Below are 280,830 nucleotides of genomic sequence, written 5' to 3' on the forward strand. Positions count from 1 at the left end.
TAAAATTCAAAAGCCAACTGTGCACTCAGAAGTGTTTAAAGCAGAACAAAGCAGCTCATAAAACCCAGCACCTGAGATGGGTAGCCTGAGAAGTTTTTTCTGCACCTGGACCAAGAGGCTCAGGCAGCAGCTACTCCACACAGGTCTCCCCTTCTTAGTCCAAGCAGGTGAGACAGAAAAACCTACTTCCAAGAGTGCAGGATCTGGGATAAGCACCCAGAAGGCCCAGTGAACACACGGAGCAGCTGCAACAAAGGCAGGCAGCCACCTCTCACATCCCTAATGCGATTATGGGATGGTTTAGCAACATGTCATTTACAGATGGAGGCCGTTTGCAAAATGCCCTTCTGCTCAGTGCAGTGCCTAGCAAGCAAACGTACTCCTCTCCAGAAGAGGACTGACCAGCAACAAAAACAGCACTGTTTTCGGAAAAGCTAAAAAAAAAAATTGGTAAAAAAACCCCAAACATGCTAGATAACAAAAAGCCTCGAATATCCTAGTTTGCAGTGCATAATAGAAACACATATTAAAAATTCATTTGCTATATACACAATTTCAGTCACATTTGGATTTAATTCAGTGTATTCTACAAAGAACTTCCACCAAAAGCATCAGACAACATTTTTGTGTACCTTAAAATATAAAATTCCAGGTTATATTAAAATTCCCTCAGCAGCAAAAATGGTTTTAACCTTTTACTTCCTGGGAACAACAAAACATCCATTACAAATCCACGCAACTAAAAAAACACTGAAGAGATCTAAAAACCTGCTACCTTCTTGAAAATTAAATAGCAGTTGGGCACAAAATAAATTAAAAACATCTATAAAATACTCTAGAACTCATTGGTCTGGTCAAAAACTGGCACAGCATTTGGGAATGCTCAGAATCCTTGTCTCTTCAGAATTTGTGCATGTTACTTAACACTGAACAGATGTACCGATTTATTTAATAATTTCCCTATTCACAAAGTTTATTTGTTCCTCACAACCAAATCACCAGGACTGAGTCGTGCCTCTCCAGAGGCCTCCTATAAAAGAAGGAAGAAGCTGCACTTGGGACTTTGATCGCACAGAAGTTTGGAATGGTTTGACTCTGTCTGCGCTTCAAAGAGGATTATAACATGGTCAAAAATTCCTTGACCTGCAAAAAGAAACAAATATTGTCAATCACACTAAGTGTTTATCAACAGAAATAGACAGCAACCATATTTACCTCTCCTCTGCTTTATGCTTTACTACAACCTAAAGAAACAGGGAAAAAGAAGCTCTGGCTCAGCCGTGCCGTTACCTGTCCATCAATAAAGTTTCCAGACATGGTACCTGTAATTGAGCAGATGCAGGGAGAGACACGATGGAATGATGCTCACCCCTCCTGTGCTCCTGAACTACAGCCCTCTGTCACAAAGGAACTGCATTACAAGCAGGTGTCACCCAAGCAGGAGGAGGAAAATGGCCACCTCAAAAGAGCTGTCATTTAGAAACCACTGAGTCACGCCCACTGCCTGAACAGCAGCCAGATTTAATGCCAGTGAACAACCCAGTGCATCTAATCAGGACGTCCCTTGGAATCTGAGGCTGACAAAGAAATAATAAAGCAATACCTACCAAAACCACAGTGCTCGGTGAAAATCCAGTACTGGAGATCAATGCTAGGCTCACAACTCCTGCCTTTAAGTTTCAGGAACATCCCTAGGAACTCAGGAACATCCTAGGAACAGCCTGAACTGGGACCATTTTCCTCTGTCCACTCAAGCCAGGCTACTCCATGGAAAGGAGCTGACCATTTACTGGAGGACATGGTGCTCTTCTTTTGGCAAAGAGTCTCCTACACAGAGCCCATCTGTAAACGTTTTGTCCAAATTCTTGATGTGAAATGGAAACATATCTTGGATCACACTCTCCAGCTGTGACCCTTCCCTTCCCAGGTCAGGGCTCAAGGAGGCGGGGGAAAAAAGAAGAGGTCAAATCCCTTCCTGTAGAGAGGGGAACATGTAACTGTGCCAAGACCAACTTGAAAGGCACCACGAGAAAGCCACCCTCCACTTCAGAGAGTAGCACCAGTAATCCTACGTGGAGAACCCTGTCAAGATTTACACACCAGGCACAGTTTCAAGATGAGCATCACAACAGAGGTGAGAAGGAAGGACACGTGGTCTGGGTCCCCACAAAGCCCAATGCACCCAGCCTCATCAAGTGTACCTCTTCCCTGGCTCCATTTAGGAAATGCCAAAAAATAGGGCCAACACAGGGCATAGGCTGTTCCCAGATAACCTGACAGTTACCCCGGAGTAAACTCCTCCAACACCCATACTAAGTTCCCCAAGCCTGGCCTTATGTCATCTTGTGCAGACGGGAAGCACGCTCCCTTCCACAGCTGCCATGTCCGGTCACTCCATCGATTAACAAGCTCGAGCAGGAAGACTGGTTTTAATCAGGCAAACACTTCCACTCTTGGGTGGATCAATGGAGATCAAAGGACAAAGCTGCTTTTCTTGTGAGGGAACAGTTTATTTCTGAAGAATGGAAAAACATGTGCAAGCCATTGCTGAGGTCTGTAAGTCATTGCAGCTACTCAGATCAAAGAGAAGCTGTCCTCACTTGAATCCCATTGGGATTCAAGTACTGAACACCTGAGCAGTTAAATGGTAAAGGTTTGGCCTAGCTTTAAAATATGTGTTGCAGTAGGCTATAAAACTGTTCATTAACTGAATGGAACTCTGTGATTTACATATTTTAGAAGGATGATTAGACAGTGAAGTGTATTTCTACAGCAACCTGAATCATCAGTTAGTTCTGCTTCTGAAATTTTACCTTTTCGATCATGTGATCATATCTGTCCTTTTTGCCTTTGAAGTCTTCGTTAACATCGAGCGTTAAAATTGGAATTTCCTGTAGATAGTCAAAGTCTGTTCTGTATTGGGAGAGGAACAAAGCAAATATTAGTAGCTGGAAGTAAAGCAGAGAGCATTCAAATCCTTGTCAGCATTTTCATTGTTAAGAATCCCACAGAAAAAACTGCATCTATAAATTAGAGCCAGGAATGATGAATTTACAGCGTGGCTCCTGGGATACATCAGTCATTCCTGGACACTCTGCTCCCCCAGCACCTAACTGAATAACGGAAGACCGTATTAAAGAGAGTTCAGCTGAAGCCTCTGCTGCTCAGAGCTCTGCAGGCTGCATGTCCAAGCAATAATGAACATGCTAAAAAGACACTACTACTAAGGAAACACTGATAGAAATGGGCCTGCAGTTTAGATTTACATATCATAAGAAAAGCTGAAATTTCACTGGTGGAAAAAGCACTGTGGAACATCCTCACAAAGACTTATCCATCCTCAAGGAACCATTCGACAAACCCTACCGCAGTGTCCTGTGCTGGAGCCAACTTTCATGTTTGTAGTGAAGCTTCTCCAGATATTCAATGGGGATTTCTTGTTCTTCATCTCTTCCACGCAAGTAAATCCTATTCAAGCATTTCTAAAGGCAAAAGATATTAAATAAAAATAAATAAATTGGTGTATTGCATGCCAAGAGCACAGAAGTATCCATTTGACGTTACAGACGAGCATTTCAAAATCTCACTATATGTTTCTGTCTCTTAGGAACTGTTTTACAATGTTTAAATCATTTGTTCCCGTCCTGAGCACACCTAAAGCCTCAACAACATGCCAAAATCGCTTAAGTGTTGCACTTTGTAATCAAAATATATGTGCTTTTCTTCAGTAGAAAAACAAAAAGCCCTCAGAGTTACTCCAGCATGTTACAGTCCACAGTTTTTTACAACCATAACAAAACTGAGGACATAGAAGCTGGAAGCAAGGAAATACAGAAGTGATCTGTAAGTTCATTAGAACTCTTTTAAATTCTCGTTTTTCTCTTGTTCAAGCAAGTTTCATACTCAAAAGAGATATTATTCTGTTCTCTCATTTTAACCAAATATTAGCTGGCCCAAGATCAAAGCACGGCCATAAGGCCTCGCATACGGGGCGGCTTAGCCCCATCGCCGCAGGTGTAGGGGCTTCACAGACCACGCCCACATCAGCTCTAACATTGCTGTAAACTGTTGTATCTATGCCCTGTACAGCTGTATGTATTCCCTGTACATATTCCCTATGTAACAGCTACTCTAGAGCTATTCTGTACTTTCCTGGAGTTGCTTGCTTTATTCCAGCAGTATTTTCTGGTTTACTGTTCTCATGCATTCCATTTATAAAATTAGCAAATCATTACCATCACGGTTGACTTTAATACACGCAGTCCACATTTGCAAGAACTTTTTTTTTTTTAAGTACTTCCAGACTTAGTCACAGCTTAAGTATTGCAGCCTTCAGGGGAACAGGGCAGCCTGAGCTGAACCCTAACCATGAGGGGCAAGGCCCAGAACACAGACTTGTTCTCTGTGCGGTCGCATTCGTACGCCTCACCTCAGGGGTGGCTCGGAGGTAAATGATCCCATCCAGCGCCAGCCTCGAGCCAAACTGTTTATTCATCCAGTCATGCCAGTCCTGGTAAATTCTCCACTCGGTCTCGTTCATGCAATCAGACTCGTATAAATTAGCAGCAAAGATGTATCTGTGGACATTAAAGTGATGGAAACAAAAATTCTCTTGGACACAGGAATCACTTGGTTTGCCTTAAGTACAGCAACTAGAGAAGAAGCTGAGTAGTAACACTGCAGCATCTCTGAAAAACTCTTGGAGTGAAACTAAACACAGCCAATATTCTCCTCCTGGAGCTGTGTGCATGAAGACCACCAACATTTGCAGCTCAGGTATGCAGGAATAACCCACAGGACACAACTGGCTCGTATACTGGGTCATTTATTTACAATAAATTAAAACACATTATTATTTGCAATATATTCCAACACCTAAGGATTACAGGGTGGGATTCAGTTGTCAAGTCTCACCTTTTGAATCCAGAAACACAGGATGAGGCATTTATTTTTGCATTTTTTTTGTTGGTCATAAACTAAAACACAAGAAGTCCCACCTGAACATGAGGAAGAGCTTCTTTCCATGAGGGTGGCAGAGTGCTGGAACAGCTGCCCAGGGAGGTCATGGAGTCTCCCTCTCTGGAGACATTCCAAACCCACCTGGATGCATTCCTGCGTCACCCTCTCTGGGTGACCCTGCCTTGGCTGGGGACTTGGACTGGGTGATCTCCAGAGCTCCCCTCCAACCCCAGCTGTTCTGGGATTCTGTGATTTGACTTGGCAGAACTTTCATCTGCACCTTGAGGACTCCAGCCCCACACACCTGTCACTGTAGACGGAGCGCTCAAAGAAGACCGCAGGATTCTGCGCATCCCGGAGTTTGCCATCCAGGGAGTTGAGCTGAGCCCGGATCCTGCTGAGGCACGCGTACGTCTGGAAGGTGAAAGCCCACCTCTCCGGCTTCTCATACATCATCCGCAGCACATTCCCACCACTCTTCTGTGATGTGGTCAGCTCCTGGAGTCATAGGAAAAAAAACAGAGCACTCTCTAACTCCCAAAAAATGCAGCTGAGGAGAAGTCAGCAGCAACACGTCCCCGTTACATTTTACACTGAGTGAACCAAAATACATCGTGCTTTTTGCCAGGTCTAGAAAACATCTTCAGTCCCCCAAAAGCCACTTGCACAGGAAGTAGCAGCTGGACTGCCAAGGGAATTACAGGCAGCTGGGAAAAAACCCCACCACTAAAACCAAGTTAGCAGCAGTTCTCAACTTCCTTAGACGTTTCAGTGCACGCTTTCCATGGCACAGGAACAAGCGTCCGTGCTCACCTGGTTAGTTCACAGTGGCTACAAGTAACTCTTGTAATTCTTTACCACTTTTAGAAATTACATCCAATGATGAATAACATGTACTCCATAATAACCCAACAAACTGGAAAGGATGAACTCAGACATTGTGAGAGCAATCAGCAAAAGTGTTCCTATCACACAGAGCCTGAAAAACACCCAGTCTGTTGGATACACTGGTATTCTGAAATTAGAGGAAGACTGGACTTTTTTTTTCTCTTTTACCTCACAGTCGTCTCCAGAGCTTTGCTGGACATTGCACCATCTAGCTACAGGTTCAGGAACCACTTCCCACTCCTCATTGGCTTGTTTCAGAATATTCACAAAGGTGGATTTCCCTGCAGCTGTAGGAAAAGCATTCAGGAACCACGTCAGTGAGAAACCACCCACAGTGGTGTTATTTAACTAGTGTTCAACTCTGCCTTCCATCCCCCTAAGTCAGTCTCCCACACCCGTCATGTTCCACATCAATTAATGGAGCAACAGGGTTTTTCTTTATCTGAATTTAAGCAGGTTTGACAATGCTCCCAGTCACCTGGTGATATTTTGCGGTGTGCTGTGCAGGAGTGGGATCCAGAGATCCTCGTGGATCCCTCCCAAGTCGGGAGATTCCGTGATTCCGGGTGTTTTACACCACAATCAGGAAAGAAAAGGGAAAAACCTTAAGCAGGACTTCAACACCAAACAGGTGAATCAGTTAAAAACTGTAATAGAAAGCTTTTCTTTTTTGCCCTCTCAAATCTCATCATTTTTACGGCGTCAAGGTAAAGTCTCTGACATTATGAATTGGCTTGTTTGTGCCTCCAGACCTGACTAAAAGCCTTTCACCGGGGGAAACGGCCAGGAAAATCTTGTGGAAGCACCCCTGTCGCCCCGCTCTGCCGTGATGGGAAGAGCCCTCATACAAGGACAGGGCGGGGAGGGAGGATGGAGGGGGATGAGAGGGGTAGATGGAGAAAAGGGGGAAAAGAGGAGATGAAGGGGAAGGAAGGGAGAAGCTAAGGAAGAAGGGAAGGAAAGAAAAGAAGAAAGGAAGGAGAAAGGCAGGCAGGCAGTGCAGTCTGCGGAGCTGTGCCTCCCCGAGACACGGCCGAAAGCACCGAGCGCCGCGGGAGCCGCCTCTCCCTCCAGCCCTCGCCAATTCTCCCCTTCCTTCCCCGTCCCTTCCCCCGCGTAGGTGAGAGGCGCCGACTCACCGATGTTGCCCTCCACGGCGACCTTCTTGAGGCGGCCGTCGGGCCTGCTGCGCTTGGGCGGGGTGGCCATAGCGGCCTGAGGGGGCGCGAGGGCGCCTGAGGGGGCGGGGGGGGGGAGGGGGGCGCGCGAGCCTCGCCTGAGGGGGCGCGAGCCCAGCCCCGCGCGCGCAGCCTTCAAATTTGGCGCGCGACAGCGGCGGGGCCACCGGAGCGGCCGCTGACGTCACCGGCTCGCGCCGCTGCCGATCCCCGCCGCAGGCAAGAGCAGCCGCAGGCGGAGCGCATCGATGGCGGTCAGAGCCGTGGCACGAGCCGCTCCCCCGGTGCCGCCCCGCAGGACAAAGGGACCGGGAAAGGAGACAAAGGCACTCCCCAGCCACCGAGTGCCTTAAAAACGCCTCCAGGAATGTCACGCGAGCTGGGTTTAAAGGAGATCGGCGGCGCTTGAATTTAGGGGGCTGTTACTGAAAATTTAGGAAGAACTACTTAACTTCAGGAAGGAATTCTTCATGTGACCCCAGATTTGTGTGTGAAGTTGAAGTAAAAGCCAGATTTTAAACCGCCTTTTCCCAAACTGCCCTCCAGCCACATGTGTGAGGGACTTACCAAGGCGCAGGGCACTTCAGAACCCCATCGTGGATGGGAGGGCAGGAAAGCTGTAGCGCTCCAGCTGTTGGGGTCACAGGAGGCTTTTGGAAGAAAGAAAAGCCAAAAAGAGGCACCTGTGCTGCTGGGCAGGGCCAAAAGCAGAGTCTGCACCTCGCGCAACAACATCCTTGGGTGTGTCGTGGTGAGATGTTTACAATACACGGGGGCGGGAGGGGGGGGAATCTATTTACAAGTAGGAGATCATTGAGGAGCAAGTCCAAGAAGGAAATAAAGACAGTCATGGTCAAACATAGCTATTTATTTTCTCTTATAAACAGCCTTCAGTTTCTTATTGAAAAAAAAAACCCTAGGATTTAAATATTCTGCCCCATCACATACAACCATCTGTATACATTATTTACAACTCTCAAATAAACACGGTGCGGATTTTCAGACATTCAACTTACTCTTTTTTAATCAAAAGCTGTTTTCATTTAAAACTGAAATCTCCGTCAGTGACTACAAACTGAAGCGGCATTGGCACAGTTAGCTCACAGTAAGGGTTCTCTCCTTGCATTTTATGCTTTACACTGCATTTTCTCCCACGTATTTCAGGATTCTAAAGGAGGAAAGGTTAGTGTCGCTTTCGGATTTTTTTTTTTCTTTTTGCCTTCAAGAATGGCCTTTTACTTAAACCTTGTTCATTTTTACTGAAATCTCGCTCATTTTTATTGCATCCTTCTCTCTCTCCCAGGGCACATCAAGGGATGTGCCTCTACACCACACAACCACAGCATTCCTAAGCAGTCAAACAGCCATGAAAAATAAGTGTTCCCTCCACGACATGGCTCGGAAAAATGTCCCCAAGTTGCAAACGTACAAAAATAATGAGTATAGTTTAGTGGCTATAAAAAATTAATCTCCCCTAAAAATACAATATTCTATGAACAATTTGGGGAATTGGTTCTTTCAACAAAATAAAGTAATTGGATCTTTTCCTAGGCTGCAAACTGAACCTGGCAAGAGGAAACCATAGGGAAAGCAGGGAAATAAGAAGGTTTAACACTGAAAATCACCAATGTTAGTCTCATGTTAAAAGAGAAGATACCCAGGAAAAGACAACGGGCATCCATAAAACTGCCAGTGGTTTTAGGAGTGAGGGATGGAAAAAGAGACAACTGCTACCAGCAGTGAAGGAAACTTCACTGAGATTGGGCGCAAAAGGGAATATTTTGGTGGAGAAAAAAGCTAGGAATCTCTGTTCGTGCTGCAGCTCCTTAAATAATCCAACTAAAAGGGGGGCTATGTACAGTAACAGCACTCTGGCAGGCAGGAAAGGAGGACAGGGCAGCAAGGAAAAACACAACTATCCAAAAAGGATGTGTTTATAGTAAAATTGTGTCTGGTGACCCGGGAGAAAGGAAGAGGGGCAAGAAATAGAAAGGAACAATCTGAAAGGTAAGTCGAGTCCATAGCAGCAAATAGGTGTCCTTACCTGTTAACTGACGGTCAGGGACACTGGGAGAGGGGTCAGTTCCTAAGGACTGGGTAAAGACAGTGCTCCTCTCTATCTCCAAGGAAAAGCAGAAGTTCAAAGCTCTACATTGCATAGTAAGCAGGAAAAGAAACTGGATACTTGCAGGTGGGCTGCCTGCCCCTCGAAACCTGTTTTCGCCCCTCAGCCACCTGCCCAGCAGAATGCGGTGGTTTTGTTCCCTCTTTGCATGAGTAACTTGTATCCCTGACTTGAACAACACAGCCCGTATCCATCCACCTGAGCACTGTCAGCACTGCCAGCCGTGGCTGAGCTCCACGGACTCGGCCCTTTGCCCCCTCCCAGCTCAAGGGAGGTGCCCTCCCCAAGTCGCCACCCAAATCCCTGACAAGATCCACTATGCTGGTAGCAAGAGACCGCCACGAACCATAGGGATTTGGAATCCTATCAGACTGGAAGGCCCGAGGCAGCACTGGAAGCACAGCCCGGTGTAACCCCGCTGGCACTTTCTGCTCCCGATGACCAAAGCCGGAAGGTTTTGTCTCCGAGCGCTTGTCACCCCTCAAAGTCCGTAGTGGGGGCCTGGAGCAGTGCAGAGTTTGTTTCTCTGGGGTTTTTTCTGGAGGGGCAGGGGGTGTTCCCCCCTTTTCCTCCCATAAATGCACTATTTTATAAACACATTCACTCGATCCAGATTCCATTGAGTGGCATTTCCATGTGCCCTTACTCCGAGAGTGTAAACACGCATCAACTTCTGGTCCCACAGCTTTCAGAAGCAAAACAACAAGGAAAAGCTGCAAAAAGAAACAGCACGGGGATCCTAAATCCCCACCACTGCAAACACCTCCTCGATGTTAGTTTCAAGTGTTGTGTAATTAAACAATGTGTTCATACAGCTGTCAGGCAAATCATGATCTCCAAGCTTTTATTACGTGCCTAGAAACTATTCGGTCAAAGACTTCCTACTGCCAGATATTGAATAAAAAAAATGCACTATCCACCTAGGACTCATTTTTATGCTCAGTACATTCCAATTCTGACTGGCTGAACTGCAGCAGATGCCTCTGGATTTCCAGAATTGGCTGTTAAAAAGAAAAAAACCACAACAAGAACTAAGCCCTCCTAGGGCAGAAGTGTGCCAGGAACGCAAACCACTGCACTGCTATCTCCAAGCAAATCCTCACTTCTACACATTCATCCTTTTTGCTTCTTGCTGGTACGTGACACTAAACCAAGGAGTCACCTCGAAATTTAACGGGAGACATCACCTGTTCAGCACCTCGGAGCTCCTGCCTTGCTCGCTCTGTGTCTAAACCGTGCAGTTGGAATTTGGGAGATTGGTCGCTTTTGCACTGTTGGGTGGACGGGGGCATAGGAAAAGCCAGAAGATCAGGATGCCTCACCCAAACCCAGCAGCTCCCAAGCGAGTCATTTCTGTGCTCAGCTGTTACCTGCTGGCTGTGTCAATGGCCACTCACCTTCTTTGCAGGCTCCTGCCCACCATTTCCAACTTTACTCAGCATTTTTGGCCGAGCCAAGGCGCGCAAAAAAGCAGCTCATCTTCTCTCTCTGTCATGTGCTCACCTTGGCTTCACCTGTTCCTGCTGCTTTTCCCAACAGCTGGAGTTCCCTGGCGGTGGGCAGTGATTTTAAACAGGGGAGAACACCATGGTAACAATGGAACTCCAAAGCAACCCATGAAATTATCTTCCCTCCAAGACACATTTCCTCAAACAGCAAACACTGGCCACCAGAGCTCGTCCTCAGAGCCAGGCTTTTCATTCCTCACTTAAAAAACACCTTTCCACTAGTTATTTTTCAAGCCAGGTTTTCCTTATTATTTTTACTACTATCCCAGTGCAATTTTTTTATAGGGAATATTTTCCCTAACTGTATATGTGCAAACTAACTGTTCATTTGGCAACTGCTAGGGGAACTTAACAAGCTGGCTGACCCAACCAAATGCTTTCCTGCTAAGAAAATAAAAGCAACTATGCAAAGTCCCACGGCAGCAGACATGGAACTGCTTGCTAAGCACAAGGTCTGTGTAATTTTGACACCACCTTTGCTGTTTCGTTTTAGCGACAAGAACTTCGCTTTTCTTTGTAAGAAATAATCTAGTTTTGAAAAATTCTATATTCATCTCTAAAAAAATAAGACAAATATCTGTATTAAAAGCTGGAGATCATTGATTTCAGCAAGTTATGGCTTTTTTTTTTTTTTTTTGTAAGCATAGATACATATTTTTAAAACAAGTATCAGTAAGTGTCTGGGTGTTAGTACATATTTTCTGTTTCCAGCAATGTTCAGTATTGTATGTGCTTTGCACCTCAGAAGTGAGTCTGCCAAGGCACTTAGAGAATGTAAGCAAGTCTTGCAGGGACTTCATGAGAATGGGCTACCACTGACACAACACAAGAACCCATCCACCAGCAGAGTCAATCCCCCAACCAAGCATGTTTCCTTTATAAACACTCAGCACCTGCTAGAAATTCCACAATGAGTAACAACAATAAAATAATAATAAAAAAAAGCTATTTACCACATGTCACTAACAGAGAAAAGACTTCCCCTAATAAAAGCACAGAAAGTAGATCTCAGCTGTCACTGGTAACAGCACAGGGGGGTTGTTTTGTTTTTTTTTTTTTAAAAAAAAAAAACCCAACAAATTAACAAAAAACAAATACCACACGCTCGCTTAAAGAAACAAGTGACTTCAAGAAGTCCTCTTCCTTTTATCTGTCCTTCGAGGTGAGTTTTTCAATCAGTTCTTGAAGTGGTGCAAGTTCTCTTCTATCAATAAGGTTGAATTCCTGTAATGGGGACGAGGAGAAAGAGACACATGCAGAGGTTTGTACGTACAGCTCAGGTGAGAAGCCTTATTTGGCCAGAATTCATTTGGCAGTCAGCTCTCCAAGCCCAGCCTCAGCCACTACAGCCTCCCCTGCCCGTCTGCCACTCACTGAACAGCGGTGTTCCATTGCCTGAAGCTTTCTCCCCCCACTTAAAGGAAGGGAACTCAAGAAGATGCTGGTTTTTTTCCACAAGGGAAGGGGGGCAATGCAGCTTTGAAGCAAGCACACTGTTTGCAATGTCCTTACCTGAACAAAAAATATAAAGTGCTTGAAAGAAGTGTTAAGGTGTGCCTCTTCCTGCAGCTGGATCACCGGGTCAAAGTGCTGGTGGTAGATGTGAGCATAAACTCTGAAGAGACGCTTGAGAATTGTCTTGGCCACTGACATGAAATTCTTTGGGAATGGTACGCCTGGAAAGAAGAAACAGATGGCTTATTCTTCAACTCCCAGACCACGTTTGTCTGTTTTGAAAGCCACTACAACCCAGGACAGGTGAAATCAGTTTCAACAGCAGACCTTTGTCACTGCACAGATCGTATTAACATCGGCTGGGAAACAGCAACTGGCTCCCGGGAGCAATGAACTCTCTAGCTGTCACTTGCCCAGGCTAAAAAAAGATATGTATCAACCATCTAAAAAGACGAAACCTGTCTAGCTTCTCCTCACCTACCAGTCTCCCCAGTCAGCTTAGCTCTTCTGCAGCCTTTCCAAGTGCTCAAGTCCTGTCTGAAGGCCAGAGGGCCAGGCTCTGGATGCTCTGAGGTCAGTCAAGACCCCACCAATGGTTTCAGGTCCCGCCAATAATGTTTTCATGTTCCTGCTTCAGCCTGCCCTGCACACATGTACATCCCATGTCCTCCTCTGGCTGCTGCAGCACACGGGAAATTCGTACTCAGCTGGTTAGTTTATGGTCTCTAAGTCTCTCTCTGAAGGGACGGTTTCTCTGAAGAAGCTTAATGAAAATGTATCAAAAGCTTCAGAAACTATTCACAAAATTAGAGCAACTAAGAGATCTCCCCTGTTATCTTCTCCGAACTGTTGGTTGGTCATTATTTCCCTCCTGCTTTTCTGAAAGAAACCTCTTTAAAACACCTATTTTTCATCTTCACTTGAAAAGAAACAAGCAAAAAAAAAAAATCATTAACTTAAGATCAAAGCTGCAATTCAGCTTCTTTGGAGATAAGGCCTGAAAGTCCTCATGACACCTAAACATCTCTTCTGGGAGAAAAAGCTGCCAGTTACTGGTTATAAGGGTCTGAGACTGTCTGCTTTATTTCTAAAGAAACAACTAACTGTTCAAAATGAATAAAACACCAGACTCAACGAACAGAGTCAGTCATTAGATAGAACTGGTACTTCCTGCATCCAGAATTGTGACAGGTGTTTATTAGGAGTGGTTCAGAGTTCATGTATTACAACATATCTTAAAAGATAAATGTGTTTAGAGAGATAATGTAGCCTTCTGAACCTGCCCTACACATCCGCCACTAAGAACACCTTTTATGCTCAAGGACTGGCATGTTCCTGTACAAGTGGAACCCGAGTGCACTGTTCAGCTGCAGTTACTCACTTACCTATTTTAGAAGGAAATAGCGTTTCGTCATCCAGCTGGTCCTGGACCCAGGTCATCAGGTAATCGATGTACTTTGGTGCAGAGCACTTGATAGGTTTCTTTATGTTTGTGCCATCTGCCCAGTGGTACTCGTACCTGGGGGAGGACAACGTGGCATTTAGCACCAGTGAATCACCCCTGATCAGCCTAGAAGGCTGCTCTTCCTGCTCCCCCTGCTCTCACACCCGCCCACTGCCCTTCCTCGGAACCAAGGTCCGAGTGCTCCACGTCACCATCGCCCGCTCCTCCACCCGGCCTCCCCACTGCAATTCTGCTCCATTGCCTCCTGCAGGCCTTCCCAAACTTCAGCCACGCTGCCACAGCAACTGGAAACACTCGACATCTGCAGCAGCTGCCAGCCACACACATCACACCCTCCAATTTAGGGAATTTCTTCACATTTGAAAATATTCTTACAAAATTTTGCATAGCTGAGAACCGAACTAGGTTAGCTCTCGCCAGAGATCCCAAATTATGGCTGTTCTACAGACACAGGAAGGTTCCTAGGAATGCTATTACAAATCTGGAAACTGATCTGAAGTGTCTTTCAGCTAAAAGAAGAGGTTTGGAGCAATCTGGTCAGGTGCAAGGTGTCCCTGCCCATGGCGGGGGGCTGGAACAAGATGAGCCTTAAGGTCCCTTCCAATCCAGACTGGTCTGGGATTCTGATTCTATGGTTAAGAAAACTGCTAGACTACGTACACAACCAGGCAGAAACAAGTCCTCGTGAAATTCAGAATGGAACAGGTACTTTGCCTGGCTTGGAGAATGCAGCTGACACCAGCCCAGATGGTGGATAATTTTGGAAAGATATTGCTTAAAAACCCCAAACACACCTAACACAGGGAGTCTGACAATACCAGCTCCCAAGTGAACCACAGGGTTTGTGTGTTACAGATCACATACGTGGTTTTATGCAAAGCTTTGCTGCATCTGATAAATCTGTCTTCTCGATTTGTTTAGCAAATTCAGTTTTGTCAGAACAACTACTGGGAGAACATTTGCACCATAAAAAAATTTTATGAGGGATTATGAAGGTGCTGCTCACAATGGGACAAAAAAAATCCCGTTTTATTAACGGCAACAAATCAGAGGGTCTGAAAGCATTTTAAAATTGCATCTAAGGACACATGCAAAAATCCCAGACACACCAAATGGACCATGTGTCTGGATTTACGAAAGATCAGGATTTCTCACCACCCAGTACTGCTCTAATACCAAGATTTAAGTGCTGTTGATGTAGGACAAATATCAACATTTAGCTGAGGTGCCAGGATCAGTCCGGAGCCAGACCAAAACAACAAACTGAATTAGAGAGCAGGAAAAAGCACAAACACTGGACGTCTCAACAAAAGCATAAGGAAGAATCTAAGAAGGCCACAGGGTAGGGGATTCTTATCCAGACATCTAATATTTCTACAATATCTACAAGAAAGATTTTGGTAAGCCCTAATGGAATGCCTGCATACAAAAACTTTAAATCTTCATTTAGGAAGCCCTCATTACGGTTTCAGAAAAAAGAAGGGGGGGGGGGGGGGGGGGAATAATTTTGATAATAAATTTACTTCCCAGGTTAAAGGAAAAAAATAAACGACCACCAAACAAATATAAACACAGGCCAAAAAAACTAACTTTCCATTCCCCATCCCCTTAAAATAAATTCAAATCCTTCTTCTCTTTCACATCCTTTCTACCCACAACTCTGACACTCATCTCAGCTAGTCTCAAGTTTTCAAATGACAAATCATCTCAAAAACTGCACCCAGTCAACAGCGTGTCAAAACATGCTCTTACTTTGGGCCAGCAGACATCACGGGGCAGCTCTCCTCTGTGCAGAAGTCCGTGATGGTTCCATAGAGCATATTGATCTGGTTGAAGAAGTCGACAGCTGAAAAGCACGGAAACCACCCATTAGCACTCTGCAGGACAAGATTGCTACAGCCCAGACTGTAAAACATGGGTTCTGGAACGGCTTTTAGGAAAAAACTTCATTGTTGTTGCTTTTTTAAGATCCATTATAAAGGAGATGCAGAATGCAACCACCAACTTTCTGGAACAGCCTCCAGCAAGAACTATTTAATTGTTCACTGCAGCAAAATCTTCAGTTCGAAAAAGAAAAAGGAAAGAGAAATCCTAGTTATTTCCTTTTCTGAAAGTTTGGTGCATTTTATTACAATCCCAAATTCTACTGGCAAGTGTGGAATAAAAGAAAGATTTTCAGCACAAACTTTTGAACTAGAGAGAGCAGGTACTCATTAGGTGACAGTGGCTTCCTTCAGGCTCTGTATTCCAAAGGCCCACCTTTCCCAAGAACATTTCATAGAATCCCAGACTGGGTATTTAAAGCCCATCTGGTTCCAGCCCCTGCCATGGGCAGGGACATCTTCCACTAGCCCAGGTTCCTCCAAGCCCCATCCAACCTGGCCTTGGACACTTCCAGGGATCCAGGGACAGCCACAGCTTCTCTGGGCAACCTGTGCCAGGGCCTCCCCCCCCTCACAGGGAATAATTTCTTCCAAATACCCCCTCTAGCCCTAGTATTATAGTTGCTTTTTTAGTTAATTACTCCAAGCTCTTTGAAAAAAAGATTCTTTTTCAATAACTAACAGCAGGTTCTGTCACAAGGAACTGCGGTCACTGCAATCAGTTTATAAAATCCACTTTATCTGCAGCTATCTTTCAGAGAATAAACAGCCAAGATTAGACAAACGTCACAGCAGCAAGTCACAGCTACTGCTCAGCAGATGCAGGACACCAGCCCTCGCTGCTCAAGTGCCCACAAGAACTGTTAATTAAGTTTCCATTCCCTGCTCCCAACAGAAACCACAGCCCACTGTTTGCTTCGAGGCAGGCATGTTCAGAAAACCCACACAGGCTCCAACAAAATGACTGATTATGGCAAATCCCACACTTGGAAGTCTCAAAATTCACAGGCACATCAAGTCATTCCCTAAGACACCAGTCAGGCTGAGAGATGAGCAAGAAGTAGCAGGGCAGAGCACGTTTGGTTTTGTGTTCTCAGGACGAGAAGGGTAAAAGCAATGACTTGAAGTCACACATTTCGTCTCCTCATGAGACCTCTCAGTGAGCAGAAGGGGCTCACAGCTACCACTGGTGCTTGGTGTGGTGCAGGGATGCTCAGGGAAGGGAGCACGTCATCAGCTCACTCTTTAATTACACAGCTACAATTTCATTATAGCTAACTCAGCACTTAAGTCATTTGGGAAGGGGAAAAACTGCTGCCACGCAGGAAAGCAGAGACACGGGAGTGAAGGAACCACCAAAAGGGAAGGATGCCAGCAATACATGAAGCATCTTTAGTAATGCTTACTCACACAAGCGGGCTGGCTTTTTCTCTAGACAGTTTTGCAAGGCAGTGTGAATTAACTTTTGCAAAGGATGGTGTCAGCAATTCCAGCCTGCCCTGGAAGCAGCGGCAAGTGGAGCAGCAGAGCACTGTGTGGCTGCTTGGGAACAGGAAGGTGGAAGTCAGTGTGATGGTTTCACTTCCCAAACATGTCAAAGAGCAAGAAGAAAAAAGGCAGAACCACAGAAACAAGCAGAGAACATTTAGCTCAAGCATAATTTCTCCTGCAGTACACCATCAACCCCGTACCACCACTGGAGCACATCAGGGCTGAGAGGCAAAAGATGAGGAAGCACCCAGACAGGGCACAGAGCTTGTGGCAGCCAAAACTGCACGGGCTACGGAGTGCAATCGGAGAATCCATTCTTTGGGAGCATAGGGCAAAATTCATGCAGCAGGGAGAGGAAGGAGGAGGAAACAAGCTCAAGCAATCAGAAAACACTCATTTAGGCATCATTGGTTGGCCTGAAAGCAGAGAGTTTGGACACACAGCTTTAGAGGAAGTTAAAAGAATGACATCAGAGACTTAGCAGAGCAAAGGCTCAAAACTTGGTAGAACAAAAGGAACTAACTTTAGCAAAATTACAAACCCCGTTAGAATCACGGAATCATTTAGGATGGAAAAAACCTTTCTGAGATCATCAAGTCCAACCTGTGGCTGATCCCCACCTTCTCACCCAGACCAGAGCACTGAGTGCCATGTCCAGTTGTTTCTTGGACATCTCCAGGGATGGGGACTCAAACACCTCCAATGCTTGACAACATTTTCCATGAAGGAATTCTTCCTGATGTCCAACCTGAACCTTGAGGCTGTTTCCAGTCACCCTGTCCCTGTTCCCTGGGAGCAAGGCCTGACCCCCACCCAGCTGCACCCTCCTATCAGGGAGCTGTCGAGAGCAAGGTCTCCCGACGCCCCTTCTCTCCAGGAATAGGAGGAGACGCACAGTTGTCCTCCCACAAGTGTCAGCCCACTTTAAACACCCCCACGACGAATAAAAGGCCAGCAACTCACTGTTAACTGCAACCCATTCATTTAAGTCTTCCCCCTCTGGAAGCATCACAGCCATCCGGAGATTGCCGCTTCCCAGCGTGGCCTCGGCATGTTTTAGCAGCTCGTACTGGTGAGACCCCTCGGGAATATTCTTCTTTGGTTTGAAGGTTTTGGAAGAGCGACTACCACTGCAAAGGAGAGAGGAAATATTTAGAGACCTTTTGGAAGAGGAAGCAAAAAGGAAACAAGCAGACCAGTCCCAGGTAAGGACAAGATCAACATTAAATACTTTACCCCCTCACATATTTTCAGGTTGCAACAGGGTATTTACCAAAAACTGAGGTGCTAAAGAAACTGGTATTCTGACTTTTTTTAAACCATTTTCTGACCTAATCACTTTCATACCTATAATTTTGTTTGGAAAAATGTGGACTGACGTAGAAAAAAACATTTAGACATTTGAATTTTAAACCACAGCAGCGAGCTGGATGGCACATGAACCCCTAACATGTCAAAAACATGACGTGTAGAATTAAATATTTGCAGAGAAGTTTCAAAGGAGCCAATATTTGTGCGTATTCTCATATATGAGCTATGACTTCTGTCAGAACAGGCAAACTGAGCTCTGAATTCCAATGCAAGTGGAAAGATGTGAAACCCAGACAGCACAATTTTCATTACAAATATTATCCAGATCTCGTTTCTTTGGCCAATGTTTCACCATCTCTCTAAGGACCGAACAGAATTTTTTTTTTGGTGGGGTGCAAGGGTTGTCTCTCTTTAATCTAGGAAGAAATCCTTTGCTTTGGAAGACATTCTCCCCCATGAGGGTGGGGAGGCCCTGGCACAGGGTGCCCAGAGAAGCTGTGGCTGTCCCTGGATCCCTGGTAGTGTCCAAGGCCAGGTTGGACGGGGCTTGGAGCAACCTGGGCTAGTGGAAGGTGTCCCTGCCCATGGCAGGGAGTTGGAACCAGATGGGCTTTGAGGTCACTTCTAACACAAACCATCCTGGGATTCTGTGATTCTGTTCTATGGTCCCAGAGCTGCTCTGACTCTCCCGGGCTCCGAAGGAGCAGCAGCATCCTCCCCTTCCTGCAGGCCTCTGCGGTAATCCTGGGTCCTGGGTGTTGTGAAGAAGTGCTTGGCTGGACTTCCAGGGATCCTGGGATGGTACAGCTGTACAGCTGTGTATGCTCACATGGACACCCGACCAACACCAGTGCAGCCAGCTGCTCAATCAAACTGGGACCCAGAAGGAGAAGGAGGGAACATCCTGCTCCCATCTATTCTATTACAGGACACTTCTAATGCTCCCAGTCATCTGCAGTTCACCCTAAGCCAGGATACCAGACACAAATCCTGAATAAAATAATTGCCTCTCAGTGGGAGTGAGAAGCTTCTGTGGCTCAGGGAGTTGCCGTCACCTCCCACCCCTCCAGCCACCTGCATCTGGTGCCAGGCCAGGCTCAAACCAGCTCTGAAGAAAGATGAAACTGAAAAAACCCAACAAACAAAACCCCCGAATCTCTTGACTGACTACTTTACTTAAACCCAATTGTTTTCTTTTCAGGAACACAGCCACTTTAGAGGCGCTTTGCTAACACAGGGCGTGAAAATACAACCTAAAACGTGGAAAGCAGGAGAGACTGGGATCATTATCTTTCCACATGTGTCAATGTAAGCAGAAGGAACCCAGTACAAGCTAAACGCAACCTGGAAAAAGCTTATGAAATAACTAACCCAAGAAACTGTATTTTAGCACAAAGAGCAAGCCCAACAAAGGGACCAGGGTTTGGAAACAGGGCATGAGGAAAGGAGTGAGAAGGAATTCCCTAAATAAGTAGTTTATCCTGAGAAACTCTGGGTAGCAATTCACCGTACCCACCCCAGCTCATGAGTTTGCCACACAACAAACCAAGTCACTGCAGATCTGCTGAATACCCTGCACAGATCCCCATGGTCAAGGAAGCAGAAAATGCAACAGGTTGGAAAAAGCTTTAGGTAGCATTTAATCCCTGCTCCCCCCTTCACAGAAACGGGGTTTTTTCCCATAAGCAGCCAAAAGCTGTAAAAACAGAGTCATCTACTACTCTAAATAAGCCATTCCATCTTTGCCTCCAACACCTTTCTGATCCCTGCTTCTCAAATGCAGCACAGCCACCCTAAGACAGCAGGAAACGGTCTCAACACGAAAGGCAGGCAGGCAGGCATCCAAAAGGAAAAGTAATTAGGATAAATGCAGCCTGGTAGTCGTCGCGTGCTATGGAAATACACGCAATTTTGGCAATAAATTATCAGAATTCCATGCATTTATGCAGTTCACCAAAGCCAGTTAACACACTCGTTGAGACACAGCTCAGATATAGCCTAATGCAGCCTCTCTAAGCCAAAAATCTTTATAGGATGTGGTTTTTCTTGGAAAGTCTGGTAATAAATATTGCATTAATAGACATTATTCCAATTACCTTATTCGTTCAGAAGCTCTCCTATTATTTAACCAAATAAATAATTATTTTTTCCTATTATGCCAATCTGTTTCATATGACAGATTCAGAAAATTGTCTTGTTCCAGGTCTATTTCCTCAACTCCTTCAGCAATCAGTGAAAAAAGTAACTTCAAAGAGTTCTGCCTGGTGGCCAGCAACACACACAACCATCTACGTATGGATCAAGTAAAACATTTTATTTTCAGCTACATTCCATAATGGAATTCGCCATTTCTGTCGAGGTTTTAAAATGCTCCAAGCTAGTAGGCAGCACCTGCCTTCTCCTTTTAAGAGTCTCTGAGGTTTCCTCCGTATTAAGGCATAAGTGAGAGGGGACAGAGAAACCAATGAAGATCCCATTTTCCTTGGACATAAAAAGGTCATGAAATGGGGAGCACCGCTGCATCATCCCCACTGTTCGCCACAACCGATTTGCAGCCTTTCAAGGAGAACTGAAAAGGAATTTCTCAAGAAATTCCGGCGATTCCAAGGACGCTTCGCTCCCTTCACTCCCACATCCGACGCTTCTAGCAAACGATGCCCTTCTGTTTCTCCAGGAGCTGCAGCCCAGCAGTGCCAGCTGCAGCCCAGCCCAGCGCTAAATGCGGAACCTTGTCTGAGGCAGCTGGCTCCCGAGCCGGGCTGCGTGCGGAAGCGGGGCTCGGGAGCCTCGGCAAGCCCTTCCCACCGGCACGAGCCCACGCAGCCGCGTCACAACGCGCTCCTAAGCAGGAACACCAAATTTCCTCCAAAGCTGTCATTTTAGCCGCTCATCTGCTGCCAGGGCGTGGGTTTGGTGATGCAGGTTCTGCAGGCTGTTCTGTCTCAAGGCTGGCAAGAGGATGTTTCCAGAAGAAAGGAAAAACTTGAGGTGTTCTTGCTTACCCCGCGCTGCCTCAAGAGCTCATCTCAGCTTCAAACACAGCACTGGCAGATGTTCTGCACACAAAGCAGCTTAAATATCCAGCCTCAGCTCTTGATAAACTTCCCAGTAACTGCTCCCAGGAGAATTCCTTGGGCTGGCCTGGCTTAGACCTCCCCACTCCCAACCATTTGTCCACAGAGCCTCTCAGCAGAGATTTTTATCTATTTCCACCAAGTCTGCTGCAGATTTGGGGAAACCTGAATTAAACCAGGTAAGTTTAGGCTTCTTATCCATAAAAGTTAACCCTTCACAGCTTGTTCTCACCACACAACTAACACCAGGCTCTCACCTACTGTGCAGTGGCAGCATTTTCACCCTACACCTGCCACCTACATTCCTCTAACTGCTCCACAATGCTGAGGCCCCTTTCCTTGGGGTAAGGAGTGAGTAACCAACTCCTGGAGGTACAGCTGTACCATCACCACCATGGCCAGGCTGAAATAAGCCCTTCGAAATATTTGGAAACGCTCAAGAGATTCTCAAAAAGCTGAACTCAAGACAGTTCACAGAACATTTAACCAGGGCATAGAAACTTGTCCTGTGTTAACTCCTGCTTTTTCATCTTCAAACCCCCTTATAAGCATTAATTAATCCTCACAAAGTATCTTTAAAGTAGGGATCATTAGTGTCTCGTTACACAGGGAAACTGAGGCAGCAACTCACTGCCACAGGCCAACGAGTGAGTTTACCAGAGAAGCCTCCAAGTTTTAGCTCTGCACTTCTCTGTCTCCCTTCTCCTGCTGTGCCTCTTTTTAAACACAGAAACACTCTAAGACGAGACCCAAATTCCAGAAAAGCAAACATTTCCAGCCTTTAAACAATAATACAGGCCTTCAAATGATAACATCCTGCTAAGAATAGAAACATCAGAGTAAGATCGTGTTTGTTTCCACCAGCCAACACATCAACATAGAAATTAAAATAAAAGCTCAAGCTACTTTTTGGCAATGAAATCAATAGCTTCAGCCTTTGAACAGGTTTTCCCTGTGACAACCACAGCATCAGAAGGACAGCAGGTAAAATTAAGCTGAACATGTTCAAAATCTGCACTGATGAGACTGAACTTGAGCATTTCTATTTATAAAACTGAACAGTCACAACATTTCTGTTCTGAAGAGAGCGTGAGAGCAAAGTGTTGCTTCCTTCAGCTCTTACAGCACCAAAAAGTCAACTTTTTCCAATCCAATTCCCATTCATTGAAGTAAGGCTGTCTCAGTCCAGTCACTTGAATCTGCAGGTAACAAAAGCAAGGCAAGAATTCAGGATGCATTCCATGCAGCAGGTCTGGGAAGCAGTTAGGAGCTGCCAGCTCCTCTCACAACACAGTTGCTCTCCCAGAAAGTAAGGCCATGGTTAGAAAGCAATTCCAGGCCTAGAGCTTTTGTTTTGGTTTGTTTAAGGAGGAATCAGTAGCATTGACTTGAAAAATTTCCCCAGACACATGGTCATTCCTGTAGGAACAGAATACATGGGGTTTATTGTTTATTAGCTATACCACAGAGTAACTTCAATTCTCTGCAGGTTTTTGAATCCAAAGATGCTTCTCAAGGGATATGGTGACCATTATCATCATAACTGATTTGAAACGGTGCCTCCTTCCACCGGAGTACTGACAGAGAAATCAGTGTTTCTGTGAGGTTTTTCATTCTCTACCCATCAGGGTGGGGACTGAAATCTGGCTTCCCCTTCTAGGAAAAAAGGCTGTCTTCACAGACTGAAGTTCCCTACAGGATGGCAGATGAAAAAGGCACAATCTCACGAACAACTCTTAAAAAACACAGGTCCCATTATACACAAGACTCGACATGTTAAAAGAGCAGACGTTTATCAGATGATTCACATCCAGGAAAGAGAAAGTTATTTAAGGTAGCCTTAAGGAACGGTTTTGATTTTGCTTGCCCCAGCCACCACCCCCTCAGTGTCAAAGCTGACATAACCTGTACACATCCACATTCTTAAAATGCATTTTTTTCTCCTATACATACACAGTTTAGACTCAGTGACTTTGAGCCAGTGTGGGATTGGTCCAGCACAACTCTGATGTGCACCAGCATACACCTGAAGGGAAACATTTGCTGGCTGAGCAGTGAACAGGGGACGAGTGTCTGGTGTTTGGAGAGCGGCCGCGTCCCTGTTCCCTGTGCCCTGACTCCCCTGCAGCGGCACACCGTGCCAAATCCACAGAGATGTTAGGTGGCCACAGCGTGTTTTCCAGCCAAGCCAGGCACCTACGCTTCCCTCTGCCTCCGTTTTCCGTCTGCAGGCTGAGAAAGTGCCTGTAAACAAGGGGGAGGTGCTATGCTACAGCACTCGTGTCTGCTACAACCCCACCCAATGGTGTTCCTGCTGTTTACCCACTTGGATGCAACCCTTCTGCCAAGTAACTGCAATTCCCGGTGCAAGGAACAAGCAAGTGTATCCAGAACCCCATCCCATGACCGGGAAATCATCATCAGTTTGCTATGCTCACAACCAAAATAAATTCCCTTGTTTCATTTACAACGCATTCATTTAATACTTTCATCTCCTGGAAAATCCTCAAAATAAACAAAGCAAGTCACAGTTGCCCTCACTGGATACTACCAGAGCCCTGTCTGTGCACTCCAAACACAATTGAACTACTCCCAAGGCAGCCAACGGTTGCGGAAGTGACTCAACCTCTCCTGCCTCGTTCCCTGCAGGACTCACAGAGAGGGGCAGGCCAGAGCCACCAACAGCAGTACACAGCAGTATCCACCACAGAAAAGCTGCGATCGGTCTTCCAGGCAATCATGCCCTCCTGACTTGCAGAGACAGGCAGGCAGACAGGGGGACAGCGCAGGAACTGGATCAGGCCCGTGGCACAAAACCTGCAGCTTCCCAAAATGCTTACTGTGTGTGCTTTGTGGACGTCACTGCACTGCTGCTCCCGAGTTTCTCACGGACTTTTTCTGAGAGCTTTAACACCACCAAACTTGAAACACATTTTCACTCCGACTGGCAACAAAGAAGCTTCCAGCAGAGACCCAAGTACCTCTCCACATGTTCTCCTCTTCCTGACGTCCATCTGAAATCCTGTTCATGAGACGAATGAAGATTACCCCAAACATTTTGTTGCACACTCCCAGGAATCCACTGACTGCTCTGAGGCAAACACAACGCTGTCTTCACCCACAAAATTTCAAGCTTACTACCAGCAGACTCGATATTTTTAATAAAGGTGAGCACTACTCTTGGCTGTTCTGTTGGGTCCTTTCAATCAGACCTAGGTTCCTCAACTATTTCAATACTAACATTTACTGTGTACATACAAACAAACACCTCATGGAACTGTAAGGAATAATCAAAACTAGAGTTATTTCTTCTAATATCCTAATAGTCACATAGTACTTCTTTAAAAGGGTGGGCTACTGGAGCTTTGAAGAAGGTAAACATGAAGTATTCCTTCTTTTCCAACGGCTTTGTTTTTTCCTGGGAGATGGAGTTCAGTATTTTGAACGTTTTGGTCCCTAATTAAGCTCCCTGCAAGCTAAACAGCACTATTTCCTCACCAATGTTCCCCCTCTTTTCTCAGGAAACCCTTGTTTCTGTCAATTAGTATCAGCTCGCTCAAAAGGAAGGGCGCAGCGCGAACTCCAACTCAAGTCAGAACTTCACCCAGTTATGTTTCCAAGTTTAGTTTCCACAAAGGTTCTTTACTGCAGGAATGTACCTAAGACACCATTCAGTGGACACAACTGCACTTTCTTTTGTAAAACCTACCCTTTCCCATATATAAAACTGAGCCAATGATAAAAGAAATACAAGGAAATACATAAAGCTCCAAGTCTGGGTTGCTCCTTTCAGTGACACACCGGATGGTGTTCCAAAAAAGGGCCCTGGTAGTGTTCCCAAAGAAAGAAGGTTTACTGAACCATTTAAGTAGGCATGAAGGAGTTCAAGATCTTTCCCCAAGTAACTGAGACTATCCTGAAGTGGCCTGGAGAGCTCCAGACTGCCTCTGGCAGCCTCACATGCTCCAGTCCCATAAAGCATCCCCCAGATGCTGAGGCAGGAGGCAAAGGAGGAGCATGTCCAAGAAACAAAGCAGGTGATGAACAGTGCTTGCCTACCTGTGATTTCTTTACTCCAGCACTTCTTCCACGTGATAAACACAGAGAACTGTCCCACACAAAAGGTGTCCACTGCTTTCCACAGCAAACTGGTCCTCCTGCCACGCAGATTTCCTTACATTCAGCTGAATTATCTGTCTGTACATGACTAATGCCCTCTGCATCCCAAACTGCTGCTAACAGTCACACCCTGTAAATACATTTACAAGTAGGAAGCAGAGCTTTGCAGAAAGCCATCTACAACCCGCTGAGGGTGATAAATTGCAGTAATAAAAGCTTGGCTCTGGCATCAAATTAGATCCTTACTTGTACACCAAATATAGTGTTTGGAGAACATGCCTCAGAGCATGGATGGCTTCCCAAAATGCTGATCAGTGCTTTTGGAAACCAATGCTTAATGAATGACTACAGCAAATCTAGTCATACAACCTAAGAAATCACATCACGGCATTTTAAAGGAAGCAAAAAAAAGACTTAACTGAAGAGTTCAAGACAGTCTTCAATCGTTTTAAACACAACAAAAAGAACCATCTCTTAATATGCTTAGGGAACGGGCAGTTAAAGGAGAAATTTAACTAAATTTTCATGGGGAAAGAGTCATTTAGCACTGCATAAAAGGTTGCCCTTTACTGTAACCCCCACACAAAACAGGCTGAGTCTAGGAATGTGGTAAAGGACAAATACTCGGCAACTTCCCAACAGAAAATCTCAAACAGAGACGGAAGATTACACTTAACACTTGGATTAATAGGCAAAACGGGGTCTGGATCCAGGCACTAACAATCATTAGAGGCAAGAAATGACACAGAGAACAACAGGAAGAAGGAACGGACAGGAGGCAGCAATGAATAATCTAAGAGCTTTCCAAAAATACACTGCATTATCTCACCCCCAAGTATTTCTTACACATCCCCCACATTTAATAAAATCCTGTATGTGCCACATGTAACTATGTTAAGGAAAATTTGCTTATCTCTTCCGAAGTATCTTATCAGGAAAACCCACCTTCCTGAAGCACCTCAGAGGGAACGACCGCTCCCACATACACAGGAGCACGTTTCTTTTGAAATTATTTAAACTTGACCATTTGATAGTTGAGCTCAAAGTCAGTTAACTGTTCTATGAATTTAAATATACAGGCTTTTACTTTTTTCCATTTCTATTGCAGCAAGAAATTTTAAGAAGAGCTGTTAACCACAAAAGTTAATAACAGGACATTAGAGATGCTGTTTTTCCTGAAAGGTACACCTCAACATTTGAAAAAGCAGTATTTTGTGGCCATAAAGTAAAAGACAAAGTAATGCCATTTTGATCCCTGGATGGAGAACACTGAGCAGGTCCCTAAAACAACTAATCCATTCAAGCAAAACTAGGACTGTGCTACCGAAGTTGGTAAAAACACAATTAAAGCACCAGCTACCAAAACAAAATGAGGGTTATTTCATTAAGGTCAACATAGTGAACCCACCCAATCATTGTTTAGGTTGAAATTATTTCTGTATCAAAAAACAGTTGTCTCAATTTTTAGCAAGAGAGGAATTTATCAAAGCTTATTTAAGCTCATTTGTTCTCTTTGTCATAAAAAAAGGAATTAGACTTGTGATAAAGACAACAAATCCAGGCATTATGAGTCTTTATCTGCAAGTTGCTCTCCTTCAGTGAGGAAGGGATTAAGACTTTGTACGTCAGCATCTCGAGGACACAAGCAATTAACCCCAGAGGCAAGTGACCACACTGGAAGATGAGGTGGTGCAAGGACAGACAACAACAAAAAGCAAAAACAAACAAACAAACCCCAAGCAAACCTCAACTAAAACTCAAGTGAAATATGGGCTGGATCTCTTCAGGTATCTAAGAATACCAAGAGGAATGGATTCCTGTCAAGGATCAGCTGTGAACTGGAGAAGAAAGAGAAAGAACAGAGGGTGAACAAGGTAGAAGTGTCTTCACACACCAAAAAAAGCCAGAAGGAAAGCTGGGACAAGAAGCTAAGGCCACAGCTGGATTTCAGAGGTGAAAAAAGACAGAAGAAGAGTGAGTAAATATGCTTCCATGGACTGCTTTTAAAAGTATCAAAATTCATTTGCAAGGCAAAAACTACTGTTACCTTCATGGATTCACAGGGTGGGACTGGTAAACAAAATTACCGTCTCCTCCACACGAACTGACTGACTGCTGACTCAGGGTAAGGATTTGAAATGGGAAGCAAACCCTTGAATCAAACAGAACACGCCTGAGATGCACCACGCTTTGTACCTAAGCTCACTAAGAAATTGGAAGTTATTTCCAATTTAGTCTCCAGGAACCAATTTAAGCTACATGGATACATGCAAATCCTCGGCTCTCATTCCCTTCTTTCTCATCCCCTCCCCAAAATACCAACCCAAGCAGCAGTGCCCTGGGAAAGCATCTGAGAGATGCGTATACACAGATGACAAAGCAGAGCACTGGATCCTCACAACCCCACGTCATGAAACATGAAGGCTAGAGCAATTTCTCCAAGTCTGAGAAAAGTAATAGTTATACTCAGTTCTAGCTGAAAACAGATTTTATAGCAGCTGAATTTATAAACCACAGTCTCCCTGTGAATTTAAAAGGAGGAAAAAAGAAAAAAGGAACAAAAGGCAAACAGCAGATTCATTGTAGCCCAACTCTAATAGGAAGTGGCTTAGTTTACAAACGCTAAAAGCATCGCAAAGCATGTCCTGTGGTTTAGGTTGATTTGTGGGTCAGAGGCTTATTGATAGCTCTGGCAGCAAGATCTGCCTTACTGCTTACGAGGGAAGACTTAAAGTGGCCAAATTTAATGCAGTTATTTACTTCTCTAAGAAAAACAGGCCGCTTCGTTCTGTCAGCCTCCTGCAACCCTCCAGCCACTGCCTGACGGACAAATGCTTCTAATAGTTTATCCTTTTGCCAACAAGAGAAAAAAGACTGCATGTCTCTCAGGACAGCGCGAGATGGAACTGTGACCCCACAGCTGTTGCCACGAAGAGGCCCTAAATCCAAAGACCTATCTGAAAATTAAAAGGTGACAAAGGCATTTGATAAAGACGAAAATCCCAGCCACTCTCCAGCCAACAAATCCCCCCCCCCCCCCCGAAAGTGATCCACATTCCACCACTCCTCCCTGCAAATAGCTAATGGCATTGGCTGGATTACACTGCAAACACAGAGGGAAGGACAAACAAGGGAAAACAATCGTGGCATAAAAGCAAACAATTAGGAAGCAATTAAGACTAGACATCACTGCGATGTAGTAAACACAACTTTCACACTGAACAATGCCTTTCTTCCTATGCTTTTTTTTCCGTTCCAAACGAATGTTTCTATCTGAGAAGGAGCTATCTAATAACATTCAGAAGTGACAATCACTCACTTAACCTACTACATGTTCCCGAAACACAGCAGTAGGGGCAAAAGTTGTTTTTCCAAGTGCCAGGCCAAGTGCAGACATCTCACAGCCTGAACTAGTCTGCACAGCTCTGTGACTCTGAGGAAGACCCATTCTTGCAGAAATAAAAGCCAGGCAGCAGCCTCCTTGCTCTCTACCTCCAACCTCACTGGTAAGGCAGCAGCACTTCATTATCTGATGCCCTAAACCCCACATTTTACTTCGCTTTAAGTTCATCATCAGAGCTGATTCCACTTAAACCCCACCGCTATGGAACACTTCTGCATTCCTCAAAACTTGAAATTACTGTTACCAAGGCTTAAAAAAATTCCTTAGGAAGCTGGTAACAGCTTTACAGTTCTTTCTCCAATTTACTTACAGGGAAAACTCAAGAGACTTCTCAATCCTTGTACTTTTTAAAAAAAAAAAAAAAAAAAAAAAAAAGAAGGAACTGAACACATCACTAATGGTACTGGTTAAGCAGCTGATTTTATGTTAACACACTCCTGTGTGGAGAGCCCCTGCCCCGATCCTGCCGTAGCCTTATGCTCCTCAAGCTAAAACTGAAGTAAACAAATACATTAAAGCACAGGGGAGAAAATATCTGGATGTTCGCTGTATTTCCCATTTCCAACAGCTTGCAAATGCCTACATGCTGATTTTTCCATAAGCAAATTCCAGTTGAGGAGTGCCTACTGGTCCTCTGCAGGAGTCCTTCATCAAGAGGAGATAAACACATCTCCAGAAGCATGGAAGGAGCACTCACAAAGCACTCCACTGCTACACTGCCCACATTATGAAGGGAATTCCTTGGACAAGCAGCAGCAACTCAGCATCTCAGGAAGCCAAGGAAGGGACAACAACAAACAGCCCTGGTGTTCTCCAAGAGCAGGACCAGCCTGAGGAACTGGGAAGGCCATACTGCTTGTCAATCTGGAAATAAACCCATCAGCTCTGATTCTGATATTAATCTTCAAGAGATGTAAGGGGGGAAAAAAGTAATGTCTCACTACACCTTCTGCACATATATTTACACAAAAAGTATGATTTCAAATTAAAAAATAAAAGCCAAAAAAACCCAAAAACCAGCAAACCATGTGGAGCATCAGAGGCAGCTGCCAGGCTCCACTGTGCTGTAGAACAAGGCAGAGAAGGAAGAGCACATCGTGCCCCAGTCTGGTTTACAGGTTAACTTGGCCTTCAGTCACAAAACACACGTGCCCCCAACAACAGCCACTCTCCCTCGCTCACCTCCAGCAGCTCCTTGTCCTTCCAAGACTGATCAGGCAACAACTACTTAAATCAATCTCATTTTTAAAAAACCCTGTGCTGGAATCTTTGGAGAGGGATTCACTAATCCAAAGATAGGGGTTCTGTGGGGTTTTTTTTTAAAGAGAAAACAATGTCAGAACTTCACTAATAAAACTGAATCTTTTCCTTTTATAAATAAATGGTTTTCATCCAGCTTCTTTTTTATGTAAGTTTTGCCAGCGGAGGATAACACAAGCATGTTACCAGATGGCACGCCCACCAGAACTATCTTTAATTTTTTTCCTTGGAGATGTAAGCTAAAGTACCTGCAACTGTGCAGTAATTTCCTTTTAGAGAGAACTTACCAAGCAGTGTTTTTTTTGGAACTGGAGATATCTTCTAGTCCAATTACCATTTTTAAATCGTTTTTAAAGATTTGGGATAACCTATTCAACCACTGGAGAGGTTTACAAAGTCTTTTCAGAAAGGAAGAAACAGATCAGAAAGAGAAAACCGCGGAGCTGAAAATAACAATTGCTGTCAAAACCGAGTTGTATTAATTCAGTGACTCGCCTCACAAGACAGTCTTTTTATAGTGTTCCCCATAAGCAGAGAAGACAATGGTTCCCCTTGATTTTATTTCCCCCCCCATGTAGCTTTATATGTCACTGGCCCTAGCAACAGGGAAGAATAGCCACGGATTTGTCAGCGGACAAGGCCCGCGCAAGGGGGGCCCCACACAGCCTGTGTTATCCGAGCACAATCCCCCTGTTATTTGACAACAAGGAAGCCTGCAGGAGAGAGCACCGCTTTTGGCACCGTGCTGGGTGTCAGACTGACAAGCTGCAGCCCAGTCCCCGACGATAAACCTGCACGACAGGCTCGCTGCCACGCAGGAAACCTTCCCGGTGCGTAAGGACAATCGTCCTCGGCGAGCCCCAAGCTGTGACTCAGCTCACAGGAGGACAGCACCGTCACTGAGGCAGGGCAAGCAGCACGGACAAACACTGCTGGCACCTCCACACCAGCGCAGTGACAAAGGGGTGAAAAAGTACCATGGATGACTGTGTTACAAGTACCGTGAAAATACGGGGGGGTTGCAGCTCAAAATGCAAGTTGCCATTATTAAACCTGCAGATATCCATGCCCTGTCTTGCAATAACTCATATCAAGCCAAAATTCAAGTCTGACAAAAGGCAATGCTAACTTTCTGGATCCCTAAAAAAAGCCAAGCAACCAAAAAAACCACCAAAACTCCATGTGAGCAACACAGAAAGTTTCCCTGGTCTCCTCGAGGCCTAGTGGGCATATTTTCAATTTATTTTTTTGAAAAGCACATTTCTAGACTGCAGATGAGCAAATTAGGTGCCATCTACAGCACTCTGCCAACAACAGCTGAGGCAGCTTTGTCATGCACTAACTCCAGTTTCCATTTCTATATTTCGTCCGGAAGGATCACTTGGAACAACAGAGATGAGGGGTAAAGGTTTGCTTTCCTAGGCTTCAGTAGGGTCTGGAAAAAGGAACAAGCATCTCATTATTGCCTGTGACTGAGGGTGGAGGGTTTCATGCTTTTCCATTCCCAGTTAGCCAAATGCCATGGAGAGGGAGGCTCTCTAATTTGCAAACCAGACTCCCAGGACACTAGAAATCCTGTCCCCCCCTTCTCCACCGTGGCAGCTGAGAATTACGAAGGAGGGGGACAGCTGGGCTTCTCATTAGGAGCACCGCGCCTCCATCCACGGACAATCATCTGCACCCACCTCCCGTTCGCAGCTGAGAGGTGCCTTTCAGAATCCCTCTGGGGCCACGGAGCACGACGGGCGAGCGGGCTGGGTACGGCAGAGTTAAAAGATAAATGCAAAGGAGGGACTGAGGAGGAAGCCAGCGCCAGGGTTATTTGTCTCCATGAGAACACAACTTACTAGAACACTCCAGCTCTGAGATAAAGTCTCTTCTCTAAACCCAGGCTACGTTTACATCTGCTGGTTATCAGCGCAAGCCCCTAACAACTGTCAGATATTCCGGCAACAGTCCCACGAGCTGCTGCACGGAACCCGGAGCGTGCGGGAACACTCAGCGGGGACAAGGCCTTAATGGAGCCTGGCTCTTCCAGGCTGCCTTTTTCAGCTGCCTTGATCGCCCTTCTTTCCCTAGAGCGCATCTTCGCCTTAATTAATAGGTCACTGAACCGGTTTATGTTAATTGTCACAAGTACCTCGTCTTTGTTTCCAAGGGGAGGGACCAAAGTTCATTCGGTTTTTGCCCACGAAGCAAAATTTAAAGAAGGTGGGGTTCTGCGCGCACCTGAATCGCCACCGACCCCTGAGGGAGCTTTTTCCTGCCGCAGTAAAGCCTGGCCAGGTCCTCAGCGGGGCTCCGGCAGCCGGGAAGCCCCACCTGCCCCATCAGCTGCACCGGGATTCACTGCCACACGCCAGCTCCTAACTCAGCTGGGGCACACAACGCTACGACACCAACCTCTGCCCGCCAGAAATGAGAAACCCACATGGAAAATATCATAAAAGCCCAGGGAGACCCCTCGGGTGGGTGTTTGACCCCGACCCCGCTCTCGCCTACCCAGCGACACCTCTTCGCCGGGCAGCGCGGAGCTCACCGGGGAGGTCCCCCGGACTGATGATCCGTGGCTGTTTCCAAACTCGTGTCCGTGAGGGGAAGCCGTGAGGGAAGGGGAAGCCCGGCTCGCCCGCCCTCCAAACGCCCTCACGGCGTGGCGGCGGCGGCCCCGCCGCTCCCTGCCGGCGGAGCGGAGCAGGGCGGCTGCTCCCGGGGCCGCCGGGGGTCCGGGGCACAAAGGGAGAGAGCGGAGAGCGGACGGAGCGGGCGCCAGGCCGGCGGGGAGCGACGGGCAGGGGGCGGGCGGCGGCCGGGGCCGCTCGGCGGGCTGGGCTGCCCTGCCCGGCGGGACGGCGCAGAACATGAGGAGAGGACCCCCCACACTCCCCAGGTACTCACAACAAGAAGCTCATGGCGATGGCGGCGGAGCGGGACCGGCGGCTGCCTGGACTCGGCGCGGCACGGCTCCCAATGGCAGCGGCGGCGGAGGGCGGGCGGGTGCGGGGAGAGCGCCGCGGGGCGGGGACACGGCCCGCCCGGCCGCCATCGCCCCCAGCGGCCCCCGCGCCGCCGCCTCCTCCCTCACAGCTGCGGGGCTCCCACACCGCCCGCCTCCCCTCACGGCCGGGGGCTCCCCCCCAGGCGTCCCCTCACGGCCCCGGGCACGGCCATCCCACTCAGGCCTCCCCTCAGAGATCTCCGTGTGAGTGCCTCCAAGACACCTCCGTGGAAACGGGGATCTCCTGCCCCCCCAAAGCTCCCTTTCTCTTCAGAGACTCCCATGAATCTCCCCCCCACCCCCCGACATTTCTCTGGAAACGGGCACCCCCTGCCCCTCCAGAGCCCCCCTTCTCCCCTCAGCCCTCAGGACAAAGGGGGTCAGGTACCAGCCCACACGTCGTCACCACCACCACCAGAAAAAGAAGAGAAAGATATTAACCGGCATTTCTGCCCTCCTCACTGAACCCTTTTTTAATGAAACGTGACGAAGTGGATTCTAGTGTTTATTAATATTTGATTTGTGAGCAATTTTTAACTGGGCTGGTGAGGGCAAGTGGTCAGCAAAGGAGGGGCACCCCTCAGGTGACACTATGGGCAGCTGAGGTAGAAAAAAACTAAATTGCTGAGCTGAAAACCCTGCAGTTTTGCTAAGAAATCCTTGGCAGGCAGATATAGCCACATCCCAGTGCTCTTTATGGCAGAAATTGCAATCCCAAGGTATAATTTTCACACGAAAATCTGGCTCTGTTTAGGTCACTTAAGAAGCCAGATTTCGGAGAGTGTACAGGACAGGAAACGTGACCCCCAGGGATTCCCTCCTGGCGCAAGGGGATTCGGCCATCCTGAAAACCTCACACTGCGGCAGGTAAGCCAGAGGAAAACCTGATGATTTCCAGATTTATCAGGCAAATTCAGCACATCGAAACAGGCTACAATCCCACACAACACTTAAGTTTCTATAGGGCACACCAGGGGTTTCAGCTGTAATGCCTTAGGTGCCCACACTGACAGTCATCTGCCTCCCTCACATTTTTACATGCTGAAACTGCATTTTCCACTTTCTATCTCTGTCCTTCAGACTAAGTCAAAATGCCAGGTCAGTGCATTTCTAAGTAAATTAAAATTACACTGCTGTTTTTAGGACACCTTTAAAATCCAGTGTTTTACTGGGCAGCAAAGGTGTAATTAAAAAGCATTTCCCAGCGTTTGCAGTTCTCCTTTTGGCTGTATCAACCAAAGCATGGAATGGGTCTTGGGGCACTTTGTAACAGATGCTGTCAGACTAAGTTGGCTATGTAAATCAAACAAAAATACATCACTGATCTTTCTGGCACATTCCTGTTGGGACACGAATAACCTCCATTCCCTGTTCCCACCCATACACTTCCTTCTACCCACAGAGCGTTTTATTTTAGCGGCAAGTTAAAATTAAATGTTGGTTACTGCAGTAGGAGATACTTGGCCAGGAGAGACGCTTATGTAACGTGCAGGCTTTGTGTCCCACATTAATATTGGGCTGTTGGAGATGGCTGAGGGTCACATGAAGGGCTCTCCTCAGCCGCCACCGACCCGAGGGGCTGGCAGGGAGCTGCAGCCTTACGTAAGGGCCGAGCCACTCCGCTGCGCCGCGGGAGGCTCGGCCCTCGCTCCCGTGGCCTCGCCTCTGTCATCTCCGCTTATCCAGTGCACTGCAGAGCCTAAGGAATTCCTCTGGAAGAGCCCTCCAGCTGACGAGTGCTTTGGTCCTGAACTGAAGTTCTCAGCTTTTCAGCACGGCTCGGTAAACACAGGACATTCCAGCTGAAAGCAGCATGAAAATTGAGATCACAAAACTTAACACGCACATAGGATCGGGAATACAAAAAAGGGGAAGCAACATTTTGTTTGGAAAAATAACAAAGCATATAAATAATTTTGGAAAATACCACAAGAGAACAGAAGGTCAATTTTTCTTGACAGCAGATCACACAGAGGGATAAGGAATGTTTCCCAGTGTAAGATAAGCCCTTGTTTTATAACACATCTGATGATTTTCTGATCTTCAATTTTAGTCTTATCAAACTAAAGAATAGCTGGTATCAAGTATTCTTAACAGCAGCCTGTTTGACATTATTAATGAAAAAGGCGTCCTCCCAGGTAGATAAATTTTCCAAGGCAGATAAATTATTGGTCCACAGCAGTATGGAGGCATCTCCTGGGATTTTCGATTTGTACGGAGGCAGATTCTCTCTCCTAAGCTGACTTCATTCAACAGCAGTTCTGTCGAGTGACAAAATGCAAATTCTCTTGTCCTAGGGTGACCTTTATATTCTACCATAGGTGCGGAGGCTCTGATCCATCGTGTAACTAAGGAAGCTCTGAGATTCCATGGAAACTTCAGTGCCAGCAGTTGCCCAACAACATGGTGCCCTCTAAAGGTAACTCTCACAAACCTGACAAGCTGCCAGACAAACAGCAGTGGGTGTTTTTTCCTGCACTTGGCAAGAAAGCAAATCAAAGGGAAAATGGGTGGAAGATGTGCTTCCCTTCAAGAGACTCTTCCTTGCACCCTCCTTGGGTCACAAGAGAAAAATGCACCTAACATTCCCTTGGTCCCTAAGGTTTAGGGATCTGCTTATTCAACTGAAAGCACAAAAGCCAATCTAGATACAGATAAGTGCTCGAGATGAATTCCTGCAGTTATCTTAATTTTTTTTTTCTCCTATAGCATTTGCTTGCTTACTTAAAGAAGGATTTGAAGAGAAACCTGGCAAGTAGGCTATGAAAAACTGGAATGTGAACCACTTGAGCACCGAGGTCAACATTCCTTTGAAAATGTGCATAGTACATGATTTACCTTCAAAATTCAGAAGGGTTGAGAGTGCTGTTGGCAGGAGGCGGTGCTATTCTCAGGGTTATAGTCTGTCATGTGAAAGTTTGTTACAAGGAATAGTTTACAAAAGCACCAGCCAGCAACAAGAGGGTGACATAAAGTAGCTTGTTCACATTTTCAAAATGGTGATAAGAAACATTCAAGGCTTCTGATAAATGAGTGTGTTGGCAGCACAAGAAGATGAAACACTTGTGCTGAAAAACCCAGGATTGTATTTTGGGTTTGATAGTTTGCAGTGGCTTGAAATTGCAACTCTTACTTGGCGATCCCCAGGCTACCACTACAGCGTGCTGGAAAACAGAGCAGTATCTTGGCTGTCATGGCTCCCATCATCTTCCTCATGCTGGGTCCTGCCTGGCCTGGCACATCCTCCTTCTGGCCAGCTGCTTGGATACCTGCCTGAATACCCTGGATCTGAGCCTCCATAGCCCTTCCTTGGGTTCCTCCACTCTTGTGCTTCAGGATTTTGGCTTGCCTTTTCCTACTCATTTTGTTTCATCTGAAAAAATTTTTCCTGGGCTCAGCATGACCTACCTTCCCCATGTGTGCACTTAAGCCGGTGCCAGCTCTTTTCCCCTTATCCCTCTTGGATGCAGGAATAACAGCAGGACTGTCTCCACCTGGAAGGGGAATGTTCTTCACCAACAGGTTCAGCCAGTGCTGCATCTGAGACCTTCAACCAGGGATGGGAGTGAGGGGGAGAAAATCATCTCTCTTGGAAAATCAGTCTCCAGGGAAGGGGTGTAAAAGGCTTGTCAGTGATGAAGCCCAACTTAAAACTTTGTTTTGCAAGAAACCATCTGTGTCTTGGGCTCATCCTCACAGCACGGGCAGCAGGGGAGGAGGGGATTCCTCCCCTCTGCCCTGCTCAGGTGGGACCCCACCTGCAGTGCTGCATCCAGCTTTGGGGTCCTCAGCACTGGAAGGACAGTGACCCATTGGAGTGAGCCCAGAGGAGGCCACCAAGGTTATAAGAAGGAGGGAGCATCTCTGCTATGAGGAAAAGCTAGGAGAATTAGGGTCTTTTCAGCCTGGAAAAGAAAAGCTTCAGGGTGACCCAATTGCAGCCTTCCTGTGCCTGAAGGGAGCCTGCAAGAAAGACGGAGACTACTTACAAGGGCTTGGAGTGACAGGCCATGGGGCAATGGCTTGACACTGACAGAAGGCACGGTTAGATGGGCTAGTGGGAATAAACTCTTCCCTGTGAGGCCCTGGCACCAGGTTGCCCAGAAAAACTGTGGCTGCCCGATCCCTGGAAGCGTTCATGTCCAGGCTGGACAGGGCTTGGAGGAACCTGGTGTAGTGGAAGTTGTCCCTGCCCATGGCAGGGGGTAGAGCGGGATGATCTTTAAGTTCCGTTCCAACTGAGGCCATTCTAGGACACAGCTCCGCGACAGGAAAAGCCAGCTGTGACAGCCGCGAACGCCCGCCCCGTCCCGGGGAGCCCCAGCCGCAGCCCGGGCCGAGCGCCGGGCACCCCCCGAGCCCGGGGGGCAGCGCGGCGGTGCCCGGGAAGCGCTTCCCGTGCAGCGCCTGCCGGGAAGGAAGGAAGGAAGGTCGCGGAGGCGGAGCCGCGATCCCCGGCATGGCCGTGGCCGCCGCCGCCCGCCGCGCTCTGTCCGCGCTGCTGCTCGGCCGGGGCCCGGCGCTGCCGCCCGCGCTGCGCCTGCCCCGGCCCGCCCAGGCCCCGGTCCCGGTCCCGGTTCCGCTCAGCGCCGCGCTCCGCGCCTACAGCCAGGTACGGCCGCGCGAAAATGGCGGGCACCGACCCCTGCGGGAAACTGCGGCCTCCCGCTTCTCACCCGGGGGCTTTTCTCCTGTGTCCGTGACAGGTCACAGATGCCCCGTCCCAGGAAGGTCGCCTCTCAGAGCGGGAGCCCGCCTCACCCAATGCGGAAAGCGACAATGTCTACCTCGTCAGGGCACAAGGATTCCCGTTCTCATGCACCGAGGAAGATGTCCTCACCTTCTTTGATAGTATGGGTGTTCATTTGCCTGCCTAACTGTTCTGCATGCTGGTATTGAGCCCATTAGTTCATGACTACTTAACAGAAGGAAAATTTAGAGATCGTTAGCCAGAGAAAGATGAGGTCTTAGTATTACTGCAAAATTATTCACAATTGACACGTCTGAAGGGAATAATCAGCTTACAAACTGCTGGACACTCACTAGAAGCTCCTCCTTATGGTCTCTTAAATTTAATTGGACAAGTCTTTCCCTTCTTAATCGGTGTCTCCACAGCAAAGGCAATCCAATTCAAAGTGATGCTCTTACAGACCACTATGGCTGGCCCAAACTCCTCTCTTTTCAAGAAACTGGAGGGTTTCATTGATTACAGTGCGGTGTTGTTTTCTGATCCTAATTCATAGCTTTTACATGCCTTTGTGGAGCTGATCCTCCCTACTATGCTGCATCTCCCCAGGGGCCAGATGCAAGTTTTTAAATTACTTGCTAACCTGCCAAATTAAAGCAAGTCGGTGTGATGTTAGACTTCATGGTGGAAGCGCAAGTGTTCTGCCCTTTGTTCTGCAGCGCTGAGGGGATGAGCCCTCTGGGCTGTAGATCCCCCTGTTTGATGCAGTCCTGTATGCTCCTGTGTTGTGTGTCCCTTCGTTTCCAGGCTGTAGAATTCGAAACGGTGAGAACGGGATTCACTTCCTCTTAAACAAGGATGGGAGGCGCAGGGGGGATGCCTTGATCGAGCTGGAGTCCAAAGCAGACGTCCAGAGAGCCCTGGAAAAGCACCTGAGATACATGGGCCCACGCTATGTGAAAGGTGGGCTTGGAACAGCGTGAGTTACGAGTTATATTGCAATGAAACTCCCCAGGGAAAGAGCACTCCTTGATTACTGAAGTGGGCTGGTGTGCAGGGGTGGAACCGAGCAGCAGATCAGCCACCAAGGCACCACTGGGCCAGAAGTTCCCAGCCTGGCCAGGGAAGGCAGAGGGGCAGGACCACAGAGCGTGGGCTGGGGGAGGAAACGGGATGGAGCTTTGCAGGGCGTGAAAGCTGCCTTAGGAGAGTGCCTGCAGAGTGCCTGCTGCCAGTGCCATGTGGGAAAACGCTCCGTGCCCGCGTTCCTTGCAGTTTTTGAAGTCCACGACAGCGATGTGGAGGGCTTGCTGCAGAGTCTGCGGGATGAGTCACAGGCCATGAACGATGGAGTTGTGCTGCTCCGAGGCCTCCCCTTCACCTCCACCGAGGAGGACATTGCGGATTTCTTCTCAGGTAACTCAGCCTGGGCCATGCTCTTCCTTTACCAAGCATTCACTTCCTTAAGTTGATGCTGTTGTTCCTCAAGGAGCAAGGCAAAGCACATGCAGCCTTGAACACCTTAAACACCTCAAGGAGTTGCTGTTCCCCAGAAGTCAGTCAGGCTTTCTGAGCACCCTGCAGAGTTTCCCCGCACCTCTGACCTTGTACAGGTCTAACCCAGGATTAGTACTGTCAGCGCTCCGATTTGGGGCCAGGGGAAGCAAAGGAAGGGGACCAGATGCTGTGATTTGCAGTTGGATTGCTACCAGTGCGTAATTTGGCAAACTTGAGAAGGAAGAAGGCTTGTGTGATAGAGCCCAGGTGATGCAGCGTGGGTGTTCCTAGCTGTGACATCGGGATGGGTAGGTCTCATATGCCACCTTAATCCTTGTCCCATGCTCAGTGCTGGAGCAGTCTGCATCCTGGCTCCCTAAGATGATACTCTACAGCACAAAAAGTGAAATGCACTGACTCTGACTTGAGTTTTAAAAAATGCAGGAGAAAAAGTACCATAGTAAGAGAAAATTTCAAGAACATTCGTGCTCTTGATCTACTTGTTGTCTGGAACTTGGATTCAGTTACTCGAAGCCTCAAGTTGATTCCTTTTCAAATTAAGGCTTCTGTGAAAACTGCCTCAAAGCAAACAAATTGGAGTTTAAGAAAGGTACTTAGGCCAGCATGAACAGTTGTTTCAGAACTATTTAGCTGCCCAAGTAGCTTGTCAAAAACCAGAAGAATAAGGGGAAAAAAAAAAAACAAAGAGAAAGGCTTTCTGAACTATAGCACAAGTTTCTGCCACAACCAATGCCTTTTTCTCCCCTGCCATCTCTAGGTTTGAAAATAGCAGACATAGCTTTTATTTACCGGGGAGACAGAAGAACAGGAGAAGCTTTCGTGCAGTTTGCAGCTCCTGAAATGGCAGCTAAAGCCCTGCTACGGCACAGGGAATATATGGGAAATAGGTAGGTACATCCCTGGAGTTCAGGGGGTAGGAGAACATGGTATGAAGCACCTGTGTGACTTAGAGCTGGCTTCCTGAAGGGTGAAGCAGCTCATCTCACACTCACAGTGCAATTAAGGAGAGCAGAGGCACCTGCAGCACTCATAGTTTGGGGGAATTTGGGGCCTCTCAGAAAGTCTCCTGTTTTTTAGGTGTTCCTGAAGACATTCTCATCCCAGTAAAAAGGAGTGACAGCCTCCAGAGTGGGGAATGCTAGATAGACACGGTCTGCCCAGGCCTCAGTGCACAGGGGTCCTGCCCCTCCTTCAGACGTGTGATCCTGCCAAATTTCCACCAGGTTCCTCCATGATTTGGGCAATTTTGGCAGCCATCCCCCTACCCTTCAGCCCAGTGCCAGGCACAGCCAGCGTTTCCTCTCAAGGAGTCCCTGTTTGAAGGGACTTACCTGCCTTGAGTCCATTCCCAGCAGCGACTGCTGGCCAGCACCACGCCACCTCCCAGCTCTTTGGTGACCACATCCCCCCAGGGAATTTAACCATTTCGTTCTAGAGCACTGGGCCCTGTGCCACACACTTACCTCCTAAGAGCCTCTCTCAGAAGCTCAAACAGAAGCACAGGCCACCTTTTCCCAGAATCATAATATCATTTAGGTTGAAAAAGGCCTTTAAGATCATTGTGCCCAACTATTAACCTAAACACTGCCCAGCCCATCCCCAAACCCTGTCCCTAGGCACCACATTACACAGCTTTTAAATACCTCCAGAGCTGTGCTCAGAAGGGAAAACCCAAACAACCAAGGCTTCTTTTCCCTGCTGAGTTTTCTGACTTCAATAATCTGTAAAACTTTGTCTGCACCCCATATAATAAAAGAGTTTTCCAAACCTTACCTCTCCTCCTATCTACCAACTTCCTTTTATGTCCTTACTTCCTATTCCCAGGCTGTGTTTCCTTGTGTTTGTCACCCTCCCCACTCTCATTAAAAGCAAACAGCTGCTCCACAGGCAGAATTTGATTAATTAATTAATTGAATTAATAGGACTCCCCTCCTCTTGAGTAGAGATTAATTCCAAATCTACTGTCAATTTTTTTTTGTCAGAACAAGAGCTGACCTGACTCGCCCACCTGAGCTCACACACCTCCAATTCCATGTGATTAGCAAAGAAATGGAGGGGTTTTCAAAATTGCTGGCAGCTTACTCCCATTCATTCTTCCTGGTTTTATCCAGAGCTGGCCTCCAGCAGTGCCCAGTGCTCACTGGGGACTCAGGAGGGCTGAGCTGTCAGCTCTGTCAGCCTGTACACAAGGTTACTTCCCCTGCTCTGGCTGCTCCCTTCAGGAAAGGAGAAAGGCCCCCTCCCTTGGATGTCCATATTTCCTTTTCATCACACTGTTCCTTCAGTGCTCTGGAAACTGCCTGGTTTAACACTGCTAGTGAAGTCCCATCAATTTCATAGGCATACGGGAAAACCTTAGGTCTCCACTGAGGTGTTTCCTGTGACCCTGTGCTTCTGTGATTCTGCCTGTTCTGGGACCTGTTTTGGGGCTGGGTAGGGTGTTAAATTTGGGGTTTGTAGCAATCAGTGTGGTTTGCAGAAGTGCAGGGAGGGGAAAACAGCCTCAGTTAAAGAGAACTGTGCTGGTGAAATGAATTAATTATTCAGCACCTTGGTGTGCCATGGCAGGGCTCTCACCCCAGTACCTGAGCAGAGCCAAGGCAGGACACATCAGGAAGATACTTTCTCCAAGCCCCGAGTGCCACGCATGCCATGTGCTCTTTCCCTTTGGATTCCAGGTATATAGAAGTGTATGTGAGCAGAAAGCACCAGATGCAAAGGCACGTGCCCTACAGCAAGCAGGTGATGGCCTACTCCAAAGCGAGGAGAGAGTATGAGTCCATCTCTGAAGAAAGGGGCTGGAGAGACACTGGAGGCTCTGATGCTGAAGGAGAAATTAGTGAGTCCCTCCCTGTCATGAGTGTTCCTCAAGGTCCCTTCGTGTCACCCCAGTGGCTGCAAACCCCTCCAACCCCATGTGCCCACAGCTTTCACATGAGGGAGGGGGGCACTGCAAGCACTAGTGATTGTTTTTCTCTCCATTCCACAGAATTGTGCAGGGAAGGAACAGAAAGGAACATTTTAGAGTCTGAGAACACCCCATCACCACCACAACACTTTGTCCACATGAGGGGTTTTCCTTCCCAAGCTAGTGCCCAGGACATAATAAATGTGAGTAACAGCGAGGCTACAGCTGAAATGTGGGTATGTCATTACCAGTGCAAACCCTCAGTTAATTGTTACAGCTGCAGCAATTGCAGTCTTTTAATTAATTAGTGTCTGTTAGTCCTCAGTGCCCTGTGGCTTTGGACAGCTGTGGCCTCAGGGCCCCAACAGGGATCTGCTACTCTCCATGAATAAAAGGGAATGAAGGCTTGCTGGGGTGTGTTAATATCCATCACTAGGCTTGAGGAGCCATTGAGAATCTAAGGCAAGATTTCAGAGTAGCTGACTGCACAGAAATGGTAACAGTGTACGTGGACCTGCGCTGATGCGTACAGAACACGGGTGCCGTGTGAGGAGTTTTGTTCCTGGCAGGAGTTCCTATCCCAGGAGCTCACAGGGGGTGACAGGTGACTGGGGAGTGCCTCAGCTTCACGCAGATGGATCAGGGAGCTTTTTGCTACTCAGGAGCTCAGATCCCCCCCATGGGTTAGCGGGTTTTGGGAGTAAAACCATTGAGTTTCTGGGGAATAGGGTGCATTACTGTTGTTTCTTTCTCACCAAACTCTCTTACTTTCCTCCTTTTCAGTTTTTTGCTCCGCTGAGACCCACAAGGATCTTGGTGGAATATAACTCCCATGGAGATGCCACAGGAGAGGCCGATGTGCACTTCAAGAGCCACAAGGATGCAGTCGCAGCAATGGCCAAGGAGGGGTCACAGATGGGTAAGTGAGAAAAAGAGAGGCCATCCTACAGTCCTGGGACCGAGACCTCGGAGGGTTTGGCACAGCTCATCCAGCTGCTGTTACACCCTGTGCAAAGGGATCACTTGAGTGTAGCTTTCCAAGGTGTAATGTGCCACGGGCTTTGCAAAGAGGAAAAAAAAGACAATGTAACACACGCAAGTGTCTGACCCCGGCCCAACTCTTTTCCATTCCCCAGAGTGCTGTGCCATTGAATTGTTCCTGAACGAACATCCCCAGGGAAAGGAGAACTGCTAGTGACAGCAGCACAGGCGCAGGTTTGGTAAGCGCATCCATCTGTCCGTCCTGCTGTGTTTGTGCCAACGTGAACACGTGCCTCATGCTCACAGTCCCTGGTATTCCAACCAACCCAAAGGGTAAAACATAGAGAGGCTGAAGGAAGCACCAGGTGTCCAGCCTGGATCCCACAGCCTGCACCTCCACAGATGCCCATCCCGCAGCCCAGAGGCAGCATGAAAAGCTCTGATGGAGTTACATTCCCTGGCAAGAAGAGGAACCATGGCTAAACATTTCCCATAGATGTGGCTTCACAGTAATTGGTCTTTTGTAGGGCGTGGGGTTTGATGTGACCATGGAAGGCAGTGGACAGCTTGTTCCATGAATTCCCCTCAGAAAGTGTGGGGTGGTGGTTACTGCTCCCCAAGCCCTGGCCCCTGCAGCAGGGAGGGCAGCCCACCGATCCTGGGTTTGTAATCCAGGCCAGGGATAAGTCCTTGGGGCAGGTTCAGGAGTGGACTCCCACCTCCTACCTGCATCCCATGCTTCCTTGGCAGCTCCCTCCTGTTCATGCCTGTGGTAGGGGAATTAAACACCCCCCCGCTGTGTGCCTGTGCTGCTGCCCCACCTGAGTGTGTCCCACCTGCAGTCTGTGGTATTTTACTATTGTCCAACTGTACTATTTCATTCTAAGAGAGTATTAACTGGGAATAAAATGCAGTAGGCATTGGGGAAAAATAGGAAAGCAGTAAGCCACAGTGAGGGAGTGATTTTTATTTTTCCTCTTCCTTGTTTTAAGGCCAAGCGAACGCATTCCGTGGGTATGAGCATGAAGATCAGGTCCGAGTGTCTCCACTCAGCAAGGAGGACGAGCTAAGATTGGTTCAGCCTTGTGTAAGAGCTTGTAACAAAAGTGATGGGCTGTGGGGAGTTGCACCAGCAGCAGCTGCAGCGGGAATGGCCAAGGCTGCAGGGTGGAGCAGGCCTGGGCTCCAGGTGCATCAGGGTGCGTTAATAAAACACCAGGATTGCCAATTAACGGCTGAATGATCTAAGTCTTCACACAGGTGCACTCCGGTGCTCTGAATCCTTTCCTACCTCCAGCCCAAGGGGAATGGGATGGAAAGACGGCTCAGGAGGCAGGATATGGATGATCAAGATTTTTTATTGTGTGGAACAAAACTAACATCAGAAAACCTGCCCCCCCATTCCCAAGGTCCAGGTGTCAGCCCAGCCTGGCATCGCAGAGAGTACTTGAGCACAGAGGGAGCTGGCAGCCAGCATGGTCCTGCTCCCACCTTCTGAAATGCCAGTCCCAGGGCAGCCACCAGTGCTGTGCTCTGAAGGGGGCTCAGCCACCTCCCTCCTCCATGGACTTTAATCCTCCATTTCCAGTTTAATGCTCCCTCTGCATTGCCTGGGTGTTGTTTTCTCCTCAGAGGATGGGTCACACTGGGGTTGGGTGCAGGAATTCACACTGTTGGATGTGTACAACATGTACTCAAAGCTACTGACACTAAATTCAGTGTTTTCTCCATCCATCTCCAGAGTCTCACCCCTTCAGAGAACTCAGGAATTCACCTGAATTCCAGGTTTTTGGTATTTCAACACTGTTTACAACTCCTGCCATAATTTAGGGGATAGCAGCAAAGAAATGGGTCAGGAAGCTACCCCGGGGAGCAGAAGGGCAGAAAAGAGTAGAAGTTGGGTGGCTGAACATGCCAAGTCCTAGAAGGATTTACAAGAGATGATTCCTGGTACAAACCAGCACCGACCATGTCAGTACCTCAGCTCCAAGAGGCTTTTTCTTGTGGTTCTAGCCACTCTAATGACTAGAAAATCCCCTCCAAGGAATCAACAGCTACCCCCTAACAACATCTGTACAAACCCCAGTGCATTTGTCACACCAATGCATCCATTTTCTATGAACTACAGGACATTCTGTGGTCTCAGAGACTGCAGGAGGTACCAGTAGGAAAAGGAGCAAACACTCCTATGACACAAGAAAGCCACCACTGCTTTTTGGACAAACAAAATTCCTTGAGGGAACAGTAACAAAAAATGATGTGGCATGAACCATGAAGCCTCTCTGAACTGTATTTGCAATTAAAATTTCTAACAACAGGTGAAGAGTGTTCCCATTTAGTTTTGATCCAACAAAAAGTGAAACACCAGGTTTATTGTAACAACGTTTCTGTGTGCACAAGGTGGAGAGGTGGATCCAAGTGGCCCTAAACCTGTGTCTGATGGGGATTGGGCCCAGCCTGTAAAGCACAGAGGGGGAACAGAACATTCACAGCTTGGTTTGGGGTATCCCTGTGCAGACTAAGCCCTTGGTCAGAGCCCTGAGCCAAGGAAATGCAGGGAGCATGTGTTCACTGGTGTCCCACCTGCCCCGCTCACACCACCCACCGGCGTTCCCAGGATAAGCCAGCCTGTCCAGGGCAAACGGAAAAGGGGAAATGGGATTTCAAGTGCAGCCAGACATGAGGAATACCAACGCTCCTGTTGGGTTTTGGGGAGCCTTTGCTCAGCAGCAGCAGCAGCACACACCCACGTCACACACGTGAGGGCGACAACACTCCCAACTTGCACATGCAGACAACAGTTCTGGTGTGGGCAGGGGCTCCCAGAGTCCTGAGACTGCTCAGGCACACCTTGGGGCTGCTCCAGGTGACATCCCCAGTGCAATTCTCCACAGCACAGGCAGATTTTGGTACAGGGAAGGGCTCAGACTGTTGTTTCAGTAACAGGAGATTCTAAACACCAAGAAGCTGCTTCCCGTCCAACCTCCAAAGCACATGGGCAGGTGTCTTCACATTCCCCCTGAACAACTCCAGAAACACCATCAGCTACAGCCGTTGTTTGTCACCTCTGTGCCACCCATTCCCTACAAGGGGCTGCTGGAATACTGCTGGATGAGCCGCTGGTGGCAGGGGTTGCAGACGCGCTCGGGGTTGATGCTGGACGGGAGGGGCAGCTCATGCACCGAGCAGGCTTCACAGAAGGTGCCCCCACAGTTCTTGCAGATGTTCTGGAATGCAGGAAAAGGACAGAGAAGTCAAGGCGAGGTTCAGGTTCTGGCAGATCAGCTCGGGAGAAAACAAACGCTGAGCTGAAGAAGGGAAGAAGCTGCTAAGGGGGAGGGAGAACAAACCACTGAACAGGGCGGAGCAGGAACCATCACCTCATCAGCATTTAACAAAGTTATGTTAAGGGCAGAAGGGCCTGCAAGGGCTCATTTCTTGGTACAAGTCACCAGCAGGAATTTGTGATTCCACCACAAAAGCCAGAGGGAACTCTCAGTCACCGGCTGTGGGAGATGCCAGTACAAATCCAGGAGTTACCTTTCTTTGGCTCCGGCTGTTCTCCTCCTGGCACAGCTGGCAGATCTCGGCATGTCCAGGGCCCGACAGCTGCTCCTAAAGCCCAAGGCAAAACCAAGACATTCTGCTTTACACGGCTCCTGTGGCAGAGCTCTGCAGCAACAGGGGGGGAACTAAACATCGTTTTCACTGGGAACCAGCTGACAGAAGCAGAAATTCCCAGTGGCATCCCAGTGGCACTCTGGGAGTCTGGCTGTGCTTTGCCAGGCACACAGAGGAGGAGGAGTGGATTTTGGTCCAGCTGATTTATAGGAAAAGAGCAAAACCGCCAAGAAGGAGAACCACCCACCTGCTCCTCCTGCATGCCGCTGGGTGACCTACAAGGGAACAAGAGCGTCATTTGGAGCAGGCCTTCCATCACCAGAGCCTTTAAATAAAACATCTGTGCTACCAGGGAATTCCCTCACCCTGTTTTTAAAACCCTCCCCAGATTTTTCAGTAGCTCTCCTGGTTCAATGGGAAGAGCAGAAGAAAAAATTGCAAAATGCCTTCAGGAGAGCAGAGGAGAGGGAGCACGAACACAGAAAAGACTGTTGAGGTGCTAGAGCAAAACAGTTTGGAACTGGCTTTAAACACAGGCCGGCAGGTTTGATCCCTAGCCCTGCTGTCAAAAGCAGCAATGAAGTACCACAAGGCCTGTGAACCATCAACCTGATTCTCACTTGCTTAAACACTCAGGTGAAACAGGGGTAAAAAGCATCTCAGGCCTGGAAGATTTTTAGTATCTTGCAAACCAGATCTGAACTGCTTTATGCTATTTTTAGGAGGATACTTTCCTGATTCACTCATCGATTAACTCACTGATTAACTCAATGAAGAGTGCCTCTCCACTGGCACTCGAGACACTGCAGCAGAGCCCTGACAGTCAGAGCACTTCAGTGGGCTGTTCCGTCCGCGAGCCAAAGCCTCAGCACTGAGCTGTGCCCAGGGGCTTTGAAAACACCTTTTAACTTCTAAAACCAAATACTAAAATCCTGCAACAACAATCTTCCTCTGTAATAATTCAGCTTGGAAACAAGTGACCTGAACCACAATTTTACACAGCCATCTTCTTAAAACCTCACTTCAGGTTCTCTTTCCCCAACAGCTTCTCTTTAGGAGGTCCAACCACCCTTCTCCTTTCCCTCACCAAATATGCTTTGGACATGAGTTCCAAAGGTCTTGCATTTGGCTTACCAAGGATTCTTGAGTCAGAAGAATTAGTAAACAGCAGATTTAGATAGAAAAAAATTCAAAGGTAAATGGGAGAGACACAGAGCTTTCCCCATCTGAAAGCACTGATGAACAACAGAACCTCCGCCTTGCTTTCGAGAGCTATGGAAAAGCGGCAGAGAACTCAACAAAGGGCATGATGTTGGAAATCCTTCTTAAAAAGGGAAGTTGGAGTATTTTGAACGCCCTGTTGGCACAGAAATTTGAGAAGGGGAAAGCAGGACTTCGGAAAGGAGAGGCAGAAATGAGATTTGTTTCCTTCCCTACCTGTGCGGCAGGACACTGTTCTCTCTCAGCGGCTGCTTCAGTTTAGCATTTTCTTCCTGGATTCTGAGCTTCCCATCCTGCCAAAAGGAAACACTCACCCATCAGCTGCACCAGAGGAAAACTCCAGTTTCATTCCTACCACACTGCAAGGGGAGAACTGGCACTGCTGTTCTGGGATACTGCTCTGCCCCTCCTTGGCACAGAGGGGTATCTGGGCCCCAGTCTCCCCTGGGAGCAGCTCTCCATGCTTTCCTTCAGCAGTGTACAGAGGGGACTGTGCCTCTCAGAGAGGGGCAGGGGTCCCATGACCTCCTGTTACCAGAAACAGTCACCAGCAGTTCTTATTTGCAGAGCAGAGGTTGAGAACGAGGACGGGCTGAAGAGGCTTTGTAAAAGCTGACCAGAGACAAATTTTCCCAGCCAGCAAAGAAAAGAATCCTCCCCTTCTCCCTAGCTGAGATGTGGGTCACAGCTGAGCCATGAGGCCTAAAGCACTTCAATGAAATTGTGTAATATTGGTCAAATAAGACAAAACTGCACCATTCAAGCAGGACGGGGAGAAACAAAGAACTGCAGAAGCCATCTCTGGTACTGCACAGTTCTCACTGTTACAACTCAAACTGCCTGGTCAGAGTGTGTACAAATCTTCCCGATGCTCCTCCGGTTGTGGCACAGGAACGACAACCATTTATTGCCTGAGAAAGCTCAGGAAAAGCAAACGAGCCAAGCGAAACTGTTACCTCAAACCCGAGCCAGAAACCCAAGTCACGTTACCTGTCTGAGCCAATTCTTTGGGCCTTTTTTGCTTTCTTGGCTGCGCTGGTGACTGTGAGACCATCTGTCTCTTTCCCGCCTTAGCTCCAGTTCTAGGTGGCTCCTGGAATACCAGGTGGAATTGTGAATAAAGGATGGTTTTGGGACACTTAGCACTGATAACTGATGAACTGTTCGACCCTCTCTTCACACCCCTAACTCAGGAGCTAAAACTGCCTCTTGGAACCCCAAAGCTCTCTCGCAGTGTGTTAAGCCATAATGTGTCAGGATGAAAAATCTACACATCCTTCATCTAATTCTGGTACAATTTAGCATCCAACTGATGCAAAACCAGACCCATTTGCCCATGTCCTCCTAAGCTCACCCATGCACACCCAGGACTTTGTACCAATTGCTGACCAAAGCCATTTTCTGGTTGGTTGAGCACCTTTTTGAAAAAGGAAACACAAAGCTGGGCCAGGAAGGGAAGAGGGGAAAAAACCTCTCCATGCATCCAGCAATGCTCCCACAGAATTCATCCCAGTGACCTTGCAACAAGCCACACATCCGTCAAGGCTGCAGGAGATGCTCTTCTATTTTAAGGAAAGAAATTTGTCTGTGTCCCTGACACTGCTCAAGTGATGACACTGCACGGGAAAATGTGATGGCTTTTGACAAGGTCTCTGTTTGGCTTCCAGCAAAACTAAGAGCAGTTCCAAAGGGGAAAAAATCCACATCACAGTACTGTGTGGCAGGTAAGACAACCAAAATCACTGCCCTTGCTCCAGACCCTTCAGTGTTTGCTACAGGCAGACTTGGCTGCTCAATCCCTGCCCAGGAGCAGCAAATCATTAGTGTTAGCTTTGGATTCCCAATTATCACAGAATCACAGAAGGTTTCAGTTGGAAAGGATCTTACAGACCATCTTGTTCCACCCTGTGCCATGGGCAGGGGCACCTTCCACAGGGTCAGATTGCTCCAAGCCCCGTCCAACCTGGCCTTGAACACTTCCAGGGATAGGGCAGCCACAGCTATTCTGGACAGCCTGTGCCACTATCCAGGTGATGCTGTTACCAAGGATTTCCCTCCCTGGAGTTACACCTCGTGGCATCTAACACACAATTTGCCTCACTCCCTCTCCATCCCCTGCTTCCCTCTGCCATCACCCTGCCTGCTCTCCCCTAGACACAGCAACAACAGCCCAGAAAAGAGGTTGGAAAAGGGTCTCTTCACCGCTGCCTGGAGAGCTCTTCCACTTCCAGCTGGAGGCTGTTGATTTTGTCCCCAAACTCCTGCTTGAAGAGCCGGTTGTCCTGCTGGGCCAGCTGCCGGTCCTTCTCTGCCTGTCGCAATCTGGATTTGAGCCACATGAACTTGTGATAAAAAACAAAAGCCATGGTGGGGAGGAAGACTGAGTTCAACCAACAAATAAAAAACCCAGTGAAAAGGTAAAGCCAAAAAAAAGAGAATGGTAAAAACAATGGAAAGGAGGAAAATAGTTCAAAGCAAAGCAAAATGCAGGTGAACCAGGCAGAAGCTCTCGTTTTCAATAGTTTTTATTCTATCACTACAGTTTACAGCCATTAGATGAGAAACAGAAAACATCACTTTTATCCAGATTCGAAGCAAACCTCAAGTACACAGAATTGTAAGTCCAATTGGAGTTTAATGTACGTTACATTTCAGCTTTGCACAGGTAACTGGAACTTGCAACATAGGTTGTAGCTACTCTATTGAGAATTAGTGCATGTTCCTGCTCTCTCCCATGGATGGACACTTCGGCTCAAGCCCCAGGCATCAGTACACCAACACATTCCCACTCGGGGCCTGATATCAGAAGAAGCCAGATTCTTAAATCTGTCTGATTTCAGCACAAACCTCACCATCCAACCCCCTGTTCCTACAGCAGAACTGCGTGATGGGGCAGGGGGGTTCCCTGTCCTAACCAGCTGTTCAGACAGCTTGATCAAAGCTTCCACATTTCCCTTAGGACTATTTCTTCTCCAGGGAGTTAGGATGAGTTTCTAGTAGCGGGTTACTGAGGGGTGAGTTTATAGGTTCAAGCATGCGGCTCAGGCATGGCAGGGAGGTTCCCAGCAGGGCTGCGCTGGGAGCCCAGGGAACAAGCCCCACAGTGGCCCATGATCACATCCACAGGGACCAGGCTGAGCCCCGCGGATTTTGAAACACACCAAGGTGTTCCCTCCTGTGTTTGTCACATTTGCCACCCACTGCCCCAAGGAGCACCATCCCATAGGTCAAGGGGAGAACTGGCACCAAAGAATTACTACAGGCATCTCACCAGAGCAAAAAAACCCTTATTTGACACAGAAACTCCCCAGATCTGACCTTCCAAAAGAAAAAACTATCTCGAGCAGCAGTTATAAACCTGAAGCCTGCGAGAGGCCGGCACAGGGACTTCTGTGATCAGAGAATGTTAGTTTACAATACTTCAAGCTACAGTTACTTCAGACTTTGCACCAGGGTGTTAAACTGGCAATTATTTTTCCTAATGAGAGGCATTTCCCAGCTTTAGCTCTTGTTCCATTAGCAAATTCCATTTGTTTTGAGCAAGGCAAACTCAGAAGAAAATGAAAGAAGTGTAAAAGGCAACTCTTTTCAACCACCAACTACTCGGACAAGAAAAGGGCAAGGACCAAATTTCCATCTCCACTCCCCACTGCTGCACACTGGGTTCCTTCTCCTTTTTTTAACATGTTTTTGTTTCCTTTAAACAAAGATCACATTATTTTTTTATAAAACCTGTAACTTCCCTTTCTGGGAAGGGGAGAGACCTCCCAAAACACCTCTCCTCCGCTTCCTTGGGTCAGGAAGGACCACAGGGTATGTCTGGAGGGACTCCTGGCAGAGGTAGAAGCAATGCAAAGAGAAGGAGGTTTCCACTGAACTTACCACTCTACCGTGTTACTCTAAGACACCTATAGCTACTAATTCTGGACACATGAAGTTGAAAGGAATAAGGATAAGTCCCCACCCTCCCCCCAAGTCCCTAAGGCAGAATCCAGGCAGGCTGGTTACGGGAGGGCCGGTCTTCCCGGTGACGGGCCAGCGTCGCGCCCGCTCGGCTCGGACTCGGGGCTGAACCCACAGAACAGAAGAGAACGGGGAACGGCTTGGGGTACGCACACAACTACTGTCAACAACTTCCAGGGATGCATTTCTCGTCTACTTCACAAAAAGGGCAATACAGAAAAGGAGTTGACTGTCCCGAGCTGGCCACGGCCTCGGCTGAGCCGCGCACACGCCGAGGGCTGTGCTGCTGCACGCGGTGACACCAGCGGCTGGACACAGCCACCTCGCCCACTCCTGACGCTTTCCCGGGGTGCTTAGTGGCCAACTCGTTGGTACTTGAACACGGTTTAAATGGCAGGGCTGGGGATTTTTATACCCGACTAAATCTCGGCAGAAAAACTCACTGATTTTAAAAACTCGGCAAATTCCAAATCAACTTTAGGTGACAATTAATATTTTAACAGTTGCTTTTAGCAATTCTCAAGTTCTCCCCTCATAAATGAGTTCTGATGTCAGAGCTGTGAGGTGGCCAGACATAAAAATGTCTAATGATGCTTCTGGATCAGTTTGTTTGCTGCACTATTTAAGGTTTTTGCCTGTTTCACCAAATCCTTTTCACTGTATAAGTAAGTCAGAATGAGGATGATGAGAAAACAGGAAAAATAAGAACAGCAAGAGAAAAAAGAACACATGAATTAGCTGAGTAGGCATCATGAAACATTTTCAAACACAAACTTGTTGCAAAGACAACCACTTTGTTTACCAAGAGCCATTCCCAACAGAAACCCTAAAATGAGAGCACCAATGGAGTGCGGCGCGCTACTCATTAACCAAGTCCCCGACGCGCTGCTCCCACTGCTCTCCTCAGGCAGCCCTGTCCAGCCCAGCACTGGGACTCTCCCCTGGCCCATTCTGGATCCAGGGGACACTACACTAAAGGACACACCAGTGGATCATGGTTCAAGTTTCCTGTCTTACCTTTGTTCCAGCTGTTTGATGGTGGCAGCCATCTGATTTGTTTTTTCTTCCAAGCGGCTGTTTAATTCACTCTTCTGTTTCACTCCCATGTCTGAACTCTGGGAAAAGGAGCAGTGGGGCGTTTGTGTAAGGAGTAGTAAATCCCAAATAAACCCCCATAAATCATGTGGCACGTGAAACAACAGGGCAGAAGGCAAAGAGGCAAGAAAAGGTGCTGAAAAAGCAAATGCCAGGTCAGTATTGCAAGGACAAATGTCTTGCCATAGAGGTGCAGGCTCCATCTGGATCCCGCAACAGAGCAATGCCACCATTCATGAAGATTCCTGGATATGGGAAATGTAATGCAGTGCTTGCTAATAGTTAATACCTTAATATCATTCAGCTGTTTTGAACAAAGCCATTGGCTCAAGGAGAGCAAAAGCAACTCTTTGCTGTTGTCAAATTGATTTTAGGATCTATTCTGAGCATCGTGTTGCTGTTTGGAGAGTCTGCTCGTGTCACCACACAGGAGTTACACCAGGTGCCCTCCACACCAGACTGTGCTGGCGCACAAGCTCCCACAGCTCTTTTCATACCACAAAACCACACAAGATGCTTTCCCCCATCTCACACACACATTTCTGGACCATGATGAATTTTTGTTCAGAAGAAATTGCATTCACCTTTACCCTCCACCACGTTCCAGTGTTCTCACAGCAGGACAGAAGTGTGCTGCACAGCCTGTGCCCCTTCCACACCCAGCACCTTTCCAATAGGCAGGAGGAATAAATGCACAGCAGCTCTCACTTTTATCTGGAATTCCCTGCATTACCTTAGCTCCCTACCTGCAGCTTGAAAGACAGTTCATGCTTTAGAGCCCTGAGATCGTCCAGCTGCTGTCTGAGTGCCACCAGCGCATCCTGCTTCTCACAGACATCCTTCTCCAGCATCTTCATGGCCAGCTCCATCTCCTGCCGCATCCCGATCTGCGCCTCCAGTTCCTTCTCCACATCCTGGAACGCAAGGAGCCCTCAGCATTTCCAGGAGCTCCCCTCATCACCCAGGGGGTAACCACCCTTCCCCTCTGCCCAGGCACTCCCTACCCGCGAGCATGCTGCACTGTCACAGCTTCAGAGTCACACATCTGACACATCCCTTAGGGAGAGTAACTCCACAGTTTTCAGTCCAGTATCAGAGCCAGGTGTGCAGCAGGGCTAGCAGAGAGTCAGGGAATTCTACATGGGCCTGTCTTTGGGATGGAGGGGTCTAAGGAAAGATTTTATTTCCTAAATACTGTCAGGTCAGGCATTTTTCTCCCCACACAGGTATTGAACAAGGGCTCAGCATGGCAGTGACCCTTTGCAGCCCTGTGGGGTGGGCCCCGAGCCCCCCAGTCCTCACCAGGCGCAGCTGAGTCTCCTCCTTCAGCTGCTTCCGTGCCTCAGTCAGTGCCTGCCCGTCAGCAGTTCTGTCCTTGGTGGCCTGAGGTAACAGACACAGTTCACTTGGCATTGTGTACTGCCAGCCCTCACTTGGCCTCATTACTGGCTTTTCCCCAACACTTGGAATTCTGCAACAATTCAGGACAAACCAGCACAACTCCTGTATCCCGATTTTCCTGCCTCCCCTCAGTAAGGCCCCCTCCCTCCTGCCCCCTGACACCTTGCCCAGCGAGCCGTAAGCCGTGGGAGCTCCTGGCTCTGCGCATGCTCCCTGCTCCGCCCCTATGGCCAGGCAGGATTCCCTGCGGCCAGGGCCCATCTGTTCCCTCTGCACAGGGCCTACCTGCTGTTCCTCTAATGCAGTGGGGTTTGTGTGAGACACACAAGGAAATGCACTCTGTTCCAAACACGGCATTCAGGCTGGGCCTGCCCCAGAGCTCAGCAATCATCCCCACACACACACAGAAACACACCAACCTTGCGACTGGACTCCAGGATGTAGGAGCTTTCTTCCTTAACCCGCTCCATCTCTTCCTGCAGTGTAATGATTCTGTTGTTGGCAACTGCGAGCTGGGAACAAAACACAACAGTAACACATCAAAAACATACTTCACTGGTTTTTTTCTCTCTTGACCCCACCAGAGGAGAAAGATTTGGCTGGAAACGGAGGACGAGCAGCACACAGCACCCTTAGGGATGGGACACCTGGCTCAGAGGAATTCCCAGGGATCACAGCACTGCAGACCAACTGATTAATATAAGTGTATGGTCAAAGGCAAAAGTAACTTCAGAAACTCCTTCTGGCTTTTTAACTCACAACTTACATAAGGGTCACACACATGAGCAGCTCAGAGACATTCCAAAGGATCAGCCATGCTATCCTGTGACAAACTCAAACAGAACTCCCGGATGCAAGTGCGAGTCCTTGACAGAGCTCAGGCCCGACACACACACGTGGCTGTGATGTGTGACACAGCTCATTACCTACACCCCAGCTGGCACAGCGCGTGCCGCTGTCACCGCAGCCTCATTCCACACTCTGCACGCTTCCCTTGGCAACTTCATTATCAAACCCCAGAAACACTGCAGGCACCATTGCAATTCATCTCCTGGCACCACGTCACTATGCTGGTAAAACACCAAAAGCCACTCATTCCATCAGGTAAGACCTCCTGTCACCCATTTGTCAGGGAGCTGACCCCAAAACATTTTATGACATTTATGCCATCACTAATGAGCTGCAGACCAATGTTAAAACACAGACTGCACCCCTGCCTGATGTACCCGCTGTTTCTCATGCTCAGGCTGGACATTTTACTTATATTGACATTTTTTCCTTTACTTTTTGCAAATTTACATAAACATACAGTTGATTTTCCAACTCGTGCTCAGTAGTGACAGCCAGTGAAATTCCTTGGCAGGTCAGCTATTCCAGTTCCATCACTAAACACCCCTCATTCTGTACACCAGACATCTGAAAGGAACTCCTCCCTCCCTGGTTAATCCCTAATTCCCAAAGGCCAAAGCATCAGGTGGTTTTCCATGACACTTACCTCTTCAGTCAGCTTTGTGTTGGATTTCTCCAAGGCATCCACCTTGGCCTGCAGGTTGTTTACTGTAGCACTGTTGAAGAGAAAAAACCCTACAGTAATTGCTTCACTTTTCAAAATTCCGTTTTCTCTTTTGTTCTACAAAGTAATAAAGAGCCAAGAGATCACATTTTACCTTAGATGTCTATTGAGTTCTTCTACATAGTTCTTCTGGTCCAAAATGGCAGTTATCTGACCATCTCTGGAAAAAAGAAACAGGGCAGCCTGGAATACTTGAATACACATTCCCAAGAGAGGAGCAGCAGGACAACTGTGTGTGCACCTACCCTTCGCTTCCTTTCGTGCTGTTCCCATCTTTCAAATACATGGAGAAATCAATAACTCCGACCTGGAGGAGAAAAAATTGCATTTTACACTAACCACTTGGTTTCTAAGACCAACCTACTGTTCCCAGGTGTGGAAGTTTAGAGTTAGGACATCAACACCTGCTGTACTTCAGCCAGGATTCATTACATCAGCAGGCTATGCAAAATTAATGAATTTTCCAATTTAAATGAGCAGAACAAACCCATTAATTGAATACCCAGTACCTGGGAGTCCAGGTCCTCTCCCTTCATGCAGAAGTTGGCATCGATGACGTTCAGACCTACAAGAAGGCCAGCAATGATGGCACCTTCCTCTTCCATCATCAGTGCGTTGGGCTCGTAAAATTCACTGCAGGATGCAGGGCAAGAGACACACAGGAGTGAGATGGGAAAAATGATCAAGATCTTACAAGAGAGCAGAAGTGAACCTAACTGAGAATGAGTCCAGCACTCACCTGAGAAGATCCTTTCTGTTAATCAAGGCTTTCATGTACTCTGAAAGTTTCTTCTGCATCAGAGCCAGGCGAAGCCAAGCTCTTCCTCGGCCCACAGGTGTCCTGCAAAGGCCAAAACAAACATTTCCAGACACCCTGCAAGGCACAGTCACCAACAGCTCTAATAACCCCACCCTCCTTCAAGTTTTTGCACTTCCAAGACAGAGGTGGCACTGGTGCAAATAGAGAAACACAAGGCACGGAAGCGCAAATAGGTCCAGCCTGATTAAGCCATCACTGTTTCTCTCATAACTCATTATGTTTTTGCTGCCCTACTAAAAAGATTTCCCTGACTTTATCCCTGCTGGACGCTGCCAGACAGATCAGCTGCTTCAGCTCATCACCTTCTGAGTCACAACCAGTTCTGCCTAAGTCACAGGAACACACACACCAGCGCAGCTGCCCAACACCACTCCTTGGGGTGGGTCAGGCTGGATGGGAATCCAGCCAGACAGCTCAGAACCAACTCAGTGCTGTTCTCCTCAGTGCTTTGCTCCTGAACAGCCTCACAGGATGCCATGGCCTCGAGTGCCAGTCCTTCCCCTCCTTTCTCCCAGCCACCAGGAGCATGTGGCTCTAACACACTGACCTGGATGTCTGACCTCACGTGGTACGAGCAGCAGCAGCTCAAGGAAGTCATGGCCAGTACTGCCCACTCCTGACTCACTAACGGGACCTGGCCCTTCCAAAGGGTCACTATCAAGAGAAGGTTTAGGAAAGTACTCTGAAAGCATTCTTTACTTCCATTCATTTCCTGCTGCAATGCTCTGCAACAGGAAAAGGTCCCAGGAGCCCCGGCACAGTGCTGGCCCTGTCAGCTGCTGCAGGAGTCCTGCCCAGATCTCCAGTAAAAGCACTTGTCCGTCAGTACCTCACTAAATACTAACCCAAAAGCCATTTATTGAATTTATCCATCTGTTCTTTCAGCAAAGATGACTCGATCCTTAGTCCTGTTGCTCATACAAAAGCTTCCTTACCCATTTTTTCTATTCCAAGCTGAAAGCTTCTTACAGTTTCTTTCACCATGAAATAGGCAAGCCTGAATGTGACATCTGAAATTCCTATGAATCTTTTACAAGTAATATTGGCTTCCTGTGGCTTTTTGCCTCCCCTCTTTAACACAAACTACTGTCTTCTCCAGCTTGGTGCCTAAGCTTCCCTCTCACATAAACTTCAACCAAATTTATTCAAAAGAAGCATTACCTACATCAGCCTCAAAACTGTTTATTTAAACTGTTATAACCTTCCTGTTAATTCCCTTCCTCTTGAGTCTGACTTCACAAATGCTCAGTAAAGGCTGTTCCCATGCCTGAGGCACATCACCACGCCTTAAGTGCTAGCAGTAAATGCACTGCTGTCCGTAAGTTGCCACACTCTTAGCACAGCAAGACTATCTCCTGTGCTCTCCTGCTGCTGATCCTTGATGAAGAGTAAGAGAGCAATGATCCATTTTTATCAGCAGAAGGTGACAGATGTATTCCTGAAGGTTCTGTTTGCTCTTCCTTCTCTTCTTCAGGATCCTTCTCACAGTAAAACTCCTATTATGTACTTGTGCAATAAAGGAGTGTACTTACTTCAGCCCTGGGAGATCCTTAACACTTGCTGTAATCTCTGCAGCCTCAGGAACGAGTTTTTCTACTAATTCTAGAGGTCCCCAAAATGACTTATTTTGCCCAAGAAAAGTCTTTTTGGCTAAAAAACAAAAAGAAATAAAAAATGAGCCTGTTAGACCTGTGCTGATATAATGCCTTCTCAAACAAGTGAACAAAAAGAAGCCAAAACCTGCCAGAATGGCTCCTCTGGGGCTGCTGCTGGGCAGGCACTTGGTGTCCTGGAATCCCAGGATGGTTTGGGTGGGAAGGGCTCTAAAGACCACCCGTTTCCACACCCCTCTGCTTTCCATCTCCAGCTGCTACCACACAAGGGCAGCACCTAAAGGACAGTCCATACTTGGCCATTTGAGCTGTGACTCAGGATTTCACAGTCAAACACATTTTAACAGCAGCTTCAAGCCATGAGCTGCGCACAGCCCAAACCCTCAGTTTAGACAGAGCTATTGAAAAGGAGCTCCAGGGTTGCACTTCCAGCTAGGGGATGCATTCCTAAAGCACAAAGAAGTGCAGAAAAAGGACTCACAAGCTTGCCAAAAGCTGATTTAATCCCTGATCCCTGACTAACAGCCGGGACAACTGAAATGCTGTTTTAAATGTGGCAAGCACCTGCAACGCCTCAACTTTCCCCCTGCAGCAGGTTTTTGTGCCTTCCTTTGGCCTGCCCAGTGCGCTGCAATCACAGCAGTGACTGCTCAGCCTCTCCTCGGTCTCGTGCAAGCTGCAGAGCTCTGTTTTGACCCCACGCTGCTGTTGCCCACTGCAGGCCGTGCCCTGCAGTGCAGAGGGCTCATGCCCAGCCTCTGAGTTACCTTTGAGGCCGTGCTTGAGGCAGTGCTCCATCACCACGAAGAACTGCTGCAGGGGGGCATAGTCCGAGTCCAGCGTGCGGCCCAGGTTCAGCGCGGACTCGATCAGCCCCTTGATGCTCAGCTTGGCCATGTTCATCAGGTTCATACGTTCGTTAGCCATGAGGTAATTGGGGTCTGCAACAAAGGAAGGAAAGTGCTGGTGAACAACAAAAGCTGGTTTCATTACAGTAAACACCCCACCTTGCTCTATTTGTTCCTCAGCTTTGAAAGCATTTTTGGGGCAGCGAGTTTCACAGGAGGCACTCTGCAGGCCTTTTGTGGAGAAAAATCAACATCAACTAGCGCTTTAGGGCCAAAGCCACAACGGCATGGGAATAGACAATGTATCATATTGAGGGTGCCTTAATACTTCAAATAACTACAGGCGTTCCTTATTTTCAAGACAGACATTTGGAGCCTGGTGTTCATCCTGTGCTTTGCACCTTGACAACGTGTCTCTGACTGGCACGGCCATCACTTGTTCCAAGTCACATCCCCTGCTACAAACTGGTAAGAATCCTCCACTTGTGGTTTGTTCTTCCACCTAAAGGTCACCATGGACCCCCTCACAATTAATCCAGCAACATGTGTCTCTATGCCAACTTGCGTCTCTCTTCCTCAAGATTTTTTTTTTGAGGCTTAGATGTAACATGGAGCCAACTCCCACTTATCTTTCTTGGTTTCAACACTGCCACTGGTTTTCACCAGTGAGAAGGAGCTGATCTTCATGGCTCCTGAGAGGTCATACTAAATCCCCAAACTCACAGATCTCCCAGGACTATATTCTCCCTCCACCATATTATAAATATCCAGACCTTTACACCGGCTACTCACACCCAGTTTTTGAGCTCCAGTTCTCAGTTGCAGGCAGTTTCATCCCTGTAAGGCCCATTTATCCAGGGCTGCTGCCAACAGCCAGGGACCCTTGAACCAACCTGCCGCCTTTGCAAGTGAATGAACTACTCCTGGCAGCAGAGATGTGAGCAGAGGACACCTCAGATTACAGATCTAAGCAAGAGGCACCCTGTCAGCACCCACCAGCCAAAAAGAGAGCCAAGAGCACAGCTAATATACCCACACCCGAGTGCATGTCACTGTGGGCTGGGAAAAATCCACAGCACAGGGAGAGGCAAGATCCGGGGCAGTGCCACCATCCAAACCTAAGACCATGGCTCATTTGTTCAGTCTCTCAAAAAGCAGCTCAGGACAGAGCTTCTGTCATCCCTCTTCTTCTTCAGAGGGAAGTAGAACCAGGAGCCTCCTTCTCTAAATCTATTTCTATAGTTTAGAGAACTTCCAAGTACTCATTTAGGAGTGCAGTGCTCAGAGCAGCACTGGACTGCAGAAAGACTGAACTTTGTGAGGGGTTTTTATTGCCTTTCAGGACTACTGCTGTCTGAAGGTGATGGGTCCGGCTGATCTGGAGGTACCCTGAGCACATGACCTGTTCCGGATTTCCAGTTCATTTTATGACCTGCAGTGTAGCTAACAGTCACCATCACCACGAATGCAGACTCAGGAAAAAAGGCAGGCACAGTATTGCCAAGACACAGAGACCTCCTCCTCATCCTCTCTCAGCACATTTCCTCACTGGCCAAGGCCACTGATCTGATGGGTAGCAAGGCATCCACAAGGACTCTGCTTGGGTGGCAAACCAATCCCTAACGCAGAATTAAAGGAACTGTACAAGAGAGCACCAAGGAAAATGCTCCTTTGGCTGTGGTTATTAGCTAATTTCAACAGAAAAATATTTTCACTATATCACACTAATCAAAGGTTTCCCCTTCCTTAGTCTGCTGTGAGCAATCGTGCTCTGCGTGTGCAGCTTATCCAAGATTCTCATCTTGCAAACCAATTCGCTTATCTAGTGGGAAACTGGATAAAACCCCTAAGGTTTAGTCCAAAAATTAAATGCTAAGTAATTGATACTCTTGTTCTATGTACTGCACCACTCACACCTTTAAAGAAGGCAGGGTAGGCAGGCGAGGCTGACTTTTACACAGTAAGACTGTCAGGCTGGCTTTAAGCTGGGACAAGTCTGATCCTGGTGTGGACCTGACATGCTCCATCTGAACCGGTACCTTCTCCAATCTCCTCCTGCCTCTACCTGCAAAACCTCTGCCTGGGCTTTCCTACACATCCTATGTCATCAACCTTAAAAAGCAAAACCCCAGCCCTCGAACCTTGCCTTTCCACAGGGTTTGGGTTTCAAATAAAGGAAATCAAACTCTCAGGACACTTTGTTATTTAAATGTTGCAGCTTCTACAGAACAGACATGTTTTCTAACCAGCTGCTTCCACAAAGATGTTTCCAAAAGCATCTGAGAATCCTGTAATTTGTTTAAAAGGTACAATCTGTACCCAGGAACCTGAAAGTCAAGGAAAGAGTCAATGCAATACAGGATCTCAATGGGTTAAGCTGCAACTGGTCTTGGTACTCCTTACTTGGTGACGATAAATTTTATCACTCCTCATACTCTAAAACAAGGAAGAAGCAACTAAAATGAAGCTAAAACTTGGATCAAAGGCAGGGAATGATGAGACCCTGGAGAAGTGAACAAACCCACTGAAAGCAATGCCAATTCATTAGCATTTCATCAAGGTTCTCCATCTTACATCAAGAACACCAACTTAAAGTAGCCTGAAATTCAGCACGGCTACTTCTGTGTGGCAGAGAAACATCTCTCACCTGACAAAATAAATGCAAAACAACTTATACAACATTTTAGGAAAAAAAGAAGCCTCAACCCCCTTTTTTTCCTTAAAGCCTGCCCTGGAAAATGCTCTTCTCTGGGAAGCAGCACAGGCTGTTTTGCCAGGAGAGGAGGACATTGCCTGTGGCTAGGAGGCTGCGAGCAGCAACCAGGCACAGAACCAGCACAGCAGTTAACGGCACCATCGTGGAGATGAGCAACAAGGATCAGTGTGCTCAGGGCATGGGAACATCAGCCTTTTGTGCTGCAAACACTTGAATCCCAAGCAGGAGCAGTTGTATTTCATCATCGAAGTACCAATTTGCTTGACCACTTGCTACATTGGGGATTCAACTATTTCACATCTGTGCCGTTTTTTAAAATTCAAGAAAGAAGCACTATAAACAAGTTTCTCATTTAGTATTTCACAAGTTCTAACAAAAATTTGCAATACAAGTTGCGGTGGGTTTTAGAATCCTTTTTTCCAAGCCTTGGCAAGTAGTGCCAGAAAATCTGAAGAATCTAGTCAGAAATACTGCAGAGAATCTTAAACTTCAGGGTGATTTCTGAAATACTTTTTAAAATTCAGCTTCCATATGTTGCTGCAACCTTTTAAGCTGTGCTTCTGCCAGGCTCAGGAAACTACTGCCTCTGAAAGCATTTAGGAGAAGGCAAATAGCCCTTGTTGTTTCACTTCTTCTACCTCCACTTCAAGTCAACATAGTGAAGAAACCCCACACATTTATTTAAGCAACATCAAGAAAATGCAAGAAAGACACAGCTACTGGCACTGGAAAGGAAAACTAACTGCATTTTGCACTCAGGCTCAAAATAATAGCGCAGAAGCCAACAATTAGCACAAACAAGAGCTGTGAGATGTGGGTGTGGAACGCACCTTCGGAATCATCGCGCAATTGCTCCACCACATCTGTCAAATCCTCCCAAGAGTCTTTGCAAACAGCAAAAGGAAAGGAAAAGAAAGAAAAACGTCATGCAAGCCGTGATCTAAAGGAAAGATTCAAAATCAAGATATAAGAAAAGCATAACTGAAAGGGAGATTTGCATCATACAAGACTTAATTCATAGTGGCAAAAGATCTGCAAGTCAAAAGGGTTTATTAGTCTGCACAAAGCAATAGAGCAAAGCATTTTTCTCCCAGAGTCAGACCAGGGCAGGCTTCAGTAAAGCTGCAGAAGCTTTGTTTCTGCATTAAACACAAGCAACATTTTTCTAAAGCACATCCTAAAAAGAAAAGCAACAAAAGCATTCCTTTATTTGTAAGATAAAAGCACTAAACTTGTGATATTTATGCAATGTCACCTTTGCTTCAAGTTCCTCATATCCAGCCTCAAGAAGAACTGCCGGCAGGGAAACAGCCACACGTGGGAAGCAGGCACGTTCAGGGAAAAGACACACTGAGGGCATTTTACGGTTCAACAGAGCTTAAACTCTGTTATAACCATGACCCCAAACGACAAATCCCGCAGAGGTGACCCAGCTGAGCCCTGTACAGGTCACAGGCTGACGATGATCCCCTAAGGACTCAGCCAGGGAAGCAGCTCTCTCCTTGGCGGGACAAGGGAGGTATCCTGGGAGAGGAGCAGGCAGGACAAGGAGAACTGGTTTCAGCACACCCACTACGTCCCTGTGCCAAACCCAGCGAGCCAATCCAGACAAATGTCCCGAACCCTGGGCATTTTTCACTCCCTACTTACGCACCCGCGCTCCCCAGCGTTAATCCGCGATCGGCGGAACATCCGAAGCACGGGGAAGGCTCCGTCCCCCTTCCCGAGCCAACTGTGCCAAAGTCCCGAGCAAAGTCCAGAGGCTGCCCGGCCCTCCTCCCTCCCACACACAGCCAGCGCCAGCCTGGGCCCCGGCAGCCAGCCCCAGCCTGCACACTGCTCCTCCACGCTGAAACAGCAACCAAGAGCCCCAGCGCCACTTCAGCTCACACAGAGCTGAGCCCCACGAGCTCCGTGTGCCCAACAGGCCCCTCATCCTGACGCTGGGCTATGCACAGTGCTCATTTTTAACCCTTTTCCTCCAAAGCAGAGGCTGTCACCAACATTCCCCTGTGGCTGAGCACTACTGCAGGAGCAACAAGGAGTTTCCCCGGAGGAAATCCCTGTTGTTGCAAAAACAAACCCCGGTGATACTCTCCCCCACGTGCAACACTGATGGCTTTTGGTCTCTCATGACAGGTGTTGCAGCTTCCCAAGGGCCAGGAGACTGAATCTCACTGCAGTGGACGGACCTGTCTCGGACACTTCCCAGGACCCTGCTGCACAAACGGGACACTTGGACTCAGATCCAGATGCTGATCATCCCAGAATCCCTACCTGCACGCAGTACAGGAAGCCACACACCACCACTGAAAGGTTTTTATTTAATACCGAGGGGTTGCATTTTTTCCTTAATCCAAAGCATAAACAGGGAAGAACATATAACCAAAACCAGATTTAACAGCGACAGAAAGAACTGACAGGCTTCATTTAATCTTCCTCATTTATTTTTAACCCTCAGCAAGTAACCCAGGCAAAGGTCCCAGAGGAATATCCAGAGGAGTCTTCTCTTCTACCCTACAAGTCATAATCCCATCTTCCTACTAGCAAGAACTGCAAGAATTTAAACTGGTACTATGGCATTTGCATAGATTTAGAGGCAAAAGCACACCTTTAATTAGCACTTTCTTTCCTATTTTCATTCATTGTCCATGCATCCAACTGCACTTTGCAAAGAGTTCATTTCTTCTTTTACCTTGTACATTTTCCCACTTGTCTGGAAACTCCACCAAGCAACCGTGGGGGGAAAAAATCTTCACACAGAAGAATCACAAAGACCTGAAACTCTGTAGTTCCCATGGTCCTCACGGTGTGTGAAAAACTCAATACTTCCAATTATGATAGGAATTATTTAATTCTGTACCAAGTTTAGAAAACAGGATGACCCAGACTTTTAAGTCTCCATAAAACAATTAACTCATTCCAACCAGATTCCCAGGAAGATTAGTATTATGGAACTCAATACTCAATACTCAATATTGGAATGAACACTCAAGCCAGTTCTTCAGGAAGGGACCGGAGACCTTGTCTCTAAAATATTAATCACGAAAATCCCATCTGTTATTTGGACAACGGAGGGGTTTGCAGTCACTCCCTTCGCTGACACAGCAGCAGCATCTCACTGAAGGAGCTGGGATACAGCTTCCCAAGCCAAAAAAAGCTTTTACAAGTAAACCCTGGGAGAAAGGAACAGCATCAAAATTATTTCACATTGCTGCTCAACCTTTACTTTTTTTTAAAAGTTGAAGTTATTAGGCTAAAATAGAGTTGAGTCAAAACCTTTCTGAACCAATGAGCATCACCTCACACACAGCATCTTGATATGAGAATCAAGTTCCTCCAAAGAGAGATGAAATAGAATCACAGAATCACAGACTGCCTTCACCCCATTCCACCCCCTGCCATGGGCAGGGACACCTTCCACTAGTCTGGGCTCCTCCCAGTCCTGTCCAACCTGGCCTTGGACACTTCCAGGGATGGGGCAGCCACAGCTTCTCTGGGCAACCTGTGCCAGGGCCTCCCCACCCTCCCAGGGAAGAGCTTGTTCCATCAGGAAGAAAAGGTCCCAAGCTTTTGATTAGGTCAGGATTCTAAAAATTATTTTTAAGAACAGAAATTTTAAACAAACTCATAAGGAGAAGCTGAGCCGTCAGTAAGATAACCTAAAAAACCCCAAGGCGACAGTTTGGGGAAGCGAAAACTGAGCTTGATATACAAAGTCCTGAGCAATGGTGCCATGTCAGTCCTGCTGCTGGGACTGCTGGGAAAGGCTTGGCCCAAATCTGGACAAATACTCCTCTGTTATGAAACGGGAACCTCAGGTCGCATTACTACACTTAAATTGCATTCTGATATGTGTTACCTTAGGAATACATTTAATAGCAAATAAAGAGGTCAAGGAAGAAAATTAGGTGGATGCTGTTAATGTTATGGGAGGTACATAAGTAATTATTTCAAGTTAGGTTTGCCAACGAGATGGATCACGAATTGTTGACAAGGAAAAGGGATCAGCAAAGGGTTTCACCATCATGTTCAAACACCCTGCAAGCCCAAAATCAGGGAGGCCACCAGGCAGTCTGCAGCCTGAAATGCCAGGAACCATCTACTCAGGACAAAGTAGCTTAAAGAAACATTTATTTTAAAACCCATTGCATAAAAATTCCATCTCTAAATAGACACATATACAGAGAGCCTTGCATACAGAAGAAAAGAGCAGTCAAAGATCTGCAACAAACCAGAAGGAAATAAAAAAAGAAATAAAGAAGTACAGACAACTTGGAAACTCCAAGCCCACTCTCCATTACACATATGGGACAAACAAACAGCCAGCATACATCACACGAAGTCACAGTATAATCCCATCCTAAGTCTTATTCCCATCTCCACATGATTACCATAAAATAATCACCCAATTTCTCTATGTTGCAACTGTGCGCAGTTATATGGAACATTTCTGCACAACCAGCCTGTTTTCGGAGGGAAACACATGACTAACTGCTCGGAGAAATTTCTCATCCTATTTTGGCCCTTGATAGTTTACACCAAGAAAATAAAAACCCAAACCCTTGGGGGTTTTTCCCCATCTTTCACTTCCCAGTTCAGCTGACACCCAAGTGGTTTCTCTGAAGCACTTTTGACTCACCACCTCGGAGGGATATAAAGCTGCCCTGAGTTTCCCAGGTCTGACTTCATTTAGACTGACACAGCTTAGAAGAGCAAAGGAAACAACTCTTAAGAGTAATTTCTGATTTGAAGTCTGGATTACATGACCTAACTGCTATTCCCAAGCTTTATGACCATGAACACAGTGCAATTCATTTAACTTGCATTTACTGACTTCACATTTCTTCTATTAGATCTGGCCTCCAGCTCCTTCAAACTTGTTATCTATTTAGGGGTTTCTGTCACCAGATGTGTTTTACGAGGTTTTTTCCAACTACAGAGTCATCTCGTGCAGGTTTTCGTCCACACCTGAAAGGTCCCTGCCACTCTCAGTACAATTCAGATTTGCTTTGTAATGGGAAAGGCCCAGTCCACTGAAACATTCCACCTCTCCCATGACTTCACTGTTCCTATTCCACACTACTACAGAAACCCTAAACCCAAGTTAACAGTTGCCAGTTTGCAAAACGAAAGTATAACCAATAAGGTTATGCTGCTTCCCTAAACCATTCTGAAGTACACAAAGGAACATGGAGAAACACTTGGATAGAAAATGGAGAGAAAAGGTAAAATCTGAAGGATGATTCAATAACCAGTGCCCCAGGTTAATGGGCAGGAGGTTTTAAGAACATTTTCTTTTCCTGAAGAGCTCTACAACTCCTTGTCAGGGCATTTTACACAAGCACATGTCAGAAACTAAAACTTTTAAATTACTGGTCAAAAAAGAAGAAAAAATGTGACCTTAGCTTCTGCCCCACAGAAAAGAAAATTTCATCTTCGCATGTTATAAATTCTAATTCCAATTGCTGCTTTTAGTGCAAATAGAAGAGGATTAATAAAAAGAAGAACACTGTAATTCTTGAAAATTACAAGTAAACTCGAGTTAGCACATGTATTCTTCTGGTCTCTACTACAAAGTGATCCCATGAGGACAAAAATTTCCACAGCTCTGTTGTGAAGCTCCTCATGATTATTCAAGATAGAAATTTAACATCCAGTAAAATGGCCTAAAAAAAGGTCATTTTGTGTAACTTCTCCCCAAAGTTGAGACCCGTGTTCAATGCCATCCATACACACGCTCCCTTGAACATTCAACAGAAATACAACCCAGGTGGTTTCTACCTCCATCCCTAAAGATGCCTCAAAGACCGTCACACCTTGCAAGCAAGCAAGCAAGCAAGGTCAACAAACACCAGGGTCCCATTTAATTTTGAGGGGCCTGCAAAGAACAGTAAGGTTCTGAGAGTCGTATTAAGAATCACTGCCTGTTCAAAAAAATAAGTTTTTTTTCTAATCCAAGCAGATTTACAGTAAACAGCAGAATCTGCTTATTTTCATATGCACACAGAATTGTTTCCAATTGAAAAAGCATATTAATTGGTTTTATTGTTAAATTGAGCAGCCATGCTACAGGTTATATGGAATATACACGGTTACAAGCAACTCAGCATCTGCTACTTGCTTTTAATTTGAAGAAAAGTTTTGCTTAGCTGCTCTCAAGCTCCAGCTCTGTGCAGGACTGGAATTGCTGTGACTGGCTCTGAAGGCAGGATGGCTTGAGGGCTGGGGGCACAGCAGATCACAGGGTGAGGAGAGGCCAGGGACAAAACTCTCCAGAAGCCACAAGAGCTGGGGGGCAGCAAATGGAAGGCTTCAAATCTTTATTCCAACAAGCTGTTGGATTTGGTACTTTGCAACATATATTTTACATCTCTTAATTTGTAAGGAAAAAACTATCTCCCTCTGTTATGCCTTTGGCAGAACTGTCCAGCTTTTTTTTTCCTTCTCCATAATGCCTACCTTTGCACATCAGTTTTATGGAGACACCCCCAGGGACACGAACCCATGCTCCCGTGCCCCCGGCCTGTGCACACCCTGCAGACACAGCAGCAGTGCTGATGCAGTAGGAGCAGACCCAACACTGGGATACAGCTGTGTCAGCTTTCCTATTGTCAACACTTTTCCTGACCTTCTCTGTTCAAAATATGACTTGGATCCAAATACGCCCCCCCCAAAAGACCAAAAAGCAACCTTAATTTATGCATGCATATACATCTCCAGGAAGGTCGTTATGGTACTGCTCTTTCTGCATTTGTTTTTGACATACGAATTAAATAATAGGGCGAAGAAATGAGCAAATGCTGTTTTCTAACCCCTTCTGGTACACACCACAGAGTGACTGTAATTACACCTTGAAAAACACTGGAAGGTCTCAATGACACACATAAGAACACAGGAATTGGCAGACAACTGAATTCCTGCTCACCCTGTACTCGCCTCCCTGAACCCCTGGGATATGCTTCAGAGGGAATGTTAAGTTTCTCCTTTTGATACCTCTGTCTGGTATCCCACTGCGTGACTAAGTACTTGGCAAGCCAAATCCAAACCCAAGGGCTACTGTCACTGAAAGCAGCTGTCAAATGGAAATTAAATTATCCCTTGGAAATTTATTTAAAAGCTTAAATCCCCACCACAATTTCACTTGTCTCCTTCAGCATTAATCAGACAGCATCAAATGGGGCAAGCGAAACTGCCTGGTGGAGTGGCATTTCAGGAGTTACTGGAAAAGGGTCAGGCATGAGAACCTGGAGCCTGCTTGCTCTAACACCAAAAGGTGCATCCAGCAAGGGCACTCAGAACCTCAGCACCTGCAGAAACTCATCACCTCTCCTTCTTCCCCACTTGTTTATTGGCAGAGCATTGCATAGATGTCCTCTCATGCTTTTAGTACTCTCAGAGCATTCGATCCTCGTCCTGGTATTAAACTGTTTATCAACCCAGATGACAAATCCTTTTTCCAGGGGAAAGCAAGATGTGCTACAGCTTCCATGTTTCAGGCTTCCAAGCCATTATAAACAGCAGCACGCTCATCAGAGGCGAGCTGGGGCACTGTGATGGCATTGTCACCTGACAATGGGCATCGCTGGCTAATCGCTGGGGCTTTCCAAAAACTCCCCACGACCAGGCACATGCTGGGGTGCTGCCACTGTGCTCCCCTGGTACCAGATGGCAGCTCACTAACAGCTATCAGCCCTGGTTTAAGGGCAAAATCATGATTAAATGTTCTCACTGAGCACACATCACGGTTTTCTTCCTTCCTGAGATACACAGACCCGATACAGCTAAAAAGATAATTCATCACACCCAGTCTTAAAGGGCTGGGTTACAAATTTTGAGGGCGATCTGAAGCAGCAATTTGGCTTTCTGATCTGCCCACGGCTGTCCAGGCTCTGCAGGCAGGACACGAGCATCCGCTCCTGTAGACGCCCCCTCCCAACTCGTGCAGCGCCGGAACAATGCGCCGGCCCGGGGCTCCCGGGGCAAAGCCGGACCGTACCTTCGTGGGTAGGCTCGGGGTCGGGTGTCAGCGAGATGTCATCCAGCTCGCGCAAGCACAGCCACTCTCCATCCATCGACACGCGGAATTTGCAAAGATAGATGGTCTCCATGGCAGCCTGAGTGATCTTGTCTGTGGTGGGGGTTGGCATGTCGCTTTGAGGCGTCAGAGCAGACATGATGACTCAGCTGGTACAACAACAACGGGGGCAAAATAAGGACTAAAAACAAAAGCTTTCTGAAGAAGAAAATCAGAAATACCTTGCGATTAAAGGACAGATCGCCCAGGATCACAGAGGCTGCTCTGGCCTTTTCATAGATCAAGCAAGGTAAAAACGCTGCTCCTTCCCGCTCAGCTCTGCCTCCCTCCTTTCCACCGACTGCCGTCGTCTTCAGCTATGCTAGAGGCTCCTGATCCTCAGCATCCACAGAAAACCTGGCTTCTGCACCAGAGGCAGCAGGGGAAAACAGGTAAAAAATACAAAAAGAAAAAAAAAAAAAGAGGCAGCAGAAGCAAAAAGAATGTCTTGCTCTGGTGCTGACCCCAGAAAAATAAAAAAAACAAAGGACGAGCGGAGAGGCAGTGTCCCGGTGTGCCGAGATCCGAGCGCTGGTCCCCTCTCCCGGCGCAGCCCGGGCAGCGAGTGCCGCCGGGATTGGCTGTGGGCAGGGAGCAGGGTGGCGACCAAAATGGCTGACTAATGAACTGAGCTGGAAATCCAGGCTCATGTGATCGCCTGCGATTCCCAGGATGCTGCCGAGACGCTGCTGCTGCGGGGCCGGCAGTCAGGCGCTCCTCGGCACAGCACCTCCTCGCCGGGCTGTGCCAGCCCGTTTGGGAGCGAGCAAACAACGACGCACCCCCCATCCATCGCCCCCGGAATACAAAGGAGCAGCGCCAGCAATACAAAGCAGCATTTGTATTCCGCTCGCATCCCTGGATGCCACTACAGGAATTCAATCGGCACCTTTGTTTTCAAAAGAGGTGTGCGAATTGCAGCTTGGGTTTTATTCGCTGTGCCACCTTCTCAGGGGGCACCTTGGAGCTCAAATTTCCCACGTACAAAAAAATGTTAGGATGGATTTTTTGTCTCAGGGAAACGGGAAGGAAAAAACCATCTGGGTCTAAGCACTTCAGTGACTGAGGCTGAAGCTTTTTCAGCAGGGCATGTGCACATGAAAGGACAATAAGGAAGAACACTACAAACACTGTGACCCAATCTTATACTTTAAAAATCTCCCCCGAAAATTGTGTTGCTCACGTGAAGCTCACAAAGAAATATTGTCTCTCAGCAGGAAGAGAAACAGGCTTTCAACCTCTCAACAACCATATAATAATATTATTTTATAATAACAGTACTGCATTCCCTGTCCCTTCCTGATTGGCTGAACCTCGCCGGTGTCCCCAGCGCACACAGTCCTGGCGCTGGGGCACAAGAGGTCCCAGGTCACCAGACACAGTTCTCATTCCCAAGGTCGCTAGAGTGTCACCACCCACTTCAACAATGATATCAGGCACCAATAAATTAGCTTATCTGACTTCATTCCTGTGTGGCTCCAATCTATTTGAGGAGAGCAGATGTATAACATCCATCTGAAATGGATGGACAGTCAGCCTTGCAGAAGGCTGCCACCAGAACAACATATTGATAAGAACATGTGCCCAAATGTATGGGACCTTGAGTGCTCTCCCTTTTTGTACCCCAAAGAAATAGTCAAAAGGACGTACACCGGTTTCTCAGGGACGTGAAATGCCAAAACAGATTGCTGGATACAGAAATCAGCATGCCAATGCATATAGCTTTCGGAAAAAAATGGCACCCATCATGTAAAAGCCTCCTAAAACTGGGAAAAAGGATGAAGAGCTGCTATTTCTGACTGGCAAGAGGAAGCAGTTGGTTTTGGTGAAAACTTCCTGCTTAGTACAGCACATTTTGACTCAGCAGCTCTTTCCCATTAGGCCAAACCCAACCAAGCACCACGCAGCCTGTTCTGACAGCGACGCAAAGGGCAATTATTTCACAGAAAATGAGAATTACTATTGTTTCTTCTCTCCAAGAGAACAGAGTTTATAAATCGTGCTGACAGCATCTTAACTCGTATATTTAAAAACCCTTTCAGCAATGACAGCCTCTAGCTGCAGCATCCACATCACACCACCCCAGATTCGAAACCCAGTGAAAGTGGCCATGTACCAACTGCTACAGAACAGCTGCTGGCCCTGGCTAACCCTTGGACAGGGTCTAAACAAACAGCACATGGTCAAAACAAACCCTTTAGAATCAACAAAGCACCATAAGCTATTGCTCAAGCTATTATCCAGCAGATCTCATTATCAGACAGTTTAATTTCTTTGTTTTGAAGCAATTAGAAATACCAACAGCACTGGGTGTAACCCTGCAGCTCCCATTTCACAACACGGGTCTTCAGCTGAACTCAGCACTGGCAAGTGCCCCACACATCAGGATCACAGGGAAGGTCAGCTAAAAAATTAGGAACCGTTCAACTTCCATTGGTTTGCTGTTAATGTGAAGAAATAACAGAAGCCAGTCTTCCAGCTGAGTTCTATTTTCAGGCTCCTTTATGCAATGATCCTGCTGCAAATACTCCATAGGGATATTTAAAATACTTGGAAAATGTTCTTTGACTTATTTCCAAAACCGAAAAAAAGTAACCATGAAAAACCCCAAACAGGAACTGTTTGACTTACCGACTTGTGACCTTTTAATCACCACCTGAAAACCACAAGAGAAACTTTTCCCTATCCCCATTCTGTGCCCCAAAGTGATAAAAGCAACAAAGCATCTCACAAAGAAACAAAAGAAAGGTCTCGAATATTTGTGTTTTCATAAAACCTTTCATACGACTACCAGGCAACTCAAGGGCACCTGATAAGGCTCCATCAGGGTTCCAGGATGGTCATGGACACAGGAAAACCCAAATCACGGATAAATGCAGAGGAGGCTGTTCAGGATGAACCACTTTCTCCATCTCAAACCAGTCAGACAGCTTTGACTGGTCCTACAAACCCTCCTGTGAGCTACACTTTGGCACCAGCCCTTAGAGGCTTTGGCCAGATTACGGAACATAGCAGGGTTCTGCTAAAACATTTTTAAGATTAAAGAATCACAAACTGACTGCACTGGAATTTTAAGACCAACCACCTGAACACCAAGCACTCCATCAGCCACCAGTATTTGGGAGCTGAGCTGTACTGCAAAGTATTTTGAGTTTCAAAACTGAATAAATTAGAATAATCTAAGCAAAGAAACGCAAACAAATTTCCAAACCAGCCTTAGGACTCCAGGGAGCATCTTTGGGTGTACTTTTATTTTCAGAGCCTGTGAAAAACCTGTGTTTCCATCATTAGGAGAAAGTTTTCCCCCTCAATGGGTAGAGATTGCAAAGGAAAAAGGACAAAGCCATCTCTGACATGGAATGTAATCTAAAAAGATAAAATTAGCATCTACATAGCAAAGTCTGCTTCTGACTCCTCTGCCAGCACAGATATGCACATTACCTCAAATACCAGCTACTCTGAACCCTGCAAGCTCAAACAGGAATGGGCAAAAGGAAGTTTGACAACCCAAAAGTCAGTAACAATTTCTTAATTAAGAGGTGACAAACAAGTTTTTCTTTACCTACTGTGAAACACAGAGATATTATTTAAGGATGGAAGTAACTCTCATAATTAAAGGTACAGCTAAGAAGTGGGAAGGAGAAGTCTATTCCAAGTGTAGTGGCATTGGGTAGGCTTTCAGTGAGAGCAAGGAAAGGTTTAGGGTTTGGTTTAGGGTTTTGGTTTTAAGGACAGCCTAATCAAGTTGCTTTTAACTGTTTTAAGGTTTTGCTGCAGGTTAGCTCGTTTAAGTACATCATCCTGCTCCTTCTGTCTGGAACCATCTGTAACTAGTAGGCAGGTGCTGCTGCCATGAAGAACTTTGCAGTCTCCTTCCCATACCAACTCTGGCCTTCACCTGATGTTTGGAATCAGGTGAGAATACAACAGAATAATGCAATGATTGTGTTGTAACAGGAAAAAATAAAAAAGACTTGAAATAAACCTCCAAAATATTGTGAAATACTGACTTTTTGGTGTAGTGGCCAGTGCCTCCCTGTAACACCTAAGACTTTGCAGCACAACTGCACTGCTCCTGCTGCTCTGTGGGAACAAATGAAAGATGCTTTTAGAGATGTGAGAACTGGAAAAAACCACAAGAACAAAGAGATGATGGAAGAAAGTGATTTACTGACTGAGTTTGCCCCAGGAGAAACAGAGTCCAGGACACCATGCAAATACATGCTGATTCCTGTTCCCTCCAGACACTGCTATCACTGCATCAGTCAGTCCCTGAGTGGGCTGTGACACACGATACTGCACAGGCAGCTGTCACCTCCACGGCTCACAAGAACAAGGGAACTTTTATATGCATCTTATAAAGGTTTTTCACAAAGCTTACATGAGCAATCACTGCAGAATAAGGCTGACTCGGGATAAAGCATTGCTCAACCACTGAGCTTCTCCACTAAGTCCTTGTGCACAAATTTGCTCAACTCAATGCTTCAGTTTCTCCACATCCAGATTAAGAGCTTCTCACAAAGTTCGAACAACTAAGATTAAATATTTCTCTTTAAGTCTTCTTTTCTATCAGAAGTAGCTCAACCCCTTGCATGCACATCACAGGGTTTACCATGGGTAAAGATCTCCTGATTAAGGAAAGTAAAATGGAAGGTTTTGACAGGGGCCTGTCATTTTAAACAACAGTTTAGCAGGGAGGGACTTTGGACATAAGCTGGCAGTCACAGTCAGTCCTTCACAGAGCTCAGAGCAAAGTCAGAGCATTTTGCCTCCTCTTGGCATTACAAACATGGACTTCTTACCTCACTGGTTATAGCTCTGCTGAGTAATGCCTTCAAGTACAGCAGCTTCCAAAGGAGAAAAAAAACAGATACCTGCTCCAAACAAATCAGCTCCTGTGTGAATGAATGCTCACCTGGGACAGGAGGTGACAAAGCAAAGGCCAAAAGCTCAGTCACACACACTCTGGCACCAGCCCAGAGGATGAAGCTGCTGGTTATTTTTAGGATGGATGGAAAACAGAAGATCTCTTCTATATGCACCCATGCGTGTACTTTTTATTTGATTTTTTAAAACACACCCAAGTACTTCAGAGTACTCCAGCTTCCCCAAATACACCACAAGAACATCAGAAAGAATCTTATAAAGGAGAACGCTATTTGTCACCCAACACGCCCCACAGAGCCAGGCACTTCAGCCTCTTCAGGTCTCCAGCGTGCAGTGCCCTCGCCTCGGATTTGTTCTCCACACCAGCACCAGGGGGAAGCCCGAGCGGGGGTTCCCCAGCCCCTGAACTAGACCCCACGTCCAGGACAGCCTGTTGTATTTCCAAGGGCGGCACCGATTCTCCTCAAAGGGCTCTCTGTGGGGCTGGTTTTGCTGAGCTGCTGGGCCAGCACGGCTCACACAGACCCCCACACGAACCGCCTCCTTGCGAGCTCCCGCTGTCCTTCCCGCCGCCGGGGCGCACCCGCGTCCCCCCAGAGCCCCCCGGGGCAGGGGCAGCTCTGGGGCGGGCGCCCCGAGCCCGGGCGCGCCCGTGGCTGCGAGAGCTGCGCGCCCCCCGCCCGGAGCCTCGAGGGAGGAGCAGCCCCGGGAGCGGAGCGGCGCCCAGGGACCCCCGGCCCGCCGCCCACCCCGCCTCGAGGGAGGCTCCCGGCCCGGGAGCAGCCCCCGCCGTACTCACGGGCTCCGTCCGGCCCCGGGTAGCTCAGCACCAGCACGGGCAAGGCGGCCCCGCCGCGGGGCGCAGGGGGTCTCCACAGCCCGGGCGGCGCGGCCGCGGCGCCGCCTCCATGGCCGGGGTAGAGGAGGAAGAACGGCGGCGAGGCAGGGCGCGCCTCCTCCTCCTCCTCCGCCGCTGCCGCCGCCTCCCCGGGCTCGGGCCGCCGCTCCATGCCGGGGGACAGCTCCGCTTCGGCCCCGTCCCGGGAACTTTTCGCCGGCGGCGGCGGCAGCGCTGCCCGCTCCGCCTCCGCCATCGCCGCCCCGGCCCCCGCCCCGCCCCGCCCCGGCCGGGAAGCGCCGCGGCCGCCCCCGCCTCCGCCCCCGGGGGCTCCCCCCGCACCGCCGGGGAGCGGCTCGGCCCGGCCCGGAGGAAGCACGGCAGGTGACAACCACCCCGATAGCCACCCGCTGAGGGTGGAGGGGCTCCTACCCGTAAAGCGAAGCCAGGGCACCATCTCCTGCCTCCCCTTGGCTTTCCCCGGAGTGAGAGCTCATGGACAGCAGCGCTTTGAGATCCTGGGACAAAAGGCGACAAAGTCCAAGTATATTCCTTAGTATTAAAACTGCCAAATACAGCGTACTACTGGGAATTTCACTTGGGAGATTCTTTCAGAAGAGAAGGCAATTAATGTGGACTGTGGTGTTGTCAGCAGGCAGGAAGCACATAAATCTGCCAGTTTTTAAAGAACAGCCTGCCTTCGTGCACTTGGGTTAAGCTGAAACACGTTGCTGCTTTCCTTTTAAATCTCACATTAAAATTGCAAAAGCAAAGCTGTAAAGGCTACTGATTTCTGGAGACTGATTTTCCAGTGCTGCCCCAAGTCATGCAACATGTTGCAACTAATTGAACAGATGCTTTAATCCACTTTACAAACCTCACAGCTGAATGTCTGAATTTCTACTTGCTAACAAGAGTAAAACAATGCCCAGACTGTGTGTGATGGAATATTATGGAACACAGCTAGGAAAACCTACACAGCTAGGAAAACCTTGACAAAATCTAAGGCAGCAGCAGATGTATTTCCATGTCAGTTATTCAATATATTTTCCTTGCCCTGTATAAACAGAATGTTCAGGCTGTGATGCTCTCTGCCACTGTACTTCTCTGCCCAAGCTTCCAAAGGCAGCCAGGCTTACTCTGGATGCTCATTGCCCCCCGAGGATTATGTCTTCTGGGTGCAGAAAAACAAAATAATAGCTCGTACCTTAGAGCTTCCTACACTTTGCCTATGTCACTTTAAACAGGAATCATTTATGTGCAGGTGCAGGGAGGACTGACTATCCCTTGGATCACCGTGCTACAGGTGAGCAGATGGGAAAGACCCAGAGCAGGTACTTCCACGGCTGTGAGGGTGATGGAGGTGAGACAAAGCTGTTACTGAAGTGAATCCCCACCTGCTTTAGGTGCTGCTGAGGCTGCCAGTCCTCTCCAAGCAGGACGCTGGCAAGGGCAAGTACCATCTCATGGCTGAAGCATTCCTTGGCAGTGTCAGCACCTTCTCCAGAAGCAGTACTGGAAAAGGAAAAAAGCAGCATTAACCAGGACTTTGATCCACTCCTTGCTTCTTTTCCTGATCACCTGTGGTTCTTGCTTGATTTCATGTGTCCATTTTCACAGGGATTTTCAAAACCTGTTCACCACTAGGAATTTCCCTTCAGCACAAAACATTACTGCAAGTATTTCTTAGAGACACTGTACAGTGTCCCTGCTCCCACAGCATTAATAATCACAGCCTTCCCGTGATCACCCATACATAAAAGCACACAGGAATGATGTTCATGGCTTTGTCCAATCTCTGAACTAACCAAGTAGACATAATGCCCAGTTAATCTTCATTAACCCAGGAGCTGTGCTGTGCCATCTGCTGGCAGGCAGGGCCGGGCCGGGCCGCTGACCCGCCGCGTTCCCTCCGGCCTTCAACTTAATCCCAGTGTTTCTGGGAATGTGTCTGTAATGGCATACCAATTTGTTATTTCCCTTTTTTACTACTCAGATCTAAGTCGCCAGAATTTCGCTTGCCAGCTGCCCGGAGCTTTCCAAGGAAGCACAAAGCCAGATCCATGAGAGACTGTTAGCCCTTCATTTTTGCATCAAGTGTGAAATGTGCACAAGCAGGTTCTGTAGTAATGAGATCAGGGAGCACCTCTGCTGGGTATTTTCCACATCCCATGTGATGCCTGTTACACAACGCCATCCCTCCCCAGAAAAAGCACCTAAGCTGCTTTTTTGCCCAGCATCTTAACTCTTACTGACCTCTTGGCAGAGCCTCCGGAGCACAGCTCAGCATTATCAGTGGCAGCCTCCAATCATGATCCCAGTGGGGAGTTAAAGGTGGGAAAATTCTACTTCCCTCCTCAGCAAGGCCGGGACTCTTCTCCCTGGGAAGGAGCAGCCAACAGTGTTGCTCACAGGAAGGGCAGGTGAGTAAGCACAGCTCTAAGGAAAAGACCTGTTTGGTGCATCTGAGACAGAAAAGGACTGTTCCCATCTGCCCAGCTTAAGTTTATTGTGTTTCTACCTCTTCCTTCAACAAACAGCCTGGAAAATTACCAAAATATTCTCCAGCCAGCAGTGAACAGCATGTTCCTGGCAGAAACAGGCCTGGCGTGTCCAGGTTTACACAGGAACCCCATGAAAGCACATGTCACTTGCAGAGCACAAACAGAGCACCTGCATGTTTGAGCTACAGAACCTGGCCCGTCACAGGATCAAGAGCACACACTCATATCTTGGCTTCCCCCAAGACCATCACACACACAACCCCCCCCCATGATATGCCATCACATTACTAGATAAAGTAGTTATTCCCCTGAAATAATTTCGTATGGAAAACGAATACCTTTCAGATGGTGTGGTACACAAACCAAGGCATGGGCTTGCTGAAACCTGTCCCAGACACAAGTCCAGGCTTTACCCAAGAGAGTTTTTGTTAAACTTCAGAAGAATTATCACTCATTCTTTTTTTACAGCCCAGATTGGAACTGGCCATTTAGCTCCTGGCAAGCATTTCAGTGTGGCATTATAATGCATTTACTCACGAGAAGGCATGGAAATAATCTCAACGTCCTCAAAGTTTACCTGACCACTGAAGACATAAACCTTGCCCATCTGTAAGGTGGTCCTGTAGCAGTGCTACTCAGTCCTGTAGCAGCGGATAACATTTAACATTTATCATAGGGGAAGTTAGTATGTTTATTACATACATGGTTATAAATTCCAGAGAAGTCCTTGCTTTGCTTCTCACTGAATTCAGGAAGGGAAACAGTATTTCAGACCACATGGGACTAATTTAAGACAGCCTAAAGTAGTGCCCATACATTTAAGACCTAACAAAGGAGTTAATCAGAACAAAAATTAACTATTAACCACATCTCTGCAGCTCAACACAGGAATGGGATGGACCAGAATAAGACAGCAAAACAGAGAAGGCAAGTGACAGCTGCTGCACCCCTTTCTCAACCCACCCTCAAGAGGTCCATCCATCCCATCCCATCCCATCCCATCCCATCCCATCCCATCCCATCCCATCCCATCCCATCCCATCCCATCCCCCCATCAGTCCCACACGGCCCATTTAATTCCCTTTGCCTGATACAACCCTTGCAATCTCTCAAGGCTTCCTGTTTATGGAAACATGACAGACCACAACAGAGGAAAATACCTTCAGACATGGGTGGGGTACGGAAAGGGCCCTGTGCCACTCGGAGATGGCACCTTCTAGAAAGCATCCTCTGAAAAACAGCCCACCCCACCCCCCCATTTCCTTAAGAATAAACCCCACGATATCAAGTATAAAATTTTTATTGGATTCAGTACTGCTACTCGCAGCTCTTACAAAAAAATAACTATCACTTAAGCTTCCTGCTTTTCTTAACCCCGGCCCGAATGCCAGACAGTTCCCCGGCATATCTGTGCAGCTCCCTCCGGACCTCGCGGACCTGGCCCTTACGGCGGATTTTGGCTCGCCGGAATTTCTCCCGATGCTTGACCCGGGGGTTGCGATCGATCTTCCTCCTTTTGGGCGTGAGGCCTTTGTTCTTGATCATCTGATAGGTCACCCCTCTCTTTTTAGTGGGATCCTCTGCTTCCGACACCACTGCTTCTTCAAGCACATCTTCGTCTCCAGCTCTCTTCCTCTTGAGTGCCAGCTTCTCCTCCATCATCCTGTAGTATTTTAGGGCAGCCTCCTCATCCAGCTCCGATTCACCTGATGATTCAGCAGCAGCAGCAGCAGCAGCAGCAGCAGCAGCAGCAGCAGCAGCCTGGCCATTAACAGCTGCAGAGGCAGGTTTTGGTTTGTCTTTCTTGCCACCCATGGTAAGAAACACAGAGAACTTGTTTTCCTTCCGTAGCTTCTCTTCTTTCTTGTCATAGTAGTTCCTCAGAAGCATACGGACCTGTGGGGAAAGCCTTTGGTCTATAACAGCGAGGTCATTGATGATATTTCTGTACGCCACCAGCCGTTCGATGACGGGGTGACTATGAACCGGCATCCTCTTGGATTTCAAAACCAGATAGAAACTGATATTGGCACAGTAGTTCAGGTAGAGATGATACTTTGTCTGCAAATAGCGACTGCCCTTCCCCTGGGGAATAGTGCCGTCTCTGACCATTTGCAGTAGTGGGTGCAACTCATCCTTGATCTCCATGAGCTTCACCTCAAAGTCCTCCATCAGCTGCAGGAGCTCCGGGGACTCCTGCTTCAGCAGCTTCAGCTGCTCCTTCTTGGAAAGGGCCTGCAGATCCTTATCAATCTTCTGCCCCTTGCTGTCGTGGGTTTTCTGCTGCTCAGCCAGGTAGCCCTGGATCATGTCCAGACCGTAATCATCCTCCCCCAAATCACGCACCAACCGTCTCTGGATGACTTGAGCCTCCTGCTCCTCTTCCTCCTCCTCAGCATCGATTTCTTGCTGGCTCCTCTTGCCCTTGGCCTGGGCATCAGTCCCATAGTCCGTGTCATAGTAGAGCTGCTTGCGCTGGCCCCAGGAGAGCTCATGGGGGAGCTTGGCTTCTGGATGCCGCTCCTCCAAGTCGCTTTCCATGGACAAGTCCCCCTCTTCATCCTCAGCATCATTTTCATCTTCCTCATCTTCTCCATTCTCATCCTCCTCTGCGCTGTACTCCACAAAGGGATTCCGCTCCTGCGTCTCCTCATCCTCATCCTCATCATCCTCCTCCTCCTCCTCGCTGTCCTCGGGCAGCTGCAGCCCCAGCACCTCCTCCTCTTCCTCTTCCTCACTGTCCCCGGCCTCATCGCCGCTGTCCAGGGCGGCCATCACGGCGCGGAACTGCTCCTCGTGGAAGCGCTCCACATCGTCCGCCAGCTCCTCGGGGCCGGCGCGGCCGCCGGGCGCCTCGGCGGGCTCATCGGCGGGCTCATCGGCGGGCTCGGCCCGCGGCCGCAGGACGGTGCCGCGCCGGGTCCGCATGGCTCCCACCGCCGCCTCTACCACGCTTCCCCTTCCGCTGCGTCCCTTCCGCTCGCTCCCGAGCTCTTCCTGTTCCAGGGCCGGAGCGTATTCACGCCCCCGGGGAGACGGGGGATGCCCCGGGAAGCCCGCGGGGAGGAGGGGCTTCAGCCGTGGCAGCTCTCAGCAGGCGATAATGCCACGTGGAAAAATAAAGAAAAAGCCTTTTGTGTCCTCCTCAGGGATTTTTCTTCCTCTAGAAGTCCAGCCATGTACAGCTGCTGTCTGTGCCGTCATCTTCCAGCAACGAGGAAAAAAACAGATGGAAAACACACCTGACACCTGTGTCCTTGTAACCAAGACTTGGTACTCAGTTCCCTACGACCAGATCAAACCGCAGAGAAGCAGAAGTATTTGCAAACCTCCCTGGACACTTCCGAGGTGCACACATGAACTCTCCGAATCTTTCCCGTCACCGAGTCGCACTTTTACAGGGATACAGGCAGCTGCGGCAAGAGCCGGGCCTGTTCCCGGGGGCTGCGGGGCAGCTTCAGGCTGCACAGCTCGGCAGCTGCTGCTTCATCGCCTCGGCACTCCTTGAATCCATCCCCTTATGCCAAGCGGTGCCTGTGTCCCAGAAAAGAAGCGATTCTGATTTTTCAACACTTGGGGTTCCCTCACTAGGCGGGCTTTTAATGCAATCTCTACTTATTTGCCTCTGCATTCTGATCCTATGTTTTTGTGGGTCTGTCAGCCATGACAGAGCACCAGCCCAGCCTCCCACCCTTCCCAAGGGAAAATGACATTAATACTGAGCCACAGGGGAGCAGTCTGCTTTTATGAGCTGCAGGCAGCCCTGCCACAAGAACAGAGTAATTAGACACAGGCATTAGTGTAGTCCAAACTGAGAAACCCAAAGGCTGATAAATTAGGCACGCACACGTCCCGGCAAGAGCAGTTCTGTGTACAAGTGCAGGTGCTTTTCTCTCACCACAGAACAGGTGCGGGTGTATTTATAAATGCTCCTGTCCACCTTTTTGTGGAAAAAAACAGGTCAAGCAAATATTCAAATTTGCTGAAACAGGGTGGAGTGCACAGCTTTACTCACTTTCTTGGATTCTGATTGATCTGGTGGCAAACAGGTCTCCGTTTTGACTTTCTGACACACTCAGCCTCCCTGGATACAGGCCTGTAAAAGAAAGAGCAACAAGAATAACTTGGGTCTGGAGACACACAGCATCCCTTACATTTGTTAGCTATACCTCGGTGGAAATCCTCACTTGATACTTGGCCACTAAATACAGGTGTCCCTGGTGATCAGGCTTTGTCATCTGGCTGCTCAGTCCTGCTGGCTTTTTGTGTGAATCCAAGCAGAGACATCTGCAGACAGTTCCTGCCAGGTTGAAATTCCAGATAACTTTTGTAGCTGGGACTTAGAGAAACCCAGGCCTTTCTCATGTCCCTGACCTTGATAGTTTCCATCTTAAGTGTCCTAATTTTTTTCAAGTCTGCCCTGTCAAAAATTAGCATACTAACTTCCACTTGGACTCTGTTGGATTTAAATGGAATTGACATGTCTCCCAATCCAAAGTTAATTTCCACGAGCAGGAAACAATCTATGTCTATTCAAACCTTCTCCAGGACTTAGTGAAAACATCATCCACTTCTGGTGAAGCTGGAGATGATCTCCAGCATGAGTTGGTTGATCCAGGAGCTGCTCAAGCCAAACCAGTGTGCTGTAAGCATCATGGAATCACTGCTACCAAGACAACCATCGGGGAATGCTGCTGGTCTGTTTAGATGCACCACTCTCTTGGCTTCCCAATGAGCAAGGAGGAGCAAAGAGAAGCACAGAGCAGACTGCTCACGGATGGTGTGTTATGTGGAGAGGCCCTGTGCCTTGGTGTTGTCCTACTCACCCAGCACAGCAAGGACACACAGCAACAACTATTTTGCTCACTTCACTCAGGCACCTGCCCAGCTTCTGACCTGGAAAATCCTAGTTCACCATGTCCAAGGCCAACTGGAAGCACAGGACATGTGAACGGAGACTGAAACCACAGGGCTGGTTCCCATTTCTTTTCCAATTCTCCATTATTCCATCTCTAGCCTCTGCCCTGCAGGGAGGTTGAGAGTCCAGCTCCCCGCTCAGCCTCTTGCCAAATGCCTGCTCAGCCAGATAAAATTCCAGAAGTCATCCAGTAAAACAGGAGTAATCCATAAAAATAACAGCCCATAGCATAACCCTTCCTCTCAAGAGCTTTCTAGCTAGAAATCCCCAGAGCCATGCAGGTGGCTGAAGGGACTGAAAATAGCTCTCATGTCATCATATCCAGACCAAGGGACTGTACACACACGTGTAGATTTAGCAACCGAAATCCAGATATGCTGAGCACCAGCAGCCAGGGAAAACCACCAAAGTGAACAGAAAGACACAGGTATAATTCTGCTCAGTCTTTGCCTTGACATTTGAAAATACTCTCCTTGCATTTTCCCAGTGCCATATTTTTTATTAGTGCAGCTTGGCAAAACAGATCAGAGCCAGCCTCCCTTGTATGTGCTCTGTCCTGGTGCCAGCACCCTCCCTTCTTGTATAATTCTAGAAAAATTCTTACAGAAAAGGGTGACTGAAACAAACAGTACTTCAGACAGACATCCCTATCAACCCAGGTGAGTGAGTTTTATTTTTTACCTTCTGCCAGAAATGGGGCACAGGGAACATCTTGCACCTGTCTCAGAGAGAGGGCTGCATTAAAGTGTTAGCAATGCTTTCTGGGGTGGGGAAAGGAAACACCCCCAAATTTTTTCTCTGCTGAAGACAGATGTCTAACGAGAACACAGGGTTTGTAAAGAACTATGGCAGAACCCAAAGCCCTGCAAGGAGCTGGGCTGTGACCCATCGTCCCCCCACATCCCATGCTCCCCTTGCACACGAGTGCTGCTGATGTAACCTGAAAGCTCGTTGCATCATGCAGCTGCAGGGTGAGGGGTTTGTGCTTGGGGAAAACCTCAGGGCACACAGCCAGGGGGCCCAGAACAGTTCTGGGCTTAGGGAGCCAGCCAGCAGGGTCTGGAAAAGGAAAGACAGCCTGCAAAGTGACAGGAACCAGGATGCCTGGCAGCACTGCCAAAAGAGTTCAGCCTCTTGAAGAAGGCTGGCAAGAGCAAGCAAGCCCTTGCTAAGCCTGGGCTTCCCTTAAAAAGTGGCTTTTTCTGTACAAGATACACGCAAATGCTGCAGAGACAGCTCTGGCCATTATAGGCTACATTGCAACATTGGCTCTTCAGAAGTTACACAAATGATCCCAAATCTGGGACAAAACCAAAAAAAATCCCAGGCCTTCTCCAGTACTGCCCTCCATCAGGAAAAGTCTGCAATACCCCAGGGTTTCCCTGGGACCTGACTCAGGACCTCTCATAAACACAAATCCCATGGAGTCCCCTTGCCATTCACAAGGAAGTGAACTCCTCAAAGCAGGAGCTGCAGTTGCTGTGCCTCTTTCACCCCTGCCCTGTCACCTTTCCTGCTTTGACTGCAGGTTCTCTGGGGGCAGGTCCAGCCCAGGTTGGCACAGAGATGGTCCAAACAGGATTCTGATTTTGAAGCCTGAAGTGTTTTTTTAATAGGACTCACGGGATTTTTGAGTCTGATTTCTCAAAATTAGGAGCCAGAGCTGTGGGTCTTGGACTTTTGTACCTTCCACCAGCCCTGATGGCAAGATATCCCCTAAGGGCTTGGGTAGTTTTGCACCTCCTTGTACTCAGCAGCTCTGTTGCCTGTTGGTGAAGAACAGAAAAAAGCACAACAAAAATGCAACCCCCTGCTCCCTTCCCCTCCGAAAGCCAGAGGTCTCGATGCATTAACACACCTGGTTTCAGTCCCCAGCCACATTTTCCAGTGTTGGCTGGGCTGTTTATTTTAGGAAACCAATTTGCACACGCCCTTATAGGCAGAGTCAGGCTCTCCACTCACATTCTTCAAAAGAAGGGAAGGCGAGATGAAGAGCTCTTTGTTGCTGTGCGTGGCCTTGGCCGTCTCCTTGGGGGTCGTCCTTGTGGCAGGTAGGTGAGCATTGAAAAGATGGAAAATTGGGATTAAGACATCAATGGCAGGTTTTGTGTAATTTACCCTAAATTATTCTAACAGTCAGAGGTCAAACCTCAAAGCCTGCTCGAGCAGCTGTGCTTCAGTGGTGCTTGGACACCTCAGGGTGTTTCTGCATCAGAGCTGTGTGGTTTTAATTGCTGCCTGGAGGATAAAGGGATGACTAGCTCCAAATTTAAGACTTGATAATTAGCCATTTTTTATCTGGTTTCTGAAGCAATAAACTGCAAATGTGCATGCTTGCTTTTCTCCAGTCCTAGGGAGCTTGAAGGCTCTTACCTGCTAGACCTAAAGGCTTCCAAAATCTTCTGGTAATCCTGTCGTATGGCCGCAGCCAATTTGTTCCTATTAAACTGTAGCTTATTATGTAACTCCACTGAATTTCTTGGAAACTCTTGATTTCAACTGAGCTCAGCCTGTCCTCCCAGGACACTCCTCAGTGTGGGTCTCAGGTCTCTACACAGTCTGAATCCATCCTGCTGCACGTGGTGGATCTGGTCTGCAGGATTGACTCCGTGCTCAGGGATAACCATCCCAAAAGCACGGACAGCTGCATCCCTGCATTTCCTGCAGCTTTTGGAAGTGGGCATCTTATTGCTTACCCCAGACAATTCTGTTGGGCTTCACGGTGTATCACAGGACAATGCAATACTGAAAGATGAGAAATTTTGTCCAAAACACAGCCACGTAAGTAATGAGGAGGGAGGGAACAGCTTTGGGCAGTAACTCAGGCACCAGGAAATCCAACCTGCAGACATTTAGAACAGCATTACGAAATTTTGCATTTAAATACCTTCTCCCCAAGGGGACTTTACTGGGTGACACGTGGAGATACTGCTGATAAAATCACATTTTTTGAGCCTTGTAATCTTAAATGAAAAATTGATGGAGCACCAGTAATTTGAACAGTGAAACCAAGAGCATAACACAAGGAATTAAATCAGGGCAGTATTTTTAGAGCAGTCAGAAAAACCTGCATATGCATAAGATTGTGTTAATCTAATTTTAGAATTAAAGCCTGCTCTCATAGGTTTTGGGACAACCCAAAAGCCAATAGGATCTGACTTGAACATTGGCTTTGGATTAAGGGTTTGGGAAGAACTGCACACAGTGTTATGTGGAACGCAGCACAGACAGCAGAGGAGGACCTGTGTGATGGACAAGAAGCCAGAGACTTCCCTTGAGCCAAAAGAAAGGCCAAGACAAGGAACCAGAGACTAGGGAGGCTTTTCTGGGAGGCTTCTGCATCAGAGGGAAGAGCTCATGTGGAATGATGAGTTGGCAGAGAAGAAGCTTGGAGAACAAGCTAGGAAAGTGATTTCCTTCCCAAGCTAGACACTCCATAGAGAATCTTATCCAGCAGGTATACTGCTGCCAAAGGCCACAGACAGCACTTGTAACCAGCAGGCCAACTCTAGGGTCACTGAGGCATCATTTTACACAAGATCTGTACCTTTTTCAATTTTGATGCCTGTAACAATCTCAGAAAACCTGGAATGGAAGCAAACTAGACCGGGATATTATAAGGGCAGGAAGGACCAAAGCTTTTAAGTTCAAGTGACTCCAAAATCCTTTATAGACATGATTAACACAGATGTTCTCAGCCTGTTTCTTTTTTCTCTCTATGATTAAACCAAGGGACAAGCAGAGGAGGCAAGTCCCCAGAAATGAGCTCCATCTGAGCCCAATACACACTGTCCCCATATGACAAAAATCACTGGGTCTGGTATTCTACGCAGGCTGAAGGTGCTTAGCAAGAATGATGCTGCAAAGTGACGGCTGTGAACTTGATTTCAGCAGCATTTAGAAATCCAGAGGGATGTAAAAACAACACACAAAAGCAAGACTGGCTTGTTACGGGTGAAGAGACCAGAGTCTGGGCTGAGGAAAACAAACCAGCAAAGAACGAACTATTTCAAATCCATCTACTCACAGTAAAGCAGCATTGCACTGCATCAGGAAAATCCCAAAAGCCTCTGGGTGACACCTGGCATGTTTTAGCCTGCTTTGACTGAGTTTCATATCGAGTAGCATGCCAGAAGCAGCAGTTTGGAGAGGTAAATCAGGACTGGAGTTTTCCCTGCAAACCGCAAGCATCATCAGGGCCACCTGCCTTTCCCTGCCAGGTCAGGGGGCTGCCTCCTTGCTGGGTCCTGCTGTGCTTTTTGGCATCTGTTACCCCGGGAACCTGAAGGACAAGATACCACTCAAGGAAAACTGACATCTGCCACATTGGCAAGGTCAGAGACATCTATTTAGAGGTCAGATCCAAACTGGGGTTTGGGCTGCTTGGAACAGTCTTGGTGCTTGACAGAGGAATGACTTAACCAATTCTTGGTAAAAGAGCACTTCAGTCACCAGATGTGGCTAAAAGTCTCATTTTACAAGCAATTCCTTCATGTTTGTTCCTCACGAACCAAAGCATCCAGGTTCCTAATCTTGTCCTTTCCAGTCCCACCACATCCACATACGGCAGCACACTGAGCTGAGCAGGAAGACAGCTGAACTCATCTTTGCTAAGAGACTCACTTGTACCTGCTGCAGCCTGGACTTTAATCAATCCAGGTGCCTTAGTGGTGCATTCCTGGCATTTTCGTCCCTTGGCTTTCTGCTAGAGCAGCTTTCAAGGATTTTGTTCTTCATTCTGGGATTGTATATCCTGTGCTTGCAGGTTATCCAGTGGGCCCCACCAATGCGGAGTACGTGCTGGTCAATAATAAGTGTCAGTGTGTAACAGTGACCTCAAAGTTTGTCCCCTCCAAAGAAAATCCCGATGAAGAAGTCCTGGAAAGAAACATCCGCATCATGTAAGTGGCAGCCGAGTATTTCACGGAGATGGTGAGCAGGGGATGCAGTGTTGAGTTTTCTTTGCATTGGTTCTTAGGTCCCAGCACTGATGAAGCAAACAGCTTGTCACATGCACTGCTTTCTGTGGTATCCTGAATATTTCCCTTTGCTTAGTGCTTTTCTACCTCACGTGAACCTCTCTGGTGTTTGTCCCTTAAGATACAAAAAGCATCTCCATGTTTTAAGCAGACCAGTAGTAACTTGACAAAATAGGCTGGGGAAGTAAAGCATGACCTGTCAAAAGTTGATTTAACCTGAAATCAGATTGGGCACATGACACTGGATTGGCTTCCTGACCTGACAGAAAGCTTGGGAAAATAGTTAGTGCCTAAACTATCAGTTTAGGCCTAAACTGATAAACTATCAGTTCATGCCTAAACTATCTGTCTCTCATGAGCTCAGTTCAAGAGTAGGACTTTGTCCTGTCCTCTCCACTCACACAAATGCAACAGAAGCGTGTGTGTCTCTGGGAAACAAGGACCAGCCTAAGCCCAGAGCTGCAGGAGCACTGGCAGAGCTCACAACAGGAGAACCACTAGTTGAACATTGCTGTCCATCAGTCTCAAGCATCTGCCAGCTTGGAGTTTAACAGATGTTAACACTATCTGTCAGTCCTGTCACCTTGCAAGTGGCACTTACATCAATTGCTGCAGTCCTGTTGGGGAGGGTTGTTGCCTTGGAGGGTGCAGAGGACCAAGATCTCCTGTTCCTGGGATTTGATTCAGAGAAGGGTCAGAATGAAAATAACCTGAAGAAGAAGATGAGAGTTTAGAATTGCTCACAACAGAGCAGACTCTGTTTAATAAGCAGTTTTCATGAGAGTCATTCTCTTCCCATCTTTACAGAGTCCCCCTGAAGGCTCGGGAGAACATCTCTGACCCCTTGTCCCCACTCAGGACCACTTTTGTCTACCGCTTGAGTGAGCTGTAAGTAGTTTTATTTCCTAACTTCACTTCCCAAGACTTAACCTGCAGCAGCTCTAAAAGATGCTTGAGGACCAGATGTTCCCCTGGAACACCTAGAAAGGGCACAGCACTCCTCTGGCTCTAGCTGCAGATGAGCAGGGAAGATTTGGGGTTTGGCAGGGGCATCCTTTCATCTAACTCCTCACACTTGTTCTATTTTCCATATCTTCCAGCTGCAAAAATTGTGACCCTGTAGAAATTGAGCTGGGTGGGGGGATCCACCAGGCCCAGCAGGGCAACTCCTGCGAGGAACCGCAGACCTGCTACACCTACGACAGGAACGAGTGCTACAGCTCCCCTGTGCCACTCCTGTACCACGGGGAGGTGAGGCAGGTTCCAGCAGCTCTGACGCCGGCCTCCTGCTTCGCCGAGTAGCTCAGCTCTCTGCTGTGCTAGAGCCTTGGTGCCCCCCGTTCCTCTCCAAGATGTATGTATAGCACCACAGTACCTGGATGACAGCACCCAAATGCCAGCTCCTACAGTAACCCAACTTGTCTCCTCCCATTTCCAACCTCAGACTCGTGCCATCTCCCCAGAGCAGCTCCTGGTTGTCAAACTCCCTTCCCATGTCCCTGGCACGTACTTGTAATGCCGTTTTGTATCTCAGACCACACAGAGCAGATCCCCGGCAGATGTAAGGCAGTCATTCCCTTGAAGTCAGGAAAACGACACTGATTTGCAGCTCTGGGGAACCTGTCTTTTTCAGTACCCTGTGTGTCCTCCCCCCAGCAAGGCTGCTACAGACATCAGCAGGAGTGTCTGTGCCCTTCCCTCCCTGAGCAATCTAAAGCAATCTCTGCACAATCTTCATAAAAGGCCTTTGATGACATTAGCAGCATTTATGCTCTTAGAAGAGAGTTGTAAAACCATATTTGAGAGAGAAGATGAGGGACCCTTCTAGCACCTGGGCATCTGCAAGCTTCCAGTTCTCACAGATTCAGAGAAGACCAAAAGACGCCGCTACCCTGAAGTGTTTTGCAAAGTTGCCAAGCCCTCAGCTGTGCCAGGAATATTCAACTCTTCTGGGAGATGCTGGGCATTTCAGTTTCTCCACTGCTTTACTGATACTGATGCCTTCTTCCACCCCTGCTCCTGGTTTAAATGGTGGGAAAAAAAAATCAAGTGGGCTCAAATTTCTTTTCTTGTTCCTCATTTTGCATTTAAAACCTCAAAAAATTCTGTGAAGGGGACATAAATTGCTGGAGTGGGACCCTAGTTCAGGGTTCAGAATTGGAGCAATGAAACAGCAAAAACCTTATTCCCATAGTAGTAGTTTTGTTAGTGAAATATTCAATAAACTTTTTTCTGCATCAGTCTGTGTGTTCTATTCCAATTCAGTAAGAAGGCATGAGAAGAAGCCAAACCTATAATCATATTCTTTTCTCTTTCACAATGAATCAAACTCTCCCTAAATAACTGCTTATGTTTACAGGCAAAGCCTCCCAAAATACCAAAATACCAGAATAGAAATATTTCTATGCACTTACAGAAGTTCTGACAGATTGAGGCTGAACTGGCTTATCATTTTAGGATCAGCTCTGCATCGCTGAGCTGCTTTGAGGCCCTGGGAATCAGTGCAGGGTGAGAGTCTCAAAATCCAAACATCACCTAAATTAACTCTTCAAACTGCAATCCACAGATCAGAAGTTTTCATCACCTCTGAATAAAGTACTTTTAAGACAGATCTGGGGGATATTCTTTCACATGAAAGGTGTCTGTCCTAAAGAAGAAATCTTGTGGGGCCAAATTTTGAAGAGCAAAGGGGTAAAAAAGGACTGACACAAATTATTCTGATGTTATGTCAGAGTTATGAAAAATGCATTTGTAAAAATAATATTTTCCCCCTCCTTCATGCAAAAATAAGCCAATTCAAATAAATGCCGAGAGCAGAGAGCCTCTTGGCAGACTAAGTATTGCAGTGGGCATGTAAAACTCACCAAAATTTGTCTCAAAGACATTTTCATCTTCAAAATCCTGGTGTTCCCCGGTCTCAGAATGCTGTGACATTAGAAGTTACTAGGTTACAGCTATGAAGTAAAGTCTGAGAGGGAGAAATTAGAGTTCTTTTCCATGTCACCTCTTTAATCCTCGTCAGACATGGAAAGGTATTAATTCAAAACTAATATTTTTGGGGTACTTAAGCAGCCTTTAGAAAGCCAGTTTATCATTTCAAACAAACCTTTGCTATTCAGTTACTCCTAAGAACATACTGGGTTTGACCTTTAAAAAATTATTTGCAGCAAGTTCCTCCCCTCAGAGGAAGAAACATCTGTGTTTCAGGCAGAGGAATGCCACAGCAAGCAAAGCTGAGGCTGAAAGTCCTCTGGTTCCACACAAATACCTCACATCAGCACCGTCAGCTGGACTGTTCTTCTCCCCCTGGAGCTGCAAGTGACTGTGCAGTTTGTCAAGTCACTCCTGTAACATAGCCCTGTTCCCTTGAACAAAACAACACAGTTCCTATGTCTCAAGTCTGCAAATAATTTATGAGTCATGACCCAGAAATAAATATTTCTGTTGGACTTAGAGATCTGGGCTTTTTTTAAAAGGAAAAGAACATTGACCCTGTTCTCAATTACAAAGTTACAAGTATTAAGTCCAGGAAGACAAATTCCCTACAGCAATTGAAGGCCAGGAATTGACATAGAGTTTAAATGAAGTGCTGGCAATCAAATACATTAAATGTGTTCAAGTAAAACCTCCTGGATGTTGTAAAAACTTGAAGTCTATAGCTTTTGATGGAACATGAAGCCGGGGGGTGATTGCAGCAAGGGCAAAAGAGGGCCAGGAGCTGCCCATCTCCAAATTCCCACCCTAACATCAAGTGCAATTCTACCCCATCCATGAACTCCGCAGCCCCAAATACTGCTTAACTCATTGAAAAAATTAAGAAATACAGTGCAAAGTGCAGAGAAACATCTTAGTGCCCTAATAGCAACTTTAGTAACAGCTTCCCCTTTTTTTGGTTTCCAATGGAGCCTGATTGACCTTAAGAACAAAACCCATTCTTTCAAGTTTGAGTGTTTTGGGGTCTCTGTTTTGCTTGTTTTAGGGCATGTTTAACTCATGTGTCAACTATGCAACAAAGGGAAAACCTTCCAACATACTGTCATACAAAAAGTCCCTACAACAGGTAATCATTCCATACTGGAAAACAATTAATTAAAAATGAAGGAAAACCCCCTAACTTGTTCTCTATAATCCCAACAACAGACACACCCGTGTTTAGAAGCTTTGAATAGAAACAAAAAAAGATGCCTTAAGGAAGAAAACCAGCTCTTCTCTTTTAATTAAATACAATGTAAAAAAACCTGTCAGCTTCTTATTCTCCAAAAAGAAAAATTAAAGCCTAGTAAACACACATGGAGCTCAAAAAATTATGCAAGCAAAAAAATTTGCGGCTTATTCCATACCTCAACCAACAGTACTTTGTTTAAATTCCTTGCTTAGCGTGTTAACTAAGCAAAGGTACACAAAATGCGCTACTTAGCTCACAAAGTGACATAAAAAGTCAAACTGATAGTTTTTTCCTTAATATTAGCACTTAGGCTCGCTAACACAGCCCCACCATCCACAAACAAGAAGCAGCTGGTCTTTTCCAGGAGCCTTTAAGCATTCCTGGCCTAATTTGCACATGGTAATCAAACCAATCTGTGCAGGAGACAACAGGCTTTGGGTATAAATGCTCACACCAGGGCCCAAGCTGTTTTTCTGGGATTAGTAATAAAAGTTATGGTAAGGTGTCTTTTGGGGTGTTTGTTTAACAGAAATTGCTTGTTTGTTTTTGCCTTTTTTTTTTTTTTTTTTTTTTTTTAATGCTGGCCAAAAGTCTGATTAATCATAAAGGCTAATTCTGGAAGCCCTTTTAGTGCAGGCATTCAATGTTAATTTACATAGTAATCTGACTTTTGTGGCTTCCTAGGTAACAACTTTGATAAAAGGCCCCTAAAGTTAGATTTTTTTTCCTTAAAGGCACTATAGGGAATATTCTATTATGTGCTAGTTGCTTAAGCATGCATACTTTAATATTAAATGAGTATGAACTGTTTAGGAAGATGATTTTTATTTGTGCTTTATTTATATGTAATGGAAGTGAATAGCTTTGTTTGTCGAACCTTGTTAATAGCCTTTGTAGAAATCAAAGCAATAGGCTTGCTTCTGCAGAGATAATAGGTATTTAGGTTTGTCCTTGAGTATGGATAAGGCTGTTTTGCTCCATGCCTTTCTTAAGCAGTGTGTTTACTTCTCATTTTAAGTGCAAATGTTGTGCTTTAGTCAGTCAGTGACTCGTGTTGGAGCAGTTTAGTGTAAAGCTTAGCTCTTTTTCTCATTGTTAGGTTGAAAAAGGCCTGTGTAGTGGTATTTTGGTTTTGCAAACCTTTGAGCTAAGGATGCTGAGATAACGGTGGACCACTGAGGGTGCAGGATCAAGCAAGTCCCTGGGCTGGGTCATTTAAGGGCTGTGCTGGAGGGTTCATTAAAGTAAAGCCACCTGAAAGCAGAGGCTGAGCAGGTCTAGGTGCTAATGAACCCAATTAATAGCTGGCAAGGTAAAGGTATTAAATATTCGTTTAGCTCTTTTGGTGATGGATGGCTTGCTTTTGTTTTATGCACTCAGTAACAGGTTTTTCTCTTACTTTTGCAGTCATTTTGCTCTCCAAGTGATGCTAAAACTGTATTTCTGTGAGCTGTATAGGTATGTAGAAGAGGGTGTATTCTTCTTGCTTTAATAGGCACGGGAAAGCCCAATCTCACCGGAGGTGGTACATTCAGGTTGCCACTGGCAACCCACTAGCAGGTGTGTGCTTAGGTGGTTGCAGCTGGCTGTGAGATTCTTACCAACGCAGAGAAAAGCCTTTCAGTCAGAGAAGTCATGGTGGCTTAAACGGGAAGTTATATTAATGGTTTTGGACTGTGCCCTGTTTAAGCCTTGATGCTATTCTGATACAGCTCGTGTGGTTGTATGGAAGAGCATTTGTTGGACCGGAATTATTTACTACTGTTTGCTAAGTACACTGTATCAAGGAATAACAATTTCGTTCCACAGGGTGAATAAGCAGTTGCCTAAAGGAAGTATAAACTATGCAAGTGAAGGCATCAGCTTTCGATTATCATGACCAAAAGCTAAACTTTAAAAAGACTAAATTGGAATCAACCTTTTTTCCTCACTGAGGATTCACTTCTGTAGTGGTTATGTGAGGTGTACTGCGAGGAATCCTCGCTCCCAACCGCTGGCAAGGGAGGGGAACGGGAGGTGTGCGGAAGTGCCGCGAGGGCTCGCGGGGAGGCTGCGGCGGCGGCTGCGGTCCGTGCCCTGCCTGCTGCCGCCTTCCCGCCGCGGGGCTGCCCGAGCCTTGTCCCGAGGGAAGCGAGCCCGCCAGGAGCCTCCTTCCCCGCCCACGGCTCCCGCCGCCAGGGGGCGCCAAGCGCGGCGCGCGCCTCCCGCGGAGATTTGTCCCTCGGCGGCGGCCGTCAGGGGCGGGCCAAGATGGCGGCGACCAGCTGAGCGTTCGCGTGGTGCGCTCACACCCGGTGCCGGTGCCCGCAGCCATGTCGGGCCGCCAGGGCAACAAACTGCCCAGCAACCTGCCCCAGCTGCAGAACCTCATCAAGCGCGACCCTACTTCCTACACCGAGGAGGTGCGGACCGGGGGGGGGGGGGGGGTGATCGGGGAGGCTGGCGCGGGCACGGGGGTACGGGCTGGTGTTGCTCATTTGCCGCCGTTCCCTGTGTGTGCGCAGTTCCTGCAGCAGTACCACCACTACCAGTCCCATGTGGAGATCTTCACCTTCCAGCCGGACAAGCCCAGCAAGGAGCTGGCCGAGCTGCTGATGTTCCTGGCGCAGGTGAGCCCCAGCGCCTGCCCTGTGGCAGCCTGTGCGTGATGCCGGCTCCAGTGACTATTGTTGATACACAAGCAGTTAAGCTTTGCTGGTTGCGTACACCCTGCGAGGCCTGTGAGGTAACCCCAGGTGCGCTCTAGAGCGTTCGCTTGCCCTGTCCGTTCCAGGTTGCCCACTGCTACCCCGAGCACATGGCCAGCTTCCCGCAGCAGCTGAAGGAGCTGCTCTCCTACCACCACACGGTCCTGGACCCCGACCTGCGCATGGTGAGACCCGCGCCTTGGGCTCAGCCTGCCCTTTGCGTGAGCTGAGAGCTTGTGGGTTGCTTGTCAATAAAGAGGAGAGCTGGAGAGGAATGTGAAATTTGGGTTCCCTTACAGACCTTCTGTAAGGCTCTGATCCTGTTGAGAAACAAGAATCTAATAAATCCCACGAGTTTGCTGGAGCTCTTCTTTCAACTGCTGCGGTGTCACGATAAGCTGCTACGAAAGGTAAGGTGTGCTGACAAAAATCTTCATTTCCAGTGGGTTTTGGCCAATGAGGTAATGCTAGGATAGGCAGCTGTTCTTTGGTTATGAAATTGCAGTTTAACATAGCCCAGCTGTTTCAGCAGTCAGTGCTGGAGGCAGGGCTCTAGCTGTGTGTTGGAATAATAACTGAGTTCTGCTGCTGTAAACACCTTGCTGTTGCAGGTTGTAGGTTTGTCCTGTTTGGGATTGAACCATCTGTGTGTGTCTACAGGTGACAAACCTGGCTGTCAGAGCAGGCCTGAGTGAAGCAGGGGTAGGATTTGAAGCAGTATTTGATGCTGTTCATTGTCCTGCCTTGCTGTACTGTAAATTCAGTATGATTTTCAAATACGTGAGTCTTCACAGGGTCATGTCCTGGTTTTTTGCTGCTGTAACTCGAGTGATCTTCTCAGTTGTGATCATCTGGCTCTCATGTCAGTGCTTGGGCACGCTGTTGTCTCTGCGTGTTACTTCTTGTCGTCTCTCCCCTTGCAGACCTTGTACACTCACATTGTGACGGACATCAAGAATGTCAATGCTAAACACAAGAACAACAAAGTGAACACGGTCAGTGCTTTGCCTTTCATGTGTACTTTGAACTGTACTCCTGCTCTTGTGGAAGACCTCTAAAAACATGTTTTCCACTTCTTTTTTAGGCTCTGCAGAACTTCATGTACACAATGTTGAGAGACAGCAATCCCACCGCTGCCAAGATATCTCTGGATGTGATGATAGAGCTTTACAGAAGGAATATTTGGTGGGTCTGGCAGGCTTGTGTTGATTTGCCATTTACTGTGGGGCATGTGGGTATCGTTTGTGGGGCATAGTCCAAAACATAATGCAGAGACAGTGACTTGAATAGATTTCTTAATTGTAGCCCAATGGGGTTGTAACTTGTGCCAAGGAATTTAGCTGAGAAGAAATACTGTCTTGTGTGAAATGAGTTGCTTAATACTTGGTGAGAAGCAATTTTCTGAGAATAATGTGAAATTGCCAGACTTGAAATAAAAGATGTGGTTTGTTTTATTCCAGGAATGATGCCAAAACAGTCAATGTCATCACAACTGCGTGCTTTTCCAAAGTGACCAAGGTGAGAACAGAAATCACTTGATACACTGGCTGTTACCTTGGCTGCCTTTTTCATGCGATGTAACTTAATATGTTGTTACTGCAAACAAACTTCACTGATTTGTCTGTTGGTTGTTTAATTTTCAAAATGCTACTCATGGGAGGAGGTGGAGCTTGGCAGCTTATTTTGTAATGAGTGTAGAATGCTGTGGGGAGTGTGGGTGCACTTTTCACTGCTATTCAGAGGAGACTGTCATGATATCACTTCCTTAATATTGGTGCTGTGAACCTTTGATTAAATGAGGAGAGCAGCTATCCTGCCTGGGGTCTGACTGAATATTGGGCCTTCTGTGTTGGCTCTTGAGGCTTGTCCCACATGAACTCACTTTACTTTTCAGGTGTTAGTTGCTAGTTTGAAGTTCTTCCTTGGCAAAGATGAAGACGAGAAACAAGACAGCGAATCAGAGTCTGAGGTGGGTGTTGTGACCAAATACTCCCTTCTCTGTTCTTCAGACCCCTTATTAGTTCTGTTATCTTGGTGACTCTGGCTCTGCTAGTCTGTCTACCTCTGTGCTACTGTCCGGTCTAGTTTTCTCCAGATGTTTCTGTGCTTCACAAAAAATTTTAGTGTCTGACAGCGGGCCCCAAGTGATGGCAGGATGTGTTTGCTGTCTGTTAAAAGATAGAAATGCCAAGAGCTCTTTTGGTTTTCTATTTAAATGCTGGTACCTGTGTGTTCTGACACTTAAGAAGGGGGGAGAGTTTTCAGAGTATGTGGTCTTGAAAAATATTGGTGGTTTGTTTCTCTGATTGCCATTTGAAGCCTGGGTTGCCTGAGTGTTGTGTTCCTTCCCCAAGGATGATGGCCCCACAGCCAGAGATCTGATGATGCGCTATGCGACCAACAAGAAAACCACCAAGCGCAAGAAGAAACTGGAGAAAGCTATGAAGGTCCTCAAGGTGAGGAGAGCTGTGTCTTCCTTCTCATCATCTTGGCTTAATCCTTCTAGTACTGAAGTCCTGTTGTTGCCTAGCTTGTTTAGCTACGGGTGCTACGTAATCCTGTGTGGTTGAAAACAGGGAGAGTTTTTAGCATCCAGGACTAGCTTTTAAAATGTTTTTGAAGAGGCAACAATCTTTTGACAGCAACCTTGAAACTGAAGCACTTTACTCACAGAAAGAGAAAAATGTCTTTTACTCTTGTTTCCATGCAGAAGCAGAAAAAGAAGAGCAAGCCAGAGGTGTTCAATTTCTCTGCCATTCACTTGATTCATGATCCCCAAGGTGAGCGTGCAGTGGATTCTTAGTGCGATTTGTGTTAATCCCGCACAGGGAAGCTTGGACACAGCTCTGCCAGGAGAACACAAGTGACAGCTAGGTGCAGATGTGACACTTGGAATGTGTTTTTACTCCAGGTTTCACTGCACTTGGAGAGATCAGTCCTGTTGTGCTTGTTGTAGTGGAGCACATGTAGGCAGTGAGACAAGGAAGGAGGAATATTGCATCATCTGCTTTGGGTTTCTACAGATCAGGACATGGCTCTCTGCCTCCCTTGTATGTGTGAAGGCAGTAATGTGGTGAGCCCAGAGTAGTTGATCTATGTAACTGCTCTGGTTCAGCCCTTGCTAAAATACTTGTCTAACAGCACTTGATTTGCTCTTGGTCTGTTCTAGTGATCCTCTGGGGATTTCATTTTCTCAGATCAACCCAAAATGTATCTAAAAATTTAGTTTTCAATGCTCACCTTGCGCTTATGATGTTGGGGAATGTCTGCCAGTTCCCTCTGCTGAACCCCTGTGCACAGCAGGCCTTTTAGGCATATGAGAAGTGAAAAAACCTATTGGAATAACTGATTCAGTCACCTTTAATTTCTTCTGTGAAAGAGCACAGGGGCTTAGAAATAAGAACAAATCAAACTGCTCATTTTGACCCTAATCCCATTTGAGTTTGGTGTTGTGCTCTTTCAGTCTACTGCAAATCTATTTCTGCTTCTAGACTTTGCTGAGAAACTGCTGAAGCAGCTGGAGAGCTGCAAGGAGCGATTTGAAGTGAAGATGATGCTCATGGACCTAATATCCAGGCTGGTTGGAATACATGAGGTATGTAATTTTATGGTGGTCTGTTGGTAGCTAGCCTGGTTTGGATGTGGGCATGTTCTGGCCTCATGCCTCGGGAAAATGAGGTTTAATTTTTCTGTATGTCCAAAAGTGCATAGGGATGGTCAGGGAGTTAGCAGTGGGCCTCATGGAATGACACAGTAGTACAGACTTCGTGTGGTACTAAGGGAGCTCTGATAGAGAAGGGTGTTTGTCTGGAATAGCTGAGCTGTCTCTAAAGAATAGAGGAGAACTTGATGCTTCCAAGACCTTCCTAGGAAGCTGCTCATGCTGACCACAGAGTTGTCAGCCAGGTGGTGCTCAACAAGAGGGAAACTGGCAGCTCCTGCACTTGGAGGGTTTTGTGCACATGACCCAGTGATAAAATATTTGTGCTGGATTAAGTAAAGAGTAATCTAGTCCAAGTGGAGGCGTTTCAGAGGATATAAGGATTTCCACGGCAAGGACTAGGTGCAGAGAGACTGCAGCTGGATTTATCTTGGTACAATTAATTTTTGCCCTACAGATATCAAACTCCATACAGGAGACAATATTATGCTGTAAAATCAGAGCCATTTGGAGAGCACCTTATAGAATGAGATGGTTTTACAATGTATCAGCTTGTGAAGGTGATGTCAAGTTGAAAGACAAAAAGATAATATGTTACAATTTGTCTTGCAGCTTTTCCTTTTTAATTTCTACCCCTTTGTTCAGAGGTTCCTTCAGCCCCATCAGAGGGGTAAGTCACTACTCTAGGTACTGCTGATCCCTCATGTCTCATGTACACGCATTTCATGCGAGTGGCAGTGAAACTGGAAAGGTAGCAGTGGATTGGTGGGAAGCAGGAATAGTCTAGAGTGCGGACAAAGGAAGTACAAGTCCCTGACTGCCAGAAGTGCCAAGTGCTTTGGACTTCTGTGGAGGCTGTGTGCACTCATGGCTCCTTACCTGAGGATTTGAGAAGCTCCAGCAAAGGAATAAAAGAAATGAGTCCCTAATCCTGACTAGCTGAGCATGATTGCCTTATGCTGCTTCCTTTTACTGGTTTTTAACTCCAGTTCTGGAGCATTTCCTTTTGCTTTAGCTGGCTATTGCTGCTTGGTGGGGGCCAGAGGCGCTCCTAATGCTTGGTGGGAGAGGAGAAACAGTTGTCCCAAAGAACTTCTGGCTAAATAGCTTTGGGATTGACTGAGCAGCTTCTTGTGTTTTAAGGGATGTGTTTATTGGCTGGAGCAAGCTGCACCAATATGTTTTGGCATCTTTCTGCTTTTCTTCCAGAAGTGACAAAGATTCTTCTGTTTGCTGCACAGGCTTCACATCAGCTGGTACCACCTGAGGTCAGTGTTCACCTGTGTTTGATGTTGAATGGGCAGCAGGCCAGCATCTGAATGCTATGTGTGTGGGGATGGAGGAAAGGGAATTGGTCAGAAATGTTGGGAAAAGCTTATGGTCATTTCAGCTATTTTTGGAAGTCCTAAGGGACTGTTTCATAAAGGGGGAGAACAAGATGTTTGTCTTATTTTCTGCAGGAAAACGTGTGTTTAGAAAATATTTGTGGGCTCTACTGGCATGTCCTGATGGCTTTCTATGAGAAAGGATTTTTCTGTCAATCACATCTAAGTGTGTTAAGTTTTTATTAAGTACGTACTCTTTTTTTTTCTTATTTTCAGATTATCCAGTCAGTGTTGATGACTATTGCCAACAACTTTGTCACAGACAAGAATTCTGGGGAGGTCATGACTGTGGGGTGAGTAGAGGATGGTATGAGTGATGTCAAACTCCAGATGTTGTGGTAAAATGCGTATTTTTTTAAACCACTTGTGACTTATTCCTGTCACTTGTACTATGCTTTCAAGAAGCTGCTTGAGTCGAAAGTTAAGACAGTATCTCAGCTTCACCTTTCTGGTTTTTTGTTGGGAGTATTTCATGATGGTTTTCTCCTCTTACACCAAATGTTGTATAAATGCTGTATAAGGTTCTTCAACTTGTGGGTAATTCAGACTATAAGTGTCATTTTCTCCTAACTGGTATTGAGCAAATAATTCATTTTCTATTTTTTCAGAATCAATGCAATAAAAGAAATCACTGCGAGATGTCCCTTAGCCATGACTGAAGATCTGCTCCAAGACCTTGTTCAGTACAAGACGCATAAAAATAAAAGTAAATACTATATGGATATGACTTTAAACCCTTTTTTCCCCCTGTGTTATTTGGTCTTCAGTTACAGCCTTCAAGGTAGTGCTATCCTAACTGGTTTTTATGGGCTGAGACGATTTTCAGTGTTTGGGTTACTTCTGTTTATTTGGAGTGTGTATCCATGGGAGACAAAACAGTCAAGGGTAGTTGTGGCAGGGGGATTAATTGACAAAAATAAAGCAAGGAGAAAGGGTTAAGAAGAATCAGCCCCTATGGAAGTGCTATGTCCTATACCAGAGAAATCTGAGGGAGCCATAACCTCAGAGAAGACATGAGTAGGCTGTAAATACTGGTGATCTGTGTGGGCTTGTGGTTTGCTCAAAGTTCTGCTTTTTTCCTGACTCTCTCATTTTCTGGGCAGATGTGATGATGTCTGCAAGAACTCTGATACACCTGTTCCGCTCTCTGAATCCAGAGATGCTGCAGAAGAAGTTCAGGGTAAGTGTTTCATATGTCTTGCATTCACTAAAAACTGATAGGCTCAAAAATTATGAGAAGTGGTCTCAGTGTCCTCTTGAGAAGGTGGAGCCTGTGTGCTCCCTCTGCCTACTGCCTTTGGACATAATGTGCTATTATTTCCACATTTCCTTAGTCCAAATTCATCTAACTCATGGTTAGATCATGCTCCTGAAACTCAGCTTTTTTCTGAGATTCATTCAACTTGAGTCATTAAACTCTGCCTCATGAAATAAGGAAAGGTCTTCAGACCCACACCCTCCTGTTCCCCCAGACATTTTCTTGGATTGGTGGGCATTAAAATAGCCTGCTTTAATGTGTGTTTTGTTAATGTACAGGGCAAGCCTACTGAGGCCTCGGTGGAAGCCAGGATTCATGAGTATGGAGAACTGGATGCCAAAGATTACATTCCAGGAGCAGAAGTACTGGAGGTTGAGGATCAAAAGGAAGAGGGAGGAACCCAAGAGGAAGGTTGGCCTTTTTCCATAAGAATTCTGTTTTGGGCATCACTGTCACTTAGATTTTATGTGGACATGGAACCTGGTGTTTGTGCATTTTGCTTCCTGCTGTCTTGTGCCTTGGCTTGCACATGTCTATCCTCGAGTAAGCGTGGTTTGTCAGTGGGGTTTGGTGCTGTGTTGCTTTTTATGATACACTCTGAGAGGGGGAAGCAGAGGGACAGACAGTACAGCTGCGAACTTTGTGTTCAGCTTATCCTAAGGAAAACCTTTAAATATTGAACGCCAAAATAGTGCTTGGGTATAATATTTGGCTTAGTTAATTCACTTCCTGTGTGAATGCTTTTACACACCCTGGAACCCCCTGCCTGAGCTGGGGAAAAGAGCTGGAGATCTTTAAAAGCAAGGCAGAGTTTGGCAAATGAAGCCTGAGTGCCTTGGAGATGCTGCAGGAGCTGTGCTGGAGGAATGAATGCCCTGCTGGGACATGCTGTGCAGTGATCACTCTTAACATTGTGCTTGGTTGCTGAAGCTGGCAACTTCAGCACGTTGGCCAGCACAGCAGTGAAGAGCAATGCTTAGGCTGTTGTAACTAACCCAGATACAAATCACAGTAGTTCTCTTCTTGATTTAGGTGGCTGGGAGTGGGGAACACTGTGACTGAGGAGTGTAATTAGTGTCTGTGAACTCCTGTGGTGCTTCAGGCTGTCCCAAATGCACTTTGTTTTCAGGATCTTGATCTGGAGCTCTTGCGCAGAGCTTTGCAGAGCATAGCATGGATCATGTCCCTGGGCAAAATGCTGTTAGGAGATGGGTGAAATAAATGAAAGCCAGCAAGAGCAGGTGATCCAAGCATCAGTTATTGCCAATCCAGGTAGTTGAGATGAGTTTGCATTAAGAGCTCTGTACTTGTTCCCTGAGCAGATGGCTGGGAAAGCGCTAGTCTGAGTGAGGAGGAGGACAATGAAGATGAAGAATGGATTGATGTGCATCACTCCTCAGATGAGGAGCAGCAACAAGTAGTGAGTTTCAAGTCTCTTCTATGCCAAATACAAATGAGTCTTTGTTAATCACAGACCAGATCCTCTTGCTCTTCACTTTGATGTGGCTGCTCTTAAATACCTACCCAGGCTTTCAGAGTGAGCTGTCCTGAAGCAGTGAGGCTGAAGTGCTGGTTAGTGCTCCTGCTGAAGTACATGTTGTTAGGGTGGGAGTGGAGAAGGGGGAGGTCTCTCTCAGGGCTGAATGCTTTCAGAGCTGTGATAGTCAGCTGAGAGCTTTTTCTCCCGAAATCTGGTGTGCTTGTACTTTATTCAGATACTAGATGTTGGATATGAGACAAGGAAAAATCCTGATGTCTGGTTGTAGCATTTCCCAACAATATTGCTGTTGCGTAATGTGTATTTGGGAGGCAAGGATCGTGGATTGTGGCACAGGAGTGGTTTGCAAAGCTGCGAATGATTCTTTTGTGCCTTGTTCTTTTCCAAAGGCAGAAAAAGTGAGAAGCATGCCCATGGAGGAACGAAAAGCCAAGGCTGCAGCAGTCAGTACAAGCAGGCTGCTAACTCAGGAAGACTTCAAGAAAATACGCCTTGCCCAGCTTTCCAAAGAACTTAATTCTGCACCTGGCAAAGCTGCAAAGAGGAAATATGTTGAAATAGATGATGAAGATGAGGAGGAGGGCAGGTAGGTTATGCAATGTTGAGTGCTTTTTCTTACCTATCCTCTAGTGATGCAGCTCTTCATTGCAGCAGGGCACAGAGCTCTGCTGTTTATCAGTGTTTCCTGATGACAGCCAGCAGCCAGAGCCTAGAATGGATCCTGGGCTGGGGGCTTGCCTTATAACTGGGAGACAAGACATGAGGAAGGTGGGAAAAACATGGTGGAAGGTCTGAGACTGTTTACCTTGTTCAAGTCAAGACGCATGAGAGGGTTTTTTTTGTAGCTGTAGCTGTGTGGTTATATCTCCAGTGTCTGTTAAACTTTGTGCAAAAAGCAAGACTTGAAAATAGAAATGGGGGACTTTTGTAATGGATGTCCCACACAAGAGGAGCAGCCTGAAGGGAGCAAGAAGCATTTGTGTTTAAATTTATGCTAGGACTGTGGCCTAAGATGGGTGAGAGACAAAGGGTGAAGAGGGCATCTTGTTTTCCTTGCCAGATGAAGTTTTGTGTGGTGACATATTACTGAATTTGTGTGTAGGGGGGAGTTGCTTTCACTCAGAGATATTGAACATCTGCATAAGAAGCCCAAGTCAGACAAGGAGACCAGATTGGCAACTGCAAAGGTGAGGAACTGTTCTGTGTCCTGTCCTTCTGGGTTTGGGTTTGTCTTGTGTGGGAGGAAATGCTGGGGTTGCATATCTAAGGTGGATGCCCAGCTGCCATGTGGGTTTTGAGAGATTATTTGTTTGGTTCTTTGCTGTTGCATCTTGGCTGTAACAAATAAACAGCCTCTCTTGGTCACAAGTGGCCATGAACATGCCAACAGACAGTTTTCCCTGTGACTTAATAAATACAGCTGGCATGGGAGAAGGCATGTATGGACACAGACATCCTGAACCCAGATTTGTTGTTGCTGCCATAGGATGTGTTACTATCAGGCTGGTGATGGTGGTGGTAGGGGAAGGAAAATGACCCCCTGTTGCTCTATTGCACTGTCTATTCTAGGCTGGAAAAACAGACAGAAAAGAGTTTGTGAAAAAGAAAACCAGAATTAACCCATTTGCCAGCTCTTCCAACAAAGAAAAGCAAAAGAACAAGAACTTCATGATGATGAGATACAGCCGGAGTGTCCGGACCAAGAACAAGCGCTCCTTTAGGGAGAAGCAGGTAATGTTTCGTGCCGGAGATGGATGGGGCAGTGTGAGCAGGAACTCCTAGTGCAGGTGTGGTGCTGCCTACCCTCTGGCCTGAGGTGTTGCTGTGGCAGCTCAGAGAAAGCCCATGGCTTGCCTTCCTTGAGTCCTGCCCCTACTTTGCAGGTTGTGGTTCACTCTCCAGAGTCTCTAACTTTTCTCTTGTTACTGTTCTGTTACAGACTCATTGTCCTGGCCTACAGGTCATCTCGTAGCTTGTCACAAATGTTCCTGAGAAACAGATGCAAGTGCTATTTATTAGCTACTTGAAACTGTGGTTTAGAAAGAAATCACTACAGTTTAGCAGTAGTTCGACACTAATGCTGTTCTCAGTAGTGAAGCCTCTGCCAGCTGAGGGTTTTATAAGGTATTCTTAAATGCAGCTCATCCAAACATGTTCCAAGAAACTTGTAGAATAATCCACTGGTCTAGTTGTTTTTTCTTCCCAGATCCTGTTTCATGCAAGTGTTTACATGCTTCTTGAACAAACTTTGAGTTGTTTCCAGGATCATATACCTTATCCAAATGATAGTTGTCTGCAATTTGTTGCCTTAGGAAGGGCAAGACAGGGATTATTTGTAGACTGAGTAGAGAATATCTGAAGTTTTTCAGATTGAGCAGGAAGATGTGGATTAGTATGCTCTGTAGATATTTATTTGACATCATTCTGCCTCACCTCAGTTAGGGCTGACAACATGAAACCAGCTCTCAGAATGTGCCAAATAGGCTGCAAATGAGCAATGCAGGCACTTTAAGGAAGCCACTGTTTACAGTTATACTCTGCTCAGTTATTATAAAAACATCTTGAAGCATTTTGTCCTTATTAATGTTTTAAATTCACCTGTAACTGCTGAGCAGCATTTATTCATACATTTTTCCCCACGGAAGTTAGGCTACAGCACCAGTCTGTTAACCATAAATTGCAAGTGTTTTGAGTGGGCTGGAGGATCATAGTTGTATGGTGCTGCATTCTGCTGCACTTTTTTGGTGGTAAGATAAAATGACCTGCTTGCTATAGTCCAGAAGGAGCTCCTTTATTAGCTGAAACATGTTTGAAGCACAACAATATCTCTTTAGGGTGATAATGGCACTTGTAAAAATTCCTTCTTCCCCTTGAAAAGCAAGTTTTGTAATACTCTTCTGCAAAACACCATTTTCACTTCTCAGCTGAACTGACACTGTCTTGATCTATTCTGATTGAAATGAGTCAGTAGAAGAAAGTTTGTTCTAATCTTCTTCTGTATACGCTTTGGTAATTTTCAGCTCTTTAGCTGTACTGTACCATGACACCCAGCCAGGGTCAACCTGCTACAGGAGTTTAGGTAAATAACCCCTGTGTTTCTGCCACTGTAATTGTTACCATTTGCATTGCAGCTGCCCGTTTGAGCTGATGAGCTCTTAGTGGTTTTATCAGAGGTTAAAGAAATGGAAAAGGCTTCCTGTTGATGTGGTAGTGCTATTGTCTCAGTCATTATGCTCCTCACCTGAATATTGCCCTCTTGTTTTATGTTGAAGCTTGCTCTTCGAGATGCACTTCTGAAAAAGAGAAAACAGCTGCTAAAATAAATGCTGGAGAGAACTTAATCACCCTTGAAGAAATAGCGCTGGAGATGCTCATTTCCACCCACCATCACCCTGAGGGAAAGGAAGACTGTGGTGCCTTATGGATTTAGCTCTGGTCCGTTAGGAAATGCAAACGGAACTCTTGCAAGCTGATGGATACTGCATCTATAGGACAGAGGCCTTAATCCTTGGAGCATTTAAATTTGGTCTTAAAGCATTCTAGGGAAGAAGGCAGTTATATTTTTATTAAATGTAATTTACTTACAGTGGGTTTTGTATGTGTAAGTATTAAAATACACAACCATATGGTAGAAATTCTGCTTGAGGCAATTAATGACTAAGCAAAAGAAAGGGAAAAGAATATTCTGGTCAGTCTATAAAGCATGTTGATATAGTATCTGTGCCTGACTTGGAGTACAGATGGAGTAAGCTGTTGTCTGAGTAGCTGGTTTTGACCAGTTTAGCAAGACCAAATTCATCTGTGATGCAGGTAAGCTCAAGTGAAGAGTTGTGGGGAAGAACAGTTCATTGTGGCTTACTCAGAAAACAAAAATAAAATTAGTGTATTGGGATATGGGGGGGTTTATTGCCATTTAAATACCAGAACCGCATCATGTGCCAAAGAAAAAAGGAATGTTTTCATATAGTGGTGTGCTTTCTGCTGTCTCTTGGCATGTATGTGCAAGAATCACGTGGATGTCTGGATTCTTTGTCTAACGTTTAGACAAATCTTAAGGTTTCATGTGTGCTTCAGCCTTGACCTCTGCTGGGACCATTAATGGGTTCTTTGTACCTTCCCTGGCCACCTGTTTTAATGGAGTTGATAAATTATTTGTAACTTGAGGGAGTTACTTACACCATCCTTTATCAAAGTCTGTTAGAAATGGATTTCTTTGTGGTGCAGAAGCAGGTGCCACGTGCACAGTGTAATGGAAATGCATTTAGTGGGGTTCTTTTTTCCTTTCCTTTTAGGAAACCAGGTTAATGCTTAATATCCCATGTGGGAATTCACTTAGCTATTTGTTGAATATGTATTTGTAATAACTTTAATTCTTGTACTGATTTTGTATTGTTTTTGTTGTCATGTTGCTTCCTAGAGCAAAAAAACTTAGGCTTTAGGGAGAGAAGGACTAAGTAGGATTTTTTTTTTTACTCCTTGCAGTGTTGTATTCAAATTTTATGTTCCTCCTTGAGAGAAGGGCAGGGATTGGTACTTGGCAAGGAGAGCAGTGAGTTCGCAGGTAGAGGAACACGTGTAGCTGGGGGAGCTGGAGTATTGTGGGGATGGAGTGTGGAGCCTGTGCTGGACACAAAGGTAGGGGAGGGAGGGAGAGGGGGAAAGTACAGTCTATAAGCCCCACTTGTACTGGTTGGGGGTGTTTTTTCTGCTGAACAGCTGAGCAGTTTCCCTTCTTGTGTATGTGTCCCGAAACGAATAACCTCTGACACTGAAAGGGGAGTGTTAATTTTTTAGCCCCGGGGTTGAGGACAAGCGTCTAGTCTCCTCTCTTCTCGTTTTCCTCTTGTTTACAGTCTTGCTGTGTCAGCCAGCGTGCTTACAGCTGTGCCAAGGGTGGGTTTGTCCCCTCTGCCCTGGTTGTGGAAGCGACGGTGTTGGACCGGCTTTCATGAGTTTGGCCCAGCAGCAGCGCCGGGGCAATACGCGTTAGCCGGTCCCCTCTACCTGCTGCTGTGGTTGCCGTGTCCCGCGGCACGGAGCGGGCTTGCAGGCTCCGCGCGGGCCGGCGGTGGCGCCTCGGGGCGGGCGGGGCCGGGGCGGGCCCTGCGGCGCGGGGAAGGGCGGGCTGGCCCCGGGGCGCCGCGGCCGCTCCATCCTGCGCCATGGGCTGCGGGCCGTGGGCGCTGCTGGCGCTGCTGTGCGGGGCGGCGGGGGCGGCGGCCCCGCTGCGCTGCAACGTGAGCCTGGACAGCCCGCCCGAGCAGCGCTGGCTGCCCGTGCTGCGGCACTTCGACCCCGTTTTCCTGCGCGCCGCCGTCCGGCGGGTCATCGAGTGCGTGCGGCCGGGCAGCCCGGCGCGGGGGTGGCCGCGGGGATGGGGGACGAGCGGGGCAGCGCCGGCAGGGGCTGACGGAGCAGCGCAGGGGTGCCGGGTGTGAGCCGCCGGCCCGCTCTCGGCTAACGGCCCGGCTGTGTCTTGCAGCGAGAGCGTACCGAAATGGGTGCACCAAGTCATCCAGCCCATAGCAACCGAACTGGAGCTGTTCATGCCGCAGCCCTTCGCGGGGGAGATCGCGGGGATGTGCAAAGCACTGGGAGTAAGTCTCGGAGATGGAATCCTGCTGAACTTCGCCTACGAATCCACTGCGTAAGTGTCGGGTACTTACACGGTCTCGTACAGGAGGCTGTAGAGCTTTAGTTCAGCGGGGGGGAAGGCACGTGGCGGGTGACTTGCATGGTCTGTTCTGGGACCACTTCATCTGTTCAGCCAGAAGGTTTCATTCTCTTTTGGCAGTTTGGATGCTGAATGGAAGGAGAAACAATTGTTTTCTCTTGCGGAGTACAAGTGGTATCGATCTGCCATGGTTTTGTGTATGTACTTATACCTATGTAAATGTATTAAAATCCAAAGTTAATTTTTGTCGGTACGGTATGTCTATCCAAAAGTAGTTGAGATCATTTATATTTGAAGATGATGTCATGTTCTCTGACATTTAAAAATTGCTGTGAAGGAGGCTAGAAGAAGTAGTTGCTCTCTCATTTGTCTGAGATAAAGTTACTGCTAAACAATTTTCTAGATGAAGGTTCATAACAGCTGCATAATATCGCTTCCTGATTTGAACAGTGGAAAATGACCGCAGTATACTTTATGGCAGCAAACAAAGTCTCCGTGAAAAAGTGCTCTGTTTCATTGTCTCTTTTTGCCCTAGAAACGTGGTGCAGGAGAATAATCAACACTTGGTGTTGCCTCCGGGAGTCCTAAAATATTTCTCCATATACATTTTAAAAATATCAAGGCATGTGGCCCCTTGTTTGCATTTGGGTTTTTTTGTCTTAATGTATGGTACTCAGTTCCTTTTTTTAGGATCCTTTTTTAAGTAAGGACTAATATTGCCTATGGTACATTTAAATGCTGGCTGTTTTACTATTTTCACAGAGCATACTTACCACACTCAGTCCTAGCAAGGTCCCTGAAATTCAATTTCTTGGCTGGGATACTAGAAACCCCCATCAACTGGGAATATCCTACTTGTGTGAAGAATTTTGTACCTCTGTATTTTTGAGAGGCAGGGTTATGCCTCGCCGAAATAACCAACTCCTAACTGCAGAGAAAATAAGTTAATTTCTTGCTAATGCAATATACTCCACCAAAAAAAGCCTGTTTTAATGAAACTGAGCTTGTTACACGAGGAGTTTTAGCACACTTTCTGTTCTAGAGAATAGTCTGTTATTGAATTGGTTGATACTTGAACAACCAATGCTTTTCAGTTTTGTTGATGGAACTTGATTTTTTCTACTTGGGATTAAAATTATAGAGATCCCAAATGGAAGTGAAATTATCAAAATTAAATGCAGGAAGTGTGACACTTTATGGATGCTTTCAGATGTCAGCTTTTCATTATGACTTAGAAAAGTGAAATGAAATAACGACACTTTTCCGGAGTAGAAGTGCTGCTTTCTGCCTGCCCTGTAATTGCTGGACTGTGGTGTGGTGTTGGACTCCTCTTTGTGTGGTTGCGTTAATAAAACACTTAGCAGAGTATCAGCTCAATTACTCCTGAAACGTTGAGCTCCTTCAGCTAGAGTATTGCAAGCAGTGTCATAGCTGTGCATTCAGCCATTCCTTGCCCTGTTCTGTTTGCAGGTTCTGTACAAGCATTGTTGCTCAGGATGACAAAGGAAACGTTTACCACGGCCGGAACCTGGATTATGCTTTTGTTGATATATTGAGCAAGATCACACTTGATGTGCGGTTTATAAAGGGTGGGCAGGTATGATCCAGGGTTGGTGTGGTGGGTGATGTTCCATGAAGAATGGGACAGCTCTATAGCTGCTTAGGTGGGAGATTTAATGTAGGAATGAGTTTGCCATCCCAACTATACTGGGTTGTTAGAGCAACACAGTTATGTTCCTGGAGTCTGAGATGAATGCTGCTTTTCTTGGCTTTCTGGACATCCAGTTTATGGTGATGGACTGGAAAAAGTAGAACAGCTTAATCTAGTAACTAGTAATGAAGATCGTTATTTCTAAGGGATGTTGAAAAAAGGAAATGTACTAATTCTAAGGCTTTTTTTTTTTTTAGACTTTGTGAGTTTTTGTCACCAATAAGTTTGTTTTTAGATGCAGATTTCCAGAACTTAAGTAGTTGCTAGTGCAGCTTGGTTAGTCTGTTGTTTTTGGTTTTTTTTTTTGTAATGTTCATTAATCCATTTTGTAAATGGAGAAGTTGCTGTTTGTTGCTTGGCAGTTTAACTTGAGCAATAGTTTTGCAGCAGTTGGTGATCACAAACAAATGAAATGCAGTGAATTTGAGGCCTTAGAGTCCCTTTGTAATTTACTTGGCATATTTTACTGTAACTGAAAGCACAGTATTTTACAGTAATGTAGGTATGAAAGCTATAGAAAGATGTATGGGTTGCAGGTTCCAGCAGTGTTCTGTTCTGGAATGCTGAACTGCTCTCTTTCCTGGTTTCAGGTAGCATACCAAGGCACCACCTTTCTTGGTTATGTAGGCTTATGGACTGGGCAAAGTCCACACAAGTTCACAATCTCCGGAGATGAACGAGGTAAAGGAAGTGTCTTCCACAGTAGATGTTGTGTGTTGTTTTTGTTGAGTGTTGCCTGCCCTGGTCTTGTTCTATTAGAGGGAGCAGTGAGGTTAAGGTTGCCAGGAAGGATCTGAAGTGGAATGCCTTGCCTTCCCCTCAGGGAGTGAAAGCACACATGCCTGGTTTTGGCTGCTGTGTGGGAGTAGGTATTGGTCAGCAGTGTCACCTGAGCTGAAAGAGTCAAATGACGAGGAAAGCCTTGGGAAAGCTGTAAAAGATGTGGTCTGGTCAAGAGACACCATTGGAAGTGGCAGGGTGGGGCCTGAGATAAGATGCAGTTTGGACAGCAAAGAAAAGGCTCCTTTCCTGGTTATGCTGTATTCCACTGTTGTCTGGGTTCATAAGGTAGTTGGAAAGAGAGGAGGTCAAGAGAAGCATAAGACAGATCTAGGGGAAAGGCAGAGGGGCTTGAGGGGAATGCCTGGAGACACTGCAAAGGCAGTTGACCGAGATCAATAGTAGAGTGAAGTTGAGAGATGTCACTCCTGAGAGCTAAAACTTGTAGCAGAGGGGAAGGCAGGGAAAGGTCACTGCCTTTTTTCATCAGGGCTTCAGTTTCACAAATAATGATAGTTATGTCCAGCTCAAAGATTGGGAAGTTGTCTCTTCTGTTTCTTTCCCCTTTCATTCCTTTTAAGAAGCTGATACTTTGTTGTTCTTTATTAGGTGACTGTTAGAACTGGCAATAATGTATTCTCAGAACCAACATCTAAAACGTTTATTTTTCCCTTGCGATGGTGATAAGCTCTTTTCTTTTTGAGCTTGAACAATCTGTTCTAGAACTCCTTAGCTATGCAAACAATATTCACTGAATGTGTTCCACCCGTGCATTATCTGTGAGTAGGGGTTCTGCTATGGAGCGCTTGCACCTCTTGCTTCCTGTGTGCTTGGTTAATGCTGCCTTGTTGGATTCACTGAATTCTTTCCACAGTTTGCATGCACACTGCTTCTGATTCCAGAGTAGTCAGTTAATATTTTCAAAACTGAAATGTCCAGGGCTGATACTTACAGGAGCAAACTGCTTTTGGTTCTGCTTAAAGGCAAGTGTTAAGTGTTCATCATATCTGTGCAAAGGCCTGATTGAGGAAATCTTGTGTGTACCCAAGTCCTATGTCTCTCCATGTCCTATGTTCGCTTCACATGTGCTGCAGTCCTGTCCATGGGCTGCTGCTGACTGCTTGCTGATTTATCTGAAGTGAAAGCTGTTTTCAGTTCTTTCCAATTGAACTGCCAATTGAGGCAAAGGAGCATGTGCACTATGGTGGGAAGCAGGATGAATAAATCAGAGTAAAGGTCTATCAAGTGACAAGCAGATGGATATTTTTGTGGTTTGCAAAGTGTGAGTGTATAAATAGTAACAAACTTGGCCTTCTCGTTTTTGCACTTCTCATACTTTTCTCAATAATACAAACACTATCACTACCTTTTTTTAAGCTGTTTTATTATTTCTGTGGAGTTATTCCTGTTTTAATATTTCAGTAAGGTGAGTAATGAGGTGATTATTATCACTCCTGTCACGACAGGTCTGAAAAGCTTTCTGGAAAGCAGGGGTGTTAATCTAGCTGCTGTGGCTGTCAGTTGGTATTACGTTGTCTATTTATATTTCACCCGAAGGTTGTGCTCCTTGTTGGCATTTGTCCCGTAAAATGTTGATACTTTGTGCTGATGGGCACCTACCTTGTCTCGCTGTATTTAATTACATTTATAGTAATTTATTTTTTTCTCCCCAGATGGTGGTAGATGGTGGGAAAATGCTATAGCTGCTTTCCTCAATAGGAATTACCCTGTCAGCTGGCTTGTCAGAGATGTAAGTGCACTGAGTTGTTCTTACATTTCACAGATGTGGCATTTGTCCTTAAACATCTAGTAAATTAGAATCAGCTGCACAGAAACCTTACCAACTTGATAAGTAAATGCATTTTTCAGGAGAAAGTAAATGTTGACCCTGTGCTGTCTAGTAATGAGGCAGTTCTGGTCCTTTTGGGTGGCAACCTCCAATGCCAAAGGTCCTGGAGAAGCTGTGCCAAGACTTCCTTCCTAGGGAGTGATTCAGCTAGCTGTGACTTGTGTCATAACCTGTTAAGACAGCTGTACTCCAAGATGGTGAATACCTGTGCTAGGCGTTATTTTATCCTTTTATATATTGCTATATTAATATCTTCAAGTAGCACTTGAGTCAATTACCATTTTCAGAAAAACTGGACCTTTATTCTTTTGGAGATGTCCCAGTGCTTGTTTTTGTGCTTAACCTCACCATCATCTCTGTTTTGCATTAGACCCTGAGTGAAGCAGAGGACTTCCAGTCCGCTGTTCTCAGACTGGCTAGCATTCCCATCATTGCTGAAGTTTACTATATTGTGGGAGGCATCTCACCCAAAGAAGGCATGGTCATAACAAGGAACAGAAGAGGGCCAGCAGATCTTTGGCCTCTTGATCCCTTAGGTGGAGCGTAAGTAGGAAAAAGCTACTACATTTTTGCTTCTCCCGTTCCCTTCTGAGCAATTGGCTTAGTGGCACAACTCCCTTGAGAGATCTGGGGCACCTTTTGGTCATCGCTTATGGCAGGAGATCCAAGGTCACCCACCCCATTCCTGTGTTCCACAGTTGATGGTAAAGGGTCTTGCGTCTACCAACATGGGGCCCGTGGGCCTGCAGCAGGTGGAGGGAGTTGACTTTTGAGGAAGATTTTTCCTTTTGGCAATACAGGGATGCTGATTGTTGGACTTAGTGAATTACCTACTGATTCACCTTTTGCTTGCTTATATGCTTGTTACAGGTGGTTTCGTGTGGAGACAAACTATGATCATTGGACTACCCCTCCTCCTTCTGATGATCGTAGGTAAATTGATTTAAAGGTCTGTGGGGAGAGAATACTTACTTTCCAAGAGGTTAGAGGTATGGGCAGGTGTTTTCTCCTTGAACAGGCAGCTCATTCAGTTCTTGTAATGCTGCTCTGAAGGGAGCACATGAGCTGTAGAGCAATATTTGCAGATGCTAGAGGAGAAGGGTGTGAGGCAGTGATTAGCACAAATAATGAGAAATTGCAAGGATGAGGCCATGGCCAAAGAGTTGCTCAGAAAGCAAAATTGAGTAGAAGGTAAATGACTCAGGTTGACAGTGCTAAAGTATTGGATAGCACTAGAAAGGTGCTCAAACGTGATTTTTAGGCTGTGTAGTGCATAAAAAGAGATTGGCAAGCTCCTTATTGGCATATACTCAATGGAGTAGTAACAGTGTGAGATGAGATCCAGTCACACAACTTGGGGTTCTTTTAGACCAAAGCAAGCATTTCAACATCAAGGCCTTTAGTAAGAAGTTGTTTGTGTTGGTGCTTTGTAGCCTTTGGAACAGACAAGTGTATTTATTTGATAATATGTTGCTTTCCCACAGAACTGCAGCCATCAAAGCTCTCAATGCTACTGGACAGCACAACATCAATTTGGATACACTCTTTAAGGTAGTTCTCAAATTCTGCATTGTGATTTACTCTTTAAGTTCTTTGACGAAGCAGAAGTGCTCTTTTATCAGGGATTGAAAAGCTGTGCTTTTTTTGTGGGGAACAAGGTTTACTGCACAGCTGTCTCTAGGGGGGGGTTGAAGACTGAAAGTTGTTTAAAATGCTTCTGGACTCCTATGTAGGCATTTTGTAACAGTCCACCAATTCAGGTGGGAAGTGCAGGAGGTGAATCCCATCATCTTTGTGCAGTTCATTTCAAGCACAGGCACATAGCGTTAGACATACTGAGCTTCGGGAATTGGAATCGCTTTCAGAGGGCTTTTTTGAAAGTACTTCTGTAAAATGGTCTGATGTTAAAAAAAGCAACGAATCCTTGACTTTGTATTAGTCCTTTCATAACTTCATCCTACTGTTCTTTTTAAATAGCCATTTCTCTGTTTATCTACCCAAATGACACCTCTTCAAACTTTCTGTGCAGGTGTTGTCAGTGAAGCCAGTCTTAAACAAGTAAGTATTAGATCGAGAGATGTTGATCTGCGCCTCCTGCTGTGCCTCAAGCCACTTGAAAGTAAACCACAAGCTTTCTGAGGATTTTCCTTATTTGTCTGGGTCTTGTGGTTTCCCAGCTAAGGTTTTGGGTTGTGTTCATGACCCTCTATTTTCACTTGGACCACACCCTTCCTCTTGGGTCTGCCACTTCAGTCAGGGAACTGCACTTGTTGGGGCTCAGTCTAGTAATGGGAAATTGCTTTGGAGTGGTGAAACAAATGACTCCTTTGGAGGAGCAGCTGGATGTCACACTGAGTGCTTTCCCCACTTTTGGAATTTTCGGGTTGGTGTTAAGACTGACAGTACCTTTTCTGCATGTTCTGATACAGCTCTGATTAATGTGTAATAAAGTAAGTGGGATGAAGCTTTTATGTACCATTGACTGGGTTTCCAAGAGATTTCTTTTAGTATACCCATCTTCTGTAATGTTCCAGAAATTGCACTTTCGCAGGTTATCCTGGTTTAGTTTACTTTTACATGGAGCTGGGTATATTCTCTGCATCAGTCATTCTCACTGCAGCTTGGCAATGGCTTCCTCAATGCCAGGACCTCTCTTCTGCCTTGTCAGTGTGAGCGAAGGGGGAAAGCAAGAGGTCCATCTCAGCTGTGACATAGATACAGTGTTGATTGTTTAATACAGTGATGAAAAGGATGTGGAAATACAGTTCCTCTATTGTGCTGAATGGGGAAAAGAGCGCTAGAAATTAGTGCCAACAGTCTTTAATTTGATCAGTCTCTTTTCCTAATCCTTCTGTACCTAAGCAGAACATTCGTTTCTGCAAAAATTTGTTCTGCTGCTTTGCTGGCTAGCTAAATTGCCCTTCCTGCCTTTGGAATGTCACTCACTCTGTTGCTCTTTCCCTGCCAGTAACACAGTGTACACCACAGTCATGAGTGCTGCATTTCCAGATCGGTACCAGACGTGGGTGAGAACAGAGGAGTGAAGAGGTGTAAGTGGCATCTGTACTTACACATTTCAGCTGCAGAGTCACTGAGGGGGGGAAAAAGTATTGCAGTGGCACTCCAGTGACCCAGTCTGAATTCCTGATTCTGCTTGTTTATTGCTCTTGGATAAATACCTTTCCTTGTTGTTATAGAGGGAGTTAAATATTGACTCTCTTAGTGAAACTCTTGGAGATGATCTTAGGAAGAGTTTTGATCAGAGAGGAAGGGGTGGATGTTGCAACCTAAAGGTGGAGGTTCCCCCTGGGAATGTTTTGGCTATTTTTACCACTCCCCTCTACTGCACTTGCTTGTGTCCAGGTGGATGATAACAGGAAGCCCTGCCAGAGGGAACCGAATCCCAGCAGGAGGGGATGATGCACTTAGCACCAAGAAAAATCAAGCTTTGTTTGTAATGGCTGCTCACCAGTGACTGAATGTGAGCAGCATCCTTTGGGGGCTTTGTCCTGTGAATGTGCAGAATAAGCTCAAGTCCTTGAGCTCATAAGCTGCCTCATGGGACAGCTTCAGAGAGATATTATGATAATTTCTGTGCCAACAAACTGGTTGCATGGCCTTGACAAGAGCACAAGAAGCTGTATTCCAGTTTAAAGAGCTTTTTAAAACCATGTAATTGCTATTATATTTGTAGTTTAGTCAGATCTGATTTCAGCAAGAGTAATTATTTCTAGAGATTGTGTAAAATTTGTTTGTTACTTAACTCTGGACAAACCTGTGCTCTCTTACCTATTTTTCTAGTTCAACACACTGAGTGAGAAGCTGAAGCTGTGCAAGACTAACATATGCTTTTCAAATCACTCCTGGGAGCAATACAGTGGCTTTGGTTCATTACTGATGTGAACCATTCAGGAAATAGCGATTTGTTAACTCCTTGGAGTGTTGCAGGTGATCCTGTTAATGACCTGTAATGGGAGTTTGAAATTTTTTGTAATTAAATGGGTGCTCTAGTAGATGTTGATGGGTAAACATGGCTTGTACTATTTTTGGTAAGAGTTGTACAACTGCAATGTACTTTCTGTGCTGACTAATAAATACATTTTGTAAGTTACATGGCCTGTAGGTCTGAATATAATGAAATAAAAATATTCAGCTGATAGCTTGACCTATGAAAGCTTGTGGAGTTATTTCTGTGTCATCATCCTTTTCCCTCACCTATGAGGAGTTGTTGATCCTGGGCCTAACAGGGGCAGATGCAGCAGTCAGCAGCATACACAGCTGTAAACTAGTTATTTTATTGATCAGAAATTGGGGGCTGTTTCAGGAATTGTGGTAATGCACTTTTCTCCTTGGTTGATAAGAGGAGGTTGTGTTGGGTAGCAGTGAGGTTAAAAAGGGTTTTATTCATTTTTTGTGCATTTGGATCAAGTTGCCTGCAGTACAAGTCAACAGCTTGTTTTACAGTGCAGAGCAGTGGGGTTTTTGTCAGGTTGTGCTGTGACTGTATATTGAGTTTGGGCACTTAGGTGTACTCCAGAAATACTGAGCAATTTGAAGAGTCAAGACCAGTGGATACCTTCAAGTAAAGCTGAAAGGTGCCCTTCTTCACTGGATAAAATGTCACCTGTGTGAAGGTGTGGCCAGAGCACCACTTGCAGATCAATGCTATGCTGGCCACAGGGAGTGTGTACTGGTTATGCAAACTGCTCTGAGAGCACCTTCTGGAACTGAGGGCCCCTTATCTCCTTGTGCTGAGTCTCATAACCTACTTAGCTGCATCCTCTCCTCCTGCCTGGATAAAAGTCCTGCAAGCTTTGCCTTGACCCAGTTTAGATGGCCATGAACAGCAGTCAGATGCCAGATGATAAATTTGAAGAAGAGTTCCTGCAGGAAGATTTAAAAATGCTCGCTATCTTGGAGATTGCAGAATGCTATTGCTTTAATTCACAGAGTAGGCACTCATTTATGATCCCACCAGGTTTTCTTTAAATAACAGCCACCCACAACAACAGGATCCTTACAGGTGGGGCTTTGTGTAGCATTAAGCTGATTATCCTCTGGCAGGGGTGTACCCAGATGCTCACTGGTACATAAATTTACCCAAATGTATTTGTTTCACTGTGTACCAACAATCTGGAATGTATAAGTTGTTAGTTAGTATCTATGAATATTCAGGAAACAATTTGCTTCTGCTGTTATTTGTGGCTTGGCAGCTGTTTGGGGTCATGAGGTTTAAACAAGTTAAGGAATGTAGTTTTGGTTTTTTTGTTAAAAATTATTTTCTTGAAAGCCTTGCATTTTCTGTGGTAACAAACAGTCCAAGATGCTGACTGCCAACAAAATAAAGTTTTTCTGCCACCTTGAATGCCTTTTTGCTACCAAAAGGATGTAAGGATGTATAACTTCCTGGTCTTAGTTTAATGACAAGCTAAAAATATAAATACTAATGAAGTGGTAAATGGTATGTCTTAGACAATTTTAACCTGTGAGTAGCTAAGGTACTTGTGGTATGAATTGAAGTTTGATAAAAATGCGGAGATGGGATTGTTAGTACTTTAATAAAACTATCTTAATGCTAGTAGCACTGACTTTGTTTGGTTTTTTTTTTTTTTTTTTTTTTTTTTTTGTTTTTTTTTGTTGTTGTTGTTGTGTTTGTTTGTTTGTTTGTTTTTTGGTTTGGGTGTTTTGTGGGAATTTTGGCCAAGAAAGGCTGGACTAAAAGATCCTAAAGGTATTTCTCCAGCCTGGCATTCTATGATTTTACCATAATTGCTTTTTTTTAAAAAAGGAGGATCATTTATAGATATTTGAATGGCTTACTGATCATATTTTTGTTTGAGATTTCATCTGCTTTGTGTGTATGCTTTTTAAAGATTGAAAAGTAGTGATTTTCCTGCTTTTTCAAACCCTGGAATTGTGCAGTAATAAAACAAAACTAAGCTACATTATCCTATCTTTTTTTACATCCCCTCCTTTCTGTGCTAGAGATTCCCTAGCTGCAAAGCCCCAAATAGTTTTTCAGCATAACACAAGGGGTGAAGCCTTGAATTAGTTTTCCTCCAGAAGTTTGCATTTAGCAGAAGGCAGTATGAAAGTGTGTAAGAGCTGACTCCTAGGATAAGAGAGGCCAACATGCTGTATTTCTCATTCATAATCCCTTCGGTAATCCTAATCCAGTGGAGATCTGTAGCCTTTATTAAGCATCACATGGAAGAGGATTCTTAAGGCTGCTCATAACTGGGCAGTAAATAAAGTCTCTGCACCACTTCTGGGCTGCACGTGTGCAGAGGCATGGCCTGTCCTGCTGCCTGCCCAAGGGAACACCTTTTTTTATTATTTGGAGTCTGACAAGGAGGTTTTGCGTCTGTAGTTAAACAAATAGCATCAGAAATCATCAAGTATTTGGGTACTGAATACAACCAAAATTTATCAAGTGGAGAGCTTCTGTTGTGTTTATCTCAACAAATCCCTTAATTAGAACCTGGCAAGGTAAGTTGCATTTTTCTTTTTAATTCTCTGCAACAGGATTTTGTGTTCAGAACTAGCTTACAGTTTGAAGTGAAATACCCTTTTTGTATGCCAAGGTGTATAAAACTGCGTTTGGGAGTTTTGTATCTGGAATTCTCCTTTTTGATACTACAGTAATTGTGTGGGTGCATGTTTGAAATACAAGCTTCACAATCTTGTTTGCAGCTACAAGTGGTGCTGAGTCTGATGTGCACGTGGGCCATACCTAGGTATTTACTCTCAGGGGCAAGATAGGATCATCACTTTCCCTGGTGCCAGCTAGTGTTTTTATCCTTGGGAGAAGTATTGGAGTATATTTTAAATTAATCTGTAGCTCTTAAACTCTTGCTGTTTTTCTTTTAGCAGAACTTAATATTTGTTCCCCTCCAACATCTCTTTTAGGTTTTTGGCTAGTAAATTTTCTAGTCTTTATGTCCTCCTGTTGCCTTCCATATTCTGCTCATCTGTTCCCTCTGTTGCTGGTATGTCTATAAAACTGTCAGGTTAGTGGGAGTCCTGTTCATGATAGATGAAATGTCATCTTTCCTAGGAGGGAGCTTCACATTAGCTGTGGTGTTTCTGGCAGGTCCTGTGGGTCAAGCACCACATTCTGCATAGATCTATGATGTGCACAAGCTCACAGAGTGTATAGGATTTGGTCCAGAATGCTGTCCATCACTTTGATTTTGGAGAAGTTAAAGTAATAGGTTGTCAGGAAATTTACCTAGGCTTTTTTTGTTTGTGTTTCGGGGTGATTGACTTAAATGGATTTGTGCAAGGTTTCCTTTCCTGAATTTCATGGGGTGCTAGGTGGTGTTATTGAACAAGTCATATGCTTGTGTTTGAAGAGTTGCAAGAAGCATGTTACCCAATGGCTCAGGAAGTCTGGCTGTTAATCTTTTTCCTGCCTGTGGAACATTACCTCTGGCAATCAAGGAATGTGCATCTTCTCTATGTGTGTGTGGCCGTCTCCTGAGGCCCTGAACTTGGTGTTCCACTGGTTGTCTGTGTCCATGTGGGGCTCTCGAGTCCGTGACTCTTTAGCGGTGGTTGAGTTCTGCCCTGGTTTAAGTGCAGGCAGTGGCTTTTCTCACCTGGCTTTAGAGTGTGGGTGTTTGCTGGCAGATGCTCTGTGCTGTGGTGTGCACCAGGGACAGCCTTGTGCAAAAGAGGCGTGAGGAAATCCTGTTCCAGAGTTCTCCTAATTGCACCAGAGAGAGGGTGTGGCATCGAAGAGCAAAATGAGGAAGGAGCTGTTGATAGCTGGCTGTTTCCTGGATGGATTGTGTTTCTCACCTGGTTGTTTAATAGAACCTGTGCCTAAAGTGATGCTGCTGCTCAGTTCATCCACTCTTTGAGGCTGTGCCTTGATGGGTCCCTGTTCCTCTCCTGTTCTTGGATACAGGAATTTAGGAAGGGAAGAGTGTATGTCACTGGGTGGATGAGGAAGGATCCGAGGTGCTGAGCAGTTGGACTAGTTCCATTTCTTCCTCACTCCTTCCAGCCTTGGAACAGGTTTGGTTCCATTGGAGTTTGATTTTACTCCTGTGCACGCCTTTGTTCAGGTTGTGCCTCTCACAAAAATCTGAGGGCAACAAAGTGAAAAAGTTCATGGCTCCAGGAACTGCTTGGGAGGGACCTGTTGATAAGCCTACACAATACGATAAATAGGGCACACTAATACTAGGCCACGTTTGAAGTAGGGCTGCCCAAATAATAAATGCCTGATTGTTTTGTAGGGAGAGAAGGAAATAAAAAAATTGTTGCCAAAGGTGACCTCAAGTCCAAGGTCACGTTTTATCAAAGCAGGCAGGTGGTACCCCTGAACGCATCCTCAGCAAGCCAAGTACTGAACACCATACTTGAGCGTTTGCTTCAAATTTGTTCTCCATTGCTTTAAAAGTAACCTAGAAGTGTTCTAGTTCCTGGAAAGGAGGCTGAGGTAGAGCGAATCATTCCTATCATTGCTTCTCTGGAAAATTAAAACTTGCTGAAGTCCTCAGATCTGTGTCACTAAAAGGAAATTTTTGTTAGGATAGGCCAGATGGGAGTTACAGGTCTATGCTCAAAAGTTCTGGACTCGAAAATTTCTTTTGAGCTGCGATTTCCCTCGTACAGGAAGTTATGAGGGAGCTATAAGTGGTGAGTTTTGTGTGCAATTGTCCCTTGGAGTAGTTAATGATCTGGAAAGATGTCAGAGTACCTGCATTATTTGAGCACAAAGAAAGTAAAGTACCAGGTGAAATTGGGTGTAATTAAGCGGTGATTTCAGGCCATTTGCGGCATTGATATGAAATTATGTTGTTAGAATAAAACAAGAGTGTAGGCATTTTGCTGAGAGCATTGTGGTACACCCTGTTGTGTCGCCCACTCATGGCATTCTGAAGATGCCACTGTACAATTGGGCATCCTGGGCAGGGGAGGGAGAGTTCTAGCCTTTCCTCTGCTTTCGAACCTCCCTGTGCTGCAGTGTTGCTGAGCAGGGCTCACCTTCCTGAGCAAACAAGGAACGCTCACCTTACACAACACCGGACGTGCTCCTTCAATTAGCATTTGTGCGGATCTGAGCTATTTTGAGAGGAAAGATGTGGGTTAGGTCGAAAGAGATGGAAAGAGGCAAAAGGACTGCAGGAACTGAGGAAAGGAGGAGGGCTTTTCCTTCTCCTGGGCAGAAGTGCCTCTGTAGTTACTGTCTCCTGACCCTTGAAAACACTTTGAGCTGCATTCTCCTGCAAACACCAGTCCTGACACTTTTACAGATGTTTATTTCCTTCCCTCCATTTCTCAGCTTTCTCCTCCCCAAATTTCAGGTGAGAATCAAAATGTGTTGAACTCTTCAGCACTACAGCCTGGGGCTGCTTTGGCAGTAGTATGTGACTAGGTTTTTTTCCAGAGGAAAGATGTTTGACTGTGAATGACATTCTGGTTACCCTCAAAGTGAGAGACTTCAGAGTCTGAGCCAATCTTGCACTAATTTCTGTTTGCCCTGCCCAGAGCTTCCACAGCAGTGAGCATACCAAACTCTGTCCCTTTTTACTGGCAGTTGATGGAACAATACGCTCCCACATGCGAGCAGATGCATGAGATGGAGAAAAGCAGTGTTTAACAAAGCTGGGTATTTTCTTCTGACAGCTAATTGTTATTTTAGACTTATCTTTCTGCTAGCTGTGGTTAGATTAAATATAGTGTGTGTGTTCATCCCTCATAATGAGTTATCCTTTACAGGCGACTACATGCATGAATATTTGTCTGCACATACTGCTTCTTAATGACTTTTTTATAGTTCTTGATCAGTATTGAAAAGCTTTTCAAATGTTTGCCAAACAATCACAGTACAGTTATTTTTATGCAAGTAGGAAAGGCGCTGAACTGATTCCTGTTTATATAGCTCACTTGAAATTTGAAGCAGTGAGACAGAAATCCTCATCTGATTGTCTGGGAGCAGCTGGAGAAACCTGCTAGTGGAAGGTGTACTTGGCCGCAAGACAGACCATGTGATTGTTGATATTAACTGTTAATACATTTAACTATAGATTTTTAGCATTGTGGGACATGTTGCAGCTGTTTTGATTCTGACCAAATGGTCTTCCCTGCATCTGTTTTGTGTTTTTGGTGACACTGGAGCAGTCTGCAGCACTGGAGCATTGGCTGGAGAACATGGGATCTGGTAGTTCTGTAGAAGTCAAGTACAAGTACTCCCTGCAGAAGTCTGAAAATGGTGAGTGATTCTTAGAAAAATAATCTTTTCCTGTTTTCTCCTGCATGTGCTGTTGGCAGGTTGCATTGAATGTGTTTCCCTTCTGGGTTACCTGCTTTTCTTCATAGCACTAAGGTGAGGTTCTGTCTTTCAGTACCCTCTTACAAGGTTTCTCAGGTGTCAGGCAGAAGACAACAGACTTGAGGAAATAACAGCTATTGAGACCAGGAGTAAGTTAAATCCACCCAAGCCTAACCAGAAATGAAACAACAGTTAGAACTAACACCTGCTGGATTAATCACTTGCTGGGTAATGCAGGTGTTGTGCCTCTGCTGACAGTGAGACAGATGTCACCTTGCTGCTTCCCCTGGATTATTTTCCAAGCCTCTTACTGGTGCAGGACTGGTTAAGCAGAAGTGTTAGTAAAGCCAAAATAAATCTGGTTCCAAAGAATGTGAAATGGTGTGGCTACGAAAAACAGAAAAGCAAAAAGTGTACTTTTTTCTAATTACATCAGCACAATGCTCTTCATCTCTGCTAGTAATCTAGACTTGTTTATGGCTCTCAAAGCTGTACTGATTTATTTTTACAAGCCCTCTGTAATGGTATCAATTTTGTGGGTGTGTGCCTGTGTCTGAACAAAGGGAGTTGATGAGGGAGACCTTAGACATGAGGAAATGTTAAAAAGTAAACAGTCCTTTCTTTGTTGTTTGAATTATGCGGTTGTCAGCACTGGCAGAACAACAGGATGGGGCAAACTGTTTGCAAGTGCTTGGAAAAGAAAATAAGGATTGCAAGTGAGGATAAGGTTGTGACTCAGACTTTTGTTACTGCCCACTGTTGAAGAACTCCATTTTTTATTTAAGTTCGTCTTACCTGTCACCCATACCACCAGAGGTCCATGGGCTTTCCGAACAAGTTCAGGGTTCTTTTAAGACGATAGTGTAACACAAAACTAGTTACTTATTTGAAACCTTGTATTACATCTGATACCTCAGCAACAGTTTCCCATGCAGTAAAACCTCTCTCAATTTCTAGAGCGTGCCTTGCCTACCGGGGGGTTAAATACTGTGGATGGTGGTATTTATGCTAACTGTGCACTTGATAACATGTGTTACATAGGTTTAATTTTTACTGATTCAAAAGATCTGGTTTTCATAGGCACGTGTGGAGCCATCACAAGGAATTTTTTCAAAGCCCAGCAGATCAGTAAGCACTTGCTCAGCAGGAGAGAAGGCAAAGAATACAGAGGGTTACGCCTGAATTGAGGCTTGCCAAATCTTACCTTCCTGCCCACGACTTCAGGGTATCTCAGCTCCCTGCTGAACAGCAGTTGTAGATCTTCCTTTTTTGTGCTCTGCAATTCCCAGTGCTGAAACAGAACCATAATTTAAAAGGATTATTATTTTCAATATATAAGCCATTGAGATACAGTCTTTAGGGAAAGGTCACTGTTTCCTGCTGAAGTATCTGGAGGGTGGTTTTCTATGTAATTAATGCAAGCTGATCGAATTAATATGATCTCTTTGTCTCTTGCCAGTGTATAGCAGCCTTTGGGTAGGGGTGAAGGATTTTCCTCTTTTTAATGAAGATTTTCCCACACACCTGCCATTGCTCTCCCTGCTTTGGTGAATGTGGCAACGGAATACACCTTCTGCAGCAGGCCTAGTTCCCTAACTCTATTGTTTCCCTTGGATTTTGAAGCCAGGTTGTGGATACAGCAATCATCCCTTTCCCCCCTCAGCTAAAGATGACAGAGAAGCAGTGTTAGAAGATGTTTTAAGTGTAGGGCTCCAGAAAGGAACAGGAAGGGACGCAGCATAATCCAAAGAGACATGCCAAGTAGCAAAGCTGGTCCAAGTGCGGTGAAGGCCAGCTAAAGAGGATGAGAGATTCTAGAGGCATGAAAAGTTCTGTGGCAGAACTTGAAAAAGGAGATGTGAAACTGCACCAAGGTACTTCACTTGAAATATGCACACACCCCATCTGAAATCATCTTTCAAGGGAACATACTGGAATTGGGAGAATACACAGGATATGTTTTAAAGATCAAAGGGCAGATAGCCATAATTTAGTGGGAAGCACCTGGTGTCAGTGCTGGCTGTGGATTTGACCTCAAACAGGCACCTGGAAATTCTGGCTTCTCGTTTGTTCTGTTTAAAATGGCCAAAGTTCTGCCTCCCTTTTTTCACTGTGGGTGTAGTTTTGTCTGTATGTTATTGTAAGGTAATAGTATGTTGACATTTATGCTGTGATAGAGTCCTTCTGAAGTTCTTCCACAACTGCAAAAGCTGAGGTATTTATTAGGCATAAAGAGGTAGAAAACCCTCATATTATTAAGACTTTAGAAGGAAACTTGGTATCCTGTCTTCTCCCAACTGTTTGTGTGGCCTCAGTTAAATTCCTGTTTTCCTGAAGCCCCAGCACCCAGAGATGGTATGATGGACATAAAAATGATCAAGGTAAGTAGAAAGGGAGGATATTGTCTAATAGTACTGAAGAATGTGTTACGATTTTTAGACCCTAATAATTTGTTGTTAATGCCGGTGCTGAGGAGCCAGCAGCAATGGCTAAAAGTGTTTCAGAGGTCTCTGGTCAGGCAGGGTCAGGTCAACCTCTTACAAGAAGAAGGTGAAAAGAAGTGGATATTTTTTGCCCTTAGGCACGAGAATACAATTCCCGGGAATTTCCTCTGAAAAGGCAAGGTTCCTCTTCAGTGTTCAGGGGTAGGGAAGGAGCTATTGCAGGTACCTCAGCTGTGGCCAGTGCTGCTCAGCAGATGGTTCTGTTCTTGTCCCCCAGCTTTCAAGGCAGCTGTCTTGATCCAGCAGTGGTATCGGCGCTACATGGCTCGGCTGGAAATGCGACGCCGCTGCACCTGGAGAATCTTTCAATCCATTGAGTATGCCTGCGAGCAGGATCAGATCAAGGTATGCTTAGGAAGGTGGTTTCTGTGCCAGACTTGCTCAGTTCTGGCTGCTGGCTGGTAACCCTCTCAGTGCTTCAGTGGGCCAGGGACTGGGTTTCCTGCCCCTTTTTAGCCTATTGACTCCCTGCCTGCTTGTGTTGCATGAAACACAAAGTGATGACCCTCAAAAGCAAGCCGTAAGAGCTGTTTAACAGTTTTTCTGGAGTCTGAACACAATAGGCATGTCTAGTTGGTTTGTTATGCTTTAACTTTGATTAAAATTCTCTTACATGGTTGCCATGCTGTCAGGGAGAGGAAGGGCTCATAGTGTATTCCTGCCTGTGGCTGAAGGTAAAGCCACTGTTTTGACTTCATTTCAAGATAGTCAAAACTTAAATTGGTACAACCGGAGCTGCTGTACACACCAGACAGCATGAGAAGGGCAGCGGTAATATTTCCAGAAAGAAGATCACGATTAAGTTGCCACTCTGTTGAATTTCATTCTGGGGTGACTGATGGGCTCTCCCTCTTCTTGCAGCTTCACAACTTCTTCAGTTACCTCATGGACCAGTTCACACCAAGCAGCAGCAAAGAGAGTAAGTTTGTGTGCTGTTTGTAGAGGTGGCACCCGCAGCTCCAAAGGTTGCACCCTGTATTATTCATTGCCCAGTGCTGGGCAATGTTCAGTATGGCAAATGTAGCCAAGAGTCTAAAGAGTGATGGCATCAGGAATAGGGAGTGAATTGTCTGGAGACTCTGAGCTGTGCAAAGGATGTGGGGCAATTCCTGCTCTTAGGAGCTGGAAGGAGGCATAAAAACTCCATTTGTTTTCACAGAATCACAGAATGTTGCACACTGCACATGGAGATTTGGCTCTGCAGCCTTTCCCCCACTCTAAGTTTTGTAGCAGTGCCAAGCTTGGACGCAGCATCTATGGCTGCCACTGCTCCTGAGTGCCAGCCTAATCAAACAGCTTTTCTTTAGAAAAGTACTAGAATGGTACCAATTAACTTCTTCTTTGTCTGTTTCTCTTTAAAAAAAAAAAAAAAAATCAACCACACTAATCTGCTGTCCAGGGGATTTTATCAGTCGCATGTTCATAAGTGGGGAAAGTTACAAAGAGGCAGAGCTGGAAAAATGCTGTGACTATGAATCCATAGAGGTGCCAGACTCCTACACTGGACCCCATCTCTCTTTTCCACTTCTCCCTGACCATGCCACGGCCTTGCTGGAAGCTTTCCAACAGAAACAAGTAAGGATCCCAAAAGGTACCACGCTTTCCCCTTATCTGCATAGGGGTGTAGGATAGGTACTGTGGTGTTAGCCTTCCTAACAAGCTCAGTTGACTGGAGTGTAACAAGCTGTCCAGCTTTTAAACAAAAGGGTGCTAGAAATTAGATGGTGTCTCCTAATTCCATAGAAATGTTTCTGTTTCTGAAAATGTACTCCTGACAAAACGGAACACTTTACATAGGGGTGTACCAATATTAACCTGAATTTCATTTTTAAAGGGAAAAATCAACAACAGCTCATGTTCAAACATTTTGTCATTTTTTGTTCGAATTCCTCAATTTGTAAATAAGTATAGGATGGCCCAGAGGGAAACAGCCAATTAAAATGTTTTGTGCCATGCAACTTGGATGCTGATTTAAAACGTAAATTGTGATATTTTTGATGAGGAAGTTGAGTACCACTCCAGCACTAACAAGACAAGCCTTCATACAACTGCAGTGTTCTGCTGTCATCCCTCAGCGGATGTGCTGAACTGCAAAATAGGCCAAAACGTCCCTTCTCCAAAGAGAAGTTCTAAACCAAAGGTGTCTCATGTCCTGACTGCATTAAATGCCTACGCCCCGGCTTTGAGCATATGTATCACTGCAGGACATGTGGAAACTCATGGACTGGTTTGATGTGGGAAAGCTAAGGAAGATCTAGAGGAGCAACTTCTTACCTGTGATACTGGCCTAGAATTTCTGCTGCTCCTGGAGGTGGTGTGGCCTAGTGGGTATAGCCTTGTCCACAAGGTGCTGGGGCTTTAGGGTTGCCTTGCCAGCCCTGTCAGTGCTGAGGCTGGGCTGCTTTGGGCAAGTCTCTTGCATCCTGCTGTTTCCTGATATTTGCCTTGTCCTGCTTGTATGCCCATAGGTCAGCACTATCCTAGGGAGAGTTTCTGCCATCCAGGCTACCCTGGTGGAGTCTTTGCAGCCAGAGTGGTGCTGCTCAGAGACCACTGATTTCCTGCTTTAATCCCTTCACTTTCTCCTAGTAGCAGCTCCACGCTCGCTATGTCTTAAACCTCCTGCATGAGACCAGGAAGCACCTCAAGCAGTTGCCAAACATCAGCCATGTCTCCACCTGCTACAGCGAGGAGGTCACTGTGTGCGGTGCGTCCCTTGCAGCCTCCGGGGTGGAACGCTCATGTGGGAGAGTGGGGCAGAGGGAAAATGATAGTGAGGCCACAGTGCCTCCCTCTGTACTGAACGTGGAACACAAATGCTCTCCGTAGGCAAAACGTGTGATGCATTGAGAGGCAGCTGGGTCTGTCTGAAATACCCACGTGGTCTTTTTTCTCTCACCCCAAACTTAGCGCCGTTTTACTAAGCTACAGAAATTATATCCAGCTGAGGACTTGTCTCAAAACTTGATAGTGTTCTGATGTGTTCTGTGGTCTGGGATTATTTAAACAACAAAACCCTGGAGCTGTTCTGGATAAGCAGCAGCGCATGCATGCACACAGATCCAGAATGCGAACGCATCTTTGCACCCGATAAGTAAATTTGAGACAAAGCTTTTCACTATTTTTCTACTCTGACTAATGTTAAAATGTTGAGATATTTCTGAAAAATACATACTTAGCACAGACTTCTGCATGCAGTCAGCTTCTGGAAAACAAACCTCTCTCTTCAGTATCATGTTAAACGAGAATTAGACTGTCATTTTGAATGCAAAGCTTTCTCCCATGTAATGATAATCTTGTGCCATGTTGTGCCATTACAGGAGATAAATGAATAAAGCTTCTAAATCAGTCTTCAGCAGGTGGTGTAGGTCTTTTTACTGTCCTTCTCAGACTTAAGCTCAAGCCTTACATTGTGTCCTTTTCCTCTAGGCTTGCACTTCCCAAAGTATTTCAGTGGTCATTAATTTATAAAGGACATAGTACATAGGAAGTTATGTATTGGTGTTTTCTTAAGCTCAAGGTAAACATACTGAGACTACTCTCTTTGTGCCTGTTAGGAGACTTGCATGGCCAGCTGGATGACTTGTTCCTCATCTTTTACAAGGTAGGCACCAAATTTGGAGAGGGAGGCTGTCCAGGCATTGCAATGGGTATCCCATGGGTCATGTTGAGTAGTATTTGCAAAACTGGGCCATTCATGTGCAATTCTCCAAGTCAATTTGATTGGTTTTAAATGGCTTCACAAATCAGTAGCTTATTCCCTTGCTGACTTGGAAATCCATGTCCATTTTAGAAGTGCCAGTGGGTATTTTTCTGGTGCTGATACCAATGACAACCCCCTGTGACTGCCAGCTTTCATTGCTGGGGCCCACAGGATGCAGATGAGTGAGGATCTGTTGTAAACTGGGACAGGTGTGAGAGACTGTGCAGCGGTGGGGGAGGCATATGGAGACCATGGGGAGACCTCTCTGGTATCATCTGCCTGTTCCTTGCTTTTACAGAATGGCCTTCCTTCCCCTTCCAAGTCCTACGTGTTCAATGGGGACTTCGTAGACAGAGGCAAGCAGTCCCTTGAGATCCTTGTTATCCTCTTTACCTTCCTCCTGATCTATCCCAAGGAGGTTCATCTCAACCGCGGGAACCACGAGGACCACATGGTGAACTTACGGTACGGCTTCTGTGCGGGGCTGAGCACGATGTCAAGGGTGTTGTGCAAAATCCCACTGAGCTTCTTTTCTCCTGTTCCTTTAGCTACGGTTTCACCAAGGAAGTGATGCAGAAATACAAGGTAGGCCTAGGTTTGTGTCTCCTTTACCATGTGAGATGTGCATGTAGAAGACTTGATGCTTCATCTCTTTTCTGACCTGTCCTCTTAGGTGCATGGGAAGAAAATCTTGAGGATGTTTCAGAATGTCTTCTGCTGGCTACCCCTGGCCACCCTGATTGATCAGAAAGTCCTCATTATTCACGGGGGCATCTCTGACACCACTGACCTGAACATGCTTGAGAAAATTCAAAGGGACAAAGTAGGTTTTATTTCCCAGTTATTGCAAGAGACAACAGTGTTGCTGATTGTGGCAAGGAGCTCATTTCTACATGTCAGCTTAGCTGTTGACAAGACAAGTCTAACAGATGGTCTTCCTAGACAAATTCATCTTTAGGTAGAGGCTTTGGTTTGTTGGTGTGTGTGCATGAGCTGTGAAGGGATGAAGCACTGTTGGTTTCTGGAATATGTGCTGGTGGTGAAGTACAAACACAGTGATGATGAGACACTGTCCCACAGTTCCTTAGCCTGTTTTTACCCCCTAGATTTCCAGAAGGATTTTGATAAATCATTTAACTTGTCTCTGTCTCACTCTCTAGTTGGGAAATACCACTTTGCTTCTCCAAATATGATGACAACTCTTGCACTAATCATTGATGCTTCCTTTGCTCTGCTGCATAGGTCCCACTGCAGATTAAATCTGTCTGCATGAAGTCAATGAGGAAGAGTAAGATGTGATGGATGTGGGGGCCAGCTGTAAACCCAGGATGGCATGTTTGAGAGGATGGCACTAATAGTCCCCCACAGTTAATCAGCAGTTGAAGGCAGAAGGGAATTGGGGCTTGGATCACTTGAAGTCTGCCAGTGGAAGATGTTAGAGCTGGAGATCTGGGTTTTCATGCCATGTTATCAGCTCCATTTCTCTCATATCTTTCAGTTTATTTCTGTGTTAAGAATGAAGAAAAGGAAGGAGTCGAGTAGAAAACCAGAAATACCGGCCATAAATGGGGAGAGCAAATCAGACACTGAGGCAGCTCCCGGGTTATCTCTGCAGCCCCAGTCAGCACAAGCTCCCAGCACAGCCAATAGGCTGGAGTTCTCCAGGTGGCTCCGGCAGACAGTGCAGGAGCAAATTGACACGTGCCGCCGGCTGATGGACATCAGTGAGTCAGAGCCAGAGGAGCTCACCTATTCCAGCATGGTCTCCTTGAAGGATGTGGATGGGCCATGCTGGACTCGCCAGGAGGAGTGGAAGCAGGTGAGGAGTCTAGGCGGGGTTGCGGGCTGGGTGTGCTGTGGGTGCCTCCTGCAGCGATACGTGACCAGGAAGGGCTGTTCTCTGAGGCCTTGGGGATGTTTCCTTAGGTACCTTTGTTACCTCCTGGGACGAGCAGCTTCATTTTCCAGCCTGTGAATCTCTTCTGTGCACTCTAAAACCTCGGTTACCTAGTTCACATTGCATATGACCTTCCAGTGCTGCACACCTTATCACTACAGAGCTATATGTTGAGGTCAGGGTTAAAGAGATTAAGCTTTAATCCAAACAGTGGTTCCTGAGTCAGCATTTGTGTTTCTGGAGGCTGGAGAATGTCGTGGCTAGAGAACCAAGGAGTTCAACACTAAGCCTGCTAATGGCCTCAGGATCTGCTGGTTGTTCTTGCCCCTTGTGTTTCAGGATGGAGGAAGACAGGCAAGGCTCTTGAACATCTTAATGCTAGGAAAGGCAAAGCTTGTATCAGGCCTGATTTATGCACATCCCTCTTTCCTCAGACACTCTGGATGTGCCCATAGCTCCAACAATATTGCCACTTCTGAGGTGGCCCAGGTCTGTGACAGTCTTCAGCTGGAATGCAAGCAAACATGTCTGTTCCCCTGCACTATGGTTAAAGCAGCAGTCTAGGGAGGGATTTGAAGACTGAGCTGTATTTGCTTAGTGAACTTTTCCAATCCTTTCAGGTTTTAGATCTCCTCTGGAGTGACCCCATGCCTCAGGAGGGCTGCAGAGAAAATAAGGTGCGAGGTGGTGGCTGCTACTTTGGGCCTGATGTGACGGAGAAGTTCCTTGCAAAGTACGGCTTGCAGTTCCTGATCCGCTCTCATGAGTGCAAGCAAGAGGGCTACGAGTTCTGTCACAACCGCAAGGTCAGTCAGGGGTGGTGTGAAGGATACTTGGGTTTCCATCCTGCTGGGGTGGGCTTTTTTGGGGGGGTAGCTTGTCTCAGTTCTGCATTTCTTCCAGTGGGGCTTTAAGTACATAAAAAATCCTTGAACAGCCTTATTGGGAGTTACTGAAGTGTGTTTCCAGCTGAGGTCTTAGGTCAGGGTAATCTGGAGCTGCCTGCTCTGTTGGGGACATGGCTGTGCAGGCAAACCCTGTCCTTGTGTGTGGTGGTTGAGAAAAGATCTGAACCCACTTGTGCCATGGCCCCCATGCGTAGTGCAGCTGTTCCTGCAGATGAGCTACAAAAGGGTGTTACCGAGCTGCTGCAGCCAGGTTCTGTTTCAGAAGATTCACAGTCACATCAGTGGCTTTGTCAGGGCACTCAGACTCTGGAGAGCGAAATTGTTGGGGGAGGGAGCACAGGGGGCAATGGTAGAAGCCTAGCATGTGGCCAGATCCATGTGTGACCAGTGCCACCCATGAGGAACTCTTGCGAGGCTTTCAGGCCAGCTGCCACCTCACTCTTCCCTTTTCTCTGTAAAACATGGTGCTTTCCCAGTCCGTGGACTTTGGAGGGGACCTGGTGTATTGTTTACACATACAATAAGTACTACAGGATGTACGTACTGACTGTAAATGCCTCTTTTTTTGGGATTAGGTGCTGACCATCTTTTCAGCCTCAAACTACTATGAGATTGGCAGCAACAGGGGAGCCTACGTGAAGCTGGGACCAGACCTCATCCCCCACTTTGTTCAGTACCAAGCAAACAAGACAGCCCATATGCTCACTATGACCCAAAGGCAAGGCATTCCAGTTGCTCTGTATTCACCAAGTCAATATTCTCAAAGGGAAAACTTTGTAAGCTTTTAGAAAGTTTGACTCTGGAGCTGAACTTTCACAGCTTGATTTTCTAAGTAATAGCCCTAAAGGAGGGTTCAAGTTTTTACTTGAAGTTATTGAGGAAGGCTCAAGGGTTGAGAAGGGAATGTTAACAAAATTCCAAGGGGATTTTTTTCAAGGTGATTTTTCAGATTTTCTTTCAATGTCAGGTTTTAACTTTTGACCTTTGCTGAGGTTCCCTTTTGCTTTGTTACTTCACAAATGAAGGCAGGGACTTGTGGCATCAGCTGCAGGGATCTGTGCCCTGGGCATGCAATGCCTTGTCACAAGCACTGAGATGCAGCTGTACCTGTACAGAGCAGTTGTGCGAGGGTCTGGGCAATCCATGGACAAGCCAGATAGAGGACGGGGAGGGAAGGTGCAGTTTTTCTTGTGATTCATGGCAAGTCCTTAAAGTGCTTCTCTCTGTTCTGCATCCTCCAGAATCAGCAGAGTAGAGGAGTCAGCCTTTCGAGCCTTGCGGGAAAAGCTGTTTGCTCACACCTCAGCCCTCATCAGTGCCTTCAAGGCCTATGACAGGGACAATACAGGTAACTCAGAGCTGAGTTGGATAGCGCTCAAGTGACTAAGCTGAGTTTGTGGCTGGTTGGGAGACTGCTCATTGACAGTTGTCACCAGCTGTCATGGGGAGGCTGTATCAGATCTTGCCAGAGGTCATTGGCCGTTAGTCTCTGTGAGTACCTCTGAGTAACACCATAAAGAGGGGGTAATGGAAAAGCAGGACGTCATTAACCTAATGTATAGCAATTTAGGCTGGTATTAGAAAAACTCTCTGCAGCTGGAGTACTGGTGAAGCATTGGAAAAGCTGACCTGAAACATGTCTGTTGTGTCACTTGAGAAGGGCTGGGTGGTCTCTAGAGCCCCTCCATCCCTGGAGTCTAACATCACTGGGAAGAGGAAAGTGAGGGATGTCTTCCATGGCAGTTGCTTCTGTCAGAGCCTTAAGGAAGGAGCTGAAAGTTCTTACTTCTCTGGCTGACAGGAGGGCTGTGGAGGCCGGGGGAGAAAAGGGTTATGGTGGCTGGCAGAACTGCTCATGGGGAGAACTGCTTCCTTGCTTTCTTCCCTGGCAGCAAAACTGTTCGTAGAAATCCAGCTCACTTGCTACAGCAGCTGCTAAAATGGGCTACAAATTTCTGATGAAATACCTAAAGTTAGTATCTTGCCTTTGCTCAGATGTTTGAAGCCTCATAGCCTTGATTTGCTGCAATGATGAGAAGCTTGCTGAGGCTTGGAGGGGAAGTGTGCTTGCGCCTGTGGTGCAAAAAGATGCTGTACTGTCAGCAGCACCTAGACTGTGTATGTGTCACTACTTTAGGTTTCTTCTTTGCCTTTATATGCTTTTCTGTGTTCCAGAGATGTCTCCCTTTTCCCTGCAGGAAGGATCACTCTGAGCAACTGGGCAACAGCAGTGGAGTCAGTGCTGAGGCTGGGACTGCCCTGGCGAATGCTGAGGCCACAGCTGGTGTGCAGCACCAAGGACGGCATGCTGGAATACAAATCCTGGCTGGATGACCTGGCCATGGAGCAGAGGAGCCAAGAGGTAAGCACTCACCCCCTTCCATCAAAGCATGATGTGAAGCAGCTGCTCACCAGATCATCAGCATGTGCACATCAGTTATGGTACAAAAGGACAGTGGGCGGTTCCTGCACAGTCCAAAACCACACTGAAGTTGATAGAAAGTCTTGCCTGAGCTCAAATAGTCCTGAGGCATCCAGCCCATTTTAGAAATAGATGATGGATGTGAAATCAAAATTTAGAGGTAGTTTTGGATGCAGGCTTTTGAGTAGGAAAACTGTATTCCACTCTCCAAGTCAGTTTCTTAATTACGCCCAGCAAATGCAGCTCTGCAGTGGTTATAGAATGTACCCCGGTCACTGTTAGCACAGAAAAACGCTGTTGGGAAGGGCCAGGTTGCTGATGGCTTGTTCTGCAGCTGCACAGAGGGTCCAATCATCACACACCTGTTTGGTATGGCACTGCCAGCATGCTCTTGAGAGCAAAAAATATTCTTATTTGTGAAGATATCTGCAGTCACGACTCAGAGAAAGCAGAGGTGTCAGAAGGATAAAACAAGTGTGATCATGTCTTTCAGCACATCCAGTCGAGCTTGCTGGAAGTCATTTATCGAAACAGATCCAACTTGGAGACCATATTCAGGATCATAGACAGAGACCATTCAGGTAAGCAGGTGGTATTGATCACTGCCTTGTGTTCCCTTCTACTTTGGATCTTCCTTTAGTATGTATAGAGGTGGTTTTATTTAACTGTTTAAGGCTTGGGTCTTCCTGCTCCCTCCCAAGTTTCTGAAATGTCCGTTTATATCACGCCTTTTTGCTACTTCATGTTTTAGCCAGTGTTCTCCACATTAGGAGATGTAGTTGCAGCATGTCAAATGCTCCTCCATAGGTCTCATCTCCTTTGAGGAATTCCAGCAAACCTGGAAGCTGTTCAGCTCACACATGAACATTGAACTCACGGATGACGGCATTAACGACTTGGTTCGCAGCATTGATTTCAACAAGGATGGGAACATTGACTTCAACGAGTTCCTGGAAGCCTTCCGCCTCGTCAAACAGTGCCCGTCGTGAGAACCTGCCGAGGGCTGCCATGTCCAATGCCTTGCTTTCTACAAAGCCAGGACTGTCCAACCTAACCCAGAGTGTGCCTGCAGATGCCAAGCAGGGAAAAGGAAGGCTTAAAACAGACATCACTGTAGGCAACAGCTGTGACCCATCTGGGGAAGGTAACAGATGAAATAGAGAAGCTGCACTTCAACTGACTGTTTTTTAAAGAAGCTGTATTTTAAGTAGTTTCCTGCTCAAAGGGAAGATGCAACTTAGCTTCTCTTGTCAATGTGATGAAATGTTACAGGTATATTCAAGAGCAGTAAAGTGGAAGTAAAGGTATTACTTGTAGGCAGTGTTCTAAGGAGGTAGCACCTGTTTGATCACAGCTTTCCTTTTAATAAACCATTTTTTCTAGAGTGCTGTTCCTTGGTTGTTCATTTCTTCTCTAGTCAACTCTGTGAGCAGCAGTGCTGTTCCAGTGATGATACCTACTTCCCTGCTGGTGTTCCTCTGCTGTGGTAAGCTTGTTCTGGAAGTTTGGAGCTACTAAGTACATGCAGTAGAGCAGTATGTTGGGGGAACAAGAAATGCCTCAAATGTGCAACACTGTCTCTAGCAGGGACACTTGAGTTTAAGAAATCTATTGAGACACTTTAATTTTCAAAGCCCAGGGAAGTAGATCAAGTAGCCCTCTGCTAAGAAGCTGATGCTGCATGCTGAAGTTATTTTCAAAGCATAGCAGGACTACAGCTTATTAAGTGAAGTGGGGTGGGGCGTGAAGTTTCCAAAACAAGAAACAATATATTTCTCAAATATACGCAGCACAGTCTAGCAGGGGTGCCATGGCAGAAGACTCCACTTAAGATTGCTACCCCAGCCCCCAAAAGAGAATTCTAGTCTCACTGAACTTCCCACAGAGCCTCTTACCCAGTGCAGACAGTTTCTTAACTGGAACTGTGCTTCCAAAAGGAAACTAATCCTTGTCCCCCTTAACTGGAGTTCCACATATACATTTTCAATTGTAGTAGAACCATGCTTCCACAAACACTCCCAAATGCACAATACAGGTCTCAGCACACTACAGCTGTATTTCTGTTTTTCCATCCTTCAAATTTGATGAATGGAATTAATTTTGATGGCTAATGAACAAAATGATTCTTCCTCCTCCACATTTGCTTCTGCTGTACAAACTCCTACTGCAGGGAACGCTGGTTTTTTGTTTTGTTTTTTTTTCAGTGAATTTCTTACTGAGGGGAAAAGCAAGTCTCTCTCCACAGCATGGAGTGAGTAGGCACCTGCGCTGCAGTGCTTGCTACCAGGTAGGATCCTAGAGTCATGCCCCTCATTTTGGTTTGGGGACTGAGGCTGCCAAGCAGCTCTGTGGCACTGGGTTTGACAGCCTGTTACCTGCAGTGCCCGGTGCAGAGTGAAATGCACTTACCTGGAGTTGTAAGCAGCGTCACCGCTTTGCTGATGCCACTGAGAGCCAACACCACACACCACTCATTACAAAGGCAGACTGAATTTATTACTCTTGGGCAATTTAAAAAAAGGCAGAAGACAATATCCAGACATTCTGTTACTTGGAGGGGCAGCAAAGCTTTGTATAATTCACATACGTAAAGTGACCAAAACATAACCTTCAGATCCTTGCAGTCCAAAGGAAGGACAGAAACTGGAAACATGAACTTTCTGCAGCTTGCCCCAGTAAACTACTGGTATTGCAAAGAACAACACAGTTACAGCAACAAACATCCCTGTAATGATTTAAATTAGCTGTTTACACAATGCTGTGACTTGATTGTTGTGACAGAAACACGAAAGCGGGCTGAGCTTTCCACAAACCGAGTCATTAGTGAAACAATCCCCACAGCACTGCATTTTTAGGACAATGCTGTTGTAAAAAAAAAAAAAGAAGAAAAAAAGAAAAAATGTACAATAGTACATATAGTTTTATAGTAAAATGGTATCTGAACAGATTCAGTTTTCCTTCTTTTGTTAAAGCATATACAGCTTTATAAAATATAAACCTTCCAAAGGTCAATTTTAAAAGCTTAGAAGAGGCTTTGCTAATTCTAAAAGTAACAGCCAAAATACCATTTTCTTCCTACAAGATACGTCTTTTATTTTACCTCAACAGTTTTAGCCTTGGAAGGTGAGCCATGAACTCGATTACCATGTTCTGTGTAAACCTCCACCAGTCAACTGAAGACTCCTCCTCTGATGGGAATGCTCTCGTTCAGCCCATGTTCTATCAGTTTGATGTCCTCCAAGTCATCCTTGATGATGCTGATTAGGTGACTCAGCCCTTCTTGCTGCTGCTTTAGGTGCTGCAGATAGTTCAGAAACCAGTGTGAGTATTGTTCAGCTTCACACACTTAAGTAATATTTCTCCAAGGTGTCACGACTGGTGGCCTTGACACATTGAAAAGCCTGACATAATTTCTCTGGGGGAAGGAATAACAGCATTGTCTGTACCAACAGCCTATCTCCACAGAGTGGTTTTGTACAGTAGCTTGGTGCGCTGTCACTGAGACCAATAAAAAGGATGACTTCATCAAACGGTGCAAGAACATGACATTCTAGATACAGTCAGCGTGTGTTTGGCTTAAATGATGAAGTTCAAAGAGTATGCCAGGATTCTACCCAGTGATACTTACTTGCTTGATTTCCCTTAAGAGGTCTGCATCTATGTAATAGCGCTCTTCAGCCCGCACTGCTCCAAAGTGGTTCTGCATCCTGATTTGGGACATGAGCTCATTCAGTCTGCCCTGGGAAGAGAAACAGGCTAAAATCAAACACAACTCATTTACAGCTGGCAGAGCTCCAGCATCTACGATTCCTTGAGTCTCCAGGGTTGGAAGCATTGCTGTTCATTCCATTGTTAAATGTTCTGGAGCACATGCAGAGGGCAAGCAGCTCCAGTATTTCCAAGAACTCAAAACCACTGAAATACCTATTGGTTATGCAGCAAAGAGCATGATGCTACAACCTACTAACACTGCTGGATAGAAAGCTTTCCACAACCAATATTTAGACCTCGTTTGGAAAAACTGGCATGTTTTCAGTGAGGAAACCCCAGAGCTGTTAGCCAGGCTTTATCAGCCACTCACCTTGAACTGCGTGGGTGCATTAAGTTCACACTGAATTGTATCCAACTGTACACGAAGCTGCTCCTCGTCTGCTTGAATGGCATAACCGCTTTTCCTTTGGATCTCCTGCTTTATCAACACCTACAAAAGATGCCTTTGATGTTCATTAGAGAACACTTGGCTCGTCCCTTTCCCCACCAGTCCATCCATATCTTTTTGCCCTTCCTTCAGCCTGTTTCTCAGTAGATTTGTTCTGTCATTTATTCTGCTACTCTACAACCTCAGGGCAGTCCTGTGGCTGCTGAGTAAGCGAGAGAGAAGGTTTTCAAGTACTACAGCCCTGAAGCTTTCCCCGACAGCTCTGCCTGGTACGTAAATGAACACTTGTTAGCTGAAGTCAGAATAATTTTCAGCACTGGCCTGCACAAGATGGCACAGGTTCTCCTTTCCCCTGAGACTGCTTCTGGCCCCAGGCTGTGTCAAAGGAGTTATTTAGATTATCCCTGTTACCTGCAAAGTTCTGTGAGAAAGTGCCATCAGTTTCCTTTTGTACTGTGCAATTTTTGCCATAGTTGTCGTTTGGTTTTTCTGCAGCTCGCTGATATCTTCAGATATTATCTGCAGAGGAGATGGGAGTCAATTGGAAGTCAGAGAAGTTTTTGCTAACAGAACACGTTAGTCCTGATTTAAAACTGTGATTTTCATGACACTACACAGCCCAGCAACTTCGTGTCCTTGACCCAGATGATTTTAGAAAGCTTTCTTCTACCTCTACTGCTCTCCTTTGTGTTTATTTTCATACACAACCCGGATTTTCAGAAAGCCAATTTTGGAAAATTGGTTGCCCAAATTTAAAAGTCCATGCCTATACAACTTAAATTGAGCTGGTGTGGATTAGCCTCCAACAAAACAGTAAGCTTGAACTTGAAACAAATAAAAGTCAAACCACACTGCTCAGTTCTTAGGCAGAAAGATCTATTAAAGGAATATATTAAGAACATGGTTCCTGTTTCAGTTTTGAACACACACGGGAGGTGCATTTAGTAGCACACCCTTTGTCAACAGCAACTCATGATAAAGATGAGTAACCTTACATCTAATCGAGTTTGATGCTGTTTGGTCATCTGATCCTGGACCTTCAATCTTCTCAACAGTTCCTTGAAACCCACCATTGGCACAGGAATAAGCCTATCAGAACACAAATATTTCTTACAACAAGTTTTACACAGGACATGTGGTAAGGATTAATAGTTATGAATAGAATCTAATATAAAGCTACAGATCCCGTTGGCCTTTTATAAATCAATACATAACCATATCTTCTTTTGCTAAGCTCTAGAGTCCTCCCTATTCCCAACAACCTGTTCCTTTTTCATAAAGAAATCAGCCCAAATTATCTGTAACCACTGGAGGGTACAAAGGTGCATCACCTTCAGCAATAAAGAGAAAAAACCATAATGGATGCAAAAAATAAGTCACAATAACTAATCCAGGTAACAGAGGACACCACACCTCTAAGTAATGCAAGTAAGACTCTTTATCCTGACAGCTCCTAAGCGCCTAAATGGGTGAAGGGATTAAGACAGGCACTCCCAGTAATCTTCACTGCTTTCAAGGAGATCAGCACTTGGCCAAGTTGTACTCGAGTAAGTTTCTTGCAAGTTACCTGAAGAGTTCTATGCAATTATTATCCCTTTCTCCCCTTTCCAAGCCTTGTTGCAATACTTGGACAGACTATTGGACTTACTTATCAGGATCAGGATTATCAACTTTGGCTTGTTCCCATATAATAGGATCAACACCTGAAAAAAAAAAAAAAAAGGATTTTTAGTATGGATATCTGAATAGAAAGACGTTACAGCTGCTAACCAGGAAAAAATGCTACGGAATACAAAAACCCTACAAACTGTGCTAACCCGAATGACTGTTACACAAATTAAGGTTAATTAAACTAGGGTAGCTCTTTTAAAGTCCTGGTCCTGAGCAGGGGCAGTAAATTCAGACCCAAAGGCTGTCAAGCACTCCTGCCAGTTGGAAAGCAGGGAAAGGAACAACCCGTAGGTGCTCCCATTGGACAATCCATATCTTAAAGGGAGAAATTCCTATTGCTCCCACTATATGCCGCACCTGGGTCATTCTGTCCTTTTAAAGTTGCTTATTGTGTAAAACAAAAAATATTAAAAAATCAGCAATTAAGTGATCAAACTACCAAACCAGTTGGCAAAATAATCCCAGTGGGAGTTAGCTCTGACTTTTCTGCAAGAGTAGGCCCAGTTCCTTCTGCAATCCAGACTTCATAACTTTTTATATCCTAAACACAGACATATATAAAAGTTACAGGCATAAAGGTAAGTCACCTTATGAAATGGCACAAACAGCCCTTAACTACTCTAAAACAAAGCTATATGTGCACTGCCTGTGACCACACACACAGGCTAAGAGACCCATCTGAAAACTAGCAAGTGAGTACAGGACACGATTATGCTAATTTTTAACTTTTTTTTTTTTGTACTTTTCACAGGTGTTTTCCAGCAGGCTGACACCCGCGTTTTCCCCAGAGAGCCCAAACGGCGCAGCCCACGCACCGGCAGGAGGGTTCTGCAGGAGCTGCTTGACTTGTGCCGGGGACAGCTCCGTCCTGGCCATGGACAGGCTGACCCCCAGCTGCTGCAGGGATGATTTGATGTTGGCTTGTTCAAAGTGGGCGTAGAGGGTTGTTGCAGGAACTCTCCTCGAGGTGCCGTTGGGCGAGCGCTCCACAACGTAAATGATCACTTCTGTCCTGAGCGAGGTAAAATGCGGAACGTCAGGAAAAGGCCAGCAGCACGTAGGAGCTAACACAATACAGAACCACCCAAAATCCAAGCTACCACTTCTCCCAGCTGACTTTTAAATTCTTTTAGCTAAGTGAGATGTAAAGTACCAGTAACTGCAGGGTTCAACACAGCAAGGGAGAGAGAGAAAACCTGTAAATACCATTACATTCTCTGCTCCCCCCAGTTTTAACCACCATATTCTATGGTGATACTAGTACCACATCAAGAATAACCTAAAATCTCCGGAAAGGTACTGGACTTAATGCCTTAGGAAAAACTACATGAAGGAATAATAGATGCAGATCAAAGTCAGGATGAACAGATCTAAAATCAAGCAGAAGGGGAGACAATAGACTTAGGCACCAACCCTTTCTAACATGCAATAGAAATAGGCAACACTGTGGGAATGTCACGTACTGGTCATCTGGCATTGTTTTAACACCTTCAACATTGACAGTGAGGGTCTGGTTTCCTCCCAAAATTTTGTGTAGTGATTCTACGAGCTGCTGCTGCTGGCTTCGAATATCCGCTTCTTTTCTGTTAAACACCAAGACCACGAGGCCATCTTCATCCTTGTTGTTGGGCATTAAACTGTAACCCACAGCCTGCCAAGGAACAAAGGACAAATGAAGATACGTTACAAGCATATCCTTGTGGCATGAAGGGGAGGGGCTAAATCCCTCCATTTTTAGAGCAACCGGTTCAATACTGAACTCACAATGTATTCAGAGCTGCAGGAACATAAAATCAATTCCCTTTAAAATCATTCTCTCACATGGCCATCAGTAGAGCAGCTTTTGAAACAGTTTGGATTTTTACAGAAAAGTTCTTAAGTATCCTTTCCCCATCGGGGGAGTTGCCAACCCAGCAGAGCTAACAGCCATCAGGAACATTTTACAAACTGACCCTTTTTCCAAATTGCAAATGGAACCAGAGGATCCGACTTTACTACATGCAAAAGCAGAGCAGCAGCTTTCACCTCCTCTTGCCCGTCAGCTGTCACCCCAACATAGCACTGGTGACAGGGTGGACAGCAGGGGCTTTGTGAGGCCCTGACACTGCATGTGGGTGGGTGACCTTTCCTCTTGCACAAGTTTAGCTGAAGAGAGAAAGGAGTCGAGGACATGCCAAGGAGCCCGGTCTTGTCAGCAGAGGGTAATCCCCTGCCATGGTGAGCCTTGCAGAATCAGCCATCCCGTCATGGAGCACAACAGTGATAGCTAAGGAAGAATTTGTTTCTAAGCACATGACACCTCGGGTATTTCTGTTTTAAATAAATAACTTGTCCATGGTCTCTTTATGCAACACAGTGTTTTCAAACTAGAACGGATTTGTTTTTCTTCGCAGTGGTCCTTCAAACAACGCCCTGTACCACTTACCTTAGCAGCACGCGTTTCTTGGTCTGGAGCTGCATGCTTCTCCTCTGTCCTAGAGCTGGAACTGTGTACAAGTGGATTCCTGGGGAACCCTTCAGGTAATGCGTCATTCTTATCAGATGCCTGATGTTTCCAGAGGCAATAACCAAACTAGTTTATGACGCTTTGTTCCTATCCCTGTGCCACCTTCTCCCCTATTTTTCGTAGGCATCTGCTGGCACAGATGGAACTTGTCAGTGTATCACTTAAGGCAAGTGAATTCATGGCATCAGAAACACTCCAGTAGCAGGGACAAGAGGAAACCTAGTATCTGGCATTGTCTAACCTGAAAACTCTTCTTTTTGGTAAATGAAACTCTAAAATAACCGATTTTGCATCACACAACTTACACTGGGTAATTTTTCAAAGCCCAGAAACAGTGAAAGCAATTTCAGACAACAACTTACAAGAAAATAAGCTTTCAGGTGCATTGCCAACAAAATGCTCAAGGTAAGACTGAAAAAGGTGATGCAACAAAACCCAACATTTGTTAGGCTGCTGAGAAAATTTTACAGAAGTATCACAATGTGCATAATCAACACTAGACTTAATTAAGTATTAACCTACATTCAGGTCACAAAGTATGCACTCCAAGGAACGAGCTCAGGGAAGGAGGCTATCGCCACGCCTGCCCCAAATCCTCTTACAAGCCTGAGGCTTAGCAAGACCAGTCAGCAGGTGCGGGATTTGCGGAGGATGAAGAGCCATGAATTCTTTGTCAACATGAGAAACAAGATCTGGAACCGCTGACGATTCCGTACAAGGAATGGAGTCAGCATGAGCACTGACAAGGATAAAGGCACAAGAAGGCTGAAGGCTGGTGGATTTTAAACCTGGCACAGGCCAGGTTCATAGAGAGTTATTTTAACCTAGACAAAGCAATGAAGAAAGACCCTGAAGTTCTTATTCCAAACATTCACAAGACAAGAAGGTTATTTAAAATCATTTCTGTCACATTGTAACATACACAGATACACATTAAAATTAATTTCCATAGATCTGTTCCACATACACACACACTAACCTGAATGCTAGCACATGAAAATGTTACTTTCATGATCCACATCTGGGCTCATTATCTAGTCCCTCCACACCACCCAGATTTCCAGCATCTTCGAACCTTTTAATGAGTATGCATCAGAACTGTGCAGATTACCTGGAAAAATACTGTTTCAGAATACTCTTACCGGTGACAAAATCTGATTTAACACCCATGAGATGCTCAGACTCAGCAGAGTAAGGGCATCAGTGCCCTTTGTGGGCAGTTGAACAATGCCATACCTTAAACCTGCAGAAGGGGTTTTCCTGCGTGAACTCCACCGGAGCAATGTTGTTGTTGAAGTATCCTTTGCCCGTGCCCCAGAAGGCCTGGAGCTGGTTCCATTTGGCCAGAATGGCATCCCTTTCATCTCCCAGGAGTGTTGGGGCCGAGAGGGCACTGGCTGTATTGATGAGCTGGTTGGACTGAGCAGGTGTCTGGGCAGGCTGGTTGAACAGCCCGCTGCCTAGTGCTGGGTGGGATGAAGAGAAACAAATTAACTGCTTGACCAACCATGACCATGCTACCATCTACATCTGCCTATCACTGGCATCACTTCTTATCACATTCTGACAAGCAAAATAAAAACACCGAGTGAATAAATGAATTAAAATCAGACCATGTTTTTTATGTGTCTTTTTACAGCCAATCTTCATCTACAACAAAAGTTCCTGAATGCTACATTAGAAGATTTTTCTTGTTTTTTAACCGAGGCATCTGTATTGATCCATGACATTGTCTGGCACTCTCAATATCCAAATCTGAGGGCAGATTGGCTGTTACAAACTCAGCAGACTCAGAGCCTGCAGCTGCTCATCATCCAACTCCCATTTAAATTAACCTCAGTGCCTTTTTCCTCCCCCTTCTAGTAATGCTGTGACTGCAATACCAATTCTCTAACTACAATTTCTACCAGCACGAAACCAAAGGGGTAAATATTGTTGGAAGCTCAAGGGTGAAGCTCAGGGACTCGCTTGAGCTCTGGTTTAAGAGTTTAACAGCCTCCTGTTACAATACACTTCTGTCTCACTACTTGAGCAACTGAAGGTGGCAGTCTTATGCTTTCACTGCTAAGGGACAGGTAAATCCAGAGGCCATACTCACTGGTCTGCTGCTGCTGCTGGGTTCCGAAGCCTCCAAAGCCTAGCCCAGTTCCCAACCCACTACCCAAGCCAGTTCCAGTTCCTGTGCCAAAACTGGTACCAAATCCAAAGCCTTTGTTCTGGGTAGCACCAAAGAGTCCTGGGGAAACAAAGAGATGGTTATTGAGAAAAAGAGCATAGCAGCCATGCAATCCAAAGCACTCCTGGATTTGTTCTAAAGCCAGTCCTGCAGTCCTTACCACTGGTGCCGGTATTGGTGGGAGCGGAGAAGCTGAACGCTGGTGCCGCAGTGGTGGTGGTTGTCCCGAAGCCTCCGAAGGCACCTGCCAAACACAGACTGCAGTCAGGCAGTGGCACACGGCCCCTGGAGCTGGGCACAACACGACAACCAACCGCACGCCTCGGGTGGTATGAGAACAGGTGCTGACAGATGGATGTCACATGGCACAAGCATGTAGCTCACACTGATCATGGGGATTGAGTTCATTGTCCAAGGAAATCGGGGAGAAAACACGGACCACAAAGCCAAAACTTGTATGGTGGGTTAAGAAAGCAAATAAAAAGGCAGCAGTCAAGTGACATCTTGTTCCTGTACCAGAGGGATGTGCTTTCCCCAGTGAGAGACACAACTAACAGTACTATATTCTCAGGAATACTTCTGGCCAATGTCACTGCTAAATGCTTAATTAGCAATCTGGTGTTTTGTGAACTTTACAAACAGTCCTAACCTCTGGAAACAAATCAAAGCCTGAGGCCAGGGTACACACAGTCGCTGTGCTGACAGGCAAAATTTACAGGTAAAATTCTACAGGGTTCTTTTTTTTTTAAGCCTTGTTTCCCAATGATCCTCCCCATTACATCTCATTTGGAGGTTCAACCACTAGTATAGGAAGATGGATGCAAAAGCAATCAGCCTTCCACAAATTTTCAGGAAAAGCAGTCACTGACCAGCAGGAGAGGACCTATGTGAGCACCTGAGCTCCAGTGGTGCCAACAGCGCTGGCCCAAGATGCAGCCTGTGGAGTGCTGACCAGCCTGTGTTTCATGCTGCTTTTACATGTGTTCAAGTGAAGATGACAGTCTGCTACAAAGGATTTGTCAAAAAGATGCTGCCTCTCTTAATTCCCATGTCAACAGCAAAAAAAAAGTCCTTTAGTCTATTACACTCACAGTCCTCCTGTCCATGAACAAAATGAAAAGCATAAACCAAAGGTGATATGCAATTGCATTTTATTTCTATTCAGCAAACATCTCAATGTGAGTGGGCACAAGAAGTTGTTCCCTGTAACACCCATGTTTCAGTCCTGCCAGCAAGTGGGACACCCTGGCACCAGCACCAGCAGTTCACACCATTTTTAGGTACCTTTGTACTCACAGCAAATTTAGTCATCCTTTCTTGAAAAGGGACCCGAGAGTACAAATTAAGTATCAAATTAAGTATCGAATTGACTATGCACGGTCTCTACCGGAGCAGCTCAAATGAAGCTAAAGAAATCCAGCCAAGAGTGTTTACAGCAAATAAACCCCAATGAGATCCCTGGGGTGCACAAAACAGATGAGAGGCGCTGACACAGAGAGTGATGACACCGTGGGATGGATGGAATTCCTATATGAGCAGTGGCAACGGGACCCCCGGGCAAATTCCACACTGACAAAAGCATTAGAAATCCATCCAGTCCAGTGTTTTTATACAGAATGGCAAAGATTTAAGGTGAAATTACATCAGCTGATCGCTCAGGTCTGATGGATCTCCATGGGGCCACAAAAGGCTTTCTTAACCACCCCCCCGTGCGCCCATCCCATGCAGGGCCCTCCGTGGAGCACTGAGCGTCTCTGGCAGCTGGGGCAGGGTGGCCTTGGGATGCACAGCGGCATTCGGGGAACAGGTCACAGCTGGGCTCTGACTTTGTGCTGGTCGTATATAATGCGTTTCTCCACAGAAACTACTGAGGTGTGGTGCATTCATGACAGCCAACGCAAGGCCAATGAGGAGACACGGGGGAAGATGAAAACATGACTGCAGTAGTCCAAGAATCTCATGTCAGGAAATGCGGCACAGGGACCAGCCCTGGGATTGCTCGGGATCGCCTGGATTCATTCCCATTTCAGAGACTTTTGGCTACAGGGTTATTTTTCCTCAAAAACTATTCCTTGAGAATTTAACAGGCAAAACCCCTACAAGCCTATGGCTCTCAAACCCATTCCATTTCCAGAGCTTTTATCGCCAGTCTTCGCTGGATATGAAGATCAGTAGTGGACAGAGATTCCCAGTTAGGGATGTAATTCTTGGACCCCTGCTGGTAACATTGAGCACGGAACACATATTTACGCGTTATCTACCTGCGCTTGCCAGACTGTTACCAAAATTGAATGGTGGAGTTGAGGTAGTGGAAACACCGAAATTCCCAATATTAAAATTCACCGTGGGATTAGCAGTTAATCCGAAACCCCCAAAATTAAACCCACTGGCAGTGGAGTTTGCAGTTTCAAGCCCACCAAATCCTGACGAGCGGGAAGCAGAAAAAGAGCAAGGCAACATTAGTTCTGAGTGAAAGGCAGGTCCAGGAAAGAAAAGTTGAAGCATTTTTCCATCCCCGTGGGCAAGATAGGCATAGTTAGAAACAGGAGTAAAAGGCATTAACTGGCATTAAACAATATTTATTGGACACAAGGAGGACAGTTAAAAGCTCCACACACTGCTGCTGTAAGGATGTTATTTTTCAATTATACCGTGCAAAAAGCAGCAGTTTTTCCCCACCTTATTCCAAAGCCCGACATGAAACCATCTCTGTGGTTCAATATTCACATTAAGAGTAATTTTAACAACCTAAGACGCTTGATACAGCTGCATCTGTGTTACGTGTAACATATAATAGCAAAATTAATTCATAAGCTATCAGGAAAGCGAGAGTACGTTATCTTCATACAAATAATACACTCAGAGACATGACAGCAGAATAACCACAAAACCCAACTCCAGCAGCTGAGGCACCACACAAACCGCAGGTATTCCAGGGTGGACTTATCCAAGTTCTATTGCCAAAATCTGCCCATCTCAGCCTTGCTGGACATACTGATGCACCCAGCATCCCTGGGATGCAACGGAAACAGGTTCATGCTGGACAGACAAAGGGAAGTCCTGAGGTGTGATGCCAGATTTCCCTCTGATATTGGTCTGAGAGCGTCATAAACCTTGCCACGGTGTACAGGCAGCACAAGGTGATTTTTTACTTTCAGACGGGGCCAGAAAGAGTGTGTGTAAACACATTCTTCCAGAGTGAAAGAGACAGTAACATTCAGGTTAACTACAATAAAGATGAATCCTATTCAAAGGACTTGCTCAGATGCTCTCCTAGGAGCCAAAAAGGATTTAACTAAGTGAGGGTAAGGAAAGCTCTGTCTTACACTTCACCATGATTGACAGTGACAAAAGAAGAGGGGAAAAGGTCTTCCTTTACAAGTTAACCACTGTCTTTTACCTTGCTCAAAAGTGAACTTCCAAGGGCATCTCATCCAAACGAGGACATTACTGCAAGGAAAAGGCTGATCCGAAGGACCTGCACCACCTCATCGCAAATGCCCCAAGAGCAGCTCCCGGGCCCGCCGGGGGCCGGGCGGGGCGCGGGACGGCGCCTCTGAGGCGACCGCGGCTCCCATTGGCCGGGGGGCACGCGCTGCCGGCCACCGCCGCTCCCATTGGCCGCAGGGCACGCGCGGGACGCCACCGCCGTTCTCATTGGCGGGGGGGCACGCGCGGGTCCCTGAGGGGACCGCGATTCCCATTGGCGGCGGGGCACGCGCGGGACTCCGAGGCGGCCGTGATTCCCCATTGGCGGTGGGGCACGCGCTGCCGGCCCCAGCGGTTCCCATTGGCGGGGGGGGGTCAGGAGGGGAGCACGCGCGGGCCGCCGCCGCTATCCCCATTGGCCGGGGGGCACGCGCGCCCCTCTGAGGCGGCCGCTGTTCTCACTGGCGCGGGGGGGGGGGCACGCGCTGCCCGCTGCTCGGCTCCCCCCGCCCCGCCCCGCCCCGCTCCGCTGCCCCAGCACTCACCGGTCGGGTTGGCGGCCCCGGCTCCTGCCGTGGCGCCGAAGTTGAAGGCCATGGGGCCGGTCGTGGAACGGCGGGCGGAGACCCCCGCAGCAGGCGCGTGCGGGCCCCCGCGGCGGGTCCAGCCGCAAACACAACCGGCCGCACGAGCCGCTTTTTCCGCTGCCGCCGCCGCCGAAGCGCTTCCGGGTGGCGTGGGAGACGCGTGGTGACGCAATCGGCGCGCGCCGGCGGGCTGTACCACTGCGGGCAGCGGGAGGGGCGGACTGTCCCACGGGACACGGGGAAACGAAGGGTAATAAAGCCGAACAGCTCTTCCGCGATTATCCGGGGCGGGGGAAATGTCCTGCTATGCGCTAAACAGGGATAAAAAAGGCTCGCGTGGGGGGAAGTATTCTCAGCTCCAGGTCGCTGAGAGCTCAGCCTGAGCCTGGACTCACCCCAGCATGGGGTTTCCCCATCCCTGCATCCCCTGGCGGCATTCCCTGGATTCCCCAGCACGGAGACCACAGTTCCCGCTGTAGGACCTGGCGGGCAGCCAGGAGGGGAGATCACACAGCTTCTTCCCAGGGACGACTCCCACAGACACCCCACATCCATGAGGAAGCGCTTCTTTCCATGGGGGTGGCCGAGCACTGGAACAGCTGCTCAGGGAGGTCGTGGAGTCTCTCTGGAGACATTCCGAACAGCCCCGGACACATTCCTGTGTTACCTGCACCCAAAGGATCCCAGGATGCTGTGAAAAGCAGCAACACCCGAGGAAAAGCAGAGCAAAGCCAGTCCCCAAAATGTTTTCCCAGAAAACTGCCCAGAAAACAACACTTGGGGTAAGAGGGAGAAGGGATGACAGTGCTATCAAGAATCCCTGGAGGGTTAGGTTTGCAAGGCACCGTAAAGCACATCTTGCTCCGCCCCCTGCCCTGGGCAGGGACACCTCCCACTGTCCCAGATTGCTCCCAGTCCCGTTCAACCTGGCCTTGGACACTTCCAGGGATCCAGGGGCAGCCAGAGCTTCTCTGGGAATCCATTCCAGGGCCTCACCACCCTCACAGGAAAGAAACTGGAGCACCAGCCAAGAAAAAGACCCCGAACCAAGCCCAAACAAAGCAGATGCCAGTGCCCCTCTTTAGAAGACAATGACACATTTTAAGAACGTATTTCACTATCTATGGAAACATTCATTGATGAGAATATTCTTTTAATCGGGGAGGGGGGGAAACCTTTGTGACTTTTAACACAAGTTTCTGTTTCACAAGTAAAAAAAGTGTCAGGAGTTCTCAGGACCCTGTCCATAACATGGAGGGGTACTCTCATCCCAAACATGCCAAGTCTGCATTCCCACCAAACCCCCACAACAACACCCACCAGCTTTGTCCCCTCCACCCCAAGAACAGCGCTGAGCTGCGGTGCCTGAAGCTGCAGAACAAACCCCACACCTGAAGGAGAAAAGCCTGGCTAACGAGCAGAGTGGGAACAGTTAGGTGGTTTGCATGGAAAAGCACTTCCAGCTGCTGGCTCGGTTGCACTGGAGCTACAGACGCTGCGCAAAGCTCCGCTCTGGGCTGGATTAGTTGTACATGTGCTGTGACAGGAGCAGGGACATGAGTAACAAACACTCGGTGCACACCGCAGTAAGGACACGCAGCACGTTACAGACAGGACACCACCCGGCCTACAGCCAATCTGTCCCTGTCCCAGGGCCCTCCAGGAGCCTGCTGTATTCCCAGAACGCCGTCCACATTGCCAAGGCTGCTTGCAAACACCACCTGCGCCGCTCCTGTGGGGAATCAGGCCGGCTTGTGGTCGCCCATCCAGTGGTTCTGATCCTCTGTGGCTGCCAGCGCAGGTACAAACAGAGGGCAAGGCTGAGAAAAGCAGGATCTGGAGCAGTTTTAAAACGGAGTTTTAAAGTTGTAACGTAGCTGGCGAGAAAAAAGTCTCCTCCCTGGCTGACAGTGCAGAGTCTCTTCCACCTCTGTCCCACAAAAAGTCACGCTGGACACGACCGTGCCTCCACAGGGGACAGCTGGTGTTAGGTCAGCTCTAATGGTTTATTCTCCAAGCTCACAGGGTAAAGAAAATCTACTAAGACGTCCTGATGAGTGGGGACCTCTCCTCTTCAGTGCTCTGGAAGAACAAAACCACAGCAAGTTAAAGTGGCCGTGAGAGAGAGACCTTCCACCACGGGAAGCCGGGCTGCCCACACTCCAAGCAGGGAAGGGAAAAGCTCCTACTTCTAAGGAGAATTCCCTCTAAGAGAGCCAGGGCTGCACTAAGAAAGCACCAGAGGGTGGGTGGCAGCTTGAGCAGGGACCTGCTGTAGCACCTGACACAGGAGGGAAGGCCTGAACCACCCAGGGATCACAAGAAGAACTGTACACTGCTGGATTACCTCTGTTTGCAGGAAAAGCAACAAAAGCAAAGTCGGAAAAGCATGGAATGCAGGTGTCCCTTTGTCACTCTGACCCCTGTAGAGTGTTCCAGCACATCCAAGAGAGCTAGTGTGAAGCTGTGCATGTAGGGTGGGGCAGGAATTTCTAGGTCAGGCCTTGGGCAGTGGGACAGATTGACATCCTGGCTGAGCTGCTGATAACAGGGACGGGATGAGACAGTGAGGGGAAGGGAAAGGGGGAGGGGGAGGGGAAGAGGAAGGGGAAGGGAACCAGTCTGTCCTACATAGGACCCTGAAGTACATGGGGATGGGAGGCAGTGGGACCCACTGATCCAGAGGGGTCCCCCAGGCACGGAGGGAAGTTGTAAGACAGCATTTAGGGAACATCAAACACATGAGACCACAGTAAGCCCACAGCAACTATGAGGAGAAAACAGCCTCCTAGAGAACCCAGGCTATTCCTCTAGCCAAAGGCTCCACGCTTGGTGTCATCTGAACCCTTTTATGGTGAAAGGTTGGCATCAGCTTTCGCCCTGACAAGCACCTTTATGCCAGCATGTCATGTGGGACAGAACTTCTCATAAACAGATTTACAAGCTGCTTTATAAATAAAGAATACTGGAGAACAGTTTCTGCTGCTGCTGTCTGTGCAATTCATCTGTTCTTTGGCCACAAATTTGCATTCTGATTCTGGAAAATAATCCACTGCCACAACGCAGTTCTGCTGAGAACACTGACACCAACTAAATCTGTCCTCAAATATGGTGGAGTTTTTGCATTTTATCCTTCAGGGTCCTCTAGACAGGCTGATTTATTTCACTACTGTTGGCAAGGGAATTGGGCACAGAGACAGGACCTGCCTTACCAGGCTTCTCAGATTAACTCCGCTCCTTTGCTTTGGCGCGTTTATTCTGAGTCTATTAAAACTTCCCCTCCCTAGAAAGGTCATTTCCAACAAAAACAAAATAAAAACACGTGCAGAAAGACACCAAATGGTAAAATTAACCACAAGAAAAATCAAATGCAGGTGGATGTACAGCAAGCAAAGTCAAATCTGAGTGCTGCTTACCTCTTCACTTATCCCCCGGGACCTGCACACCAGCACAATGAAAACAATCCCGAAAACTATCCCCAGAGCCATGATCACAAAGGGGATCCCAGTCACAACACTGGCTTCTAGCAGGACATGCCTGAGTTTGCTGGCAGATGCTTCATCAATCAGAACACTCTGGAGCAGAGAGAGATGAAGGGGGGAAAAAAAAAGCTTTATTTATTTCTGTGCTTTCTAGAAGATCACTTTTGTGAAGGGCAGGGAAACAACACTCCCTAACTCTCAACCACTGCTTCATTGCTTCCTGGCATACTTCCCCCCTAAAAATTCTTCCAGGGGCCAGAAGGATCACCTAGTCTGTATTTCAAAGGAAAACAGGGATTTTTAACTTTTGGTTTAGGAATGGACTAATACAAGCCTGGAAAAACAGTGTATGTCATCAAAACTAGTCCCCCCTGCATCCAATTAATTCAGTGATCCAACTACAGCACAGGAATATTGACAGCAGATGACTCAAAAAAAGGTGTGATCTTCTGAAGTCCTGCCTCTGTCTGAGCAGCCCTTTTCCTCATGGCCAACTCCTTTGAGTTTAAAAGGAATGTCTGACTTAGAGTGTTTGGCCAGGCTGAACTTAACCCTACAACAAGCAGCAGGACGGTGTCAGTTAAGGAACAGCAACAGCTTCCTGTCTATCACTGTACAAAACAACAAGAAAATCAGCATTTTGTTTTCTGGCCAGCTCAGAGGGTATTTTTACAAGCATTAACATGCCACAGTGCTCAAAAGACATAACAAAACCGTTTACCTCATTTATATACATCACTGGGAAAATCAGCGTTCGGATGTTGCCTGTTTCACTGTGTGGAAAAAAAAGCAATAATAAGAAATTATGGGTTTGGAACTCTTCAACCTGAGGTTTCTGAAGACAGATCATACAACAACAATGAACAAGGAAAGTGTCCCTATAAAACCCCCGGGCTATTCCTTTTTGCTGTGGATTTTCACCTCCCTGCTGGAGTAGGACAATCTCCATCTCCAGGATGGATAAATTCTGGTTTGGGAGCAGGGCATATTTTGGGACTTGGTGGGCACTGAAAGACAGGGATCCATCTCGGGCTCATTCGTTACTGAGTGATAGATTTGTGCCAGGCAGCAGGAATTGAGCTAAGCTAATGTGGAAGGTTACTCCTATTTGTAAAACACAGAACTATTGTCCAAGCAACACAGGCACAGCAGCAAAAATCCCCCAACATTTGGCACATGTGGAATCCCAGCTCAGGCAGCAGCTGTGTTACTGTGAGGGCTCCTGGGCACTGGGAAACAAGCCTGAAGGAACATCACTGGCTCTCCCAAGGGGGCTGGGCAGATAAAATACTTCTATTTTAGTTATTACAGCCAAGCTGTGCCAATAAACAAACATCAGCCCTGCAGCTGAGCAGGAGGAGTAGCTACCATACAGCATTCTTTACTCTGCAGGTGGAACTAGAGAGTCTGACTGAGAGGAGAGGATACTGCCCCTTCAAACTGAGATTGGATTGGACTTCTCTCTCACACTTCCTCTCTCCAACCCATATTCTATCCGAACACTGCAGAAAAATTCATTCTGAGTATCAGCTGAGATCTGAAACGCCCACCCGGCAGCAGAGAACACTCACAAAAATTCAGGTAATTTTCGGACGTGAACGTTGACCTGCATCCGCTTGGCTGCCCGCAGAACGAGCCCCGTCAGCTGGGGATTAAAGGAGATAAAGGAATAAAGTGTCAAAAAAACAAGTCAATGTGGCTGTAGTTGAGGTGGACATAAAAGCCACACTAAGTCGTAACCCATGGTCGAGAAAGGTAGAAAGATTTTGTGTTTTCTCTACTGCTATTCTTATACCTCTTCACAGTGGCTGTGGCCTAATTTAAGATTGGCTGCTTAGCAAACAATGCCAAGGCTGTCTAACAAACAGTGACCATTCAGGCAGTAAACAACCAGCTATACAAGCAAAGGTATCCTTGCTGCATGTTATCCACAAGCTCTTCCTTGTACACTCTCAATGTCCCATAACAAGAACATCCTCCCCTCGTATCCAGAACATTTTCTCTCATTAATTATCTTCTTGTCCTTCTCTGTGGGTTTTACTGCAGCTGCAGAATTTCACTGTAATATCCTCAGGGGTAAATTCTGACTGGTTTCAGGTCTGACTCTGTGAGATTGTCAGTCCAGCTGTCAATCCCCTCAGGTGCCCCCTTTTGTTTTTGTATTACAAAGACCGCATTTATTGACTTTTGTAGGGCCTTTTGCATAAAAGACAATAAACATGGCACCATGAGCAGGATGCAAAAAATAACCATTAGGATCAGGCATCTGATTTTAAGCAGATTTTTGATCTATCTTGCAATTTGCCAACTGCCAAACAAGCTATTGAGCCAATCAGATTCTGATTCTTCATGCAGTTTTGAAAGTTTGTTTGTAATTCCTTAATGGGGACATGAATGGATTTTGAATGATCAGACAAATTCATACAAGACACTCTATCAAAATCCTCACATCCATGTCCATGTGCTAGCAACAAAAAATCAACAGCAGCTCTATTTTGCAGTGTAGTGTGCCTTACTGAACCAACACCTGTTAATAATCCGGCTAAAGCAAGCGAAGTGGCATTAGCCTGCCAAGCCAACCAACATCCTAACTTGTTTAACAGTCCCAGTGCTTTAGCAGCTGCTATTTGTGGAGAAAGGAAGGAAACATCTCATCATGTCAATCTCATCAAGTAAAAGTGAAAGAATGAGAACTGTGAGAATGCAGGAAGAACCTGGTACACACCACACAGCAGGATCTGCACTGGACCTTAGGAGAGGCAGCTGTGGAATTTCCTCCCGCTTTAGCTGCACATAACAGCCCAATGAGTCACAGCACTGTTTCTGTAAACCAGGCAGCTTCTGATTGTGCTCCTTCCCTCGACCCACATTTAAATGTGGGGGTGTAGACATCACTGCTGTACTGGTTTTAGCTGGGAGAGAATTAATTTTCTCCACAGCAGCTGGTATGAGGCTGTGTTTTGTAACTGTGATGAAAACAGCATGGGTAACACAGGGATGTCCCAGTGATTGCTGAGCAGTGCTTGCACAGCCTCCAGGCCCTTTGTGTTTCTCACACTGCCCTGCCAGTGAGTGGGTGGGGTGTGTGGGAAACTGGGAGGGGACAGGGACAGGACAGCTGACCCAAAGGGATCTCCCACTCCATCCAGCATCGTGGAACTAGTACAGATTGCTTGAGGTCAACGGGACTACGCCAGTACACACCATCCAAAGAGGTGACCTAAACCCACGTACTTGGATCCATTCACCTACAGAACCCTTGAAAAAAGGCTGCACTTACAGGATTGATGTCCAGAAATGTCTCATGGTATTCTTTTCTGGGATGCATGCCCTCTATGTCTTCTATAAACTTTGGATCTGCCTGGTAAAAATGTGGAGCTGACAGAAATATTGGAGCACCTGGAATGCAAAAGCACCAAGTCACCACCTAAAAAAAGGCCGAGCAGGATTCAGGGAAGCCTTTGAGGACCTCAAAGTTCTGAGCCGTTTACAGAGAAGGGAAGGGCCCCTTGTGGAGCCACAAACCCCCAGTGTCTCTGGGACAACCCCCCACGGCCCTGCAGCTTGGCCGTACCCTGCTTGCAGACGCTGACGTTGAGCACGCCGGTGCCGGGGCAGTTCCCGGCGGGCACGCAGAAGCCGGCGTTGGCGGGGTTCACCGAGGTGTTGGCAAACACCATGGAGGAGGGCACGAAGCGGAACGTGGGCACCCCGGCCACGGCTCCCGAGCTGTCGTACACCAGGAACAGGGACCTGCAGGGAAGCAGAGCCAGGTGTGTCAGGCTGCAGCACACACCGGGGCCAGCTGCACGTGTATCCCTGCTGATGCCTGTGTGTCGGCCCCGGTTTTCATTCCCAACACCTTCTGTATGGAACTTAATAGGCTCTGATCAGCAAACACACATCTCATCATCCTGCTGCTGCACAAAACAGACGGTCCCCATATCACTATTGTATGTTGTGTAAGTGCTGGTACCTCTGCTGAGAGGGACCAGGAAAGGAACATGGTTGTGGAAGACAGAGCAATCTGGCACGTCCTGAATTTTGCCTAACACCCATCTGTATTGATTTAAATAATTTCAGATTGGTTTTCTTCTCCACACACCGGGAAATCAGCAAGAGGGGAGACAAGGCATTAGGTAAGGAAGGAAACACCAAGATTTTCTTGGTACATTTCAGACAGTATCATGTAAAGTCATGAATCTCTGAAGAGGGCAACCTGGGTTCTCTAAAAAAGCACAGCACAGAGGAAGACTTTGGAGGCAAGAAGCTTAAGGAAAGTTCATATAAATCCTTCAGTTCCCCTCATTACTAGCCTTGCAGTGCAGGCTGTCCTTCTGGTTTTCTTCCAGAATTTTCCCTCACAAATCTTCATTTTGAAATAACACATCCTTAACTTGCTGCAGACTGGGAGGTTTTTTTTCTGTAACTCATCCTTCCCACCACGAATGAATGCAGGACACTGCTACTGTTAAATGAAATCACAGGAGGAGAACCACCAGCCTAACGTGACAGCTCAAGAGGAATGCACATAAATGCTCTGCTTTAAAGTCTGAGCAACACTGTCCTCTCCTTACCTGCAGAAATCAGAAGAAAAGATGTAGATGCTCTCATCTTTGTTGATCAGCGGGTGAAAGGATGTCCCATCTGTGCCATTGATCATGTTACATGTCTCTGTTGTCCACCAGCTCAAGGACCTGAAGAAAGGGAAACAAAGAGAGCAAGGGCTAAAAGATCTCCAAACAGCAGTCAGGCAATGCCAGCTCCCGGCCTAAGCAAATGGGAATCAGACCTGTACAGTGCTGATTCCTCTTGTCTCAGCTCTGCTAACAGGAAAAGGGGTTGAAATGGGTTTAAACTGCACCTACAGTCTCTTTAAACAGGCACCAGGCAAGCAAGGGGCAGATTCTGACAGAGGCAACAGTCCTCTGAAAAACTTACTCTTTTCCTTTCCACTCCACAATCCTGGAGAAGTTCAGGTAGCTCGTTTCCCCACTCAGGAAAACATATTCTCCATCATCAGTTCCGTTCATCTACAAACAGATACAGTTTTCAGTGGCTCCACTCATTCTGTAGCACCTGGCAATGGCACTGCAATGGGGTGGAGTTGAAGTTGTCACTACTCCAAACCCACCCCAGGAGTGACGGACTGCCCCCGAGATCTGTGCAGTTCATTGAACTCCACCTTGTACAGGAACGAGGTGGAAGTGACCAGGCAAGAGCCTTACACCTCCCAACTGCAGGAAATACAACTCCACATGAGCCTTTTCTCCCTTTGAGAGCTGCCCCTGAATAAAGAGCCCTCAGGAAGAAAATAATCCCACAGAAATAACCTCAGCACTGCAGACATCTCCAAGAAGCAAGGATTCCCCACAGCCCAAAATGACCAGAAACACCGTGGAAGCCAGGAATGGCTGCAGCACAGAAATAACATCCAATTTCAGTTGATTACTAAGGAAATCAGGGCGTTTTTCTAACAGTTTGCACAAGTGGCCCCACAAAGTCCATGTTATTCAAGCAAACACCCAAAATAGTGGAGGGGGTTGTCCTTGGAAAGCTTATCCATACCTCCCATCCAGTGCCCAGATGCAGGCATACTGAAGAGGGAGCACGCCTTTGCTATCCCTACCTCCTGGCTCAGTCCAGGCACACCCCTCTCACAGCCCACACCCCGCAGCAGTGCCATCATTCCCCAGGGAAAGTACCAGCAGGCGTGGCCACCCAGTTACCTTGTTGAAGAGCCCGAAGACAGGGTCGATCTCGGGATGCAGCACGTGGATGGTGGAGAGCAGCCTGTCCTTGTAGCCCCACAGCAGCTCATGGACACTGCGGACCGTGAACAGGGACTCCTGGTACAGAAGCAGCAGCACCTCCGTGGCAAACTGCAGAGGGGTCGACCTGGTCCACTCCATGGCAGTCTGCCAGGGCATTGCAATGAGGGAACGATGGTCAGATTTCACGGGGAAGAAATGATCAGCTGCATCCACACACAGACACTTTGCACCACACACACACATTCATTTCCCCAAGATGCAAACTGTAATGACGTTTATTTCCTTTCTAGCTGACAAGTGGGTTTACAGCATGAATTTAAAGAGGTCATAACAAAAGAAGGGCATTTCTTTGGGCTAACCAACCTGTGGTTCTTCTCATACTGCCTGTTACAGTACATGACAGCCAAAAATCTGAAGGAGAGATAATCCTTACCACCACGAGATGCCTGGGAGGAATTGAAAATACAGTGTCTGTATTGTCTGCAACTTTCAGGAAGCTGAGTCCTATCTACTGCTATATACAGGGCATTTCTGTACTCATTCATAAAATCAGGCATTTTTGGAAACGCTGGGGAAAAAGCTAAAATGAATGTACCCTGCAATTGAAATTAAACCAGGATGGAGAGTAAAGGCTGACTCACACTCCCTGTGCTGGAGTACAGCCTGACTGCCTCTGGAAGCTGTGACACCTTTGGATCTGCTTCTTCTCGTGCTATCTGCCTGTGATCACCACAACGAGACTCTCTTTCACCTAGCACAGTCTGGGGGTGTATTTCTAACTTTAATTCTACTCTGAGAGGTCCTTTTCATTCAGCTCCATCTGCAACTGCTCTGTTGTAGCTTCTTTCCAGTTTGAGAAGCAGACTTGGAGGCAGCTTCTCCAATTTTGACAAAATAACCCCAAGCACTCCTAACTTCTTCACGCAGAAGCCAGAGTTCCTCCTAGGCATTTGACATCAATAATTCCCTGGTTTCATGGACTCTTGGAAGCTCAGCAAGCCTGATTTCTCCTCATCCCTGTACAGTGTGTGATCTCTTAGCACCAGAGGAAGGCACTAACACTGCAGAGGTGTGAGGAGAGGGAGGAACAAAACAAAACCCCCACAACTGTGAAGCCCCAAACTGAGACCAGCATCTGCCCAGGACATGAGCTGCCTCTCTCATTCTTCCATCACACTTATCTACTATAAAGGGGGAGTCAGGATGAAGCAACATGCTACTCGTGCTGAAATGTGTCAAGCTGAATTCCAAGCAGGAATGAAAGAGAACTCACCACTGCAGGAATATTTACTGTCCTGATCAGGTCCACTTCAGGGTCTCCCACTGACTTCTGAGGTTCAAATACGTAAGTCTTTGGGTTTAGAGCAGACACTTTGGTTCCATTGTCCAAAAACTGGATGTGCACTCTTGGCCTGTATTCCCTGAAAGACAAGAGTTTGTTCTCTAATCAAGTTAAACTAAGTACACACAGCATTAACTGCAATTAACTTACGGCTGTTCTACTGCTTAAAGCACATGAAGGGTGAGATTTTCAGTTCTTTCGAAGTTGATTCCCTCACTGACACGAACTCCCCACTGTGTCAGTGTGAGCTGAGTCAGACCTCATGGGGCCTTTCCAAAAATGCCACCCCACGTGTTAATTGCACTTCATATTTTTGCCTCATCTTTAAAAACCTCAAAGGAAGGACAACCATTTCAGACAGCTCAGAAGGATTTAGAGCCACCATATATGAGACTGCCCTTGAAGTCCAGTTTGAAAATGAAACTTTTGCCTCTGCTGCAGGCAAAATTCACCCCCAGAAAGATGCAGGCTGCGTGTCTCTCACTGACCTAAGAACCCACCAGAATCCTTCTGCTGGCTACAGAGCACTCGGCACTGGGGCCTACATGTGACATGACCACAGAACAAGCCTCATTTTAGTTCTCCTCCTTTACTTCTCGAGCAGGAATCCTGGGCACGACAGAAATTCAACTGAATTTTTGCTGTTCACTACCCATGGCCTGGGAGGTTGCTGCTGTTCCTGTCTAAGCACTCAGACAGCAGGATAAAACTCAGGATTGCTGACAAACCAGTCCAATTGGCAAGCAACATCAAATGCTACCTGCTGGCCCGACGAGAAAGTCAGATCTTAATTACCCTGAAACACATGCAAGGAGAGCACTACTCAATTTTCATTACCACTAGCACTTTACAAACCAGGCTTATGCAGTTGTGCAGAAGAGGCTGACATACACGTGTCTCCAGCAAAGCCCAAAAGGGAAACAGCAGGCGGGCTGCTCACCACCTGGCACACACATGAGGTGAAATTCTCCCTATTTCCTCAGCCTGCAGTTACTCAGAAGGCTGCTGACTTTGACATTTGCCTGGGCAAATTTCAAGTCACAAGATGTGAGGGAGAATCGTTCTGCCAGATGTTGTACCCTGATGTCCTGCATTCAGTTCAGATTGAGATTCTGTCCTGGCTGCCCTGGATCCATCAGTGCAGCTTCACTCAACAGGCTGCATTACGCTGGTTCAGCTTTCAAATCTACAGCAAACTGGAAAGGCCTGTGAAACTACTGTTATTAGAAACCAGCCACTTCCCATCTTCCTTACCCAAAAGTGTCTCTACCGCTCCCCGGCATCCCTGCCACCCAGGAACATTTTGGTCTGACAACACTTCCAGCTTGACTTGCCAAGGGCCTCTTGGACAGCAATCTATTTTATACCCCAGGGCTGGAACTGAGGGGATGGAAATGGACAGCTGTGAAATGCCTTCCTAAAATAGACCAGGAGTAACCTGAGACACCTCTCCAGCTCTGCAGAGGAAAATAATACTCCCTGATGAGGGATATGAGTAGGAGGCTCTAGGATGTTAAGAGTTAAAAAGCTGTAAATGCGTGCAAGACCAGACAATATTCCAGTGTTCTTTGGGAGTCAGCAGGCTTGGGCAGATAAGCAGCTTGCACTTTGTAATTACTTACTTTACATGCTGCCAGTTCAACTTCCAGGATTTAAAAACATCATGGTTTTGGTACAGAATCTGCCTCGAGTGCTTTACAATGTATGCTGGTGAAAACTCTGAGCTGCAGGAAGAGACTCTCTTGAGCCCTCCCACCTCCTCCCTGTCACTGACTGGATTTTTTTCCTCTGCTTGTCCGGCCCAGTTCACTCCCAGCCTTTCCCCAAACACGCTGTTTTATAAAAGCACAGAGCCATGCACTTCATGTGAAGGCATTTCAGATGTTCTCTCACATGCTAAAGCCAAATGAGTCTTCAATGCTTTGCTACACAGGGCCTGTGAAACCAGCTGGACGTTTCTTCCCTGGCTGGAGCGTGCAGTAAGGCTGGAACATCCCTTCCTGCTCCCTGTGCTCCCACAGCCTCCTCTGCTCCCCGCCCAGTGCTGACAGCCTGCTGCAGGCACAGCCAGGCAAGGCTTATGGAACCTGCTGGAAGAGAGCTCTCCACTTCCTAACTTTTCCTCCTTCCTCTATCAGACAGAGCAGAGCACAGGGGAATCCTGTCCAGACATGCCAGAATCAGGCTAAGCAAACAAGCCAGAAACAACTGGAATGTGCAGCCTCCTTCCTTCCCTCCCTGTCACCACCAAGAACACTGCAGGGAGGGCTGGCGTCGGGGACCCACCTGCAGCCAGCCTGTGGCGTGGGATGCAGGGAAAGGCTCTCTCCCAGCAAACCAGCAGCTCAGGCTGGGCCTCCCCTGGGGCAGGGACCAACCCAGCCCCATCCACCCTACTGAGCTCCTTCATGGACAAGGTGCAGCTTCCCAAACCAGGCTACGTGTGACACCCAGGAGAGACTCGGAGCTAAGGAAAGGGAAAAGAAGAAGCTGGCAAAGAGGACTGAATACCAGCCTGTGTGGTTCCCTGCAGCTCTGCAAACCCTGGAGCTGATCCTATTTATCTTTCTGACACAGAACTGAACACATTGCTGACTAATGACCAGCGTTACACTACACACACCTGAAGGAAAGCCTGGGAACTTGAGAGCTTGTGGATCTTTTCTCCAGCTCTACTGGCTCATGTAATAGCAGGGATTTTGCCAAAGTACTACATGGAGTTTGCCAGGGCTAAACAGACAGAGGATTAGAATGCAGAGGAGACAGGGGAAGGGATTGTTGGCAGAAGGAGAAGCAAAGCTGAGGTGTGGGAGGAAGGAAACTGAGAGGCAAGAGATAATGCAAAAACCAAGGCTCCCACAAAGGCTCTTGCTTTCATTCCAGCATTTTTTTCAAATACTAACAGATTCTGATCATTCTGAAGCTTAGGTAAAGACAACTCCTTCTGGCACTGAGCCACTGCCTGGCCTGGATGAGCCTGTGACCACAAGTGAGGCTGACACTGAGGAATCCACCTTTTTGCCATGGTGATAGAATTCCTCATAATGCCAGAACTCCCAAGACTACAACCCTTCCTGCCACAGGCCTGCTCCTGGTTTACAGGGCTGCAGGCAGCTGAGCAGAACACAGCTCTAAAGGAAAAGTCGTTTGTAAGGTGACTTTAAAAATCTCTCCATGCCACACAAGATAGCTCTAGGGGCTGGACAGTATCTAATGCTGCACGTGGCTTTAGTAAATCCATCAGTAAAAATGAGAGGTCTAAAATCTAAGCAGGTTTTTCAGTGAGGGTTGGCTCAGGAAGACCCTTTTAGTACCACTGTATTTTTCTGGCCACATTCTACCCATGTGGATTGTGCAACTCCAGCTAGGAATCAATTCCTGAGTGTGCATGAGTCACACTTTTGTGCAACATTCCTCTCCCCAGCCTCCCAAACATCACCCAACTCACAAGACAACAGGCCAGGATGCAACAGCATCGCTGTGTGCAGCAGCTGAAGAACAGCAGCACACCACCACAACTTTGCCCAAAATCTGACAGAAGTTGCTGCCTTCATCTGAAACCAGTTGCAAGTGTCAGTGCTGTCTGTGTGGGCTGTGACCGTGCTCCCCTGGATAAACCTGCCCTCACACATTAGCACCTAGATTTTCTCCTAGAACGGGATCCCAAATGCTCTGGATCCCACATTTTGGCTTCCTCACACAGCACAGCTTTTGTGAAGTGTGGAACAAGTGAAAGGGTCGTACCTGTAGGTGTATGGTCCTATTTCCTCTACGAGAGGAGTAGCCCCTTGGAGCACTTCCAAAGGATTTGTCACATTAAAAAAGTAGAACTGCATGTAGACTGGGGGGGGAGGGTCCTCCCAGGCCTCAAAGGTTTCCGTGCCATTCTTCAGTACTGTTCCCTGCAACAAGAGAAAGGCAGATCAGCTGCTGATGCTATGATGCTGCATGATACTGACAGGAAAGAGAGGACTTCCATGCCTTGGGAACAAGCACAGGCAGTAAGACTCAAGACCACAATTCTAGATCTACTTTACTTTGAAACAGCTCACTCAATATCAACCAGCACAAGCACCTGCTCTCCTGACCACAGCCCAGGGGTAAAGTTGGTTAGTTTGTGGTTCCTCTTCTCCCCACAGAATGGTGCCTGACATTTTTCAGAATGGAGACTGATCAGCTATTACTCAGCAATCCTGACTCTTTTCCTGCACCAGTAAAAACCTCCACCTGGTGCAAGACACCACAAAACGTGCCAACGTTACAGATAAAAGTGTAACTCAACAGTGGGAGGCCAAGAGAGTCCTGGCCTTGATGATTTCTTTGCCCAAGAATGTCAGATTCCAACACAGCTGTGAGATTCTGTCTCCAAAGCAATTGGACTTTGTTTTTCAGTGGCCTGTGAGAAACTGTGAGTGACAAATTTCTTTTAGGTAGGCGCTCTAGGGTCTGTGCCTTTCCAAGGTCTTGCAATAAGGGAAAGATTGTTTGCCCTCTGTCTTTAACTTCTTTCCTACAGCAGTGTCAGCATGATGGCCTGACAGTCTATTTTGTAATCAAGCTGTAAATCATTCTTTTATAGCAGAAGCACTTGAGAAATGAAACACTAATTCCCTTACCTCAGTAATACCCCTTATCAGTATATAAATGTTATATGGAAAGTCACAAGCACAGCTGTCACACAGAGCTCCATAACAGAGGTCTCAATCTCTCACTTTATTGCTATCCCGTTTCAGGTAAAATTCACTCCACCTATAAAGCATCCCCACTGCCAAAGTCAAGGCTTTTCATGTAGTTGTAACACTGGAACTGCTTCAGTGGTCACAAAGAGAAATCTGGCTGGCAGAGTGAATTTTCAGGAATAAACACAAAGAAAACTCTGTCTTTGAAAACCACATCACCTGTGGGCGGAAGAAACGGAGGAGGGGAATGATTTGCAATCAAATGGGTCTCATACACACTCATTCTTTTTATTCTTCTGAGCAAACAAGTCAAATATTGTGAGTGGAAGCTCAGAATCAGGGCAGGCTGGACAGCTGCCAGCTCGTGGTGGATGTTTATGGGGTCTTATCAGCCACAGTTGCCTCAGGACTCATTCTTGGCCTTCCCTCTTAAGGAGCTGTTTTCTCTCCATGTAGACTTTAATTCTGAAGGATGAGATAAAGAGAAGGCTGTTTCAGAGAGAAACTTACTGGCAGGAGCTTGGCACGGCAGGAGTAATGCTGAGTGGCAGTGAGAGCCAGCCCAGCTGGTGGCACTTTGCACTTGCAGCCTGCTTTCCCCATAGGATTAAAACCCATGTATTCCGTGCACAGCTCAAAAATTAATGTGTTTCAGACATGCTTGAGGAGTTTGGAGCATTTCTCTGGAACTACCAACACCTCATATGCACAATTTCCTAGGCAGCCAGATGCTCTTGATCCTGTTTTCTTATGATGTATGCCAAGGAGACCCATTCCCTGGTCATACTCATTCCACATCTATTTCTTGGATCTGCATGCCACAATGTGGATCTCCCAGAGAAATTAAGTGTCTATTTATAGCTTTGTACAGTGACAGCAAACCCAGATTCACAAACTTCTGAGCTGGATTCAGAGAGACTCCCAAAAACTGTCAAATAATGAAACATGGTAAGCTCTTTTCTTGTGATTTTCACCAAATGTTACCAGGGATATTTCAGTCTATCACATGATATTACAGTGATATCAGTGCTGCTCCTTTCCACGTGGAGCCCACGCTCACTTCCAGTGTTCCAAAGCATCCTTCCTGCTGACTGTATTTATCAGCCAGCCCTGAACTCACAGCTCTCTCATTTGCTGCTGTTTCCTTGCCTTGACTGTGCTTTACACACAGGAAATAAAAAGGGAGTTTTCCCTCCCAAATATAACTGTTAGTGGCAGTGATGGTGGGAGTGGGAAATGGTACTGAACATTTTTGAAACCTACACAGAAAATTTAATTTTTTTTTTTTTTTACCTCTGGAACTCCTAAATATTATAATTCCAAGATGTACTTTTATGTGTTCATCTGTGACTGAGTTGAACCACAACTTGTTAAGGTGATGGGGTAAATGTTCAGACCAGCATGAACAGACCTCTCTACTCCCACACCTTGGGAATGCCCTGACCCAAAGGAGCATCCCAATGGATCCTTCAGCTAGGCCTTCATACTAAACCCTGCTGAGAGATCCAGTATTTGGCATTAAACAACAGCAGTAAAAAATGACAATGATGAATACATCAAAGGAGAAAACATCTTCCTTGTCCCTTTGGGCCTGAAACACATCAGCCACCTCAGCCCAACAGATGGCTGGCGACAAGTCCAGTGGAATTTCAAAGGGTTTGAAGACGAAGTGTTTTCTAAAATTAACAGCATAAGAGATGTGGCATGAAGGAAACACCTGGGCCAAAGGACTGACTGACCTCAGAGTTTGAAATTAGGAGCATAGCTCAAAGATTGGTTATATATATATTTATATAAATAAAATATTAGGTTATATTCATCAACTGCACACCTAGGGTAATAAAAATGCAAGCATCTACTCATCAAAGAGCACAAGCACTGGCAGCTGGGAAGGCCTTTCTCCTAGGGGAGATTCATCCTTGTTCATTATAAGTCTTTTCCCATGACTCTCTGGAGTTTCAGGTGCTAGGGCCTGGTAACAAACAGGTTTTGGCCATCTGATTGGGATGGCATGTTTAGTTCACAAAAACACAATAAAACGGCAAATAAAGAATAAGTTGATGAGATTTGAATGCTTTCTGGGAAAAGTGCTGCCACTGTTCTTGTCACAACACATCTGCCCACTGATTTTCAAGGGGATGCGAAGTCTGACAGCAGGTTGGATTTCCCACTCTTCCCACACCCTCTCTGTATCCCAGATCCTGCCTTTGGTTGGAAAGGCTGCTGCACACAACTCCCTGTGAAAGCAGAGCCATCCTCAGCGGTTCACAGGTGCTGGGTTTGGAGGCACAGGTGCTTCAGCTGCTCCAAAATACAGCTTTCCACTCCAGCTGCACTTGAGACTGCAAAGGCAGCCCTTCACTGTGAGGCAGCTCTGTTTCAGGACGGCTGGAAAGCCCTCAAAGGAACAGCAACTCCTTGCAAAAGCTTGGGTCTTGCCCCATTTCAAAGGCAAATTAACAATAGTCTATTTGCACAAGATTCTCTAAGCTACACACGGTTACACAAGAGACAGCAGCTTTCTAGACTACACACAAATGAGGGAAAGCTCATGTGGGGTAAAGAAAATGTAGAAAGAAGCCAGCTCAGCAGAGTGACTGGGAGCACCCTGCTTTGGGGCTGAAAGCTGCACTTCCCCAGTCTGGGGGTGCGTGGCTCCTAGAGAAGGCCAGCAGGGATTTGGCAGCTCTCGCGGAGAGCCGGATGCCTCACTCCCTGCAATCCAGATGTGTGCCAGCATGAGCTGGAGAGCAGCAGGCAGGAAAAGACTGAGCTCTGGAAACTTTATCCTGCATTACTGAAAGCCCTGCTGAGCGAACACCAACTTGCTCTTACATAAGGCACCGTTGCAGGGAAGGAGCAGGCAGCCAGGAGATAATACGCGTAAGGAGGATCACGCCTAATTCCCGACAGTCCTGCTCCAAACCACTGCTTCCACCCCACTGCTCCGGCAAGAACAGCACACTTGGAAGTAGAACTTCTGGGATGCAGAGGATGGCAAACTCCTTCTCAAGGAGAGCCAAGATGAGGGGCATGGAGCTGCACTTCCAAGTGCCACAACCTGCTGTAGGCTTGCTCCCAACCTAAAATCGCACTTTCCAAACCCATCTGATTTCAGCTAAGACAATGCAGCTTCCAGGGTAGAAAGTGCTCCCTGTCAACAGCCCAGACGAAAGAACAGGTTAGGTGATCTGGTCACCACTTAGACAACAGCACTGGTCAAATCCCTTCACTGGTTAGCATTGCTGGTTTCTCTGTCAGAATAAGAACTAAGATGATATTCCTCAGATAGACAGATAAACAACTGTTCGTTTACAAAGGAATTCCAAAGGAGTTACTAACAAGTTGACCCTTCTCACTGGACCACTAGATAAATGCACAGAGCCACTCTGGGAGAGAAACAAAAGCTTAGGCACAGCAGGAACAGTGCAGGCCTCTGCACCCAGAGCAATGCCAGGATGGGTGTCCCCAAGTGTGGAACAACAGGGTGAAAATGCCTCACTGCCATCACCCAGCCTGGGGAACTGAGAGATACCACGTGGTCCAGCCCACATCACGTCTGGCTGTGCTCCAGAGGCAGCAGTAAATGGAGCAGCAGAACAAGTATGAAAGCTGCAAGCAATTTAAGACAGAGACAGCAAAAAGAAGGGGTGCTTTAGGTGTCCACTGCTCCCCTCAGCTGATGCTGCTCTGGAGAGGGCTCCTCGCTACAGCTGCTGCCCCACAGCCAGCAAAGCTGCCTCAAGAGGACGCATTTTTACCCATCCGCACCCAATTCTTACCCAGCCCAGGGACCAGGGCAGCCTGAGCTCCATTCTGAGCCCCAGCCCAGCCAGGTGGTGCTGGGCGGGGGGGGAAGAGGTTCACAGCCCAGGGATGCTCCTGCCCACCCACCCACCCACAGCTGCTGCAAGGAGGGAGCCAGCTCCCTCCCTCCCTCCCTTGGCTATTTTCAGAGGGAATAAACCGGTAAACAAGGACCGGGACGGGAAGGCGGTAATGCTTTTACCTGCTTCACCTGCAGATCCACCACCGTCTGGAAGACGTGCGCGACCAGCAAGGAGATGCTGGCGATGAGCAGCGTCATGGCCAGGACCCCCACGGTGACGAGGCACAGCGACTTCATGGCTGCTGCTGCTGCTGCTGCCGCCGAGCAGGGACGGCCGCGGCTCGGCCGGGCGGGCTCCGGGGGCGGGCGCACTGCGGGCCCCGCCCGCCGCGCCGGGAGGAGCCGCCGCCGCCGCCCCTCGGCGCCGCAGGGACCGCGGCTCCTCCGGGGGTGCTGTCCCGGCTCACTGGGGCCGGCACTGCGCTTCCCGAAGTAACGGGGGGTGCTTCCTGCCCGCAGGGATGCCTGGCACAGCCGGAATCCTGCTGCCCGCTGGGGATGGCGCTGCTAGAGCGCCGCGCTCGGTGCAGTCGGCAGCGCCAAAGGGCGTTCTGGAAAACAAGCGGAGGAATTCCACAGCAAGATGATTGGGGGGAAACCTGCAGGGAGCGCGAGGCGCCTCTAGACTGAATTAAGCATCGCAGGGAGCGGATTCTGCCACAATTCAATGCAATTCACCTGCCACTAACACAGTTAAGCCGCTCCTGAAAAAGAAATCAAATCAATGTACCTGCTCTTTTAAAAGCCAGTGGGATATACTACTTCACTTTCCCACCCAATCACTGCCAGCAGGAGGGAAAGACACCTGCAACAGGGGCTGTCCCAGCGACAGATGTCCTGCCAATCCCTTTCCACCACGGCCTTCCTATGGCACAAGAGGAAGGAAAGCCCTGCGACACAGGGCTCCCATCCCACGTCCCATCAGCAGGCTGCCAGCAGCACCAGTGTTTCCCAAGTCACGAGTCAGTTCCCTCTCCTAACCACGAGGACGGCAGCTTGCCAGCAGCAGCCTGATCCAAGTAATGCTTTCCTGAGCAAGAGGGCAAGTGGCCCATCAGGTGGATTTCCTGCTAAGATGGACTGAAACATCTTCCCTTATAAATACTCCTTCCTGTAACTGTGATTGCAGCAACAGTGTTATGTTACTATGTGCCCTTTTGGATATTTTTGCTTATGAAAGGTTCTGAGGTCACATGTCACAGTTGTTTGGAAAAGCAGAATTTTTGTGGTTCCACCCAGGCAGGAAAAAGGATAAAGAAAATTGTTCTGGCAGCTTGCTTTCCTTTAGATTCCCATTCCAGAGTGATGTTCTTAGCCCTGTTTCATCACCATCTCTCCAAAAACCAGAACCAGAATACATAATTAGAATCTGGTTTTGAAGGCTAATTTAACTACAGCAATAGAACCCTCCCCTTAGAAAGACTCTTCCACAGGATTTCTCTCTCTGAAACCATAAACATTCCCTTCCACTGTAAAATATTTTAGCTGAACCCTGGCACAAATATTTATAGATCAAGCAAAGACTCCTGCAGAATTTTGTGTTTGCTTAATTCACCTTTTTGCTTTATTTTTCCATAAAAATCTACCCATGTGATGCATAGAACCACACCGTTTCGCCATGCAGATTTTCTAGATTCTCAGTGTGAATTATTTTCTTTATTTTGGCAAATTATTTTACCTTTGGAAGCCAGGGAAGTGCTCCCCAGCCATCATACCCTGCAAACACTCCCGTGAGGAGTGGCTCCACCTCTGAGTGCAGCCTGGGAATGCAGTGGGTGCGCTGCTGGCTCAAGGCACAATCCTGTGTCATAATTACAGATCCCTGAAACAAGCAGAGGCACATCTTCCCTTTCCAGCACCATGATGATATTACTGAGAGAAGAAGCACACAAGGCTCACATTCTGGAAAGCATGGACATGGTGAAATTGTCCTGTCCCGTGCACTGGGAATATCTCTAATTAATATAAAAAGCCAGACTTACTGAGGCTGTGATATGGCTCCTTCAGTTTGTACAACACCAGGTGCTTGGCTCCTTGGGGTCTATGTAAGGCAGGAAAAGCTTGTCAGGGAAGGAATTAGGAAATCACACAGCACAGTATCAGCCAAATCAGAACAGATCCCAGAAATCCTTCATCCTACTCCTGTGGTTTAGTAACTATCAGACATTTCTTCAGTGAATGTTGAATGCTGCCCACAACAGAGGGCTGGAACAGCACACAGGAGGGTGGGGTATTGTTCCTTGTCTCTGTGTGCATCCATAGCACTTCATGGATCTCTGGACTTTGACACCCAAGATAGGAATCACGATTGCCCTTACTTAGTCATCTGCCACTGCTGACAGACCTGTTCACACCACGTCTGACTGGATCCAGGCCTTGCACTGTGTCCTTCAGGAGCTGTGACCTCGGGGCAGACACAGACATCTAACAGCCTCTCCAGGACCAAGTGTAGTTTCATCTCAACACTGAAAATGCAGCTGTAACTAGAAAAGTGCTGTACTTAATAGACACTCCACCAGTTTCTGTCTTATCTACAATTTGGGTAGGCTTGTCACTCGTCTCCTGCTGCTGCATCATGTTTGCAGTCTGCTTCCCTCTATGGATCTGTGGTACCTGGCTGCCCAGCTCATCCACACAATGTTAAACACATTACAGGGAACCTGCAGTGAGGAGACTGACAGCTGGACTGACAATCTCACAGAGTCAGACCTGAAACCAGTCAGAATTTACCCGTGAGGATATTACAGTGAAATTCTGCAGCTGTAGTAAAACCCACAGAGAAGGACAAGAAGATAATTAATGAGAGAAAATGTTCTGGATACGAGGGGAGTATGTTCTTGTTATGGGACATTGAGAGTGTACAAGGAAGAGCTTGTGGATAACATGCAGCAAGGATACCTTTGCTTGTATAGCTGGTTGTTTACTGCCTGAATGGTCACTGTTTGTTAGACAGCCTTGGCACTGTTTGCTAAGCAGCCAATCTTAAATTAGGCCACAGCCACTGTGAAGAGGTATAAGAATAGCAGTAGAGAAAACACAAAATCTTTCTACCTTTCTCAACCATGGATTATGACTAGTGTGGCTGTTATGTCTGCCTCGACACCAGCCACACTGCAGGTCCTTCCCATCCCCAGTGTCCTGACAAAGAGCCTGTGCTGGCTGCAGCTCCACAGCAAGGGCCAAGAAGTACAGCAGCACAAGCCTTACATGCAGAGAACACTCCCAGCCTTGGAGGAGCAGCTCCTGGGGAACACCCAAGTGCATCAGTAACACACAAGGAAAAGGTTTCCAGAGGCTTTGCCCTCCTGCTTTCCCTGCACAGCTCCCACACATCCTTGTCACCAGACAATGCACACACACTGTGGGTTTCTAGCACTCTATGCTTAATTAATAAAATCATAACCTCATTATAAGATCCTGATTTGAGCTGAGAGTTCAGACATTTCTGAAAGGTTTATAAGTGGGTAGTGATCACATTGCACTGTCTCAAGCTTTAATTTATTCTTCCTACAGAGGCAAATTAACTGCTGACAGGAAAGCAGTTCACCGTAGGGCAGAGCTATGCTGCAACTACTGGGTCCATCAGCGACCTTGGAGAGGGCTGGGAGTAAAGTTGGTGCTTTTGTAAGAGCAGCCTTTGCTCTTGGGTTAGAACACTGCTTGACTTCCAGATTTGGGACAGTGACATCTCAGGAGATGGGACATTTGCCTACAATAGCATTTAATTTTGATTCTGAGGAAATCAAATACTTTTAACTGTTATGAGATTAGCAGCAAAAATGTTTTCCTTCTGAAATTTGGGCCTGACTCATGTTTTCGACACTCCCCAGCTAAATAACCGCAGTCCTTGTGGATTGTAAGCCACTCACACACACATGCATGTCGCAATTGCGATAGAGGCCATGTGGAACATTTTAGAATCACACACACAACCATATTCCTTGTAAATTGAGCTATACCAAAATTAGCAAGTGCAGCCACTCACACCCATCAGCTGCTTTTGGTGGGGTTTGCTGCTCCCCTGACTCATCTGCCTGTGCAGCAAGAGCCTCATGACTCAGGAGTGCCAAGCTGTGCTACCTGCATGGGACTGAGCGTCGCTCCAGGCCACCTTTTCCTCACTGTCCTTTTCACCAGGATTTCTCCCCTCACACAAACCTGAACCCCTCATTCAAAACACCTCCTTTCCAGCACTGGCCCAGAGCAGTGCTACAGCCCTCCCTGCTGAACCAGGAAATACATTCTGGGGAGGGAGAATGTCACCAGTGGCTGTAAAACAGAGACCTTGCTGGGAAAGGAGGGCAAGCAAGCTGCAGGGCATGCACGGAGACGCACGGGAAGCTCTGGCAAGTGGCACCGTCTGGGTAACTTACACAGGTTTGCTGAGGGCGTGGCTTGCAGTGCCAAGCCCATCTCATCAGTGAAGCTCCTCCTGTCAGTTTTACTGCTTTAACTCAGGTTTTAGCTTCTGCAATGCAGATTGCAAGAGGAAGAACGCTGTCTTTTCAAGTCCTTGATCTGATCCTCTTGAGCATTGCCCACAGAGACTGACAGTTTTCCAAGCCTTCAGTTTTCTATACAGCCCTTGAGGCAGCTCCAGGATGAACCAGGTTTACTTGTTCTGCTGCTGCTGAGCACTGCAAACAGCCCTGAACTACTGGGAGCACCCTCTGCACGCCAAGGGGTAAGCGCAAGTGTGGAAGCAGCCAGGGAGGAGAACCAAAAGCACAGCTGATATGACCCCATGCTGTTCCCAGCAGTAGAGCAAAGGAGAACCTGGCAAAGAAAAGTCTGGAGAAATGCAAAACCAGACCAGGATTTTGTTCACTCTTGCCTTACAAACAAGGAGACAACAAAGCCTGAATCACCACAGAAATGTATCTCTGATTTTACTCTAGGCAGACCTATAGGGAGCGGGCAGGTTTCTGACACATGTGGATAAGAGTCAGGTTAGTCATGCAGGTCAGGTGTTTCATCAGTCACATACTTCCCTATCAATATCTGACACTGCAGAGCAGAGACTTCACCCTCCAGCCTTGAAAACGTCTCCTGCTAACCCTGGACATGACAGACATTATGAACAACCTCTTCATTCAAACAGAATCCATGGTGATCATGCACTTTTTTTCCTATAGTATGGTGTGGATGCCTCCTAAAAAGGGGAGGATTACAGTCTACAGCTGTCAGTGGGACTTCAGGGCCCAAATCCCAGAGCAGTGGATGAATACTCCAGCCCCTGACCCAGACCTTCCTGAAGGGAAGGGACAAAGAGACCTGTTCCATTTATTTGCTTCATTTGGGGCTTTGACTGAGTTTCAACCTATACCTCGTTTTAAGTGAACTGCACTAGGGAGAGCACATTTAAAATGAGCAAACCAATGGCATATGTTTCCCTCACCTGAGAGTGCTGTCCCACATAAATGCCACTCTGACATACAAAGGTGAGGGATGCTCCATAGGAGAGACTCTCGAGGAGTCTCATTTTGATCTTTTTGTAGCCCATTCTCAACTGCTTTCTGATCTGAATGAGTTCAAGAGCAGACTCTGCCCCTTAGAATGTCTGCTGCTGCATTAAAGCTTAGATGCACACACCTCTCAACAAATCTCACTGAGGAAAAGTGGAGGTCTTGCACAGAGAGATAGAGACAGGGATTTTCACAGTCTCCACTGACTGCAGTTGGGAGAGGCTGCAAACCTACAATCAGTGTCTGCTTTGTTCTGAGGCTGTCTTATATCACAGCCTGAAATCTTCCCCCATTCCTGAAGTAAACATAGGGATTGAAGGCTGCAATTAGATGATCTTTCCAGCCTACATCACATTATGATTTACTCAGGCAATCAACTAACTCTAATTAAAATTCTGCAGTGTAAGTATCTTCTAGCAGGCAGCACCAGTGGCTCCAGAGCAGCACAGTCGAACTCTCTGGAGCCCTCCCATGCACAAAACCTGGGGTGTCCATCCTTAAAGTGCACCAAACTCGCTGCCACAAATGAGGAAAGACCAAAAAGGCTCGTGCTGGAAGTCTCTCCCTGATTGCCAGTGTCCACTGCACTTAAATGCACACTTGGCAGGCCCAGAATGAATCATCCTTAGCCCTGGCTGGCCAATGGCAGCCACTGGAAAACAAATGCTTTGTATGTCAGCCTGGATACAAACAGCTCCTGTGCCAGCTCAGACAACGAGGCTGTGTGTGGGACAGCCCTCAGCTCCCATCCTGGGTGGGGCAGCACTGCCTGAGGGCAGGCCACCCGCCAGCTTCCCTGGAAGTGTGCCAGAGGTGGTGGTCTCAAGTAACCAGGTCAGTAGAAGGATGAGGGAAATGATGTGCAAACGGTTAAAGGAACGAAGAGTATCCTAGGGGTCTGATCCTGGTAGGAGGGCTACGGAATCTCCTACCTTAGGATCTGTTTTCCCTGTATCTCCCAGCCCCCGAGGGCGGTGCAGAGCCAGGCTCTGCAACACTTCGTGGCTCCAAATTCCTGCTGAAGGCAAAGCTTTGGCCCCACGATGTGCCGGCACCGGTGCGTGGCAGGGTTTTATCCCAGCGCAGTAAACAAGATCCCGGGACTGTCTGGATGGGCAGGACGCCAGGCTCTCTCCAGGACAACTGCTCGCAGCTGCTGACAGCAACGCTGCCTTCAACTGTTTGTATCGTCTGCTCAGCACAGAAGAGGCACGGAGGAAAAAACACTGAGGGGGAAAGGGAAGGAAAACGGTGCCTGACAACAAAGCCAAGCGACCCAGCACCCTTTGGCTATTTCTAGGTCCATGCTTCTTCCAGAAGCCAGCTCCTCTGTCCCCATTCCTTGCCAGATCCCAGGCTCCAGCCCCAGTGCCATGTTGTACTTGGGTGCCTGCCAGCCTTAATTCTCAGTATTTAATATCTTAAATATAGGCCAAAGGCAGAGCTGGGCCCTAGCATGGGAACCAGTAGGCTTCAGCACAGTCTACAATACCTTGTGTAGGTCAGCAGTGTCCCGTGGCACCAAGGGGAACACTTTGGGGAAGCAAAAAAGTGCCCCCGCCGTGGTTCTAGCATGTGACTGGGGCCTCAGGACGGAGCCACTGCATCGGGTGCTGGCTCAGGGCTCGCCCTGCCCTCTGACAAGACTGTGTGGGAAAGGACTTTCTGCTTTCTCCTGTCATCAGACCCAAGCAGCACATGACTAAGTGACTAGTGACATCCCCCCTCACACACTTAACCCGGGAAACAGGAACTTGCAGGAACAGTCAGAACAGGACGCACAGATTTGATGGCAGCAAAACTGCCCTTCAAGGCACACGAAAGATTCCTGAGATTCCTGCTGCTGCCTTATTTTATATCCCTGGCTTTTTATTTCAGGAAGGAAAAACATGCACCACCAGTGAAGGCACCTCCCTGCAACTCTGTGATGCCAGACCTGTAATCAAACTTGAGGTCATGAAGATAAGCAGTACCATCACAGCTTACTGACCATTTGGGAGAATCCTTTCCAAGGGTCCCCACATGGTAAACAGCCAGGCAACACAGAAAACAACACAACCCTCCCCCCCACCCCCCTTGGAATTAAATCATGTGATTTATAAAACAATACCATTTTCTTGCAGCTTTTAGGAAAGCAGCATCTACAATATGGGGGCATCAACACACATATTCAGAATTTCTAAAAAGGTTTGGCCTGAGTATGAAATTATACCACACTTCACCTGTCTTTTATTGTGCATTTTCCTATGAGCCTGACAATGTAAAGAATCCACATGGAAGTCAAAGCATGATGTCTCCAGGATGTGAGACAACCAAGAGAGGCTGTCAGCAGGATTTTGCTGGAAAATCTCATTTATGGTTCAATTTCTAAGAGCTGCTGAGTACCACAACTTCAGTGAAGTCTGAGATGAGCTTGAGACAATTTAGCCAAGTATGTTATACATTGGTTTATGCCTGGGAGGAGGTAAAAAGCAACGGGCACCAACCATGAAAGGGCACCTGGAATGCAGCTGTACCAGCTGGGGAAATGGAGAATGAAGAACAACAAAATAGAAAGTGTGACTTGCACAGAGTGACTAATAAACTGAAAAAGCTGGCAAATAATGGCTCATGGGAAACAAATCTAGGAGGAAAAGGGATATAGGGAAAGTTGTCATTGACACTACTGTCACAGTACAGAAGTCCAGAGAAAGCACAGGAAATGCAGTAAGAGAGTGGCAGGGCAAGCAGTAAGCTCTACCTCAAACCCAAGAAGGAAGTCCAAGTCAGATGACTATGGGTAGGTGGGAAAGAATGGCATCAGACCTCTTAGATGTTTTGAGTCAGCTAAGCAAGGATGAAATGCATTCTAATATGGAAAAACAGCAGAGCAAACTCAGAATCACAACCTGTGTCCTTAAAAATACATGGAAAACCTGTGCGCTCTGGGCTTCTCAGCCTGGGTAAGACCTTGGGAGGTGACATCTCTGTCCAGGCTGGGTCACTGTTCTTAAAGAAGAATGACACCAGGCCTCAAGTGGACTCCTGAGATCCCTTTTAGCTGCCTTCCAAATTTTAACGGCTGATAATGGAAAGCAGGTCTGGATCTGGGGTGTCCTCATTACTAACCAACCACTCTTCAAGAAGTTAACAGCAACTGAGAGTAAGCATCTCTCTGTTTGGGAGGAAGTGCTTTTCCTGCCAGCCATACTCCTCCGGTGCCACCTGCTGACTGCTTTGCATTGTTGCACAAGAGTGTCCAGTGTTCACAGCTGAGATACTCCAAATAATATGGGAGAGGGACGGGGCAGAATGCCAGTCAGGGTCACGGTTTCCTCCAAAGTGCATGAATGCTTCGCCCTTCCCATTTTTCTACGTGCTTGGGTGGGGATCCAACACAGAAAGTGTCAAACAAATACCTGGAAAATCTCCAGGGCATCGGAGTCCTGAATTTTAGATTTTAACCTGGCTCCTAGGGAAGCTACTTTAGCCAAAGCTCTGTGGGTTAGGGTTAAGACAGGAAAAGGGGATGTGACATTGTTCCATTTCCCATCTCCTTTTAACACCTGACTATTTCCAGTTAAACTAGAATAGGAATTCTTCACACTGAAAGGATCAGTGGTGCTGAACATGGTTATACCGTGCAGTAGCTGCAAGGGGTAACTCCCAAAGCACATTGCTGCAGCACCAGCACTTGGCATCTGTTCCAGCAATAGAGCTGCCTGTGGCACTTCCAGCTGCCCCCACAGCACACCCACAGGGAGTAACAGGGCTCCCGGATTTGTATTTCTTACTTACTCACGTTTCCATTTTGTTCTGTCGCAGAACTGCAGGAAGCACCGTACACACACAAGGCTTTAAAAGCATTCTCTCCCGGGGATGAGACAGTGGCCAGGCTCACAGGAGCTCCCTAAATACAACCCCAGCTGCCTCTGTCAGAGCCAGCACAGCAGGACAGGAGCACACGGGTTGCACCGAGCACGGCACTTCTCACTGGAGATTCCCCGTCACCACACTAGATGGCACAGCTGAAGGAATAACAGAGTTCCTCTGAGATACTCTGCCCATGGGCCAGAGCTTCCCAACAACAGCTCTGGCTGCTGCCTTGGCCACAGAGCTGGGAGAGTAAATATCTGCCCTCCTGTTTTAGTTTTGGTTCTGCAGTGTGCAAAGGCATCAGGCTTGAGGCTCCTGATCTTGGGCCAGCCAGCTGGGAATTCAGCAAAGTCACGTGTGGCTTTTCCAAATACGCTCTCACTTTTCCAGTGCTCTCCCACTTGCTGAGCAAACAATGGCGCAATGGAGCCTCGCTCACAGAACACTGCTCTCCAAACTAACGCCACATCAGGAATGACTGCGAGAACAAACTGAAGTCCTGAATTAATTAGAAACAGAATTGTGTCCCTGAGACTTGAAGAATTTGTTTCCTTGTCCCTTTATTGTAAAGACACCTTGCTTGGTTCCGATGAAAGCTTTAAAAAAAAAATCTCAGTTACGGTTTGGAGCATTTCTGTTTATCTGCTTTGGAAATCCTCTTAGGAGACAGAGGTCTCCAAGTTCTACAGGATGTGAGCACTTCAAGAATTCCTAGAGGAGAAGGAACCAAAGCCTCCAAAGGGATGTTACTGTCCACAATGGTCCGTGCATTTGCTTCAGAACAGGAAGCTCAGCCCTCAGTGACCCTTCTCAGTTCCCCCCTGTGCACCATCTGTGCTTCTAACACCTGGTAAGCGATCACCAATTCGGGAGTTTCACCTTAGTATTCACCCAGACCCTTGTTTCAAAAAAACAGGAGATAGCAAATAAATTCTAGGCATCCTAAGAGGAGTTGCAAAGCAAACAACTCGGCTGCTGCCTGCAGAGGCAATCACTGTTACAGGCACGAGTACCACTCCCTACATCCACACAAATCCACGCTGCCTCTGAAAGGGAAAGGTCCTCTGGGGACTGTGCAGGACTCATCTGGGAAAGTGGCTTACTGAGCTGTCTTTCCCTGCCTGGCTGTGCAGCAAGCTTGTGTCTTTGTCACAAACTTTGTGACTTCCTCTTTTTCTAATGATCCAAATAGATTTGTGGTAACAACAATCACCCTGAGCACTCAAAGCAATTGGGGTGCTTTGCTTTAGTTTCTACTGCAGGTACTGGATGAAAAAGTCTGGCACCAGAAGAGGCCTGAATGAGCATGGAGATGAATAGAAGCAGGGGAGACCTTTGCTCTACTCATTAAAGCAGTACCCTGCCTTTCATGCTGTGCATTTCTGTATCTTCAAAATAAAGTCTTCCTTAAGGATTCCTGCAATAGTCTCTGCTAGGCTGTGTTTGCTTGATGTCTCTTCCTTCCTAAGCTGTTTTATCAAATGTGCTTAAGGAAAGAAATGTGGGGTTAGCAGCTCCAAACACTACCCCTCCATCTGTGCTGAGGGCAGGCAGAAGGCTGCCCTTTTAGTGTAATGCTACAATAATTAATGGGTTGTGTCTGCTCTGCTCCAGGGAGTGACTGGGGAGTTTAAATTGCAGTGTGCACATAGTACTTAAAGAACAGCAGTGTGTAGGTGCCCTAACTGGCAATCCCAGCTCAGCAAGGTGGTGCACAGGCACAGAGCAGGGAACCGGCTCTGTTTTGAAGGAAAAAAGGAATGTAAGTAAACTGCAAAAATACCACCTACTCTGCAAAGTTTCAGTAGCTAGCACAGCTCATTACAGCCAAGGGTCTGTTTTAAGCAGCAAGGCTGAGCTGCACCTTGAAGCACCGACAGAGCTAAAAGAGAGTGCACCCAAGCCCTCAGCCACTGAGAAAGTGCCCAGGCACATCCTGCCTGCTCAGGTCTTTCCTTCCCCTGTGTCACTGAGCAGGAGATGTGAGCAGTGCACGTTTAGCTCATGCCAGGACACATGCCAGACAGCCAAGTACCAAAATAGATATTTTGACTTAAGCACCAGCTCAGCACTTTGCTGGAGGAGATGGTTCCTCAGCTACTGTGGTAAGCAAAGAAAGGGAAGATATTTAGATCATGAATTCTGTGTCTCTGCACTGCCGCCCTCCTCCACGTCAGCCAGGGAGCTGCCCCATGGAGGCTGCACACTTGTGCTTCTATAAATTCGATTGACATTTACTGTCCCGGTAAGCTGAGGGAGAGCTGCTATGACACGGAAAGATTAAGAAGTTCACACACTGGAAATAGACTTATTGGGACATCCACTTAGCCATTCTCTTTTCTAATGAGATAGTGGGCAAAATCTCATCAGTGGGCTTTAGAGATCCAGTCATGAGCACACCTTTGGTCAGATAAAGAGAATGGATTAAAAACAGGCAGCAATCAGAACCGAGTGGAACCGCCTCCCCTCACTCCTTCCCTGGTGTTAATCTTTGGTGTTATAAACATTTTCACAGTTTGTCACTCCAGAACTGCCAATTCAAAATACAAAGCCCCAATGGGCATTTACTAAATTTCTCAGGTTTCTAGTAAGATTTATCTGTATAACCTCTCAGTTTTGAAGTAAGGTCTGACATCATCACTTCAAGAGTACTAAAAGAAAGGTAAATTTAAATAAACATCAAATATCCTCTGCACTAATGGACTCTGAAGTCCTGGTAGTCCAAAAAGCTTCCTGAGCATAAGATAGAAGCCAGGAAAGCAGGGCCATGTTAAAGAATCCAGCTGTAGTCATTAGAGTATGATGAAGAGGTTAGAAAATCAGTAGTGAATTCATCTCATTTCTCAAAGATACTAGAGCAGGGCAGGATTTTCACCAGCACAAGCATTAAAAATACCAGCAAATCCATCCCTGTCAGCACACCCCTGCTGAAGCATCTAAGCCCACCAGCACTGCTAGAATTAAACCTGCCCTGGGTGACCCTGCCTTGGCAGAGGGCTCGGACTAGATGATCTCCAGAAGTCCCTCGCAACCCTAACAATTCTGAGAGAAGGCAGAAAAGGTGTGTGCATGCGTGAAGACTCGAAACTTTCTCCACCCTGACTTTGGGAGCTTTTTCTGACCTGCCCTTCCTTCCACCGCCTCCACGGCGCGGCTCAGCCCAGCCCCGCCCGGCCCGGGGCGGCTCCTCCCCCGATCCGGAGCCCGGCTTAAAGCGGCGCCGGGGGGCGGCTCCGGCGGGGTCCCGCTGCTGCAGCGCCCGGCCATGGCCCGTGACCGCGGCCCGCCCGTGCTGCGGCCGCCCGGCGCCGCCGCGCTGCCCGCCGAGCCCCGCGGCTGGGGCTGGCTGGGCGCGGGGCTGTGGCCGGCGCTGCTCGTGGGGCTGCTGGCCGCCGTCGTCGCCTGGCTCTGGTACGGCGGCAGCGACGGGCGCGGCGAGGCGGGCGGCGAGGAGGCGGCGGCCGGCAGACAGGGGCCCCGGCGGGGGAGCGCGGCGGCCACAGGTACCGGGATGGGGAGGCCGTGCTCGGGGTGTCTCGGGCTGCCCGAGCCTGCGGGAACTGGGGTTTGCCGGCGCTCAGCTTAACCCGTTGCCGTTCTCCCTAAATGTCTCTTGCAGAGGATGCTGCGGCGGCCGGGGAGCCGGTGCGGCGGGAGGTGGCGGCTGCTGCCCCGGCCGGCCTTCCGAAGCCAGGAGAGGATCTGGCGGCTGTTCCAAGGAAAGAGCTTAACCATGTCCCGAGCGGTGCACTTCCGGGCGAACCTGTGGAGCTGGAGCAGCTGATCCCGAAGCAAAGTGTCATGGACTCGGGGGAGCATCCAGCTGGTATGGCCGGCAGCCAGGCAGGCGAACTGGTAGCCCAGGTGGGACAGGCGAGTGACGGATGGTGTGTGATGAACTTGGCAGGAGCCTCTGACGGCGACTGTAAGGACAAAAGTGAGGAGCAGCCGTGTCAGCCAGCTGAGAGTAGGGACTTGGACCATGAAGAGTGGGAAGTTGTTTCTGAGCATCTAGTTGAAGGGGAGGATGGCAAGAAAGGCAGCATGGAAGACTCAGACAGCAAAGAATGGGAACAAGGAGACTGCTGTGATGGGGACTCGAAAGCCAAGAGAGTTGCAGCCGTGCCCCCCATGTTCCAGAACATCCACGTGGCTTTCCGTGTGCACTACATCACCCACTCCGACGGGCAGCTCATCGGTGTCACGGGGGACCACGAGTGTCTGGGCCAGTGGCACAGCTACGTCCCCCTCAAGTGCGACAAGGATGGCTTCTGGTCCGAATCCATCAGTCTGCCCGTGGACACCCGAGTAGAGTGGAAATTTATCTTGGTGGAGAATGGGAAGGTCAGACGCTGGGAAGAGTGCACTAACAGGACCCTAGTGACTGAACACGAAGATCAAATTGTTCATCAGTGGTGGGGATACCATTAACAGGAAGGTGGAAGCTGCTGATCTAATGGCAGACCTGCCTAGGTGAATCATCGAGCCCCTAAACCTTAGCTGGGCTCCCCTTCTTCTCTAGGAGACCCTCTCAAGTGCAGAGCTCTGGAAATCCCATATCAAATCACATGAGCAGCAGATCTCTGCCCTCCCCCTTTAGGAAATCTTTTGGCAACCTGAAAAATCAACTTCAAGTGCGTGCTAAAGAGACACAAGGTAGGCTAAGAAGGCATGAGCAGCATTCCAAGCACCTGCCTGTCCAGGTGGATCTGGACCCTGGACTTGAGTTGGTGTTACTTTGAGCGGGGCTATGGGATGCATCTTGGTAGCGACTGCTTGGGCTTGGGAAGCGTACTGGGAGGTGTGGCTACCAACACTGTAACAGGAACTTAAGTGTTGTAATTTATGTAATGTATTAAGTAAACAATAAATGTTTTCAGATTGACAGTTCATTACCAGTTGACCAGTGACCTCACTCATTTTGGTAACTTTGATCCAAGTGAGCCACTTGACCTGAAATCTTAGTGCTAAGGAACTGCTGAGAAGTGGCCCTCACTCTTGGGAGTAACAAAAGGTTGAACCCCAAAATAGTTCCTTTGCTACCCCATACTGTCCAGCAATCACCTTGGCTCAAATGAAAGGCTTGGCAGACAGCTCCTCTCCTGCTGAGGGGAGAGCAAAGGTCAGAAAGGACTGTCCTGGCTTAATGAATTACTTTGTCAGGGTGGGAGCAGGCTTTAAAAAAAGCCTGGACTGCTGTAATGGCCAGGGAATTGGGTTCTGGCTGGAACAGAGTCAGGAAGCATATTCTGTCTACTGAGGAAAAATACCAGAGTATGTTAGCAAATACTTAGCTTAAACTTGTAATTATTTTTTTAGACCAGGCTCTTCAGTTTGAATTTATTTTAAGTTGTGGCCTTCTAGTAAGCCAGATGAAGAAGAATGCTTCCAGATGGTATCTTTATATGATAGAAGCAGAAAGCTACTCTGCTTCCCTGCTTTTCATACTTCTGGGTACAAATACATGCTGCCACTTGAGCAAGCTTCTCTTTCCATAATGCTGAACCAAGCTCTGGCCTGCAAATAGCCCTTCCCTAGAGTGAGCTTGGTCTGGGAGAGCAGAGTTTTTAGGAGATATGCAAGTATACAAACGAGCACTTGAATTTGGAAGATTTACCTCAAAAAGCACATCACTGATCTAAACACCTTTGCTAATTCCTTCCTGCTCTGTGTGGTGGAGCAGTCTGAATGTGTGAAATAGAATGGCTTTGGTGAAAGACTGGAAGATGAGCTTCAGAGGCTGATCTCATGCATCTGGTGGGTTAATGGGCATCCAGGTGGTGGGACAATGCTAAAGCTGCTGGAAAGAACCAGTGTAGAACATGTTCTTACTGGGACTTTGATACCAGCTGTTCAATGAGAGTGGGTTGGGCTGCCTGCTCCTGCAGACCTAGCCACAAAATAGCTCAAGGAAGTCCTGGGGGGGTGGGTATTGAGGGGACAGTGAAGAGGGAGAGAGACTAAGGCCAAGGAACAACTGCACGGGCAAGTTGGAATTTTGATTTTTATCAAGTATAACAACCTCAGTTGCATTCTTTGCACTTGTCTTTTCTAACAATAAACTGAAGTGGCCACTATACCTAATACACAGCTGCAATAGAAGATGAACTTCAGAAATCCCTGAAGACAAAGCAAAACATTTCATTTCAAGGTGATTACAAATCTCTTCTCCTCTAATGCAAGCTCTTCAAATAGTGAGATACTGTCAACTTAAAAAGCACTTGTCACACAGCTGCTGCTGCCTGAGCGTATTTATACACACGTTTGAGGCTTGGCTGAGGAGATTAACTGTGCTATTAGATTAAGTTATTCACCAGAAAGCTACTTAACCTATGCTAGAATAGATTCTCTAATGCAATGGTGAACATGTCAAACAGACCAACCCTGAGAAACCTTTCAAACTGAGAACAATTTTTTTTTTATTAAACACCCTGCGCTTTGATCCCACAGACAACTCACAGTCCTCATGATTCTATCATCTTGCTGAATGATTGGCTGCAGTTTCTACAAAGATCTGCACCCAACTCTAAATTATTATGCCATTCACATCACTGCTTGCCCAGCAGGACCTATGCTATGTAAACTAAATGGTTCAGGTATGGTGAAAGAAAGAAATCTGGCTTTCAGCTTTTCTGGAGGAACCTGTCAGTATTTTCTCCAGGTTGACAGGGGTGTTTTCTCATTATTGAACAATCTATTTGCTCAAAGGTGAAGGTAGATTTAAACAAAGTTGTTTTGCTGCATGAAAAAGATGCTGCTGGAATGGCTGATAGCTGTCTAATACAAGGTCATGGCTGTGAGACCAGTGAAGTGAAATGTGACAAACAACTGACTGTTGACATTCCTGCATGGATCTAACAGCCAGTGGCTCAGGAGAGCTCCAAGCAAACAACAAACTCTCACTCACAGCTTGGCAAAGCCTGCAACCACAGAGCTACCTCTAAAGTTCACCTGCTCATACTCCCGACAACAAACTTAGGACAAATGAGACAATTTGATTACTTTTAGGTGAAACACAAACTATTCCTTTTTGTGAAGTAGTTTGGTGCACAAATGTTGAATGCTGCAGCTGGATGGTGAGCTGTGCAAGCAGCCTGAGGGGACTGGGCATAAACCATTTTGAAGTCTCCTACAAAAACCTTCACTGCAGCTTGTTTGTTTCACAAAACCCATGCCCATCCCACATTCTGTCTGGGAGCTGAACTCACCGTTCGGAGTCTCTTCACATATTAGCCTGGTATTAGGTTTTCTCTCTGGGGGGTTGGCTGCCATCTGTGGTGTCCTTGCTGTGGGCAGGCTTGGCCTAGCAGTCCTCCTGTGCCATCCACCTGCATGACATGGAATAACAAGTGCTGTCAGGGCTGCAGAGACCAGCATGCATTCAGCTGCTCTAAAGCTCATATGTCTACAAGCCTGTTCCTTGCCTGCTGCTGGTGGCAGGGGGGAAGCCCAGACCTGTCCCCAACTCTGCTGGATTCCAGCAGAAGGATGTTAAGCTGCTGTTTTGGATTGGCAGATGTCCCTCCCTTCCCTCTGGCTCTCTGACCCCTCCACCTGTTCACTGCCCTTGGGACAGGGCGGCAGCTTCAGAAGTTCTTTTTAGCTTTGCTCCTTAACACAACTGGGAGTGCACTTACTGGTGACCTTTCCCAGGGGCTCTTATTCTCTACACCTGACTCTCCTCTTAAGAAAATTTTGGTAGATTTGTCCAACACACGTGGCAAGTCCAAACTGTGATACATGAACCATCTAAACCAATCCTTTCATTTTCAATGCAACCGATTGCTAGGAAAGGGGAGATGCCTTTATTAATATTTCTACTGAGCTTGTTGCGAAAACTATCAGAAACTGTGGAAAAAATTATCAAGAAATCTAAAAAAGTTCCTTGAATTAAAATACTCTTGGCAATAACTGAGGACAGCTAAGGAGTAACTCACTAATTTCTTCTCCCCACACAAGACTCGAACTAAAGTTTGATGAGCCCATTCTGCTTAAATGAATCATGGTAGGTACAGTATGGAATTCAAACTTAAAGAGGAAGACTTGAGCTTAGATATAAGGAGAAATTCTTCCCTGTGAGGATGGTGAGGCCTAGCACAGGTTGACCAGAGAAACTGTGGCTGCCCCATTCCTGGAAGTGTCCGAGGCCAAGTTGGACAGGGCTTGTAGCAACCCGGGGTAGAGGAAGGTGTCCCTGGGGGTGGGACTGGATGCTTTTTAAGGTCCCTCTCTACTCCTCCGTACTTCCTGCTCATTTAAAATAAGATCTATAAACAAGAGTTAAAAAACTGTGAGGGCTTTTATTACTAATCCTTAAAAACATAACATATTCTAAACACAATGTACCTACATGAATGCAATCACTAATGCATACAGCACCTTCACTTGCACAGCTTTCTCTCCTTTACCTTGGACTTCTTTGTCTTTGCCTCCTGAGTTCTGATCATTGGTGACGTGGCTGAAAACAGCAGAAGAACGGATTAGCTGCACACCACCTTATGTTCAAAATGCTGAGGCCTCTGAAGTTTCATAAAGTCCTCCCATAACAAGTTAGGCTGTACCTACCAAACCCTTACAGATGCAGCTTTAGTTTGCAGTTCTTTATGTGAATATAGAAAAACCACTGAGGATATTAGTGGTGGCAAAAAACAAAAACGAGAACACTTACCTTTGACTTATATAAATAACTTGATTAGTTTTACCTACATCAGGTCACTTGTATGTCCCTGACACAAATGCACTGTGTGATGAGGGGATATAATAATTTCCCAAATCTGTGCAATCAGACTTAAAGGGGCAAAGGGGAAGAAACTGGAATATGCAATAAAAAAAAGTGCTGAGAAAAGAAATCCCATCTCATTTGGCATCCTGCCATCCCAGGAGCTCATGCAGCTAAAGTTTTGGAAATCTTGCAGTTTCCATGAAAGTGCCATCGGCTTGTTAAAAATTTCCTATAATTGGCCATGACAGCACACGAGGACACCTCTGAGCAGCTGCCATGTTTGACATGTTAAGGATCTTGAAGCTTATTAGAGTTAAGGGGCATTGTGGAATTAATCTAATTACCCTCCCGGGAGCAGGATAATGGAGAAGTGGGTACTGCTAGTAAAACTAGTGTGTGCTAGTAAAAGCACAGCTCGTGCTTTGCCAGGTACCAAGAACAGTTTCTGGACAGTGTGTGTTTTTACAACAAAACAGGAATAGTTCTAGTAAATTCTGGCACCTTGTTTTTTTATCTGTAACGATTCCACCAGGTTTTGCAGGCTTTCCATCTTGTTCTGTAGACTCTTTGGTGTGGGCTCACTAGTTTCCCTGGACTGAGAAGCTAGGGAAAAAAATAATAATATCATCATCAACAATAATAAAAAAGGCCATTATAAATTACCTAAACATTCCCTTTAAATTGAAGTTCTAAGGACATAAAATCTGCACCAACATTTTCAGTAAAACCCAGCACTTTACTAAATGTGTTACAGGAACCACAACAGCTACTACAAATATTTGTTACTGTGGATATTGATGTCAAGCATCCTTACAATCTCTTAACCTCAGTAAGGCAATTGACCAGGCCTTAAAATTAGTGGTGCGTGGAATTTATCTTCTCACTGCATAATACATCAATTAGCTGCTGTGCTTTACTCACAATTCATTTATCACAGAATAAACCTTCTGCTTGAACAGAACTGAGACAGGGTGAAGGCACTGGCTGGGAAGAGACCCAGCCAAGCACTTTGGATCAGGAAATGGGACTGGACATACCTATTTGTGGGGCTGTGACTGCTCCCTCCAGAGAGCCAACCTTCCCCGAGGCTGGGCTGTGCTCTGGTGAGGCAGCAGGGCCAGCTGCAAGGTCATCAGGTGGAGTAGTTAAGAGGAAATGTACTGGAGATCTTGCTCTGTATCTGCCCTCCTGAGAGACTTGCTGGGGGAGGACGTGTAACGAGGTGCTGCTGAGCAGACGGGTGAGTTTCCTAGGAGATGTCCAAGCAAAGAGTAGTGAGCACACACCTGAGGAGGGATCCCCCTGCAAGCAGGAGACTAAAGCCTCCTTACCAAACATGCTTGATTCTACTGAAGTCACTGGCATGTGAAAATGTCTTTTTTTCTCTTCTCTGTTCCATGTTTACTTCCCAAACAGGGAATATCATGGCTGCTCACAACCCAAGACTCCCTGTCCATTACAAACGCTGCATGCTGAACTACTTCCAGTTTTCTATGTAAAAAAACCCTACTTGCAGCTGTTTTGGATACTAGGAAAATCCCTGGATGCTGCAGCTGGTTTGCTAGAAGGCTGATTTTCTTTAATACTCACAGGTACAAAAAGAGTACCCAGAGTAGTTACTCCTCACAATAAACAGAGCCTATCTCTGAAGCACGGTGGCTTAAATTCTACACAGAGAACAATATCAGTGTCTGCAGGCAATTTTCACAGAATGGATGATCTATGGGCAAGAAAAGAAAAGGTGGTTAAGACTCATATCTTCAAACTCTGCTTCTCAATGCCACATCCTTGTACTTCTGTTTACATTACAAAATTCATGTCACCACAGTTTAAAAGGTACTGACCATCCAGTACTTGGAAGGAAACCAACAGCATTTGTTGATTCCTCTCAAAAGCACATCTGTATCCAAATATCCAGATAAAGAACTCAAGGGCCTAAATTTGGGCTCCAAAAATGTGACAGTGCTATTCATGCGAATTACACAAGTAACATGGAAGTTATCCATTTTGGGTGTGCGGGTATCAGCCTGCAGGGAGCTGCTTTGCAACAGGATACAGACTTTGCAGCAAGTGCACTAGAGACTTGGTAATAGCACCTGCTAACAGGTATTTGAGTAAATTCCTAGGAAAAGATACTGCATTGGGACTATATTTTTTGTAATATTCTGTAATGTTCCAGTCTGACATCAATGCTGCCAGTGAAAACTTACCAAGGGATGTAAAGAGCAGGGAAACATCTTGGGACTGAAGATCTGCAGGACGTGAGCAGGCAGGACCCCTGAAAGCAAAATGAGGGCAAAACCTGCATTCTGGAAGAATTATGCTAAAGTTTGGTCATGCTAGCCAGCATCCACAGTGAGAATGTGAAGCTCTCATATGGAGTCTCCAGGTCTTACACACAGAAATTAAAAGCAAACAATGCAAATATGTTTTAGAGCTCTTTCTTAGAGGGATGAAAGTAACATGACAGCTTTGTTTTATAATTCCCAGGAAGCTCTTAGCATTATGAATAAAACAACACAAACAAGTGCAGGACTGGGGCTGTATTAAAAAAGCCTTAGAAACAGAACCTCAAATGAGTACTGTAAGAAGCAGGCTACTCAGCTAAGTGAAAGCACTTCTCACTGTCCTAAAACATGCTTTTCCACCATGCTTGCAAGTAGCAGCCTCTCCAGCTGCAGTTTTGATTTAATCCTAATCAAAATTCCTGAATTACATTTTCCTTTATGAAGTATCCTTAAGTTCTGGATTAGAAGCATCAGAATTTATGCTGTATTGAATTTTTCAACTCCACTGTCATTATCATGTGTTTGGCAAGAAAAAAAATTTCCTGCATTTGGATATTTACATATGGCAGGAAAAGAAGAAAGCAGTTCTGAACAAAAATAAAAGCAAGCACTAAAGGCAAATGTTGTGGGCACCTTCTATTTCCCTACCACCTAAAGCATCTGAGGAACCTGGCAAACAACAGAAGCTTTGGAAGCTTCCAGATTATCTCAAGGTTACATATAAACCCAACCTTCTTGCAAAACCACGTCCCACTCTGCTCCTGAAACACATCAGGAGCCAGATCCCAGTTTCAGAGGGCACTATAAGTACACAGCACACAACAGAAATAAATCTATTATTCTTACACTGCATTCCTTATGGTTGTTATGGGGGATTGTCTCCCACCATTGCTGCTGAGATCCACAGAGGAAATGTCACTGTCTGAACTTGTTAATTCTTGAAGAATCCTCTTTATATCCTGCAATAGTTCTTCCTTCAAAATGTCCTTGGAAGGCATCTGAAATGAAACAATTCAGTTAAAAATATTTACAAAGGCACTCTATTGTCAATTCTTACCTCAACTCATCCAAATGCACATACTTTCCCCCGCTCTACTCTTGTTTTGTCCCTTTTAACCTGTGACCCCAGGTATTGCTGTAGAGGGCACAGACACAGAGCTGAAGGGAGACACGGGAGCACTTGGGGGTGTTTTCCAGGCACTCCTTCCTAGAGCAGCTGAGCTGTCTGCAGATACAAACCCCTTTACTGCCACAGCCACCGCAGAGATGAAGTGCAATATTATTCTCATTTTACTGCTCAGGACTTGAGGCAAAGGCCTGGTTCAAAGAACCCTTTCTTGCAATGAAACTGGATTTTTCAGCATTTCACATGCTCAAAGCACTGCTCCCACTGACCTTTGCTCCATCTGGGGATGGAACTGGTTGGAAACATTTTGCTACCTGATTTTCATTGAAAAAAAAAAAGGTAATTTTCAATGGCAACACAGTGGTTTCAGCAGGGCTTATATGGGGAACAAATCCTCAGCTTCATAATGGGTCAAAGTGACAGAGTCAGACCAAACTCTCCTTTCCCACATTCCAGCTAGGAAACCAGACTATCACCCAGGTAGAGTCTGTCTCAAGCGTTGGAGCTGCTTCATTTCGTACAATAACTAATGATGCAGGAACGAAGAAGATTAAAGTAGACTTTGATTCAAGTGCTCCTGCAACCTGTTGGGTCCTCACTGTGGTACTAAATTAAAAATCAGTCCTTTCTCCTTCTTTATCTTCAGAAGTATAAATTGATTAACTCAGAGAAAAGAGAATGGGAGTGCCTGATGCTGCAGGGATTTCACAGAAGTAACTATCCCTTTGTTCCTTGATGTAAATGTTTGCCACCACATCAGGAAGTAAACCAGAAAATACTCCTGAAAAATGCCTGCACTAACTTGTAACCTCCTACAGATTTTGAGGTTAAAAGTGATCAAAGTACCAGGGAGATACATCAGGTCACTTCTGAAGATTTATACAAAATCCATAAAGAAAACAGCTAAAGACTTTTTTTTAAATGAGAGATTAGAGTTGATGTTTTCTTTCATGAAAAATGAGAACAACACTAGAATTTTATTTAAATCTAAATGTAGATGTCCAAAACCAAAGGGAAGAACAATGATGTGGATAAACCAGATCAAAATCAATGATGGCCAGCTTGGAAAAAGATCTAAATATCAAGCAGATGATTAAATGTATCAGGAACTACATACAAATCTATTTTCACTGTCAAATGTGATTTACAGCAAAAAAAAAAAAGAGTGAAAACCAAACTGCTAACAGATCAGTACCTTCAAATTTAATAGTTCAGAAATGTTATTGGTGGTAGAGGTAAAATAAACTCTTAGCACAATCTATAGGTATTTTTAATTGTCCCATTGCTTTTTACACACAAAAAAAAAATCTGCAAGGCACATGTGAAGCTACAGAAAGTCATTTCATCTTTGGCGTTAGGAATTTGCTCTTGGGCACTGCTGAGCAGATGCTCTCCCATGTAGGAAGCCCATGTTATTTTTACTGTTCGGGACGTGCTGGTTTCCCATGGCGAGGCAGGCACTCACCTGAGGGGCAGAGCTGGGCAGGTGCAGGGCAGCTGGCTGGAAAGCAGAGTGTAGGTGGGACAGAGGCACAAGGTGCTGCAGCTTCCCTGAAGCAGAAGCTGAGGAGTAGCCTGGGCCCTGCAGCTCCTGAGGCAAAACAAGAAAAGCTCCCCACTGTGGTCATTCTTCCTCTGAAGCACTTTTTGTATTGCTTATGTAGAGTTGTATTTTGAATATAGCACTTTGCTCCTCTTCCAAAGCCAGCAACTGGGGTGGGTCAGTAAAACTAATGATATTTTCTTATGATAAAACTGCAGTTCCCAAGGTACCATTCATTTAGAGCAGTAGTCTCACTGCAGCCTGAATAGTCCCTGGTTATAAATAAGGCAGAAGTTAAAAACATCCTCTATTCATCTCAATAGTAAAGACAGGGATTGTACTCAGTCTATTTACTCTGTTGTCCTTACTGTACATAGCACTTCAAAAACCTGGAATTACGGACATGGGCAGCACTGAGGAATTCCACACAGAAAAGGGCTCCAGAACACAGACTTGCCAGAGTTTTTTTCACTAAGGAGTGCTACACCTAAAGTCAGGCCCCAAAGCAAATGCACCTAAGGTAAGGCCCGTGCTTCTCAGGAGAGTACTCACTCTCACATCCAAGGTGTGCTGCAGCCTGCAGCGCATGGCTTCCTGCTCCTGGCACTGGATGATGCGCTGGCACTCCGCAAACTGCAGGGATGCCTGCAACAGGGCACAGAAGGGGCATCAGTGAGTTGTGCTAACTTCCTGTGGATTACTCTCTTCCCTGTCCTCTGTTGGAAAAAGAAACAAGGTGCACACAGGGATGCTGTGTTTATCTCCTGCTATCAGCACAAATACTGCAGGATGCCTTTGCTGACAGGCTCACAAAAGCAGCTGGTTATACAACCCTGGCAGCCATAACACGCACACCAGAATGTCCCAGAAGGGATAATATCCTTCCAGGGCCAGTCCCAGACCTACTGAGCACCTCTGGGATTAGAAGATGCAACTGAGACAAAACTATACTTTTTCTTCCTTAAAAAATTTACTCTGGAAAGGGGTGAGAATATCTGTATACTACAAGAAAGGTAAGCTTCCAGTGACAAAGATGTAAAGTCAGAAATGCTACACTTGGTGGGAGGTATCACAAGTCTTTTGTCATTTTTTAAAGAAATTTGAGAATGACACCTTGCACAGAAATTTACATCCTGCCAAGTTGGAATCCTGAGAGGACTCTTCTTTCTGGAACAGCAGCAGCTTACCTGCAGGGCATCTGGGATTTCTGTGCCAGTCAGACCAGACCTAACCTTAGGGGTCAGGTATGCCAGCATCAGAAACGTCACCTAAAAAAAGCTAAAAGGCGAATGAGACAGCACCATGCTCTTTAAAAATTCCCTCATATGGAAGAATAAAGAAAGCAGCTGTGCCCAGAGTCAGCAGAAGGTTCTACAGCCTGTACAATACATTTACTTTAAATTTCCTGCAGTTTAGATTTCCCAGAGCTACTAAGGAATAAATCAAGAATTCTCTTAATGAAAATAGAAGCTTTTTACCAATAAAAAACTCTTCAGGTAAGGATCTTACAGCACATGAGAAAAGAACATATTAAATCCAACCCTTCTCTTCCCAGGTGACTGTAGAGAAACTGAGAGTTTCCTTAAATTACCTTATCAAGGGCTGTCTCCATCTTAGATAGTTTTTCTTTCAGCCGTTTGTCTTGTGATCTCAGGATCTCCAGGTCCCCAGCAATCCTGATATTTTCTGCTCTAATACAGCTCAATTTTTGCCTTAGTTTACCCTTTTCTTCTCTGAGATAATGCTTCTCCTGAATTTAAGATGAGGGCATAGTACGAGTCAAAAATGTATAAAGTATACACATTTGTCTTCTGTACATTTTTTTTTAATCTTTGAAATACCTGAACTAACCCTTTGAGAAGCTTCAATACTGCGTCTTAAGGTTAAGATAAGGTTTTGCAACAGGAAGAAAGGCCTTACAAGGAAAAGTGCAATTGGACTGGTCTCAGTGAAACATCATCTCAGATTTTTGATCCATTTTGAAACTGGAATTTTAAGCTTCAGCATCCACTGGATCCAAAGCCAGCGAGGAAGTAGGATAGGTTATACTGAACAGACAGAAATGATTGTTCAGTAAACTACAGCTGTTGGTAACTGAGTGATTTGTCACAGAAAATGAAAAAGGACTCATTGTGATAGACCCTGACAGAGAGAGTTTACATCCAGAACTGCCTCAGAATCCAGAGGGGAAGCACCACGGACCAGGGTCAGAAGGATAGAGAATGTGTAAGTTGACATTTTTAGGAAGAACTGATATGTAAGAGCCTGATTCTCATTGCAAGATTCTTCCAAGAGGAACGAACATAAACTAAGACCTGTCTCTGCACAGAAGGCTGATTGCCACGGACACCAAGTGCAACTATTTTTGGTCCTTCATGGGCTGACTGTGCTTTTGCCCACGCATTTCTCCCAAGACAAATCTCTCTAAATGCAGTGCAATACTTTTACATGGAGCTCTTGTGACCTTAGCTGCGCTTGCCATTGCCTCTTCCAAGATTTTCATCTTGCTCTGTAGTGCATCTATCTGTCCTCTCTTGGCTGTGATCTGCTTCTGCATTCTCACTGCAGCTTCCAGAGCTGGAAAACACAAGGTAAATTCTCAATAAACAACAAGGATTATGACTGCAATACTCACAAAAATTCTCTTGCTGATAAGACAAGTGTGTGTGATTTTTGGGAAGTTCAATCTGTAGTTACCCTTGCCATCAGATCCCTCCACAGTCTTTAGAGCAGTCCTGGCCTGTTTCAGTTCAGCTTGGGCCAATTTCAACTGCATTTTCAGTCTATTTGCAGTATTTGCCATCTCCTTGATTTCACCCTGGTAATTCCTCTTCAAATCTTCAAATGTCTCTGGTGAGAGTAAGTAAAGATTGAAGTTAGAGTGACAAAAAAATACCATTCTTCTAGACTGAGATTACTGATCTGCTGCCAATTTGTGATAAAGGAAATGCTCCCAAGGGGTACTTTCTGAGGGTTCAGGGGTGTGCAGAGAGCAAAGCATGTGACCAGCAGAATCTGGCCAGCTGCTGTGCAGATTTAACTGAGAATATCCTTGAATGTCAGTGGCTGCTTTCGATCCAGATCCTGCTTTTTGTAAATTTTAAATAATATATTCATGTTTATATACTTTAAAAGTATTTTATTTTTCATAATTTTATACACCTGTACATATTTTAATAATATATCTTGATGGGTTTCCCACACACTAGTTGTGAAAACATCGAAGTTGAAGCATCAACTTTTAATAACATTGTAGTAAATTTACAACAAAACAAAGTTTCACTGTACTTAGATATCACTCTTGAAAAAAAAGGATCAAGTTCCTATTCTGTGATTTACCAGATCTGCATTTTTCATCTCCTGACTCGGGCAGTTTTAACTATTTTTGCTCCCAGGGAGATGGGCCATAAAGATTGTGTTCCCTCCTTCAGTGCCAGAATCCCGCGCCATGACACAGCTCCCTGGAACAATCTGACCATCCTGTGCTGGCAGGAACCTCGTGCTGTACCAGCAGCCATATTTGGAGTCAGCCAGCAGGCTGCTCTTTTATTTTTAACATGAGCCCAAATTAGCAGCTGTGGGAGCTGAGCTGAGGCTCCCTACCTGCACGGCCAGCTAGCTCCCTCTGGCCAGCCTGGAGCTCCTGCAGGAGCTCATCTTTTTCCAGTTCTGCATCGTTCAGTGCCTGGAGCTTCTCGGTGCATGTGTTAACCAGCTGAGCCTTTTCCAGCTCCAGCTCACTCAGCCTGGCCTCCATTTCACGTATTCTGGCTTCTTTCTCATCCTTTGCACTCTGCTTACATAAAAAACAATTACGTGTAATATACACAATTATATAAAATAAGCACAGAGATGTGTGGATGCCACTATTTAAAATCTCAGTTTGGGGCAAGAAAGAAAACCAGAGTAAAACAGACCAATTACTTGTGTGAAAATTGCTAATCCAGGCAAAGAGGGTACAGCAGAATTGGATCTGAGGGCTTTAAAGAATAATTAACCTTACCAGGTGTAGGATATGAACATAACTTCCATTCTCTTGTAGCAGCCCCCCCATGTGCACTCAAATGCCTTCTCACAAAAGAGGATGAAATTCCCTGTCTGGAGTGATTTTTCTTCTCAAGATGCTGACATGCATAAGGCTACCATATCCTGTATTTCTTGTCTGAGAAATAACCAGTGTCCTCAGTTCGGAATTCTGAGTGCTGCCTGTCTGCTGCTTCTCAGTTACACTTGGTATTTCTGGTGCTGTTCTGGTATGCACTCATCTCACCGAGGGCATTCCAGCTCTCACCAGCCTTTTGGCAGCTGCTTCTCACCAGAGAATTACACATTTTTTGTGGTAAAGCTGTAATATTATCCTCCTCTGCCCACTAACTGAGTGCTGTTAGAATTCCAGGGGCATTGCCTAACGTTTAAAACCACAGCATCAGCACATTAAGGCAGATTTTAAACCAGAAGACATTTATTGTCATAAAGAGACATAAATGCAGCACTGTTTGCACACCTTAAGCTCTTCTGCTTTGAGTTTCCAGTCATTTATTTCTTTTTTCAGCTGGGATTTCTCCACTTCCATTGCTCCAGCTGTTTGACTGTGCTGGCCCACGATCTGGGTCATGTTATCCATTTGCTTTTGGAAGATCTCAATGATCCTTTCCTTCTCAAACACACGCAGCTTCAGCGTCTCACACTCCAACTGCACCTTGTGTAAGTGGCCCTCTTCACTCTCCACATGCTGGACCTCCTGCATCCTGCTGCAAAGCTGGGAACGCAGCTCCCTGATTTCCTGGCTGGTAGCCCCAAGGGCTCTCTCCTTCTCCTGCAGACAGGTCACCAGATCTGACACTGTTTGCTCAGCAGCCTCCAAATGCCTCTGTTTGGCTGCAAGAGCTTCCGTGACTTTGCCGAGTGCTTCCTCGGTCATCTCCAGCTGCACAGTCAAAGAGGAGAGTCTTCCAATGCTTTCATTTTTTTCCTCAATTGCAGCCATCTGAAGAATAACAATACAAGGATCAACCAAGGGATTTGTTTACTTCCACCTTTAGAATGTCCTGGCACATTTCTGGATTTCTGTAGTACATCTTCAACACCTGTACAGATTTTTGTACAGAAAAATAAGGTCAGGATGCTCTGGCTCCTCTCTCTCCCTTTTAATACCCAAGTAGAATATCATTTTTTTTAAACACAGGAAATTAAAAATATTACACTGATGTAACAAAAATGAATCATCTGGCAATGTTAGGACAAAATTCAGAGCACTTAAGGCTAAAGAACTTCAAGGGATAAAACTCAACTGGCTGCACTGAAAAGTTGGGGAAAAACTAATTACATGAATAATTTATTACTGATTTAATTTCTGCAAGCAGCAATATGCACCATTTAAAGCACAAAGTACTGTGATTCAGAAACCAGTAATAGTGCAAAGTAGAAACCGAAGGAAAGAGTGAACTTCCTGGTGGGAGGGTTTTCAGCAGACAACGGATTGAGAAAATGTACAACAATGTGTGAGTTAGCTCATGCCCATGGTCTGGTAGAAGATTAAGGAATCAACTGGATCTTTATTCATAATTCAAAGAAGGTTATCTAATCACAGCTCACTTTTGAGGGGTTGAAGTTTGGAAGAAAGGAGAATGTAAAGGCAGTGTCTGCTCTGTCAGAAGGAATTCCAACACAGCACTCACTGGTTCATAAACACAAACTTCATAATGTTTTCATTAGATACTGCCTCAAGTAAGGCATTATGAAGGCCTTTCATTTACTAACCACTCTTACAGATGCTCACTGCTGAAAATACCACATTCTACAATTTGTTTGGTAGATCTGGTAGCATTAAACTCTCTGGAAATGTACAAAACGTCATGTTGGGGGTTTATAGTCAAAATCACCAACCTGGCACTCCATCTGTCTGCGACACTCCATCCTCATTTCCTTCAGTGCCCTTTCCATGCTCTGCTGCCTCCTGAGCTGCTCCATGGTGATGCTCTTGTCTGTGTTCTGATCCCAAAATCGCTTGTTCTGCTCTTTTTCTAGGCTTAGTTCTATCTCTTTTTTATGGAGTTTAGTCTAGGAGAAATTAAAGTCATCTCCCTCCTGAATAAATAAATTCAGGACTTTTTTTGTTCTCTTAATGATAATTTAAAATGTAAATTATGTTAAAAAAAACCTAACATACACATTTCAGAGCTACTAATTTCAACAATATGAATTTAAAGTGTGGCCCAAACTGAATTACCAAAGGGCATTTCTTCTAATCATAACTTGCTGTTGTTTACTGCCTGAATATTGGATCAATCTTGCAAAATATGTGTTAAGGGACCAAGGCTCCTCAACAAAGGGATCTAAACTGTGAGGTTAAAGTGAAGGTGGCTCAGCATCTTGATATGATATGCATAGGTTTCTGCAGCTTTGAATTTATGACAAAGTCAAGTCTTAATTCTGAATATCCCTCATTACTATTGGTAAAGGCCCTTGGGCCTTTCACAGCTAATTCAAGTTTCTAGTTAGAAATAATCCTCAAAGTTAACTAAAACAAGCAAGGTGCAAATCTGAGCACCGTCAGTAAGGAGAAGCTTTTAGAAAGCAAGAGTTTTTTCAATACTGTCACTTGTTTTTACCAGCAGTTGATGAATCTGGTCATCTGGATTTCCAGATTCTTGGCCATGTTGTGCCTGGACTGTCTCTGCTTCTGCTGCCTGAGAATGAGCTCGGTGCAACTGCTGCAGGTCTTTGACCTAGAAAAAGGCAAATATTCATGAAGAATTATCTTAAAGCATTCTATTTTAAACAGTACATTGGATTTCTTCTAGTTTTCTTCTAGGTTCTACTTGAAACAAGTACAAATGTTATCTTTTGTCCAAGCAGAGTTATTCCCTGGGTGTACTCATAAATGTGATGTCTTCTTTTAGTGATTAAGCTCAGTTTTGTTTCAGACTTAATTGAGGTTCTGGAGAGTAATTTGGCTTCCACCCTGATCCAGAGCTCTTCAGAAGTTCCTTACCCACACCATAAACACTGACTGGAATGGTAAAACAACACCTTAGGAAAAAAAGAAGACCTTTTTTCACAGAGGAATATTCCTTCACCATGACTACATTCAGAAATCTCTAGGCAAACACGTTTTGTACCAAGTGGTGTTCACTTTCTCTGAAAGGAGGCAACTTCTGCCAGCATGTGAGATGATGGACCAGCCTACAAGGCTATTTAATAAAGATACTCTTATGTGCAAAGTTTAAGATAATGTAATTTATCTTACTGTCCACACCGTTCTTCTGAAGTAATCCCTCATGAAAAGACTTTCCTCCTGTCTCTGGAACATTTCAGCTCTTCACATACTCATTTTCACTGGCACCAGTGCTAACAGGCAAATCCATACACACCTTGTTTTCATGGATTCTCTTCGTTTCTCCTGACTTGGAATGGAGCTGACCAACTGTGGATTCCAGGTGACAGACTCGATGTGAATGCACTGAATTGGGGATTCTTGCTTGTCCTCTATGCAAAGTTTGAGGTAGAGAAATTAGAAAAAATGTAAGAACCATCAAAGAAGAAGCAGCCTCAGTCTCCTCATTCTCAGCCTGCCTAACACATGCAGGTTTTGTCTCTTCTCTGTATTGCATGCTTTTGTGGGGGTTCTGTTTTTTCCCTTTCATTTCACAGTCTGTGCAACAAGTGCTTCATTTAAACAAAAGCACTGAGAAACCAAAAGAATAGGGCAGAGACTGGAGTGTAGGAGCAGCTAACTTCCTCTCAAATTAAGGTTACTCTTAACATTTTCTACACTATAATCAAAACCCAGACTTAATGATGTCTCTCCATCAGGCTTTGGATGCTCTTCCAAGCTGCAGGCACTGTCAAGCTTTACGAGGCAGTGCTGCCACCTCCTGTTCAAGCTCATTTCTTAGCTGCTCAGTCATCTTCCCAAAAGAAAACAATTTCATCTTGGCAAATAGTAACTTCTTTCACTTGTCAGAAATGTAATAATTTCTACGTTCTGTTATTAAGTATCAAGTTACAGATACTTTTATTTTGAAGGGGTTACTGTATAACCCAAGTGGAGGATGTGACAAAAATTAGGAGGTCTCAAACAAGGAACGACAAAACTCTTCGAGAAACCAGCAAGAAAAAGCTGATTTAACCACCAAAATTACTTTCAATCTTTTCTTTTAATGATTAAACTGGTGTCCCAACAAATTCCACGTGTCCATTTAAGTGACACTTTAAAAAGTAAGGTGCAGAGATTCTTCCAAAATAGAATTTTTGGTAAATAAACCAGGAAATTGTCAGCATGGGAGGAAAAAGCAGCAGAAAATCATGAGCAAATAAACATCTCAATGGAACAATTATTGAAGTCCTCAAAAACATTGAGGACTTGCTAGCCCGTGGTCACCCCACCCCAAATACCATCATCATCATAAAGGAATTCTCTGTGGAGCATGTGAAAAGTGTCTGGTTACGCTTTATGAACGAAAAAGCAGAGAACAGGTACCTAATTTGATGTTGCTGGAGCAGAAGTTCTCTTCGGGTCTGTGAATCTTTGGTCTGTGACTGAAGTTCTTCTTCCACCTATTGTGAGCAGATGACAGTGTCACCCCTGAAGAAAAGGCAGTCTGAAGAGCAGATTCTAAAGTGTCATTTCCTCCCTTTTGGTTCCACCTTGGGCTGTGGAAATGTGGTAAATCCCAGCAGTAAACCCAGTCCAAGGTGGGACCACTGTAAAAGGCTGGTGTGCCAGCACCTGCCACCTTCACTGCAAAGTGGCATTTGCACCTCTTTATGCCATAACCCTTTCCCTAGGCCAGGTTAGAAGGGGGCTCATGGAGTTTTCGAAGATATTTCCTAAAAGCCAGAACACAGAGCATCAGAAGGAAAATCAGGACTTTGTTCACATACCAGGACCACCTTTTCTTTGAGGTGTGACACCTCTGAGTCCAAATCCCGCAAAACATCACGAAATGCCGTGCTCAGGCTGTGGATGAGCAGGCTGGTCATGTCCTCATGCTCACAGAGCTTCCTGCCCATGCTGTCTTTGCAGTCCATTAGGATGCCACGTGATTCCAGAAGTAATTCCTCAAGGCTGTGGACCACCTTTGTCAGGTGCTCATTTTGGCTGCCAGCCGCCCTCAGTGCCTCGTCCTGCTTCTGGCTGGCAGCTTCCAGCTCTCCAGCAGTACTTTTTAACTGTGTTTTTACATTCTCTTGGCTCTGAGACTGCTTTTGTCTGAATTAGGAAACAAAAATAAAATAATTTAAAGAATGGGATTCACATGGATCTCTATTCTCATAGGTATAATACTTGAGTTCATTAACTGCTGTTTTTTACAACTAAATAATGAGGTTTTTTTCTAAACCAGGAGTGCTAGTGTTATTCCTGGAGGGAAGCTTCTCTCTGAGGAAGCTTGTTGTGCCTCTCAAAGCTCATACAGACACTCTGCATGGATACATCTGTCCTGGCCCTCATACCTGCTCTCCTGAAGTGCATCTCTTTCCAACTGCATTTGCATCAGTTTGCTCTGCCAGTCAGGCTTAAATGGATTTCCTGTTGCTCACATAGCTCAGTGGTCTAAAGGGGAAAAAACAAACAAACAAACAACCAAACAAGTGAAACCAACCAAAATACTGATGACATGACCTAAATAAAAAAGAGGCGGCTCAAAATAGTGCTGGTGAAACTATCAAAAGACTCAGCAGTGACCAGGACCCATCTGTATTCAAGAAACTGCCCCAAAATTCAACTCACTTCATGCAGCCTATTCTGCACTTCTCCACCTTCCTGAGAGAAATGTAGAATAAGAGGAGAGTTTGGTTATAGAAAACCTTGAGCACAGAAGGAAGGAAACTTCAGCTAATCCACGCTGTCTTATTTTATTGGAATTGATCAAGCAATGGATTGATTATTTGCTCCATTCCTGAGGGGGTGGTGTTAGTTTGAATCAACAGCCTGAGTGAATCAGTAAATTAAATCTCAGTTTGCCATCAGTTTTCAAACTTATTAATGACCCTTCTGTGGGAGAAACTTTCAAATATTAGATATACAACGAGAAAGGAGGAGGGGGAAAGAGGAACAAAAAGAGAAAAGAGAGGGAAAAAAAGAGAGGGGGGAAAAAAGAGAGGGGGGAAAAAAGAGAGGGGGGAAAAAAGAGAGGGGGGAAAAAAGAGAGAGAAAAATCTATTACTCAGTGGCAGTTTTAAACCAGATGGTATTGATAGGTTTCTAATTTAGGTTATTTGGATTTTCCTGGGTGACTGGTCCTCTGGAGCACTTGTGACCACCCCGCAGGCCAAGAGGCAGTTCCAGCAGCACCTTCCATACCTGGGTAACTTATTCCCTTCAACAAACCCTCTGCCTGGCACAGCCGCGCCGTGGGTGCTTCCTGTGGGCACATGAGGGAGAAAAGCGGAGTCTGGTCCCAGAGCCCAACCCTGAGGGGCCAGAAACGCGAGGAGGAAAAACCCCTCAGCCTTTCTTCCATCGCAGGCACTGGGGGGGCCGAGGCGCCGCCGGGCCCCGTCCCTTTCCCGCCATCCCTCTGCTTCCCGCCGCGGGCAGCGAGGGACGCTCCGTCCCCTCAGCGCTCCGTGACACCGCGCTCCCGGCGCTTCCAGCTCCGCAGGGCGCTGCTGCCGACCCACCCCGACGTGGGGAGAGCCGCCAGGCTCCTCCCGCCTGCTCCCCGGCGGGAAGGAGCCATCCCGAGCCGCCAGCTGCTCCTGCAAGATCCGATCGCTCCACCGGGAATTGCGGCGCCGAGCCCCTCGGCCCCAACATGGCCGCCGCCCCCTCACGGCGGGGGCACCATTTTGTGGTGTGGGGTCCCAGGTGGTTTAGCGATGCCGTGCTTGAGGCTGGAGATCAAAATCCTCTCGCACGGGGGTAGGGAAGGGCCTGGATCCGCTTCCATGTGGTATTTGGCCACGAAGGTGGCACATTTTGGAGGGATGAGCTGACTGAAGGTAGAAGTCGGGGTGAGGGGACTTCCTCCCGCCAAAGAAAAGCCCAGAGGGTCAAAAGCAGCTTGCCCTAAATCCAGTTCAGTAATAAAAACTGGAATATCTTTGTTTTTACACCAATCTTGTCAGAGAGGGCAAGCTTCTGTGTTTGCTGGTATTTTCAGGGGGAGGGTGCAGAGTCAAGAGGCAAGTATTTCACTTCAGCAAAGGAAACTAACTACGTGTCTGACTGTCCCACTTTGGATCTCGATTTCAGGAGTGAACACACAGGTGTCAATAGGCTGTCCCTCTTTTCAAGCTATCCAAAAGACCATCGTGATACAAATTTCCAGGAACAGATGTATGAACTGGGCCCAAAACAAAATCCTCAGAGAGCTGGAGAGATTAAGTCGGAGAGAACTCAAGAGACACACAGGTATGTTGATTTATTTAAATAGCTGGCAAAGATGAAAAACACATAACCATTCCTCAAGGGTACCACATAATTTTCATCTACAAGAAAAAAAAAAACCATCCTCCTAGTGCTGAAAGGCACACAAAAGGAGAAAAGTGGTTTTTCGTGGACTACTACAGCAAAGTAAGAATTAACCAGCTGGAAACAAACCTCAGGTCTCCATTCTTCTTGATGCACTGCAATCCCTGGGGGAAAACAGCTTGACGAAAGGACTTTTATTGCACCACCCAGAAGAGACAGCAGCAAAAAGACTTTTCTTATCCACAGGGATAAGAGGCAAATGAGTGTTTAGGTAAATACAATACCCGACAATATCGTGAAGCTTCACGATATCCTCAAGCGAGATTTAGTCCACCAGCAATCTCAGGTGTTAACAAAGCATGAAAACTCACCTAGGAGGGGGCCAACACCTACCTCTGGCAGGCAGTGCTGGGCTTTGTTTCTCCTGGATTTTCGATAGGGCACTGAAATTTTGCTCCTTACTGTGAGGCTGGGAAAGGAAGGGGACACTCATCACCTCGCATTCGCTCCTGATTTTTCCGTGCCGCGGGCTGGCAATCCAACTTTCCAAGCCCTGCTGGGAGCCACCTGCCCCTTACTCCAGCCCCTCTGCTTGATTCGGTAGCCTTGGGAACAAGCTCCTCCTTCTGGAGCCGATCACGTGCATGAGGGAGAGCCAATAAATGCCGCATCCAGGGTTTGATTTCTTCCCCAAAGGTCGTTCAAAGCCTGGCTTCCGCGGGAAACTTGGTGTCTTTTACCCATCGGGATCCTAGCAAGGTGCTTTTTGCAGAACACCACCTGCCCTGGCTGCAGGTGCCTTTTTTTGTCCCTTGTCTCCTGGCAGCCCAGGTCTGGAGCACTCAGCAGCCCCTGTCATTCCTGAAACAGCAGTTTCCTGGGGACAGAATAACTCACTTAGGATCGAATTCCTGAGTAACTTTCCTCCTATTTGGGAATAGCTCTGAGAAGGTAGCGAGATGCAAATATAAAGTGCTTGTGTTTAAAATAATTCATTCTTCCCAGAGAGAACATGGCGAGCTGTGCAGGGGGATAGAGCTTCAGAGGAAGGCACTGGAGTGATTTATGCCAGCAGAGAGTCTACTCAAATACCTGGGCCGTACCCACCAGCCGCTTCAGAGTTGGTTAAAGGCTCCAACAGTGGCTTGAACTGTTTAGTAATTGTCTTATTTGGGGTGGGAACACTGTGAGGTTGTGATGTTGCATTGTGATGACTCTTTTGATTCCTGGTTCCTGATTCAAAATATGTTTTCAGCAGGGTGGTGACATCAGATAGGTGGAAATTCAGATGTGGAGGGAAAACCTGCAGTTCTGAGTTCAAATGCCCTGAATTCATGTTCTTCAGTTGTGGCAGCACTTGTGCTCTCCTTAGAGGGATGGATCCATTCCTCACTTTGTTGCTTTTCAGTTTGCTTTGAGGAGCTGAGCAACCTAGAGCAGCTCTGTGCCGGAGGCAATATTAAATGGAGAGTCTCTTTCATGTTCTCCAAAGAAAATTTTTTCTTTTCAGACTTCTAAGGCAAGTGTCTTTTCCAACACCAGAAGGATGCAGATTCATTGATTTCACAGGTTACTTCTGTTTCTCAGCTTTGTTTTTCCCTTTCACTCTCAGATCTCTGTTTCTTCTTTCCGTGTCTGATTTGTCACATTTTTACCTGAGGCCTATCCAGAAAAACTAGCTTATTCTGTGGTTTGGAAGGAAGATGAACTCAAATCCAACTGGGAGCCTGACTGGAGGTCAGCCTAGGAATTTTTCTCTAGAAACACCTTTTGAACATTAGTTGATGATCGCAAACCTTTTGATGCCATGCAGAGCCTCAACGCGTGTTCCTTCCTGTTACTGTTTCTTTTAGATGCCGGACTGACAGTTTCCAGAGCTAAGGAGATGGATATGTTACAGTCAGCCCAAGCTGATTGGGGGTAAATGTAGGAAAGCCCCATTTTTTATTTATTTGTTCCTGATTTTTTTATGCAATAAACCTTCAGGGGAATTGCTACCCCAAGAGGGAATGGTTAATTCCTGAAGGGGTCCTGAGCTGATCCAGGAGATCTGTGTCTTTTGATATTTGTGTTTTGTTCCGTCCTACTGCAGATTTAGGTGAATGGCTTCAGGACTCCTGGGGAGAGGAAGAAGCTGGGCCCACTGGTGCCTGAAGGATGTCTATTATTTAAAATTCCTGACGCTCCTCGGCTTACACAGAGCCCTGTCTGGAAGAAAAAGAGAAGTTCTTCGGTGATAAAACCAGGGACCAAGGGAAAAGAAGCACTTCCTTCCTTTTTCAGCCTTCCCATGCTTTCTGTATGGCCATCAGCAAGTCGCTCTTTGTGAAAGGTAGGAGGGCCCATATTTTTTGACAAAACTCTTTAGAGACAAATTGTGAATCTGCTTCCTCCAAACTTACAAGATAGAACTAAGCAGCAGGTAGATTTAAACTAAGCCTAGTGTTTAATTCTCCTGCCAAAAGGGCAGTAACAGGGTTACTGTTGTGTTATTGATGTGTACAAAATTTAGGAGCTGAGTTTGCTGTCTTTGATTTCTAGGTTTACCTTTAATATGACCTAATGACTTGCCAGCTCAGGGACCCAGGTACGATCAGTAACGCCACTCTGAATACTCAGGAAAGATTCCGCTTCATTTTTGAAAGGGAAAAGCATACAGTAAATGCCTATTAACTAAGGAAATGTTTGCATTTAAATCGATCAGCTTAAACTGTGACAATTTCTGGTTTCAGCAGACGGGGGCAGCGTTGCTCTGATGAATTTCATTTGCAAAAGGAATATTTGAAGGAATTTAGGAAAAGACAGAGCAGTTGCCAGCTGCCTTGATTGATGATAAATACAGGGTTTGATTGTGAACTCTGAAAAGTGAAATCAGTGGTAATTTTTCCTGCTTTAGCAGCGCAGTGCTCGATGAGGGAGAGGGTTCTGACATGACTGTTCCAAATTTATTTTCTCTTACACTGAAACTGTGCAAAACTTCAAATATATTATTCTGTGTGGAAAGCACTTTTCTGAGCCCAGGTCTCTTTTGTTGCATCCCAGCTAAGAGTATCTCAGCTCTGTCCTGAGAGGAACTCCTGTGTGGAACAGGAGCCCACTGAGGAAGTAGCACAGGATTTGGCAGCCCTTTTTTGGGTGATTGATCACACCATTTTCCTCAGCGGGTTGCGAGTCTCCAATACATGGAAACACCTGTATGTGACCTGTTTAGAGCTGGATTAACAGGATGAAAAAATAGCAAATAGGGAGGTGGTTAGAGGAGAAAGTTCTGCGCTTGCAATGGTGACAAATTTGATGGCACTTTCGGCAAAAATGATGTTCGCTTCAGCGCTGGGAATGAACCACAGTTCTAGAGGAGAAGTAAAACTGTCTCTCAGAAATATGTTGATGACTTTTAATCATCAGATGCAGCAGGCACCATGAGAAATACGGCTCTCACTGGAAATCTGGTGTCCACAGACAGGTGTGGTGACAAATGTTTTGTATGGGGGATGGATGTAATCCAAAGAACTGCTTCGGCTTGTTGACAGGCTGGTGTGGCCTTAACTAGTCCTGCTGGCTATGGATAGGAGGAGGCATGGCCCCGAGAGAGCTCCCGGAGCCTTTGTCTGTCCCTGGAAGGGCTGTGCAGAGGATGGAAATGAATTGCTCTTTGTGGTGGCTTGGAGTGAGGGTTTTTACACTGAAACATTAGGAGTGCAAAACCTCAGAAATCTGATTTGAGTCAGTGAAAGGGTAAGTTCTGGATAATAGCAGACCGTGAGCCTGACCAGGATGTGAGGCTAATGGAAACTCAGCCCCTGGGAGGGCAGCTGAGGGGGCAAAGCTCAGCATAAGCAAGGATTGAGGAATCATCTACCATGAAAAATGAAGCGAGGGGCCTCTTTTCTGCATTTCTCTGCATGGCTGTTGGGAATGAGACCTGGGACACATGGGGCAAGTAGAAGGCTCTGGGAACTTGTAACATTAAAGAGAATGGAATGGGAATGGGGTGGTATGGACAAATGCATGGATTCCTGGGTTTAGAGTCCCAGCTCCAAAGCTTTTCCCCCACAGTTCATTAAGGTTTTGTTAACAGAAGGTCCTGACAGCTTGCAAAACCCGAAGAAGAAATAATGCGCATCGTAGATCAAAAGCTGGGGGTGTCTTAGAGGCAGAGACATCACTATGTGTTTCCTCAGCTATGCCAACAGGAAGGGCAGTAGGCTCTGGTCTCCTCTCTCTATTGTCCCATTTGAGATCCAGTTAAAAATCAGGAAGGGTTTTGCATGCCTTCAGTGACACATGCTGTCATATCTGCTAAGTGATGAACCAAGTCCCTAAGCCTACATGCACATATGAAAGGGCAGATGCACCCACATCCACATGTTCTACACTGGGCAACTGCCTACATTAATAGAAGTATCCTAAGTTTTTGGTGTTATTTCTTATTCCATGTATTTGGAAAGCATTGGCCTTTTCTGGCAATGTAAATGGGGAAAAGAAATATGTCCAGCGAAACTGGTAGGCTCCGTGCAGAGGAAAGGCACTTTATGAGAGCAGAATTATTAGCAGTGCTCCACTGAGCTGATTTGGAACAGGTCCATTGTGTTTTCAGCAACTGGCAGTTTGGATTGTTACAATTCCTTGGCAAGGACAATAGAAAGATGGTGGTTTCCGGGGCCATAATAAAAGGGTGAGCCCCAGCTTTTGCACATTGCATTTTATAATTGCATGCTTGATGTGCACAATTGGGCAGCACTGCCTTACTTGCCTTAATCCATCTCTCTCTCTCTCTCTCTCTCTCTCCCCCTCAGTTCCTCACCCTCCCTCAGAGCAGCAGTAGCTGCTGCAGCTCTGGCAGCTCATCGGGGAGAGCACCGAAAATGAAAAGAGTTCAGTTATCGCCTTAACGTTTTTCCCAGAGGATTCATTTCACCTGCTTCTCCGGTTTTCCCAATAGCTTTTTTTTCACTTTTTAATCCAATAAGTATGGAGTTATTTCACATTTTAAACCCCTCTAAAGGGTTTTAGGAATGGACTTTCTCTCTTCTCCTCCCCCAGCCTTTTTTTTTTTTTTTTTTTTTTTTTTTTTTTTTTTGACAAGTCAGAAAATTGTGAAGTAAGCGAACAGAGTAACTGAGAGCTGGGAGGGAGAAGACGCTTCCATTCTTTTAGTGCAGTGGGCTGAGGCAAAAAGGCCATTGTAATGGTAAATCGCATGCAGAAAGGAAGAAAAGACTGATAATCAATCACAAATGAAGCATTCGTTTGGATTTTGGCAATTTGCTGGCCAGGGGCTTTTAAATCTATAAACTTTTTCTTTTCTTTTTTTTTTTTTCCCCCTTTCTTTGGCCCCATCTTTAAAAGCACAGTTTGCTGAAGACTGGAAGAGAAATCTTTACCAAACTCTCATGCCCAGAGTACCTGGGAGTGGGAAGCGCTCCGTGCTGAAACGCCAGTAAAATCCTGACGGAGAAGCAGTGTGGTGAAATGTTGATGGGGATGTTTTTAAACCATCACCTTGGACTCTGGCTTTGAAGAACTTTCCACCTCAGGCTCTTCTTTCTCATATTCAGGGATGACTTCTGCTGGGCTTCTGGGGACTTTGATTTCCGACCTGCTCGCTCTGTGACTGCCTGCGTGGGTTTTGTGTTTGCCTGAGTATGTGATGAGGACAGATGAGGATGTTAGACAACATTAACACGAGCATATCACCTTCAGAGTGCAGCATCACCCACAAGGGAAGATACATCTACCTGGAGGCACTGCTGCACGGAGGTGCTCCATGGGGATTCACGCTGAAGGGCGGGCTGGAGCATGGAGAGCCATTAATCATCTCAAAGGTACTTTTCTCATTTTCTATGCCACGCAAGCAACATGGGAGTGGTGCCTGACTGAAAGGGCAAGAGTTGTAGAAGTACCACTGAAATGTTATAATTGACGTTGTATTTGGCTTGGGTTTTAAGTGTTGAGCACCTGTTCAAGTCAGCAGGTTTGCTCAGGAGCTGCGTATTTGAGAAACACAGGAGAGCTCTCGGCATTGTTTAACTATCCAAGTGCAGGTTTTGTCCCACAGGAAGTATTGTGGCTTGCTGAAACTGGCTGTATTTATTTCACTGCTATGAATGGGAGGGAGTAGGGGACTCTCATGAAGTGATCTTGTGTCATGAAGTCGTGGCAAATCTGAGCATGGTCAGTAATCCATCCCCACCACTCCTGAGGTGAGAACAAAGTGAGTGCTTTCAGTCACACGGTGGAATGTTGGCTAATTAGGAGTGTGCATGTGGAACAGTGCAATAAGTACTTGCACCTATTTGGTTAAGTGTATGTATTGTGCTGTGTTAGTGGTTTGCTCACCCTGTGTACTCTGTACTTACTAAATATCTGTTAAGTATGGTATGCCTTCAAGATTTTTATTATTTAATGATTGGGTATTCTCAACAGGCAACTAGTAGCATAGCTGACAAGGATATTTTGAGGGGAAAAAATGGGAGAAGGAATTCCTCATTCTCATCAGAACCAGTCTGTTACAAGTACCCAGGTACCTCAAGATGCAGGTGCTGAAGACAACGGATTTTCAAAAGCATCACCTTAAATCTGTGAATATCTAAAATAGGTTTGACCTATGGCCCTAAAACTGTTCTGAAAATAGGATATAGGTAATTCTGAAATTTTACCTCTAGTGGGTCTGAACCATATTTGTCTCGTGTCATCAGCCTGGTGCTTTCTGTGTGTTTATAGCATGTATGTCGAGCTACCAGGTGCACAGAGGGATATATGTCCAATCTTACTCCCTCCTGCAAACTGGAATGTATGTGGGGAATTCAGTGGATCAGAACCAGCAGCAGCTAAAAGAAAATGCTGATACTCAGAATCAATGTTGTTCAAATCCTTTGCATTTTCAAATCCTGTTGCAATTCCCTGTGCAAACACATTCACATGAAGGCTGTCAGTCACTGAAGTAAATTAGTTGTGATTAGTGCATTTACATCTTGAAAGTAAAAAAACAGGGGGACTCCCATAAAAGTCCTTTCATCATAAGGGGGTTTTAGAAATTTCACACAATCATCTTTCTTGCAGGACCTTCTTGGGGACAGTTTGGCATAGCCACAGACAGCAAAAGTAGCCTCACTGAAATGGTGTTACAATTTTTCTTTTATAAACATTTGGGACTAACACAGGCTGTTCACTGTTCCTGGCAGTGTTCTGCAGTTGTGAGGAAAGAGTTTCTTTTTGCTTTGACATTCTTCTGTGATGTAAAAAATCACACCCCCCCGCCTTTTTTTTTTCTTTTCCTTTTTTCTTTTTTCTTTTTTTTTTTTTTAATTGGGGGCAGGGAGACAGAGAGGATGGGAGATGGCTCTGGCTGCTGAACATTAATTAATCTATGGGATTTGGTTTCCACAACAACCAGGCCCCTTAATGTCAAACATGCCTGGAGTGTGTGTAGTGCCACTGGGAGCTGTATGACTTGTGCCTGCCTTTCCTGAAACAACACCCCAAAAATGTGCTGGGTTTTATTTTTGGTTGGGTTTTCCCTTTTTTCTCCTTGTAGTCCCTGCTTGGTTTGTGCTGTCAGTGTCAGCGTTTCAGTGTTTTGCTCATGCATGGGTGATGCAGAGCTGGAGAATGGCTGCTTGTGAAAGCTCTGCTTTCTGGAATTCAGGCAGCTCCCGTTTCCTGGTTTCCAGTTTCAACTGAGAAATTCCTCTTGTGCTTCAATTCACTATGTGCTCTTCAGAATTAATTGCATATTAATCATTTAGCTAATTCAGGATTCCTCGCCTGATTGTACTGTGAAGTAATGAGGAACTGTGGGGAAATGATGAATTATGTTGCAGGTCTAATTCTGTACAAGAGTTCTTGGTGAATCATATTAAGTTTTGGGTTGAAAGGGACCATTAAAGATGCAGGCATGCACTGTGAGTGATCCAGCAGCAGTTCTAAATAATACTACATATAATACCAGAAAATGTGGACGTCAGCTTTTAATTTCTGATTTTTCATAATTAAGAAATTTTATTTCTGTTTTGGCTCCCTGTTCTGTTGACAAATAATTATATTTATGTCTGCCTACCTGTCTGTTTGCACTGACAGAGTGGTGTTAAATGGCCTTAGAGTAAACAAAAGTGGACGTTTCAGCAAATATCTAAGCTGGTGCCCATGACTGCTTGCAATGTGACAAAGTAACACTGATGTATTGTTCTGGAATAGTAGAGAGATGAGAGGTAACAGATCTGTGTGAATACAATAGCTCTTTCTAGCCATCAGGAACTGCTGGGGGCCCAGAGTACTGCTGTGTCTCAGCTTCCAACCAAAGGCTGTAATGGAAGTTCAAAACCAAGAGGAGTGAATTTACAGAAGGCCCACGTGCACAAAACCTGCTTCTCACAGCCCTGGGCAGCCCTTGGGAAAGACACGTTCCTCTGCCAGTAACATGCCAAGAATGTACCCAAAAGTGAGGGAAGCAACAGTTGGGAGTAGAAGTGCAAAAAGCAGACCTGTATTCTCAGCCGGTAGAACGTGCTGGTTTAGGGAGGCAGCTACCAGAGCTGTGGTATCCTTTCAGTGTATTTTTTTAGCATTGCCTTCAAAATAAGAACAAATAAGAATTTGCTGCCTTTCAGTCAGATTCCCTTTGCTGTACAGACCTACAGGCTGATTTGGAGGGGGGGTGGTGGTTGAGTGCAGAGATGGGCAAACTTCCAGTTAAAAACAGTAGTAAAGCTTTGCTGACTCAGCCACGGTGCTCAGTGCATCATGCAACCCAGCCTAACTCAACTTGTCAGAAATGTTGGGTGTGCAGCTAACGTAAATTTGCATAGCTAAAACACACAGATTCTTTATGCTAATGCTGCTCTCTTTTCCCCTGTGGAAAGACAGCCCTATATTGAAACAGTTTCATGGCAGCTGATTCAAAGTCCTCAAGGCAGGTCTATACCTCATTTATTTTGCTGGAGGTGAGAGCAGACCATAAATTTGTTACATCTGACTCACATTTTTCCCTGAGGGAAGCCTGAGAATAAAGCTTTGTGGAATCCTCCCAGCATCTGTTTTTGTTGTACCAGCAGGAAGGGAATGGAAGGATGGGCAAAAGGTAGTCAGTTGCACGTTCCCTTTCTGCTGCACCTCAAGGAAATGTCCAAAACTCAATACCTAAAGAAGCACTAGAATGTCCCTGGGTAGCAGTGGGACAGTGCCCAAACAGAGGCAAACTAACACAGTGTATTTTCCCTTTTGTATTGCTTCCATGGTATGAGACGTTGTCAGTGACGTTGTCAAGTAGTCCTTTGGCAAGAAGATTCTAAAGTTTTTAATTACTTCCCTTTTTAAAAAAAAAAAGTGACAGTTGCTTGTTTTGTTTTTAGTGTTCAAACACGTTTGTGCTTAAAAAGTAACTCAGTGTCCTTGATGTGTCACTAGGGCTTCAAAATGAGAAGTCTGATTCCCTGAAGTGACATCCACTCCTCTGTTTCCAGACCTTGAGTCCTACAGTTGAATTTCTGATTTTTTATTCTACCTGTTTAGTAATTTAGAACCCTGTAATTTTGGCCCAGATTTGGCGATATTTGCTCACAGTGGAAATTTCATTAAACAAGGGGTTTCTTCATCTGGAAATAGAACTTCAATGACAAATGCCAAAGTCATTGCAGGTGATACCAAATGTTTAATTAGAATCCAATATCCTGTGTCCTCAAAATCATGATAATACCCAGAAGTAAGCCCAGATTTCTATTTCCAAATTACTTTCTTGGCTCACCCTTAGCTGTAAGATCAAAAATGTAAAAATGAAAGCCCTGACTGTTCTAAGCAGTAAAGGCAAAGTGGTAACAGAAGGGTTCATTCCCTCTCAATTTTCTCTAAGAATTTTTAACCTAAAGTAATTAATGTTAATCAATCTCAACCATTTTGGAGCCAGGAGAGATATTTCTGTGGCGTGTTTCTCCTTGCTACACAAGCCTTTGGAATAGTTGTGGCTGTTGTAGGCCTCTGAAATGCCCTTTTATTTTGAGCTCTGTGTTGACCATACTAACAAAGGAGTTGTTTCTCTTGCCTAGGAATTAAAGCATCCAAAGCGTTCTCCCTTGGATAGTGGCCGTGTGGGAACACTTTTCACATGCTGTGCTGGAGTTCATGGGTTCCCTTCACTCAAAAGGGCAGGTCGTTTGCAGGGACCTCATGCCAAAAGCATGACACAAACGCTGAGATTTACCTCTCAGCAGGGATGTAGGAAGCAATAAAAGTTTCATAATAATGGGAATAGCTGGGGAGAGAGCCTGAGAAATAATCCGGAATTCTTGTGAGGTGTTTAAACCTTGTCCGGAGCCCGATCCAAGCTCTGATGCAGTGAACAGCAGTCAGTGCTTGCAGGAGCTGGACCCAGCTGCCTTCACAAGGCTCCCCTGCCTGTGCTACTTCTCTAATGGTTTTGGTTGAGAGAGCTCGTAGAGCACTTAGTGACGTGCAGTGAGAATTGTTCCACCATTCTCGACAAAACAAAACTCAAAAGGCCATTCTGTGCCCAGCTGGTCCCCAGACCCTTATCCCTGTCTCTGATCCAAGCACTGGGAATCCCAGTACCAGGAGCTTTCCCTGCTTGAATGCCCAGAGTCCCTATAAACAAAATAAACTTATCTTATGCACTGACAGGCAAAGTTTCTTTGCATCTGTTCCCTGTATCCCTTGGTGCAACAAGTGACAATTTAGGAACTGTTATCCTTTTTGTAGGGCTGCAGGCACAAAACCCATGGCCACTGCTCACATTAGGGAGGCTTCTCTGAAGCTGGCAGAGTCATGAGAGGCTTGTTGGCCCAGGCACTAGGACATGAAACTCAGCCAGAGGCATGGTGACATCTTCTGTGATGTTTTCTTAAAATTTATTTCTATTTTTTCTTTGGACATTTCCACCCTTGTTCTTGCCTATATGGACTTGATTTTTCTCCTTGCTGCTGAAGAAAAGCTTGGGGCCTGGGTTGTTAACGTTTAAAAAACCCACCCCTTCTCACCCTTTATCTTCCAATATTCTGCAAGTGGGCTGGTGATGGTAAGGGGTTCATGGTGCAAAATCATCTGCTGGCACATCTGACTCTTGTTGCAAGAGTGCAGCGGTGCACAAAGCAGCTGCCTGATCCCAGATATCAAGGAAATCTGGATACTGCAGACTGGCAACTGCCACTGTAATTGTTTCAGGGAGCAGGAGGCAGTCCCTCACCACTCTTCCTGGTTTCTCAGGGCTCACATTAGGGGCTCTCCAAAGACTGCTGATGCCAGCACAAGGGACAAGATCGCCTACCTTTTCTTAAAGCGAGGGAGTTGCTGGATGAAAAGGCTTCTATTGTCAGCCCCTCCATTAGGCTGCCGAGCGTTCTCCAGCACAAAAAGACTTCTGTTCACTTTCACAGCACTGAATTAGCAACTGCAGGCAAACCCAGTGTGCCTGACATGAGCAGGGCCTGGTGGGCACTGCTGCTGCTCCAGCAAGGTCAGGGGCAGCTCTTCAGACTGCTGAAAGAACAGTACCAGCTGTGCTGTGATGCATCACAGGGAGCCTGGCTACAGGGAATACCTGGCTTGTCCCAAGCTATGATTCCCAAGAGGCACAGACTACTCCATTATAAACGTGCCCGTGGAAGGAAATGATGAAAAAAATTGTCTTTCTGTGCTGAGAAGGAGTGGGGATGGTGTCTGCTGGGTGTGGGTGTCCAGTTGACCAGTCATGCTTTAGAGTTTCCTCCTTAGCAGAGGTCAGCCCAAGCAGTGAAGTTCTGGCCCAAACCCCCAGAGACAGCTGCCCTGAACGATCAGGTCTCCACCCCTCATTGCAGCCACATGAATTATGGAGTGTCATATCCTTCAAAGTCACAGAAAGGTATAAGAGAAGAAATATTTTCTTGTCAGGACAGAGAGGAATCCTATGTGATTAAACACAACATGTATTGCTTAGGGTCAAGAAATGAAACCTTGGTAAATCCTGCCCTGGCTTTAGCTTACCTGAAAGATTAGACAAAAAAATGCCACATATCCTTGTTCACTTGGCTGTAGTAGATATAGCCAGAGCTGAAGTTTACACTGATCCTAAAATGAGACCCAGGGAATGCACTCTTTAACTCAGTGTTTGTACACAGTAGATGTTTGCTTGTGAAAGGGTCCACTACTTTCAACTTTTCCCATACTTCTTGGGAGCCCAAGGCATAGAAAGAAAACCCATCATCAATAATAGATCTGGAGCTGAGCTAATCTCATCTCAAATTTCACTGGTGTTTGCCTTCAGGGACTTTTGATGAAGCTCAAAACTGTGGAGCATGAATCCAGCATGAGTCTATTGCACGGGAAGTATTTGATCAGTGACCAGACCCAAGGGAACAGCTGGAGCTGTGTCAGAAGATGTTAGGCTGAATGTTAGGAAAAGGTTCTTCAGCTAGAGGGTGGTCAGGCACTGAACAGGCTTCCCAGGGCAGTGGTCATGGCCCCCAAACCTGCCAGAGCATAAGGAGTGCTTGGAAAATGCTTTCAGGCACGTGGTGGGATTCTTAGAGTGGTTCTGTGCAGAGCCGGGAGCTGGACTTCATGATCCTCATGGGTGCCTTCCAGCTCAGGATATTTTGTGAACTAGTCAGAATTGGAAGGGGTCTCTGAAAGTGAAAATGAGGTGAACTCTAATTTGCTTTCCAACAAACACTGGTGGTCAAAGGAACAATATCCAGAGACTTTTGAAAATAGACTGCTAAGGCAGATTATTTCTGTCATTAGTTTTTGTACTTCCAAAGCCTCGAATGAATCCCCATCCAATGGCAGCAGAGAGAGCATCCAAGGCCATACCAGGAAACCCTGAAAGATCTTGGCAGCCATCAGTACGAACTGAATACACCTGAGAGGTGGAAAAAAACTTTCCATATGTTGTTTGTTTTAAGTAAGAGAAAGTTTGTGACCACTCATTCTCACAGCCGAACTGGAAATAGGGTTCTTGTCTTTCCATTTTTAGCCAGCCACTGCCTAAATCATAAAAAAAACCTCAACAAATAAGTGATTCCAGGTTTCTTGGTCAACTGAAATTAGGAAAAGAACAACAGGAGCAGAACAAGAGCAGCTTATCCAGGACACAGCTTGTTAACATCCTAACTGGTATTCAAGCATAATATTAATTTTTCACACTTGTATTAAAAAGTCCCACCAAAAAAAAATCAGACCCCAGTGAAGAATGATTCCTGCTGATAAGAAAATCACTGTGCTTAAATTCGTTAATAGCATAGGCTGTGGGATACATTTCAAAGCACGGGGTGAGAAATAAGCTCCCAAATCCCATTAAGAAATAACAGGATTTATGTGCATTCCTCCCATATATTAACTTTCCCCTCTGGAAACGTCTTGTGCTGAGCTGGTGCCATTTTTCAGGCAGGTGCACTGTTTTGCAGTTCCCACAGACTCACCAGATAATCTGCCAGCCTGAAAGCCATTCCCCATTCTCCATCAAGAATGGGGATTTTCCAAGGCATGGCTGAATGAGGAGTTTGGCTGACAAATGCCGTGGCTGGGTGTTGTAGTGGGGTTCAGTCACACATTCTGCAGTGATGCCGTAAGCAGCTCTGGCCGGGCCACATCCGCGGCCACATCCGCTGCTCCGATGTTTTCAACTGCGGCCAGCAGAGATCCAAGAGATACCGGGGTTTAACAGCCACTGTCGGGAGCGGGGCATTTTCTAAGCATGCAGAGGTACCATCTGTGAGCTGAAGTCTTCGGGGAACTGGTCTGTAGGATCAGCAGGGTCTGAAAATTTCCCAGTACCTGTGGAGAACTGACTCCCTGAGAAGGAGCATCCACTGTAGCCATATAGAAGTTTTTACCTTGGTTCGCTGTTGAGCTTATGAGCAGTATTTATTTTCTCTATCATGGTAGTAGCAGCAGGATAAAGTTAAAAGCTACAACCCCTTTAATGCTCTTTATGGGTGTAATAAGAAATCTGCTCCCAGGTGGTTGGAATTTATAGTTGTGATACAGTCACGAGATCTAAGTATAAAACCCCAGACGTGGGGATGGGTGCAGAGCGAAGCAGGAGGGCCTGCAAACGCACCAGGGAGTTTACTACCTCATACAAGGATGGTGTTGCTTGAGATTTATGCATCATTTAATATTGGATTTTAAGATGCTTGCAGTGGCACATAATTGCTGGGATAATCGTGTCCTTGAAAACTCGCAGTAGTGCCGGATCCATTATTGCTGAGTTTTTGTTTTTTTTTCTATAAAAATATGCGTTCTTTAAAGGAATGCTTCATTTAGAAAAGTGGACTGGTCCCCAGTGTCAGACCTCACGTTTTCATACATTGGCTGATGACCGGTCTTGCCAGTGTACTGAGAGAGACCCACATTTCTCAAATGCAGTCTCATAGAAACTGGGAAATGAGCTGATGGAATCCAGACCAAAGATCTGGCTGTTTTCCAGGGGCAAATACATGGCAAGACAACTTTCCAGTTTCAAGAGAGGGGCTTGAAACGGAGAAAGAAATGTGAAACATTTGGACGCGAGGGGTGGGGTCGTGGTGGGAATCTTCATTTTTTCAATGGTCTCTCTTCCCTCCCTCCTGCCCTGCTCCGTTCGGTGTTTGCTTAAAAGCAGTTGCCAGTGTTTGTTGAATAGTGTCAGCACAGAAGGGATGCAGCCGCTGACCTGACTAAAAGGCAACAGCAAAAGGTTAGTAGAATTAGTCTTGTACTGCAGACTTGTATTAATAGTTGTATTGTGGGGTTGTTGGCACAAACTCTGCAATTAAATAAGTTGTTGGCACTCTTCCCTAGGTTAAATTACTATGGCTGTTCCCCCTGCTTGCAAGTCAATGAATACAACACTTTTGGGGAGGCAAGTTCAAGCATTTTTGTTCTTTGGGGATTCTGCACATTTCTGGTCTCAAGCTAAGAGGTTTCTGCTGGCTTTCCAAGCAGACCTCTGTTGTTCTTCTGTCTCTGCAAACAGCCCGTGCAAACTAATGCTGGAATAACCAAGCAGGGAAGGAGGTGGGTGAGAGGGAAAGGCACCACAAAAGACTGATGGAGAAATACATGCCCTTTGAAGAGGTCCTTGCTTTCTCTCCTGCCCAGATCCACGGATGTTTCTTAGCACTGGGCTATTGTTGGAGAGGATTAGTTTTCCATCACAGCTTCATCAGGGGCAACTTACCCTTTTCGTTAGGCCAAAAACAGCCACAGACATGGGAGGGGAGGGGCTCCCTGCATATCCTTGCCCATAAGTGCAGAGCAGCCCCTTTTTTCCAGCCTGAGGCCCTCTTCGCACTCCTGCTTTAGTCAATGGCAGTTGGGTTTGTTCCAGGGGTCCCCACACTCCCCTGTGCCATTCTGCAGGGGCCACTCTCAGCAATACCCATCCACAGCTGGAAAAACTTTGGATTTCCAATTTATTAACAGTTCCTTCTACTTTGGGAAAAGAAGTCCTTGTGCTTCTTTCCGAGCCTGTCTCTAATATAGCAACATGTTGACCTGCCAGCAGCACCTGTGTCCTCACCTTTTCACTAAGGGGTACTCCAAAAATCACTCCTCCCTCCATGGAGTCCAGTCCTTTGGGGTAGCAGCCTGTGAACTTCAGGCACAAGAACTGCAGGTGCTTCAGTCTCTCTTTTCCTGTGACTCGTGTGGAAAGACAGCAAGACTGTGGGGAGACTGTGCTCTGTACAGTCTGAGCTGAGAAACCTGTACAGAGAACATCCAAGATTCCTAATAAACTGGTGCTGTGCAAAAAAATGTCAAGGCACAACCTTCATCTGTGCTTCCCTTAAGACTGGCTGTTACTTAACCAAGTGCTGGACATTAATTATGAACTGCAGTCAGAGGTTTCCCTGCCCACCAAGGACAGGGGCTTTTTTATAGTTTATATCAATGTTTGATGGAGATTGATAGAGAGTGAGCCATGGACACACCAACAGAAGCTGGAGGTTTGGAGGAAGGAGAAACAAAAGTAAGTGCTCTTGAGTGACTTAGTGTCTCTACGACTTGTTATGTATCTCATCAGCTGCTGAAACAAAAAGTTCCTGTGCTGGTTGGAGCTGAAGAGAACCAGGGTGAGCATCTATTGTTCTCTATGTTTTATTCTTCTGGGGCTGGGATCTTGTCAGCTCTCATTAACTTAACAGGTTGGACTGTGTCACCCCTTGGATGGGAGACCTTGCAAGGCAAAGAGAAATGACACAAAGTGGTTTGGTCTGTGGTCCTGCTCCCGCTGAGTCAGTGCTGAATCGCTGACCCCTCGGGGTTTGTGGGCAGAGGCTGTGATAGCGCTGCTCTGTGAGACCTTCTGCCTTTGGTGATGAGATATTATGGAAGCTCAGGCAGAGGCATATTGTACTAGGGAAAAATGTGATGCCACAAGCTAAATTCTGTTCAGGATAAATCACATGCCAACAACAGCATTATCATCTTGATTTTTCCTGAGTCACATTAAGCCCTCTTTGTAATTCAGAGGGGGTTGTAGTCTGTCCCTGTCCTTCTGGTGACCAGTTGTAGACCAAGCACAATCCTCAGTCAAATGTCTTTGGTTAGTTGCTGATTCTTCAGCACTCCAGAGTCTGCTTCCCTTTAGGGTAGTATGAAAATGGCAGTACTATCCTGCTATTTCCAGTGAAAGCATTATCTTCCATTATGCCTGTGGCCATGGCATTCCCCAGTGACTGGAAGGGAGCAAATGAATCCAGTGGCAATTGGATTTGAGTTGGCTCCCTGCACCTGTGTGGGATGTCACTGGCCAGCTTCACAGCAATACCTAGAAATCTGCAAGGTGAGTTTATTGTGCCAGAGTATGGCTTTGAGGTACTTCCTATCGAGGTAGTTCAAGGCAATTATCTCTGTATCTGCTAAAAGTTGGGAATGTGGGAGCTAGGTAAGGAAGACAAAGTTAGAAAGGCACCTTTCTGCATAGGAGAGATGAGAGACTGGGCCTTTCCAAGCTCTGTAGCTATCCCTGCAAATTCCCTAGCCAAAAAAAAAAAAAGAAAAGAAAAAGAAAAAAAGAAGATGGATAAAAGGGAAGTGTGGTTGTCTCATAGCTGCTCAACAGGCAACCCTGAGATCCCTCTGGCAAGAGCAACTGAAGCTGAATTTGTCATTGTTTGGCTTGTGTCACCCAGCTGGTCGGGTCAGAGAGCTTCTCTGACCTGAGTCCACAAGTGATGGACAGGTCTGTAGCGGGCATTATCACAACATAATCACATGGAGTGAAAGGAAAACCCTCTGTGCCTTTCTTAACTTTTTCTCTCCCTGTTCTCCAAATCTTTAGGATAATACATCTTTTCTTATTTTATTCTGAATCCGTTAGTGCTTCTGTTGTGTAATGAGGTTTTCACAGCAAAATATGGCCTGGAGAGTAGTAAATGGAATTCTTCCAAGGATCCCCAAAGATCTGCAAAAATTCTGTTCCACTGCTAAAGGAAGCATTAATCATGGTCAGAAATATTTCCTGCTGGGTTGTAGTTTGCTTTCTGATTTCCTCTGTCCCTCAGGCACTAGTGGAAATTCCAGCTGATAAGAAGGTGTGGGGGGGGTTTCTTTTGCTGGTTTGAGTTAGCTAAATTGGTTTTGGAACAGAAAGGAGGGGTCTGTAACTTCTTAGTGGTATTACTGCTCTTGCCAAAACTAACAGTCGCCAGGAAGAAAAATGCTGGAAACCCGAAGACCCTGGTCAGGAGGAGAACAGAGGAAGAATTTTGTTGGCCTGGGGACTTATGAAATTCCTTTTCTCTTTCTGTATATCTGGATATATGTGTGTTGCTGGCTTAGGGGCAGTGTAGGAGGAGATGTGCATTCGGAGCAGGCAGTGTCAGGAGTTTGGTTGTTCACTTGAATTTACAGTTTTCATTTAGTCACAGCATATTGACCATGGCATGAATACTAACTTTTAATACATGGAAAGCTTAAATAACATAGAACTATGTAATATTCTTGGTTTGGTGGCCTCTATAAAGAGACTGGTTCTTGTGGACCCTGAACCAAAATCGTGGCAAGATGGAAAGAATAGAAAAAAATTACCCTGTATAATAAATGCAGGTGAAATTTGAAATGAAAACAATCACCAGGACCAAACCTGAAGTATTCTGCTTAAAAAAATGTCAAAGTTAAAGTTTCAACCCTTTCGCATTATTCCTTCTTCCCTGCCTTTTAGGGATCAACACCCCTTACTGCATTTGAGCTGAAGGTGGAAGCAGCCTTGTTCTTGCCAGTGGAATCACTATTGCTAAATAAGGATGCCCGGCTCTTGTCTTTTAAACTAAAGCTCTTCTTCAATGTGGAGCAATTTAGCCCTCATCCCACCTATGAATGACATTCCTTATTATCTTTGGGGCTTATTTTGACCTTTTGTCTTCTGGTGAAATGGAGCTGAACCTTGCCAGAATCCCCCTTTAAGACCTTTTCTTAATAGTACAAGGGATATCTTAAGCTCCTAGGAAAACTTAGGTAGTAAGGCAGAATTTTCATAAAGGAATGGATGTGATGACATCACTGGATATTATTCTGGTACATCTCATATTTCTAATGGAGAAAAATATTCTGCTTTCTTTATTATTATTGGTAACTGGTGCTGAGTGAAAAATGGGTGTTCAGGTCACTGGATGTTAAAAAATTATTTGCACTTGATCCAATGGTTTATTTCAATAACATTTTTAGTTTTGACAATTCCCAGGGATAGCTTCAACTACTAAAATCAAATAAAATAATGACATGCTAATTTAAATGGAAAAATTGTAGCTTTTTGTTTCAAAAATAGTGACCTTCAGGCCGTTTTCTTTTTAATGAATACCTTATCAGAATCAGTGTGTGTCGGGAAGTGTTTCCACTATTAACATGACACCAGTTGGATTTAATCACCTAAGTCACACAAAGTTGATGAGCAGTCTTTAAAGGAAAGTAGATGAGAACTAGATTTGCAGGAACACTTGGTGTCCAGGGAAGTTTCCCTGGTCCTTATTTGAATACTCATAAAAAATCTGGCTTTCTCACTGAAGTTTCCTGTTGGCAACTGCTCTTATTTATTCACACCCAGAGCTCTCACCTGTGGTGTCTTTCCACCCAGAGTGGATACCGTGGCCCTTTGCCTGTGAATGCTGCAGTGCAGAGAGGCAGGGAAAGAGATCCTGTGATGACCATCATCCCCAGGTCTGTCCAGAGGACCGGAGTTCCCTCTGCCTGAGCTAAAAAGCTCCGCTCTAAGCAGAAGTTTGTGCGGAGCTGGGTAAGGTGGGGAAGGAGGCACTGTTTGCTCAGCATTTGTGCTTAACCTCCCCACACAGCCCCAGCTGCCCAAACCTTGTTATTTCAACTATCCCAAATAACTTGTGAGATTTGTCTCTAAGTCTAGGGATAGCACTAATCCAGACAAAGAGGTTTTGGTAGTGTAAGGCCTTGTCAGTGGAACAACTTGTGAGAGTGAAGCAGCTTTTCTTAAAGCTGGTGTATGCACGCTGATCCGGTACTTGTGTGCTATGTGAGCTATTGGCTTTGTGCATCCTGGAAGTGTCCAAGGCCGGGCTGGACCGGCTTGGAGCAACCTGGGATAGTGGAAAGTGTCCCTGCCCATGACAGGGGCTGGAACTACATGGTCTTTATGGTCCTTTCCAACCCAAACCACTTGGTGATTCTAAGATAGATACAGCCCTGTGGGCTCCATTTGCATTGGTGCCATAGGATTGGGTTACAAGGACCCAGACATCCAAATGTGCCTGTAGCTCACCACACCTTGCTGGACTTTACTGGCCTGGTGAAGCATGCTATGGAGATGGGAGCTATCTGTGTGCTAGTGTGCAGCAGAACCCTCGAGCAGCAATGTCAGCTGGAAGGTCACAAGACTTGGTGTTTGTGCCCACCCTTGTTCTCGGTTCAGCATTGCTCTGGCTGTAATTCCCAGCACGTGAGCTCTCACCCTCAAGAGCTGCCTCACTCGCAGGACTCGCCATGGCTGGGGAGCCGCGGTGGCTCTGCCCTGCCTGGGCCAGCCCCAGGGTTAACTGAGGACAGCGGCTGCTTGAGGGTGCTGGCTCCGCGCGGCCCCACGCGTCCCCTCCCACGGCACATGGGAACAGCCGGGACGGTGTTTGAGGGAGCCTGGGATGGGTGCGTGTGTGCGCTAATGAGGCCCAGAGGTGTTGCCAGCCAGCCCTCTCCAAGGGCGCTTTGCACATGAGTGCACCAAGAATGCACCAGCTTTTCAACAGTAATAAGTTTTTATAAGCACACGTTTCTGACCATGTCAGATTTTGTACCCATTCAGCTGCTAAAATCCATGGAATTTGACACTGGGGAAACAATCACATTTGAGAAGAGCTTGTACAAAGGGGAACTCACATTGCATCCCAGCTAGAGCCTGAGCAGTCGATTGGCTTTTCTAACACAATATCACACATTTATTCCTTAAGCAAGATTAAAACTTTAGAAGAAGAAAGATTAGTCAGCAAGATTAGAATAGAAAACATTCTTAGAGAGTTATATTAACCATTAAGAATCATCTGCTCTCCACAGCTGCAAAAGTAAAAGGACATTTTTTCTTCCACAATTTTGGATAGGAGAGGTCTACAAACACACAAATGGGGCCTAGTCCGTTCTCAGCTCAGAAATCCCATTATTTTCTCATAATTAATATTACCTATGTGGGTAAAGTAAAACATGCTCAAGGGTGTGAATACAGTGAGCAAACAGGAAAGAATCATGTTCCTAGAGGTCTTGGTGTCCCAATACCCAGACAGCAGCAGCAGATTCTGATGTGCCCAGGGGGTTTCACACTGAAATGAGGGGAGTGCGATATCATCTCCATTAGAAACAAACACAGAATCTAAATCATGGAAAATCACTGGTAAGAGAGACCCAGTAAACATCAAGGAGTGTCAGGCATCACAACTGCAGTAGCAACAAGGTGTCATCCTTGTTCAAGACAAAGAAGGCTCTTAGGTTGGCTCTCATTGCCTTCCTGGATGAAGTGTTGAGGTACAAGAGATGAAATCTTATTTCCCACACTGCTGGTCTCATATCAGTTTACCACAATAACTGCTCTCTGGAAAAATAAACATTAGCTCAGCAGAAGGCAAACTGCAAAACACAAAGAGATGGAATATTAAGGAAATGGTGAGCAGTCACTTGAGCTTGTACAGGAGCACTTAACTTTCTCACCCCAAGGGCTCAAGCGAGGTGAGAGGAGTTCCTGGCACTCATTAACCACAGATCCATTGTTCATTGGAAGCTTTTGCTGTGGGGTGATCGATACTTCAAAACCTGCGTGGGAACTGATGGGAGATTAGGAACAAATAATAAAAGTGAAACCTGCTTACAGGCCTGATCCTTTCTGCACTGTGGCTTTGGGCAGTTTAATTCCTGGGCAGTGAGGAAAGCAGTGTGGTTCAAGAGAAGGGGCCCTGCAGCAGGACCAAGGAGCTGCTGCTTACAATCCAATTCTACCTGGGGCCCTCACTTGTACCCTCTTTTACCTAACTGCTGGTTTGGGGCCGTTTGAGGTCTTCCTGCTGGCACACAGGAGATGCAAGACAAGAGCAGACACAACACAGTCTAGTTGTAGGTGATGGGCCATGTGACTAACATGGACACAGAGGGCTTTTTGGGGTGTTGCACAACAAAGGCTTCGAAGTGATACCCTTGAGTGCCTCTGTGAGGGGCGTGATGAATCATCAGGGTGGGAATCTGCTCTTGGAATTGTCCTGTGGTAAACCTGGAAAGAGTGAGGGAGATGTCAGCAGTGTTTCTTCTGCTGCGCCCTGAGGTAACTGAAGCAGAGTTTGGTTCTGGCTATTTAAGTGTGATGCATGAGCATTATCTGCCTGGAGAAATGGAGACACGACAGCAAAGTCATCCAAGGACAGCCCTTGGGAGTTGGCCAATATCCCAAATCTGCACTATGGCATTAAAGAACTATATTTTTTATCTGGGCTGCTTGTCTCCCAGCAGCAGGGGAAATAACCTCTCTCCTGCCTGATGCTCCTTTGCTTCACACCTCCCCTGCTTTTTCCAGGCCACAACTGGACTTGGAATTAGCTATTGACGGGAGAAAGAGAAGTGAGTGCCGTGCCTGAGCTATGGAGAGGGGACCTTTCACAGGACAGAGTGGCCAGGCCTTAGGAAATAAATTATGATGGCCTTTTTACTTTGAGTTCCAAAGAAAAACTTGTTGAATAGCCACAGGACCTTTTCTTAGATCCCGGTTTAATATCGCCTTCTCCATCATTCCCAAGAAAGCTCCCTGATTCATCAAAATCACCAGATACAATGCATGGAGCAACGATTTCCAGAGGCCAGTGCTTTAGCTGATGTAAATAAACACATTTGTCACCCCAGGACAGTCATACTGGAACAACACCAGGATCTCGGCTGAGAAATTGCCCTGTGTTGTTCTTTCACTGGAGAGAATAATGTGTCCCTAAGGTACAAAACTAATTACTTAGGCATATTGCTCTGCCACAAGGAAAAGACTCAGGAATGCAGGTAGGCAGTGTTGGGCATAAAGCTCAGGCACAGTATTCAGCATCTTGGAACAGAATTTCATGTACTGCTTCAGCAGGACATTCAACCTCTGGACTGACCCTTCGAAGAGGAGGAGACAGGAAAAAAACATGGAGAAACTTGAAAAATGCATCAGGTTATTCAGTTCTTGTGCTGCCCAAATAGTGAGCCACACAGGTTTTGTTCAGAGCATACACTTTCCTCGGGAAAGCATGAAGAACACTTCTCATCATCCTCCCAAAAGAAGAAATATCTGTTGGCTGACATTTGCTTCAAGACCAGCCATTTCCATGTTTGTTTGTGAAGACTGGAAGGGATCACAGAAGAGTCTGATTAAGCAGCAGGGTGGATACTTGCAATGTTGGAAAATTCATTTAAAAACTGAAAGTTTCTTAAACTCCACTATGGATGTATTTCCACAGTACGAAAATCTGCATAAGGAAGGGTATTAGACAAGAATATTTTGGAGAGCTTGGCTTTCGTTCCCAGCACCCAGTGAACCATCTGCATTCAGTGAATCTAAACCTTCTGCTGAGGTAGTGGAGCTAGACAATGCCAGACCACTAGATATTAAAACTTGGTCTGTGTTTTTGGATTGATAAGGGAAATGTTGTATAAACTGGTTTAATGCATATTCCTATCACATTAAGTTATCTGTATGCATTTATTTTTCATTGTCAATCAAATAGTCAAATTCTGATTTTAATTCTGTTCCTACTGTATTTTAAAATCTGCAAAGAATTGTATTTATGTGTCATGCTTTGGTGCTTAACTCCAAAAGGATTTCACCTGTGTGCATTTGGGGACCTGGGCCTTTATACATTGATTTCTTCTCTGCACTTCCTGAATGAAAGAAGCTTTTATGAGACTATGAGGTACAAGCAGACACCTAAACATATTGTGAGCATTTCAGCAAAAGCCCTTGTATTAAACAATAGTTTTCAAACCAAAGCATAGGGCTGCAGCTTTGCCAGCGTCTTACTTTTTTATTGGGCCAGGGAAAAGCCATATTAGGAGTTGCACTAAACCTTCAGGTTCTCTGGCTGTGTTTCAGTCTGCCTTCCAGTCAAACTGGCATTTGTCTCCCAGTTCCAGAAATGTTACTGTGATGATGATGTGTGAAATGGAAACAAGACAATTAGCGTTTCAGACACGCCAAGCTGGCACTGGAACCAACTTACTTGAGCTCCAGGGGAACAAATCTGACGTGGAGTCCATTCAGTGTAAACAGCAGTCTCAAAAGAGCAGCACGCCTTTATTTTCTGATCACGGTGGGTTAACGACTGTTTGTTAGTCCCAAGGTGTTCTCTCCTTCCTCACGTCCATTCCTTTGGAAAAAGGAATGGGGTTTGCCCTTATTACTCACATTAAGAGTTTTGACCATGAAGTGATGAAACATATGCTGTGAGCTATTACAGCTTCATTGGCAAGTGGCAGGGCAAAATTGTTCAGGGACCGTGAGCACAGGAATGGATGATAAGAGCCTTTTCATTTATTAATCACTTTAATTCACATCTAAAACTCAGCCAGCTGAAAAATAACCAGCTCTGGAGAATGGGCACGTAGAGCACAACACGGTCAGCTCATAGCTCGGTCGTGACATCTGTGTTTTACTACTTGTACTTTGGGAGGCTGTGCCAGGATTAATGACTCTGGACAATGCCGAGAAATTGTTCATTATATGTGAAAGTTTATTAGATTAAGTGACTAAGAGACATTTTGTGGAGATCTTCACTGGGATGCTGCCAATCCCATGTTTTAAATGCAGTATTAAGTGTTTTCCGTTTAACTACAGAAAATACATCACCAGTAGTCAGATGCTGCAGGGAAAAGATTAAACTGAAGGTGGGATTTTTATTTTTAATTCTTTTTTACCCAAACCAGAAGTTTCAGATTGCTTTATGCAGGAATTAATTGCTCATGAACCTGTGTTATGATGCTGAATCTTCACACATTTAGCACGTTTTTAGCTGTGTTCTAGAAGTCTTACAAGACTTAAATTCCTGCAGTCCATGAAGACCGAGGTGGCAATAGATACCTTGGATAGATGGGACAGCTGATGCTGGGAAGCTTGTAAACTCCCACAGCCTTGGAGGAGGAGAATGCTCACGGTTACAGACACCCATCGGCCATGTACAGCTGTCCTTGCACCAGGGTTACCCTTGCTGCTACTTGGAGTGGAGGGAGAAGGAGAGGATTTAAAACATTTTCGTTCATTAAAGTATGACAAAAGACCTTATTCTGCCCAGGCATGCAGCCCACAAAGCTGTTTAGGGACTGAAAGAATCAATTGAGGCGATCCAGCGGCAGCAGGACAAAAGACCTCGGGCAGTGTAATTAGCTAAGTACCGCATGCTGCTCCTTCAGCCCCCACTCAGTTAATCAATCAGGACAGGGATGGCTGGGTGGAAAACATCGCTGAGATCATGCACTGGGCACAGACACCTGGGCTCCTCTGAAAGCCACGGCTGGCTTCTGGTGGGGTTTCTATATTTTATCAATAATTGAGACCAGCTTCCCCACAGACGGACATCCAGGCTGAAGGCAGTTCTGGTGACTAATGGTGGCAACGCTAGTGGCAGATACAGAGGCGAGACTCCATCCCTGCGTTGCACACTGTTTAGCTCTGAAGACAAACACCGGCACGCACTTACATCTGCAATTTTCACAGGGATCTCTAGGATCCAACAGGAACAGTCAAGAGGCTACCACGATCGCCGTGCTGTTTTCATACTCAGTATTTTGGATCTCCATGCAATGAAGGCATTAATCCTGACCTCAGTAAGGGCCAGAATGCAGGAGAGAATCAAACTGCTCAGGCTTTGTTCAAATCTGGGGGTCTATCCTGTCAGCAGAAGGGAGATTCAGCTAAAAGAGTCAGCTGGCTCTGCACCTAATTCAGCTTGAGGAACAGATGCTGGGATTTTACTGGAACTAGTGCTCTGTGCAGCTTTTCAAAGGGCCAGCACTGTACATTTTTAATTATTGTGTTGGCAAGGGTGAGAGCAAACAGCAGCAGTTCAATATTAGTGTTCCCAAAAGTCTCTGCTGGGACAGCTGCAAACTCACACTTGCAGTCTTAAGGTTTGTTGTCCTGTTTCCCTGTGGTTTTGCCCTTCTCCTGCCAGGCCCTTTGAACGTGAGCTGGTCTTCAAAGCTCATCCAAGCTTTTCACAAGTTCAGCACAGTCTGCTTTGATACAGACAAGGCAGTACCTAGTTTTCACCAACTCATGTAAAGACACTTCTCTGGAGAGAAACGGTATCTTTAAAAATTTGGAAGCCTGGAGGAAGGGTCGCTACTGGCCAGCTGTAGCCATAGCAAAGGAAATAGCCATTCCAAGCTCTCTTACAGAAGGATTTTTTCCCTGAAAAATCCTTCTGCTATATAGGCTTCATCCAAACCCCATGAAATGGAAAAGGCATATTCTGAATTTAGCAATGCGTGGTCAAGTCCCTGGAAGGATATTAATTAAACTAATTCCAAACAGAGCAGTGTCTGCCACAGTATTTCTGCTTTGAGGTTTCCAGTGTACTTTTTGTTCTTTCCTCTTGGAACTTTTACGCAATCTTCAAGTTTTCTGCAGCTTGTTTGTCTCAAAGCTGTTGTTGCAAAATTGTTTGCCAGAAAGGACATTGTCATCATTCACAGGAGCTATTTTTAAATTCCACCAAGATTCCTTAAGTGAGAATGTTATCCCAGAGAACTGTACATCCCAGGGATGCTGCAGAGCGACTTGGAGCTGAAACAATTGACCACATTCACTGAGATGGCGGGAACACCATAGGGAAACAGTGTAGTTACCTTCACTGGAATTTGGCCAGCGTCCCAGCTACCACTAATGCCTCTGCTCTTACAGGAATGTCCTGGGATTTTCATTAATGTATAATTCAGCTTATAAAAACGTGTGCCTGCTGCCTTATCCCCTGGAGCTACGCCATTAAAGAAATGCTCTTTAGCCTCTGTGTAGTGTCTGGCTTTAGCAGGCACATTCCCTTCCTTTCTAGTTATTCCTGCTCCTCTCCTTCCTCCTCCCACCTCGGGATGTAAGGGTAAAGTTTCCAGTGCATTGTGTAAACAGCAGGAATATGATTTTTCAATGCTTAAGGTTGAAGCTAAGAAAATGGAAAAGGTTGTATAGTATTTGGAAATGAAGGGCTCCTTGTACGCAGATTCATCATCACCTTGTGTCTGTTTCCGTACCTCCAGAACCTGGCACTACATGCAAGAAGAGAGGAGAGCAACGAGCCAAATGGCCTTCTCATGATGCAGGAGTTAGGGCTCATTTTGTGTCCTGCTCTAGTTCAGATACTAAATTGCAATATGGAATCTCTGTAATCCAATTCCTTCCTGAGATCAAGGGCCTTTTGTGGCCAAGAGCCGAACATGCAATTTCACATTGACCTTATTAGTGGGAATCTCGGAGCTGTTTGTCCTGTCAGTTTATTTTCAATGACATTTTTGGAAACAGGAGAGCAGAAAAAAAAAAAAAAAAAAAAATTAAAAAAAAGTTTGAGAGAACTGTGAGAAACCAGGAAAAGGGGCCAAGTGGAGGAGAAGGCAGGAAGGGAATGCATGCGTTCAGTTTGTGTTTGCAGTGCTTGTGTGGGACTTGTCACTGGCACAATATGGTAGAACAACAATTTGAAACCCTTCCTCTGGAAAGGCATTTACATCTCATCCTGGAGATGTGGTGCAAGGTGTAAATCCAAAGCAGGAAGGAGGAAGACAGCGGGCAACGTGCCTGCTGTTTTTACAGGTATGTTTGCCTCATCCATCTCTGTGGCACCTGACAGCTCTGGAAACTTGGACCTGCCTCAACCTGAACTGCAGCTGAATTCACTTGTGTGTCTACTGCGGCTAAAAATAGTTTGGCCAAAAAGTGTTTGTCTTGGTAAATGGGTAAGCTTGGAAATGCAGGTATAAATTCCCCTCCCTAAAATATCTGGATAAGACAGTTCCAAGCAGGATGTGGCTACTTCAGAGGATTCAGGCAAGGAGAGGAATAGGTGCTGTGTGTGACTGTGAGAGTGGCTTTAGGGAGCACCTTTCCCTGTCACCCACATCTGAAGAGAACAAACGTCTTTCGTCTCACACCCTGGCAGTTTTTGCACTATTAATGTCCGTATCTGCAGTATAAAATTAAAAGAAAGTTCCCAGAATGCTATGAAATGCCTTGTTAATCACTAGCTAAGCCTGCTCTTAACTTCTTAGTTTCCAAATTGCTCCAGCATTTTGAGCTGGTGAAAAACCCTGCCATGCAGATTGAAGACATTTTTGGCTGACACGTGGGCAGGGAATTTCAGAGGTTTTTGGCCTCGTGGGCAGTAGTTAAAGAATTGACACAGACCATGAACAAAATTAATTCAGTGCTTATTAACATGAATGTTAAATATTTTTTAGCAGCATAAGGTACTTCGAGGACAAAATCATAGGAAATGTGTTCTGAACAACCAGGTGAAGGATACTATCAGGGAAAAGAGACCTCAGAGATCATGTCTGGCAGAGTGGGAAGCATTGAAAGACATCAGCCAGACAAACTGAAAGGGCCAGGATGTCTTTCCTCTCATTTTGTACTTAGACAGAGGACTGCAGCATTTCCTGATGAGCCTGCCTGGGTTTTCAGTATTTAAATTGAGGAATAAGGTAAATACCACTCTTAAGCAGCTTATTCTTGCTTTCCCACACAGTAAAATTTATTCAAGCATCTGCCTTTGAACCTTTCAGATATTTTCTGTGGCCTAAGTGCAGCACTGCTCTATTTTCACAACAGCAGTAATAATTGAAAAATTATTTCCATTGAAAAATGAGTTCCATGAAAAAGCAGTTGTCCCTGGAATGTCCAGGAGCCGCGGGGTGGCAGCAGAGGACGGAGATAGTGACTGCAGGGACAAAGCGAACGCGGCTGGGTATCTCCCTCGTAGGGTTTATTGCTCCGTCTCTCCCGAAGACTGGGAAGGACTTCAAGACATCCACACGGCCAGAGCAAGAACAGGCGCTTCAGTTCCCGTGCTCTTTTCCATTTGGATAGCCTGGTACACAGAAATGCCCATTTTATAAAACTAGCTGCTGCACTTGGATCTTTGGAGCTGACTGTCCCTGAAGATCTCAGAGGAAGTCTTTCTTGGAGGAAAAAGAAACTGGGAAGAAGGCAGCAGGGAGGAGGGGTGACAAGCTGATCTGTAGGCAAGGAAAAAGAATCTCCCGGGCTGTGAGCCTGGCATCTTTCATGGGCACTAAATTCACTTGAGAAGACTTTTTAATAATTACAGAAGGCTGGGGGAATAAAGAAGGGGCTTGCCAGGAGTGATGTGATGACAATGGCTTGGACCGTGAAATTCCTCTTTTGTCCCGGCACCGTCGCTCTGAGCCGCGCTATTGCCATCCATTCTCTGGTCCGAGGGAGCTCTGGCTGTGGCATTGTGCAGGGTGTGCGACCTGGCACTGAGTCAAGATGCTGGGGTGAGCCGGCCCAGCTCCTTCTGGAAAGTCTGTTAGCTTTTCCTTCTCATCCCTAGGGATACCAGCGGTACTCTCCTGCCCTGAAGGACACCTCTCTGAATGTTCAACTGAATTTTATTTGCTGTTGGCTGCTCCAAGCTTTGATCTTCAAAGAGTGCCTAAAAATTTTGATGTCTGATTCTCATTAAAATGAGAGAAGTGCATGCCTAAATCCCTCCAGCAGCTATTGAGTCCTGGCAAGAGCTCCGGTTGGTTCATCAAGCACAGCTCTGCTGCATCATCTGTTTTTATTTCCTCTCAGATATAGACTGTTGAGTGGGTAATCGTTTGTATTACTGGGCTCAGGGAAGAAGAGCGTGATCAAGAAGGGCAAAAGGTAGAAAGGGAAATGATGGCATCATGAGTGAGAGGACAGCTGCAGCAAACAGAGGAGAATTAAAGCTGAGGAGACAAGTGGGAAACCAGAAATAATGATGGAAGGACATCCAAGAGCAGTTCCTCATGGCTGTAGGAAAGGGAACATTGCTGTGAGCAAAAATGCCCCAGTGCTGGGGACACGGATGAAATATTAGAGGTGGGGAGTCTGGTTTGGCATCAGTGCAGCGTGACCTCAGTCAGAACAGGGAGTGTGGCTCCAGCGCTGCTGTGTGGTGCTTTCTGTGACCCTGGAAAAGTTACATAAACATGGCTCCTGTTTTTATTCCTCTCTAGTTTAGGAACAGTACTTCCTACTGTCTCCCCATGGTGTTGAAAGGTCAAATTATCTAATGGAAGGAAAGTTCTTGAGGATGATTACTGCTGTTTTCATTACTATCATTATTGCTATTTATAATAGGTATAATGGAAGTGTTAATATTGGGGCAGGGAAAAAAGGGAAAGAGAAGTAGCAAACATCAAAAGCAGTAACTGGCCATGCTGGGGCCAAGGATCTGTCTACAGGAAAGTACTACCTGTTCCAGTAGCCAGAAAATCCCATAGCTTTAGAGTCACGTAATTTATGGAATTCACTGATCGCGGAGTGGATTTTCATGACATCTCTGCTTTGAATTCATGTGAGCAATATGCCAAGGCAGGAAGTTCACTGCCTAATCACGTGATGAAAAAAGCCCTCGACAACTGTACTTTGCGAACTGCTGATTGTCTCATTTCTCCTCCAAACTGATCCCAGGTGTGTACATCTCAGCCATATTTTCTTACCAGGGAATATTTTCCAGTTACCCCAAAATGAAACAGTCCAAAGAAAGTCTCCTGGCAATTGGTCACCCTGTCAAGCCTCAGGGGGTTAAGGCAAAATAGCATAAAAGCAAGTATAAAAAAGTAATACAAAAGCCTGGGAAAACTTGTTAAACATCCTGTAGAGAAGGACACATTGCCATTTGCACCCTGATTTTAGAACAGCCAGGAGATTAAAGTTGTGACTGAATTTCCTTCTATGGCTGTTCCTGTGACTCTAGGGTTGGCTTTCCCCAGCCTTGAAAAGTTGTCCTTGGAGCAGGGAACAAATACAATTTTGCAGACACATCTCCAACTGGTCTGCTTTCCTAGATGGCAAGGAGGGGCAGAGGGAGGGGGCAGAAGGTACAGAAGGTCGTGCAGTGCACAGCAAAAGAATCTGCCAGCAGCAAAATATAGTAACACGTTCCTACACTGATCCATCTGCACTCAGTGCCAAAGGTGGCATTTTTGAGGTGGGCCAATTCTTGCACCTTTTACCTTTTTGTGAGCGAATGCTAGTCCATAAGATCCCAGTTTGAGGGGTACACTGCAACTACCAGGAAGGGCTGTTTGGAGATGGTGTGTGGGCTCTGTACAGGTGCCCGTGGGAAGGATTAGGGAACAGCTAATGCCACTGAATGTATATCCTAAGGTTTGTAGGGTTCAGGCAGTCCCTGAGCAGCACCTTACCTCAGTTTTTGTAATTACAGCTGTTTCCACAGGCCCATCTCCATTTTTGAGGGATGAGTGGCACTGGGTGAGGAACACTGAGTGCCACGGACTCCATAGCTGTGAGGCAGTGCTCTTTCCTGTGCTGGGTGGCCACATGTTTGAAGCCCCTTACCTAGGCTTTAATGGGCTTACTGTCAAAATGTCATAGAAACTGGGTTTTTAATTACTGAAACCTTGTGAGAAATGTGAGGAAAGACCGTAAGGCTGGAAGCAGGATGGCAAAGCAGGATGAAAGAAAGGAGTCCTTGGGTGTGTTTGGGGCAGAGCAGAAGACCTTTCCAGCGGACTCTTTGGCAAACAGCTATTTTTAACTCTCCCTTTGCTAAGCAAATATTAACTCTCAGCCATGTGCAACCACTGGCTTTGTGTTCTCTGGAGAGGGGTGAGCTGTATCAGCTACAGCAGAGGAACAGGGAATGAGTTCTTGTAGCCCCTTGAGCTGATATCGGCCAATAATCACCGCAGACCAAACAGGATCAAGTTAACATGCTCCGGGCCCCAATATTTGTGTCACCTGGTGCTATACCCTCTGTGGCATGCTTGGAATGGATTGTTTGCAAAAACCAAACAGTGAGCAAAGAAGTAAGGCTCTCTGATTCCCAGGAGCATGGGCAGGGTGTGTTCTGCAGGCTGGGATTGGAGCTGGAAGCAGGAAGCAGAGGAAGAACAGGACAGAGTGGTCCCTCAAAGGGCAAGCACTGCTCTGCACCTGCACTGGCATCGCTGTTCTGTAGCTGACCTGGGTGCACCTCGGTCCTTCTTTGCCTGGCCTGATTGCTGTGGGCTGTGAGCAACAGGAAGGAAAGGCAGGAAAAGGCATTGGTGAGGGATTTATGCTGGCTGAGAACCAGCTGGTTTTCCCTTGTCCTGCAGCTGCTCCTCTCCCTGCCCAGAGGTTCAGTCCATATGTTGCCAATGTGTAGCTGAGAGCTGATTTTGGTGCTGTCTCTCTGCTTGCTCATCATAGCTTTTCCACATCTGTTTCCCCTCTCTCTGTTTGTCAAACCCGCCCATTGATCCTGGAGGGCTTGGGGTAGGAATTGTCCATGATGAGGTGTTTGTACCATGCCTCTAAAAGTGGGACCTGATACGGCTCAAGGCGTTACCCACAGCAAACACAGATTAGTTCCTTGTCTTGTATATACGAAGAGGGGTGGAGAAAATTTATTCTTAGTTTTGCCTCTTGTTACAGAAAAGATTCTGGAGGCTTCTTGAAGGCCTGAATCAAAGCTGCATCATAGGCCCATCTTTCTTTGTGCATTAGTTGAAAGAATACTTGATTTTCCCTGCCCCTTCCTCTTTTAAATGTAAAAATCTCTGTGGGAGCCTAACAGTTTTGTGCTTAAGAAGGTGGAAAATTATCTTAAGAGCTAAGCCTTCTTTCCTCCACTGGCTTAGGAATTTAGGGTGACCAAGAGGAGTCAGACGCAAACTCATCCAGGCATGTCTCCTTATCTCTTGGAGCTGAAGCCAGCAATCTGCTTTCCATTCAGTTCTTGCCACTTTTTGCTGAGGGGCTGGCTGCTGAGATTAACCTTGCTCCCAGGACAGGAAACAATCACGCAGGAAATGGAAAGGTGTGGAAGTGTTGCAGCCTGCAGGGTAGTCCTAGGAATGACCTTGAATCCTTGCCACTTGTCAGTAACTCCCTCCAGCATGAATCCCACTGGCATATCTGCATCTGGATTGCAGCTTCGGTGCCCACAGTCACTGTACCATCTGTACCACTTTCACTCACATCCTGGATGGTCATTAATGTGTTCAGGCTGGGTGTGGGAGAAAATGCCTTGTTTTGCCTCTGTTAAAGAACAGATTTACTTTAAAGTATTGGAAAGGTTTCAGAGCACTGCTAACTGTGGAGTTCAACTTGTTCTTCCACTGAATAAAGTTCAGCCTCGCAAGGTGAGGTCATTCAATATGAACCTCGTATGATTACCTGGAATAAATTAGTCCGTCCACTACTAAGCTTTGTACTTGGGAGCAGAAATATTACTGTAGAACAATGCAGAACACTATGAGAAAAAATGCCTTCCTTGCTTCCCTGCAGCATATAGTTTCCATAACTAATTTGGAAACTCTTTCCTTAGCTTGGAGTAAATGTCAACAGCTGAATTCTCTCAAGATGCATGTATGCACCAGGGATGGGGAAATCCAGCAGAGACATGGCTCCAGGGGGAGACCTTTGACTTAACTATTTCTTGATTGAATTGTCTTAACTGCTCTGTCACGCTGACACGGAGGTTGGGGACAATGGGGAGGAATTTCTGTCTGCTGCATGTCACTGCCCCCAAATTGTGACATGGCATTAAGGTTGAACAAGGGGAGCAGCATATTCTCTGGAGACATTCAGCAGCTCTGCAACTTTGTTTTTAGGCTTGAGAACCATCTCTGAACTCCACAGGGGATTAAAAATCTCCAACACAAAGCCCACATCAATTCAGCAACTCAATGAGTTTTCTAAACGAGCCAAAATATGTGTGCCCTGCTCTGTACTGGGTGCAATGCATGACTGGTCTGGTGTGGCTGTGCTACACCTCATAGTGGACAGGTAAATGAAACATCCCAGTCTTCCCAGTTTGCAGTTCCAGTTTGGCCAGTGAAAAGTGATGAAAACCTTGGCTGTTGAATTTGCAATGGATACAGTCAGATTTTCTGGTTTAACCCTTTCCCTGGCATTGCACTGGTGCTAATGACCTTGTGAAGAGATGAACCCCAGATTCAATGGAAATGCATCTTTCCACTGGAAAGAATGGAAATGGTTCCAGTAAAATACTTGGAAATAAGAGGTCTAAGGCAGAGAACATTTTTCTGTAATGCTGCTCCTGGGAAAGTCAGGGAGTCCTTGCATCAGCGAAAGCTGCCTCTCTCTATTCCTTCATGGGGCAAAATTTCTTCCCCTTTCACCCTGTCGGTTCCTATAAAATCTTTTTCAGCAGCTCAGGAATTCTGAACAGCCACCTCCAGCAGTTCATTTGTGATGCTTCTCTTCCCATCATTATAATATCTGACATGAAAAGGGCAGTAGTTTGCCATTGCAATTGCTGCCGCTTCTGTCAACACCCTGCTCTGCTGGCTTGCTGTTTTTTCCAGGGCATCTCCAGGTGTCCCCCAGGAACTGTCCTAATCTTCTGTGTGGCTCTGCTCTCACCTGTGCAACTGCATACAGTGCGCACACATCTTTGCTTGATCGCTTCTCTTTTTTGTTGAGAAACTTGAGCAAATAAGTTTGCAACTTAGGAATCACACGTACCATTCATCATAGAAAGGACACAAAGATGGAATAATCCATCTTAAGAGCTGCAGAGAATTTGTTGTTACAAAAGCTCCTAGAAGAAAGGGAAGAGAGGAATAAATGAAGAAAATTTCTTTAAAATAATCAAGAAAGGCTTTCAGTTAGCCAGTGTTCTCCAAACCTACAGTAACCATAGTGAGCCAAACAAAAGGCAGTAGTAGTAAGTCTTATGTATCCTTGGTGATCTGCTTAAGCAACTTCTTGCTTTTACAGTAAGCCAAAAAAAGGGGGGACACATGGGTTTGAAGTCTCCTGCAGGATCTATTGAATGACAAGAAGCCTCCTCTAATACAAGAAAATGGTCTGGAATGTTCATGCAAAGCAGGACCAGGGGTGGCCTTTGGGATTTTCAGCAAAGGGCAGTGGGCATGGAAGGCTTTACTGCAGAAAAGACAACGGAAGGACTGGAGTTTGCATTAGCCCAAGGAGACTGTGGAGGCCTTTTGAAGTGAGTGTATTTCAGGAGAGGCGAGCTTGGCAGGGAGCTCCTTGTCCTCTCCTTCCAAAGGAGCCTGACAGAATGGGCCAGATGGGTTCGTGGCAAACAGGAGAAAGAAAGAGGTGTGTGGAAGATGCCGGAATCACGGAAGTTTGATGGGATTTCACAAAAAGCAGGAACCATGCTGTTGACGGGTGGTGGAATACACTCTGGAAAGGGATGCTTTGCTGTTGCATGGTTCTAATTGGCATGGACTGTCCCCAGGGTCAGAGCCTGTGAGCTAGGGATTTGCAGAGACCTCTGGAATAAGAGCCAAGATTTGGATCATCACCACCCACAGAGTGGTCATGCATTAATTAGATAGGACAGAGCAAGGTAGAACAATTGTGTCCATTTCCAGGTGGGAAATTGAGGCATGGAAAACAAGAGCTTTTATGCTATTGACGTGTTTTGCTGTACAGATGCTCCTGCTGATTTCAAGGAGAGGGGTTGTTCTCTCCTCCTGGCACTGCCTGGGCTCTGTTCACAGCACCTGCAGTAAGACCAGCCATGGAATCCAGCCCCAAAGGTTCAAAGCCAGACTGATTTTCAGCTATTCCTCCACCCCGTGCTTGCCAGAGTCACCTCTCATAACTTGACTTGGCAGAGCAGTTGGCCTTATCCAGCCAAAAGGAAAAATCTTCAGTCCCTGGCTGGCTCCCGCTGGCTCCTCCTGCTCCTGATGGATGAGTGACAATCATTACACCCACAAGGTTTGCTGGCTGCATTTCACCTTGTTTTTCTCAGCTTAAATAAACTGTAAGAGGTCCTCCTGGCTATTGATTGACCCCTTGCACTAGCTCATGTAGCTTATGGCCATCACATTTTTGTCACAAGTGATTATTGAGGGTGATTTTGGCTGCTCAAACTACTCCAATTGCACACCAAAAACAACAGACTGCATTGCTGGCTCTGCCCTGGCCGACTGACAGCACTGAGATCCACTGGGGATTTAGGGAGCAGTGGAAAACTCACCTTCCCATTTCCTCTCATTTGGGATCTGGTGCACAGGGTGAGTCAGGCTGCTCAGAGCAGGGAACCACAGGCAGGAGTGGTCCCCACCTGGTGTTATTTGGCTGCTGTGGTGTGCACACATCTCCCATCCTTGACTCCGTGCCTGCAGCATGTCCCATCCTGGACTCTGTGCACCCTCATGCAGTGAAGCAGGTGTTCATTTAAATAAGTTACCTGCATGTTGAGGTTTGTTTGCTTTGTTGATAATTGTTACACTGCGATAGAGCTTTGTGTTTATAGTGCAGCTTGTTTTGTTTGAATCACTCAATCCTTCCCATGAAATATCACCACTCCTTAAACACAAATATTTTTAGAGGCATACAAAGAGGAAGAATGGACATGGAGCATCTGAGCCTTGCTTTGGGAGACAAGGCCTTGTTTCTGGACTTTTGATGGAACCTTATGAGTCTTTTTGCCTTTTTTCTTCTCTGAGCAATAGTACCAGGTCACAGGCCTGTTGTGAATGTTTTATTCCAGGAACTTTCAGGAATTTGTATCCAGGTAGCCCCAGCTGGATAGATGACAGATGAGAAGGCTAACAGGTTAGTAACAGATGAAAGAACTGTGTCAACAATAAAATACAAGTCCACATCTCCATTTATATTCTCTCTACGTCTGTAAGTAATATGGTTTTGATGCTGCCATTAAAAGCTTCCAAAGGCACAATGAGGGTCTGGTTTTAGGTCTTGCTCCTGGACAGTTTAAGTACACAGGAGCAAAGAAATTCATGTTCAGCCTCTGGAGTTACTTGCAGATGACTCAACTCACGCTAACAAACTTTCTTTAAAGGCATCCTTTACTCTGGTCCTTTGGCTGGCTGCTTGGCTTCACAGGCTGCAGTTTAAGAGCCCTTGGTGTAGGGATAAGCTGGAATGCATCAGGATTTGAAGAAAGATTTCTTTCAGAGCAGTTAATAAGGCTATCAGCCTTATCAGAAGTATTGCTGGGTTTAGTCTTCCCTGGAAGTGTTTGATTTCACATTATTTATAAAGGTGAATATGGAAGAATCCGAATGCCCATTTTCACTGAAAAAGGTAAAAAAGAAAGGTCTAGCCCATGTTGTTGTAAAGAGAACCTTAAAACAGTGTTCCCGTGAAGTGAAAAATCTCAAATATATAAATACAATTGGAATTATTAGATGATAAAGAACAGATCATGATTCTGTTGATTTTTTAAGGTTAGGGTTCATCGAGGCACAAGTTAATACAAATGCTTGTGATGAGTATCACAGCCTTTGAAGTAGCTGGTATTTGTTACAAGAGATATTTTTCCAAGCAGGACTTTTCTCCATTGTACGTGCTGTAACAGAAAACAAAAACAAACTGAAAATCCCTTCTCTTGACTACATCACAAGTTAATCTAAGTCCTAGTACCCCACTATTGTATTTCATTGAAATGATACCCACCTGTTCTGCTTTACAGCAGCAATAAACTGCAGCAATACTGCATTTTTCGTTTGTTATTTATTTATACTGGCAGCAAGGGCTAATATTTCATCTCTCACCCTTCCTGGTAATTGTGATACAAGGCTCTTTATGGGAAGGCTCATTCCTGTGGTTTTATCCATTCTTAAGAAGAAAAGAAAAAACTCATTCATCAGTGGAATGACTTCCTGGTAAGATGAATGACAATGATTTTTACCTACCTTTGTAGGGGGGTTGGACACTTTATTGGCTGATGTTTGGGGAAGTCAGATTTTACATTTTAGAAGGTACTTGGGCTGGAATTCCTTGGTTTAGAGGAACAGACCGTCTTTGCCTGCAAGAAATCACCATTCAACACCGAAACTAATGCCCTGGTAAGAACCTGGGCAGTGTGTCTGCATGTGCTGAGTTACATGTCTGGGGCATGGCTCAATTACACGCTGCTTCGAGTGACTTGAAATGAAAGCAACTTCCAGAAGTATGCGTGCAGTTTCACTGCTCTGAAAATCACACCCCTGCAAATAGCAGCCCTTCCTGCCTGGATCCGAGGCTGAATCCAGTCCAGACACATCTCTTTGTCTCAGTAGGATGTCTGGGAAGGTGAGTGCCTGAAAGAAGAGGTTATACTTCTGCTGTGCCAGGAGATGTTACACAAAAGTGTGGGTCCCATGACTTCTGCTGACACAGGTCACAGCCTCTGTTGAGAAGGGACTGCTGGGTGCTTTGAATAGCAGATTTTGTGGTGGCAAGTTTTGCAAACAAAGTAATTATCAGTTACACTTAGAGCCAGTAGCACTCCCAAGTCTCCTGAAACTCAAGATTTGCAGTGCCTAACCTGGCCCTCTGCTATGCTAGTGTATGCCTTTGCAGAGAGAGTGCATTAGTGCACAAGGCTGCGGGGTAGAGATCCTGGGCCAAATTTTCTTGTCCTCTGCCTTGTCACTGACTTCTTTCCAGACTTGGTGTATTTTTGCTGGCCCCCGGATGGGGAGTCACTATGCCGTGTACATGGTGGGCTGTACAAAGCAGACGGGAGTGCCCTAGGAGTCTCCTTCTAGCCTTGCCACTACATGGCCTTGAGCAGGCTGCTTACTTTCTCATAAAATTCAAATAATTGTCTACTGTCTTTATACCCTTAGCTGAAAAACCCTACTGAGATGCTGCACATCATTAATTACCTTCACCAGAGTGTTCCTGCTTAGCTGCTGGCCAGTAAGAAAGAAGCTGTTGTTCATCAGGCATCTGGATCATGAAGGGGAGCTTGAACAAAAAAAATCACATCCAAACTCTTCTAATCCTGGCTTTGCCCTTGGGCTGGTGCCTGAGTGCTCTTATCAAGAGGCGTTCCATGGCTGTTTTGCTGACTTTTACTGCTTCCAAATACCAAAGACCTTTCAGGCTTACTCTAAACAGTGCTTCTTGGCAGAACTCATCTGGCTGCTGATTCCAAGCTCTCATCTATATGAAACATAGGGGTGGGAAGCACAGACCTCTGTGTGAGCTGGCTGACAAAGGGAGACCAGGATTTTTTAATCCAGGAGCAGAGTTTGGGGCTGGTAGATTAATTTCTTCAACAGAAACACACACTCAGCTCTGCAGGTTAAAGCCAAACCGTGTCAGGCTTGTCTCACCTTTGCCTTCTCCCCTCTCTCCTGTGCAGATTGAAGAGGGAGGGAAGGCAGACTCCCTGCCATCCAAGCTGCAGGCTGGTGATGAAGTGGTGAACATCAACGAGGTGGAGCTGAGCAGCTCCAGGAGAGAGGCCATCTCCCTAGTGAAAGGCTCCTACAAGAAGCTGAAGCTTGTCGTCCGCAGGTAGGAAAGAGCCACACTTGTTCCATGCCTTGCTCCTGCCCCACAGGCCAGCCAGCCATTCCCCTCACTTCTCCAGCTGGAAGCCTATGGCTTGGCCTAATCTTAGCACAGGGCTTGCTTTGAGCACACCAACATGAGCCCAAGGGCAAATGTGTGTTCTTTTCAGGCAATATTTCTAGGACTCCTTTGTCACTGATATGCCCAAGCAAGTGAAACACCCAATTCTGTTGCACTTCTCCCCTGCCACACGACACTCCAGGATCCCTGTTCCGTGGGGCACAAGCAGTCCCATCTTCCTCCCAAGTGCCCAGGGCTCCCTGCGAAAGGGTGACCGTTCTGTACATAGCTCTTGCCTCGTTTGCCGCATGTTGTCACTGTTGCTGTGACAGCAGAAAGATTTCCACTGGCCTCAGCAAGATTTGGAGCTGTTTGGTGTTCTGCAGGTGAGTGATAGAGGATTTTGAATCAGAGATGTTTGGGTCTGGAGTTTGTTTTGTTTGGCTTTTTAAAACCTTAATAGAAATGCTCCTTCTATGTCTTTTGCTGTGGCCATGTCCAGTTTCTTTCCGTGCCAGTTAAGTGATAGCTGGTATCACTTTATGGAGTGCTCTGTCCTCAATTTCCACACTAACCCAAAAGGGAATCTAGGTAAGGATCAACACAGCTGGGGAGCTGTCATTAGTCAAACAAAAGGCGTCATTTTGGGTCACTGAATTGGAACGACTGAGTAACATCTGAGTGGTGATGCATGAGCTGGGCAGGTATGACCAGCTCAGACACCCTCCTGCTCCCTGGGCTGTACTTAGTGCTTTTGCTGACTCTATCTTGTTGTTTAACTAAAGCATCTTTAAGTAACCTTACAGCAAATTCTGAATATTCATATACAGAAGTGTTATATGGTTTGTGCACCCATTGGGAGAGGATTTGCAAAAGGAGTTTGCTGCAATTTGATCATAAATTGATCATTTTCCAAAAATACATGGTTTTTACTTTAGGCCCATGTAGACTGCAATCCAACTGTACTGACTGAACAAAATGTTTCATTCAAAGTGACTTAGCAAAACTGTGGAAACAGAACCTGTTTGTTTTGTAATGTAACAGTTTCTCTGCATTTTTTTTACATTCCCAAGGCCTTTTCGCCTTTTTTCCCCTCTTTAATGAGTATTCAAGGGATTTTGATGTTCTTCTGGTTTGGATTACTATAGTGAACACGAAGAAAAATTGGTTGGGAGTCTTTCATGGCTTCATTTCATCACCACTAGAAGGATCAAGAATGTACACCGCTAGAGGTATTACATTCACATACCATCCCCTTGCCAAGGTACTTTGAGTCCTTCATGCACATTTAAAGCTCAGTGATAATCCATAAATCTAAAACTGGAAAATTGCAATTAAGAGCTAAGAGCCCAGCCTTCAGGTAATTTGACACAGTCCCAAATGACCCTGCAGTGCTGGCATGAAGGCAGCAAAAACCAAAAAATGTGAGGTCCTGACTGCTCTGTGGGCAGTGGGATTCTCTCGATCACCAGAGATGATGCCAGACTCAGCACACTGGCCAGGGTAGAAGAAGAGATTTTGTCTCCAGTTCTAGGGAGTAGGAAGGGATAAAGTAAGGATTCCAGAGGAGAATGGTGAGAAAAGAGGAAAGAAGTGCAGATTACCTTGACCCCAGACAGAATGAGTTTAGTCATTAAGCCTGCAAGGTAAAGACAGCACTAACCTGCTTCCCACCTGGGGCTGGATTTGGTTGGTTGGACAAGATGATGCTTTGCAGTACTACAAAATCTGAAAATAAATTATTTTTGGAATGCTCATGATGCTGATTTTTGTAAATTTGCCATAATGATTGAATTAAAATGAATTAGGGTTGCTTGCTACAAGTACCAGCAGTCTGAAAACTTCCTGACCTGTCATTTGTGACCTGAATTTTTGGTCAGTGTGTTCAGTATTCACAGAAACTCTTCCTTATGGAGTGACACAAACTCCCACAGACACGGACTTTACTCCTTAAAAGTCATATACAAACAACAGCAAAGTCTGCTTTGGTGTATGTGGTTCTGGCTCTTTGCAGAGCATATTCCAGGTCAGCATGTTTTTGAAGGTTTAGTTGTTTGTTTTTCAAATGAAAACCTCAGAAGTTCTCTGTCATGGTGTGGTGGTGACACCAACCATCACACCAGACAGAAAGCACACATTTTTAAAATCAGATGTATTCTGTCATAGTCCACATAGCATACTCAGGTTGCTATTTAATCTTGGTTTTTATTTCAGGACAAAGGTAAGCCTTTAGTACTTAAAGGGTGAGCCTCTCCGTGTGTTACTAAGCAAAAATAGATGTTACAACATCTTGCAGGTCTGCAGCCTGGCTGATGCAAGGAGTTGGTATTTCCCTCAGAATGCCAGAACTGATGTGTCATCATCAGTCTTCATCAGCTCAAGTTTGATTGATCAGTGTAATGGAGGGAAAAAGTGGGAACAGTTTCAATGAAGGGAATGTGAAGGCAAAAATAGGGAAAATTCAGGGCGAGAGGAAAGGCTAAAAGGCTAAAATAAATAAAGATAAAAATTAGCTGTCTCACAAGGGTATTTCATATTAATAAATACCAATGGTTTAAATTAAGTGACCAACACCAGAGCATTTAGTACATGAGGACCATAGTCTGCCTCTCACTCCTGTGCAAATGTCCTGCTGTCCTCAGGGAGGAACTTGCAGGAGGAGAGACATGAAGCTGTGAATTTATACACTTTTTGCTTCCTTGCTCACAGACTTATAGTAGGGCAGAGGCAGAGAATGACCTAATGAGCACGAGTGTTAAGTAAATCCTGTGCCTATTCCTTGAGAGGATGCTTATTTGGGAGATAACTGTTGAATAGTTTTCATGGATGCTCTCTAGCTGCATTTTGTTTGTCTCGTCCCCAGCTCAGAAGCCCTCAATGACAGTTTTCAAATGTTCATTTTTCTCTTCTTCTTTAATACAGCTACTCACATCTCCCTTGTTTCAAAGGCTGTTCCTAAAGCCAGGTCGTTGCTCTCTGCCCATTCCTCGCTGGCTCCCTGTGCTTGTTTTGCCCATTCATTTCCAGGACAATGGACTCAGATATGTGGGTGTTTGCTCATTCCTGTACACCTCAGGCCTGCAACTGGTGTGCTCTGAGGGACCTTGCTGACACTCACACTCCATTGTGCTGAGCCCAGGACCAGCTGGAGTAGGAGCTACTCTGCAGCCCAGGGAGTGACTCAGTGTATCTGTATCATTGCTGGCGACAAGTGTCTCTCACCCTGGGTAGGAACAGAACCAGTTTCATCAGGCCTAAGGAATTCACACGCTGATGCTGGGGAGATGGCTTTGCTCAGGGTTTGCCCATTTGGAACAGTTGGTGTGAATCACAATGGGAAACTGGAGAGACCAGTTTGTTGGATTTCAGAGGGAGGCTGGCCTACTGTCCTCAGCAAACTGCCTTACAGACCTTTTGATACTCAGTTGATCTTTAACCAGGTGGAGAAAAGGTTTGAAAGCCACAGCTAAAAAAGAAATAAGGCTTAGCTGGTTTGTTGTGAAATACACATCATTTTTTCCAACCTGTTTTTTTGCTGCTGCCTCCTCTCCAACTGCAGTATCCAACAGCAGAGTTGGGTGCAATTAAAAAAAATACCCTTTTCAGTGGTATCAGTCTGATCTAATTGTGTTGTGCATGCCTGGATCAGCTGAAGATAAGGCTCAAACCGTGGGCATGGCCTTGTGTGCTTTACAGCCCCCACAGTGGCCTGGAGCAGTTGCCAAAAATAGGCTTTTGCACAGGTCAGTAGGCAGGAATGGCTGCGGGAGCGTCACACTGTTTACACGGCTGGACATCCCGTGTGTCCATAACAGCAGCAATTAGGGCAGCCAGGCGTGGTGGCACACGGAGCTGTGCCACCAAGGGGACCCACGGCCTCGGGGACAAGTCCCACACACCCTTCCCAGCACAAACACTGCCTGAGCCAAGGCCTCCCACAGACCACTCCTCAGCCATTGCGGGTGCAGGGAGGGCAGAGGGCACACCTCATGAAGTCACTCTCGTTGAGGGGACAGTGCATTGTGGAGGGATCCAGCCTCAGGCTTGGTTAATTAATGCAAAGCTCTATTAAAGTTTGCTGGTGGAACAGCAAGGAAAAATATTCTGCAGAGAATTACCAGGGGTTTACGCCCTTGCTCTGCCCATGCCAATGTACAGGGGCCCTGCAGACCTCTTCCAAGGTGTTGTTTTCAGGGCTCAGGCCAGCACAGATTGGGATGTGAGGGGCTCTGATGGTGACACTTGTGTTTGCAGAGCCAGTGAGACTGGACAAAGCATGAAGCTCAAACAAGCTGTGATTTACAGCTGAACTGCTTACTCCAAGATGCACATGTGTGCTCTTAGCATATATCCAATCATTCTGATACCGGTGACTGCAAGAAGCCTGTTCAAATATTATTTATGTGGTATATACAATATTCTAGTGAAGATCAGTATTCAAGGTAGTTGATTTTCTGTCTGCAGTGGTAGTGGTTTGTGTCTGTCTCAGGCTTAGCAGTGCCTGCAATTCTTTTCCTTCTCAAAGGGCCTCAGACTAAAAATACAAGTCAAATAAAGGAGGAGTGGGAATAGAAAACATTACCCTCTTTTTCCTGTTGTGCTAAAAATTGTACAAAAAGGAAGGATTAAGCTTATCCTTGGCTATGACCATAATCTGTATGTTCGTTTTCATGTTTCCCTACAAATTCCCTGCATCACTTGGGTTATTTGGGTTATTCTCTTGGTACATCCCTGTCCCTGGGCCCCCTTGCCCGAATGATGAGACCTGGGGGAGATGCTGGGAGAAGCATGCTGCAGCCCTGAGACTGGGAGCATCAGAGGGAAGCCGCCTTGTGCAGGCACTGAACAGCCTGAGAATTCATCCAGGGATACGCCCCCTGCAAACACCAGTCCTGTGGCCCAGGAAAACCTGATGCTGGGCACCAGGGGCTGCATCACACTTACACACTGCAAACTGCCGGGGCTGGAGCACACTGGACATGTGGGGGTATTTGTTCTGCTCTTATCCTTCTCCTGACACGTCTGCTTCCAGGTGCTGGCAGCAAGAAGGTGCTGGGCTGCGTGGGCCTCCCAGGGCCAGTGCTGTGTTTTCAGACAGATCTGGTTCTAATCAACTCCTTTAAACACCTCTGTGGCAAGATCAGGAATTAAACCCAGACATCCTGAATTCTTGCACTTATGCCATAGCTACAGAGTTGTTCTTCGTTTGGCAGCAAATTGCTACAACTAAGGCTTTAGGAAAAAACAAAAGGAAAAAAAGTCTTCCATTCCACATGATAAATGACCCTATGGAAGTGTCGAAGGGTGGGAGGAAGATGTCAGTACAACTGACATCTGTGGCTCAGAGCTGATTCAAGCCCATGGAAATCGGTGGAAAGATTCCCACAGACTCCTAAAGGCTTTGGCTCAGACCCTCGCTGAGCAGTGACTTCCCTCATTGACCAGGAGAAAATGGGCTGTTCCTGGAGAGAGGGGAAGCTGCTGGCATTTTTACAAAAAGACAAGTGCCAACACAATTCTTCAAAGAAGTCTGTCGACTAATCCTTTCCTCTTATGACACTAGTGTAATTTTGTACCATATTCGACAGCGTGCCAAAAAATTGCATCAAATAAATCCAAGTTTTGTGAATGAAATTAATTAGAATTGGCATTGGCCCACGCCCCGCTCCGCAGCAGTGCAGGAGCGCCTTCCCAAAGAGCTGCTCTGCGGTGTGGTTGGGTTTTGTTCCGTGGTGATGACTGGGGGAACGGCAGAAAGGAAGGCTTCATGCGCATGGAATGTTTAAGACTGACAGCTTAGAGGCCAAAGCTGGCATTCGAGGGCTGGCAGGGTGGTCTGTGTCTAGCACTGTTTTGTTTGTTGTGAACTCCTCTTCAGCTTTTCAGCATGCCCCCTGCTCATGTCTCCTTGTGTCTCAGCTCTTTTAAAGTGCATCTTTTTAACGCCAAAAAAATGAGCCTTTGGTTGGAGCCTTCAGCTCCTCATGTGATGCCAATGGGTGTGACCAGCCACAGCTTATTAGGGGCCTTGCCCACTGTTTGGATGGGATTTCCAAGGCCTGTACACTCTGTGCTTTGAAATTTCCTTGTGTCTTGGATCAAACTGGTCAGTCTTCAATATCTCAAGTACCAGTATTTTCATAGAGGAGTTTTCCATGCATGCATCAAAATGTTTGCGGTTCCTGTCTCATTAGGAAGGGACAGACAGCTGAGAGATGAACAGAATTTAATTTTTAAATCACTGGCAAATCCTTACTGTCTAGGATTTAATTAGCTACAGCTCAGGACCGACAGGCTTTTAGGAAATTTACCACAGGGAGTAATAAATGTGAGGAAGATCTAGATACAATTCTTGAATAAAAGAAAATTTTAGGCCACTGATAAGGACAGTGGGAAAATGCCTCGGAAAAAAATAAATGCCAGCCACCATGATGTGTTATTGTCTCTGGGATGTTACAGACAGACCCCTCATCTGAAGCTGCATTAGGAACCCAGGAATTTCCAGCCACTGCCATTCCAATTAGCTGCTCCTCTCACCCAGTGCCTGTGGATTAGTTTCCCTTCTTCAGTCAATAATCAACCTGGGGTTGGATTTGACAGCAAGCGACTCTGGAAGAGTTGGGAAATCTCTGCCAGCGCCACACAAAGTACTTTTTACAGCGTGAGTCTCCTTCTTTTGGAATTTCCCGACGATTAGGTTGGAGCTGGATCAGATCACAATAGTATGAAAACTCAGACAAAAAAGCATATGTTCTCCCAGCCCTCTGTGCATCATTCACTATCTGGGATGGTGTGTGGGGTGACCTTTAGTCCACAGGGCAAATACTTGGACTGGAGAGGGGTTCTGGTTACCTGTGCAGGTGCAGAGGGGTGCAGGGTGACACCTTCACTGGGCAGCTGCAGGGAAAGCTGAGAATAGCTGCATTTCATCATCCCTGCTGTGAGGAGCTGCAGTTGAATGGCGTTAATCCCAGGAGCTGACTATAAATATAGATTTATAAGGGATTTCTTGTTTGGGTGGCACTGATGTGTATAGATGTATATGTGTACCCAGTCAGAGCCAGCTTAAATATTTAGTTGCTCAGCTACTAATATAGAATCATTTCACAAAATCTTTTCCTTGCTTTTCCTGCTTGATCCAAGGTTTCCTCTGAAAGGGAGGTGAGGTCAGGAGAGGTTAATGAACACTGATGTAATCCTACTGATATAAATTGTGTTTGCCTGGATTTACTTCAGCAAAACAGATGTTAGGGTGTAGTGATTACTGTAACTCCTTTACGTTTTTTATGAATGGGCTTGTACAGGTCATCCAAATCCCTTGGCATTGTTTCTCCCTTATGGCTGGATACATGGAATATCTCAGGCAAAAGAACAATGAAGAGCAGACACTGCACAGACAGTATCAAATGGTCTTTTATATGCACAACTCTTCCTGTGTGTAGCACAGGGCAGCCTGACTAACTCACCCAAACACAGATGGACAAAGAATATAGAACTTTTTTTTTTCCAATCCCCCTTTCTTCAGCTTCCTGCCTGTTTGACTTTGGCATTAGAAGGGAGGCAAGGCTGATTTCTGATTTTCAGTGCATGTATGTAAAACATTTTTAGGTATAACCTGCATAATACACCATAACTTTTTTCTATTCAGAATGTGTAAGGAAATTAAAATCAGAAATAGTGGTGAAAAAATACATCTTTAGGAAGGTGAAAAGAGACAGTTAGCTCAGAGTTACCGCTTAGGCTTTTGTGTTTACCAGGCTTTTAAAAATGATTACTCTTGTCAGGTGAAATGTCAGGGGGTGCGTGGAGGTATTCAAGAAGGTAACTGCGTGGAAGAGGATGATGTATTCTCTTTACTTGAAGTCAAGGGGACACTGGAGTAGAGAAAAATGTGGTGAAAAGTATGGGGAGATAGTGAATGTTTTTGACTTTACAGCTGGGCTGGAAAGAGAACTAGTTAGGGTTAAATGGAAATGCAATTTTATGTTCTGTTTGGCCTGAAATGAACCATTTTGCTCCCGGTAGGAAAAGCATGTTAATTTAATATAAGTAATGTATATTTGATGTATGTTTTCAGCTTTCTCTTGGGTGTTAAGGCAGCCTGGCTGGGTAGAGAGCACCTGAACCTGCCTGGCTGCATTAGGCTGACTTCCTCTGTAGCAGGATGGGTCCAGTGGGTTGAGGGCCATGTGCTTTTCTGGGATTATTTCCATGGACTTCATCCAGTGTCCACAGCCTTCTCCTATGGCATCTTTTTCAGCCCTGCAGTCCATCGTCGAGCCCCCCCTTAGGGGCCAGTGAGCAACAGGGACCCTGCTACACCTCTCCTCCACCGTTTCTATCCCCCACCCTTACCTCCCAATTACATTTTTCAGTTGCAGTTTGGGGGGTGAACTTTGAGTCCTGGCTGGCTGAAAACACTGCTTTCTTGGATATGGTTTCTTTTCCCCTCTCTCCCCGCAAAGACCAGTGTTAATTATAAGAGGGACCAAGCCCAAATCTGCGGGGAGCCGGGACAGAGCTGACTGGCACTTTCACTCAGCACATTCCCCCTTTCCTCACGGTCTCTGCTCCTGTCTGTCAGGCCCGCTGACGACTGCTGGGTAGGAGGGCAGTAATCTGAGCTGCCTGTGCTGAGCGAACCTCCTGCTTTTTACTGTGGGATTGGTGCCGAGGTGCCTCTCTGCACAGCACCTGTATCTGCAACTTGTTATCGCAGTCGCTCTGCCCGCGGCGCCGCGCTCCGAGGCGGTGCTGCCATTCCCTGCTCCCAGCGCCGCGCTCCCCACGGGCAGGCTGCCTCCGGCGCGAGGATGGGAATACCTGAGGCTGGCTCTGGTGGCTCCCAAGGTAAGCGGCATCTCCCTCAGCCACGGCACAGCCGGCCAGGCGCGGCTTCGTGCCGGGGGCGGCAGCTGGACCGCGCCGCGGAGCTGTGGGAGACGGAGGGCGGGAGTCTTAAGGACTCTCTCGGTCCCAAACGTCACGAGCATCGTAAACTTCAGAGCAAATGAGTGTTCATGCAGTGCCGGGGGGGATTTTTCTGTTTCAAGCGAGCTCGCAGCAAACGGGGAGCCGGTGCTGCGCCGGCGCTCGGGGTCTGTCACTGGGAGGCTGTTGGGCAATGTAAGCAAATCTCACAGACTTGAGGCTAGAAAAGTGCCCGAAGCTCACAGGAGAGGTGAACTTGGGAGAGCCACCAAAGCTGTACAGCATGTTTAGGGCCATCCCCGCCCTCGGTGTCCAAGGGTAATAATAATGCCATGCACTTGGGACGCTGAGTCTTCGTGAGCAGGGGATCTGACTCACGTCCGCACCATGATTTGTAGGGTGCAGTTTGCAGTTTTATGGTCTGGAAGAGTCTCTGCTCAAGTTCGTGGCACTCATTTTGGCCCTCACCTTTTATAAGTTGAGAGTCATTTAAAGTGGGTGTCAAACCAGGCTAACGCTTTACGTCACTGTTCGACGGAGATGGGCCAGCCCCATAATCTGGGATATGCTCTTGTTTGGTCAATAAGGCAACGTTGCAGGGAGCAGAGAGAGAATGCGAAAGAGGCTGGTTCACGAGGGATGGCAATCAGTACAGCTCCGGTGCTGGCAATCAGTGTAGCTCCAGTTGGACCTGCACAAATTTACATTCCTTGAAGACCTGTCGTATATTGTACACACACCTATCCGCCCTTTTAGATTGGTCATGAATCATAAAACTAAGTTCACTGAACTCTGATTTTGATTATTTCCTGACACATGAACTCCTTTAGTAAACCCATTAACTAATCTTTAAACTCATTAGCTGCTTCATTGCTATTAGGATATTTTTAACTTGAAGTTTGTTTGGGGTTGTTTTATCTTTGACTATGGGCCAGAGCTTTAGCTGTGCACTTCAGTGGAAAATTGTAACTGGTTTTTCTTCTAAACTGTGGTGATCCAGTCTGGTTAGGGAAAGTTGTTAGTGCAGGTCAAAGGAAGTTGTAGTGGTGCTAGTGGAACACTGGGGCCAAACTAGTGGGCATGGGAGTATCCCCAAAGATTCCTGAGGCAGCAGAGCTGACCAGGATCCAGAGCATGAAGGAAGAGGTTGTTTTACAGCACAAATCCCATCACCCTGCAGCCTGGCCTGATGCCTACAGGGGTGACCATATTCCCAGGCTGCAGCAGCGAGAGGAACCTCCCGTCTGAAATTTGAAGAGATGCCTGAACTAAAGAGTTTTGGTGGTTGCCCCATTCAAGCAAATTGAAAAATTCATCTTGGGCTGATGCTGCTGTTTTCTCTGGTGTGCTTTATATTCTGTTAAAGAGAAGTCTTTTGGATGCCTTCAAAGGGCTAAAGGCAATACCTCATAGAAACCCAAGTGGCTGAAGAATTACCAGATATTAGCATTTACCTCAGTTGCCAAAGCTTGGACGTTTCTTTCTGCCTTTCATAAATTACAGCCTGCAGGGACCATTTAGTAATAAATCGTAGCAACTTGGCTGTTAGAGGGCAACCCATGTACAGAGGCACTTCAGGTCTGTGCCAGCATCTCCTTTGTTCAATAAAAGTAACAGCAGGAATTTGATTAAAGACTGATAGAAAAGACAAGGAGGGAGAAACATAGAAAAGATTAAAGAAAGAAAGAGCCACCTGGAAACTTCATTCCTCCTTTATTTCTAACTTAAGCTCATAAATACCAAATCTAAACCATTGTGTGTCTGAGAGGGAGGGAAAATTTCCTGCATGCCTGCACAGAAAAGACTGCACATGCAGCCACCCAAATGACTTTTAGCAAAAGTCAGATTCCTTCCTCCAACTTAAGGCTTCCTCCATGTCTGTATTGGAAATAAAACAAACTAGAAAATAACAATATCCCCCCGGTGCTTTGGGAGAATGGCATTTGGGAGGGTCAGGCGAGTCCCATCCCTAAAGGAGAGTGGCGCTGGATTTGGGCTGAGCCTGCCTGGGAGCAAGAAGCACATTTCCCAGGCTGCCTCGGAGCAGCCCTGCGGCTCAGCACAATGCGATGGCCAGCTGCACACGGCCAGCCCACAGCATCTGCCCCTTTGTCTCCATCATCCTTGCTGTAACACCCCCCAAAAAAAGGAAAACCCAGTGACTCCAGCAGCCAAATGCAAATAAGCCCCCGAGAGCCCCGTTCCGTGTGATCAGCAAGCGACAGGCAAATCACATTCAAATTCCTCACTGCAGAGCCAGCCCGGCTGTTGTTTGGGTGTAGGAGACCAGAACGCTGCCATTAAGTGTCCAACGGGAGCGCCGGTGGATTGCCTTTTCCTTAGCCTGCCTGTGCCTGGGAGCTCAGAGCGCGATGCTGGGATTCAGAGACACACTTTGGTTCCCAGGCAGGATTTGTAGGGCACAAAGAGGAAGTCTGGGACCGTGAACTCCGCAGGAATGGGGAGTTCAACCCTTAACAAGGTTTTGCATATTTTGGGGGCTCTTGCAGGTATTCTTGCCCGCCTCCAGCCTAGATGGAGCAGCAAGGCAGAATCCTGTACCTGAAGTCTTCGGCTGCTGCATTTGGTGTCCCTTTTCTATACACCTGGACATCTGTGCTGCTTAAATGGTGCTTTTCCCCACCTGTCACTTCCCTTAGTCCATCTTTACATTGTTTTCTCTCTGCTCACTTTCTCTCACACTTTTCAGCTGTTTGTAACCCTGCTGGACAGTGAGTGAATCCTTTTCGGCCTTGGCTCTGAACTGTGTTTAGGATGTGGTGATGTCTTTGCAGCAAAGAGGACGTCTCTGCCTCGGCCAGCCTTCCCCACCTCAAACCTTTATCCTGAAGGCTGCTGCCTCCTCCATCCAGGCAGCAGGAAGATGCACAGCCCTGGTCTGGATCAGGCCTTGCAGGGCTGTTTTCTCACTCGCATTCAGACCACTACAAGGACGCAGAAACGGGCAGCGTCCAGGACTGAGTCTCCGGTTAGCAAACCACATTCTCCCAGTCATTCAAACCCTCAGAAGAGAAAGTGGCAAAATCCTGTATCCCGACACGGTTTGTCGTCCCGCTGCTCCTCACATCGCGGCCTCGCGGCTCAGCGCGGGCTCCTCGGGGACAGGAGAGGGCGGCGCGGTGTCCCGGGGACCGGCCGCCCTGCGCCGGGGCCACGTCCCGGCGGAATGTGGGGAATGCGAATGGCATGCTTGAGTGGACAGCTTCAGAGCCGGGCGAAGGGATGGCTCTCCTGCCATCTGTTGTGAGCCCCGCGGGCCCATAGCAACAGTGGCTCAGGAATGGGGCTGCTGCTTTTTTTTTCGTAAAGAAATTCTTCCCGGCCCTCTTCCCCGCTCCTGCATGCGCACACTCATGAATAAGCGGGAACGGGGCTGGGATTCCTGCTCCAGAGTGATGCGTGCTGAAGGAGAAAGGGTCTTTTAGAGCTCAGCTTGTGTTTGGTTTGGGGAGGCGTTTTCTTTTCTGCGCTGGGACATGAGCCTATGTGTGTAATTCATTGTTAATTGCCAAAATCTTTTTTCTATTCAAATCAAGTGTGAACCTACATTTGCCATGAGGTCAGTAAAGCCTCCAGTGGATGTGCAGCCACTTGATTGTCCTCAATAAAACAAAGATCCCTTCTGCCTTATTATTACGAATGCCAAGGTTATAACAGGTGTAAATAATCCCAGTGTACTGACTTGTTGTGCCCATCATTTTCTTCCGGCCCCAAAGCTCCTCTATTGTGGCTGAGGGGCTTTGCTGCATCATGAAGTGGTGGGACCGGATTCTCTGAGGTTACAGCATCACTGGTGGTACTGAGAGATGCCAACTTTTATTCCAGGGAAGATTTTGCCTCATAAGAACTCTGTCTCCTAAGGACACCAGTGTGAGGCGGCGTGCCACAGGGAAGGGCTAGTGCTGAAAGAGCCTTTTTTCAGTTAGCAGGGGCAGGAACAGACTGTCTGTCAGTCTGTCTGAATGGTTTTACTCCTTTCTTTCCCCTGGAAATTCCCTTCTGAAATGCAGATTTCTCTTCTCCTCGCACCTTAACCTTTTTTTTCCTGCTGTCAAGCAACTGAGGCCTCATTCCCGCAAATTGCTCAACCTCTTGCTGTGACTCAGCAAAGTGATTTTTTTTGAAGTATTTGAACTCCCTTAAGATGAGGAATTGTAAGTTGTAAATTTACATGAGAATTTCAAGAAGTTTGACATGAGACATTCAGAAGTTAGGGGTATTTAACTTTCTCAAACAATATATTGGTTTCTTTAGTATTTTTTAGTATGTTATTTCTGTGCCTAACAGCATGCAATAAATACCGAAGTTTGCAGAGAAGCCCCCATGGACAAGAGGGAATCAGGGAACTGGGAAGGTTTCATGCCCTTTGCAAAGAGATGTCATGAAGGAGGAGAGGGGAGGAAACCCAGCAGTTTTTTCCCCAGTGCTCAGAGCTGTGTTTGAAGCTGGGCACACAGCTACAGTGGCTTGATCACAGGGAGCAGGGTATAATTTCAGTGAAAGCTGATATGTACAGGGAGGAGGGATAAAACTCTCCCTATTACAGGTATTTATTATCACTTGACAGCTGTCAGTTTGCAGTAGGGGGTTTGCCTTCCTGTCAGCTCTCTGAGAACCAGGTATATTTGCCTAAGGTTGTAGGGAAGGGTAGAAATCCTGCTTTCAAGCACAGGTATCATTTAACCATGATAAGAAGGCAGGTAAAGCATTTCTTCTGAAAGACGGCTGTGGAGAACAGGGGAGTAAAGTCTTTCTGGCCCTACCCAGATGGGAAAAAACAAGTCATTAAAATCTGATACCTACCTGCTTTTAATGAGAGAAATGTTGTTCGAAGAAATAATCTCAGTCCTATCACCACCAAACTATTTTCAGGAGCCATTAGCCTTTCACCTCCTCATATGTTTTATCCCTTACTTTTGATCTCATTCAGGGAAAACGGCAATGCTGCTGCAACCAGAGATTTGGGCTTTAATCAGGAGCTTACTCAGTCATAACCGTGCTCTTTGCAGCCATCCTTCCCAGTAAATGACCCACCAAAAACCATGGGGAGTGGGGTGGGGAAAACAGCAATTAAAATCAAGCACTCGGTGTCTTTAGTCATGTTTAGTTCTTCGGTGAGCCAGTATGGGTATTCTTACGGGTTCTGCAATGCTGCCTTCATCTTTAACCTCTTCTCCCTCCCCAGGAACTCTTGCACAGCTGCTGGGGACAGGGGACTGTGAGTAGCCAGCCTGAACTACAGGCATGAAGCAGTTGGCTTTTCGGCTGGAAAAAGCTAAGAGCAAAAGCCACCTGTGGATGGATGTTCTGAGCTTCACTGAGCAGACACAAACTCTGGCTCAATTATCTGTACCTTAGCATCAGGTTGTGTCTTTGCTGTATGGTCTACTTGAAAGCCATTGTAATGAATGTAGAATAAGATCCTTGATCCAGGCACGGTTGCTCCCACAATCCCCCAGCTGGAAGGGAAAGAAGCTGAGTTGGGTTGCTTTGGTTTTGGACAGTGGGATCAGCAAAGGAAGGCTGTAGATGGCTGAGGGCTGTTGAGGTTCAATCTCATTCTGTTCAGTGTTTATCACGAGTTTTTTCTTTGTACCATTCAGAATAACATTTTAAAACAAAACTAGGAATGCAGACTTGAGTCTGCTCAGACAGTCTGAGTCCTCTGGCTCATCCTGCCCAGGAGCCCACATCTCCCTATAAAGTGTAGCTGCTGTTGTTGCTGTTCCTACACTGCAACAGGTCTCCACAATCATCAGTGTTCTTCAGTATTTTCTGACTCAGCTCCAACATGTTGCATTGGATGGTCTTTGATGCTGATTTTTTCCTTGCATCTGTTTAATTCAGACTGGGATCCATTTTAATGCCAACCCAGTTTTATTTCAAAAGTTACCCACTATCACTGTGTGAGGATAAACAGAAATAAGTGAAAAAAGAATGTGAATTATAAATAAGACATAACATATACACATTTATTTCAGTGCTGCTTGTCCATATTTATTTATTTTTCTTTGCTTTATCTAATATCCCTTTATCAAAATATCTAATATTTTGATATCCTATCTCTGGATATCAAAAGCACAAAAAAATGCCAGGAATGCCACATTCCATTGAAATTCTCCTGACAGGACATTCAGAGCAATCCACGGCAACAGCTGTACTGCCTATTTATCCTGAAGCAGAAAATTGTACATGGCCCGGGACAATGCCCGGCGTCACCGACCGACACGGGGGCCACGTCTCTGTCACGGTGGGAACTGTCCCTGCACTCCCCTGGGCTGTTTGTGTGCACAAGAATCATGCTTATCATATTGCTGTAACACAGCACTTTGCATCTAATTTAAGCAATACTGGGGCTTTTGTTTGTCTCACGAGGTCTAACCCGGAGACAAAAGCCGTGGTCCAGCCTGAAGGTTATGAGACGTTACCAGACATTGATGTTCACACATACACGCTCCGTCAGAGGAATTTATGGCCATTACCATGTTCTCTAATGAGTACAAAATGAGACCATTACATATTCACATAATTAGTTTGACAGATTTTCATTTAAATATAAAAAGACTTCTAGTCTTTAGAGAACAAAAGGAGGGGTTTGTTTCCAGGGCAGTTTTTGACTCTGCTTTGCTGGAGCAGGAGGTTGGGAGTGACAACTGAAGGGAGACGATTTAGTGTGAATAATTCTCAGCTTTTGATTTCATGTTGCCATTTCTTTGCTGCTTTTCCAGTTCCCCTGGAGCACCTTGAGGAGAGCTGTGTGATGGGGCCTTTCAGGTGCTGCCAGGAAAGCAAAGTATCATTTTTGTTTCTTGGATATTTTGGCATCAGAGGAAAAGATGTGGGGTTTTTTATTAATTTAGTTAGAGTGATTTCTCTTTGGAAAGGTTCGCAACAGCTCACCAGCTTGCTCTGTACCTTTTCCCATGTCTTTTTCACATCTCTTTTACCTGTGGTCACTTGTCCTTCAGATTATTTATCTTTTTGTATTTTGAATGCTCTGTTGGCATCACTTCAGCTGTGGTTTTCCTGATTTGGTTGGGATATGCAGCTTCTTCAGGCATTCGTAGAGGAGTACTTGCTTAATTTCACATCTGGGTTTTAGAGGCCACATGTTGGCCTGGTCATCTCAGCATGGTGAGCACTAAACATGACGCATTCCAAGCAGGAATTCTTAAAAGTCAACATGAGGTGTCCTGCAAAGACCCATGCATGCACCCAGTGTATCCACACCAAAACTCCTTGGATTATGGTAGATTTGGATTGCTTTAGGCTTGGATTATCCACTGATACACCAGAATAGTGCCCTTAAACCATGTGAAGTTCCTTTGGTTCATAGCATGTGTCTGTGAGGCCACTCACCTTTGTGTAACCAGCCCATGTCCTTATCGGAGCTGACAACATTTGTTCCTACACAGGGGTTACATGCTGGGAGCCAGGACTAAGTGCACAGCTACTTTATTTACACATCTAAGTGCCTCTGGATGATGCTGGTAAATTCCAGGACGCTTGAGGTTCCCTGTGACATTTTAAAAAATGGCTTTTATGCAAGAAGACCTTGCACAAAATCCACACAGGCTTGGTTGTGACACTTCCCAGCCCTCCCTTTGACAGGGTAAAGCTTGGGGCCCACTTGTCATTTGGTTTACTATGATTGTCCCATGCCAGGATGTGCCTCCCATATATTATGTCCAGCTGAGAGTAGGAAAAGTTTTATTCATGGGTCACACATAACCACACTGTGGAAATAGAGCTATGAACTCGTAGAGAGCACAAGGCATTTTGCCACTGCCACATGCTAAATCCTCAGAAGGGCTGAGGTTCATCCTCAGCTGCAAGCACACCTGAGAAATCCCCTGCCTTGTTCTTCTGGAGACTGCCGGGTAAGAAGCTGACCTTTTCCCTGACCAAGTGCGAATATAGCACATTTGTGCTTCGTTCAGGATCCAAGCACTTTTATTCCATGCTTTTTAGCTCTGTCTTCCTTGTCTGGCATAGGCTTTTTAAAATGAAAAGGAGTTTGGGCTTAATGATGGATTAGTGCCATTGGAATTTGAACTGCTCTTGTTTTTCAAGTTATTCTTATCAGAGAGGCCTTGTTTCTGGAAGGGGAACAGTGGTGGCTCCATTTAGTAAAGCTGACAAAGCAGGAAATGATCACCGGCCCTTCACAAAATCCTAACTGAACATTTACTTAGAGCTGCAGTGGGAGAGACCCAGACCCATAAATCAACCTATTAAACCTTCAGACATGAGTTTTTGGAACCTCCCAGGCATTTCTTTTTCCTGCTGCTCTTAAGAAGTCTTTTAAAGGCACAAGCTTCATGATGTCATTAAGGACATGAGCAAGTGATGTTGCTCCGGGCCTGGAATCAAGGCAGTGAGTGACCTTACCCCTCTATAAACAAATCCCAGCAACTTCAGCCCTGGGTATTTATTAGACATAAGCACAAGCTGAAGTGAGGTGCCAGTTTATCAGGCAGGAGAGGTGGTCGTGTCTGTGTGGGAAGGGTAGAATTCCCTAGATTGTTTTAAGAAGGTCTGTGCTGCCTTTTATGGCAGGGTGTGAAGGTTAAGCCTAGCCTGAGTGAGTGGCTGAGGGGAAGCATCCATCCTGATCCATCTATCCAGAGCCAAGCTGTCATCTTTTTGCACTCCTATCTGCACCATGGAAGACAAGAGGCATTTTGGTGTGTCTGAAACGGAGCCCTTCAATAAGACCTGTGTACAGTGTTAGACCTTGTGCTCTGCACAGACACAACAACCGCTCAGGGGAATGTTTACAGGCAAAGAAAAATACAAACTGGCAGCACTCAACATTGAAATTTGGGGGTGAGGCAGCTAGTATTATTCCTCACTGTTTAATCCCCTTGGAAGATTAAGGAAAGGATAATTAATATCTGCTGTTAAAAAATCAACAGTATCCTTCTTTCCTCATAGACGACATTAAAATAAAGGCCTGTAGTTACATGTGTAAAGCCTGATTAGTAGGTGTGCAACTATTAGAGGGCCAGGATGGCTGCGTTTCATTTCTGCCTGTGTCACATACTCACTGTGGGATGAGAGGCAAGGTGTTTACTGCTGTGTATTTCCATTTCTCTGTCCAGGCAGTACGTGTGACAGCCCTTCCTAAGGTGAGGGATGTTGTAAGGCTTAATTGTCATGTGCGGGGCACTTTGCAAAATACACTGCACCGCTGAAGGTATGAAATGGCAATTAAAAGAAAACTATAAGATCTTTCTCTCTAATTTTCAGAGGAATGTCTTTGTACTTTGGTTGCTGTAACCACAGCCCAGATTTTCCTGCTAAGTAGATGGTGAGAACTGCGTCTTAGAAAAGAAAGTATCGCCTTCCTCAGCCACAGAAACCCAAGAATGAGCCTTTGATAGCTAAAAGGAGGAACAGATTCTTCATCATTGTCCATCCCATGCAGGGCTCGGAAGACAGGGCTCTGCTCACAGGCCCAGAGTATTCCTTCATCTTCCTGCTTTGCCTCTGCCTCAGTGGCTGAGTGGTTGTTCTCTCTTTGGGATGGGGCTGGCACCATGAGCACTACAAATGTGGCTCATAATCCCAGTGCCTCTGAAAGTACGGATAATAGAGACGCCAGGTGCTTGTAGCTCTCCCTAAGTGTGAGAATATATAGGACAGTGGTCTGCTCCTGTCATCCCAGTAGGCCATTGGCTGAAAGTTTTGCTGCTTAACGGGGGATCTCTGATGAAGATCACTTTTAGTTCCAGCATTTCGCTGTTCCTGAGGATTCTGCAGCACTTCTGAGTGCAGGTCTCATGGGGTTCCCCAGGAATAAGGAACACATGACAAAGAACCATAAAGGAGGTACCATAAAGCAGTCCTGCTGCAGAGAAGAACCCAGAGAAACTCAGCTTTGTACCTTCCTTTATATCTTTCTTTGCAGTTGAAGATAAATCATAAGCCAAGGGGCTGGAAGCTATTTTACAGCTCCTGGTGTGGGAATGGGTGTGGGTGAGTGTGGGCACAGATATTGCTTCAGAGTAAACCAAAAAGGAGCTGTGCTGGGACAAAACCAGTGAGGAACAATGTGGAGTTGGGTTTTTCTCTCCAAACTGTCCATTTGTCTCTTGGGGTATTTTGTTCATTAGGCGATTTACACACACAAGGCCAGCAAGTCACTAAAGGCAAGTTGCATCTCAGATGTGTCTGTTGACAGAAGTAGGGAAGCAAGAGCCTCTTCTCCTCTCTGTGCTGTTTAGGAAGGCAGCAGGAGGTGCTGGACTGACCCTGTGAGTGGTGGTGCAGCTTGAACAGAACTGAACAGCCAGAGCCTGGGCATCAGGAAGAATTTCTTCCCTGAAAGGGTTGTCAAGCATTGGAATGGGCTACCCAGGGAAGTGGTGGAGTCAAGAAGCAACTGGATGTGACACTCAGTGCTATGGATTAGTTGACAAGGGGGTGATCAGTCAAAGGTTGGACTTGATTCTGGAGGTCTTTTCCAAGTTAAATGATTCTATGATGACATTGCTACACAGCACATCCAGCCTGTGATGTGTGTGGGCCATCAGGAAACCTTTCCAAGTGCTTTTGCCTCTCTGGCAAGATCAAATCCTAGAGGAAAAGAAAGGAAAAACAAAGGGATGGACTGGGAAATGTGGCAAAGTCCCAACGGGAGAAGTGGCTAATAAAATGCCCCCATGCCTGTCTCAGCACAGTTTCCATGGCTAAGGGCTCTTCTCCCTCTGCAGGATTACATAGATGCCCCCTCCCTCATGGCTGCAGTGCGACTAATCAGACAGTAAGGATCGCTTGTGTGAGTAAAGCTTGCAGACCTGAGCTGCCTGCCAAGTGCTGCCCACACTCCTTTTTGTTCTTCCCAGCACTGATCTGGGAGATGAGCAGAGCACTATTTTCCAGGGCCCTGAACCTTTTAGCAGCAGACAAAATGTTAATTTGAGCTGTGTCTTATGACCTTGTGACCCACAACATGCTCTGGGGTGAAAGGTGCTTTGTTTCTTGTCCCAGTTTTGTCAGAGCCTCTGAGGGGCGGGCAGTCAGATAATGGACACTGGTCCAGCAGTGTCAGCTGTGCTTGGCATTAATCAGTGATCCCAAATTTCGGTTTTAGCAGGTGGCGGGCTGGAGCAACTCCTTTGCAATGTCCTAAGTCTTTTTTTACAAACAGCTTGGTCAACTTTGTGAGCTGGTTCCTGTCCCATGGGTGTTTTGGATCAGGTCTAGTCCTGCAGTGCTGGAGTGAGGGGATTAAGACCAAACAGTTTACAAGTAACCCAAACAATTCCCTGCAGAGGGGTGTGATAGATCCAGGAATCAGGACTCTGGCTTAGAATTATTGCTTGTTGTTATCTATGTGTTTGTACTTCATACAAACAGGTGGGTTAGGAACCAGCAGTGCTTGCTGCCATAAAAGCAGAGCAACAGCCAAGCCAGGCCCTCAGGCAGTGGGAACCTCCAGGTATGGCATCAGGCAGTCGGCATCAGCCCGGGGGGCATTACGGGAATCTTCAGGGCTGATTCAGCAGGTCAGTGTTTACTGCTGACAGAGTGTATTGCCTGTGAACATTTCTTTTATTAGTGACATTTGCTATGAGACCAGTTCTGAAAACCGACATTTTGCAAAGTGTGCTGGTGGGTGACAAACACCAGTAGCTCCAGTTCTGTGCTGGTCAGAGGTGGTGTCACTGAACCTTGCAGCCTTCCTCCGCAGTAGTCCAGATGTGGGAGATCCCACTGCACTCCCAGCTCTGCACTCACCTCCAGGGTGGCACTGGAGTTGTGCTTCACCTTTGCCTAAAGAAAAGGCCTAAGAGCTGAGCATTATTTTTTCACTGTTAAGGTGTATGTAAGAGGATCTTTCTTTAATTTCAAAGTCATTAACATATTTTCTGTTAGGGAGCTTAACAGGCAGACATCTTTCATCTGGCTCACCCCTCCGTGTGGGGTGGGTGGGGTGGGGGGGGTGAATGAGAGTTTGTAACAAATGGCTTTTTTAAAGAATGAATAAGGGTTCCTAGCTACCATAAGCTGCCTAAGAATTCAGAAGGATCTTATCTTTTTAATGAAAATGACTCTGGTTTAAATCTTCTGCCAGCTTGAAGTTCATGCTGTCACATTTCAAGTTCCTTACCCACCTTTGCTCTTAGGGGCTAGTGTTCCAAGGTGAATTCACTGAGGATCAAATTTGCTTGTTGTGAAGATTTTTATTTTTCAGTGTCACTGCCATTCCAGCTTCCCCCCAGGGAAATGAAGAGTGCAGTGTAACAGCTGCTGGGATTGCATGCTGGCAAAGAGGGCAATCACAGTTCATGCTGGAGGGACATGGTACGTGGTGATGGTTCCATAAGGCAGGAATGAGTCAAGTTTACAACAGTATTCCAGGAAAGGAATACACTGGTTACCTTTAGGAAGATTTCACTGTGATGATGTGCAGCTGTCCTGCTCTTCCCCGTTCCTGAGCTCTGCCCCTGGTTCTTCTCCTTCTCCTTTAGGCAGATACCCAACATTTTGCTAGTTCCTTCTTCTAGAGAAAGAGAGGGGAATGAGATAAGAGACTGGAAAGAGGATCCTTGGGAACTGTCCCCACGTTACACTCATGCATTGAAAAAACAGCAACAAAAAAGCCTTGGCTTGTCTGCTAACCTGCATGTTTTAAAGTTAGGCCAAGCAGGATTCCTGATTAGGGCCTGATCTCTAACAGTACTGCTCACCTGCCTTTATCACCTGACACAAGGACAGGACAGGAAGGCGGTGGGGATGTGTTCCCTAAAAGAAGGGGCAGGATTTGTTCCCGAGGTCAAGGGACCAGCTTGCCTCTTTGCCAGATTGGAAACACAACCTTTCCAACCAGTTTGTCAGCCCAATTGTTTAGTAAGCTGCTTTGTTTATGCTATAAAACCTGGCTCCTGCATTCAATGTCGATTGCCAGAGGGCACAGGAACAACAGAGTGAGCTGCTTTAAATCCTGTGCTCAAACTCCATCAGGCCTTAGAGATGTAAAGAGAAGGTTTCTCTCTAGCTGATAGATTTATTCTCAGTCACATTCCTGTGACTCCAGTGGAGGAAACAGCCTGAGCAAATGGGGTGGAATACAGCTCCTGGGATGTAGCTGGAATAGCCAGAGCTCCAGGGCAAAGACCCAAACACATCCTGCACCACTGTGGATTAAAGTCAGGCTGTCAGTAGGGCTTTAACTCCCTGCAGATCTTTCACCTGGCATTGTCTTTAAACCCTTTTGGGCTCTAACAGAAACAAAGGTGAATTAGAAGGAGATTTTCCTTGAAACCCAAGCTACAGAGTTTTGACGATGTCAATGCTCACCTTGGGCTCAGACCTGCAACATTCTGTGGTGAGTCCCCAGCAGTTCAGTGAGCTGCTCCAGGCCTGGGGGTCAGGAGGCTTCCTTTACTCACAAGTACTGATATAGCCAAAGGCAAGCCAAAAATTCATGATTTACGTTTCAGCCTAGCTCTGGCCTGTCCGGAACTCTGGCAATTGCTCCCATCATGGTTTCATTGTGTTTATCTCTTACTGGGGATGTTTGCTGGGCTGCTCAAGCAAAAGGGCTCATAGAATATGATTCACCAAAAGAAGTGGTTCCCAAATTACCCAGTGCCAAATATTCTGGTTTGATCCAGCAAAGCTTTTCAGGTCGTGATCAGCTTTAGGAGTGTGAGTAGTTGCACTGAAATGCTCTGGATTACCCTGGTGCTGGTGTGGGGACAGCGGGCGCAGCCTTGCACGATCAAGCCCTTGGATAGAGGGGTGAGAGGCCATGTGCTGGAGGAAGGGAGAGGGGTCACTGCCAGCAGTCCTGTCACAGAGCAGCACCCTGGAATTTAGGGCAAAAGCACATTGGACTCTTTTGTTTAATGCCAATCTGCCTGAAGTCCTCAAACTGTGTAAACCAAGATCAACAAAGGAGGCTAAAACCTCTAACGCCGGTTTCTCTTCTTTGCTGACAGCGATGTCAAGCACAAAATCAAATTCTTTCTGAGTGTCAGGTAAGTCAAAGACTGCAGAGTGCCCCAGAAGGGGATTCTTAGGGATTTATGTTCCATCAGCAAGACAAATGATAATTAAAGCCTGAATATTTCTGCTAAGCTGGGAAACAAAAAAGAACCGTCTTAATTCCTTAAATTCCTCATGCCAGGCTGTAAAATATATTCCATTCATGCCTGTGTCTTGCTGCTTGTTCTCTCTGTGTGTCTTTCTTTAGCATTCAGCCACCTGTTTATAAGCAGTGTCCTGCAGGTTCTCAGGGCGCTTTCCACCCCACTCTCCCTGCCCTTGGACGTGCTGCTTTGACACTGAGGCCTCCTTGTCTACGGGAGACAGTCCATCAGAGCTCCCCGGCCTCCCCGCTCCCATAACTTCATTCTTGGAAAGTTTCTGAGTTTCCCGGGCGATAAAACATGAGCAACATTTGCTCTGACCTGAATCATTTCTGAAGGCATTGAGCCCTGTTTTGTTATGAAGGTTACTCAGGGTGGGTGGTGGGGCATGAGAATTCCCAGTGATGGCAATTCCTGACAAGTGTCAGAAAGTCGCTGCCTGCACCTTTCATGCTGCAGGATTGTTTTGATTAGGTTTTTAGTGCATGCTGAAAAGTACATGTGACAAGCTGAGGGTGAGAGATGCCAGCAGAACAAATCGGCACATTACAAGATTGTCTGCCATGGCTTGCCCCCAGCTCTCAAAAAAAGGGGGAAAAAAAGAGGAAAGAAAAAAAATCCAAGCCCCAGCTCTGTATATACAGCAGCTATCAAACTGTCACAGATCACCACTGCTACAGCTGGGGTTAAAATAATATAATAGCAGAGTGTTTGCTGGTCTTGTAAAACCTCCTGTTATTCACTATAGGAGACCAAACGAATGAATCGAGAGGACAGTGTTTAAAACTGTTAAAAAACCTGTAAAATGTCAAAAAAACCCACACAGTAAATAGCTCTGGAATGTTGTGGGTTGACTGTGTGGGATTTTTTTTCTTTGCTCTGCATTATTTATCCCCTTAAAATTAATACTGTCTGCATGATGGGTGGCTTGGGGCCTAGAGAGACTTACAGAGCAAGTTCACTACCAGTTCTCAATTACTGTGGAGTCTGATTCTGTTCTCATTTACTTTCGAGTACATGGGAAATGATTGTGTTTCCCTTGCTACAGTGTATGCAGAGAATAATAAAACCTTGACTGTCTGGCCTTTGCAAAGAGAGACACAGGCCACTCTGAATACTCTCAGTCAATTTATTTAGTTTTTACTACATTTCTCGTGGTGATGACATGCTGCATCTCTGCTCCCGGCCCAGCTCACAAGACCAGCATCACTTCTGGCAGAGATTAAAAAGTTTCAGATTTGAACTTTGGAAATATTCAGTCACATGTCCAAGCTTTAATAAAAAAGCCCAACACTGTTTCCATCCTGAGGGGTCTTGCCTGACCAAACCTGGTAACTGAGCAACCTGCACAGGATGCTGTGGTGTCAATTCCCAGATCCGTGGCAGAGGTTGGGTGGCACTGGCATTCCTCATGAAGATAATCATCGTTGTCTGCTCAGAACAAAGCATTTACTTTTTAGCTTGAAATTTCGTTTCCTCTTAGAAACATGAAAGCTTTGGAATGGGATCATTTAGCAGCCAGACTCCCATCATACACAATGACTTGGCCTTTCCTGAACCTTCCCAGCCCACTGGCATCTCCTGCCAGCACGGCCGAAAGTCGTTCTGCAGCATCTCTGCCATGAGGAAACAGGAAGGTCATAGCTAATACTATGCCAAATTAACAGACAGGGTTTTAATTGAACACCAGTTATGTGTGAATACTTGCATAAGGAATCCCAGGCCTGCTTTAAGCAAGGCCCCTGGGCGTGCACTTCAGGCTAACCTACGTACAGGTGCTTCCTTGTGTTGTGTTTTGGAAGTGATGAATGCCAAGTTGCCTTCATGCCCTCTTTTTAGAAATCAATTTGCCTTCAAAGAATGGGAATTTTACTGTGCTGCTGGTGGAAGGAGGTGGAATGTTAGATGGGAACCTTTGTGCCCTTTCACAACATGAAAGGAAGGGAAAATACGGTTTTTCATCTGAGTAAATGACTTTGCATGTAGGTTGACTGAGTGAGAAGTTGTATTATAAGGATGTTCATTTTTCTTTAGCAATATGGAGAGCCCATCCAGCAAAGCATCTTGTGAAGTATTAACAAGGTCATGGTTGGCATCCACAGGGATCTTTAATCCATCCTGCTTTCAGCATTAGCAGCTTTGGAGATGTATTCGGGGAGGAGGGAAAAACCATACCAGGCTAATTGGAGAGAGCAGTTGGCTACCTGGAAGTCTAGGAACCATGTGTAATTAAAAACATTCCTGTCTCCAGCACAAGGCTTTATAGATCTGTCCTGGCTGTCTGTAATTAGAGATGTGGACTGAATATATTGGTTTGGGAGTGGGATTATTTGTACTTTCCTTGTTTCTGGTCCTCCTGTTTTATGGTGACGTTCTCTGGGACATGCGGAGGAGTTCAACATCCAAAGTGATCCCGGAAGGAGCAGGTTGAAGATCAAAGAAGGAGCACTGCCCTGCTGCATGTATTCTGTTTAAAGAAAACATGCTGGATTTCAGCACATGGTTAATGAAGCTGGAGGTAGTCTGATCTCCTGTTACTGATACAGTGAGTAGACACAGCCTCCTTGCATGGGGATGGGAAAATAACCATAAATTTAGCAAACACACACTGTACCAGGGCAGTGGAGCTGAGCCTGTGATGTGCCTTCACTTTGCTTAACCCTGTTTCCCTTCCCAACCCTGATTCACAAGCTTTTCATCAAAAGGGATCCTTATCTTTTTTCACCCTTTTCCAAAACTTGTGTGAATGGCTGAGACACTCTTTGAAGTCAGTGGGGGCTGCAAACTGCTCTCTGCTTTGGAAACTCAGACCATGAATTTAGGCACCTGCTTTTTAAAGATCTTTATCTATAAATTTAGCAGTGCTTCAGCTTCACTATCTGTATGACAGGTCAAGTAATTCCTGCTTCCTCCAGGATCGGAAATGGGGAGTGGGGCAAAAATGCCCTTATTTAACTTAATGTGGATGGGTACAAGATATGCCCAAATGAAGCATTATCGTTCAGAATATAATAAGGTATGAAATCCTTTAAATCAATGTTTTAATGTACCCTCTATGAGACAGTATATGGTTAATTTGATAGGATGGCACCAAATATGCACAGAAAGGTTATCCTGTGTGATTCTGTTAGGTGACCTTTTCTCTAAGGATTCCCTTGTCTGCCTTTCTCTGCATTTCTTTGTGGTTTCTCTCATTTCTTTTGGGGTTTCCGTATTAATTTCATCCTACTGCTCCTTTTTCATCCCTTTTCCCCTGGGGCAGAGGAGAAGCAGCAGCAGCAGAGGAGGAAGAGGGATGCACGTGACACCAGCTTTTCCCCAGTCAGCCCTGCAGTATCACTCCATACCAGGAAGCACAGGACTTTCCCAGAACTCGTTCTCATTGCTGGAGGAGGAAAGGCAGTGTCTGAAGAGGCAGTGTCTGAGCCAGGAGAGATTAGGCTGTTACCCAACCACGGTTCTGACGTAAGGGCTGGGCTGAGAGCACCCCTAGGTGTGGCTGTGACTCTGGCAATAAAATTTGTTTCTGAGCTCTGTTCATGGGTCTTGAAGATCACACAGGGAACTGATCGAAGCCAGGAATGAAGGAAGAACCTCTGACATTGCCTCGGCTTCTTTTTATTATCCTTTCCCAAGGAGCTGTGACTCCACTGTGACTCCACTGTGACTCCACTGTGACACTGGGATAGGAGCTTTTACAGTTCTAAGAACATTTCAGGCTCTGGAATAAGTGTTGGATGAGGCTGGGCTAAACCGTCACTCCTTTGTGTGAACCTTTGAGGCAGTGCTGGTGTGTTTGAGCTTGGACAACTCAGGATTACTAAAACATGGGGTCCTGCCTTAGCTTCAGAGTGATGGCAGTGCTTTTCTGGGGGGTAACAACTAGGCACCTTCTCCCTCCTCTTATGTCTTCTGCTGTTCCTGCCCTGGTTTAGTCACCTGGCTCTGCTGTGTTCTTGTCTCATCAGCTTGGTGCCTGCAGCAAGTGCAATTACTCCAAAGCCATGGCTGGCTGGCTGCTGGCAAGCGCAGCTCTGTCATTATTCCTGCCTGCCTGTTAAAAGGGTGAGTGGGGCTGCCTCCTTCCCCTTCCTGCCCCTGGCCTGGCTCCCCATGCACTGCCTCACCTTGCCCAGCACAAGCTGCAGCGCTGCTGGTGAAGGCTGGGAGCGGGCTCCCGGCAGCGCTCCCCATGCAGGCCCACCTGCACGCCCTGAAGAAGATCCTGGCTCTCTGGAGTGCATCCCAACGGTGCGTACCCGGCTCCGCGGGATCGGGGACGTCGGTGCGGCACTGCATGCCCCACTTGGGCACCTGGTCCTTTTGCTTCCTCACCTATTGGGAAAACTTCGGCTCCCTTTGGTAACAGTTGAAAGCAACTCACTGCTGCTTGTTTTGTCTGCCTGCTTTGGTGAGGGATGGGATGCTCGGAGACTCGGTGAGCTGGGATGTTGCACTTTGCTGTCACCTCCCGTTCTGTGTGGTGTCATTTGCTTGTTCTTGTAGGCATGAACCTGTATGGTGAGCACAGCTGGATCTCTTGTGCTGACACAACCACCTGGGCACAGGAGATGGCATTTAGCTGTGAGGCAGTGCCATCCTGCCCCAGCCTGGGCATGCTGCTGTCATCAGGCTGCTCTGCTGGCTGCTTTGCACTGTGTGGGCTCCATATTGTGAGAATCTGTGTTTCTGATGTTTAGATGATGACAAGCTGATCAGAACAGCATCGTATCACCTGGGGGCTTAATCACAGGTGGCACTGTGGCACTCAGACAAGTCCTGCCTGCACTCTGTTTGTGTGTTTGGTCACCACCCCTATCAAGTGCATGATATTTGCTCCTTTTCTGCTGGTGTGTTTATCCAGGGGCTGGGGGTGAGATTCAGGAGTTAGTTGAAGTACTAAAGGCTGCAGAGAGATTTGTTTTCCAGATCCAATACTGAGTTTTCAATCCTTGTGATCCAATTCTAGAAAACAACTTCTTTGCCTTTGCATGAGCGCAGAACCGTGGTGGCACTGTGGATTTTCACCCAGCAGGAGTTAGGGCCTAATGATACCAGGTGTGGAGCAGCCTTGTCTTATAGCCACAGAGTATCTTATAATTTAATCTTGACCTTATAAAATTACAGGACACCTTCCTTTTCTGCCAGGGCACTGTGCCCACCAGTGGCACCGTACTTAGTCCAAACTGCTCCAGGGTTTTGGCGGGGTGGACTCTCTCCTTTAGAGCAGATTGAGGGCACAGGCTTGTTTTCAGCCATTAAATGATGCCTCTCTTAGAGGTCTGTTGTCATGTAGCCTTGAATTACTGTGCAATTCCTGAAAACGTCACTGTTCAAGTGATTACTTTCCTTGCAGTCCACATGTTTGGGAATTAAGATATACCTGGCTTGGCTTTTCAGAAGTACTTAGTATCCATGACAATCCCAAGGAAATTATCATGAGCTGCAGTACAGACTTACTTATATTGAGGCATTTTAATTTAGATGTCTAAGATTTTAGTTTTTACCTGTTTCTCCCAGCTCTAGGTTATGTCATTCTCTACCACTTAGAGACTCAAGTGTTTCTCTTTTGCTATTTACTCAGTAAGTGTTAAGTGCAAATTCCTCTACTTGGCCTCTTCCAATGTAAATAAACCAGAATTTGTCTTAGTGATGGAAGATAACAAGGGTTTAATTGACGTCAGCACAGGATGAGCAACATCACAGTATCACAGATCAGAGTTACGATGTTGAGTGGCTTCCTGGGCTTTTCCCTCTGCCACAGCTGTTGGACCATGAGGCTGGATAGCACGTGGGAAACGGGCATTTCCAAAAGTGCCATTGCAAAACTTCTGGAAAAAGTAGATGGAACTGCTGCACGTAAACAGGGAGGAAGGTTTTTTGAGACCGGTTGACTTGTAGGTAGTGACTTGCTTCCTACAGGGGAAGCAAAACTTTATCCAACTGTAAAAGGGAATGCAGGCACTTAAACATTTAGTCTGCAGGTTTTGAAAGTTAAAAAAATAAAGGTTAATTTAAGTGTGCCTTTACAAATCTGGTAGGTGCAGCTCTCATTGCAGGAAGGCTTTGGTGTGATGTCTCTTAGAGGACTAATGACAGGGCAGAGCAGACAGAGCCGTGGTTGTGCGGAACAGCCCCATGTCCTCAGAGCAGGCACGAACAGTAACTACAGTTGTGCCTGACACGGGCTTTACCACAGGCGCCTTCCTAGGTGGTGCAATTAGGCAACTCACAGGCTTCTGGTTCTTGGGAGAGACTTCAGTGAGCTCGGCACGTTCTGAGACAGGGCTTGGAGATCTTCCTGAGGGATCTCATAGGATAACAAATTCATTTATTTCATCAGCATCTTGACAATGTCTCAGGCTGAGTTTTTTGCTTGGTGGGAGCAGTGTGGTCCAGTGGTTCTGTGTAGCTCCCAGTGCTAAACGATTGGCATTTGAGGTTCCTTTTTTGGCTTTATTGGTTTGCATAGTGGCTACTTGCTAAACAGCATGCGCAAGAAATGGAATTACTCTTCTTACCAACACTTTGGGATAACTACACTTATCCCAAGTGTATTTTAGATCCAAATATATTAAATTCGGGCCAGCCTTAGGCATTTTCTTTCCCAATTGATCAAATAATATTCTTTCTTTCAGGAAACAAATTCCAGTTGCCTTGAGCTCTTGTCACAGAGGCAGAGTCCATGTATGTGAGGGACAGTTCCCAGATTTTGACAGAACTAGACCAGGGTCAGAAGCTTCACACTCCTCATACCTTTTGAAGCATTTTTCTTCATTTTCCGTCACAGCATTCTAAACTTTTATCTCTACTTTTGGGCCGTATTTTCTGTGCTCTGGTGACCCTGCCTTTCTCTCCTGGTTTCCCTGAGCTGTGCCAGTAATTCAGTGTAAACTACCCCTCATTGCAACAGCAATTCTCAAGTGACAGCACCTCTCATGAGATGTTGAGTTGCTGCCTGGCACACAGGAGTGCAACCAAAACCTCCACTTGTTTCTTAAGCCTTTATCAACCCATTAAAGCAGGAGTGAGCACTGACCTAGAAATGCAGCAGCTGCAGCTCTGGCCATGGCTGAAGGAGCCTCCTGGTGACCTACTTTATCCCAGCCTGGAGCATCTTGCTGCACAAGGGTGGGTCCTTCCCAGGAAACTCATCAACAAACTCTTCTGGCTGCTGAGGTTTGGGGGAGGCTGCAAATGAAGGGGTTAAGTGGCAGGGACCATAAGGTTCCTTTTTAGGAACCTTTCTGAAGCCCTCCTTTTTTATACCCAGCTGTTAGCCTGACCTTATCTCTGTAGTTACATTGGGATACCTTGGGCATGCACTTAGGAAGCCCCTGAAGGAATTGCCCAGTGTAACCAGCACACACCAGGTTAGAGAACTCTCTCCTGTAACTTTATTTTGGTTTAATTATGTTTCTTTGCTTTCCCATTTTGGTTTGTGTAGAGCAACAGTGACATCCATTGGCTTATTAAGTGAATCCAAAGTACTGTACACACGCCATGTGTTTACCCAAGGTGGAGGGCCGAACCAGAGTGTGTCTGAGAGATTATAAAATTCAGAGTTCTCGGAATAATTGTTAGCATTGCACAACCAACCCAGGTAGGAAAAAGAGCAAATTTGCTTCAGCTTACTCACTCATGATAATGTCTAAAATTTAAGTTCCTACAATAAAAGTCTGTTTTATTTTTAAAATGCATCCTTTCTTGAAGATAAGAGGGCTTAGAAAAAGAATAAAATAAGTAGAGATTGTGGGGGAGAAACTGACAGCCAGAGGGTTGTAAAAAAACCCAGTGAATGAAAGACGGAAAGTCTGAAATAGTGGATTCGGTGAAAAAAAAAGAAAATAAACAAATCATTCATGTGAGAGGCTGATCTGGAGGATTCTCATTTCATTCCAAAAAACCTGAAAACAGTTCAATTTATTTTTAACCGTGTGAGTGAATCAGTAGATGCTTCCTGCAGGTATTTTTCATTGAACAGAACCAGCATCTGCAGTAAATTTTTGACCAGCTGTAGTTACAATCCCACGCCAAGGTCCAATGCCTTGACCTGACAGGGAGTCCCTGTGAGAAGGAGGATTGAACTCTGAGCCCATTGGTCCATTTTTGTTGCCCCATAGCCCAGCACAGCTCTTGGGGGTTGTGTCTGCAGCCAGGTGCAGCTCTTTCTTGTGACTGGGGCACCTGGCACTTGCAAGAACAGCACAGGGATTTTTTTTTTCCAGCACCACCAGAGACAGAGGAAAAAGGGAATTATGCTGATTGACGCCGTCTGATTCCGAGTCTGGTTCATTGCTCTTAATTAGAAATGGAATTGTAAGTGCTGTGCAGAGCAATCGTAACTGAGGGGAGCTACAGGTGCTCAGCATAAGGTTTTCCATTCCATTCAGCAGCTTTGGAGCAGGCACCATGTCCACAGCAACTACAGCTATTTCCCCCTTTATTTAGATTTTCATTTCCAGTGGGAGAGCCCAGGAGACATTCCCAGCTGATGCTCAGTACTGGGGAATTTCAGACTGCACTTTGTGGATATGTGCACAAGAGAGCAGGGGGGAAGTTCATGAAGAAGCTTTGCCTCCTATCCCTCCAGACTCCAACATGCTGGAAATGCTTTCATCGAGTTTATTGATTTTAGCCCTTAGAGTCTCTCTGCTTTATCTTCATATCCCATTGCTTTGGATGGCTCACAGCTTGCAAATGTTTCTTCTGGATATTTCAGACACTGAAATATCTCAGTCCAGCCAGGAGTCTCCCTTTGGAGACCCTCTTTTCTCCCCGCCTGCCTTGGGGACTCCTCTGTGAAGTTTTGTTGGTGCATTCCTTGCTTTCCCTGTGAAGTGCTTCCATGCCTCTCCATGGCTGTATATCTGCAGCTAATGCCTGTTGCTGTGCTTTCAGGGACTAACAGAAGAGCACATAATTTCTTTCTTTCACCTCTCTTAGTCATTCTCTGGCTGATCTCTCTCTTTCTCTCACAGCTGCTTTGCAGGTCAGCTCCACACAGCATTTGAGTTTGCAGGGGCTGATCTTCCCAAGCCATTACCAAACGCTGGAATTTCCCTGGGTGCTGACTTTTTGGTGCCTGGTGAGCTCCTTTTCTCATTCCTGCAGTATGTGGTTTCACGGGGAGTGGCTGGCTGTCGGCTCAAGTTCCTTCGGCTATCCTGTGTATACATTTTCCATGATCAGAGAGGGAGGCCGGCGGATAAAATCCTGCTGTTTGCGGATAACAACGGATAACATTGCTGTGCTAACAGACATTTGCATGGCAGATATGAAAACAGCCCCATTCATACCCTCCCGTGGCAGTGCTGAGTCTTACAACTGCCTTGAAATTTGAGGTGAGCTGTTGCTCGATTGCAGAAGGCACGGGCTTTGCCACGGCTTCCCACAGGTGCACTGGGCTTCCCTACCCCTGGTCAGCCTGCCAGTAGCAGGAGGGTAAGCACAGCCTTCTTGCAAAGCTCCCAGCATCCTGGGGGAAGTTATAGACTGCTCATGGGTGCCTTGTCTGCAGATTTCCAAAGATGGAAGGGAATATATTGTATTTGCACTCCAGAGCAGGCTTAGCCCTGTTCTTACCCATACAGTAGGGATAATTCAGCAAAACACTACAAACATCTGAATTCCTTTTGGTAAGGAATAAGCCAAAAGGGTGGGCTTCTTTCCAGAGAAAATACTGACATTTCACTGAAAACCAGAATCCCCCCAAAGTGCAGCTGCTTGTCCGGAGACTGCACCGACCAGTTTGTACCTGCGAGGCTGGCGTTCAGTCAGCCTTTCCGGCGAAGACAAACAGGGTTATCTCCTCAAGTGTGCTTGGAGCTGCCATGAAAGGGAGGCTTTCTTCCCCATTTCCGAGAGGAACCAGGGTTGATGCTCTCCTATCACATAGGGACCTTGTTCTGCCTGTTTGTCCCCAGTTAATGACATCCGGTGCTGATTACTGGTGTCACAGTAGCTTCCAGCACTGCCCACTCTGGTACTTGACTTTCCTTATGCTGCTATCCCAGATTGCCAAAATGCAGTAGATTCGAAGCAGGCTTTAATTTGGAAAATTCAGCCTGACCTGGGATCCTGCTGGGAGCTACTCGAAGACTTGCCCAGGTGTCTGAGGGGGCACGATGTGGCCCATTTCTCTGCCCTGCCTGGGTTATGGTGGGGCCAAGTCCCTGCCTTGGGCTTTCCTGGCTCTGCTGTGGCAAATGAGAAGAGTTCCCAGTGTTTCCTTGCTCTCACACGCTGGAGCTGTTTGCACATTTAGAGCAAATAATGCTTTATTACTGTTTACATGAAAGGAGGAAGGCAAAATAAATTTAAAATAAGGGGAGTGAGAACATCTTGTGAACCTGCTGTTCTCAGATCTCTCCGATAAGGACAGTTCCAAGTGCGTGAGAAGTTTCCTACTCCAAGATTTATTTACTTCTGAAAGAAAAGCCACCTTCATCTCATTCTTTTATTTTCAATACAGGTTTTAATTTGGTGAGAAAATATCTTCCCCTTAAAGAACCTATTCTGCCTCATTAACTCCTATAAAAAGCACCCCCCCAAGCTTGAAATGTTAAAAGAAGCATAAATTAAGGCTAAGTTTGTTGTTTGCTGCTTTAATCAACAAACATCCTTAAAAAGGACTCACAAAAGGTTCTGTAAACTAAATTTATTAGTGAGCAGGAAAACAGGCCCTCAGCTGCAGCCTCCTCCCCTTCCCAGCCCGCTGGATTTGGAGGGGGTGGGGTTTTGGAGCGACTAGTTTTGTTTACAGTGTCCTATTCTCTTGGGCAGGTTGTTGTGGTCCCATGGATCTCTGTCAAAGTTTTGTGATGCAGCTGAACTGAAGTGACTTGGGACAGAGTCTGTTAATTAGGTCTTCAAAGCCTTCTGCCTTTTTTCTTCAATGTACAAATGCCCTTTTTTTCTCTTCTTTTCCCTAAATCTTTTTGTCAGTAGCTCAGAAGGAAAGAGGGTTTTTTTCACTGCAAGAGAAAACTGCGGTTCTCGCTGCCTTCCTTTCACCTCTCTGGGATGTTGGAGGAAAAATGGATTTACATCTATTTTCTGCACATTTCCTCTCCTTGAAGTGTTTAAGAAGCCTTCCACAATTTCCTCTTTATGCTGTCATAATGATTTGTTTCTCTCTTAGGAATATCTCCACACACAGAGTGGTGCTCACAGTGACTGCGGTACCAAGAACCAAAGGAAAACTTAGGGACGTAGTCTAGAAAGTTTCAGTGCAGAAGACAGGATAGTTGAATAAAAACATTAGGAATTAACTCCCCTGAGTTGGCACATATGAATATATGACTTCTTTCCAAATTCCCCTTAGAATTCCCCTCGTAATAGTGAACTTCCTTAGAATCCTCTTGCATCCAGACTCGGTTCAATCTTAAACTGATTTTTCATTGGGTTTATTTGGGTGAAGTCTTCATGAGGAAATTTAATAATGGGTTTTATTCATTGCTGCAGGATTTGGACTTCCTCACTTCTTAATTTTTTTCACAGCTATCTTAAGTTCAGTCTGAGATATGCAGTGTAAGAGAGATCCAATAAAAATCCCTTTTGTTCACTGGAAAAAATGGCCTTGACCCATTAGAGAGCGATTTGATACTTATCTGAACACCTCCTCACCTTCCAAGAGTTAATTTGACTTGGAGATGAGCCAAGACAGGGAGTTTCTCTAAACTTCCCCCAGCTTTACAGGCTTGGATTCAAAGAGTCCTGGCTCTGAACAACTCATGGGTTCAGGTTTTCCAAACCAAAAGGCGACTGGGCACGTTTTGGAAAACCGGAGCCTCCCTGGGAGTTCTGTTCCCTCCTGATTGATGGCCCTGGCTCCAGCCCCTCCGTGCTCTCACTCTTCATGGTCTGTGGGTAGGTCAGCACTGCAAACACTCCTCAAAGGAAATCATCCTTCTTCAATGCAGCCCATGGCTTATCTCAAAACCCTATTTCCTCTGTCCATCCCACGCCTTCCCTTCCTCCCCCACCAGACGTGATGAGGGTCTCGCATTTCACAACAGCTGCCTGAGCAAATGCAGGATGGGCCCCACTGTGCTGCAGCCTGGCATCTGCAATGCCCAGGAAGCCAGGGGCACAAGGAACAGCCACAGGACAGGTTCCTTTGGGGCTGTTTCACATTGTCTTTTCATACATCAAATAAGAGCTTTTTCCCATCTCTGTGAACCAGCCGTATCCCAGCTCTGTGTCCAGCAGCTCACATTGCCAGAAATATGAGGCTGGGAAAATGGGGAAGTGTGGCATGAGGGGGAGCACAGGGATCTAGGGACACTCCTCTAGTGCCATCACTGTGGGCATGTGGTGCTCTCCCACCTCATAGCTTTATTTAAACAGGAAGAGGGAAGCTTCCTTGGTTATCCCATGCCCCTGGGAACACCCTGTTCACTGGGCATGGCAGTACCAGGCATCCAGCTGCCAGGGACCCAGGCAGGTGGAGAACAGGAACACTGGAGGCTTTTTTGTGGTAAGTAGGAAAAAAAAAAAGAGAAAAGACTCCTGGATGAATGCCTGAGTCCTTTGGTTCCCCACAGCAGAGATATTCCTGTCATCTCTGGGATGGGATGTGGCAGTCCTACGATGTCTTCATCTACTCCCAAAGGCAAACAAAAGCAATGCCCATCACGGTGGTGTGTACACAGGGGTTTTTAGGCTCTCTGTCCTTGCTCCAGCCCAGCTGGCAGGCTCTGGAGCTGATGGCAGCAGTGTGTACCCTGCCTGTTCGCTGTGATGTGGGAGCTGAAGTGAAACTACCTGCTTGCTTCTATCCAGGTGGGAAAGGGTAGGGAGATGGGCAAGGGATTCACTGGACCTTCCAGACACCTACTCATATCTGTCTCTGCCATAGTTCACTCCGCTTCCAATGCAACTTGCTGCAGTTGGGAGACACAGGTCGGAATCTGTCTGGGCACTGTAGGGTCCAGCTCTGATTTCTTCAGGTTTTCTGTAAGTCAAAGGACAGACGTTTTCAAAGCAGTGAGAACACCAGCAGGACAGAGGAAAACTTAAAAAGACCCATGATTGTGGAGGGAGATGATATGATTTCTGCTCTTGTGCTTAAATAGGATTAAACTGCCATCGGAAGCAAACACTGAGTAAGAAACCAAGATCTGGCAAAAAATATTAAAAGCAGCCCTCTGAGTCCTCCCCCTGGTTCTTACCCATTGCAGGATATAATATCTGATACTGGTGTCACAAGGGTCAGCCGGTGGAGGAATCCTGCTTTGTTACAGACATTCTTTCATTTATTTGTATGGAAGGGCTTTTCTTTCCAGAAGAAGCACTGAAGGGCACAGAGGCTGGTCCTGCTGCAAGAAGTCCTGGAGATAATTGGGTGGGAGCTGAGCTGTGGCGTGACATACAGGACATGTCATCCAGCGCTGCTCCAACTGAACTGGCAACAAACACTTTTCCGTTGAAGCAGGATCAGGAGGGAAATGCACAAAGGCCAGGGTGTGGCTGGGATGGGTTTAGCTGTGTAGGGCCCGTGAGGCATTCCAGCCAGGACACTGGCTCGAGGTGAGCTGTGGACACTCAGCACCTCCAAGCTGTGGCTGCCATTAGCCAGAGCTCCCCGCAGCACCTGTGCTCGCTGCTCCAGGGCAGCACAGATGGAAGCTGTGCGGAAGGTTTCATTTTGTCAGCAGTATGTGCTTGTTGTGATCCCTCACAGTGAATTCCCACTTGGATTAGCTGCCTGTCATCTGCCTCAGGGCGAGTCCCTGTGCTATCCTAAGTGCTATCATGCCTCAGTAAATAGTCCAAGGTTATGGGGAGCCTCAGGTTTATGCTATGGGTGGTAATGCTTTTGTTGTTGTTTTTTTTCACAAAAGGACAAACGTTCATGGGTTTTTATGATCACATCCCAAAACCGGACTTTGTTTCATTGCCTGGTAACGTCTGTGACCCTGTTTGCTGCTCGGTATCTTGCCAAATGGCTGGTCAAGATGCAAAGTACACTTAAAGTGTTTAAAATATCAATAAAAACCGTCTGGGATCATTTCACAGAGCAAATTATCGTGGGTCCATCTGGCTCCTAATGGAATAATCCTGAGCAGGTGACACACTGCACATGCTGGTGTGGGAATATACAGCATTCAATGTAGCTTTCCAGTCAGAGAGGGGAGAAATCATGCCATTGGGAGAGGTGATAGCAAAAGCCATGCCTCCAATGGGTGACATCTGCACAGGGGAGCTCCGCTGGCAGCAGCATCACCCTGGCTGGTGGCTACAGACATTGGCTCTTGAGCTGGGTGATGGGTGTGCTTGGCTTGGATCAGAAAGGGCCTCTTGCCTTGAAAGGGGATGGGAAGGCAGGCACCACCTGAGTCACCCTCACTTCCAGCCTGTTTAATCCTGCTTCCCAAACCTGCCCTTCTGTGTCACAAGACAGTCATCTAGAGCTGTTGAAATTATTAACCATCCTGATGACGCATCCCCTTAGGCACGTGCACGGGAAGAGTGTGTTGTTGTCCCTGGTAGAAATCCAGCTGTGAGAGCTCAAAGCCATCACAAACCAGGTGTGTGACAGCACCCAGGTTTTATACAGACCAAATACTCTCCTTAGGAAGCACAAGTGAAAAAAATACGGGAAATGGCACATAATCTGCTGAGAGAAGTGCCACCTCGTGATGGGTTTCATCATTAGGACTCAGACGTAATACTCACTGCCTTTGTAACATCACCTCACGTGTTTTTTCTGCATCTCCCATGCTGGTTTATCACTGTGATTTCTGCAGCTGATGAAGTATTCAACATTTCAGGCTGCTGATTATGAGTTTGCAGATTGGGAGAGAGACATCAGTATGAAAAGTAGCACTGGCTGAGCATAATTTGACCTGATACAGATGCACCCATTCAATATTTTAGTTCAGATCAACAGGAACCATTTTAAACTAAGCCAGAATAAGTTACTTATAAACAGAAATAAAATTGTCTATGTAACATGTTGCAATAGCTTAACAGTGGGTGAACAAATGGCTTCAGGGAGGCCAGTGCCTCTTGTGAAGAGCATGTTGGCAGTGGGATTCTTTCCTGCTCAGATTAAGATCTCATCCCTTTTCCTCACTCTGTAAAATACCAGTCTCTTTCTTTATAAAATAGGGATATTTTCGGGTGATGTCTGGATATTCCTGGATAAAAGATCATTATGGGCCAGATACTCACACTGTGAAGAGCAATTTTTCCGGCATTTCCTTCAGTCACGTCTCTGGGTTCATAAGATATTTTCTTCCCATTCCCCCACTTGCCATCTTCCTTCTTCACAGCTCTCTGGTGCTGCCAGCAGCTTGCAGAGGAGTTTGAGTTCAGGGATTGTTAAAGAAGCAGGCGCTGTATTCACATCCACACACAAATCCAAAAAACAGGGGTGAACATGGAGCCACCCCTTGAGAGGAAACAGCCCCCAGATAAAAACCCAGGAGTCTTAAAGGAAGGTACAGAGCAGAAAGGGAGAGGCAGGTGTTTGGCATCAAAAGGGCAGGAATGAGGATGGCAAGTGGCAGGGTGGGAAAGCAGAAACTGACTTCATTTCACCTACAAAATGTCACCACTGGGAAGGGGAAAATAAAATCCTGCAGTCTTCAGCCACGAAGACTTCCACACCACCAGGTCTGGCCACTTTAGTTCCTAGGCACAAACCAGCTCAGCTCTATCATAGCACTGTGCTTGTTTCATGCCAGCCAACAGCAGGGCATTAGAAGTACGAATTCTTACTTGAAACTTGAACTCCTTCCCCTGTAATGCAAATCATTGTGCAGCATGAAGGGTTTTCTTTAGTTTTTCACAGCAATACAAGAAATGGAAAGGGTTTATTTATCTTGTCTCTGCCTTTATCTTCCTTTGTGAGACAAAACAGTTCAGCTTCATGTAGTTTTAAAATTAATTTAATGTATCTCATTTGCCGGTTAAGTGTCCTGTATGAAACGAACCTAGCAGGTGACAGCAGACGCTGTTAAAGCCACCGCGGCAGTAACGTGGCTTTGCTGTGGCCCGTGACCCTCGCTCCCGAGGC

General features: G+C 46.2%; 15 protein-coding genes across 17 annotated transcripts in view; 7 read left to right on the forward strand and 8 right to left on the reverse strand.

Annotated features, from left to right (window-relative positions):
* Window positions 1–1,116: 1,116 nt before the first annotated feature.
* On the reverse strand, window positions 1,117–7,056 carry DCK (deoxycytidine kinase; the record flags this gene model as incomplete). The annotated part of the gene is made up of 7 exons (XM_082282372.1): window positions 1,117–1,143; window positions 2,814–2,913; window positions 3,367–3,482; window positions 4,430–4,577; window positions 5,264–5,457; window positions 6,016–6,134; window positions 6,987–7,056. The coding sequence occupies 7 exons, from the start codon at window positions 7,054–7,056 to the stop codon at window positions 1,117–1,119; spliced, it is 774 nt and encodes a 257-aa protein (XP_082138498.1).
* An 819-nt stretch (window positions 7,057–7,875) lies between these two features.
* MOB1B (MOB kinase activator 1B) lies at window positions 7,876–33,101 on the reverse strand. Its single transcript, XM_082281901.1, has 6 exons — window positions 33,018–33,101; window positions 17,916–18,082; window positions 15,331–15,424; window positions 13,499–13,632; window positions 12,171–12,334; window positions 7,876–11,882 (listed from the first exon to the last, which is right to left on the reverse strand). Exons 1-6 carry the CDS (start codon window positions 33,029–33,031, stop codon window positions 11,805–11,807), a joined length of 651 nt encoding a protein of 216 aa, XP_082138027.1. The 5' UTR covers window positions 33,032–33,101; the 3' UTR covers window positions 7,876–11,804.
* A 4,334-nt stretch (window positions 33,102–37,435) lies between these two features.
* Window positions 37,436–44,443, forward strand: GRSF1 (G-rich RNA sequence binding factor 1). The gene is made up of 10 exons (XM_082281831.1): window positions 37,436–37,729; window positions 37,824–37,968; window positions 38,612–38,767; window positions 39,080–39,220; window positions 40,080–40,209; window positions 42,001–42,161; window positions 42,312–42,433; window positions 43,014–43,149; window positions 43,367–43,450; window positions 44,204–44,443. Exons 1-9 carry the CDS (start codon window positions 37,577–37,579, stop codon window positions 43,423–43,425), a joined length of 1,203 nt encoding a protein of 400 aa, XP_082137957.1. The 5' UTR covers window positions 37,436–37,576; the 3' UTR covers window positions 43,426–43,450; window positions 44,204–44,443.
* A 63-nt stretch (window positions 44,444–44,506) lies between these two features.
* LOC309573132 (RUN and FYVE domain-containing protein 1-like) lies at window positions 44,507–50,421 on the reverse strand. The gene is made up of 6 exons (XM_082281832.1): window positions 50,256–50,421; window positions 49,044–49,146; window positions 48,270–48,346; window positions 47,080–47,107; window positions 46,752–46,826; window positions 44,507–46,438 (listed from the first exon to the last, which is right to left on the reverse strand). The coding sequence occupies exons 1-6, from the start codon at window positions 50,417–50,419 to the stop codon at window positions 46,295–46,297; spliced, it is 591 nt and encodes a 196-aa protein (XP_082137958.1). The 5' UTR covers window positions 50,420–50,421; the 3' UTR covers window positions 44,507–46,294.
* A 2,121-nt stretch (window positions 50,422–52,542) lies between these two features.
* Window positions 52,543–76,138, reverse strand: RUFY3 (RUN and FYVE domain containing 3). The gene is made up of 14 exons (XM_082281830.1): window positions 75,846–76,138; window positions 62,913–62,966; window positions 59,286–59,459; window positions 58,438–58,555; window positions 56,825–56,926; window positions 56,595–56,718; window positions 56,331–56,392; window positions 56,180–56,245; window positions 56,008–56,077; window positions 54,932–55,024; window positions 54,414–54,494; window positions 53,858–54,025; window positions 53,034–53,131; window positions 52,543–52,673 (listed from the first exon to the last, which is right to left on the reverse strand). The coding sequence occupies exons 1-14, from the start codon at window positions 76,054–76,056 to the stop codon at window positions 52,601–52,603; spliced, it is 1,494 nt and encodes a 497-aa protein (XP_082137956.1). The 5' UTR covers window positions 76,057–76,138; the 3' UTR covers window positions 52,543–52,600.
* Window positions 76,139–79,672: 3,534 nt separating this feature from the next.
* UTP3 (UTP3 small subunit processome component) lies at window positions 79,673–81,320 on the reverse strand. The gene has a single exon (XM_082281721.1). The coding sequence runs from the start codon at window positions 81,314–81,316 to the stop codon at window positions 79,736–79,738; it is 1,581 nt and encodes a 526-aa protein (XP_082137847.1). The 5' UTR covers window positions 81,317–81,320; the 3' UTR covers window positions 79,673–79,735.
* A 3,937-nt stretch (window positions 81,321–85,257) lies between these two features.
* On the forward strand, window positions 85,258–90,467 carry JCHAIN (joining chain of multimeric IgA and IgM). The gene is made up of 4 exons (XM_082281519.1): window positions 85,258–85,357; window positions 88,072–88,207; window positions 89,093–89,173; window positions 89,386–90,467. The coding sequence occupies exons 1-4, from the start codon at window positions 85,294–85,296 to the stop codon at window positions 89,585–89,587; spliced, it is 483 nt and encodes a 160-aa protein (XP_082137645.1). The 5' UTR covers window positions 85,258–85,293; the 3' UTR covers window positions 89,588–90,467.
* Window positions 90,468–94,701: 4,234 nt separating this feature from the next.
* On the forward strand, window positions 94,702–107,173 carry SDAD1 (SDA1 domain containing 1). 2 transcript variants are annotated; one of them, XM_082281759.1, is made up of 22 exons: window positions 94,702–94,852; window positions 94,955–95,059; window positions 95,224–95,322; window positions 95,437–95,547; window positions 96,061–96,132; window positions 96,222–96,322; window positions 96,598–96,655; window positions 97,032–97,106; window positions 97,492–97,593; window positions 97,848–97,917; window positions 98,629–98,732; window positions 99,411–99,468; window positions 100,008–100,066; window positions 100,400–100,476; window positions 100,792–100,889; window positions 101,287–101,363; window positions 101,720–101,852; window positions 102,764–102,861; window positions 103,329–103,525; window positions 104,042–104,126; window positions 104,509–104,670; window positions 106,212–107,173. In XM_082281759.1, exons 1-22 carry the CDS (start codon window positions 94,763–94,765, stop codon window positions 106,260–106,262), a joined length of 2,082 nt encoding a protein of 693 aa, XP_082137885.1. In that variant the 5' UTR covers window positions 94,702–94,762; the 3' UTR covers window positions 106,263–107,173. The 2 variants fall into 2 exon arrangements, with proteins under 2 accessions (XP_082137885.1, XP_082137886.1); XM_082281760.1 differs by lacking the exon at window positions 95,224–95,322.
* An 882-nt stretch (window positions 107,174–108,055) lies between these two features.
* Window positions 108,056–117,118, forward strand: NAAA (N-acylethanolamine acid amidase). Its single transcript, XM_082282672.1, has 11 exons — window positions 108,056–108,271; window positions 108,422–108,586; window positions 110,084–110,210; window positions 110,915–111,005; window positions 112,778–112,854; window positions 113,324–113,496; window positions 113,824–113,886; window positions 114,438–114,504; window positions 114,983–115,011; window positions 115,922–116,003; window positions 116,755–117,118. Exons 1-10 carry the CDS (start codon window positions 108,102–108,104, stop codon window positions 115,995–115,997), a joined length of 1,038 nt encoding a protein of 345 aa, XP_082138798.1. The 5' UTR covers window positions 108,056–108,101; the 3' UTR covers window positions 115,998–116,003; window positions 116,755–117,118.
* Window positions 117,119–118,618: 1,500 nt separating this feature from the next.
* On the forward strand, window positions 118,619–136,004 carry PPEF2 (protein phosphatase with EF-hand domain 2). The gene is made up of 16 exons (XM_082281563.1): window positions 118,619–123,178; window positions 125,960–126,087; window positions 126,604–126,661; window positions 127,142–127,317; window positions 128,335–128,449; window positions 129,300–129,346; window positions 129,744–129,910; window positions 129,994–130,030; window positions 130,119–130,268; window positions 130,944–131,264; window positions 131,963–132,148; window positions 132,826–132,968; window positions 133,492–133,598; window positions 134,449–134,612; window positions 135,166–135,253; window positions 135,480–136,004. The coding sequence occupies exons 1-16, from the start codon at window positions 123,118–123,120 to the stop codon at window positions 135,659–135,661; spliced, it is 2,130 nt and encodes a 709-aa protein (XP_082137689.1). The 5' UTR covers window positions 118,619–123,117; the 3' UTR covers window positions 135,662–136,004.
* A 1,211-nt stretch (window positions 136,005–137,215) lies between these two features.
* Window positions 137,216–149,332, reverse strand: NUP54 (nucleoporin 54). Its single transcript, XM_082281904.1, has 12 exons — window positions 149,159–149,332; window positions 145,345–145,428; window positions 145,107–145,244; window positions 144,245–144,474; window positions 141,966–142,153; window positions 141,318–141,514; window positions 140,480–140,534; window positions 139,827–139,920; window positions 139,243–139,350; window positions 138,754–138,873; window positions 138,301–138,411; window positions 137,216–137,970 (listed from the first exon to the last, which is right to left on the reverse strand). The coding sequence occupies exons 1-12, from the start codon at window positions 149,208–149,210 to the stop codon at window positions 137,842–137,844; spliced, it is 1,506 nt and encodes a 501-aa protein (XP_082138030.1). The 5' UTR covers window positions 149,211–149,332; the 3' UTR covers window positions 137,216–137,841.
* A 1,032-nt stretch (window positions 149,333–150,364) lies between these two features.
* Window positions 150,365–168,647, reverse strand: SCARB2 (scavenger receptor class B member 2). 2 transcript variants are annotated; one of them, XM_082281447.1, is made up of 13 exons: window positions 168,487–168,647; window positions 163,543–163,700; window positions 159,730–159,877; window positions 158,412–158,600; window positions 157,624–157,715; window positions 157,260–157,379; window positions 156,257–156,435; window positions 155,963–156,081; window positions 154,254–154,327; window positions 153,404–153,455; window positions 152,617–152,775; window positions 152,413–152,483; window positions 150,365–151,282 (listed from the first exon to the last, which is right to left on the reverse strand). In XM_082281447.1, exons 1-12 carry the CDS (start codon window positions 168,601–168,603, stop codon window positions 152,454–152,456), a joined length of 1,437 nt encoding a protein of 478 aa, XP_082137573.1. In that variant the 5' UTR covers window positions 168,604–168,647; the 3' UTR covers window positions 150,365–151,282; window positions 152,413–152,453. The 2 variants fall into 2 exon arrangements, with proteins under 2 accessions (XP_082137573.1, XP_082137572.1); XM_082281446.1 differs by lacking the exon at window positions 152,413–152,483.
* A 12,266-nt stretch (window positions 168,648–180,913) lies between these two features.
* On the forward strand, window positions 180,914–182,581 carry STBD1 (starch binding domain 1). The gene is made up of 2 exons (XM_082281462.1): window positions 180,914–181,189; window positions 181,306–182,581. Exons 1-2 carry the CDS (start codon window positions 180,952–180,954, stop codon window positions 182,115–182,117), a joined length of 1,050 nt encoding a protein of 349 aa, XP_082137588.1. The 5' UTR covers window positions 180,914–180,951; the 3' UTR covers window positions 182,118–182,581.
* A 2,408-nt stretch (window positions 182,582–184,989) lies between these two features.
* Window positions 184,990–197,342, reverse strand: CCDC158 (coiled-coil domain containing 158; the record flags this gene model as incomplete). Its single annotated transcript, XM_082281268.1, has 11 exons — window positions 197,252–197,342; window positions 195,870–196,352; window positions 194,969–195,158; window positions 194,063–194,215; window positions 193,830–193,942; window positions 192,957–193,115; window positions 191,918–192,010; window positions 191,288–191,413; window positions 189,543–189,694; window positions 186,037–186,144; window positions 184,990–185,014 (listed from the first exon to the last, which is right to left on the reverse strand). The coding sequence occupies exons 1-11, from the start codon at window positions 197,333–197,335 to the stop codon at window positions 184,990–184,992; spliced, it is 1,686 nt and encodes a 561-aa protein (XP_082137394.1). The 5' UTR covers window positions 197,336–197,342.
* An 11,102-nt stretch (window positions 197,343–208,444) lies between these two features.
* The window catches only part of SHROOM3 (shroom family member 3), a gene marked incomplete at both ends in the record, with an annotated part of 112,291 nt that continues 39,905 nt past the window's right edge, over window positions 208,445–280,830 (forward strand). Inside the window, 2 exons of the mRNA XM_082282482.1 lie at window positions 208,445–208,609; window positions 241,538–241,692. Of these exons, the coding sequence (XP_082138608.1) occupies window positions 208,445–208,609; window positions 241,538–241,692 (320 nt within the window). The remainder of the gene's footprint in view (window positions 208,610–241,537; window positions 241,693–280,830) is intronic.

The sequence above is a fragment of the Coloeus monedula genome, assembly GCF_965178545.1.
Source record: "Coloeus monedula genome assembly, chromosome: 5".
Classification (NCBI taxonomy): domain Eukaryota; kingdom Metazoa; phylum Chordata; class Aves; order Passeriformes; family Corvidae; genus Coloeus; species Coloeus monedula.

What these genes read in the sequence shown, in the direction of transcription:
- MOB1B (XM_082281901.1), bottom strand. An exon ending in GTGATGTCTGCTGGCCCAAA is followed by an intron (nt 13,633 to 15,330) that starts GTAAGAGCATGT and finishes GTCCTCCCCCAG; the next exon opens with GTACGAGTACCACTGGGCAG. An exon ending in GCTATTTCCTTCTAAAATAG is followed by an intron (nt 12,335 to 13,498) that starts GTAAGTGAGTAA and finishes TCTTCTTTCCAG; the next exon opens with GCGTACCATTCCCAAAGAAT.
- GRSF1 (XM_082281831.1), top strand. Translation starts at nt 37,577, where the DNA reads ATGGCCGTGGCCGCCGCCGCCCGCCGCGCTCTGTCCGCGCTGCTGCTC. An exon ending in TGATGCTGAAGGAGAAATTA is followed by an intron (nt 42,162 to 42,311) that starts GTGAGTCCCTCC and finishes TCCATTCCACAG; the next exon opens with AATTGTGCAGGGAAGGAACA. An exon ending in GTGCCCAGGACATAATAAAT is followed by an intron (nt 42,434 to 43,013) that starts GTGAGTAACAGC and finishes CCTCCTTTTCAG; the next exon opens with TTTTTTGCTCCGCTGAGACC.
- LOC309573132 (XM_082281832.1), bottom strand. Translation starts at nt 50,419, where the DNA reads ATGGCTTTTGTTTTTTATCACAAGTTCATGTGGCTCAAATCCAGATTG. An exon ending in GAAGAGCTCTCCAGGCAGCG is followed by an intron (nt 49,147 to 50,255) that starts GTGAAGAGACCC and finishes CTGGTATTCCAG; the next exon opens with GAGCCACCTAGAACTGGAGC. An exon ending in AACAGTGTCCTGCCGCACAG is followed by an intron (nt 47,108 to 48,269) that starts GTAGGGAAGGAA and finishes GTTCCCTTGTAG; the next exon opens with GTCACCCAGCGGCATGCAGG.
- RUFY3 (XM_082281830.1), bottom strand. Translation starts at nt 76,056, where the DNA reads ATGGAGCGGCGGCCCGAGCCCGGGGAGGCGGCGGCAGCGGCGGAGGAG. An exon ending in GAACTCAATAGACATCTAAG is followed by an intron (nt 56,078 to 56,179) that starts GTAAAATGTGAT and finishes TCTCTTCAACAG; the next exon opens with TGCTACAGTAAACAACCTGC. An exon ending in AACTGTCTTTCAAGCTGCAG is followed by an intron (nt 53,132 to 53,857) that starts GTAGGGAGCTAA and finishes TCCTTTTCCCAG; the next exon opens with AGTTCAGACATGGGAGTGAA.
- UTP3 (XM_082281721.1), bottom strand. Translation starts at nt 81,316, where the DNA reads ATGCGGACCCGGCGCGGCACCGTCCTGCGGCCGCGGGCCGAGCCCGCC.
- JCHAIN (XM_082281519.1), top strand. Translation starts at nt 85,294, where the DNA reads ATGAAGAGCTCTTTGTTGCTGTGCGTGGCCTTGGCCGTCTCCTTGGGG. An exon ending in GGGGGTCGTCCTTGTGGCAG is followed by an intron (nt 85,358 to 88,071) that starts GTAGGTGAGCAT and finishes CTGTGCTTGCAG; the next exon opens with GTTATCCAGTGGGCCCCACC. An exon ending in GAAAGAAACATCCGCATCAT is followed by an intron (nt 88,208 to 89,092) that starts GTAAGTGGCAGC and finishes CCATCTTTACAG; the next exon opens with AGTCCCCCTGAAGGCTCGGG.
- SDAD1 (XM_082281759.1), top strand. Translation starts at nt 94,763, where the DNA reads ATGTCGGGCCGCCAGGGCAACAAACTGCCCAGCAACCTGCCCCAGCTG. An exon ending in GCTTTTCCAAAGTGACCAAG is followed by an intron (nt 96,656 to 97,031) that starts GTGAGAACAGAA and finishes TTTACTTTTCAG; the next exon opens with GTGTTAGTTGCTAGTTTGAA. An exon ending in TGCTGCAGAAGAAGTTCAGG is followed by an intron (nt 101,364 to 101,719) that starts GTAAGTGTTTCA and finishes GTTAATGTACAG; the next exon opens with GGCAAGCCTACTGAGGCCTC.
- NAAA (XM_082282672.1), top strand. Translation starts at nt 108,102, where the DNA reads ATGGGCTGCGGGCCGTGGGCGCTGCTGGCGCTGCTGTGCGGGGCGGCG. An exon ending in TCAGCTGGCTTGTCAGAGAT is followed by an intron (nt 112,855 to 113,323) that starts GTAAGTGCACTG and finishes GTTTTGCATTAG; the next exon opens with ACCCTGAGTGAAGCAGAGGA. An exon ending in ATTTGGATACACTCTTTAAG is followed by an intron (nt 114,505 to 114,982) that starts GTAGTTCTCAAA and finishes CTTTCTGTGCAG; the next exon opens with GTGTTGTCAGTGAAGCCAGT.
- PPEF2 (XM_082281563.1), top strand. Translation starts at nt 123,118, where the DNA reads ATGGGATCTGGTAGTTCTGTAGAAGTCAAGTACAAGTACTCCCTGCAG. An exon ending in CGAGGAGGTCACTGTGTGCG is followed by an intron (nt 128,450 to 129,299) that starts GTGCGTCCCTTG and finishes TGTGCCTGTTAG; the next exon opens with GAGACTTGCATGGCCAGCTG. An exon ending in AGAAAATTCAAAGGGACAAA is followed by an intron (nt 130,269 to 130,943) that starts GTAGGTTTTATT and finishes CATATCTTTCAG; the next exon opens with TTTATTTCTGTGTTAAGAAT.
- NUP54 (XM_082281904.1), bottom strand. Translation starts at nt 149,210, where the DNA reads ATGGCCTTCAACTTCGGCGCCACGGCAGGAGCCGGGGCCGCCAACCCG. An exon ending in ACCCCTTCTGCAGGTTTAAG is followed by an intron (nt 142,154 to 144,244) that starts GTATGGCATTGT and finishes GTTCCTTGGCAG; the next exon opens with GCTGTGGGTTACAGTTTAAT. An exon ending in AGCATCAAACTCGATTAGAT is followed by an intron (nt 139,351 to 139,826) that starts GTAAGGTTACTC and finishes TCTCCTCTGCAG; the next exon opens with ATAATATCTGAAGATATCAG.
- SCARB2 (XM_082281446.1), bottom strand. Translation starts at nt 168,603, where the DNA reads ATGAAGTCGCTGTGCCTCGTCACCGTGGGGGTCCTGGCCATGACGCTG. An exon ending in TCTTCGGGCTCTTCAACAAG is followed by an intron (nt 157,716 to 158,411) that starts GTAACTGGGTGG and finishes ATCTGTTTGTAG; the next exon opens with ATGAACGGAACTGATGATGG. An exon ending in CCCGGGGGATAAGTGAAGAG is followed by an intron (nt 151,283 to 152,616) that starts GTAAGCAGCACT and finishes TTGTTCTTCCAG; the next exon opens with AGCACTGAAGAGGAGAGGTC.
- STBD1 (XM_082281462.1), top strand. Translation starts at nt 180,952, where the DNA reads ATGGCCCGTGACCGCGGCCCGCCCGTGCTGCGGCCGCCCGGCGCCGCC. An exon ending in GGGGAGCGCGGCGGCCACAG is followed by an intron (nt 181,190 to 181,305) that starts GTACCGGGATGG and finishes TGTCTCTTGCAG; the next exon opens with AGGATGCTGCGGCGGCCGGG.